Here is a 243,793-nt window from a genome sequence, read left to right as displayed (position 1 = left end):
CAGCCAGTGTACCAGATTCATTCTGAATCTGGTTAACACGAAGCGAAGGTACACATTAGTGATAAATGATCGGTGGGGCTGCAACTGAAGACTCAGGCTCAGTAGGACATACTTCCCCACCGTGGGTTTGGCCAATTCCTTGTCCTCCCTTACCCCCTGCTACTTAGCCAAGAACAGATGTTTAATTTTCTTGATGGCCCCTGGTCCTACAGCCTGGGGTTAGCATACAAGGCAGGGCAACCTAACCACCTTGTTTGCTCCATAATGTACTTTAGTCAGGAGATACGCAAGGCCCCCTCAAGTGCAATGCAATCCACTACAAGTTGGTTCAAAGTAATGGATGGACAGGACCACATTCTCAGACAACGCAACAGGACAGCAACAGCTATAAGATCAAAGCTATAACCCCCAAGCGCCTCATGCACAACAAATGCTGGGGTTCTAGGGTGGAACAACGAGAAGCCTGCGCATAAATGTATTTTCTACTCCCTGGAAATCCCTCACATCCTTATGGTCCCAAACATCACATCCATAAATGGCCATAGGGATACATTTTTCCCTGTACACCTTTGACAGGGCGGGTACGGGCTTTGACCCCAGTCATTTTGCGAAGCCCAAAGTTGCCCCAGCTGCTCTTGCCAGAACATTCCTTTTGAGTGTTCTTTGCGCTACCCAGGTCACTCGGTCGTCAAACAGCACCCCCAGATAGGGGAAGGTTGACACTTTTGTTAATTCTGCCCCCCCTACAGTATAACTTGCACCTAGCAGCCTTCTGTGTACCTATCGTCATTGTATAGGACTTCGTAAAATTTGTGGCTAGACCAAGTGAATCCATAAAAACAGTTAAAAGTTTTTGAAGGCCTACAGCAGTCCTGGCAAACAGCACCGCATCATCTGCACACAAAAGGGCAGGGATTCATTTAGAGCCAGTTCTCTGGATGTCTTTACTACTAGACGAGAGCAGGTCTCCTAGCTTGTTAATTTAAAGTGTAAACAATAGGGGAGCCAAAATGCATCCTGTCGGACCCCTCTCCTGAATTCCCAAGAACCTGACACACTGCCATCCTCGTTAAATCTAACCGCTGCAATAGTATTGGTGTGGGCAGAGTGAAAAAAGCTACCAGGTCTGCGTCCAGGCCCAGATCCCGAAGGATCAACCACAATTTCGACTTATTTACACGGTGGAACACAGAAGTTAGGTCCATAAAGGCCATATGCAGGGAGCCCTTCTTTGCTACTGTATATTTCCCTACCACTACATGCAGGTTTATGCATTGATCAACGTCCCTTTATGTTGCCTGAAGCCATACAGTTGGTCAGAAATAACATTAAGATTACCTAGCCTACTTCGAAGTCAAGCATGGCTAGGTGGATAGTTAAGTGCATGTAAATATGGCAAGGCTAAGGCAAAATGTATGCTGCCCTCTCTATTCCAAGGGAATATTCAGCACGCAATAAAGGGGCCACCATGGCCTTCCTAGAAAGCATCCTTTTAATGGATATATGTAAAGCAGCTACTTGGTATAGCATTCATACGTTCAGCAAACTGTGTGGCTATAGATACATGCCAAGAAGCTCAAGTGAGACAAACTGTATTAAAAACAATGTTTCACACATCTTAAGTTCCTGCTCTCAAACCACTACTTTAGAGGGATAGCACTGCCGGGTACCCTGCTCAGAGTATGTAAACTACAGTCGCACATACTGCAAATGGAAAACAGTACTTGCCAGTAACTGAAGGTTTGCAGCCTGTCTTGCTGTAGAGTCATATGCACCCTGCCCAGCTTCCCTGATGCAAGCTCTTCTAACACACTTGATTATTACCATACTGTTCATCCCAAAAACTACCAGTTCACAGGCATTCTACTTATCTGCATATCCGATCAACCACTGGGGGAAAACACAATCTAAGGTAGAGTCTGTGTCCAGGCGCGTTGGGGGCTTCAAGCTGAGGTATCACGAGCCACATGAAACACCGCTTCTTTGAAGAAAAAGCACTTGTAACGATCCACGCCCAGCACTGGCAGCAAGAAGAATCAACGCGTGTGAATCTACAGCACTGCAGACTGCAAACCAGTGGTTGGAAGTAAGGAAAGCTTTTCATAAAGCTGGGCCAAGTGTCTGAAGACCTTTCACTGCTTAGTGATGTCAAGAAAGAAGACGAGCCCTGAGAACACATGCAACTTAAAGTTGGGACTGTACGCCAAGGAGCTGTGGTAGATAGCGAGCGGACATAATAACAAAAATCACAGAGTGTACAACAATGAGCTCTAAAAAGAGCAGATGAATACAATTAGGCTTTGATGACTTCCCAGAGCTAAGCCACAAGCATACTTCAAAGCAGAAGACACCAAATGAGCCAACGGAGGCAGGTAGCATGGGTTCCAAATGCAAGACGGACCACGACAGATCAGAGTGGGTTCATATATTTCTTTAATCTGCATCGTGCAAACAGACCCAGTTTTTAATGGATCCAGCTTCACAGCACTCTGGAAAAATACTGATCACATTAAAACACATAGCAGCGTTATCAATGGGCGTGAAGGCTACACACACACACACATATATAACTGGAAGACAGCAGCAGGCAGCCTTGTGCTAGTTGGAAGAGGTAGGGAGGTAGCGGCGTGGAAAGTGCTTCCTAAAAATGGGGCGGAAGCAGGCGACCTCTCCTATTGGCCTGGTACTTCCATGAAGGATACGTGGCTCTGCATGTGGCCAGGGGTTGGACCGGTCTACGAACCGTGCCAGGCTGAATGCTTCAAAGACTCAGCTTCACTTTAGAACTCATTTGCCTGCTTTTCTTAAGTTACCGGGTGCAGACACTGGTGGGCCCATGTCCGATTTTCACTTTGCACACTATGTTGTGTGGGGTCAGTATTAACCCAAAAGTCTGTGTATGATAAGTAGGTGGGTGCCAGTCATATCCATTCATGAGTGGTCTTGCAATAATGCCAAAGCCAAATTCACTTTGGTCACATTCTTTTGTCGTTTTTCTCTAAACTCACACCTCCTGTTCCCTCCCCATTTTTATCCCTCTCTTCCTTGCTTCGCTGCTTCCCAATTCCTCTTTTACCAACCACGCCCACTTTTTTTTGGTCTCCGTCTGAAAACAGGTTGTATCAGTGCCCCCTGAATATGCTCTTTTCAAGGTTGCTTCTCTGTGGTGGAATGTCATTCAAGGCTCCAAGCCAGTCTTGTGTGACCTTGGAGGTGGCTTGGAAGTCCTCAGTCTGAGGCGTGCTACCTTTTATTCTGGAATCTAAAATCTTCATATGTCCTCTATTGAATATTGTGTTGAGGCAAATGTAAAAAGCAAAACTTTACTAATCTGAGACAAAGCTGTTGAGCTTCCACAGTTAAGTGGGTGTTGCCACACACCCTAAACCCACCACAAACCCCTTGGCATGAGCCCTCGGAGTGTAACTGGGTGAGCTGCACAGGGAGGGCAGGAGAATCACAAAAGTTCATGTACATTACTCCGGTTCTGCTCCGCATCTTTTCTTCCAGCCCTCTTTGTGGCACCTTAATGCGGGCGGCTGCTCGACTCCATGTGAGCGCGCTTTCCTGGTGCCAGGGTTGCCCCGGGGCCGGCGTCTCCCTGCTCAGCGCTGCTGCGCTTGGACATTCGACCGTGCCCATTGGCCACGCCTCGCTGCCACCGGCACAGGTCCCCGCTAAGGATGTCCTGAATGTGTTGCACAATGAGGTTGATGGCAACTGTTGAAGAAATAAGGGTACAATTAGCAAGGGTGGCATGCAAGATGGGCCCATAGGAAACAGAGCCTGGCCCCTAAAAACAAAAGACAGCGAGTACAATAAGAAAGGTAAGAAAAGCTCAGGATTGACTGATGGGTGAGACAGGCACCTACGAACAAGAGATACCCAGAGAGAGAGACCAATAAGAGACGCAGCACCTATGAACAGGAGGCACCCAGAGATGTCCAATTAGAGAGGCTGATGTGTGAGACAGGCACCTGTGAGAAAGAGAAAGGTACCTATGAACAAGAGAGACCAGGGCGAGACAGACAGGTGCGACCTATGGATAAGACATTCAAGTACAAACTAAAGATGAGAGGGAGAAATCGCTGCGTTAGTTATCTTTGAGCAAAATGTAGAGGGAATGTTGTGTTAGTTAAAGGAAACTTTTATTATGGGAAAATGTATAAAATACGTGCTCTCGGAAGTAGGAAACCTTTATCAGGTTGATGCATACCTTTAGCTGCAACCTTCATGAAAGCATTTTCTTCATTTATATGCCTAAGTTAGAGAACTAGGTAGTCTTGAAAGCTGGCACAAAAGTATGCTTTCAATTCATAAAGTTACCCTTTTTTAAATGTCATACAGTCAACTCATTTTTTTCATAAAAAAGGAAAAAGTTACTTACTATTGGTACCGTTGGTTCTGATGGACTTTGTTCTCCTGCAGAGTCTTTGTCTTTTGTAATAGTTCAGATATCTGGCTTGAACCTTGGAAACCTTCTCTCATACACTTACTGCGCCAAAGCATTGGCCGACGCGCCCAGCAAAGGTGGAAGTAACTTAGATTATAAATGTACCTCTTTAATGTCTGTTCCCAGATATTTCTCACCAGCGAAGGACCAGGAACACTCCGACTTAAGTGATAGAAGGTGGACAACTAAGAACCTGGTACCCACCAGAACCAACATTACCAAAAATGAGTAACTTTTTCTTCTAGTGGGTACCATTTCCAAACCCAGCAGGGCCTGAAATATTTGGACGGGAACGCGGTCTAATGCATGGGTATTCTAAAGGTTTGAAAAAGTAGAAGGTAAACTAAATTTAGGATGAGGAGGTGGTTACAGATCTCCTGTGAAGGTTCCCCCTCGCCAAAGAAAGTTTGTATTGGCATTACAGATGTCCTGTGGGGATCCTTCTCCCCAAAAAATAAAAAAAAAAACAGGTTGGTTCGCCGCTCTGCAGCTGGTAGAATGAACCAGAATTTAAGAAACTATCCCGAAAATAGGATACCGGCATTTCTTGAAATCTGAAGCTAGCAGACACTAACCTCATTACCTTTGGTGCTGGGCTCTGACCAAGTAAAACAAATGCTGAACTTGAAGGAATGACCTATAGGGACTCCAACTGGCCCACATCCTGAACAATCCCACACAGATCAGGAGGACGAGCGCTCTCTTACATCGCCCCTTAAGCGTGCAACATCCTCCCTCTCCACAGTAGAGCCACCTGCTCTCCTACAGAATTCCACAAGAAGCCGGAGACCTGGCTTTTCAATGGACCAACCTACCATAAACGGAGCCAGGCGCACACACCTACTCAGCGCCAGGATAACCTTGCAGGTGATAGAGCGCTTTATAGATAATGCCCCAAAACCTGACACTGAGCCATGATCTGATGTCTATGTATGTTCTGAAGTCTCATCTTGTCCTGATGTCCTGTGCTGACATGATGACCTTGGTTATGTGAGTGCCAAAGCCAACATGACTTCACTGCCTTTGAGATATTCTAGCGCCTAGATTTACTATTTTTCAGGCAGTGGTGTGCTGCTTGACAAAACTGAAGAGCTACATTGTGTAAAGGACAAGCAATAGCGCAGCATTCGATTTTGTGAGAAATGCCTACCGCACCGACATCATAGGCGGGACTCGAGCTAACAATGGCTGTATGACAAGACGGTCAGGGTTGCGCAATAGTGCAAAGGTGAGCACCGTGTAGCATAAGATTTGTACTCGATGTACACTCTCCAGTACCAACGTCTATGTGTGAACAATCACACAGGGGTAAGCCATGTTAGATGAATGAGTTGGTGTAAAGCACATATTTGACACAGGTATATCAGGCAATATAATGCTCGACTCCTTGCTTGTGCCTGTTTTCACTGGGCGTTAAAATTTGTCATAAAACCAGGTCACACTTTTGTTTTGGTAGAACTGGCTCTGTGCCAACTTTTTTTTGCGGTGTTGTGACTCAGACACTCCAAGCGCAAAGTAGTTTTGGTGCTGTACAAGGATCAGCTTTCAGCCCAAAATAGCTTTTACATGTAAAGTTCATAGTTGCTCGTACTGTCACCGCTTTGCTTGTAGTAAATCCACTCCTATGTGTCTTGGTTGAACTTCTCTGTTCTTGATTAGCGGGGTCATCACATGGGCCTCTTGCCGCATAGACCAGCTGCCCACGTCTTGTGGTCGCTTCTTTGGATCGCTCACATGGGATGGTGTTCTGAATGCATCTCACTCCTCTCTTGACATCGAAGACTCCCAGCGAGACCCCGTTGTACCATGATGGGCCTCTACCATCATGGACCTCCCTTAATGATAAAGCTCATTACGGGCTGTCTAGATACCTGGCCCCGCTTTTGACCTCAATGCATAGGTAATATGGGCAGGATACTTCTAACGGACCTCCCGGAGGTATTAGCAGAAGGCCCAAGATCTTCCACTACTCCCTCAACACTGGTGGCCAAACCGGACACATTTGAAAGGGTAAGTGATCACCATAACCTAGTGATGGCGGACGTTGCCTTTCCTTAAAGATGACCCCGTATCATAGAGGAAAAAAAACCTTCTTTGACACATACCCTGCCTAGATTGAAAAAAAAAAAAGATGGAAGCCCAAAGTCCTGCACTTACCTGACAAAGAATCTTAATGTAAAGTAGAAGACAGAAAACATGTGAGGTGACAAAAATGCTTCATAAAGATCATTGCAGAGAAAATAGAATTTCTTTGATATTTATTGAAGAAGTTGTAGCCCCTCTAATATAAGGATTGTACATGAAATCTTCTCTGCTGCGGTTGTTAAAATAGAGGCAGAAAACAGGTATATGATGATTTTAAAAGTGAAAGAGAGACGGTGACAATTTACGACAAATACTGTATATTTACTCGTCTATATATTTACTACTACACCTAGGTGTCTCTCCCATCATTATTTTGCTATTCATCATTTTTGAGTGAGGCTTTACACCTAGTTGTAAACATATCCCTCCAGCACCTCAAATGATGGGGCAGGGCCTCCTACAATTTCATTTACAACTGTAAAGTCACTAGAAGTAACTTTGCCACCATATTATGTGGTCCACAAAGTTCACAAAAGTGTTCGCCACCAAAGACCTCTGCCATGAAGATGGAGCTCTTCCTCTAGAAAAGTACTGGCAAATTTAATAAAGTGTGCTTATTTTCAAAAATATGAAATATTTAAATGTATAATATAAATGGCTGTAAAATGTTTAATATTTACCTAGGTAAAATAAAATAACATTTAACAATGCATTAACTCTTCAAATTAAATGTGATTAAATCATAAAATGATTTAAATACATTTATGAAACTTTATATGGTGCGAAAAAGACCTAAAAGGGTATCTGAGCGCTTTACATAGGACTGTTATTATAGCATACAAGTAGTTTACAAAAGAACAGTTGCATGTGCTAGGATACACAAGGAAGTTTAGTACAGTTGCATACATTTATAACAACAATTATTCACCTAAACAATTCCAGCAGAAGATAAGGGACTTTAACTAGAGGGTATGTGGCAAGTGCAAACCAAAGTCAAGAACTGAAGAAAAGAGCAAGAGGGTGCCATGATGGAGTAGGCAGGATAGCAGAACTGAAGCAAAGAGCAAGAGGGAGCCATGATGGAGTAGGCAGGATAGCAGAACTGAAGCAAAGAGCAAGAGGGTGCCATGATGGAGTAGGCAGTATAGCAGAACTGAAGCAAAGAGCAAGAGGGTGCCATGATGGAGTAGGCAGGATAGCAGAACTGAAAAAAAGAGCAAGAGGGTGCCATGATGGAGTAGGCAGGATAGCAGAACGGATATCAATATGGTTGAAATTCAGGATGGAACGAGTCCCAACATGGCGGTCTTATTGCATTTAGTTTATAAGTATTAATTAGAAAAATACTCAACCTCACTACCATTTTATTTATAATATTTAGTAAACTTAGTTAAATGTTAGGGATTTCATTTCAAAACTTTACTTTTTAAAGGTTTATTATTTTGAAGTGAAGTTTATTATTAAAAATAGAAAATGATAAGAATTATATATAATTTGTAATAATTTAAAAGCACACACGCATTATATATAAATACTGAACTGGAGTAATTGAATGACTGTAGCATGAGTTCCTAGGGGTGCTCTTTGAGTTCGCCTCCTCTACTGAGTTCAGTGAGAGTGTGGCAGTGCCAGTGCTTGGCTCTGTGCGGTGCTTGACTTTCTCCAAGGCTGGGGTGGAGTCCATTGACTCCTGTTTGGATGTCTTTGGGGTGTAGTATCTTCAAAAGTGGATTTGGTTCATTGTACTTGTCTTACTATGTTCTCAGTGTATTTTGTATTGGCATGTCCCTCCTTAATTCTTTACTTATCCCTAAACCTTTGTAGTGAGGGCTGCAATTTATATACATACATTGCTAAGTTAGCATAACCGCGTTAGATGTTAGAAAGCCATCTTGCCACTTCTGCTGCTTTTGCACACGACACTGCAGTTACATGTTATTATTTGAAAAATGCCTGCTCGCCTTTTCTTCACATGAGAACTGTCTGTTGTTCACATCCCTAGCCGTGAACAGCGACCTTGGTCTGAACATTGTGTAAAGAAACAGTCTGGGTCGCTAGACAATGCATGCTTTGAGTTCAGGTTGATCGGCCCACTATTTTAGCCATAACACGCACACAGCTGCAAACACCCGAGAGTCGAGCGCTTTTAATATTGCAGGCTGCATGCTTAACACACACATTCTGAAGAAGAGCTTTTCCAGGAGCAGCGCACACCTGATCCTGTGATGTGATTCAACTAAGCTGATCTTTACGGTATGGGGTTCCCCATTCAAGCCTATAGACCTTTTATTAATAATATAATAATATTAGTTTACTAGCGAAAGGAAGGTGGCTGTATTCCACTGTCATTTGTAATAGGATCTCTCCTTTCATTTTTTATGGTATTGTAACAATGCTGATGGTTTTGATTTTAATCATTTGTCTGCTTATGTTAGCCAAAGTACTGCATCTTAGGACACGAGGTTTATAAAATAAACTCTTTAAACTTTAACGTGTCTCTATTTACTCTTGTTGTGGACTGATATGAGAATAATAACGAACAGGTATTTCTGATACCCACCATTCCTGAGAATACACTAAGTCGCTTGTTCTGGGTTGTCTATACATTGGGACCTCCGAGATAAATACGGATAACGAATGGGACACTGATGCTGGTCGGATAGGGGTTCTGGGTTCTGAGGTGAGTTTTTGGTACACCGCAATTCACTGAGGTCCTGGTTTCCTGTGCATAGTTATGTGCTTGAGCAGAATCCCTGCAACATGGCGCACCTAACGTTTGGTCTATTGTTTTGAAACGCCTTAGTAGTGCTTATATTAGTCCACGACTCCCTCACTCTTGCTTCCGTATAACGGGAGTGACGGATTTTAACCTACCTATTACTCACCTGATAGGTTCTTTCAAGTTTGATCATTAAAAAGGTTTCTTCAATTTCTGAACCCTTGTGCTACTGATTAAACTCGTTGTTGATATTCTGTGTGTCCTTATGGCGGTCGAAATTGCTGCACATAGCCGCACACCTCTGCGACGTCATTTGACGACGTATGGGGTGCCGGACGATGGGATGGCCGTTATTTTTGTGGTGAGTGCTGATGGAACCCATCCTTATGAGTTGTTCTACTCTTGGGTGACACTGCCAGCAGTGAATGCGGATGATAAAACGTTTCACTCGTATACTCACACGCGGATCCCAGCCAATTATACGCCATATCGGACGCTAAAGATCTCCCTTTCAGCCTGGCAGCATAGCATTTGGTTTAATGGCGCCCTTCCCCATGCGGTTGCACCGGCTAGAATGGGATTTACGCCTCACCCTCGCTATTTGACTATTGCGGTGCATGAGCTGCGTGCGCTCCATACAACCCTTATTTCAGCATATAGGGCTTTGGTGCAATACGTTTCACGCAACGTGCAGGTAGGCCCTGCTGTTGCGGGACTACCAGCTGGTCACCCGGCGGTTGTTATTAGTCCCGTCATAGTTAATTCGGTGATGGGCAAGCGCCCCCAAAATAAGGATAATTTTCCTTATTGGCTTGCCGAGAAATTTGACCAGCTGGAAGCAGTGTTTCCACACTCTACAGAGGTGGAGAAACACAGAATACTCACCATTAGTTTGCCGAAAGACATCATCCCTGATGTGTCATATTGTGACAACTGGGGAAAAGATCTTTGCCGCAGTCTACTCGAAGTGCTTCGGCACTCCGTCTATGGCCGTGCTGCCCTCTGTCATTAAACGTGTTCAAGATCAGCACGGACCGGAGGCGGCGGTAGAGTTGGGAATGAGGCTTGTCGGAGTATTCGACGTTGTTGCCCCCCTCGTCCTTGGTAATCTCAAGGGAGATGCGGTACAATTCCAAGTGGCAAATGGCTTAGCCCGCGTCGCTGAACTTGATAAGCCCAAAGAATTACCTAAACTTATTGCGGAAGCCTATAAAACTATTGGCCGCAGTAGTTTGGGAGTAAAACCAACTGTAATCATTCCTGACTTGATACAACAAACTAAGGTGAGTTTGTCTGGTAAAGACGATCGTCCAGCTTTTCCAAAGCAGAATTGGAGAGCAAAGAAACCGGGAAAGCAGCAACAGAAACAGGGGTCTCGTCCTGCGTCTCCCGTACAGCAGACTAGCGAACGCACTTATGATCTGCGCGATCGTACTAGTATTAAGTCGCCTGATAGATTTCAGGTTACTGAACAACGCTCTCCTCGTTCTTCACAGGAAACATCGGCCGCACAGTCCGGTAGCGGAGACCATGGTAAAGGTCGGGGTGCACAACAAGGTCGTGAACAACCCCGTCAGGCTGACGGTAAAGGCAAGCAAGACGAGTTTGCACGTCAACGTCCCCCGTTTCAAAAGAAGAAAGTTGCTGCACTGACAGCGAGGTATGCCACAGATAGTGAGAACGCAACTTCGGAACCTGACATGAGCTCTGACGCTGCTCGACAGCGCAGCGGCGGTTACAGTAGTGCAGCAATCACTGCGTCCATATCTGGAGGCGACAGCAACTGACACGTTCATTACTGTAGAAACTGCTGACACTAGAGTGGCTCCTCCTGACAGACTATATGACATAGTCCTCCTAATTGAAGGTGACATACAACGTACAATTCAAGGGATTTTTTGGGATAATCTGACTTCTTCTTATGACATTCTCCTAGCGGAGGCAGTCTGGCCCCCGGCTTTCATTTTAGATGCTCCTAGAGGGGAGGAGGTAATCCTCCCGTCCTTTGCGCACACAGTGCCAAAGGACCACCCTAAAAGGTTTGCCGAGGAGTGGGGTCTGGTGCTAGCACCGGCTTTGTATCGTACTCAGGTGGGCTGGGATAAATTGTCCCCCAGCCATGAGATTCCCTTGCAGTCTATGCCCCAGCCACAACCCCAATATCCCATGCGTCGCGAAGCCAGACTTCACGTCGCGGCAATCCTTGAACAACTGGAATATCAAGGTGTTATTGAAACTTGCGTGTCACCAATGAATAATCCTTTATTCACTGTGACGAAGCCTGATGGGTCGTACCGCCTAGTTTTGGATTACCGGCATTTAAACTCTCATTGCCGAACATGCGCGGTACAAAATACTCACAGTTCGGCTCTCGTCGATAGTCTCGTGAGAAAAAGGTTTAAAACCACACTTGACATTTCCAATGGCTTTTACAGCCATAACCTGTCCTCTATTAGCAGTCAGTGGACAGCGTTTACTTCAGGCGGCAAACAAAAACAGTTTAAAAGACTAGTCATGGGCTATAAAAACAGTCCTGGCGTCTTTGCCGCACGTGTAGTCTCTCTTTTAGAGAGCATAGATCCAGATGCGTATGTCGATGATAACTATCTCACAGATGACGAGTTTTGGCCGCATCTGTGTCGCGTTGATCGCATTACTGTTATGTTCGCAGACTTCGGTTACAAATTCAATTTTGCGAAGTCTCACATTGCAGAGTATACAGTGTTGTTCTTGGGCTACGAGCTCAACAATGAAGGTCGAGGATTGGCTCCGCACTTTCTGGAGAAGTGCGCATGCCTGCGTGCTCCTACAACACTGAAGAAATTACAGTCTTTGCTGGGCTTTCTGAATTTCGGTCGTACGTACATTCCTGATTATGCCCAGCGTATCAAGCCGCTTTATGCCTTGGTACAACCTACTTTTTCCAAATCGTGCTGGCTGCCGGAGCATTCAGCTATTTTGCAATTACTGCAAGCTGATCTTCTTGCTTCAAAATACTTACTGACACGTGATAACCGCACTAACCTGGTAATAAGAATTGTGCCAGGCGCAGTGGGTTTCACGTACTTAACGTTCAATGAGGGCGACACCGTCCCCATTGCCTACAAATCACACCTGTACACTTCGGCTGAACTACGCTTTTCCTCTGTCGAGAAAGTCCTTACGGCAGTGCAGATGGCGATTCTCAAAGAACGAGCGCTGTCGCAAGGAAAACGCATGTTGGTTGTCACACCATATCCTGCCCTTGAGGCAGTGACCAAAGCGAGTGTACCAAATTCTAAAGCTTTGCATCCTCGGTGGATACAATGGGCCACTTCCTTGACATCGCCCGATGTCACCTATATCTTTGATGCCTCATTACAGACTCAGGAGTACTTGCAGTATGAATTCGTTCATCCGGCTCCTCTGTCTTTGCGCCCGCTCGAAGATTACCATTGTGTCATTTACACTGACGGTTCTGGGCAACCGGCAACTGGATCGAAGCATGCCTATTCAGCGGCCTGCGCAATTGTGGTGGGTACTTTCGTAAATGGTGAATTCCAATCTGATGTCGTGCATATGCAGTCACTGGGTGATTGTACCGCACAGTTGGCGGAGCTTCGTGCTCTGGTGCTTGCACTAGAGTTCGCTGATCCTCGGGTCACTACTCTTATAGTAAGCGACTCGTTTTATTGTGTTCAATCTTACAACGACAATCTATATTTTTGGTCTCAAAATGAATATCGGGATTCCAAAGGTAGCACAATTAAGCATAAAATGCTTTGGGTTCGAGTGGCAGAACTTAAAGAACATCTGCCCCTCGTGAATGTTATTCACACTCTCGGTCACCAACGAGTTGGTGTCCACACTATCGGCAACAGTTTAGCTGACGAGGCAGCAAAAACAGCAGTGGCAACATATCTAGTAGCAGCAGTTACAAGATCCAAAAGTAAGATTGATGATGACATTTTGGCAGCTATTGCTGCTACAGAAACGGGAAGTAATTACCCGAGAGGTTTCCCTTCTCATTACCATTATCACTTAAGTCCTGATAAAGTCCCATTAGTGAGAATTAACGACGTTGGTGACAGATTGATTCCCAACGCGGACTGCAGACCATCGTTGATAACAGCTGCTCACGAAGGTCTGGCCTCTGCCCACGCCGGCGTTGCAGCTACTGTTTCTCTGTTACACCAACGTTACTGGTGGTGCGGTTTATATAAACAAGCCCGCGCTTATGTTCTTGATTGTGACATTTGCCAGCAGATTAAACCTTCAACTGCTGCACGCCCACCACAAACTCAGTTGTACATATCTAATAAACCGCTAGGGTGTGTTTATCTAGATCACTGCGGTCCTTTCACCTCTGATACTGCGTACAAGTACATCTTGGTTGCAGTGGATTCGTGCACATGTTTTCTGTGGGTATGGCCACAAAGGAGTGCGGATGCCCGTACTGTCATCAGGGATTTGCGTGTCTTTGTGGGAAGTTTTGCGTGTGGTACCTTTCATTCTGATCAGGGCCCTGCGTTCGCCTCTAAGGCGTACAAAGAAGCCATGAGAAATTTGGGGGTCCAAGTCAAATTTTCGTCTCCCTACCGACCTGAGGGTAATAGTGTGGTGGAGCGAATGAACCGTGACTTAAAGCAATCTTTGACAGCTAGGGTTTTAGGCACTGGCCGGAACTGGCTAGCCCATCTGTATAACGTCCAACGTGCACTTAATAATCTCCCTAGAAGGTCTCTGGGTGGGCGGACCCCATACATGATGCTCTTTGGCATACGAATGTTTGTCCCGGACCTTGATGGTCTAGACATGGTGGCGTCAGCCGCACCCTTTGACGTAGATGATCACTGTGCTGTATTGCAGACTCTACAAGAAGCCAGAGACAGTCTCGCGAAGGAACACGTGCCCTCCACATCTGATGCTGCGCTTCAGATTCCGGTAGTTGGCTGGCTACCTCGAGTTGGTGATCTGGTCCGCGAGAAGGTGGAGAACAAGAAGGAGTTCGGCCCCTCTTATCGTGCACCGGTTCCAGTGCTTGGCGTGCAGGGTACACGAACAGTCATTTTACCTCCACTTCCTAGTCGCAAGGATAACCGGTACATCTCTATTGACAATGTCAAGCTACAGCGAGTGTTCGATTCTTCTTAGTATGACTCCAGCGGTTTCTTGCCCTGCGATGCTGAGAAACTCTGTTTTGGCTCCAGCTTCTACCACCTTGTCTGATGTTGCCATCGAGATGCATACAGTTACTGGTCCTTTGTTGCTACCACCGGCTGGTGGTCTACCTGAGGATACTGAGTATGCTTATCCTGCAGATGTACCATTGCCTGTTTACAATCCACGCTTCTCCTTTGATACTAACTCAATGACTTCCAATGCCCCATCAAAAGTTTCTATTTTTGCTGTCTGGTTTAAAAGACATTTTTTAATTCCCCCTTGGACTTACATTTGGCTGGTGCTCGTATGTATTTTTTTGTTCATGTCCATTGGATTTGTGGTGGTATTTTTTCGTCTTGTGAATGGACACTACCTAAAAGAAAGATCTACAATTAGACTAATTGATGGAACCTTGGCCCCCCACTCCTCATCACACATCATGAAAAGGGACCAGATTTTTGTGAATATTACTGCCTGGTCTGTGTTGAATGGGATTGCGTGGGATGCTGTTAAATTTCAAATTCATGGACCCACTGAAGTTATCAATGTGCCAAATGTATTTTGTGTTTCTATGGGTGATGTAGTTAAGCAAAGCATCCGCTCAGATGATTGGGATGTTCAAGCCATAGAAGCACTGTTTTCTGATTTGAAATATTATGCTGCGTTTGATGCTGAGGATTTGTATTTAGATACTGCTAATTATGATGAGCAGTTTTGCTATCAACATTATGGCAATCATTTCCTTCATAAAGCCAATAGGTTTAGAAATTTTGTAAATTACACGCAATGGGAACACTGTCCAGCGCCTAGGCTGGGCAGCTCCACCACATAAGTGAACAAATTCACATATTTTTCTGATTTCAGTGTTTCAAATCCTGCCTCCTTTTATTTTAAAGTGGCAGCTGAGTATGCCTCGAAAGTTAGGCTTACACACATGAAATTGTTATATTCCAAATCCTTCATGGATGATTTGGCAATAAAAGGTTATGATCTGTGGAGAGCTACTATTGATCTTAAATCGGTTTGGGGTTCTAAACCGTGGCAGGTACAAGGAACAGAAGCTTTGCATCGTGCCTGCCTCATCCCGAACCACATGTTGTTTTTGAATTCAACGATTTTTCAGACCACCTGCTTTGGATTGGCTACTTCTAAAAAATTAAATTCTCCCTCTACTCCGGATCTGGGTGCTTATCCTAATTGGGATAATCATACAGATCTGTCCCTTGATGCATTGCAGTCGTACGTTTCTAACACATCCTTCAATATTTCCAAATTAAATCCGGAAGGATGGTTAATATGGCAAACAAGCTCAGATTCCTGTCAACATCGTTTTCTGGATTTAAATCCGGGGTATACGAAGGTTCGTGTGGACCCCCGTTTTGAATCATCTCATACTGTAACTACCTACTCTGTAGGGAAGTTATGCCAATCTTGGCTGCAACATTCCACCTTGGCATCTGTTAAACTTTATTTATCCAAATTACATGACGAAATAGATTTGAATGATTTTGTTAAGGGTCCTGCAGGTGGCAGGTCCAAAAGATGGGTATATGCTGTTTATAACGAAGTTAGGAAGTTATCACAAATTGAAGCTGCTTCCAGATTACGGGCTATTGATCAAGCCAATATGGAAAAAGTATTGGCTGGTATAGATAATAGCATTAACTCCCTTTCTTCCAGAATTTACACGTTACATAATATCGTTTCATCTGTTGTTGACATTGTGCAGGATGATATGTCTGTTTTATATCATGGTCAAAATCAATTGCGTTCTATAATGCAATTTGCATAGACATTACAAACGTTAAAGGCTGGGAAAGTCCCTTGGGACTATATGAATATTTCATCTTTATTCCTTCCTTTTAATCTAACTGCAAAACAACAGTTCATGTCCATGAAAGATGCAACATACTCATTGCTGCACATTGAGAAGTTAGAACCTTTGCCTTTCTCTGTGGCCGAATTGAACTCCGCTGTGTGGCTTATCCATGGGTTAATTACATTACCATTTCCCCTGTTTAAGTTCAGTTCTTGCATGAAACATTATGTGCTGGGCAGATATGAACAACTAGGTACTGCCTTCCTGCATGAAGTTTGGTCACTCCCATTCACATACAGGTGCGTGAGAGACGGTAAAGAGGTCTACTTAAAAGGTGAAGAGTGCACTTCCACTCCGGATCACTCTGTAGTATGTCGGCACATTCAATTGCATGGTGCATGCAATGTGCACGCTCCTAATTTAGCTTGCAACCTGAAAGGGATTCCAGTGCCAGCTATTGCACCATCATTCACGCTGTTGGCTAACTAATTTATTTGCTCTTAAATAATGAAGCTTGCTGTGGGATGTTAGTGGGAATTCCCTACATAGTGACTGTACCACAGAGAGTAGTCTGCTGTAACAACGTCCTTTTCCCACCCCCGCATGGGCGGCTGGATGTATCCATCTGGCCTTCCATTCCAACCTTGAAAGCAGAGTTCAACAAGATGAGCAGAATAAGGTCTCAAAAAGAAGTCGCGTTGACTTCTTCCCAGGAAACATTTGTCCTTCATGTAGCAAACACGCGCACCGAGGTGCAAGCGCTTTTGAATACTGATCTCCCACTTCATTTTGGTGCCCTGATTCAGACTATCTTTAATGCCTCGTCAACAAGTGGCCTGGCCCATTTTTTCAAAATTGTGGGCTCCGGCCTCGTGACCTCCTTCCAAACTATTTTTGGTGTGACCCTGGCATTTTTTCATTCTATTTTTTCCAGCGTCTTTGGAGGTCACCCGTTGATTCTCGCCCTCGTGGCTGGGGTGCTGTTGTTGGTCTGCTTACTACGCAATGGCTGCACAGTTTGTGTCACACGAGAGCCTGTACCGGCTGCTCCATCTTCGTAACCGGATGCTTGAATACTATGGAACACTACCACTGGCAACCCTGAGCTTAGCATATGGATTGTCCTTCCGGTTTTCCTACTTTACATGCGTACAACCTGTCTTTCATTGCCTAGAATGCCCATTCCAATGGGCTCTGGATTTGTGCTTGTCAAACTCGGTGTCTCCCGCCCCGGATTATGATCGACTAATGAGTCCCTTAGTGGCTCATGAGTTGGACTGTTCTGGTGTCAGGATTATGGCCTGTGGAGCGGCACATGGAGTCCTGGGGAATTGGGACATCGGTACGGCTGCAGATGACTTCCTGGCAAGAAGTTATCTTGAAGAACACGCCAGTTGTCCTCTGATGGTACTAGAGGCTCCAGTTGTCGAAGAACATGTGTGTTCATTCCCCTTACTGAACTGGATGGCAGACAATTTTGCAGGACGTTCCAATGATTTCCTTTTGGAAGCTGTTGCTACTTACTGTGCTTATACGTTGATGGATTAACTTGGATGTCGTCCAACATTCCTTTGCACGAACTTTTAATTTTTTATTCGACATCCATCCATAATTTTTTTCCCCTTTTTATGTTTTTTTTTTCTCTTCGAACCTTCACTGCCTTTATATGGATTTCCAATTTGTGCTCTTAGTTCCGTTCTATCGAACTTGAACTCTGCGTTCCTTAATTGTACCCCTATTAGTTAGTGGTCCGATCAAGGGGGGGGGGTGTAGTGAGGGCTGCAATTTATATACATACATTGCTAAGTTAGCATAACCGCGTTAGATGTTAGAAAGCCATCTGGCCACTTCTGCTGCTTTTGCACACGACACTGCAGTTGCATGTTATTATTTGAAAAATGCCTGCTCGCCTTTTCTTCACATGAGAACTGTTGTTTGTTCACATCCCTAGCCGTGAACAGCAACCTTGGTCTGAACATTATGTAAAGAAACAGTCTGGGTTGCTAGACAATGCATGTTTTTGAGTTCAGGTTGATCGGCCCACTATTTTAGCCATAACACGCACACAGCTGCAAATACCTGAGAGTCGAGCGCTTTTAATATTGCAGGCTGCATGCTTAACACACACATTCTGAAGAAGAGCTTTTATGGTATTGTAACAATGCTGATGGTTTTGATTTTAATCATTTGTCTGCTTATGTTAGCCAAAGTACTGCATCTTAGGACACGAGGTTTATAAAATAAACTCTTTAAACTTTACCGTGTCTCTGTTTACTCTTGTTGTGGACTGATATGAGAATAATAACGAACAGGTATTTCTGATTCCCACCATTCCTGAGAATACACTAAGTCGCTTGTTCTGGGTTGTCTATACATTGGGACCTCCGAGATAAATACGGATAACGAATGGGACACTGATGCTGGTCGGATAGGGGTTCTGGGTTCTGAGGTGAGTTTTTGGTACACCGCAATTCACTGAGGTCCTGGTTTCCTGCGCATAGTTCTGTGCATGAGCAGAATCCCTGCAACACCTTTACCATTAGTAGTAAGTGTGTTCCGACCCCTCCCCATCGACCCGCCCTCGTTTGCCTCAAAGTCCCTCCGCACAGAAGAGACGGGCGAGACGGAGCTCTCCGGCCAAAGGCTCTTGAATTGCATATTTGTGGTTTAGGGTCAGCAGCACTTGATCTACAGCACAATAACGTTTGTGAATCAAGATGATTATGTTTGCAGCATTTGCTGCTGTAGCTCACGTTGTTTACACTGCTGCCATCTAGTGTTGGGTGCAGACATTGCAAGTTGTTTTTCTTTCAAGCACAGGCAATAAAATAATCCTGGTCAGAACAATATAGGGTCTGTTACTTCTATCTCCTGGAAAACCTCAGGGAATAGTCCTGTTCGGCTTGCCAAGCTCTCAAGTGCCCTAAGACCATCCGGGTGAAAAGAAAAGGAGGATGGGCACACCATATAATTCAGTGCCAGGGCTGGACCAAGCCATCCTTCGCAGAAGATGGAGAAGGAACACACTCAGGGGGTGGCAGGGGAAGGGGGATGTGCAGAGTCCAGAAAATGTCTCCTCCAATGACTCCGGCTTCTGAGAAAATCCTTCTGTCAGTGCCCAGTGAACCCACAGCAAGGCTCAAAGAGCACATCTCGGCTTCCCCAGTGAACCCCACACCAAGGCTCAAAGAGCACATCTCGGCTTCCCCAGAGAACCCACAGCAAGGCTCAAAGAGCACCTCTCGGCTCCCCAGAGAAGCCCTTTCCAGGATGCTGCCATGAGCCTCCATTACGAGACCTCACTGCACAGACGTATGTGGACGGCTCGAAGCGATGACTCCTGTGGACATTCAATACCTCTCACTTCGGATACATTGACGCTCTTGGACATGTTTTAGGGTCCGTTCGAGGGATCGTTTCCACTTCTCCCTATCTGGCTAGTATATGGAGTCGATCTTGCAGAATCGTGCAGCTGTGCTCTGCTAGGCTCTCTGCCTATCACCTATTGAAACAATCACCACCATTGTGCTAAGTCTTTACTATTTGTATTATCTCGCTAACATGTGATCAGACATATAATAATCTGTCGTCCTGATGATGATCCTTTATGTCTAATGGGTCGAACCCTTTGACCATTTTGTGCCTGTTCCATGGGTACACAGGGTTTTGTTTTATGAACCAGTGACCTTTACATTGTAGATTACTAATGTTCATCTGATGTTTTGTGCCTGTTCCATGGGTACATAGGGTTTTGTTTTATGAACCAGTGACCTTGACATTGTATATTACGAATGTTCACCTGATGTTTTGTGCCTGTTCCATGGGTACATAGGGTTTTGTTTTATGAACCAGTGACCTTGACATTGTAGATTACGAATGTTCACCTGATGTTTTGTGCCTGTTCCATGGGTACACAGGGTTTTGTTTTATGAACCAGTGACCTTGACATTGTAGATTACTAATGTTCACCTGAGGTTTTGTGGCTGTTCTATGGGTACACAGGGTTTTGTTTTATGAACCAGCGACCTTGACATTGTAGATTACGAATGTTCACCTGATGTTTTTTGCCTGTTCCATGGGTACACAGGGTTTTGTTTTATGAACCAGTGACCTTGACATTGTAGATTACTAATGTTCACCTGAGGTTTTGTGGCTGTTCTATGGGTACACAGGGTTTTGTTTTATGAACCAGCGACCTTGACATTGTAGATTACGAATGTTCACCTGATGTTTTTTGCCTGTTCCATGGGTACACAGGGTTTTGTTTTATGAACCAGTGACCTTGTAGATTACTAATGTTCACCTGATGTTTTGTGCCTGTTCCATGGGTACACAGGGTTTTGTTTTATGAACCAGAGACCTTGACATTGTAGATTACGAATGTTCACCTGATGTTTTGTGCCTGTTTCTTTGGTTTTGCTTATTTCACGTGGTTAAGTTGATAATAAAATGCCTTTGATATATTCTTTGTAATCATTCCTGGGTATTATATTGTTGGTCCCCAGAGTATGGTTTTGCTAAGTGCTTCCTTAGGGACCTTTGTTACAGAAGCGCCCCAGCTTCAGGGCAAAGAACAGCCTTGAGGGAGACATAACTCAAGCACAATCTTGGCCCCAAACAACAGGGACCTGACCTTTGACATCAAAAGACTCCATCTCAGCCCTGAGAATCCAAACTGCCCGCCTCCGAGCAGAGGTCGACTCCATAGTCAACCTCAGTATTTACCTGTCTTGATGCAGAGTGGCCCCCGGCAGTGCAAGACGAGCAGCTTGAAGGGGGGCAGAAGAAACTCTATAGACACTGCAATACAACACGTTTTAGCTTGTCCACCACATCCAAAACCAACAGACCACCCTCACCCCAAGAAACAGCAACTTATATTAAAGGAGGCAATTTCTGAAGGGCTCAGAATGTTTGCAGGCCATAAAAAAACGTTGGCCTAAGGAGCAAATCCCAACACCAACACAGTCACCTGCGCCGTCCCAATATCCTTCACACTCTGCGCAAACAAATACAGAGCAACGTATCTTCCAGACCCCTAGGAAGAGCCCTTTCGGATTAGACCACAGAGATTACGCTTGGATAATTACAATGTTAATTCCCCAAGATGACCCCTCTTTAGAACAGCACCCAGCCAGGCCATCTCATCGGATGATACCACCACCTCCCACATAGTAATCCAGCATACAGCGGACTATCACACAGTCAACCTCCATGAAGCCAAAGGAAGGAAGAGGAGCACATCAGGAAGCTTTCGAAAGCAGAGCAATCAGTACTGGACGTGCAAATGCTCCGAAGCATGAAAACCAGGGATGTCACACCACAGGTCATGAAAAGTATGAACCGGCGCCGTAGGGTCCCATATACGTCATGGTCCACATTTCACATGATTCATTGGTTGTTTTAAGCAGATAGCAAAAGGGTCTTCGTCTTGTGCTTGGGGATGCCCCTCTGCCTGACAATGGCAAAAGGCTAGCTGTAGGTGCTGCCACACAATGGAGCATAGCCAACTCGGTTAGGCTACTGTCTCACAACAGGTACCACTGGGAAAGATGGAACAGCTTGTAAAACATGTTCTGGGTGCATACAAGAAGCACAGAAAGGAGCTCATCGAGGAGGGGAAGATGACTTCCAACGCCAACATCAGGTGTGCCCTTGATGCAGCGGACACCCTCCTGAGAAACGAACACTAGATTTCACACCTAGCTAAGAGTCCCAGAATTCTAACCAGAAATCCAGCAATGCTTTAGAAGCATGCCTTGTGATGGGGTGGGCTCAGTGCTTGAGAAGATCAAAAGACCAACACAGCAGAAGTAATGGGGCTTTCAAAACCCAGCCTGCAAGGTCATGGTTTTGGATGTAAAAAGCGTAAAGCGGAGCCACGTCTGCAGCTGCCTCACAACATCCAACTGTAATAATCCTTTCAATAACATCAGTCATCCAAGTCTTAACCTAGAGGAGGCTTCCTGTGCAACAGCCATGGTAAGGCTAGAGGTACCTGAAGAAATGGCACCAAGCACTGATCTCCCCCACATTTCTCCGGATCACACAACGCGTCAGGGGACGAATAAGGCTGTATCTTCCATTCTTGTGAAGAATCTTTCCATCGTCACCCACGGCTACTGTCTGGAGTTTCATACCAGACCACCCAACATTTTATCCCTACGCTAAAGCATCGACCCAGAGTACTGGCGTTGCTTCAAAAGGAAGCACAGATCCAGCTTCACCACACCAGTGGGAACAAGGCATTTACTGTCTATACTTTCTAATTCCAAAGTAAGACGGGCGCTGAGGCCAATATTGTACCTCCGGTTGCTTAACATCTACTTTCTGAGCATTTCAAAATAACAACTACAAGAAGACATTCTGCTGCTCTGTGCCAGGGAACACATGTAGATCCTCTAACTACTACTCAACATCTACTTGCATCCACCAGGCCTACCACCAGTATCATAGGTTTTTGGTAAGTGGAAAGCATTATCAGTTCAAAGTACAATCCTCTGAGGTCACAACAGCTCCACAAGTGTTCACAAAATGATGGGTAGTGGTTACAACGCAATGTCACCACAATGCTATTCAGGTATTTTAATACCTCATTGTTAGACCTGTCAGCCCTTTGGGTGGTCCCTCCTCATCATTATTTATTTTGTCCCACTTTTGCCTCAAACCCTGTTAGTATTTTTCCTTTTTGGGAACCACCAGACTTTTTAGTATTGATGCAGATTCAGGGAGCCATTTTATCTACCCCTGGAACTTCTGTCTGAGGGCCTGGAGCACAAAATGGAGGCCACCTGTGACATCATCAGAACCCACTGGAACCTACTAGAACCTTCTGCAACATTCTGGAACCCTGTGACAGTTGGAGGCGGTTTAGAATGTTGGGAAGCTAAGTCAGAGTTGGCAGTTGGAGCTGGCAGTTGGCACCTGACTGGTGAAGAGAGAGCAGCAGAAACCTGAAGGAGGAAGGAGTGAGGCAGCAGGGGTGGAAACTTGTGCCTGGAGTGGGGTCCATAAACCCACCCTTGATACTAGTCCCTGCTGACTGAGCCCAGCCTGGAGCCCTGTCTGGGAAAAAGCAAGAAAAACCATCTTAAGGACCTGGACAGCAGGAACAGGCCTTAAAAGTAAAGAACAGCAAGTTCCTGACCTGACTGGTAACTTCTTGAAGTCCGACGTCGAGAAGCCTGGAGCCCGAGGTGGAGAAGCGGCGCTGACTGGAAAGCAGACGTCGTACCCGGAGCCGCCAGAGGTCGAGAGAGGGCGCCGACGGAGGTCGTGGAGAGTACCAGAGGTCGAGGAGGAAGTCACCTGAGGTCGAGTGTGCGGCGTCGACGGGGGAGTGAAGTCCGCCCTCCGGAGTCGCCGGAGACCGAGGTGAAGCGTGCCGGAGGTCGGGAGTGGAGGTCGCACTCCGGAGTCGCCGGAACCTGAAGAGAATCGTGCCGGAGGTCGGGAGTGGAGGTCGCACTCCGGAGTCGCCGGAACCCGAGGAAAGGAGCACCGGAGGTCGGGAGTGGAGATCGCACTCCGGAGCCGCCGGAAGTCGACATCGAGCCAAGACTGCCAGACGTCATCGAACCGGAGGTCGACATCGAGCTGAGGCCGCCGACATCGAACCGGAGCCGCCCGAAGTCGACATCGAGCCCAGACCGCCCGACGTCATCGAATCGGAGCCGACATCGAACCGAGGCCGCCGACATCGAACCGGAACTGCCTCCCGGCGTAGACAAGAACTGTCATTGAGCCGAGGCCGCCGACATCGAACCGGAACCGCCTCACGGCGTCGACACGACTCCAGCGGCGTCGGAACTTCATAAAAAGGGCAGTAAGTGGAATAGAGGGCGCCTAAGGCCCTGTGAAGCCCTAAGAGACCATCCTAGAGGCTAGAGAGGTGCTGGAACCAGCTTGATAGTGCCAGGGGTGAGCTGAGACTAATACAGAGGGGTTGTGTAGTGTGGGAGAGCCAGATCTCTAGATTCCCCCTTGATCTACCTCAGTTTAGGCCTCAGCCTTGTCCAAGCCAGGGAGTATACCCCTCAGGCCATCCAAATCTCTACCAGCTGGGATTGGGTCAAATCATCCCATAGTACCTCAGGAATGTGAACTGATTTTCAAGTGTCACTGTTGGCTTTTATTATTTATTAAGAGCACTGTATTTATTGTATTCATCCTATTTATGGCCGCACAGTATTTATTGCCTCACAGTATTTATTGTTTCACAGTATTTATTGTCGCACAGTATTTATTGTCGCACAGTATTTATTGTCGCACAGTATTTATTGCCTCATAATATTTAATTGCCTTTTATGTAATGCACTTATATTTATGCCTTGAATATTTATGATCTATCTTAGTTATTGAATCGTTGAAGTATTATTTATTTGACTTACCCTTCCACAGGAAAAGCCTTGTGTACTGTGATTGTATTATTATTTATTTAATCAGCAACTAAGAGAAAAGAAGATAAAGAGATATATTTTCAGTATAATTTTTAAGGTGTAGTGTCGTTTTTGGAACGGATGCACGCATGGTTATTGTGTGGGTATGACGTATGCTTAGCACGGTGCCTGATCCCTGACCACTCGAGCCAAGCTACCACAGTGTATGTCTGGGAGAACACCACCACCCTTCCCGGTGTGGGAGTGTTTTTCTAACATAAATGGTGTTCAGCGGTGGGATAGAGCTGTGCCTACGTATACTCGACAATAACTGTGGGTAGTCCATAGGCCTACACCGGGAGTTTTCTCAAAGCGGCCTTCCTAATTGTGAGTTTTTGTTTTTCCAAATTTACTCTGGTGGTGGGAGGAGGTATTATAAAAGGTACCCCCCTGCATAGCTTCTGCAAATAACTGTCCTCTGACCTGAGTGGGCAAGATGGAGTTTGTACTGGAGAATTTAGAAACGTACACTGTGGCCCAACTCAGGGAGTTTTGTCAGCGGGAGGGGGTGTATTGTCCCCCAGGAGCAAAGAAGGGTGCACTCCAAACCAGCTTAAGGGCTTGGGGGGAGGCACGACGAGAAAGCAAGGCTGAGGAGGAGGACAGGGATAGAGAGCCCGACAGTGAGGGAGCTGGTTTGTACCAACCTGAGGTGGGGAACCTGTTAGCGGGGCCCAGGACACTTTCCAGGAAGGGCAGCAGTGCCTCTAGCGGTGGCTTGTCTGAAGTGGAGTTAACAGACCAGAGGGAGAAAAGACAGCTCACATGGGACTTAGCAAGGCTGGAGAAAGAGAAGGAGGAACAGAGGATGGCTCATGAGTTAAGGCTGAAAGAGATAGATCTTCAGATCCTAAGAGTCAGGGCACACCCTGTTCCTAATGGTGGCAGCGAAGAAAGAGAGTTCACCAGGGAACCCAAACCCTACTTGCCGAAGGACATAGTAGCTAGCTATGGGGCGGGTGACGATATCGCCAAGTGGCTAGCGGCCTATGAGGTCTCGTTAAGGGCCCATGGGGTTCCAGAGAAGTACTGGGGAGGGGGATTGTACAGGTACATGCCTCCAGCTGGTAGGGATGCATTATTGGCCCTAGAGCAGGATGAGCAGACCCACTACCCCACCATGAAAGTGGCGCTCATACGAAAGTTTGGACTAACACCCGAGAAATACAGGCAGAAGTTCCGGGGTAGCCACAAACTGGGCACACAGAATTGGGTGGACTTCCTGGATTATGCAAAGAAGGCATTAGAGGGTTGGATTCAGGGCAGTGAAGTGAGGAACTACGAGGGGTTGTTTGATTTAGTATTGAAGGAACACCTGCTCGAAAAAGGTTTCCCTGAACTGCGTCAACACCTGGTGGATAGCAAGCTGACCAATCCCCGGAAGCTTGCTGAGGAGGCGGACATTTGGGCTAGTACCCGGGTGTCCACAAGGGGGACTGGAGGGGATACTCAAAGGCCGGACAGGGCGCCCCCCAGAAGAAAGAGGGAGGGGAAAAGAAAAAGGAGTTCTCCAAAGGCCCCCAAAATAATTTCCAAGGTAAGGGAACAGGATTCACCCCTAGGGCTAACCCACCCAGAAACCCTAATCCTGGCCAGAGTCAGCAGCCAAGGGTTGTCCATTGCTTCGAGTGCGGTGGCGTTGGACACCATAAGGGAGATGCGAAGTGCCCGAAACGACCACCCCCTCCCATTGGAGGAAAGGCCCCCGGAGTAGCTAGTGTAGTGCTCGGGGAGGAGATGCCTTTAATTAAGGGAAGGGAGTGGGCGGGTGTCACTTTAGTGTCCCTGGGAGAACGGGAGATGGATCCTAAGATTCAGGTGCCCGCAAATACTACAAAGTATGGGCAGTGGGTCACCATCAACGGCCAAAGAGGGGAGGCTCTGAGAGACACAGGAGCCAGTATGACTATGGTGCGTAGCCAACTGGTGTCTCCAGAGCAGGTGATTCCCGATGTACTCCACCCTGCCGCGATGGCTGACGGCAGAATGGGCCACTATCCGGTGGCCGAGGTTCCCTTTGAATGAAAAGGGGTTGCAGGTTCACTTCGAGTTGCCGTAAGCCCTGCCGTGCCAGTCGATTGTCTGCTGGGGAATGACATGGAGCACAACGCTTGGAAAGAGGTGGAATACCGGACTCACACTGAGATGCTGGGTACACCTGACTGGGCCTGTGTGAGCACAAGGTCCGCGACTACCCGGAGAGGGAGTTCGTTCAGGCTGGAGCCTGGAACAAAGGCCCAGCCAGCTGCCGATCAAGGGAAGAACCGAGGACAGGAGGAGCCTGCCTCGGCGTCCACACCCCGTAGGACGGATAGGCCACCGGAGGTGGTGGACCAGGAGTCTGCGGTGGGGGATGTCACCGAACTGGAGGACCTACCCATCCCGGCCGAGTGGCACGTGGAGGGAGGCCCGTCCAGGGAGGAATTCTGCCAGGGCCAGGAGGAGTGCCCTACCCTTGAGGGACTGAGGCGACAGGCCAAAGCCCAGGCAGCAGGGAACGTTGAAGGGAACTACAGTGTTTACTGGGAGGATGGCCTTCTCTACAGTGAACCCAAGGCACCCCTACATGGATCGTCACGAGCCTTGGTAGTCCCTCAACGTTATCGAGCCTTCCTACTGGAGTTGGCTCACGAGATCCCATTGGCAGGACACCTGGGGCAAGACAAGACCTTTGCCCGTCTTGTCCCACACTTTTATTGGCCTCAAATGAAAGTGTCGTCCGACACCTACTGCCGGACATGTGTGTCTTGCCAAGCCAGTGGGAAAACAGGGGTGAAGCTGAAAGCTCCCCTGGAACCACTTCCTGTCGTTAGCACCCCCTTTGAAAGGGTGGGCATCGACATTGTGGGTCCGTTAGATCCGCCTACTACAGCTGGTCACAGGTTTATCCTGGTTCTGGTGGATCATGCCACACGGTACCCAGAGGCAATACCTCTGAGGACCATAACAGCACCTGTTGTGGCTAGGGCCCTGATGGGAATCTTTACCCGAGTGGGTTTTCCCAAGGAAGTTGTGTCCGACAGGGGGACCAACTTCATGTCAGCGTACATGCGGGCCATGTGGAAGGAGTGTGGAGTGACCTACCGGTTCACAACTCCTTACCACCCCCAGACCAATGGTCTGGTGGAGAGGTTTAACAAAACCTTGAAAGGCATGATCAGAAGTCTGCCTGAAAGCCTGCGGAGGAAATGGGACGACCTCCTACCCTGTCTATTATTTTCCTACAGGGAAGTGCCACAGAAGGGAGTGGGCTTCAGCCCCTTCGAGCTTTTGTATGGGCACCCTGTGCGTGGACCTCTCAGCCTGGTGAGAGACGGATGGGAAAGAACTCCCAGAAAGCTTCCCCAGGACGTGGTGAGCTACATGCTGGCCTTCCGGAGCCAAATGGCTAAGTTGTGGAAGCAAGCTTCTGACAACTTGGAAGCCAGCCAAGCTGTGATGAAGGCGTGGTATGACCACAATGCTCATCCGGTGGAGTTGGAGCCTGGCCAGAAGGTGTGGGTGATCGAACCAGGAGAGCTTAGCGCCCTCCAGGATCGCTGGTCAGGACCCTTTGAGGTATTGGAGAAGAAGGGTAAGGCTACCTATTTGGTGGATCTTAAGACCCCTCGTCAGCCCCTACGGGTGCTGCATGCCAACCGCCTCAAACCCCACCACGAGAGGCCCAAAGTCATTTTGATGATGGTGACTGACAGAGCAGAGGACGTAGAAAGCGAGCCTCTCCCCGATTTGTTTGCGTCTCAAGAGAAGGATGGGTCGGTGGAGGGAGTGATTCTCTCCCCATCTCTAACTCCTGAACAGCGGGAGGACTGCCGCCAGGTCCTGGGACAGTACTCTTCGTTGTTCTCCCTTGTTCCGGGTAGGACTCACCTGTGCGTCCATGATGTGGACACAGGAGACAGCCCACCTGTGAAGTCCAAGATCTACCGGATGTCAGACAAGGTGAAGGCCAGCATTCACAGTGAAGTCACTAAGATGCTGGAGCTAGGAGTGATCGAACCTTCTAGCAGCCCCTGGTCCAGTCCGGTGGTACTAGTACCAAAAGCTGCACCACCGGGTGCCCAACCGGAACTGAGGTTCTGTGTGGACTACCGGGGACTGAACTCAGTGACCAAAACTGATGCTCATCCGATCCCTAGGGCGGATGAATTGATTGACCGGCTGGGAGCTGCCCAATATCTAAGTACCTTTGACCTTACTTCGGGGTACTGGCAGATCTCTCTGACTGATGGAGCAAGGGAAAGGTCAGCCTTCTCCACGCCCAATGGCCAATACCAGTTCTGTGTGATGCCCTTTGGGCTCAAGAACGCACCTGCCACGTTTCAGCGTCTGGTGAACCAGATCCTCACTGGAATGGAGAGTTTCTCTGCTGCTTATCTGGATGACATAGCCGTCTTGAATAACAGCTGGGAGGATCACTTGCGTCACCTGCAAGCTGTTCTCCAGGCCCTGAGACAAGCTGGTTTAACGATCAAGGCCAGCAAGTGCCAGATCGGGCAGGGGTCGGTTGTGTACCTTGGACACTTGGTGGGTAGGGGAGCGGTGCAACCCCTCCAGGCGAAGATCGAGGCCATCATGGCCTGGGAACCCCCCAAGACTCAGACTGAGGTCCGAGCTTTTCTGGGCCTCACCGGATATTACCGTCGCTTCGTGAAGGGGTACGGTACCATTGTAGCCCCCCTCACGGAGCTCACGTCCAAGAAACAACCTCGACGGGTAGTCTGGACGGAGGCTTGTCAGCAGGCCTTTGTGAGACTGAAGAAAGCCATGTGCGAGGCCCCGGTCTTAAGGGCCCCAGACTTTTCCAAGGAGTTCATTGTCCAGACGGATGCATCAGAACATGGCATTGGGGCAGTGTTATCGCAACTCAATGAAGAGGGTCTGGATCAACCCGTGGTCTTCCTATCCCGGAGACTACTTCCCAGGGAACAGAAGTGGAGTGCAATAGAGCGAGAAGCCTTTGCAGTGGTATGGGCTCTGAAGAAGTTGCGGCCATACCTGTTTGGCACGCACTTCCTAGTTCAGACCGACCACAGACCCCTTCGTTGGCTGATGCAGATGAAGGGGGAGAATCCCAAGTTGTTGAGGTGGTCTATTTCCCTACAGGGAATGGACTTTCAGGTGGAACATCGGCCTGGAGTGGACCACGCCAATGCAGACGGTCTCTCAAGGTATTTCCGCCTTAGTGATGAGAACTCCCAAGGGGTTGGGTAGCTCTCCCCACTTTCAGCTGGGGGGGACGCGTGTTAGACCTGTCAGCCCTTTGGGTGGTCCCTCCTCATCATTATTTATTTTGTCCCACTTTTGCCTCAAACCCTGTTAGTATTTTTCCTTTTTGGGAACCACCAGACTTTTTAGTATTGATGCAGATTCAGGGAGCCATTTTATCTACCCCTGGAACTTCTGTCTGAGGGCCTGGAGCACAAAATGGAGGCCACCTGTGACATCATCAGAACCCACTGGAACCTACTAGAACCTTCTGCAACATTCTGGAACCCTGTGACAGTTGGAGGCAGTTTAGAATGTTGGGAAGCTAAGTCAGAGTTGGCAGTTGGAGCTGGCAGTTGGCACCTGACTGGTGAAGAGAGAGCAGCAGAAACCTGAAGGAGGAAGGAGTGAGGCAGCAGGGGTGGAAACTTGTGCCTGGAGTGGGGTCCATAAACCCACCCTTGATACTAGTCCCTGCTGACTGAGCCCAGCCTGGAGCCCTGTGTGGGAAAAAGCAAGAAAAACCATCTTAAGGACCTGGACAGCAGGAACAGACCTTAAAAGTAAAGAACAGCACGTTCCTAACCTGACTGGTAACTTCTTGAAGTCCGACGTCGAGAAGCCTGGAGACCTGGAGCCCGAGGTGGAGAAGCGGCGCTGACTGGAAAGCAGACGTCGTACCCGGAGCCGCCAGAGGTCAAGAGAGGGCGCCGACGGAGGTCGTGGAGAGTACCAGAGGTCGAGGAGGAAGTCACCTGAGGTCGAGTGTGCGGCGTCGACGGGGGAGTGAAGTCCGCCCTCCGGAGTCGCCGGAGACCGAGGTGAAGCGTGCCGGAGGTCGAGAGTGGAGGTCGCACTCCGGAGTCGCCGGAACCTGAAGAGAATCGTGCCGGAGGTCGGGAGTGGAGGTCGCACTCCGGAGTCGCCAGAACCAGAGGAAAGGAGCACCGGAGGTCGGGAGTGGAGATCGCACTCCGGAGCCGCCGGAAGTCGACATCGAGCCAAGACTGCCAGACGTCATCGAACCGGAGGTCGACATCGAGCTGAGGCCGCCGACATCGAACCGGAGCCGCCCGAAGTCGACATCGAGCCCAGACCGCCCGACGTCATCGAATCGGAGCCGACATCGAACCGAGGCCGCCGACATCGAAGGAGGGTCCAAGGGATATGTTTAAAGACCAACAACAGTACAAAATCCCCAAATCAACATACAATATACAAAAGTACTGTGGGTCTAATGTTCGATGTGACTACAAACACGAATGTAACAGAAAAAGGTAAAGAAAAACCAAAGTAGTCGTGTAAAACCTCAAAGGAGGATCTTACAAGAGAGATTGAGTTCCTATCACCCACCAAAGGTGGCTTATCATCATCTGGGAACCATGGACAATGCCATGAGCACCAACCACTATGATGATTGTGGTGGTTCCACAGTTGTCCCAGGCGTGAGTGGAAGTATCCTTGCAATCGGTAGGGTGATTGTTGCAGTGCAAAAAGTGATAAATGAAAAGTGCTATTAAAAATGGCTAACAAGACACTATAAATTTTATTCTGGCGCTGCCTTGGTGCCACTTAAAAACAGTGCATAGACAGCTTACACAAATAACTGTCAGATTTTCGGTCTACATGTTTCGGCTTATGGACATAAGAGTCCTAGCTCTCATCAGGACCATGTTAACGCTACTGCAATTGGTGTGTAAAAACAAACAAATAATTAATTACTAGGTTGGTACCCAATACAACCTGATCAGTCCTATGTATCACGGTGGGACTGTTACAGCCAATGGCTTGTAAGAGCTCCCCTTCCAGCTCAGTTGTTAGAGCGGGGTACCGACGGTCATTTCCTGAGCAGATGCCAGGTGAAGCGAGGTGCGTACCCGCAGCTATCCGGGTTTCTCTTACAAGCCATTGGCTGTAACAGTTGCAGTAGCGTTAACATGGTCCTGATGAGAGCTAGGACTCTTATGTCCATAATCCGAAACATGTAGACCGAAAATCTGACAGTTATTTGTGTAAGCTGTCTATGCACTGTTTTTAAGTGGCACCAAGGCAGCGCCAGAATAAAATTTATAGTGTCTTGTTAGCCATTTTTAATAGCACTTTTCATTTATCACTTTTTGTACTGCAACAATCACCCTACCGATTGCAAGGATACTTCCACTCACGCCTGGGACAACTGTGGAACCACCACAATCATCATAGTCTGTAACTCCACCATTTGGATGGATGAGGATGGGCAAACCTTGAATGCAGGTACCAGTGCGTGTTTGAGCCTGCCCGCTAATGGCAGACCGTCAAACCTGCATAGTGCTGTGGAAGGAGTGACAATAGATATTCTGGGCAGGATCAAAATGGGCAAGTGGTAATGTTTATAACTTTGTCTTACGGTAAAAAATGCATAAAGTCGGAACGTCCTGAGTAAGTCCAACTTGCTGATCACCATTGTTTCGCTCTGGGATTTGAAGGAGAGGTGACGGCACGTCTTCATGGTTACCGGTTGGAATGTAGCCACAGTAGAGGAGTACGAGGTAAAGGATTCCAGAGGGTGCAGTTAGATTACTTCAAGCTTTCCGAGTATTTAACATGGTGTTGGGATGCCCTGGGCAAGGAGATAGGCTGTTGAGAGAGGTAGGGGTGGAGAGAAGCATAGCTTTTCTGTTTTGGAGTAAAAGACTGACTCGGCCCCACCAGGAGTCAAGCTTTGGTTATCAGGTTACACACAGATGTATGCCACAAAAACTCAACACAATTTGAACTCTGAGGTTGTTCTTTTCTGAGCATCTATGTCACCCATAACGTGGTGAATCTGTAACTGATATAAAGCACAGAATGCCTTGTTACTTGACGGTAAATAGAAGAATGAAGGGTGTGCGCCCAATTAACATAAATAAAACAGGCAACCACCTCCCCATCAGCCTGCTTGTTGTCATCTAAGTAAAGTAACTTTTTAAACATGCACTCCTCACCCATGTTGTCGACTCCCCGGGGAATGATCACGTCAGCGTACTTCTTGGTCTGCAGAGAAAGCAAATGTTAGAGTACAGTGAACGCAGAGTCTGCCAACCACAGAGTATTAGGTCAAAGATACAGAGCACCATATTCTTGTCTGCGCACCCATGCTTCTCGAAAGGAGGAGGGAGTGACTGTGCTTACACCAGCACTGGTTGACTCTCACAGCCCTGCCCCTGCCAGTACAGCCGGGCACACAATCCTGTCCCTGTCTGCACTGTGTGGCACTCAATCCTGCCACCCCACTCCCCCAGTGCAATCTGGCACTCACAGTCCTGCCCCTGCCAGTACAGCCGGGCACACAATCCTGTCCCCGTCTGCACTGTGTGGCACTCAATCCTGCCGCCCCACTTTCCCAGTGCAATCTGGCACTCACAGCCCTGCCCCTGCCAGTACAGCCGTGCACACAATCTTGTCCCTGTCTGCACTGTGTGGCACTCAATCCTGCCACCCCACTTCCCCAGTGCAATCTGGCACTCACAGCCCTGCCCCTGCCAGTACAGCCGGGCACACAATCCTGTCCCCGTCTGCAGTGTGTGGCACTCAATCCTGCCACCCCACTCCCCCAGTGCAATCTGGCACTCACAGCCCTGTCCCTGCCAGTACAGCCGGGCACACAATCCTGTCCCCAGCTGCACTGTGTGGCACTCAATCCTGCCGCCCCACTTTCCCAGTGCAATCTGGCACTCACAGCCCTGCCCCTGCCAGTACAGCCGGGCACACAATCTTGTCCCTGTCTGCACTGTGTGGCACTCAATCCTGCCACCCCACTCCCCCAGTGCAATCTGGCACTCACAGCCCTGCCCCTGCCAGTACAGCCGGGCACACAACCCTGTCCCCGTCTGCACTGTGTGGCACTCAATCCTGCCGCCCCACTCCCCCAGTGCAATCTGGCCCTCACAGCCCTGCCCCAAACAGAAAAAGAATATTAAAGTGTAAGGCTAAAAACCTTGTAGGAAGTCACAATAATACTTTGTGAAAACTTGAGCTGCAATCTATGACTTCTACAGAAAGCCTCTAATCTGAACCGCAGGATTGGAATCTAGTTACTCAGAACAGTGATGTAACAACACTGTTTAACCAAAGTGGTTCCCACTGTTAAGAAGCCTTCTCTTCCCCTTTGTTCTGTCGCCTGATCCGGGTCACCAGAGGCACGAGCGTGATGGTGGAAGGTGGTGGAGGTCTCACTCGTCATCTTCCACCTCTCTTGGGCCTCCCAGACCCAATGGAGGTGGAGGCATTGCGCATGCGCACGGTGACATCTGTCAGTGCTGGTCTCTGCAGATCCGCACAGCCAAAAGAAAACACCCAAGATAAACAAGTTGCTCGTTCACACAATCGCCATCAGCTTGGGGCCATCTCCACCTTCACTGCAGCTTTGGGCAGGAGCCCATGGAGGGCGGTGGGGGTGGGAGGTCAGACGGCAGCCAGGATTTTCTACATTCGGATTAGTGTTGATAAAGCTATACGTTGAAGTGGTGGGAAAGGGTGGCAACAGGACAGGCTTTTAACATTTGGAAAGCAGGGCTCCCCTCTGCCCCTGTATATATGATGGAAGCAGACCCGTGCACCCAGGACATAGCATCCTGCGACGACTCCGCACTCAAGGTGAGCGCAGAGAGTGTGGCTTTACGCAGGAAAGTGAGCACAGGGAGTGTGGCTTTACGCAGGAAAGTGAGCGCAGGGAGTGTGGCTTTACGCAGGAAAGTGAGCGCAGGGAGTGTGGCTTTACGCAGGAAAGTGAGCGCAGAGAGTGTGGCTTTACGCAGGAAAGTGAGCGCAGAGAGTGTGGCTTTACGCAGGAAAGTGAGCGCAGGGAGTGTGGCTTTACGCAGGAAAGTGAGCGCAGGGAGTGTGGCTTTACGCAGGAAAGTGAGCGCAGGGAGTGTGGCTTTACGCAGGAAAGTGAGCGCAGGGAGTGTGGCTTTACGCAGGAAAGTGAGCGCAGAGAGTGTGGCTTTACGCAGGAAAGTGAGCGCAGGGAGTGTGGCTTTACGCAGGAAAGTGAGCGCAGAGTGTGGCTTTACGCAGGAATGTGAGCGCAGAGAGTGTGGCTTTACGCAGGAAAGTGAGCGCAGGGAGTGTGGCTTTACGCAGGAAAGTGAGCGCAGGGAGTGTGGCTTTACGCAGGAAAGTGAGCGCAGGGAGTGTGGCTTTACGCAGGAAAGTGAGCGCAGGGAGTGTGGCTTTACGCAGGAAAGTGAGCGCAGAGAGTTTGGCTTTACGCAAGAAAGTGAGCGCAGGGAGTGAGGCTTTACGCAGGTAGGGGGGATAAGGGTGTGTGGCTTTACGCAGGAAAGTGAGCGCAGAGAGTGTGGCTTTATGCAGGAAAGTGAGAGCAGGGAGTGTGGCTTTACGCAGGAAAGTGAGCGCAGGGAGTGTGGCTTTATGCAGGAAAGTGAGCGCAGGGGGAGTGGCTTTATGCAGGAAAGTGAGCGCAGGGAGTGTGGCTTTACGCAGGAAAGTGAGCGCAGAGAGTGTGGCTTTACGCAGGAAAGTGAGCGCAGGGAGTGTGGCTTTACGCAGGTAGGGGGATAAGGGAGTGTGGCTTTACACAGGAAAGTGAGCGCAGGGAGTGTGGCTTTACGCAGGAAAGTGAGCGCAGGGAGTGTGGCTTTACGCAGGAAGGGGGGATAAGGGTGTGTGGTTTTACGCAGGAAAGTGAGCGCAGAGAGTGGCTTTACGGAGGAAAGAGAGCGCAGGGAGTGTGGCTTTACGCAGGAAAGTGAGCGCAGGGAGTGTGGCTTTACGCAGGAAAGTGAGCGAAGGGAGTGGAGCTTTACGCAGGAAAGTGAGCGCAGGGAGTGTAGCTTTACGCAGGAAAGTGAGCGCAGGGAGTGGAGCTTTACGCAGGAAAGTGAGCGCAGGGAGTGTGGCTTTACGCAGGAAAGTGAGCGCAGGGAGTGTGGCTTTACGCAGGAAAGTGAGCGCAGGGAGTGGAGCTTTACGCAGGAAAGTGAGCGCAGGGAGTGTGGCTTTACGCAGGAAAGTGAGCGCAGGGAGTGTGGCTTTACGCAGGAAAGTGAGCGAAGGGAGTGGAGCTTTACGCAGGAAAGTGAGCGCAGGGAGTGTGGCTTTACGCAGGAAAGAGAGCGCAGGGAGTGAGGCTTTACGCAGGTAGGGGGGATAAGGGTGTGTGGCTTTACGCAGGAAAGTGAGCGCAGAGAGTGTGGCTTTATGCAGGAAAGTGAGCGCAGGGGGAGTGGCTTTATGCAGGAAAGTGAGCGCAGGGAGTGTGGCTTTACGCAGGAAAGTGAGCGCAGAGAGTGTGGCTTTACGCAGGAAAGTGAGCGCAGGGAGTGTGGCTTTACGCAGGTAGGGGGATAAGGGAGTGTGGCTTTACACAGGAAAGTGAGCGCAGGGAGTGTGGCTTTACGCAGGAAAGTGAGCGCAGGGAGTGTGGCTTTACGCAGGAAGGGGGGGATAAGGGTGTGTGGTTTTACGCAGGAAAGTGAGCGCAGAGAGTGGCTTTACGGAGGAAAGAGAGCGCAGGGAGTGTGGCTTTACGCAGGAAAGTGAGCGCAGGGAGTGTGGCTTTACGCAGGAAAGTGAGCGCAGGGAGTGTGGCTTTACGCAGGAAAGTGAGCGAAGGGAGTGGAGCTTTACGCAGGAAAGTGAGCGCAGGGAGTGTAGCTTTACGCAGGAAAGTGAGCGCAGGGAGTGGAGCTTTACGCAGGAAAGTGAGCGCAGGGAGTGTGGCTTTACGCAGGAAAGTGAGCGCAGGGAGTGTGGCTTTACGCAGGAAAGTGAGCGCAGGGAGTGGAGCTTTACGCAGGAAAGTGAGCGCAGGGAGTGTGGCTTTACGCAGGAAAGTGAGCGCAGGGAGTGTGGCTTTACGCAGGAAAGTGAGCGAAGGGAGTGGAGCTTTACGCAGGAAAGTGAGCGCAGGGAGTGTGGCTTTACGCAGGAAAGAGAGCGCAGGGAGTGAGGCTTTACGCAGGTAGGGGGGATAAGGGTGTGTGGCTTTACGCAGGAAAGTGAGCGCAGAGAGTGTGGCTTTATGCAGGAAAGTGAGCGCAGGGGGAGTGGCTTTATGCAGGAAAGTGAGCGCAGGGAGTGTGGCTTTACGCAGGAAAGTGAGCGCAGAGAGTGTGGCTTTACGCAGGAAAGTGAGCGCAGGGAGTGTGGCTTTACGCAGGTAGGGGGATAAGGGAGTGTGGCTTTACACAGGAAAGTGAGCGCAGGGAGTGTGGCTTTACGCAGGAAAGTGAGCGCAGGGAGTGTGGCTTTACGCAGGAAGGGGGGGATAAGGGTGTGTGGTTTTACGCAGGAAAGTGAGCGCAGAGAGTGGCTTTACGGAGGAAAGAGAGCGCAGGGAGTGTGGCTTTACGCAGGAAAGTGAGCGCAGGGAGTGTGGCTTTACGCAGGAAAGTGAGCGCAGGGAGTGTGGCTTTACGCAGGAAAGTGAGCGAAGGGAGTGGAGCTTTACGCAGGAAAGTGAGCGCAGGGAGTGGAGCTTTACGCAGGAAAGTGAGCGCAGGGAGTGTGGCTTTACGCAGGAAAGTGAGCGCAGGGAGTGTGGCTTTACGCAGGAAAGTGAGCGAAGGGAGTGGAGCTTTACGCAGGAAAGTGAGCGCAGGGAGTGTGGCTTTACGCAGGAAAATGAGCGCAGGGAGTGTGGCTTTACGCAGGAAAGTGAGCGCAGGGAGTGTGGCTTTACGCAGGAAGGGGGGATAAGGGTGTGTGGCAGGAGCGCAGGTAGGTCGTTTTTTGTTTCCGGGAGGTGGAGGGCATTTGTCGAGGGTGGTAAGTTGGTGGCAGGAATCTGGGTATTTTTTATTTATTATGTGGATTTGTGTGGGAGTGGGCAGTTGGATTTGGTCAGGGTGGGCCATCTTCAGGTGTTTATTTTCTAGGAAGGATGTACGACGAGGGCATATATGGAGGGTGCTGTGGGTGGATGGCAGGGGTTATGGTGTTTTGCCAATGTTTGGAGGACAGGCCATGTTATATATGATTCTCCCATTACTCCTTTGCCCATGTCTTTATGTTGGAAGCAGGGGCCGGTGATTCAGGGGGCCATATACAACATGCCAGACGGCTAAAATGTGAATAACAGGAATGTTTTTTACGGAGGGCTTCCGAGTGCTCTTTGGTGTCACTCAGAACTCCTTGGCGACAAACATCCCGTTATTCAGTTACCCATCTATAACTGCACAGGTTGTGGGCTATGCAGGTCTTCCACTAAGAGCCGCTAGTGTGAATGCCAGATACTAAATGTGGTTTTTGGCTGCTGTTTCCCACTGGAATTCCAGGCTGCTTTTGACAGGCTCTCTGTGAACCTGCCAGAGCGGCGCTGGCTCTCTGTGAACCTGCCAGAGCGGCGCTGGCTCTCTGTGAACCTGCCAGAGCGGCGCTGGCTCTCTGTGAACCTGTCAGAGCGGCGCTGGCTCTCTGTGAACCTGCCAGAGCGGCGCTGGCTCTCTGTGAACCTGTCAGAGCGGCGCTGGCTCTCTGTGAACCTGTCAGAGCGCCGCTGGCTCTCTGTGAACCTGCCAGAGCGGCGCTGGCTCTCTGTGAACCTGTCAGAGCGGCGCTGGCTCTCTGTGAACCTGCCAGAGCGGCGCTGGCTCTCTGAGAACCTGTCAGAGCGGCGCTGGCTCTCTGCTCTGGTGAAAAACAGAGTGCAAAGCATAGAACATGGAGGGAGGGCACCGAGAGGGTGTAATTCCAGGCTGCTTTTGACAGGCTCTCTGAGAACCTGCCAGAGCGGCGCTGGCTCTCTGTGAACCTGCCAGAGCGGCGCTGGCTCTCTGTGAACCTGCCAGAGCGGCGCTGGCTCTCTGTGAACCTGCCAGAGCGGCGCAGGCTCTCTGAGAACCTGTCAGAGCGGCGCTGGCTCTCTGCTCTGGTGAAAAACAGAGTGCAAAGCATAGAACATGTAGGGAGGGCACCGAGGGGGGTGTAATTCCAGGCTGCTTTTGACAGGCTCTCTGAGAACCTGCCAGAGCGGCGCTGGCTCGCTGAGAACCTGTCAGAGCGGCGCTGGCTATCTGCTCTGGTGAACAAGCAATTACAATGCAATGGTCTCGGCATTGGTAAAGTTAGAGCTATTGGCATTGCTCATGACATTTTTTTTGTTTATGTTTTTGTTTTTAAAACATTTAACCCCTTTCCCGCTCATGACGGAACCACTCCGTCTTGAGCCACGGTCGCCGTGTGCTCATGACGGAGTGGTTCCGTCATGCTGCGGCCGTTGGCGGCCGCGCCGCCCACGCGGCGCTAATTCCCCGCCTGTGCGGGCGATTAGCGCAGTGGGCGGAGTCATGACGGAACCACTCCGTCATGAGCACAGCTCAACCGCGGCTCATGACGGAGTGGTTCCGCCATGAGCACCGCGCCACCGCGCTGCCCCCAAACCCCCCCTAGCGCTGCGGCGGAATTCCCGCCGCAGCGAAAGGGTTAAAGAAACGGCATTGTTATTTACAATGTCAATAGCTTAATCACTCTCAAATGCGAGACCTATTGCATTTCCACCCACACACAGGGCCACCTACACACACACACACTGATTAAGCTATTGACAAAAACAAACACAAATAATGTCATGAGCAATGCCAATAGCTTTAACTCTACCAATGCCAAGACCGTTGCATTGTAAATGCTTGTTTTTTTTAATTTGGGACCTCTGCAGGTGGGGGGGGGGGGGGGGGGAGAGCTTCCCCAACCTCCTGATGCCCTTTGGTGATTTTCAGTGCAAAGACGATCGCACGCAAGGCACGCTGTCCTCATTACATTGAAAACGAAACTGAAACTTAGTTTTAGTTTCAATGTTTCGGTGCTCATTGGGCTATCTCAGCCCTCTCCTCTCCCCCTCTCCCCCCCCCCCCGAGCACCGAAACACTTGGGAGAGCTACATTGGAAAGGGGAGAATCTCCCCTTTCCAATGGTACCCTTCCCTAGTGGATCCCTGCTTGGGGATCGCCCAATATGTATTTGTATGAAAGCGGGTCCAGTGCTGGGACAGAAGCAGTGGAAGGAAGCAACAAAGAAGCACAAGAGTAGGGTAGTAGATTCATGATGATGAGGTGCTGGGAATAAAAAGGTCAAGATGTTTGAACGAGAATGGTGTGGCGAAGACAGTTTGGATGAGATGCAGGTGGATAGTGCACAAGGGGAGCCTAGACAGAGGATACCACCAAGGCAAAAAAAGGTTAAGCCATTGACTGCTGTTCAGTATAATGATATGTATGATGCTGTATGTGTATTTTGTTTTTATAAAGGGAAGAAGATGTGTTGCACATGTGTCAGGTCTTCCTAGTGTCTAAATCTTTAATAATATAGTACATGTATCTTTAAACCTGGAGTGTTGGTTCATAAGTGTTCCGGTGTTCTTATGCACTAGGTCTTAGTTGGGTTCTCTCTGGAGTCAGTTGTCTGCTGGCTGGACAGGGAGCACCATCTGTAGTCACTGATGTCTTAAATAAATATACAGAGGGGGGAGGCTGTGAGCTATTGCAGAGAGCATTTTGAGGATGCACCGAAGTCCTAAAAGGGAGTATTGCGAGAGTGGAGTGATTCCTCCATGGAGGAAAGTGAGGGTTGCGGGGGGTGGGGGTTCTTCACAGAGGAAAGAGGGGTGCACCTCAAGACAGCAACAAAAACACAGCAAGAACACAACTCTGATCATCACGCACACCACCACTACCCACAGGCACTTCCCTCCATCTAAGGCACTACTACTAAGAAGGCTACCATCTGTCTGCAAATGCTCTTTGGAAGCTCGAAGCGGTATGAAGCACTAAATAAAAGCAACTACAATACAACAACAACTAAGGGGTGTCATGAAGTGCAGTTACTGTATTATTTCTCTGTTTTTGGCTCACACTCCACACGGCTTCCAGCTCTAAACTTGCTTATTCTGAGGCAGTGCTCCTCGAAATAGGTCAGCAGTAAAAGCTAGAAGTCACGTAGAGAGAGAGAAGGGGGAAAAGTCCAGAAAGGTGTTTCTGGGTTTTATGTTGCTGTAATGCTGCACCTTAGGTGATTCATATCTGACTATCACCACCCGATTCATGCCACCCAAAGAGGCGAGATGAAAGAGCATTTAAAGAACTTTGGAGGGTTTGCGAAATGTTGGTGAAGCCTCATGTTTCGAGCTAAATGCTCTCAGCTAAAAATTAGACGATGGTGGCTAGAGATATAGTATGGTGTTTTAGCACAAAGTGACTTGAGGACTTAAGTCCTTGTTGGTACAATTAGCAGATTATGAGTTTGAGTGTTGGCAGAATCCATTCAGGTTCTCACCCTTCTGATTCAATAAAGTCAATGGCAGTACTAAACAAATACTAGCAGATACCTCTAACATACCTATACCAAGGTGGAATACACTGATGGAACAGTCTGCATTATTTTAAGGCTGAAAAGGAACGATTGCAAGTAAAAAAGTGCTGCAAAAATGACACAAAAAGTGTAGTTGTGTACTGTAAGAAGTGCATCTGGGTGCGGCAAAATTTGCTAACTTATTCCGCAAATTCTTTTGCAGGGGTGGATGAAAGCGTTCTAACAGTGGTTCTTGGTGCTCTGGAAATATTTCCACTATCAAAATGGAAACCTGCCCGTTAACCATTCCCAACCACATCCCCAAAAATTAACTTTTTAATCCACAGAGAGAGACTGCAGTCCAAAACAATTCTTTCCTTTACCACCAATTTCTGATTATATCTTGAGCAGCATGTTACAGAGCTTGGCAACATTAAAAACCGCCAGAACTGAAGCCTTCACCAGTATCGGGGCGCCATTACCTGGTCCAGTAAACATGCAATGAGAGAGTGAGTCATTTCGAAAAACTCACATCGGGAAAGCAAGCAATGATGCCTTAAAGCCATGGGACAAAACGTCTGGCACACAACTCCTGATAGGAGCAGGAATTTTGAGGGAAGTGCTTAAACAGAACATGTACTTGGACCAACCTCCTTAAAGTGCCTCCCACCAATACCTGCAAATTTTACTCAAAAGAGAGGGCAGCTGCACTTCACTGCAAGCAGCAGTAGAAAACTAGAAAGAGATAACAGGAATATGTATTTAAGTAAAGGACTATTGAACTAACGTGATGTTTGGGAAAATGGAGTATTGCAAAATCGTGGAGTGCTTTATCCCATTAAACAAAAACTGAAGGCGCAATAAGGCAAGTGGGTGCAGAATATAGACACACAGCCAGCAGAGCTGAATCCCAAGCAGACCATACTCCAGATTACCCACCAATGACCCTAAAAAACAGCTCACCTTCTCCATTAAAAACACACCAAAATAACAGTGGGCGTTAGTATCTGCCCACTGAAATAACAGCCAATGACCCTTAAGAACGGTGCACCCCCGATTATAAAAGCAGAACGTCACGATGCTCATCATGAGGGCTAAAATAGGAACAAAGCACAGCATCTTTCCAAAAGACTGACTATATTACAGCATTGCACAGGGGAGGCCAGAGTAATTAAACGAAACTCAAGCATTGTAAATAATTGTGCCTGTAAATAAATACCAAAGGAATCCATCATGGCTTTAGTGGACATACATTACAGGGATGGGCTGGGTGTAGACTGTTTAGAAAGTATGTTAAACACAGCACAATGGAACGTCCTTCTGCAGGTATGCCATTGTCTTTTAATCAGCATTTAAAATATTTAGTATGCACTCAAAAAAAAATCTGTTCAGAGCCCTAAAACTTTCAGAAATCCATCTTAAATCCAGGGTTGATCAATGAAGAAATGAGCCCCATCTTGGACCTGAAGGGAACCCGTCTTCACAGATAAAGTTATAACATGTATTATTACATTGGAACAAATTATGAACCCCTTACTGTGCGCCAGTGTTTTGGAGACAGCGTCCAGCTCACTCTACTAAACCAAAGCCTCTTACTGAAGGCATTCTTCGACCAACTACTTATGCAACAATTCTCAGACTTGTAGTGGTAAGGAAGTGCTCTTCTAAGGTACTAGTACATCCAAGGAGAAGCATGGCGCCCCTTGGGGTGGAATGCAACTGTTATAATAACGTAAGCTCATATGTACTAATATTTACCACAGAGACAGAATAGGTAAAACCCTTTGATACACCAGGCCCTGTGTTTAAGAAGATGTTATAAGCAGTCTGTTCTTTCTTTTTACTGACTCTCTAGACATAGAATCAAGCAATGTGTTTGATGCATTATTCTTAATTGCATGCAGTTTTAGTCTTTGAGGGGAGAAGCAAAAATATGTGGGGATAGTTCTTTATTTCGCTTTCAGCTAATAACTACAATTTATTAGTTTCACTAATTTTCTCCATCTTAAGTTAGCAGTGAACTAGAAATCGAGTGTATTGCTTTGCCTATTTGCATTGCAGATTTCTCCGTTTGTCATCAGTTGACGTCTGCTTGGTCTTTTACTCTTCAGAGAGCACTGGGGAGTAAAGAGGGGGCAGTCCCCCATAATGCGTATCAACTCCATTCTCCTTAATTTTCACCTCTTAACTTCTGCCTCAAACCTCCACTGTCAGCTGCGCCTTACCTTCAACTGCAGAACAAAGATCTATTGTCTTAAAGGATGCTACAAGTTCTTGAGTGAGCAGTGAAAGACTGCAGGCGAAGCTGTGCTTCACAGACCCAAAAACTATTCTATCATAGACATTTCAGCATTCTTTTTAAAAATCGTAAATGTTGCTATTTCTTTATGCTGAGGCATTTCAGAGAGTCCTGAATTCAAGACTGGGTGGAGGAACTATGCTAAATAGCTAAATTGTCGGTCTCAGCTCGTGATGCTCTTAAATATTGTTGTGAATCGTTAGGAGCGCTGCCCTCCAGGAGGCAAAAGTTAAGTGTGTCTCTCAGATAGACACTTGTTCTTGAAAGGTATTGCAGGCGCCCTATCCACTCTGCCCCAGAAGTAAAACAGTATTAGCAGAAGTCTTCTAAAGATCTTGTTAGAAGCACTCTTCACACCCAACCCTAGAGTTCTTATCAGCTACACTCTCAAGTCCCAGTTCTTGTCAGCTATTTTCTTCTCCCCGATCCACCACCCTCGGTTCTTGTCAGCTGCTTTCTTCTCCGCCAGTGTCAGTTCTTGTCGGTAGCTGTCTTGAACCACCACCCTACAGTTCTAAGAAACTGCACTCTTAGGACACAGTTATTGCCAACTACTCTCTTACCAATAGCCATATTTCTTATCAGATGCACGTTTCTGCTCCAGCCCCAACATTCTGCCTGATGTGTACTTCCCTTTCTTTGCTGCTCTCTTCTGTCCCTGCACCAGTTCTTGTTTGCTGCACTCCCCTCCCACTCCCATCAGCCCCCAGGTTTTTTTTCAGATGCACTGTTATTTACAAGCCTCAAGTATTTTTCGTGGTACTATTCTCCACCAGACACTAGTTTTGGTCAGATGCAACTCTGCTACAAAAAAGTAGACCCCAGTTCTTTGCTGATGCAATCTTCTCCTAAAAACCACAGTTCCTGTCCTTCAGCAGCCCCCACTTCGTTTTGGACTCTAAACATCCCACTTTTTATTAGACATACTCGACTACTGAGGACCTCAGCTCTTGTTTGAGGTGCTCTTCTTCACTACAAACAAGTCATAGCACAGAGCTATAATCACTTATGTAGTTGGCTGGATCATGCGTGTCCGGCTGCCATCTGCCCAGTATGCAATTGCAACAAATGACTAAGAATTCTTGCCATGAATGCCTATACAACTGCTTCCACTGACCTAACAAACCTTCCTATTTTCAATGGTTCAGTGGATCCCAGATGTAGTGAGCTACACGCTGCCTACTTTTGGTTTCAAGTATTTTCCTTCAATTGTACAACAGTAAATGTGACGTGGCTCTGGTTTTCTATACCATTTCACCTTCCTTCCACCACGAGTCAGTGTGTTTACAGAGGCTATGTCAGTTGCGTTGTTGCGCTGTGCATTCTATAGGGAGGCACCAACTGGCTTCAAAATGTCTGGCACACCACTGAACAGACTGTCCTTTCTTCTACTTGCCGTGTTGGTCCTTGTGGTCCACTTAACAGTGCAATAGTCCCGTACAAACGCCCCCCCCCCAAAAAAAAAACAACAAAAAAACATTGTCATGATATTGGCTGTCCTTCCCCGGATCCCTAATCCGTTTATTTATGTTTTGGAGCTGAATACAGTCAGCCTCAACCAATATTAACATTGTGTTCTTGGCTGGCAGCTTCCACTATTTCTACATCCGGGGTCAGGTTCTATATCTATAGTGAGATCACGTTGCCCGATGTCAGGTTTGAATGATTCATCGTGTCATCGATTACAAATACTAAAAAGCGAAAATCGAGAGAACGAGCACTGATGAGCCACTCTTCCCTGAGGTTACCAGATGGCTGTCGCCAAGGACACACGTTTTCCAATAGCGTTTTCTTTCGGCATATACATTTGTTTCCATGAGAGCTGCTCCAACTAAACCATGACTACACTCCCCAGAATGCACTCGCTGGTTTGATAAACGCCAAGTAGAAGCACAGTCACATCTGTAAACACTACTCTATTCAAACATAAAATACGTTTGGGTTGTTTATTGCAGCACTTCAACTCTCCACCTGCTCAAAGCACCGCATACCCCTCCAGTTGCTCCCTTCCAGCCTCCACCCACCGCTCTCACCTGCCTCTTCCAAAACCCCATTATCTCCCTTCCCCATCAACTCCGGCACTCACCGCTAAGATGTTCACCAGGCTGGTCTTGCCGCTGTACTGCAGCCCGACCAGAGTCAGCTCCATCTCCTCCCGCCAGAAGAGCGAGCGCAGCCAGCCCAAGAGCCGGGAGAGCAGCCCCATCCTAAAGCAGTGAGGCACCGGTGAGGGGAGGAGGAGAACCGGGCGCTACAGACAGGCCCGGGCACTAAACGGCAGACAGCCAGAGATGAACTCCCTGCCACCGGCTCTGGCTGCAAGCGTCTGTGCGAGCTGCCCCAGCGGCGACACCGCGGTACAAAACCGACGACGGACTATCCTATTTCGACAGAGGCGCCGCCATATTGAAACAAGGCTGTCGGATACAAAGAAAGGGCAGAAACGGACAGCTGCAGTCACCTCAACTATTTCTGGTTTAGCCACCCACCCATAGTCAGACGCCAGCTGGTAACATAATGCTATAGAAAAGTTTCCGCATATTTAAGATAACAAACGTGGATAGGAAGGTTGAGCATTGGCTTAACCTAAACTACTCGCATATTACCCCTAGTCATTATGGCTTTTTAACATGACAAATAGTCTGTTGATTATAATCTCTAATTTACGGGCCCTGAGTTTTACGAGAATAACACAAGAGGTTCCGGAGTTTGTCCTACCTCTCTGCCTATAATTGTTGATTATAATCTCTAATTTACGGGCCCTGAGTTTTACGAGAATAACACAAGAGGTTCCGGAGTTTGTCCTACCTCTCTGCCTATAATTAGGGAGCCCAGCCCTTGAGAACAGATAGTTACAAGGAGCGTCCCTTTCGAAGAAAACAAGTAAAGAGGGCACCGGAAGACACCACCGCCTTTCTCCGAGGCAGAGCAGAAATGCCTCGGAGAAAGGCAGCATCGTTTTCGGATTGGGGGGCGTGTTTTGCTGTTGTCTCCTCCTTGAGACTTCTTGCAAAAAACACGCCCCCCGATCCGAAAAGGACGGGGCCTGTTTGGAATGACTGACCTCTTCTCCAATGGCTGGCCAGCATTCAAGAGGCCAGCCAATGGAGAACAGAGGAGAAGAGGGGCGGGTTCAAGCCCCTCTTCTCCAAGTCATTAAATCTCAGAGCGAGACTGCGCAAGCGCAGCCTTCGCAGCCGAGACCTAAAAACAAAGTGCAAAGCATAGAACCTGGAGGGCGGGCACCGAGAGGGTGTAATTCCAGGCTGCTTTTGACAGGCTCTCTGAGAACCTGTCAGAGCGGCGCTGGTGCTGGAGCAGAGTTTTCTTTTAGAAAATTCTGGGGCTTTTGAAGCTCTGGCATGTCTATGCGTTTTATTAATTTATTAATAATTAACAATTAATTATTTGTCTTGTGCAAGTATGTTTCACTAATCAACCTGTTTGTCCTAACACAAGAGAAAGTTACATGAGGGTTAGCTTATTTGTGCTGTTCATGTATTTACAATAACGTGCAAGTTTTCATGTTTAAACGTTGCTGTGTGCTATTTATTTTGAGCACAAAACGCTGTCAGAATTAATGCTTTTTATGTCGCAAAGCTAGATAAATGCATACACATAAGGGTATTAGTGGGGTTAACACTGTTTAATCATTATGATGTAGTAACGTTGTTTTTATTTCTTTTAAATTGAGATGGTCTATTGTGGCCTATGGAGGCCTAATCCATGATGGCTGATTTGAGAGCCTGGCCTCGAGTGAATATTTCTGTGATGTGGCAAGAGAGACCCCTGCTGGAAAAAGGTCGAAGACAACTGACCATAGTCCTTCTATGAAATTTTCCATGAGGACGGCAGCAGCTTTGGGTGTACTCCAAGTAAAGTGAAAGTGTCCTTGGCTTTCTCAAAGGACAAAGGAGCCTTAGAGGGGAACTCTGAACTGTGGCTCGATGGCCGAGGAGGAATCGGATTAAAAGTGTTACATGTTTATTTCCTTGGTTCCTGTTCCGTAGTTTATGCCTTGTGACTTTTCCTGAGCGGAGATTTCCAGATGTAGCAAAGCTACATTTCTTCCTTCTCGTTCTGCTCGGTGATACAGTTTATTCAGCCAACTTTAAGTGTGTTTCTATTGTATTTTCCATTATAAAAACTGTTAGTTTAGGGAGGGCTCTCCCCACTCCTTTGGCCACCTTCACGCGTTGCTGAGGTTCGATGCTGAGGACTCTGTCCTGAGAGAGACTTTACCGGGAGACTGGTCCTGACCCGTTCTGACACTTAGTTAGAATAGGTAACTATGGAAAATGATTTATTCTGATTGATTTTACTTTGACTAATTTTAGATAAAGCAATATAACTTTAAAACATGGTGTTAGATATTCTTTCTTGTCAATTATTGTGTTCATTTTTGATTATTGTTGTATAGATTATAGAGTATGTTTAGGGACAACCACTATAATCAGGTCCTATCGCTTAGATATAGATGCAGGGTGGTTTAGGAGTTTTCTTCCCACAGGTTTATTGCTGGTAGGGTATTTGAGCGTATGTTAGTGAAATGGGCCCTAGCGTATGATGAATGTATGTGCGTGTAACTGTGAGATTACTCTATCCGTGGTAGTGGGCATATTTTTGATACCCTGATCTCTATCAATTTCTCTGGTAGCAGAGGATGGTTGTAGATGGTTGTCTTGATCTGATAAGATAAGATTGCTTGTATATTGGCTTATTGATTATTGATTTATTTTGATGTTGTTGGTATATGTACTAATACTAAATGTTGGAGTCGTAATGTTGAGTTAGATGTAGTGCTTCTGGAATTTGGAAGCTGTGGAAACAGTTCCGTAGTAGGGCAGAGAAGGTGTATATGCTGCTCTCGGGAAAGACGGGATTGTAAGGAATTACGTGTGACAATTGAAGTTGCGCGTTCACATTGTCTGGGTTCGGAATCAGTGACATCGTCGTATGTTACTAATAGATATTTCTGGTATGTAAGGAGTGTGTATGATAGTGAAGGTTATTTGTGAAACTCTGGTTTTAAGTCCCAGGGATCCGTAAGGATTGCCGTTAAAGCTTATCGCGGGAGGAGTAATAGGTATTCTCTGAGCTTGTTTGAGGAACTGGGCAGAGGTAAGCTGCTTAGTTGTTGAGTTATAATTCTGTACAGAGACAGGTTGTGCTGTTCTCGGGAAGCAGGATTCTGTGTGCATGTACTATATTTTTCTCGTGTGAATGTGCGTGAATGCATATACATTTATTGACTGTAAGACTCTTTGGATAAGTCCTAGAGGAAACAGTTATGCGATGTATGAAAGTTGTTGATTCTTGAGAAATAGACTCTCTTTTACTATTCTGTGGTTAGCGAAGCAGACAATGGAGATGTTTTTATGTTGTAACTAATAGATTCTGTAGAAGTTTTGACACACAAAGTCTACTGAGAGTTTTGTAAAGGAGGGGTAGACGAGTGACAGAGACAGGAGACAGAGACTGCAGCGACTGTTGACGTCAGAAGGTCCGCGCACTGATTGGATAGTGAATCAGAATAGGGTTCGCGCTGGGATTGGTGCGTTAGTGTGAGTCGCGCAGGGATTGGAAGAGCTGTTTAGTGACGTAGACGCTCCAGGATTGGTGCGTTAGTGTGAGTCGCGCTGCTATTGGTTGAGAAACTCGTATTGTATATTTATAATACGGAAAGAGTAGAGAATTTGATAAGCGCTTGCTAAAATGTATTACCAAGAAGAGAAAAAGAAAAAGACGTTCTTTGGAAAAGTAAAAAAGTGGTTTAGTAAGGATAAAGAGGTTAAAACGAGAGAGGGTGAGTTGCTACCTCCAGCGAAAACACCTGCATCCTTCATGGTTGCGAAATATGGATTACATACCTGTATATGGTTGCAGAACTGGGTTAAGTATACTAAAGAAGATGGTGTTCTAGCATTTCCAGAACATGGTTCATTTAATTTGGCCGTGTTGAGAAACTTACGGGAAAAGATGTTATGCTTAGACCCGAAGCCGAGACCTACACAGTTCGAGGCTTTAGTGGAATGGGAAGAGGAAGTTCATGACCGAGAAAAGCAAAGGTCTGGAGGGTATTATAGGTACATGTTTGGGAGGAGACATGATCGTGAAACACATCATGATCGAATGAAAAGATGGCGAGAGATGCTTGTATGTCAGAGGGATTATACCCAATGAGAACAGTTGAAGCTTCTGCTCCTTCGACAGAAAGAGCTTCTGAGTCAGATATGAGAAGATATGGAGAGTATGAGGATGAGGTCTTAAATGACATGATTTACAAGAGACCACCTCCATATAGAACAGAACCAGATGAGAGTACACCAGTTGTTTCTCCAATAAGAGATACAGTTGAGAAAGAAAAAATGACACCTGAATCAAGAGATAGTAGTTCCTTCAGGGAGAGAGAGAATCGAGGTAGTGAGGAAAATGCTAGAAAATTAGCAAAGACGACAACAGAACTGGCTGAGAAAATTAGGGAGTTAACGAAGAATCTGGAAGCTGTTACGGTGCCTGTAACTATAGGTCCAGTTATGCCTGTGTTTGATAAACAGAGAACAGGTGAGAATGGACTGGTAATTCCATATATTGCAAATGAATCGACAAATTCAGTTGGTCCTTCAGGAGATTCAGAAAAAAGGACAGGGAGAAGTGACCTGAGACAAACCAGACATAAAACATGTAGTGAACTATTGGATGTCAGTGAACCTAGTTGTTCAGGGATGCCGATTTTAGAACCGCAGAAAAAAGTGGTTCCAGTAAGAAAAACTGCTGAAATAACAGTTGACGATTTAAATGATTGGATGAAGGTTCTACAGAAAAAGGACAAGGATTTACAAGTTATTGATGTGGTTAAGTTACGTATAGAATTAGAAGAGCTTGTGACAGGAACAGTTCCAACAGAAATCCTGAAGAGTCATCATGATGGTGAACTAATGTTCATGTGCAAGAGCATAACATGGAGAGCAAGGAATACACATGATAGACTAAGAGCAATAGCAAATGAGCAAGGAGTTGACATTGATAGAGTAAAAGCTTTGCAGAAAACGTACAGGATGGATTTCACTGAGAAAGACATAGAGAATTTGAATACTTCTGGTAGAACAGGACAGATTAAAGAAATGGTGGCATTATTGCGAAGATGGGGTGATGTTGAAAAATGGAAGGATAGGTGGTATAAGAAAAGAGAGGAATCCGAGGATAGAACAACTTATTCAGCATTTCCAGTGAGAGAAAAAGAGAAACCAGTGGAGAATTATCCTATGAGAGAAATACCTGGAGGAGGATATGTACATGTTCCATGGACCAGACAGGATATTTTATCATTCACGAATGATTTCCCTCGATTGAGAGAAAAGCCCGTCGAGTGGTATAGGCAGGTAGATAGGTTTGTGAAATTGTCAAAAGTGTTGTGGGTTGACCTGAATAGTCTGTTTGATATAATTGTTCCAGCAGACTTGTGGACTGAGTGTAAAATAGTTGTAAGTTGGCCTACTGAGGAATATCCAAGAGATTCAAGAACAGGGGCACCAGATCCAGAAGTGATGAGGAAGTATGATCAGGTGATGGTATACCTGAAGAGTAAAGTTCCTCCAAAAGAGACAGACTGGGTTAAGATAGATCGAACACAACAGGAAGCAAAAGAATCAGTTCATGCTTTTTACGAAAGGCTGATACTGGCGTTTAAACAATTCAGTGGAGATGAACACCTGGGTGACAAGGATTTGAGTCATTTTGTATACAGGTTTGTATATGGTCTTAGACCTGAAATTGGTGAGAGAATTCGTGAACACACAGTGGATTGGCAGAGTAAAAAAGTAGGTGAGATTCTGAGACATGCAAAATATTTCAGTGATGAAATTGAAGCAAAACAAAGAAAGCTGAAAGAGAAAGCAATGTGGGCACAAGTGAAAGTTGCAGAAAGACAGGAAGCACAGTTAGTGGAACAGGCAAATAATCCAGGAAATAATGGAGGAAATAGACCGAGATTTGCAGGAAAAGGAAGGGGAAGTCTTGAGGAAGCAAAGAAAAAGTTCTCTTGTCACAACTGTGGCCAACTGGGACATTGGAGATCTGAATGTCCTAATCCACCATTAAATGAGGGTAAATCCTTAAATCAACAGGTGCAGAATGATGGGAATAACCAGCAGCAACAACAACAGAAAGTTGTGAGACAGCAGAGTCAAGAGCCAAAACCGCCCTTACCGCAGAATAGAGGGGTACAAAAGTACAATCAGGACTCAGGATTCTTCAATGATGAGCAGGTAAACAAACCGAGACGTACTAACAAAGTGCAGCAGTACTTGTTAAAAAGTGAAGGGAGTGAGTCTGAAGGTGATTATTGACGGTGCCGAGGAGAGGAAGAAGAGTGCATACTTGGTGCAACTCTAGAAATAGACCAGGCAGGACCATTTGTGGATGGGAAAATAAATGAGGAGAGTGTTACTTTTTTGGTAGACACAGGTGCGACGAGATCAACTGTCAGGTCAACAGATGTTAGAAATCTTCCTCTCTCGGATGAAGCAATCCAAGTAGTTGGTGTAGCCAATACACAAATCAGAACACGTCTTACTGAACCAGTAAGAGTACAAATAGGGAAATTTTCAGACATGCATAGATTTATTGTCTGTGACACGAGTCCAGTGAACCTGTTAGGTAGGGACCTATTGTGTAAAATGAATTGTACAATTTTTTGTACACCAGATGAAATAGCTTTTGAGACACCAGATGATGATGCTTTCTACCGAATGACTCTAGAAAATAGAGAAAGTGAATTAATTGGTGCATTTGCTGTGTTTAATCCGGAGGATTTGCCTCAAGTGCTGAGAGACACAGTGAAAAGAGCAGTTTGGGATTTTACAGGAGAAGTAGTGGGATTGATGAATAATGTAGATCCAGTGAAAATTGCAGTGAAAGAGGGAATTACATATCCTAACATTCCTCAGTATAAAATGACACCAGAAATAATTGAAGGGATAACTCCTATAATTGAGAAAATGATTCAGCAGGGAGTTCTGAGAGAACTACTGAGTAGTCCGTGTAATTCACCGATAATGGGACTGAAAAAGCCTAATGGCAAGTTCAGGATCGTGCAAGATCTGAGAAAAGTTAATCAAATTGTGGTGGCATGTTGTCCCATTGTGCCAAATCCATCAGTGATTTTGTATCAAATTCCACATGATGCTGAGTGGTATACAGTGATTGATTTGTGTCATGCGTTCTTTTCAATTCCATTGCATCATGATAGCCAGCCGATTTTTGCATTTAGGTTTGGCCAGCGTATTTTAGCATGGTGTCGTATCCCACAGGGGTATACGGAGAGTCCTTCGATATTCAATCAGTTATTGAAGAAATCGTTGGAAAGTCTGATCATGCCTGAGAGCTCAGTGCTAGTACAGTATATTGATGACCTACTTGTGGCATCAAAGACACGTGAAGCTTGTGAAGTGGATACCATAGCTTTACTGAATCATCTGGCAGATGGAGGGTTAAAGGTATCTCCAGCCAAATTGCAATTTTGCAAGAAAGAGGTTCATTATCTTGGACATAATATTGAAAAAGGTCTGAGAAAAGTGACTACTGACAGGATCAGAATAATCAGAGAAATGAAAGCTCCAAAAACCCAGAGAGAAGTGAGAATGTTCCTGGGTATGGTGGGTTATTGTCGTCAGTGGATAATTAATTTTTCCCTGATAGCAAAGCCATTGATTAAATTGACAAAAAGTGAAATGACAGATCCGTTAAATCTGGATGCAGAACAATTGGCAGCATTTGAAGAGCTCAAAACTAAAATGTGTGAGGCTCCAGCTTTAGGTATGCCTGACAATGAAAAGGAATTTGAACTGTACTGCAGTGAGAGAAATGGATGTGCACTTTCAGTGTTAATCCAGAAACATGGGCAATTGAGAAGGCCTATTGCATACTTCTCATCGACACTTGACACTGTAGCCGTGGGGTTACCAGGTTGTCTGAAGGCTGTAGCTGCGACATGCAGAAGCCTGGAACAGAGTGAGGGGATCATAATGGGGTATCCTGTAAGGGTATTCGTAACTCACAATGTGGCAATTCTTTTGACAAGAAGCAGAACTCAGCATATGTCACATAGTCGGCTGACTAAGTATGAAAAAGTGATTCTGGGAGCATCAAATGTGACTCTTGAGAGATGTGTGAATGTAAATCCAGCGACACTCTTGCCGGATATTGAAAATGTGGGTATAAAGATGGAAGATGATCATGATTGTTTGGATGTGCTTGAGTACTGTACAAAACCGAGACCAGACATAAGGGATATTCCCTTACCTGAGAATGACCATGTGTTGTTTGTGGATGGTTCATGCCTGAGGAATGATAATGGTGTGCTATGTGCAGCATATGCAGTATGCAAAGTTTCAGAGGTCATGGAAGCATCACCATTGAAAGGAGTGAAATCTGCGCAAGTTGCTGAATTAGTGGCATTGACAAAAGCTTGTGAGATTGGGAAAGACATGAGAACAACCGTGTTGACTGATAGTCAGTATGGATTTGGAGTGGTGCATGACTTTGGTCAACTGTGGCTACAAAGAGGTTTCTTGACATCGGGTGGAACTCCGATAAAGAATGCTGAGTTGATTGGAAAATTGCTTGAGGCGATACAGCTGCCTAAGGAGTTAGCGGTTGTAAAATGTGCCGCACATGGTTCAGGGGATGATTTTATCACTGTTGGTAACAGGTATGCCAACGATGTGGTGCAGTATTGCGCTAAAACCAACCAATCTATTAACAGGAGTAGGATGGAGGAAATGTCTCTCCTTTCTGTGATGTTTACTAATGTCCTAGAAACGTGGGATCAAGTAAAGCAGTTACAAGATGAGGCAGGAGAGGAAGAAAAACAAGATTGGGTTAAAGCAGGTTGTGCTCCAAGAGAAACAGACCATGTTTGGGTCTACAGAGATGGCAGACCAGTGATGCCAAACTCAATTTTGTCGTCCATGGCAAGGATGTATCATGGCCAGGGGTATCTGGGGAGGGACGCGATGGTAAGGTCTTTTAAACAAACCTGGTATAATGCAAAGTTTAGGACAATTGCGGAGAGCATCTGTCAAAGGTGTTTGATTTGTCAGCAATTTAACACTGGGAAAAAGACAGTGGTGAGTCTGGGGACAATTGGCAGAGAAGGAGGTCCTTTTACAAGAATGCAGATTGATTTCATTGAAATGCCCCAAGTGAACAGACTGAGGTATGTTTTGGTGGTAGTCTGTTTATTTTCAAGGTGGGTGGAAGCTTACCCGACCAGAAGAAATGATGGATTAACAGTGGCAAAGTTACTGTTAAGGGAGTTGATTCCTAGGTACGGGTTTCCAGTTACAGTTGAGTCTGACAGAGGTGGACACTTTCAAAATGAACTCATTGGTTTGATTTGTGAAGCATTGAAAATACAGCAGAAGTTACATTGTGCATACCGACCAGAGGCTTCTGGTGTGGTTGAGCAGATCAATGGCACAATCAAGAATAGAATTGGAAAAATGTGTTTAGCCACTGGCATGAAATGGCCAGATGTGTTACCTCTAGTCCTGATGACAATGAGATCTACTCCAGATAGAACTACTGGTTTGAGCCCGCATGAAATAATTATGGGACGTGCAATGCGCCATGCATTCGTGCCTGTGAACAAGTTGGTGTCAATAACTGATGACATGATTTTGGATTACTGTAAAGGCCTGGCTGACGCAGTTCATTCTGTGTTTCACCAGATTGGAGAAGAAGCTACCACACTTGAGAAGAAGCAAGCCCATGATCTAAGTCCAGGTGACTGGGTGAGGATTAAGGTGCACAGAAGAAGAAATTGCTTGATTCCAAGGTGGAGAAGGCCGAGACAAGTCATTCTGACTACAACGACTGCAGTAAAGTGTGCTGGAGTGAAGCACTGGGTACATGCAAGTCATACTCTGAGAGTTCCAAGCCCGAGAGAGGGAACTGGTAAAGAGTATTATGAAGAGTCAGATTCCAGTGATGGTGAAGATCCCGAAGATACAGAATCAGTGAGAAAAGAAGCAGAGAGAGCTTCAAGAGATTCACTGCGAGTATCAGAGGGAAAATCGAATTCTGTTACAGAGCCTGAAGTTTCAAGTAGCAGTGGGAGTAAAAGAAAAGAAAAGAGAAAACACATTGAGCCCACTCCTGAATCAGAAGAGGAAGAGATTGAAGAACCACTTGAGATTATTCTTGAAGAAACAGGGTCAGAAGAAGATAGAGAGGGACAGATTGCGGAAGACCCCCGAGGAGGTGTAGGGAACATTGATGAGGAGCTAGGTGAAGGGACAGGTAGACAGCAAGAAGATTGCGTGTCGGAGACCCGAGGAGGGACAGAAGTAGGGAAGTCTCAAACAGTGGTGGAAAAATCTGTGGAGAAAAGAAAAGCTACTGGGAAACGGAAACAAGAGGCACTTGAAACAGATGATGAAGATGAACAAACAGAAGGTCGAGTTCTGAGAAAGAGAACTTCGATTGGAGAAAAGAGTGTTAAACAATTGAGGCCGAAAAAGGTTGTGAGAGGAGATCGTTGGCCTAACAACAGAGTGAAAAGGGTGAGATACAGAGTAATAAGAGCAAATTCATCAAAAGCTGAACAAGTGAATGAAGTATCAAGTCAAACTTCAAGAACTGAAGAAAAAGAATCAAAGAAATCAAAAGAACCAGTAGAAATAAGAAGAGTTAAAAGACCCAACCAAAAGTACAGATCACCGGAATGGTCTTATGTGACACTGTCTGAAGAAGGAAAAGAAGAAACAGTGACTCGAGATAATCCGGAAGTGGTCTTGAGAAAAGTGGTTGAGGAAGATACTGGTGAAATTCTGAAAGTACTTTTGACTGACATTGGAGAAGAGTCGAGTACTGAGGATTCCGACGTTGGAGATCTGATACAGTTTGATGTTGAAGAAATTGAAGTGAAAAATGACAAGTATCCAAACTGAGTGAAAGAAGGATTCACTTGGATCAAGTGAATAAGGAGATCATTTGGATAAACTGAAAGCTGAAGAGTTGCTGAAGAATTGAAGAAGTTCAAACAGTAGTGGAGTAGTAGAAGCTAAACTAAAATGGTTAACATAGAGGAGAATAGAAATAGATGTGCCTTTCTAAAGAGGTGGTGCAAAATGTGCTGCTGTTGTACTGGATTATTAATGCTTCTATGGGGTGTTTTAATTTTATTAGTTACTTTTAGAGTAGAATTTGGAATGGACACAGAAAACATGACTAATATAGAGAAGAATTCACAAAAAGTAGTTCCAATTAGAAGTAGTAGTTACATACACAAAGATAGGTCAATTAATAATTTTTCTAGTAATGTTTTTTCTAAACTGTTATATGAATATGTGAAGACAATGGAAGTAAGGGATTGCTATGTCTGCATGCAATTACCTGCATCCGTCTCTGAGGGTGTTACTTATCACAATTTGCCAGCTACATATGGTATTTCTTGTAGTATTTTCAGTAGTGTTTTTTATTTGTTAGGGAAGATAGATTATAAAATGTCTAACAGAGATAGTATTTTTGGGCACTTGCCAATGAACAAAGAGCTGAATCCAGCTAAGGAAGCTAACACTTTTGGTGAAATTTTTATTGAAGAAAAAGGACTAACATTAGATTACATTTTTAAGAATAATTTAACTTGCAATTTGAAAGGAGAGGAGAAAGCTTTCCTGGATATGGTTGAGGAAAGGAGAATGAACATGCATGAGAAAGGGGGAAAATATGAAGTGAGTGAGACAATTTGGGACATTGAGATGGGAAAAGAGTTGAGGAATGGGGCTAGTCCAACTTTGGCTCTAGATGCACCGCAGAAGGGTAAACTATGCATTACCAGAAGGGAATCCCAATATGATACATATTTTGTGGGAACTAGTGAGTGCCATGATACATACTTCATTGCGACAGGTTGGGGTTTCAGAGGTGGAGAAGATACGATTTTTCCAGGAGTGTACTATGTGTGTGGGAACAAGGCTTATTACAAGTTGCCTGACCATTGGTATGGCACATGTTATGTGGGCCTGGTTTTTCCTAAGATTTTTCATACGGATAAAGTAAAAGATGTAGAAGACATTAATCTATTAACACGTTTTAAGAGAGAAACCTGGTCTGAAATCGTGGGTGACATTTTTGGGGTTTTAATTCCAGCAGTGGGAATTTCTTTAAATGCTTATGGAATTCGGAAACTGTCCACAGTGGTTGATCGCTTATCGACAAATACCGCAGGAGGGTTTCTTTTGGTGAATACGGAATTAAGTGCCGTACGTGCCATGTCTATGCAAAATCGACTTGCCCTTGATATTCTTTTGGCTAAAGAGGGTGGAGTTTGTGGAATTTTGAAAGTTCAACATTGTTGCACTTACATTCCTGACGAAAGTAAAGACTTGAAGGTCTATATCAAAAATATTACTGATTTGCATGAAGAATTAGTACCACTTGAAACTGGGAGTTTATGGACTAAACTAGCTAATAAAATGATAGCTGTTAAGGATTTTATTGCAAAAATAGGTAGTACTATTATAGGTAGGATATTGTTTCCTTTGTCTTGTATAATTGTTGCTTTACTGATACTAAGATTGGTGTGTGTGTGTTGTAAAAACAGGAGAGGGAAAGAGAAATTGAAAAATGAAAAGAAAACCAAGAATTCGAAAATTTTGAAAAGAGAACCAGAAGAGATTGAACTAGAAGAATTGAGGGAGAGTGTTTATTTAGAGACAAAGAGAGATGATGAAAGAGTGACTGGTGTTTAATGTTGTCTAAAGGGAAGAGACATTTCTGATTTCCTAAAATGGGACTAAATTTTCACTAATTTTTTTTTTGGGTTTATTTGGTGATAAAATCACCAAAGGGGGGATTGCTGGAGCAGAGTTTTCTTTTAGAAAATTCTGGGGCTTTTGAAGCTCTGGCATGTCTATGCGTTTTATTAATTTATTAATAATTAACAATTAATTATTTGTCTTGTGCAAGTATGTTTCACTAATCAACCTGTTTGTCCTAACACAAGAGAAAGTTACATGAGGGTTAGCTTATTTGTGCTGTTCATGTATTTACAATAACGTGCAAGTTTTCATGTTTAAACGTTGCTGTGTGCTATTTATTTTGAGCACAAAACGCTGTCAGAATTAATGCTTTTTATGTCGCAAAGCTAGATAAATGCATACACATAAGGGTATTAGTGGGGTTAACACTGTTTAATCATTATGATGTAGTAACGTTGTTTTTATTTCTTTTAAATTGAGATGGTCTATTGTGGCCTATGGAGGCCTAATCCATGATGGCTGATTTGAGAGCCTGGCCTCGAGTGAATATTTCTGTGATGTGGCAAGAGAGACCCCTGCTGGAAAAAGGTCGAAGACAACTGACCATAGTCCTTCTATGAAATTTTCCATGAGGACGGCAGCAGCTTTGGGTGTACTCCAAGTAAAGTGAAAGTGTCCTTGGCTTTCTCAAAGGACAAAGGAGCCTTAGAGGGGAACTCTGAACTGTGGCTCGATGGCCGAGGAGGAATCGGATTAAAAGTGTTACATGTTTATTTCCTTGGTTCCTGTTCCGTAGTTTATGCCTTGTGACTTTTCCTGAGCGGAGATTTCCAGATGTAGCAAAGCTACATTTCTTCCTTCTCGTTCTGCTCGGTGATACAGTTTATTCAGCCAACTTTATGTGTGTTTCTATTGTATTTTCCATTATAAAAACTGTTAGTTTAGGGAGGGCTCTCCCCACTCCTTTGGCCACCTTCACGCGTTGCTGAGGTTCGATGCTGAGGACTCTGTCCTGAGAGAGACTTTACCGGGAGACTGGTCCTGACCCGTTCTGACACTTAGTTAGAATAGGTAACTATGGAAAATGATTTATTCTGATTGATTTTACTTTGACTAATTTTAGATAAAGCAATATAACTTTAAAACATGGTGTTGGATATTCTTTCTTGTCAATTATTGTGTTCATTTTTGATTATTGTTGTATAGATTATAGAGTATGTTTAGGGACAACCACTATAATCAGGTCCTATCGCTTAGATATAGATGCAGGGTGGTTTAGGAGTTTTCTTCCCACAGGTTTATTGCTGGTAGGGTATTTGAGCGTATGTTAGTGAAATGGGCCCTAGCGTATGATGAATGTATGTGCGTGTAACTGTGAGATTACTCTATCCGTGGTAGTGGGCATATTTTTGATACCCTGATCTCTATCACTGGCTCTCTGCTCTGGTGAAAAACAGAGTACAAAGCATAGAACATGGAGGGAGGGCACCGAGGGGGGTGTAGATGGGTGGCAGGACGTACTTTTTCTTCTACAAATTTGGATGGGGGAGGGTTTTAAATGCAGAGGGTGGACAAAAGTGGGTGGGGTGACAGCACCCCAGAATGTTTTTCAAAACAATACTTAGGCAGGAGGGAGTAAAGCTAATGTTGGTGTGGAAGGGTGGCAGTGTAGTAACACTAGAGGATGGTTGGCACGTTCTTTGGACATCAGAGGAAGGATGCCTGGTATTCTTTTTTGGTGGGGGTGGGAGAGGGGAGCGACATGCCGGCAAGAGGGTGGTTTGGTGTAGTGGCAGGACAGCAGGTGTAACAAGCATCGGGGGAGGCAGGTAGGGCCATTTTGTTTATTCCTCCACATGACTCCTCTACCCGGGAGTAGAACAAACACAATATAAAACTTTATATAGTTCACAGTGATTAAAAGGGGTACTTTCACCTACGCTCTCGTCTATTTGATGTCACTCAGAGCCCCTCAGTAGGACAATCCTGTTATGCGCTGTCACCTATCTACAATTCTATACGTAATTCTGGTTATTGAAGACTCTGTGCCCCTCTAACCGAAGTGCTCCACCTTGCAATACGCGGTACACAAGCTCCTTTTAGAGAGGCGGTTTACACTGAGGTAAATGAGTGGTGTGTGATGGTTTCAGGAGTGACAAATTTAAGGCAAAGACTGTTCCGTACATTTGGCACAGGTCTACCATAGCTACTTAACTATATGGCGTGGGGATCAGAACCAGCAGCAAGGTAAGTGGCACTCAATTTTACAACTACCAATACTGACTTCCACTTACAATTTTGCCATCAACACTTGATGGCACTCACAATTCAACACGCCAGCCAGCACTGAGTGGGACTTGTATTCATGCCTCCACCATATCCACTTGACATCACAAATGTATGGAGCAGTTCAGAGTGCAACAGATCATGAGAATGAATTATGTTTATTCGAGGCAGGGCCCATACACCAACCGCCTGGAAGCTCGTGGAGTAAACAACAATTGGAGGAACAGTTCGAACTTATTACTGTATAGAACATACATAAACAATCCCCATCTCAAAAACACAGCGATGCAACAAAGTTCTGTAGAGATGGACTGCACCTATCGATAACCTTCTCCTAATACCCTGCTACAAGCTCTTACTAACCCAGCTATCTCCAATTCTACCCCAACAGAGGCACCACTAGGCAGCTGACATGGTTTCAAGGCTTGTATGAAACACAACACTTCAAAGTCATGCCTCAACCTGGGCATCCAGTCTTCTTCGAAGGCTTGAGCATCCACACACTGCGAGGCCTGCCCCTTGAGCCAGGAGGTTGGTTTTCACTTACTGGGCATACCCATACTGGGTACTGATATCTGCCACTGGTACAATTAGACTTCAATTGGATAAACGAGTTACTCTCGGGGGTACCGAAGACAAGCAGTTTAGGCATACTGGAGGAGGTGACGGGGTCAGAAACTTACTCTGACCTAGTAAGTGATATACAATAACCTCAACGCCCAGCCAGAGCAATCATCTCCAACATGAACAGGTGGTTTTTGTATCTTGTGTTACATGTAGGTATGATACAAAAAATAAGTATTGCCTGTACTTTCTGTGGAACAAATACAATGTTGGCGTGTATGCGTGAGGTGCCAGGTTTTAATAGCAGGAGACCCTAAATACACCAACACAAATTAGATCATGGTCATACACCCAAGCCCAGAAAGGTGGTTCAGAGTGCCAAAGGCTAGTTTAATCGACTTAGTGTCAATGAAAGAGCTACCAAGGGGTCTGGTATTCACAGATTCCAGTGCACCAGTCATGTATGACATGTATTTATACATGTCACGGACACGAGTAACACGTCAATCGAAGCGCTTCTGCATAGTGTAATACAGGGTCTGTGCAAACATTGGAGAATGTGTTCTGCACAGGAATGCCCAGACACCACAGTACTCAAGGGATTCACAAAACAGTCCTCCAATCATGCCCTGTAGGTTTTTCCCAGGCCTATTTCTTTCCCAGGCACAGGGGTGGCAGACAATGACACGGCTGGGTCTGGTAGCACAATGGAAGGGTTTCACGTACAGTGGAGGGATATTGGTTTGACAGTGTTGTAGATTATGCCTGCAGCCTACCAGACAACTACAGTTTCAGACTGGAGACCCAGGGAACACTCGACACGAAGCCTGCCATGTCTGCAGGCGTGCCCACGTTGTGTGCTGTATGTGGACACCAGTGATCCTGCACTTTGTCTCTCGGTCGTCATCCCCTGCACACATAGGCACAAGAATGCAGGAACCACCAGTTAGGAGGGCAGGAGAGACACCAGTAGGTCCTTTTCCTACCAGTGGCGTAGGTATAAAGCCCTGTGCACCTGCAACTACAAGTCACAGCCACAATATGCAATATACAACTAAAACGGCATTAGGGTCACAGTAGCCACCCTCGGCGACAGGCAGCCCCAGACCTGCCTAATCCTGCTCCTGCTAAGACCCTGGTAGCTTCAGACCTTTTAGGAATTGGGCACTCAGTCCTGTTAGGACATCAGCAATCCAGGCCCGATTATTCCAACACGCTAATACCTGGGCAGCTTCAGATCGATGTATTCATGGGCTCTCACCACATTGCTAAAACCTGGGTAACCTCAGACTTACGGTTCTGCTAAGACCAGGGTAGGCTCAGACCTGTTCATTCCTGGAGACTCCCAGTACTGCTAAGACCTGGGCAGTCTCAGACCTGTTCATTCCTGCAGACTCCCAGTACTGCTAAGACCTGGGCAGTCTCAGACCTGTTCATTCCTGCAGACTCCCAGTACTGCTAAGACCTGGGCAGTCTCAGACCTGTTCATTCCTGCAGACTCCCAGTACTGCTAAGACCTGGGCAGTCTCAGACCTGTTCATTCCTGCAGACTCCCAGTACTGCTAAGACCTGGGCAGTCTCAGACCTGTTCATTCCTGGAGACTCCCAGTACTGCTAAGACCTGGGCAGTCTCAGACCTGTTCATTCCTGCAGACTCCCAGTACTGCTAAGACCTGGGCAGTCTCAGACCTGTTCATTCCTGCAGACTCCCAGTACTGCTAAGACCTGGGCAGTCTCAGACCTGTTCATTCCTGCAGACTCCCAGTACTGCTAAGACCTGGGCAGTCTCTGACCTGTTCATTCCAGGAGACTCACAGTACTGCTAAGACCTGGGAAGTCTCAGACCTGTTCATTCCTGGAGACTGACAGTACTGCTAAGACCTGGGAAGTCTCAGACCTGTTCATTCCCGGAGACTCACAGTACTGCTAAGACCGGGGAAGCCTCAGACCTGTTAATTCCTGGAGACTCACAGTACTGCTAAGACCTGGGCAGTCTCAGACCTGTTTATTCCTGGAGACTCACAGTACTGCTAAGACCGGGGAAGCCTCAGACCTGTTAATTCCTGGAGACTCACAGCACTGCTAAGACCTGGGAAGTCTCAGACCTGTTTATTCCTGGAGACTCACAGTACTGCTAAGACTTGGGGAAGCCTCAGACCTGTTCATTCCTGGAGACTCACAGTACTGCTAAGAGCTGGGCAGTCTCAGACCCGTTTATTCCTGCAGACTCACAGTACTGCTAAGACCTGGGCAGTCTCAGACCTGTTCATGCCTGTAGACTCACAGTACTGCTAAGAACTGGGCTGTCTCAGACCTGTTCATTCCTGGAGACTCACAGTAGTGCTAAGACCTGGGCAGTCTCAGACCTGTTCATTCCTGCAGACTCCCAGTACTGCTAAGACCTGGGCAGTCTCAGACTTGTTCATTCCTGCAGACTCCCAGTACTGCTAAGACCTGGGCAGTCTCAGACCTGTTCATTCCTGCAGACTCCCAGTACTGCTAAGACCGGGGAAGCCTCAGACCTGTTCATTCCTGCAGACTCCCAGTACTGCTAAGACCTGGGCAGTCACAGACCTGTTTATTCCTGTAGACTCTCAGTACTGCTAACACGGGGAAACCTCAGACCTGTTCATTCCTGGAGTCTCACAGTAGTGCTAAGACCTGGGCAGTCTCAGACCTCTTTATTCCTGGAGACTCATAGTACTGCTAAGACTGGGGAAGCCTCAGACCTGTTCATTCCTGGAGACTCACAGTAGTGCTAAGACCTAGGCAGTCTCAGACCTGTTCATTCCAGGAGATTCCCAGTATTGCCAAGACGGGGAATCCTCAGACCTCTTTATTCCTGGAGACTCACAGTACTGCTAAGACTGGGGAAGCCTCACACCTGTTCATTCCTGCAGACTCACAGTACTGCTAAGACCTGTTCATTCCTGCAGACCTGTTTATTCCTGAAGACTCACAGTACTGCTAAGACCGGGGAAGCCTCAGACCTGTTAATTCCTGGAGACTCACAGTACTGCTAAGACCTGGGCAGTTTCAGACCTGTTCATTTAGTATCACTAGTCTCGAGCCTGTTCGGTGCAACAGAGGTAGGTTTACGCTAGATGAAACTATAAGTTGAGCACTATTGTTTGTTGGTTCCCTATTGAGTACACTGTTTAAAGTCTTTTTTTCATTCAAATTGCCTCTCTGAAAAATATTTCTTCCCTAGAATTTTACCGGCAAACTGAACTCCTCGAATGCGGGCTTGACGAATGAGGTGTACTGGGTAAGGATGTGCTCCAGATCTCGCCCTCGTCTCATGTCACGAAGCACTGCAAGGGAAAGCAAGACAATATCACATTTAGTTTGAAAATGATTTCCATAAATGTATGAGCTATAGAAAAGCAATGAACAGCAATGTATACAAAACCTATTTGTACTGTTAATACTAGATTACAAATGATAACATATTGCTTTCAGGGGGGCCTAAAAGGCAGCAGCTTTGTTCATTGTGCTTGCCTGTCGGTCTTGGTTCACCTTTGGCCAGTAGCTTCTGCCCTGCAAAGATGATCTTTGTGTGTTTGTACACTTTACAAATAATAAATGTATGATGATTGAAGCACACAGGTCTGAATAAAGTTATCTTTAAGGCGCTTCTCTTACTCCTTTTTGTAGATCTGTGCCCCTTTCTAACCTATGTTTGCCATGTCACCTAGTGACGGGGCAGAGACCTGCTTCTCAAAGCTGTTATTACAGACCTGAGCATGCATAGTGCAGGGCACACCCTTCCAGTTCCCAGTTTGAAGGATGACAGATGGGATGTTGGAGGTTTCATGGTAAAAAGCCTACAACCAAGGCATAACATTGTAATTATATCAGCGCCCGCCCCTCTATATCCGCGCTCAGGTCTATGTCCAACATTGGGTGAGGTCGCACACAGGATCATAAAAGATTGGAGGACAAGAAAGACAACATTGGAGCGGCAACTCCTTAAGGAACTCGTCCCAAAGGATGTGTTGGTTAAACTATGCACCGCCGCGTGAGTTAGCCCTTTGGTGGTATTGCCTGCACTCAGTCTGAGGTTTCCCATGTGGCAGTGCTGCTTAGCTCTATGGCAATCACATACCTGAATATAGACATCACTCCAGCCTTAGCACTGGAGAAACATGCATGCATCTGAAGGAAGAGATGTCACCTTCACAGAATAGAAAGGAGATGCACAGGAGGGAATCCATCTGCCAGAAGGTGGTCTAAGGAAGCCTGACCCCCTGGCTCCAATCAGAGAGAAATCCGCCTCACAACCATGGTGCGCACCACCTCGTTAGCTGGACGGTGGAAAGGTGAATGCGGCGTAACACATTCTCCTAGTGGGAAATGGCGTACGGTTGAAACGCACCCACACAGCGTGTTCTGATCATGGGTAGGCTGCCAATCTGAATCCATGGCAAATGTTGGACAGCTGCCATGCGGTATAGAATGGATGAGCCAGAGAGAAGCAGATTCTACACAGAGTAGCAGAAAAAAAGCAAATTGACAAAAGTGCCGACTCGCACGGAGAAAACGGTAGGGACTTCATGTACCTGCATGTGTGGGTTAAACCACACTTACTGTATGAACCAGAAAAAAAACTTCACGGAGCGGCTTCCAGGTTCACAACCAAGTGGCCTAGCTACAGGTTGGGAAAAGACGATCCCCAGGACGCAGGAGTAGTAGAGTTTACTTCTTAATTCACTTCTACTGCTCTCAAGGCCATGGATGATAAGCATGTATTTAATCTTGTCAAAGTTAATAATCCTGGACCGATTGTGGTAAAAAGATCTGAATCTATTGAAGAGACTTTAGAGGACTTTCGCTGTCCTGGAGATTAAAACGGTCATCTGCAGGGGTTACCATCAATACCAGTGTGCCATGCAGCTTAGGACGCTCCTCTGAAGCGACCTCAATGATAAATACACAAAGATGTCTAGGTGCTGGGAGCCAGGCTTGACAGACACCACTGCTTACTTGGAAAGGGACACTACAATCCTCTGGAAATGCTATGGACCCACCCCCACTATCTTTTGCGTGTCCATCAACCCTACAATCTTTGCAGTCACCAACAGTTCGGGGGATCAACAAATGTCTATTTTATTTGCAGTAATGAGAATTTTGATGCAAACAATACACTGCCGTAGTCCCACAGTGCCCGGTCTTCGCTAGAGCCATCCTGATGGGGGAACAGAATGCTACTGAACCTTCACTACGCTCCGGCAGTATTTTACCATACATTTTCACCGGTACATTTGTCAGAGGTATGTGGCGTTGGATGATGGGTACATTCCTGTCCCTATTTGTGTATGTACCCCAAGCCGAGATAACACAGCTGGAGGCTAGTTGTTTTAAATAAGAGGTAGCCCCAAATCCTAGACTGGGTTGACAGAAATCTACTGACTCTTTATCGAGGCCTTGAACCTTCATTTAGGAAATCTGTAGCCAGACGAACCGTGCATAAAACACACGGGCGCTGAAAGTACATTTCACAATATGATGCAACAACTTCTCATTGTTTGCGCTGCGCTTCATCATGGAAGAGGTCAAGTATCCCAACATCCGACCTCGAGCATGCTCCTACACCAAAGGCAGTCGCAGTGCTGCACTGTGGGCTTATGGCTGACATCAGCACCTATCCTACAGACTCCACCTATGGCGACACCAAGAATACAAATCTGATTTGAACAGGTGTATCTGGAGCCAACCACTAGTTAGTGGAATTATGCATATCATGTGAAGCTGGAATCATCTCAAGATGCAAAGCGATGTTGCAGGTCCCCACTTGTCACAAGCAACACACGGGCTCAGATTACAGTCTTAAGGCAGTTGACTTCTTGAAGAACAGCCCACACCGATAGGATACAGGATACAGTGTCCTCTGAAAACCATGCCAGACTGGCTACTTTCACTCATTTTTAAATCATATTGTAATTGAAATTTCAAAGGCAACATAATACAATTTCATCAGTGCAATCAGTGACAGGGATTCATCAGTGATCAATAGCCCCATGTAAGGAAAGCCGCTCTCTTGCATTTATTTACACATTGAAATGTTAAGCTAGAGTCTGTAGACTCACATCGAATAAGAATGAATAAAGACTGTGACAGCCATGAACCTCTCGGTCTTCTTCAAATATGATCACGACCAGCGATTCATCGGTTCAGCACCCGTCTAGCAGTACGCCACAGAGTGGGAAGAGAAGTATTCAGTTTGGTTAAAGACTCAAGTGAAGCAAGAGTCTGTAGACTCACATTGCATAAGAATGAATAAAGACTATGACAGCCATGAAGCTCTCGGTCTTTTTCATACATGATCGTCACCAGCTATTCAGACCCCAGGCTGGGTCGGCTACAGAACTAACCCAGGCAAGGAGATAGTTAAGGAGCGTTCTAGGGGAGGGGATAGATTTTCTGCCTAGTTTTGGTATTTCTGTGTTCATGGTATTTAAGTGTGCATTTTGCCTGTTTGTAACGTTCGAATCATGCTCTGCATACTCCTGCCATCTAGTGTTGGGTCCGGAGGTGTGCAAATAGTTTTGTTTCAAAGAAGTGTTTTGAATCACGAGGTAGAGTGACTCCTCCTCTCGGTGATGGTGCGCGTGGGCATCGACTCCTTTGGTAGCTTTTTTTTTCTCTGCACTGTCTGGTTCGGACGTGTGTGCCTCTCCTCCATGTTCAACTCTATTTGGTACGAGTCTTTGCAGTGTCACACCAAATACACGCCGACCTACACCGGGTGTGTAACCTCTACCTGTCGCCAGACCACTGCGAAACCGACTGGATGCCTGCACATCTTTCTGAGCAATGACAACACTTTGTGATCGAAGGTCGCCTTGACTGGACCTGTCTCACAGTAGCGAGGACGATACTCCTGACATCTTCGGTGAGGAGCAGGCCCAGGAAGAGCCATTTATTGAGGAGGAGGAGGATGCAGCATTCTCTGTCGAGGAGATCTCCGGCTCGGATGTGGAGGAAGTGCTGGGGCAGCGCATGAGTACTGTTACCTAGAACCCGGTTCCACTGAAAGAGAGTTCCAAATACTCACCTCTTCCACTTTTAGATGTCGCCGGACCGGCACTGCCTTCAGGCAATAGTTGGACCTGAAAAGAGGTTTTGTATGCCCCGCCTTCGAGCCTGGCACCGAAAACTGCTGTTAAACCTAAGCCTTCTGCTTCGGCACAGACCTCATTGGATCAAGAGCATTCTTCGGTCTACGCCAAGCCTTTGGAACCAATGTGGCAGCCAGCTCCATAGCCTTCGGTACCAGAAAAGCCTCAATTCTGAAATCGACTGAACTCAAACTCTCAAAGCATTCTTCGGTTTCTTTGTCTTCGGTCGAGCCAATTCTTGAAAAGATGGACATTAAACAGAGGAAGATCCATATTAAAGAAGGCACAAGGAGAATCGTAGCCTCACCTTCCCCTAAAAGGCAGTTGACATTTGAGGAGGACTATACATACCTGTACCTCCCAAGAAGAAAACAGAAGACAAGGCGACAAACCCTGCATATCATCCTCCACCACCGCCACCATCTCCTCCTTCTCCACATCTGGGCCCTCTAGACCATGCACCTGCAGGTTCACCAACAGGGAGATTATGAGGACCATTAGGGGAACCAGATCCTTGGGATGATTATGATCCAGACCCCATGACTCCCAATGACCCAGATATGTACCCAGCTCGCCCTTCACCACCAGAGGATGCTAGTGCTTACCGACAAGTAATTGCCCGGCAGCTTCCTATCATGGAGTCCAACTTCACAGGGAATCTCTAGTCCCTATTTGACACGTTGTCATCCACCCATTCAGTTTCTGCCCATGCTTCCAGGCAGGTTAACGTAACCAAAGAAGGACGGGTCACTGAGACCAATCCTAGATCTCATACCTCTCAACTACTACATCCTATCAGAACACTTTCACATAGTATCTCTACAAGATGTCATTCCACTTCTAACGATGGGTGACTTTATGGTTACTTTAGACCTAAATGACACCAACTGCCATATACCCATTAATCCTGCTCATCACAAATACCTCAGGTTTGTGATAGCCGGAAAACACTAGCAAATTAAGGTTCTCCCCTTCGATGTCACTACAGCACCAAAGGTTTTCACAAAGTTCCTAGCAGTAGTAGCAGCACATCTACGTCGACAAAACATTCATGTATTCCCATACTCGGACGACTGGCTAATCAAACACCCATCTGCAGTGTCAACAACACGTACAGATCACAATAGACCTGCTACACAAATTTGGGTTCCCCATCAATATCCCCAAGTCTCACCTTCAATCTCTTCAACTTCAACCATACTTAGGAGCAATCCTCAACACAGTTAGGACTATCTTAACCCAATCCCACTCGGATTAACAACTTTTAGGCACTTCTACCTCAATTCGGACTCTCATGCGTCTACTAGATATGATGGCATCTTAGATTGCCATAGTTCCCAACGCAAGACTAAACATGCGCCCACTATAGGAATCTCTTCTGGACTCTGTTCCTCAAATCACTCTAACTACATATGCTTCAGAGATGGGTTGGGGTGCACATCTATTAAACCACAGAATACAAGGTCTGTGGGATGCCAAACATCAGTACCTACACATCAACTACTTGGAGTTTAGGCAGTATTCTTTGCACTGAAAGTGTTCCTTCCCCATCTATCTCACAAGATTGTCCTAGTCCAGATGGACAATATGACAGCCATATACTTTCTACAAAAACAGGGGGTGACACAGTCTTCCCAGTTGTCACGCCTCTCTCAAACCATATGGAACTAGGCTCTTCACCATCACATTAATTTGTTTGCAGAATATCCACTGGGGACGGACAATGATCTTGCGGAAGTGCTCAGCAGGACACACCAACAGACCCACGAGTGGGAACTCAACTCACAAGTCCTCATTCCCTACTTTCAAAAGTGGGAGTTACCTCACATAGATCTGTTCGCCACAAAAGAAAATGCTAAATGCCCAGACTTCGCATCCAGGGGCTAACATCCACTATCCAAGGGCAACGCACTATGGATGAGTTGGTCAGGGATATTTGCCTATGCTTTTCCACCCATCCCTCTCATTCCATTTCTGATTTGAAGGCTCAGAAAAACATCACTCACCATGATCTGTGTAGCTCCCACCTGTGCACGTCAGCCCTGGTGCACAACACTACTAGCTCTCTCAGTAGTCCCACACGAGAAGCTCCCTAATAGGCCGGACCCTCTCACACAGGATCAATGGCAGATCAGGCACCCAAACCCAAAGATGCTCAACCTAGCGATTTGGCTCCTGAGGTCTTAGAGTTTGGTTATTTAAACTTACCATCAGAATGCATGGAGATTCCTAAACAGGCACGCGGACCCACTACTACAGCCTGTTACACTGCTAATGGAAGTGTTTTGTTTGCTATTGTGAGAAGTTGGCCTGATGTATGATGTCACTAGTTATAGTGTACACCTTATATCAGTCCAAATACCCTTATGGTGATTGGTTGTAAAGTCAACCTTATAGACCAGCTATCCTAGTGGTAGCATGGACAAGAGCAGTCTTAGGCTAAACTCTGAATGGCATGTGAAGCCAGCTGTGATACCATATATAATCCCTTGAATACCAAATGAAAGGACACCACAACAGATATATATATAAAATACAGTGTATTTATTCTAAGCAAACCCTCAGCACTCTTTATGAGATTAGAGGTAAGTACAACACAGTCTTATTTATGCATACATTAAGTCACACAGGTAAGTAATACAGTTAGGCCCTAGGGGCCACGCAAACCATATACTAAGTAAGTGGTATAAGAACCACTGTCACGGAAATAGAATAGGCCTAGGCCTAGGGAATCGCTGGGGCTACACTACACTAGCGTTAGGAAGTGGGAGGCCCACGGGATTCGTGTGCAGAGTGGAAACACTCACGCGTAATGCGTAAAAGTCAATAGCAATAGTACAGTTTAGAAAACGGTAGATTTAGGACACTTCCGGAGTAGCTAGGAAGTTGAGACTTGAAAACTAGACACTAGGATAGTCACTATCCTGATGAGCACCGGAGTACCCAAGTTACCTAGCCCACAGGCTGCGGGTGCATAGGGGTGAAGATGCGTCGTTTTCGTCGTCGACTCCTATGGATGCCTGAAGAAAGATGCTGACAGGCAGTCAGGGGAGAGTGTCCGGTGGATCCCAAGGCTGGGATCAAGAAGAGAAGAAACCTGCAAGCAGAAGGGACAGAGTCAAGGTCACTAGCCAGTGACCACGTGGAACCAGGAAGGAACCAGGCGATGTCGTGAAGAGTTGCAGGTGAAGGTGAAGCTTGTCGCTGCAGCCAGGAGGACCAGGAAGCGTCGAGGACGACCAGGAGGCGAGCTGTCCCACGAAGGCTCTTGCTGTCGGCGGCGTCGAAGTTGGACTAGGACTCACCAAGCCTTGGCAAGCGGAACCCACGAAGAACAAAGGACTTGCTTCTGGTGCAGACCGGGAAGGTCTGGGGTGCTTCTTCTTTGCAGAGAAGCGGGAGCCAGTCTGGAGGAGCCAAACCAGCGCAGAAGATTTCAGGGTGCGTCGTCACAGAGGCCACTAGCCAGCGGGCAAGCAACCGGACAGACGCGGCAAGCAGGAAAATGCTGAAGGGCCCCACGCAGGACTCGTGGAGTGTGGGGGGCTGATCTTCGGTGCAGATGGTGCTTGGGGTTGGGGCTTCTCAATCCCCGGTGCACAACTTCGAGGGTACCTCAGAAGCTGCGCTGTAAGTTACTAGCCACTTTTCCCAGGTAGCCGGTCCCACGTCGCTCGTCGCCTCCACGGATCTCAGCTCTGCTGCAGATGTGGATGAGGGTCGGAGAAGTCTGGAAGTCAAGGCTCTGGTCGGGCTCTGCAGTCGGTTCCTCGTAGAACGGTCGCAAAGCAAAGGGTAGTCTCTTGATGGTGCCTGTTTGCACAGGGTAGCCACTCCTTGGCTACAAGGGAGATTCTTCAGTCTTCTTCTTTCGTCGAATGTCGAAGGTCCAGAGTTTCTGTTCAGTTTTGCAGGTTCAGGATAATCTAAAGTCTTGAGGCCCAACTCCCACTCTTATACTAATCTGGGGGGCTGGGATACCTGCTAGGTCACGCCTTATGGGTGGGACCTGGGAGGGGGTGGTTACACCCACTTCCCTTTGTCCAGTTTCGCGCCAGAGCTGGGGCTGGAGTGCCCCAGCGCCGGTTTGAACTGGACTATGCAAGGAACACCTTGTGTGCCCCAAGCATGTCTCATTCCTTTCAGCCCACCCTGCCCCAATACAGGGGCAGGGTGGTGCTAGCACCTCCAGGCTTGGGGAGGTGCTAGCACCTCCCCAAGCAGGAAACCTATTGTCCAGGCCTCCCTGGCTGGGATCACTCCCAGCTGCAGGAGGTCAGACTTGTGTCGTGGCAGCAGCATCCATTTTGTGATGCTGAGGCTTTGGTCAGAGGCTAACAGTTGAAGTATGATTTTAACATGTCTTTCCCTCTAGAAGGGGGGAATAATATTCTCATGTCCAGAAATGGCATGGGGGTATTATTCCCTAGTGTTAGACACCTTACACGACATGTTTTGATAAAGCCAAACCATAGTTACCATAACCGTCGAAGATTATAAGGCACTTTAAGAGTATATGGTAGGCTATATCATAGAACAGCTATAAGGACAAGGTTCCGAAAGCTGCAGACAGGCTCAGCTCATGCTAGAGCACCATCTCACATGTTACCAAGCACTCTGCCTCCAGGATTGTCAAGGCCTGCCATAGGAGTGACTGATAGGTACACATGTGTCTATATGTAAGTTAGGTATAGGAATACTACACCTAAGCAAGGGGTGATTACACGACCTTGCCCCAGCTGAGTGATCAGCCAGTTGTGTCAAAATGGAAGGCCAGGCCAGGGGTGGCATAATACATGCTGCAGCCCCTGGTAGGCCTAGGGTACACCTATGCCCTGGGTACCTAGGGTACACTGTACAGGGGCCAATAAGGTGATCCTATCCAAATGGGTTATGCACCTAAAGTACATAGTATTAGTTTAGAGAGAGAACAGCAGGGCTGTGGGTCTGATTAGCAGGCCCACAGCCACATCTAAGTCGAAAACCAGTAAAGCAAAAGCAAAAAGTGGGGGTGAACATAGAAAGCAGACCCTACTCTCCTACACAACCCCCCCCCCCCCAAACTTAGGGACATTAAACTAACCTTGACCAGTTGAGTCTTCATGTTCTAAGTGGAAATATCTGGAGAGTCCATCTGCATTGGCATGGTCAGTCCCAGGTCTATGTTCCACTGTGAAGTCCATCCCCTGTAGGGAAATGGACCACCTAAGAAGTTTGGGATTTTCACCCTTCATCTGATTTAGCCACAAGAGGGGCTTATGGTCTGTCTGAATCTTGAAGTGAGTGCCAAACAAGTATGGCCTCAGCTTCTTCAGGGCCCAAACCACAGCAAAGGCCTCCCTCTCAATAGCTGACCAACGTTTCTCTCTAGGGGTCAGCCTTCTACTTATAAAAGCAATGGGCTGGTCTTGACCATCTACATTCAGTTGTGAAAGAACAGCTCCCACACCTAACTCAGAAGCATCTGTCTGGACAATGAACTCTTTGGAGTAGTCTGGACTTTTCAGAATAGGTGCACTGCACATGGCCTGCTTCAGGTCATCAAATGCTTTTTGACAGCTTACTGTCCACTGAACTTTCTTTGGCATCTTCTTGGAGGTCAAGTCATTAAGTGGTGTCACTATGGACCCATAGTTCTTAACAAACTTTCTGTAGTACCCAGTCAGGCCCAAGAAAGCTCTGACCTGAGTCTGGGTAGTTGGAGGAGCCCAGTCCTTTATGGTCTGGATCTTGCTCTCCAGTGGTTGAACCTGACCCCCACCAACTAGGTGGCCCAGGTATACAACCTTGCTCTGCCCTATCTGGCACTTAGTGGCCTTGATAGTGAGGCCTGCCTTTTGCAGGGCCTCTAAAACATTCCTCAGGTGGACCAGGTGATCCTCCCAGGTGGAGCTAAAGACAGCAACATCATCAAGATAAGCTGCACAATAATCATCCAACCCAGTAAGGACTTGATTCACCAGCCTTTGGAAAGTGGCAGGTGCATTCTTCAAACCAAAGGGCATTACCACAAATTGATAATGTCCTCCTGGGGTCGAGAAAGCAGTTTTGGCCTTTGCACTCTCAGCTAGTCTGATTTGCCAGTAGCCTGCTGTTAGGTCAAATGTGCTCAAAAACTTAGCAGCTGCCAGTCTGTCAATGAGCTCATCTGCCCTAGGTATTGGGTGGGCATCTGTCCTAGTGACAGCATTGAGACCTCTGTAATCCACGCAAAACCTCATCTCTCTCTTGCCATCTTGGGTGTGAGGTTTTGGCACAAGGACTACAGGACTAGCCCAAGGGCTCTCTGAAGGTTCAATGACTCCCAGCTCCAACATCTTTTGTACCTCAACTTTTATGCAGTCCCTGACATGGTCAGGTTGCCTGTAGATTTTACTCTTCACAGGCAGACTGTTACCAGTGTCCACCTCATGGGTGCACCAGTTTGTCTGACTTGGGGTCAGAGAGAACATATGTCTGTAGGATTGCAGAACCTGTCTGCAGTCCTGTTGCTGATGGACAGTGAGGCTGTCAGAAAAGACCACACCATCAACTGAGCCATCATCAGGGTTCTGAGTCAACAGGTCTGGGAGAGGGTCACTCTCTTCCTCCTGTCCCTCATCTGTAGCCATGAGTAGCCCCATGTCTGCCCTGTCAACATATGCCTTCAATCTGTTGACATGAAGCACCCTGTGGGGGCTTCTGGGAGTCCCAAGGTCCACCAAGTAGGTGACTTCTCCCTTTTTCTCAACAATAGTGTGGGGTCCAGACCATTTGTCTTGGAGTGCTGCTGGGGCCACTGGCTCCAACACCCACACTTTCTGTCCTGGCTGGTAAACAGTCAGTACAGCCTTTTGGTCATGCCAAGCTTTTTGGAGTTCTTGGCTTGCCTCAAGGTTTTTAGAAGCCTTCTTCATATACTCTGCCATCCTGGAGCGGAGACCAAGTACATAATCCACTATGTCTAGTTTGGGTTGTCTGAGAGGTCTCTCCCATCCTTCCTTCACCAAACACAGGGGTCCTCTTACAGGATGCCCAAACAAAAGCTCAAAAGGGCTGTAGCCAACCCCCTTTTGTGGGACCTCTCTGTAAGCAAACAGAAGGCAGGGTAAAAGGATGTCCCATCTTCGCCTAAGCTTATCTGGTAATCCTTTTATCATTCCCTTTAGGGTCTTGTTGAATCTCTCAACAAGCCCATTGCACTGTGGGTGATAGGGTGTGGTGAACTTATAGTTAACACCACACTCCTTCCACATTGCAGTCAAGTATCCTGACATAAAGTTGGCACCTCTGTCAGAAATGACCTCCTTTGGAAAGCCCACTCTGGAGAATACTCCAAGCAGGGCCCTTGCCACAACAGGAGCTGTTGTGGTCCTCAGGGGAATTGCTTCTGGGTACCTGGTGGCATGGTCCACTATCACCAGTATGAATCTGTGCCCAGATGCTGTTTGTGGGTCCATTGGTCCTACAATATCTATGCCCACTCTTTCAAAGGGGACCCCCACCACAGGTAGTGGTATGAGGGGGGCCTTTGTGGTGCCACCTGATTTGCCACTGGCTTGGCAGGTGACACAGGAGCGACAAAACTCCTTGGTATCTTCTGACATATGGGGCCAGTGAAAGTGAGGGACAAGCCTGTCCCAAGTCTTGTTCTGGCCTAAATGTCCTGCAAGGGGAATATCATGGGCCAAGGTTAGAAGGAAGCCTCTGAACTTCAGTGGTATGACCAACCTCCTGGATGCACCAGGCTTGGGGTCTCTAGCCTCTGAGTACAGTAGCCCTTCATCCCAATACACTCTATGGGTACCTTGAGCATTCCCTGCAGCCTCAGCAGCAGCCAGCTGTCTGAGGGGTTCAAGAGAGGGGCAGTCTAATTGAGCCTGCCTCAGATCTGCCCTGGAAGGTCCCCCTGTCCCAAGAAACTCAACCTGATCAGGTTCAAGTTCTTCTAGGACAGTTCCTTCAGGGCTCTCAGAATCATCCTCCTGGGAGGGCTGATCCACCACCTGAGGCAGGGGGGAAGGCACAGCCTTAACCCTACTGCTCTTTCTCTTGGATTGTGACTGGTCCATAGTTTCAGGATCCAGCACTTGTTCAGTGTTGCACTTTTTGGCCTGTGACCTGGTCACAGCAAGGACATGTGCATCTATCCCCAGCATTTCTGCATGGGTCCTATACTCCACTTCAGACCAAACTGAAGTTTCAAGATCATTGCCCAGTAAACACTCTACAGGAAGGTCTGAACTAACAACAACTTTCTTGAGGCCAGTTACCCCTCCCCAGGAGAAGTTAACAATAGCCACACTATGGGAGGTAGTGGCATTGCTAGCGTTGGTCACTAGGTAATTCTCACCTAGTATGATCTGTCCAGGGTCCACAAAAGCAGGTGTCACCATTGTGACACTAGCTCCAGTGTCCCTGTAGGCCTGAGCCATTCTTTGGTTGATAAAAGGTGTCTGTCTGTACTTGCCCAGGTTACTGGGGCCTACAGTAGAGGACAAAGCTAAGTCCCCATCACAGATCAGGACAGCCTGAGTAGGTACTCTGACTAGGCCAGAATCCTCCTCAGTTCCCAGGGTTAACCCTACTACACCCTTTTGCTGGGAACCACCACTTACAGCTGAACTAGGGGGTACAGTTGCCTTAGGGGCAATGGTGGCTGGGGGCTTATCCTTTTTGGTGCACTCACTAAACCAATGTGAGTTGGACTTACAATAGTTGCACCATGGTTTCTTTTGGCCATCTTTCTTCTTATCCTTTTTGGAACCACCCTCCCCCTGAGCCTTTTGGGGGCCTGGTGAAGACTTCTGGTCTTTTTGTTTCTGCTCATTACCCTTCTGGTCTGCCTTTTTCTGATCACCGCCCTGGTTCTGGTTTTTCTGCTTAACTCTAGTCCTGACCCATCTATCTGCCTTCTTTCCCAATTCTTGGGGAGAAGTCAGATCAGAATCAATCAGGTGTTGATGCAATAGCTGGTTTTTGACAGTTGTTAAGTATTTGCTCTCTCATGATCAAATTATACAATCCTGTATAGTCCTTAACCTTACTTCCCATTAGCCAGCCTTCCAGAGCCTTAGTGGCACAATCTACAAAGTCAGTCCAGTCCTGAGTCTGTGTCTTCTGGGTATCCCTGAACAACAACCTGTATTGTTCAGTGGTTAGGCCAAACCCATCAATCAGAGCACTCTTCAGGACAGTGTAATTATCTGCATCCTCATCACTAACTGTGAGGAGCTTGTCTCTTCCTTTCTCAGAGAAGGAGAGCCACAAGATAGCTGCCCACTGACTTTGGGGTACCTGCTGTACTTTGCAAGCTCTCTCCAAAGCAGTTATCCATTTGTGGATGTCATCCCCACACTTGTAGGGAGGGACAATCTTGCTCAGGTTTCTATTGTCATAGTGCCTGTCTCTATCTCTAGGAATGTTGCTGCCACCAGTGGGTTCTAACCCACTTAACTTTTGCTCTCTAGCCAGAGCAAGCTTCTCTTTGGCAAGGGCAAGTTCTTCCCTCTGAATCCTCAGATTAGCCTCCCTCATTCTGGCTGCATGCTCCTTTCTCTCAGGTGAAGTCATTCCCCTGTGAGAGGAAGCATTAGAGATGCTAGAGACATGGGAGTGGATGGATTCCCTTGAAGGGGATCTGTCCCTCCTGCTTCTCTGTGAATGCCTACTTGTGGGTCTGTATGGGGGGACCCCATGCAAACTCCCATGTAAACTTAAGTTAGCCTGGCTAAGTCTCCTTACTTGGCTCTGGCTGTCTACCTCCCCATCTGAAGCCCCATCTGACTCCTCTGTGGTGGGTAGACCCTCCTCTGTGCCTAGGGCACCTGCCTGAGATGCCCTCTGAGCATCATACTCCTCTAGGAGTTGTCTTAACTGAAGGAGGGTAGGGTTTGCACCCTGTTTTATTCCTCTGGAGGTACACAAGTGTCTCATCTCCTGGAATGTTAAGGTATCATATCTAGAGGGGATCTTTTGCAGACCTGATCCTCCTGAGAGAGCATCTACTTGATCTACTCTCAGAGACATGATCTAGTGAGGGTGTGGTGTGTGCACCTACCTACACTAGTTGTATCTACTAAACCTTTCTAGTAGTTGTAGTCAGGGTGTGTTACTCCCTTCAACCTACAACTACAAAGTCCAGTAGGACTTAAGTATAATAATCTATGTTATATGTACCTAGACAATATCTGTGTGATCTTTCAATTTAGTATCTCAAGATTACAATGGTATTACAACAGCAAGCTCAGATCCCAACCGCTGCTCACCAATGTGAGAAGTTGGCCTGATGTATGATGTCACTAGTTCTAGTGTACACCTTATATCAGTCCAAATACCCTTATGGTGATTGGTTGTAAAGTCAACCTTATAGACCAGCTATCCTAGTGGTAGCATGGACAAGAGCAGTCTTAGGCTAAACTCTGAATGGCATGTGAAGCCAGCTGTGATACCATATATAATCCCTTGAATACCAAATGAAAGGACACCACAACAGATATATATATAAAATAAAGTGTATTTATTCTAAGCAAACCCTCAGCACTCTTTATGAGATTAGAGGTAAGTACAACACAGTCTTATTTATGCATACATTAAGTCACACAGGTAAGTAATACAGTTAGGCCCTAGGGGCCACGCAAACCATATACTAAGTAAGTGGTATAAGAACCACTGTCACGGAAATAGAATAGGCCTAGGCCTAGGGAATCGCTGGGGCTACACTACACTAGCGTTAGTTAGGAAGTGGGAGGCCCACGGGATTCGTGTGCAGAGTGGAAACACTCACGCGTAATGCGTAAAAGTCCATAGCAATAGTACAGTTTAGAAAACGGTAGATTTAGGACACTTCCGGAGTAGCTAGGAAGTTGAGACTTGAAAACTAGACACTAGGATAGTCACTATCCTGATGAGCACCGGAGTACCCAAGTTACCTAGCCCACAGGCTGCGGGTGCATAGGGGTGAAGATGCGTCGTTTTCGTCGTCGACTCCTATGGATGCCTGAAGAAAGATGCTGACAGGCAGTCAGGGGAGAGTGTCCGGTGGATCCCAAGGCTGGGATCAAGAAGAGAAGAAACCTGCAAGCAGAAGGGACAGAGTCAAGGTCACTAGCCAGTGACCACGTGGAACCAGGAAGGAACCAGGCGATGTCGTGAAGAGTTGCAGGTGAAGGTGAAGCTTGTCGCTGCAGCCAGGAGGACCAGGAAGCGTCGAGGACGACCAGGACCAGGAGGCGAGCTGTCCCACGAAGGCTCTTGCTGTCGGCGGCGTCGAAGTTGGACTAGGACTCACCAAGCCTTGGCAAGCGGAACCCACGAAGAACAAAGGACTTGCTTCTGGTGCAGACCGGGAAGGTCTGGGGTGCTTCTTCTTTGCAGAGAAGCGGGAGCCAGTCTGGAGGAGCCAAACCAGCGCAGAAGATTTCAGGGTGCGTCATCACAGAGGCCACTAGCCAGCGGGCAAGCAACCGGACAGACGCGGCAAGCAGGAAAATGCTGAAGGGCCCCACGCAGGACTCGTGGAGTGTGGGGGGCTGATCTTCGGTGCAGATGGTGCTTGGGGTTGGGGCTTCTCAATCCCCGGTGCACAACTTCGAGGGTACCTCAGAAGCTGCGCTGTAAGTTACTAGCCACTTTTCCCAGGTAGCCGGTCCCACGTCGCTCGTCGCCTCCACGGATCTCAGATCTGCTGCAGATGTGGATGAGGGTCGGAGAAGTCTGGAAGTCAAGGCTCTGGTCGGGCTCTGCAGTCGGTTCCTCGTAGAACGGTCGCAAAGCAAAGGGTAGTCTCTTGATGGTGCCTGTTTGCACAGGGTAGCCACTCCTTGGCTACAAGGGAGATTCTTCAGTCTTCTTCTTTCGTCGAATGTCGAAGGTCCAGAGTTTCTGTTCAGTTTTGCAGGTTCAGGATAATCTAAAGTCTTGAGGCCCAACTCCCACTCTTATACTAATCTGGGGGGCTGGGATACCTGCTAGGTCACGCCTTATGGGTGGGACCTGGGAGGGGGTGGTTACACCCACTTCCCTTTGTCCAGTTTCGCGCCAGAGCTGGGGCTGGAGTGCCCCAGCGCCGGTTTGAACTGGACTATGCAAGGAACACCTTGTGTGCCCCAGGCATGTCTCATTCCTTTCAGCCCACCCTGCCCCAATACACTAAAGGCTGTCTGGGGAGGTGCTAGCACCTCCCCAAGCAGGAAACCTATTGTCCAGGCCTCCCTGGCTGGGATCACTCCCAGCTGCAGGAGGTCAGACTTGTGTCGTGGCAGCAGCATCCATTTTGTGATGCTGAGGCTTTGGTCAGAGGCTAACAGTTGAAGTATGATTTTAACATGTCTTTCCCTCTAGAAGGGGGGAATAATATTCTCATGTCCAGAAATGGCATGGGGGTATTATTCCCTAGTGTTAGACACCTTACACGACATGTTTTGATAAAGCCAAACCATAGTTACCATAACCGTCGAAGATTATAAGGCACTTTAAGAGTATATGGTAGGCTATATCATAGAACAGCTATAAGGACAAGGTTCCGAAAGCTGCAGACAGGCTCAGCTCATGCTAGAGCACCATCTCACATGTTACCAAGCACTCTGCCTCCAGGATTGTCAAGGCCTGCCATAGGAGTGACTGATAGGTACACATGTGTCTATATGTAAGTTAGGTATAGGAATACTACACCTAAGCAAGGGGTGATTACACGACCTTGCCCCAGCTGAGTGATCAGCCAGTTGTGTCAAAATGGAAGGCCAGGCCAGGGGTGGCATAATACATGCTGCAGCCCCTGGTAGGCCTAGGGTACACCTATGCCCTGGGTACCTAGGGTACACTGTACAGGGGCCAATAAGGTGATCCTATCCAAATGGGTTATGCACCTAAAGTACATAGTATTAGTTTAGAGAGAGAACAGCAGGGCTGTGGGTCTGATTAGCAGGCCCACAGCCACATCTAAGTCGAAAACCAGTAAAGCAAAAGCAAAAAGTGGGGGTGAACATAGAAAGCAGACCCTACTTTCCTACAGCTATTGCCAACCTAAACACACCAATTCTATCAAGGCCACTATGCAGGACACTATTTGCTATTCACTTCCTTTGCATAAGTCCAATTTGACAAAAACTTACATTTGATTACATCTTGATGCAATAGCTGCCTATCTCCAAAATAGACAGCATTTATCCTTCAGAATTCCTGTCATTAATGCATTCATGGAGGGACTCAAATGACTCATTCCACCTTGTTCGTCTCCAGCACCCTCCTGGAACGTTAAACACTGGGCTTACTAGGCTTATGGGTCCTTCTTTTGAGCCTTTTCACTAATGCCCACTTCAATTTCTATCATGGAAAGTGGCGTTAGTAGTTGCCATTACCTCACTCGGGCGTTTTAGTGAGCTCCAGGCATTGACCTTAGAAGAACCAATCTTTGAAATACATAAACAAATATTTGTACTTTAGACTAATTCGAAATTCATACCAAAGGTAGTTTCTCAATTTCATCCCAATCAATCCATTGAAGTACCCGTTTCTTTCCCAAACCCCGTTTCTGTAGAAGAAAGAGCTCTTCACATCTTGGGTGTATATAGAGCACTCATGTTCTACACAGATACAACTAAAACTTTCAGGAAAACAAAATAACTGTTTGTAGCTTTTTCACCACCACATAAAGGTAGCGCTATATCCAAATCCAGCATAGCTAGATCGATACTAAAATGCATTCAAACTTGCTACATTAAAGCCAAAAGACCTTTACCTGTAACGCCCAGTGCGCACTCTACCCGAAAGAAGGGAGCAACAATGGCTTTTTTAGGAAATATCCCCATAGCTGAAATGTCTAAAGCAGCTACATTGTCTACACCAGGGTTCTCCAAAGTCACATACATTTACTAAACATTACTGTCTACACGTTTTAGCACGCCAACAAGCCAATGTAGGTCAGGCAGTGCTAAATATACTTTTTCAAACTACTGCAACTTCCACATGCTAGCCACCGCTCCTTGGTAGGGACTACTTTACAGTCTATGCTGAGCATGTGTATCTACAGCCAAACGGATTATCTTACTTACCCTGTAAGCATCTGTTTGTGGCATGTAGTGCTGTAGATTGACATGCACCCTCCCTCCTCCCCAGATGCTTGTGGCTGTTGCAGACACATTTTACACTCTTAGCATGGACATCGTTATACTGCCACTTTACTTACACTCCTTTCTCACCTGCCTGCGGGAAAACAATCACACAAAGGGGTGGATACCCAGGCGCACTATCACCGAGAGAAGAAGTCACTCTACCTTGTGACTCGAAAGACTTCTTCAAAGAAAAACAAGTTGCACAACTCCAAACCCAACACTAGATGGCAGGAGTATGCAGAGCATGTGAATCTACAGCACTAACATGCCACGAACAGATGCTTACAGGGTAAGCAACATAATCCGTATGTGATATTTCTATTGCATGAACCTTGCAGGGTCAAAGGTAAGCATAAAGCCAACAAGTGATAGGAGGTGTAGCTGATTTATGGCCTGTTAATGCATTGTATGTAGTCTTCTTTAAAGAGGTGCATAAATGTACAGAATCCCTCATCACTCTTGAGTTCAATCTGAAAGCACCTACATTTTATCCATCAGAAACAGTGATTTGTACAAGTGAATTTAGCACTTACCTAACATCGGTGATTCAGTAATTCCGCGACCACAGCATCGAAGGGTCAGGCAAAGCATCTCACAAATATTTAGGCTCTTAGAAAAATGTTTATTAAAATAAAGGTAGATTTAAAAATAAAAAAGGGCATCTGAGAGGTCAGATATTTTAGACTATCAAGACCGTGGTCAGACTGCAGGTGGCCAGTGCATTGACCCCGCAGCAGAACTACTCTCACCTTGTATTCAGTACTTGTCTGGTTGGGGGGAGTGAGGGTGGCGAGTGATTCATAGCCTGTGACTAATCATATCTGGGGGTCCCAACAATGTAGGACTCTTGTAGTGTGTCTTGGGTGTTAGGTTAATTTCCAGCCAAATGAGAGCGCGTGATATATGTTGTCATGTGGTGAGAAATGACACAAAAGATGATCAAATATTGGTATCATTTAATGGATTGTAATCAGTAGCAAGCGACAAACGGCAAGATAAAAGCTCCTCGGTAACGATGCAATTTGTTAATCATTATATTTCTACAGAGCCGTACACTTTCTTGCAATAGAAAAAGAGAACATTATTTTCAATATATGGTGGATTCCATTTCTCTGGGCAAAAGGTATAAGATCCAATTAAAAGATAATTTGGTCACGTTGGAACTGCTGCTTGCAAGCACTAGTAAAATAGTATATAGGAACGAGTACATACCCAGTTTGGAGAAAGGATTCCGATTAATATGCAAAGAAGAGAAACCATTGTAGAATCACAACCCCTCGAATCCTACGTCAAAATTCACCCAAGTGGTAGGAAGCGGACAAAAGCATCAGGTAGATCATCAACCACATCGTTAAAAAGCAAACTTTTCATGATAATCAGGACGCAAGATAACAAGATTCAGTACACGGAAGGAGCGGACATATCTAAACCTCAGTGGAAGATTCCATAATACATTAATGAGCAATAACAACTTACAATGTGGGATGTCTACGTAGCACAGCTGACTGCATGCCTAATTACTCTGAAGGGTAACGTCAAGTTCACATTCTTCGCAAACACCTGAAAATGTGCCCTGTACCACGTGGAATCAGACATGGAAATGAGATGATCAGTTATAGAAGGGAGAGATTCAACCATTCCACCCGCTTACTAAGTTCCTTCACCAAGGACCGGAATAAGCAAGACCCATTCTGTTTTTAGGTACAGAGCATTTTTAACCCTGTATTAACACAAACACAAAAAGACACAAGCAAATAAGTGCAAGCTCTGGATGGAACCACTGAATCTTTGCGAATCACTACTGGCTTTACGAGACCCTGTGTTCACCTACCACAGTCTCCAGGGAAGTTTCTCTATCCCCAATTTTTGGAGTTTTGGGCTGAAGAATTCGTCTACTAAGAGTATTGACTTCGCTAGTCACAATCCCTGCAAGCAGATAAACAATCGTCTTTACAATTTGTCATAATTAAACAGGAAAGTGTTTTTTTGTTTGTTTGAGAGTTGGTACTGGCCCCATAGACACCTACCTACCCTCCAATTTAAATTTCATGAAGGGGAGGTGATTTTTTGTTTGTTTGATAGTTGGTACTGGTCCTTAGGACACCTACCCACCAATTGTTTTTATTTTTTATTTAAAATTCACGAAGGGGAGGAGTCCCAAGTGGCCACCTTCACATTTGCAAAAGGGTTAAACCATCCTGGTCGGTAAAATGTCAATGTTTTGCAACAGGATTATGGTTGCAAAACACCAATTCATCTTTTAAACCACTATTTGGGTCGCCCTAAACACACCCCTTTCAAATAGTGATTAATTATATGTTTCTAACTCCATTTTGCGATTTGGTAACCTACTACCGAATCAAAAAATCGGTTTAATACGCAACAAAAAGCCATTTTGAGGCTGCAAACCATCTGATTTTGGGAATCGCAGGCTTTGCAATTGCAAAACTGCTTTGTATATCAGGCCCTATATTTCCCAATGTGTTAATGTACTGTATTGTGGTACATGAAGCCCGATTCATCTTGTTTCTAATCCTTGTTTATGTACCGTATCCTTACCAGTAATCTTCATTATACTGTGTCCTACTCTTACTCCCTCCAGTCCCTATATTTTGAGGGGTTCCAGCCTGCATGAAAGCTTCCTTAAAAGTCATATTAAATTGTAAAATTACTTTAAACACTTCCCTTCTTTAATTCTACATCAACATGAGCAAGGAACACGAAGTCCTGTAAAGAATAACAAGTAGTTACAATTCACTACCTCCACTTCGGGGGAGAGGAAGGGGGGTAAGTACGACCGGGACGAGGAAGAGTACGACCCAGCATAATGAAGATAACCAACAAGTAATCTAACTATTACCACATTGTCCCTCTTTCTCGTCTATGTACGTACATCTTGAGTGTAGGAAATCCACCTTTTCGGAGTGGTCACTGAATATTTTCTGCCTTTTGCTGGACCCTATATTTTTGCTGGCTTTAAACTCGATGCACTTTACCCCTGCAAACAAGCAGTAAAGTGTCTGTGCTCCCCTCTAAACATGGTTGAATTAGCATACTCCTAATTGGCTTATTTAACTTACCTACAAGTCCCTAGTATATGGTACAACATTTACCCAGGGCCTGGAAGTTAAATATCACTACTAGATGGCAGCACCTATTCTGCCATCCACTACAGTTGGCAGTGTAAAACATGGTGTCAGGCCTAACATTGTAGCCTGGTTGTGCCAGTTTAAACACTGCAATTCAACCTGTAAAACGGGCCAAAAGCTTCCTATTAAATATTAACAAGTCACTCCTATGTAGGCAGGGTGCATGGTATTTAAAACATGTAGAAATGTAAAGTTAACATATCCTTACAGTGACTGCAACCCAAAAGCAATATTCACTGTAGGATGATTGGCTGGCCATAGACAAACAGGATGCCAAAACAATTCTTGTGTATCCACTGTCTGGTTGCTGAAAAAACCTGCTTTTGTTTCACCAGAATTCTGTTTCTGGGTATATTGGGAGTACAGTGGCTACTTTAAATTGGATTTTGGTTTTAGATGTGGGAGGGAAGTAGGTTTACCATAGGACACTCCCCCACACATCTGCCAGCCTTCAGAGCCCACGTTTACTGTGGCCAAAGACTTTCTACATCTTAAAAGTGGGTAGGGTTGCCCCCCAGATTTATTTACCCCATTGGTTAGGGCATGGTCAGGAGTGATTCCTACCCACTAACTCATGCCTGGCATAACTGTGGCACATCCAGGCACCCACTTCAGAACACTACTGGACCCGGAGAATAACAGAAGAGATCTGGGCCTGCTGTCTTGTGACATGAGAGGAGCCCAGAAGGACAGGACCTGCTTCCTCTTGTACCCATGACAAAGAAGTGACCTCATAAGGTCATAAGGCGGACCTCCTGTTAAAGCTACAAGGATACACCAAGTTACAATTTATGAAGCAATGTACTGCCATTCATATGGCCTCACAGCACAATGGTGCAATTAATAGTATAAAAGACAAAAACTGGGGCTTATACCAAAGTACTACTCTGTATCAGCAAATTAAGTTGCATCTTAAAAAAATAAGAATGATTTTAGCTGTGGCAGTACTGAATGTCTAGAATGAACTGAATAATTTCATATACGTTGTGCAGTCCACTCCAATTTAGCTTTACAGTGTTTAATACTAATTGTTTGTTTCTTAGTCAGATTTAGAAGCAAATGTGTTAGAGTACAGAGTGCATTGGTGTAGATTTCAGGGAGAAAAAAGCCCAGGGGGAGAAAATGGGACAAAAGGCTTCTCCAGATGTTCTGTCCTGAGTACCCCCAAAAACCTATCTCCCGTCTGTCACTTGCTATTGGATAGCAGAGTTTGTGTGAAGTCCAGTCCATCAATTTCTCTACTTGGCTCACAAATGCTGCCAACAACCTGGGATCTCTTAAAACTCTCCTTATTTCCCAACACTCTCCGAATCCCAGCTGCTATATGCAAGAACTTGGCCAGCTCAGACTCCACTGCAACCTGCTTGAGAGTCGCTAAAGAAGCTCAAATGTTTATCAAGACAGATGTAACTGCAGATCTGCTCTCTGCAATTATCACTCACAGTTAATACAGACCAGGTGACTCTAATTCTTCCAAATAAATCTTATCCATGGTGAAGGAATTCACCTCCCCGTCAGGCTCTTCACAATCCATCACCCCCTCCTCAGTTCTGAACTTTACATCTTCTTCCATTTCCATGAAAGGTTTAAGCTTATTTATGATAATGATCACCACACGATGTCCTCAACTTTTTTGACTTGGCCTTCATAATGTCCTCCAGGGTCTTGATGTGTGATCGGATATCTTTCATGACTATGCTATTTGTCAAATCTGCATCTCCTACTGAATCCTACTACTACCTTATTTTTTCTGTCTTGAACCCATGGTTGAGGCCCTTACCACTCTCTTCAATCTTTTGCTATCTAATGCCTCCTACTCTACTGATTGGATACATGTCATGGTTCTAGCCCTTCCTAAGAATTCACCGACTGATCCCAAGGTTTTGGACAACTGCAGACCTGTTTCTTTTCTTCCCTATCCAACTAAAGGTCTCGAAAAACGAGTCAATCACGAACTCACCTTTTACCTCCAGTCCCATCAGCTCTTTAAAACATCTCATTCAGTTGTCAGGGCTAACTGAAAACACCCTCATAGCAGCTACAAATTACATAAGATTCACCACCAACAAAGGAACGACTGCAGCGCTCATACTTTTAGACTTATCAGCAGCTTTTGACATGTTATCAGAGGCCATTCTACAGTGGCGGCTGGTAAGTATTCGAGGGGGGGCGAACGGGACACACATGCACACATACATACACAACACTTACAGCCATGCATTCACACACGCACACACACAAACACATCCATTTACAACACTCTTTACCAAACATTCATACATACACGCACGCACCAAACATTAATTTAAAAGAAAAAATCACGTACCTGCAACCAGCCTCGAAGGTTCCAGGAGGCTTGGGACTGCTGCCTTCCCAACGTCAAGGTCAGCCAATGAGGGAAGGCAGCATTCCCAACGTCATCACAGAGTGGGATGGGGTCAGTGAGACTACTGACCCCACCCCACTCTGTGATGAAGTGTCACTGATTGGCACTCGACCCTGGGCGCTTCAGGGCTTAAAACTGTAGCACCCAGGTGAGAGGCAATCAGTGACGCTACCCATTGTCACTGAGGGAAGGGCCTCAGGGACCTTTGCTGAGCTGAGGGTGTCACGCCCACAGGAGCTGTGACTTCACCAAGCCCAGCAAAGTTCAGCTCAGGCAGCCAGGAGCCTGTGCATTGTGCGCCTGTCTGGCTCCTGGCTGCCTAAAATGAAATGAACAGTGTGTCAGGCTGACCTTTGTTGAACCTGACAGACACTGTTCGTGAGGAGCAAAAGGTGGAGGGGCATGGCCCCTCAGCCCCAATGGACCGGCCGTGGCTGCCATTCTGCTTAAACGCCCCCATCCCGCGGGCATCCGCGGCTCAGTGCTTCAATGATTCTGGTCCTTCCTATCACAACAGGCCCATTTGGGGTCTCTAAATCCCTCACACTTTGACACTGTCGATATATTGTTCCGGGTAGCAAAGGGATCATCCCTGAGCCCCGCACTCTTTAACATATACATTGCACTAGTAGCAGCCATCATCAGATCTTTTAGCTTTATGGTACTCTCCTAAACCGATGATAAGAAGCTGATCCTTTTTTTTTCAAATGACATTCAACACTCTGACCAACTTCGCTCAGTGCATGTCCTCGGGAGTCGACTGATCGAGTAATAATGATCTCCAGCTCAAAGGTAGAAAACTGAAATTCTTCTTTTTGGCAAAGACATCTCCATCTGGATCAATGCTGTGGCCGCCAGATCTGGGATCACTCCCCAACCCTCCAAAAAAAGCAAGGAACCCGGGCATCATTGTTGATAATCAACTCAAAAACTAAGTAACTACTGTCTCTGCCTAATTTAGCATTCTCAAGATTGTGGTAAATAATTTAATTACCGGGACTTAATTTGATACAGAAACATAATAAAATAGCTCAGTAAATAAGAGGCAGAATCCGTGGTATTAGAGGTTCGGAATGGGCTTTATTCCAGTGGTCGATTATAATCGGTTGCTCCAGGTTCCATCACCACGAAGGTTCAGGAAGTGAAGTACATACTTTATTAACAATCAATTACTTTTATACAATAGGCATTACAGTGAGGCAAATACAAGAGGCGTAACAATTGATAGTGGTGATAATATATTCGTACGTAGCAAAAAAAAGGCGTAACTGGGAGTGACTTAAAGAACGTCATCAGATGTGATGTCACAAGAGGGTGGTTACATGAAAGAATTTCGCAATGTCAGCAGAAATACTTGGCAGATATGCGCGCGCAGCAGCATGACGTGTAATTGACGTGCAACTAGGGGGTGAAGGGGACTTGACATTTAGCTCTACATGTGGCGACAGAAGTCTGGAGCGTCAAGTCAACCTAATCCCAAATCATATCTAACATCCTATGTTTAAAGAACTAAGTTATCCAAAAGAGAGGTCTCTTCGAGTAGAATCTTATTCTATACTGACTATACTGACTGTTAGTGCGTGTACAAGCGTCTAAGTGTCTATACTAGATGCGAGGGCGGAATCTTCCATAGTAATAGGGCTATGAATTACTTGCATGAAGACAGAGAAACCGGGCCTTTGCTCGGTAGCTGGCAGAATGTTTACTTAAACCACTAGACAGGAATGCATTGGGCAGGGATCGGAGCAGATAACTTCGAAGGTGAAATACAGTTTTTGGCAGGCAGCAGGCTGATGTCAGGCTTCGTGAGCCGCGCAGAGAATGAGACAAAGTTCATGGTCACAGATGCAGGCTCAGACTGGAGCTTTCAGAGGCAGAAGGCAAGAAGAGTTTGATGACAGAATCAGGGCCTATTTGCCTGGACTGTAAAATGGCATAAGTGAACCATATAAAGCCGGTGGCCTTTCATACTTAGGAATGGAATATCCGGCCTATTCATGGCGGATCTGACAGAGGACATGTTAACGGTGGACGCACATGTATTTGCGTCTTCATAACTGGAACTGGAGGGAACATACATGTACTTGTAACATGCACATAGAACCGTTGGGGTCCAAGATAGGGGACATAACTGACCAGAAAAATCCATATTTCCACATTCCCTCCTTGTCCCCTACTTGCCCGTCAAGAGATATCAATCTTCATTAATCCATTGATCTGTTCATATAGCATCATTTGTTCTTCTTTCTTCTTCCGGGATCTTGAATGAAAATCTTGATGTGGAATGCACGATGTGGCACACAGACCACAAATCGCTGGTCCACATTGTAGACATAGACAGCAACTGAATAGTATGAGAAGGCCAATACCTAGGAAAGATAGGACCTTCCATCCAAAGGTAGATAATACACTCCAAAACCAACCGGACCAAGTCCAGGTGCCTGGATTCTGGTGTATCTGGCTTACAATCTTATGAAGACGAGTTATGGCTTTATATACAGATGGCGAATTTTCTGGTATGAAAATGCAACAGCTTGATCCGATGACCCTACAAGCTCCGCCCCTATCGGCCAGGATGACGTCAAGGACAAGACGATTTTGAAGCACAACAATCCGCATAGCAGACTGCTCTTCTGTTAAATTGCCTAAGGCGGAAATAGTTTCGTTCACTACTGCTTCAAGGGTTCTAGTTAATCTACGTATCAGCTTACTATTAGTAACGGTACCTATATAGGGAAAGAGACCTTTATTGAAATCTGTGTATTTTTCCCATGCTGTTTCAGTGTAATCGACTATCGGGAGATCTCTCCTTACTCTATTATATACTAAATGAATATTTCTGTGATAATCAGCAGGAGCTAGAAAAACAGGTGGCAAAAGGAATCCAATATAGCAAGTACCATCCCAATCTAGAGGTAAACGTACATATGCCGTCTGATCACATATGAAATAGGAATGGCGGGAAGCTTTAAATGTAGACTTGCCTTGATCACTAAATTCTACTACAGTGGTGCATTTACTATGGCCCATGTGTATGGAACCATTCTTTCTTATACATAATTCACCTTTTACTGGAAATATTGACATAGCGGGCAAAATTGAAGTAGCTTCTGATTCGACATTTAGGATCATAAGATTGAGCGTAAAATTACCTAATCCATACACTTCATTTTCTAGATCAGTTCCTGTTCTCTGGGGAAAGTCCCTCCTTGTTAGGGTGGCAGACTTTAAGCAAAACTAAGTTCAATTTTCCCCATACCCAGTTATCTTGATAAACTGCAGAATTCGAATCTAGAGAATTAATTAAACTAAACCATGCTCCACAGGAGCCGTTGTGTGTGAACGGGTATGGAAAGAGAGGTAGAATTCCTTTATAATTCTGATAGGGAGGGAGTCGGCCACATATCCAACAATTTGTAGCATTGCTAACCTGATGGGAATGATGCAACATACTAATAAACGTGTTATTGCGCAGGGCAAATCTATAAGACAACTCAAGCGGAGGTAATTCACTAAAAGAATGTTCAGCAGTAACATTGTAAACATGTCTAGAAATAGGATAATATACGTGCAACAATATACTTGTAGTAATTATTAAAAGACTTGAGAAAAACAAAATTAATAACGTCACTATGCAATGACTACGCAGTGATTTACAGTACGCCTGTCGTTTCAACATTTTTCGGGTGCTTTCTCTATTCAGGTCCAAGGGATACATGTCAGAGACAATTCAACCGCTTCACCTTGGAGAGGACTTAAACAATCAAATTGCTCGACTGATTGGGCCTGAGCTTTAATTTATAATGTTCGGAATCACTTTTTTCCACAAAAGGAAGTTTTGAGTCAATGGGTGAAGACACACAAGGTGTGGTATTCACATCTGATTTTAGTCCATGAAATTTCTTGATATGACTTGAATGAATCCATCCTTTTCTGCCTTCGATCTTCACGGCTGTTCTTGTGGTGAGCAACACCAGCTGAGGTGACCTCCACCTAGGTTCCAGCTGAGTCTTTCGATCAAAGATCCTCACGAGGACCAAGTCTCCCGGAACCACGTCATGGGGTTTCACCTCAGTGTTGTCAGGAAAAGCTGCAGCTACCTGTGAACGACAAGATTGTAGTGCAGACATCAAGGAAGCCAAGTAATCTGTCAGCATGTTACAGTCAATATCAGTTATTTTGCGTGGTATAGGCGTCCCCCACATATTTGGTGGTCTGCCGAAGATCACTTCATACGGGGATAGCCCTGTTCGAGAGTGTGCTACCATTCTTGTGTAAAAGAGTGCAACTGGTAATGCTACTACCCAGTCGACACCTTTCTCTCTGCATATTTTGGATAATCTTATTTTCAGAGTCTGATTATGTCTTTCTACGAGACCTGCTGCTTCGGGGTGTCGGACACAGTGGAATTTCCACTGATAGCCTAACAAAAGTGAAACGTGTTTCATTAATTCGGATGAGAACGGCTGGCCGTTATCTGAGTGAACAACACGTGGTAAACCGTATCGTGGGAAGAATTCTCGAACCAACTGTTTGGCAGTAGTCGGGGCAGTGTAATCTGAAACCGGGTATGCCTCCGTCCAACGGGAAAGAGCACACACAACTACGAGAACATATTTGAATCCTCTACATCGTTCCATCTGGATATAATCCATCTGGAGGACTTCAAAAGGATGATCAGGAGGATGAAATCCACCCTGTTCTACGGGAACGCTTTTTCCTGGGTTGAACTGGCAACAGATCATACAGGTACGAACTTTTTGTTTGGCTGCAGCTCGTAAATGTTTATTAAACCAAATGTGTTGAATGCTATCTAGCATAGCTTTTTCTCCTAGATGTGCTGGACTATGTACAGTGTTAATTATAACTTGGACCATTGAATCAGGAAGGAACCACACAGACTTTTCCTTCATCATCCATCCTTGATCGGTTTGGATCCCTCCTAATTCAGTCCATTTTTTTATTTCGTCTGGTGTAGCATGTGTCTGTATGTCAATTACGTCAAGAGTAGGATCTTTAACCGTCATACAATGTGTTGGCGTCGGGACTATTGTCTTTGTCATGTCGGATGTTTGAGTTTGAGCAGTCTGTTTAGCTGTTCTATCAGCTAAATCATTGCCTTGAGAAATGATATCAGTAACTTTCGTATGAGCTTTACATTTCATAATTGATATTGCAGTGGGTAGATGTATTGCATCTAATAAAGCATGAATGAGGGGTCCGTGCTGAATGTGGGCACCGTGAGAAGTTAAATAACCTCTCTCTCGCCACAGCACGCCGAAGTCATGTACGACTCCGAATGCATAACGTGAATCAGTGTATATGTTGACTTTTTTATTTGTGGCTTGAATACAGGCTTGTGTCAGAGCGACGAGCTCTGCTGCTTGAGCGGACAAGGTATTTATGCAATTTGTTTCAATGATTTCAGTGTCTGTTGTGACTGCGTAAGCGGCCACTAGTTCTCCTGTACCTTTTCTCATACATGAACCATCTACATACAACGTCAGGTCTGGGTCTGATAATGGGACATCGGTTAAATCTTGTCTGGGTTTCGTCGTGATTGTAATAACTTCAATACAGTCATGGGCTAGTGGGTCTGTTCCATTTACAGGTAAAAGTGTGGCAGGATTCAATGTGTTACAACGTCTGATTTCTATATGTGGCTGAAACAGTGTTAGTTCATACCCTGTAAGTCTTGCTATAGTCAAATGTTGTGTTTGCGTTCGATTCACAAGAACCTCCACTGCATGTGGTACTTGTACTGTCAATGGATGTCCTAACACTATGGCATCGCTTTGTCTGATTGCTAAAGCTGTCGCTGCCACTGATTTCAGGCACGCAGGCAGAGCCTGAGCTACGGGATCTAATGTACTAGAAAAATAAGCACATGGTTTGTGTGCTCCTGCTTGTTCCTGTGTGAGTACTGACAAGGCAGTACCTTCGCGTTCTGTAATAAAGAGTGTAAACTGTTTACTGTAACATGGTGTTGCTAAAACAGGTGCTTGACATAAAGCTTTCTTTAAGCTTTCAAAAGCTTGTGTATGTTCCTGAGTCCAAGGGAGAACAGTCGATGTGGCTGCCTCCTGTGTTGTCAACTGAATGAGTGGTTTTGCTAGAAATGCATACTGAGGGATCCACTGTCTACAATATGAAGTGAGGCCTATGAAAGCCCGCACCTCCTTTTGTGTCTTGGGTATTGGCATGTTAGCTATTAACTGAATGCGGTCGGGTGTAAGCTGCCTTCCCTCCTTGGACAGCGAGTGTCCAAGATAAACAACTCGCTGGACACAGAATTGCAGCTTAGAAGGGGACACCTTGTGCCCCTTTTCGGCTAGAAATTGTAAAACTGTCAGTGATGCTTTCTCACATTCGGGTTCGCTTCTAGCGGTGATCAGCAGATCATCGACATATTGAAGCAGAGCAGTGTTAACTGGCATGCGGATACTGTCGAGTTCTCGTTTTAGTGCTTGGCTATAGATGCTGGGGCTTTCTGTAAATCCTTGAGGTGCGCGGGAGAATTTAAAGCTACGTCCATTTAAACTAAATCCGAACAAATATTGGCTTTCCGGATCTATTGGGACGCTGAAAAAAGCATTCTTGAGATCAATTACAGTAAAGAATGTTGCTTCGGAATCAATAGCTGTCAGTAATGATGAGATATCTGGGACCACAGGGAATTGTGGCACAATGCATTTGTTTAATTCGCGCAGATCAATAACCAATCGATATACTGGCGGGGCCTTCGGATCTGTTCGTTTGAGAATCGGAATTATCGGTGAATTACATACATTGGAGTCTGTTTCTACAACCACTCCTTGGGCAATGAGCTCGTCAATGATTTGTAGTAAAGCCACTACAGCATCTGGTGGTAACTTGTATTGTCGCATTCGTGGTAGTACCACTCCTGCCTTTAGTGTAACTCGATATGGTGTAATATTCATGCAACCAACATCAGTAGGGCCTTGTGCCCATAGACGTGTAGGTAAAGTCTGCAATCGGGGATCCATGTCTCTAGACACATAATGACCTTTAAAATCACGTAAAAACAATCTTACTCCTTCCGGAGAACAACATATTATAGCTCCTAGAGCTTTCAATGTCTTTATTCCTAACAGGTTTTCTGGACATGATTTAGTAAGCAATAAATCTGTAGTTCGGGTCAAAGGTCCTATCGTAAGTGGAAGAGGCAGTGATACTTCATTAACAATAGGTTTTCCTGAAAAACCAAGGGAAATATTCTGCGAGCCTGAGAGGGGTACCCCTGGAACTTCACTACGTTTTATAGTTGTTCGACTTGCCCCTGTATCGAGTAAAAATTTTCTGTCTTGGCCTAATAATTCACTATGTACATAAGGTCCTTCTTGATCTACAGGGATCTCGATAAGGGGTAAGTCTACTTCCCTCTCTAGGCTTGTTCATGCGTATCGTTGATAATCAGGATAGTCATACTGTGCGGTCTGGTACAGTTGTCGTGTCGTGGTTTGCGTGGCAGCAACCGGCAGCGCTGGTGCAGCTGGCACAAACTGTATAGTCTGTTGTGGAGCTGGCATGGACTGTGCATGCTGCAAGGCTCCTTGTTCATTCTGATCCTGTCTAAGTGGCCGTGGTCTTTCTTTTGTAATACCCGTGGCGATATTACGCTTCAGGACTGGACAATCGTGTACATGATGACCTAGTTGTTTACAATAGTTGCATGTCCCTTTTACAGGTCCTGCTGAATCACCGGAATGTGTCGTACCCTTTTTATGTCCTTCAGCTGGAACTGTCTGGGAGACTAGCATTTTCATTTTCGTGTCTTTCATGCGTCTTTGTTCATGATCTTGTTCCTCTCTAATTCTATTGTGATGATACTGTAACATTTGTAACATTTGTGATGGAGTGTTACCTTGCCAGGTACTCTCGAATTTTAATACTCTATTCTTCACTTGGGGCAAGGAATTTTCAACTAATTTTGTCACAAACAGATGTGGGTATGATTCGCTACTTGCTTTTATGCCACTATTTATACCGAAACATTTTTCAAATCGTGCATAGAAATCACTAGTGTCTTCATCTTGCTTTTGTTTACAGGCTGAAATTGCACCCCAGTCTTCCTTTTTCGTGGTTAATAAACGTGGCAGTACCTGTACTAGTAAACCTGGTAGTGCTTTAGTTTTGTCCCCAAGCCCCGAACCTGGACCTCGGGCCTTTTCTTCATTTTCTAATGCTGTCCAATCTATCTTTTGGTCTCCCACCTCCCATTCTTTTTCCTTGAGTTTTTCATAAATGCCAGCAGGCATCAATACCTTTAATATGGTCATAATGTCGGGATAGGTATACTCTCCCATGAGTAACATGTCTTTAATTTCTCGGTGGAAACCCGCTGGGTCTTTGTCATGACTGGGTACCACTTTCTTCATTTCTAGCAATTCTATTTTCGATATGGGTGTATATACAAATACACGTTTAAACTCATTGTCCTCGCCTTTTATTGGGTGTACCTCTCGTAAGGGATTCTGTCTGTCCATGTAATACGTGGTTCTTTCCTTGATGGGCAATGAGACATGTTCTGGGCATACAAAAAGAATGTACTGTTTTCTTGATTCTAGTATTTCTTTAATTAGCTTAGTACCTGAACCTCTCCATCTATTCGTGAGTAATTCAGTCAATATATCAGGTAAGGGACCAGGATCTGAATGTTGGCTTTTATATAGTATAAGAAGTTGTTGAATCATATAAATCCCAGCTAAACGCTGTTCATCTGGGGTGAGATTCAAAAATGTGTGTGCTACTGTATTATCACTATACTTCCCGGGACTGTCAACCCAATGGACAGCTGACCTGGCTAATTCTTGTTCATCCATAGAATCGAGAAAATGATAACCCCTTCGTTCTCGGAGTAATTTATCAGCTGCTTGGAATGAATGCTCGTTAGACCTTATATTTATTATAGGTGTTTGAAAATTCCTGTTATTTTCTAGACATATCGGACGTATCGGGTCAGTAAGACATCTAGTATTATTACAAGATCTTCCTCTACCTACATAGGCTATAGTTTCTGACTGTCCTGTGGGCAGTCCGGATCCTTCTTCCTCGCTTTGTTCGAACTGGTCTACCGCTAATCTTTCTTCGTGTAGGCGTTCTATTTCTTTACGGATCTTTCGGCACATGGCTACTATACAGTTTTGCTTATCATGTCTCCCTTCTGATATATTCTGGCTCCATCTGGTAAGAATTTGCATTGTTTCCGGGTCTACCCCCGGTCGGTCTACATTTCTGATCACACAGTTTATGAGGAAACGTAACAGTTCCCCCTGTATTTCCACTTTCTGGTATTCCATAGCTCTGTTAATACATTCAGAATCTCGCCCTGTTTGGACAAAATGGTATATATTATCTAGATGCGCAGTCATTCCTGGTAACTTCCCTAAATACACCGCGGCTCGTCTGATACGTAATGATGCCAGGGTCATTTCGTCCTCTTTTCCGGGCACAGGATCATATCTACAATCTATAAGAAGTTCCTTAAGCGTACGGGCATTTATGAGTTTGGGGGTACGTGAATGTGCAGATTCTTGAAAAGTAAGTTTATTTATTCTGGGTGGCGTAGAAAAAATATTGGTAGCACCTCCGGTAGCCCCGTCTGGGGTATCGGGTGTGAAAGGATTCGTTGACCGTGATACAGCAACTATAGGTGTGGATACAGCTATAGAAGTCGCTGTAGGAACAGATGCAGAAACAGATGTGCTTGCCGGAACTTGTGTCAGGACTTGTTGCTGTAGGGATACGGGTACTGGATCTTGGCGTTGAACCTCCCTGGCAGGCGGTCTATGTGGGGCGGGATTAGCATACTCGGGAGCTGCGTCATCTAAATAAGAGGAAAGAAAAACATCTTCTGCGGTTCTAGGATTCCCCTTAGGATGTACCTTTATTGGAAATAATGGGGTTGGCAAGTCTTTTGGTATCCCTGGAGTAGCCTTAGGTAATCCTTCGGCCAGAAGGGGATACATACCATTCATAAGGGCATTTCTTTGTCTGTCTACTTGTTCTGATTTCACTCGTGCACCTTCTTCAATTAATAGATTTTCTCGGACTTCATTTGAATTCCCTTTACTCTTCTCTTCCTGTCTACGTGCTTTTTCTGTACGTCTATACGATTCTTTACGCCATAATTCAATGGCGTCTTTCTGTGATTGTCTAGCTTTCTTTTTCCATAATTCTTCCTCTACTTTCACGATGCACTCTGCATCCCAGGTCCCAGCCGCGGGCCACCTCTGACTTTCTGGTAATTCCTTAGTGTAGTCTACCCATAAATCAAGAAATAATATAGCGTCTAAGCCATGTTTATGATACATGAAGTACCCTGGAGTGTCCCTAGGAGGAATAGGAACGGCTTCTTCGAGTACCCCTTTTCTTGTTGTGATCTGTCTTAATTTCGAAAAGAGCGGCATATTGAAAACTGATCTGATACTTGATTTTGAACAAACTTAATACATTAAACACAATAATGAACAGTCATTCACACCACAATATGCAGAACGTTATTAAAACATTTAACATTTAACATTTAACTGAGCAACGATGATGATGACGATCTAAGAAAAACTTAATCACTAAACATAATACTCGACTTGAACTGAATTATTCTGAATTTATATACTTGATATACTAGATATACTGCTAAACAGTACAGATACACTGCTGAAACAGTGCAGATCGGATTTGTGTACCCAAACCCGTCTGGACCGGCACAACTTATGTGCACGCCAGAACGCCTCCCCAGTAATGGTACTCACCGGGTAGCTCGGAACGGAAGGCCTCGGAAACTGAACTGAACTTGAACCGGACTGGACTCGACTCGAACACTTCGGACACTGGACTCAACTTGGGACTTCGGAAAACTGGTGGGCCTCTGTATACCTCGGATCTTGCTCTCTCAGCTAGGCTCTGGTCGGGATACTTCGCACTTCTCACCGCCTCGTCTGGGTGTTGATCGCAGCCTCAGTCGCCCCCGCTTGACCGGAGGGAGATACAGGAAATCCTGCTGGTACGCGTTATTGTCCGTCCAGCTGTGGCAGGAGACCGGGCCTGCAACGCACCGCCGGCGCGTGAGATGAGAAAGTGTCCCTATTCGGGCGCCATTCATGTGGTAAATAATTTAATTACCGGGACTTAATTTGATACAGAAACATAATAAAATAGCTCAGTAAATAAGAGGCAGAATCCGTGGTATTAGAGGTTCGGAATGGGCTTTATTCCAGTGGTCGATTATAATCGGTTGCTCCAGGTTCCATCACCACGAAGGTTCAGGAAGTGAAGTACATACATTATTAACAATCAATTACTTTTATACAATAGGCATTACAGTGAGGCAAATACAAGAGGCGTAACAATTGATAGTGGTGATAATATATTCGTACGTAGCAAAAAAAAGGCGTAACTGGGAGTGACTTAAAGAACGTCATCAGATGTGATGTCACAAGAGGGTGGTTACATGAAAGAATTTCGCAATGTCAGCAGAAATACTTGGCAGATATGCGCGCGCAGCAGCATGACGTGTAATTGACGTGCAACTAGGGGGTGAAGGGGACTTGACATTTAGCTCTACATGTGGCGACAGAAGTCTGGAGGGTCAAGTCAACCTAATCCCAAATCATATCTAACATCCTATGTTTAAAGAACTAAGTTATCCAAAAGAGAGGTCTCTTCGAGTAGAATCTTATTCTATACTGACTATACTGACTGTTAGTGCGTGTACAAGCGTCTAAGTGTCTATACTAGATGCGAGGGCGGAATCTTCCATAGTAATAGGGCTATGAAATACTTGCATGAAGACAGAGAAACCGGGCCTTTGCTCGGTAGCTGGCAGAATGTTTACTTAAACCACTAGACAGGAATGCATTGGGCAGGGATCGGAGCAGATAACTTCGAAGGTGAAATACAGTTTTTGGCAGGCAGCAGGCTGATGTCAGGCTTCGTGAGCCGCGCAGAGAATGAGACAAAGTTCATGGTCACAGATGCAGGCTCAGACTGGAGCTTTCAGAGGCAGAAGGCAAGAAGAGTTTGATGACAGAATCAGGGCCTATTTGCCTGGACTGTAAAATGGCATAAGTGAACCATATAAAGCCGGTGGCCTTTCATACTTAGGAATGGAATATCCGGCCTATTCATGGCGGATCTGACAGAGGACATGTTAACGGTGGACGCACATGTATTTGCGTCTTCATAACTGGAACTGGAGGGAACATACATGTACTTGTAACATGCACATAGAACCGTTGGGGTCCAAGATAGGGGACATAACTGACCAGAAAAATCCATATTTCCACAAGATGCTTAGGAAAATCTGTAAGTGGATGCCTCTTGATTTGCGGAAAACCATTACTTAAGTGCTTACCACTAGCGGATCACATTACGGAAACACTATGTTGGAATTGCTGGCCACCTCACTAAGAGGCTACAGGTTGTACAGAACACAGCTGACAGGCTCGGTCTGAATTTGCTCCATGGCACTTCCACTGCAGGCCACTTACACAAACATAACTGGCTTCCTGTGCACAAGGATGCACCTTTAAATTTCTCTGTCACAAGTACAGGATGCCTACCAATATCTCCCCCCTTACCTCAGCAACAAAACCTAATTCCATGTCCCTTCAGGACATCTTCATTAGGTGTCCCTTCTGCTTGCCCACACACCCTGAATCTACCGCTTCAGAGCAGGATGGCGCTCCTTCTCTTACCTTGTCCCACCAGCATGGAACATAGTACCACAAAGTGGCTCCAAGATCCCACCACTACAGCAGCTATAACAAAACAGACCTCTGATCATGTTCTGTCCCTGGAGGGAGACATAGTTTAACAGCTCACCAAACATACCACCTGGCTACCCACCAAATCAGGGAGATACCCATCTCAACAGTTGGACACACATCTTCGTAGCCTGACAAGTCCAGCACATCCCTGAGAACCAGACATGCTGCTTGCCACAGGGGTACATCAAATTAACGAGGAATGAATGCAGAAACCAGGCAAGCCAGGATGTCAGAACTTGTTATCAGCCTAACACCTGTTTGTCCTTCTCTAGAACCATCCTAGGGCCCACAACAGTAGCAGGCCAGGGGCACAAGAGCATGAGGCTCAACTGGGTTACAGAGCTGTCTTCCTCTAGGACATGGAGTGAGACGTCCACTTAGTTTGCCAAGGCAAACACCAGTATTAAGAGTCTGCAGAGTCTACACACAAACCTACTGTACGACTAGAGTTAGCAAAATCCTGCGCCCATGTGGCACAGACAGCCCCCACACAGGAACATTAAAGTAACACGGCACTCAAAGATTACCTGCACCTTAGAGGATGAAAGCAAAACAGCCAATGTGGTGTGGGAGTACAGTAGTGGGAGCTTCATCTAGCACTACCTACTCATCACTTGAGAAATAAAGCAATTGGACATCTTCCCAAAACTATCTTCTTGGAACTCAATTGTAAAAACTTCACGTGTATGTGCCTTCTCAGTAATTTTGTAATCCCAACTAGATTCAGCTTCCTCCAGCAGTCCCTTCCAGTGCACAGTGAGTGTTACTCCAGTTTCTTCACTGTTCAAAGGCATCCAGAGTGTGACCTTCCTCCAGGAATGCCTTTTCATGACCAGCTAGGACCCCAGGTAGTATCAGCAATCCGCAGCAGTGCCTTCTTGGTACCAGAAAACATCTATTTGTAGCATGTGTTGGCTGTAGATCTATATGCTTATGCCGTAGATGTGTATGCTTAGCATACTCCTGCAATCTAGTGTTGGCCTCGGATGTCTGCAATTTGTTTTTTCTTCGAAGAAGTCTTTCAAGTCACAAGGTATGGTCACTGCTCCTATAGTCTGTAGTGCGCATGGTCATCAGCTCTATTGTTGGATTGTTTTTCTCCGCCATCCGGTTCAGACGTCTATCACGGAGCTCCAGAATCAAAGCTTCGACTCGTTTCCTGAGCACTTCTACAGTGTCCGACTCATCAACCTTTGAAAGATAACACAGAAAAACAGCCAATGACTGGTCTTTACAACACCCATTGTTCTGACGGCCTGTGCTTGGGCTTCAGCTTCCTACTTCGCTGCCTTCTTCTTTCTCTCGAAGCACAAAGAGTAATGCAAAGACTCCCTTCAGCTTCTGTCCTAAGTGCCACGTCAAATACTCCAGGTAAGATCAACACCTGGTCTGAAACCTCTACGTCCAGAACACGACGAAACATCGTGTGAAGCCTGCCAGGACTTTCGGTTGAAGAAAACTTTTCATCAATGTAGGGAGTGGCGATGAGCACATACTACAATGCATCTGAGGATGCACCAGATATGTTCGGGTACCAACCACAAGGCCTCCATACTGAAGAGGATGTAGGGGAGCAGGCAGAAGCCAAAGGTTGCCGATATGCGCTCCCATCCTGCTCGCCAGCAGTGGAGAAGGTTCCGATTAGGAGTACAAGTCTGAAAATTCGATGAGGCACATGAGTACACTGGCGAAAGCCTCCCACGTACAAACAAAAGCACACACACTGGCTCATGGAACCCCATTGCCCTCAGGACATGGAGGTGTCCGGCACAAGGCGAAGGATCAGACACTTGTCCCTCCACCTAAATAGTCCCCAAAACTTCAAAGGCACCGACCAGTACTAAATCAAAGCCCCTTTCGAAGACCGCATCAAAAACACATACTTCGATGCCTGAAAGGACTTTGAGGCCTTCAGAGAAAAAATCAACATCAGAAAACCATGGGATGCCTTTAGAGCCGAAACGCCCTCTGTTCCAAAAACATCTCTCCAGGCCGAGTCCACCTCGACACCGAAAAAATCCTCGGCATCCAAAGTCTCGGCGCCTGAATCACTCTTGGTCCCAAAACCAACAAAGACTGCCACAGAGCCAGGTGAGCGGCCACTTCTGCCCATCCTAACCAAATTACAAGAACACCTCGACGCCAAACAAAAGAGGCTGCTTATTAACCTGCACACAGGAAGAGTGGTTACCAAACCACCTCTCCCAACTATAGAGACACTCCCAAAAAGGAAAAAGACTTTTGAAGAGGAAATCATGGATCCAAGGACAGGGGTACTAGCCCCATACAGTGTCCACCACAAGTACCAACTCCTCCCCAACCCACTCAATTACCTTTACCCTCTCCTCCACCTCCTGCTCTTCCACAGGTGCCGAGGTTCACATTGAACTCATTCTTAGGAAAACAAATGTAGTTCCACAGACCTTTTGGTGTAGAATTAATAATTAAAGCAAAAACATTTTTTATATAACAACGTAAACAATTTTATTCAATACACACAGTGAAATAACAATACAGACAGTATTTGTATGATGAGTAACTACGGTTCAGCAAAACCTAGTTTTATTTAGACAAGAATCACTTTAAATTGAACAATTTTGTGAGGGTCATTCATGAACAAAGGAGAGAGTATATGAATGAGTAGACCCCAGGTGTGAAACGAAACCAGAACCTTAATCAAAACAAGAGAAAGGTGAGGTAGGGAGTGAGCATATACGGTGTATTGGTTGATTCATATAAAAAGACAGCATTACTGTTCAGTACATTTTCAGATACAGGGTATAAATCATTGTATCATAATTGTCTGTCTTTGTACACATGTCTACGACGTTTCGACCCATGATGGGATAAAAGGGTCTCATCAGGACTGAAATGGTCTGGGGAAGAGTAGATGGCATTGGTTAGCGGTCTGATGCGACCAGATGGAATCAGAGAGGTTAGAGGATTTTCAGCTCTTCAGAAAGGGCGAGTAGTCCCTAAAAATAGCTGGTCCTGATTAAATCTTGCTCAACAATGCAAGTGGGCAAATTGTTTTTTTTTTTTAGCCCTGCAGTAGTTCCTTTCAATAGTAAAAGATGGATATGGTCTCAAACTTACATCTCACCCTCCCAATATCACACCCCAAACACAAACTATGTCAAATAAACACCTCTCACTCTTACAAGAGGAGATTTAAAGGGGCACATAGAGCCGGACCCAACACAACACCAAGGACAGGGATTGTACTCACTGTACTTCCTCATTCCAGAGAAAGAGGGTACCTTAACGCCTATACTAGAGCTCAGGCCACTCAACAAGTACATCCTGTCGACCCACTTCCACATGGTAATGCTCCAAGAAGTAATACCACTGTTGAAGCAAGGAGACTTCATGACAGCCATGTTCTCAAAAACACCTATTTTCACATACCAATACATCCAGTCCATCGACACTACCTCAGTTTTCAAGTAAGTGGCCAACATTATCAGTTCAAAGTGTTGACATTCAGAGTAACTACTGCACCAAGAGTATTCACAAAGTGCCTTGCAGTGGTAGCAGCTCATCTCAGAAGGGAGGGCCCACACGTGTTCAAATACCTAGACAATTGGTTGATCTAAACTGCAAGCAAACTACGTCTGCAGGACACCCAATGAGTTATCAACCTTTTTTTTTTACATGAGCTGGGCCTTACGCTTAATACTACAAAACCCCACCTAGAACCCTTACAGGTGCAGCTGTTTCTTGGATCAATCCTAGACTCTACCAATGCAAAAGCATGTCCCAGTCCTGCAAGAGTACAAATGTTCCAGCTTGCTTTGCCTCGATTTCACCCAAATTGTCACATAACAGTCAAACAGTCAAAACAGTGATGAGCTTTCTAGGCATATTGGCCTCATATATCACCATAGTACCACCCATACGACTGCTCATGCACCCCCTAAAGCAATGCCTCCAGTCGCAATGGTCCGAAGCAGAGGAGCATATACAAGATCAAATGTTAATAGGCCAGCGACCCATCACTCTCTGTAGTGGTGGAACAGCAACAATCTGTTGGAGGCTCGGCCCTTCAAAGTCCCTATTCCGCAGGTCACCATAACAACAGGCCCGCGTTACATGGATGGCGGCACATATGCAGCATCTCACAGTACATGGCCAATGGTTTCCTAGAGCTTCTAGCAATTCAGTTCGCTCTCAAAGCTTTTCGACAACATCTTCACCACAAACTAGTTCTAGTTCATACAGACAAAATGACAGTCATGTACTACATTCGAAAACAGGGAGGCATGGATTTCACACAGCTAATTTGCGTAACAGAGCGCGTATGGTACTAGGCAATACATCACAACATCCACCTCCTAGAGAGAATAGCTACCAGGGGTGAACAAAGACTTTGCCGATATGCTCAGCAGAATGCAGCAACAGGTACACGAGTGGGAATTCGATTTAACACTGCTTCACTCATATTTTCAATGGTGGGGAACTTCAGAAATAGATCTCTTTGAAACACAACAGAACGTGAAATGCCAAAATGTTGCCTTCAGGTTTCCTCACCCACAGTCCAAAAGAAATGTCCTATGGATCAGCTGGTCAGGGATATTTGCCTACTCTTTTTCTCCTCTCCCACTCATTCCTTATGTGGTTAAGAAGCTCACATAAACATCCCTCACACTAATACTAATTACCCCAACTAGGGCTTGACAAGCTTGGTTGACAACCCTACTACAACTATCGGTTGTGCAACATGAGAAACTTCCAATCCGGCCACGTCATCTAACTCAGGAGCGGAGTAGGGTCACACACCCCAGCCCCAAACAGTTAAATCTAGTGATCTGGAGCCTGAAGTCCTAGAATTTGGGTACCTTAATCTTCCGCAAAAATGTATAAACATTCTAAAACAAGCTCACAAGCCACTCACACAAGCTCGGTACGCAGCAAAGGGGAAAAGGTTTGTGCATTAGTGTCTAGCACAACAAATCCAACCACTTTCCCTTTTGGTACAAGACCTTATTTTCTACCTACTCCATTGACAACAGGCATCATACACCTCTAATGGGTTACACTTAGCAGCACTTGCTGCATACATGCAAAACAGGCAACACATGTCTTTGTTTAGGATTCCTGTTATTAAAGCCTTTATGGAGGGATTAAAAAGAGTAATTCCTCCCTACATCCCAACATCACTGGCCTGGAATCTTAATAGGATGTATGATGGAACCAAAGATGGTATTACTACGCATGCGTTTGCAACGAGTCCATTACTATGCAAATGCCTTTACCATGCAAATCTTTACCATGCATATGCCTTTCCCATCTTAATATAGTTCTCACCTGGCTTTTGGGTTCTACCTTTAAACCACTACATTCATGGGATCTACAGATCCTCACGTGGAAGGCAGCTTGCTTAGGGGCTATAATATCTCTCAGACTGATAAGTGAAATTGAAGCGCTCACCCTCCCTTGAAGAACCTTTTTTCCAAATGTGTCCAGATAAATTAGTACTGAGAACAATTCCTAATTTTTTCCTAAAGTAATTTCTTGTTTTCATGTAGACCATTGAGCTCCCAGTGTTGTTTCCCAAGCCAGACTCTGTGGCGGAAAGAGCTCTACACATCCTCGATAATAAAAGAGCAGTGATGTACTACATCAATAGGAGAAAACCTTTTCGAAAATCTCATCAACTTTTCCTAGCTTTCTCAAACACACAAGAAGGCTCACCCATATCTAAAGCAGGAATCGCAAAGTGGATAGTAAAATGCATTCAAACTTGCAACCACAAAGCTAAGCTCACTCCACATGTAAAAAAAGGAGCCTCTATGGTTTTCCGAGGAATCATTCCATTAGTGGATATTTTTTAGATAATCAAACGATTCCACAGCCGACCAATGTCGCGCACATCAGTGTCATAGTCCCATAAACATGTAATCCTGTGCCAATCAACTCCGAGACCTGCTGTGTTTAGATCTCACTGGAAAACCAGAGACGAAAAATGAAGAAGAATGGAGGTGGCACCAGGTATGAAGTCACATAGTGAAATGCACTATTTTTTATAAATTGGTGGCCCGCTGAGCGATTGGGCTTATACATCCATTTTTCCTGTGTATCTTTTCCGGAACCTCACTTCAGGTGCATCGGTTTTGGGACGTTATCGTTACATATATAGATCCTTTTCGGATATACATTAGTATACTGGGACTTAATCTGGGCTTCTTATATCTTTTTGTTCCAATTCCTATTGTTTTTTACTTCACTAACAATGGAATTGTGGAGGCCTATTGGATATGAATATATTAACTATTTCTCCCCCCTTTTTGTAGCCTTTTGGGAGTTCGAAAAAATATGTCTTCTTCCTTTTTTTACCAAAAAGTAAGAAAGTATGATAAACATTCCTGACTTATTGATCACCTTTTATTTTTATGTAGCCCGGGGGACATAATGATTAGGAGATATCCTTTGAGACATATTTTTATTTCATATATTGGTTTATATCACCAGACATCAATTATTTGCTGTTGTCTGTTTTAAGATATATGGTTTATTTACATGCGCCCACCAAGATTTATGAACATTCCAAAAAGGCGCCTATTTTATTGATTTCAGCTCTCTGTTATTGTGAGCAACGTTCGTTTCGGTATGGGAAGTACTCTGTGCCCTTGCACAAGATGGTCGGTGCGCTATTGAAACAACAAATTGATACATATGTTGTCTTGCATGTATATTCGCATTTTAACTTGTTTTTTGCTAATTTTTATCGAACTTTTGATATTGGTGTTATAACAGTTTATACTTTCGTGAACCAGTCAGCTCTTTGATGGTGCCATGATATTATCTCTATGTGCGTTTGGTAAAATAAGTATGGTTTGTTATATAAAGCAAACATTTGGTGCTTTATTTAGGAACTATGATCTAAATAAAGATGTGCATATTACGAGGTTTTGCACATTCAAAGATGGCGCTGAGCGTACTGTTGTGATTAACAAACCTTTTCTCTTTCTGACGCTAAGCGTCAATCCGTGCGTCCTAGCAAGATACACTCTTTAAAAGCTGCTCTTAAAATGGGTTCGGTTGCTTCCTTTCCGGACTGTGGGCTTGGAATCTCGTATCGAGAGGCGTCAATCGCAACGCTGCTACTACGTAAGTGAATACCTTGGTGGGTTAAGCATGTCTTTGCATGACAGGTCGTAGATGTCGGCATGTATTAGGTCGATGTCCAATTATTTATCCAAGTGCTGTTCTGTTATGTATTTAGAAAGTTTCGTCGTACACTAGGTTCTTATGTAGATTACCTACAACTTGCATTCCCCTTGAGATCCGTTTCGTTAACAATGAGCTAATCCTGTACCCTGTCTCTCTTTTTTACTAAGAGTCGATATTATTGTTGAAGCACTGGTTCTTAGATAAATAATGGCCTTTCACAGATAGTTTTGTAATTAATTCCCCCTAAAAAGAAGTTATTGTTATATTAGAAAATAGCCCTAGTATCAGAATGCTGAATCCCATTTGTGGTTATTATTATGAGTAATGGTACCTTTGACAGTTAATAGTGCTTGTAATGGTCCCACGGGCCCTCTAACTAAATTGGTCTCCTGGAACATAGCAGGGCTGAGAAACAAGACAGATGACCCGGCCTGGAGAGATCTTATCTGCTCAGGCGAAGTAATCTGCCTCCAAGAGACTTGGGACACGGACAACACTTTGAGTTTAGATGGTTATAAAAGCTTTTTTGCATCTGCTGTACCGTCTCATATGGGGAGGGCCAAGGGAGGTTTGGTTACCCTGATCTCAGCTAGCATTTCTGGCTCGCTGACTCAATTAGACACAGGCTCATGTAACTGTTTGGCAGTTCAGATCTCCCTCAACGGGGGTAGTAATTTTTTAATTGTTAATTTTTACAACTCTTTTCATAGAGACACCACGGTTGATCATCTTACCGCATTACATTGTTTTTTGGTTAATTTTAGAGAGAAAACTGAGACAATTTGTCCTATTATTATTATGGGCGACTTTAATATTCACAGATGCCCAGAGAAGTGTTATTTGGTGGATCCCTTAGGCCCAACTGAATCACGGGAGGCCCATTTTGAGCACTCCTCTCAGGGTGCTCTTTTGGAAACAATTCTTGCTGACCATGGCTTGTTACTCCCTGCCATGGTGGATGAGAACATCCCAACATTTAAAGGGAATGGGAAATACTCTGTGATCGACTATATCTTTATCAGTTCAGGATTGAGGAACAGGACTAAGGAATATTCGGCAGTCTGGACACATTTCAGTGACCATAATCCTGTGGTCCTTATCTTGTCTGATCTTTTTTTACAACCTGTTATAGTCGCCGACAGAACGGACAAATCGCACATTCGCCCAACTGATCAGGATCGCAGAATCAGATGGGACAAAGTTATCCCCGATGATTTCTTTGCAAATTTGAAAAAGAAGGTTGGCCCTGAGTTGACCACGTGCCTTGACTTGGAAGCAGGGAACATGGAAGTACTAGGGGCGTATTCCGCAATCTGCTCCCAGATCTCAGCTGATCTTCGGTGTCCAGCGAAAACAATGGACAAGGCAGAGTTAGGTTGGTTTGACAAAAACTGTTCTCTGGCCAACAGAAAATTGAGGGCGGCCCTGAGCAGTAAACCTTTGAATCGGTCTAACATAGCTCAACTCAGGAAAGATTATACTAAAACCTTGGCTATTAGGAAAAAGGAGATCCGGGAGGACGCTTGGGAGGAACTCTCTTCCGTTGACGTCCTTCGCAACAGTGCAAAGTTCTGGTCTGTCGTTAATAAACCTTTCTTTCGCGATCCCTGTAACACTCAATTAGATTGCGGTATTGGGGTTCACCAGTGGCACTCTCACTTCAAGTCAGTCTACGAAGTGGGTATGAATGGTGGATTAAATCCCCCTCTTCCCACTACAAAACAATATACTTTATTCGTAACCAAGGGCGAGGTGGTTGAGGCCATCGGCAAGATGACGAGCAATAAGGCTCCGGGTCCCGATGGCGTCCCCTCGGACCTTTTTAAATCTGACATCGAGACTTGGTCCACAGTTTTAATGAACATTTTTAACAGGGTCTGTGTCGCAGGCATTCCGGACACTTGGTCCGAGTCCGTGATCATACCCATTTTTAAAAAGGGTAACAGAGGGGACCCTAGTTGCTATCGCCCCATCTCACTCATTGATTCCGCAGTTAAAGTCCTAGGGCGAGTAGTTTTGGGTAAATTAACAGATTGGTTGGAGGATACCAACACCCTTTCGTGCCTACAATATGGGTTCCGTAAGGGCCGTGGCACCATAGACCAAAGCTTGAATCTTTACCTTTTAATAGGCAAATATACTATAGCTAAGAAAGGGACGTTACACCTGGCCTTTATGGACTTATCCTCGGCCTTTGACTGAGTGAATCGGTCGAAACTGTGGGAACTCCTCCTCAAGCAGGGAGTAGACGAAAATCTTGTCTATTTTTTAGCAGATCTTCATAGAGATCTCTCTGCCATTGTCAGATACGACCGATTGGGTAACTGCACTGGCAAGATTGGAATCTCCAATGGTGTCAGGCAGGGCTGTATTTTAGCTCCCCTCCTTTTTACACTCTATATTAATGACCTTGCCACTGCCTTAACAGAGTCTTGTAAGGATATCCCTAAGGCTGGGAAGTATCAAATTCCTGCATTATTATATGCAGACGATGCTGCATTGTTAGCGCGCACAGCAGTAGGGCTTCAAAGTCTTCTAGATACATTTGCTGACTTCATGAAAAGACTTGATTTAAGCGTGAACTTCTCTAAATCGCACGTCATGACTGTAGGTTGTAAACCCAAGAAAATTAAAACCATGCTATGTGAGGGCCACGTTTTATCTAGAATCACAAGCTTCCCATATTTGGGGGTTATTTTTGATGATAAATCATCCTGGGCCCCTCAATTAGCTGCAAAACGTAATGCCTTTGCTAGATCCATTATAGGTGTTCTGGACTTTGCCCGCAAACTGGGGGTGAAACCCATGCAAGCCATACTGAACATTTATGCAGCCAAATGTATCTCCATAGCTATGTATGGTGCGGACCTGTGGGGTTTTAAAAATGTGAAGGAACTTCAGGTGGTAGAGGATAAGTTCTTAAAAACCATTCTATCGCTTCCCCAGGCAACCGCTGGTTATATTGTACATCAAGAATGTGGGGTTGGTTACCTAACTGATCGGATAGCTTTAGCCCCCCTATTAAAATGGGTATCAATCTGGCTAAATCCGGAACTTGTACTAAATCGCGAAATTATAACAGACTGTTTATCGCTTGAGTTCGGAAAGGCTATTCCATGGCTGCGTTATGTTAAGAACCTAAGTGATGAAATAGGCCGCCCAGACATATTCGATAATCCCAATAATTTATCAAAGGGAGACCTCAAATGGGTAAAAGATATGTATAAGCTCAGAACCACTCTAGCCAGAGAAGAAAAGGAGTTAATAAAACCTACAGTAAAGGCCCATCAGCTATTAATAACTACATGCAGCATAGAACCTTACTTGACCATAGTGAATAACATGAATCATCGCTTTTTATTGACAAGGTTTAGACTGAACAAATACCATCTTTTGTTCACTGATTCCGCAGGATGGATGAAGGACAGGGACTTAGAGATCTGTTCATGTGACAGATTCTCTCTTAAGGATACTGTTCACCTTATCTTTTTTTGTAAACATTTGTCCCCTCTCCGCAGAAAATTCATCATCCCTCTTATCAAGAATAAGGGATTCAGACAAGTCAAACCTGCTCTTTTGTATCTCCAGCTGCTAAGTACTACCTGGGAGATTTTTAACATTGCAAATTTTTTGACCATTGCGATGAGATTAAGGAAAAAAATCATGTGGTCTTAGTCTTGTTTAAAATTAATTGTGAATCATGAGCAAACTCGACCTTGTCTTATTTTAATGTAGTGTTTTAAAATCATGTGCACATGCTCATTTTAATTGTAATATATATTGTATTTATTGTGATGACTTGCACTTTTAAGGTTCTTGATATGAGCCGAATAAAGTAATTTTGACTGACTGAGTCTATATCAACTGATGATGAGCAAGACATGAGATGTGTTCTTTGATTGGGTATGGAGCGATGGTGCTGTTCACATGTTTAACATATTCAAACATAATATCTGGGACATTGGTTGTGTACGGATACAGGAAAAGCTCTTATGTTGTTGGAATGGGCGGGTCCTTTTGGCTACATAATTCCCTATGTTTTTTTGGGGTGTCCACTGTCTGCTCATGTCACATTAGCAGGTGTGCATTCATTTTCAATGAGCTGCCCCCCTAGGTGCTTAGATTGGGGGAACTATTCTTTGTACTGAAACTATAATATATTGGGACCATAACTGGTGCTATTCGCTCATTTGTAGATAGACCATATCATACTTTGATGACCCTTATCTTGGACACTTACAGAGAAATTATTCGTAAACGAACTATTTTGGCTACTCTCTGGTGAGATCTTATTTACTTATTCATTTTCTCACATTGAAAATGTCTTGATTTTATTTGTATTACCTATTCACATTGGAAATACCATGATCTTATTATATCACCTGGAGTATGTCCAATTATATTCATTTCAATCATATAGGGTATCATATTATTTATTGATTTGTCCTATCTTTCCCCTCACCTATTTCCTTTCTCTCTCTCTTTTTTCCTTTTCCTCAAATGAGGCAATTGATTCATATGACTGTAAATAGCATTAATTTGTATAAATTGGTTGTTCTTAAGTTTGTATATATATATATGTATTACAAAGGAATATATCGCCTGTGATAGCGATTAGTAGTGTCTATATGTGTTGTTTGACATGGTATATTAATTGTTTTCTCATATATATGTTTATGATCTAAGTTTTAGTGCCATGAATGTGATTGGTTTATATTGTCTTTTTTTATCAAATGTTCTGGTCTGTATTTATGTCGTTATTTATACGTTGTTTTGTGTTGATTGCAGCCCTGATGAAGTTCCGTTAAAAAGGAACGAAACGCGTTGGCTGTTGCTTTTATATTGCATACAAAGAAGAAGGAGTAGTTTCTTTTCTGTAACTCCAGTTCTGTAGTAGGGGTATCTCTGTTATAGTCATAATCTAGTGAATAGTCCCGCCCATGTGCGCGGACCCCGGAGCAATAAAAAATAATCTCTAAAAGGTGACAAATCATGCAGACCTGCATACACCTTTAAGAGAGAGTTTAATTTAAAGACAGATAATGCAGCCTATACCCACAGGCTACACTGTCCAGTACTTCAACTAGAATTCCACCAAAATCCACAAACAGCACTGCCTGTCCAGTTTTTCTCCCCATAGGAAAAAACCCTGCCTCTACCAGCAAAAGCCTCTGGAATGATAGAGAGGAAGGAGTGGACAGACAAGCCCCATAGGCTGCCATTATGTGGCTTGGAACAGGATACTGTGCCTTTAAGAAAACTTTCCAGTTTTCCAGAACTTTCCCCAGTATCCCAGAATGCCCAGCAGGTCCCATTTACTTTCAGTTCTTTTTGAAGGCGTAGCACGCCAGACCTGTAGCATTCTCCATATGAATAAGTATCTCTCCACCGGGGAGGAGGGCGGGCGCTTATGACTATAACAGAGATACCCCTACTACAGAACTGGAGTTACAGAAAAGAAACTACTCCTTCTGTAGTAGGGGATCTCTGTGTATAGTCATAATCTAGTGAATAGAATGGCAAGCCCATCCCCACACAACAAAAGCGGTGGAGAACACATAAGACACAACCACTACTGTGCGAACAAATTTCGCAGCGAAGCCTGCCCAACCTGAGCATCTGCCCTGGCATCCGAGTCCAGACAGTAATGCGCAGCAAAGGTATGGACCGACTTCCAAGTGGCCGCCTTACAGATTTCCGCAATCGGAACATTACGCAGCAAAGCCGTCGTGGCAGCTTTGCCCCTGGTGGAATGAGCCTTAGGTTTACCCCCTAAGGTCTTATTAGCCTTTTGATAACACAACTGTATGCAGGACACAATCCACCGAGAGATGGACTGCTTAGAGGTCGCAAGACCAGTCCTGACTGAGCCATAATTAACAAACAATTGGTCAGACCTACGAATATCCTTGGTCTTATCCAGATAAAATTTCAACACCCTACGGACATCCAGGGAATGGAGAGCCCTTTCCGCTGGTGAAGAGGGATTCTGAAAGAACGTAGGTAAAGTTATGGTCTGATTGACATGAAAGTCAGAGATAACCTTAGGAAGGAACTTAGGGTGAGTACGCATCACAACCTTAGCAGCATGAAACACAGTATAAGGTTCTTGACAACATAATGCCTGAAGTTCACTCACCCTGCGGGCCGATGTAATGGCCACTAGGAACGCCGCCTTCCAGGATAGGTGCTGCAATGAAGCCTTGTGAATAGGTTCAAAAGGCTCTCTCATCAGTCTGGACAGCACCACATTCAAGTCCCAAGAAGGCGAGGGAAGTCTGACAGGAGGGAACACCTTCTTCAAGCCTTCCAAAAAATCCTTGACCACAGGAATCTGAAAGAAGGACGTCTGTGAAGGGCACTTCCTGTAAGCAGTCAAAGCAGCCAGATGAACCTTAATGGAATGGAAATTAAGGCCAGACTGCGCCAGATGCAAAAGGTATGGAAGGATGACATCTTCCTTACATGTTGTCGGATCAAAGTTCTTGGACTTACACCAGATACAGAACCTCTTCCACTTGTAAGCATAGGATGTCCTAGTGGAAGGTCGCTTAGACTCCTTCAGAATGTCCATACAATCGTCTGGTAGATTCAGATGACCGTATTGCACTATTTCAGGAGCCATGCCGCCAAACTCAAAGACGAGAGGTTGGGGTGCACCATCCGCCCCCCGAACTTCGTGAGAAGGTCCGGCCTGCACGGCAACCGCATGTGAGGAAGGAGAGACCGGTGAAGAAGGTCCGTGAACCACCACTGCCTGGGCCACTCCGGGGCGATCAGGATCATCCGCGCCCTGGACTGGGACAGCTTGATGAGCACCGCCGGAATCAGGGGAATGGGTGGAAAAGCGTACAGAAAGCTGTTCGACCAATCGATCCATAGCGCATTCCCCAGCGTCCCCCGCTGGTAGTACCTGGATGCGAAGTCTCGGCATTTGCTGTTTTCGGCGGTGGCGAACAGATCTACGTCTGGAGTCCCCCACCTTGCGAAGACTTCTCCTAGTACTTCGTCGTTTATGACCCATTCGTGGTTTTCCTGAATCAGCCTGCTCAAGGCGTCTGCCTGAGCATTCTGCACCCCTGGCAGATGTGTGGCCGTGATCGTCAATCCTCGGGCCAGCAGCCAGCGCCAGATCGCCTGCGCCTCCTGCGACAGAGTGCGCGATCTCGACCCCCCCTGCTTGTTGAGGTAATACATCGTGGTTGTATTGTCCGTCTGTATCAGCAGCGAGTTGGTCTGGAAGGACGGAAGGAAAGCCTTCAGTGCCAGGAAGACAGCTCTGAGTTCCAGGAAATTGATGTGGTACGTCGATTCCAAAGGAGACCACTTCCCCTGAATCTGCAGGTCCCCGGAATGCGCACCCCAGCCCTGGAGAGAAGCATCCGTCACCACACTCGTCGTGGGAATGTCCTTGTGGAAGGGAACCCCCTTGAGGAGGTTTTCCGCCGAACACCACCACTTCAGAGACTGACGAGCATGTAGAGACAGTCGGATCTTGTCGTCCCAAGAGCCTGTCTTCTGATCCCACTGATCCTCCAAGCACTCCTGCAGTGGTCGCATCTGTAGACGTGCGTGCGGAGTGAGGAAGATACAGGAGGCCATCGATCCCAGCAGAGACGACACCTTCCTCACAGTCGTCGATGGAGCAGTCCTGAGGTCCTGAGCCTTCCGAAGGAGTGATAACCGTCTCTCCTCCGAAGGAGACACGCTTGCTGACCGCGTATCTATGGAGGCCCCCAGGTACTGTATGCACTGTACCGGAGATGGGACCGATTTGGACATGTTGACGTGTAACCCCAGCTTGTTCAAGAGCTCGCACGTCCAACGGAAGTGTTCTTGCGCTTCCTCGAAGGATGACGCCTTGATCAGCCAATCGTCCAGATACGGGTAGACAAACACCTTGTTCCTCCGCAGGTGTGCCGCCACCACCGCCATGCACTTCGAAAAAGTCCTGGGAGCAGACTTTAGCCCGAATGGCAGTACTGTGTATTGATAGTGATTGGCGCAGACTTGGAATCGCAGGAACTTCCTGTGCTTCTGTGCTATGGGCACATGGAAGTACGCATCCTGTAGATCTATGGCACAGAGCCAGTCTCCCCGTTGCAGCTGAGGGTAAATCTGGTGCAACGATAGCATGCGAAACTTTTCTCTGCGAATCCACTTGTTTGCTTGTCGCAAATCCAGAATGGGCCTGAACTCGTTCTTGTCCTTCTTGCGAACGAGGAAGAACCGAGAGTACAGACCTCTTCCCCTTTGAGACAAAGGTACTTCTTCTACCGCCTTTTTTCTCAACAAGATGTCTGCCTCCGCCTGGAGCTCCCTCAGCTGGAAGCGAGAGCTGACCGGCGGAATCGCTGGAGGCGGGCTGATGAACCGAAGACTGTATCCATTGCAAACAATATTCAGCACCCACTTGTCCTGAGTAATTTTTCTCCACTCTGCCGGAAAAAATCGAATGCTTCCCCCCACTGGAGTGGGTAACGGTTGAGGGGGAAGTAACAGCTCAGGGCCGAGACCCGGCCGGGCCCTTGTTTGTGGTAGTAGCCTGCTGGCCACCTCTGCCCCTCTGGCGCTTCTGGAAGGGCTTGCGGAACTGCTGCTGTTGTGGCTGCTGCTGTCCCGAGCCCTGCCCACGCCCTCGGCCCGACGACCCGAACCTCCTCTGGAACGGTCGTTTCTTTTTCTCGGCCTTCTCTAACCCGACGGCCGTCAGGGTTTCCGCTTCAGCCTTCATGCGGGCCATTTCATCGTCCGCATGCTTCCCGAACAGGGTCTCCCCCGAGAAGGGCAAGTTGGCCACTCTCTGCTGCGCCTCCGGCTTGAGGGACGTCAGGCGCAACCAGGAATGCCGCCGCTGGTGGACGCCATGACAGTAGGCGTGGGCGGCCAATAGCGATATATCCGCTGCTGCGCTGATCGTTTGGTTAGAAACCAGCATGCCTTCGCGCACCGTCTCCAAGAAGTCCTCCTTCTTGTCTCGTGGCAGGAGGTCCGCATATTGCTGCAGGGATTCCCACAGGGCCCAGTCGTAACGGCCCAACAACGCCCCTGCACTCGCCGCCTTCATCGTGGTGGCAGCGGTACCACACACCTTCCTGCCCGCAGAGTCCAGCCAGCGGCTTTCCTTGTCCGGTGGCACCGTGGAGGCCGGGGCGGTCGCATGTTGTTTTCTCGCCGCCGTCACGATAACCGAATCCGGTTTCGGGTCCCCTCTCAAGAATGACGGATCCGACTCCGGGGCCCTATATTTCTTCATGAGCCTGGACGGAGCGGCCTTCGCTGTTGCGGGAGTGAGGAACAGTTCCAAAGCTGGTTCCACCAGTCCAGGCACGAGAGGCAGGAGGGGGCGAGACAAGTGTCTTTTATGAAGCGTCTCAAATATCACGGACGTCGTGGGTGTTGGAACCGTCACCGTGATATTCAGCTTCGCAGCCCCTCGCAACAGCACCTCCTGGAACGAGACCAAGTCGTCCACCGGCGACACCCTAGTCCCCGGGGAGTCCGACAGCGTCGGGGAAAGGTCCCTGTCCGAGGAGCGCGACCTGGACCTATACCTTCTGCGGCGTCGTCTAGAGTCTGACGAGGATCGCCCTCGGCTCCGCGATCGTCGCCTCCTGTGAGAGCGGGAGCGCGACCTTTTCGGCTTAGGCCTGTCCGCCGGTCTCGCTGGTCCAGGCGACCGTGGGCGTCGTGGCTTCGGGGTCCCTTGCGGCGGAGTCGGGTACCGTGGAAGGGAAACCGACCTCGGGGGGACCGGCGGCGGCACCGCAGGAGTGCTTGGCAGCAACAGAGGCCGGGGTGGCGGAGACAGAGTCCGCGGCCGCGGAGGAGGCGGTGGAGGAAGTGGAGACGGTGGTGGAGGAGGTGGCGGTGGTGGTGGCGGTGGAGGAGGCGGTGGCAGAGGTGGGAGAGGAGGAGGCGACGGAGACCTCCGAGGCGGGGTATACACCACTGAGTACACCGATCCTGGCGACTCTCTCTTCCTCGACGTCGACGTGTGCCTCGACGTCGACCTGCGCCTCGACGGCGATCTTCTCGGCGTCGATCTCCTCCTCGGCGTCGACTTATGTCTCGACGGCGACCTCCGCCTCGACGGCGACCTTCGCCTCGACGGCGACCTCCGCCTCGACGGCGACCTCCGCCTCGACGGCGACCTCCGCCTCGACGGCGATCTTCGCTTTCTCGACGTCGATCTCCTTCTCTTCATCGACGGCGAGCTGCGATCCCTCGACGCCGAACGCCGACGCCGGGTCTTCTCTCGACGTCGACCGCTGGACGCAGTCGAAGACGGCGTCGTCGCCGACGACGCCGATGTAGTCGACGGCGGCCTATTCAGGTCCCTCGACGCCGATCGTCGACGCCGTTTCTCCCCAGAGCCCTGGGGAGACGGCGAACAGACGGTGGTCATCCTCCTCGACGTCGCCGTCGACGCCCTCGACGTCGACGGGGAGCGGGAGCGCTTACTGGTCTTCCTGCCCCTGGGGAGCCCCCCAGAGGCCTCAGCATGGGCCAAATCAGCCCCTCCAGACCCACCTGGTGCCTTCAGTCTTCGCTCCTCCAGAGCTTGAAGCCTGCTCTTCATCCTGTCCCTCAGGGTTCTTGCTGAAAACGAGTGGCAGATGGTACAGCTTTCAGGCACGTGGGACTGGGGAAGGCAAGCTATGCACACCTCGTGTGGGTCAGTTTTAGCCTTCTTTCGACCACATTCCGGGCACTTGTCGAACAAGCCAGGCATGTTGACAGTACCAGCTACTAAACACAAGAAAAAGTGACAAAAATTGCCAAAATCTCAATGAAAACCTTGAAAAAGGTAGAGCTCAATGCTCCAGGGTCCTGCTAGCAGGAGCCGGAAAAAAGAACTGAAAGTAAATGGGACCTGCTGGGCATTCTGGGATACTGGGGAAAGTTCTGGAAAACTGGAAAGTTTTCTTAAAGGCACAGTATCCTGTTCCAAGCCACATAATGGCAGCCTATGGGGCTTGTCTGTCCACTCCTTCCTCTCTATCATTCCAGAGGCTTTTGCTGGTAGAGGCAGGGTTTTTTCCTATGGGGAGAAAAACTGGACAGGCAGTGCTGTTTGTGGATTTTGGTGGAATTCTAGTTGAAGTACTGGACAGTGTAGCCTGTGGGTATAGGCTGCATTATCTGTCTTTAAATTAAACTCTCTCTTAAAGGTGTATGCAGGTCTGCATGATTTGTCACCTTTTAGAGATTATTTTTTATTGCTCCGGGGTCCGCGCACATGGGCGGGACTATTCACTAGATTATGACTATACACAGAGATCCCCTACTACAGAATAAAATATTACTTTGAACCAACTCGTTCTCACGAAATTGTGACTTCATACCTGGTGCCACCTCCATTCTTCTTCATTAGTGGATATTTGTAAGGCAGCTACATGGAATAACCCACATACATTCACAAAATACTATTGTGTTGATGTCTTAGCTAACCAAAAAGCTAGAATGGGTCAGCTGGATCACGTACACTCTTTCACGCATCTATGTCAACCAACAGCTAGCCACCGCTTTTGGGGAGCACTGCTTTACATTTGTTACTAAGCATATGTATCTACAGCCAACACATGCTACGGGTGGAATATGTTGCTTACACGGTAAGCATCTATTCTTGGTGTGTAGTGCCGTAGATTCATATGGACCCACCCTCCTCCCCCGAAGCTAATGGATGACGTACACAATATTCATAAACATTCATTCTTATCAAACTATACCTTGCATGTTCGTCTTTACTGTCTTTCTTCTGCTCCTAAACCAAGTTCCCAGTTGAGCCAAAAACAATTTAACAATGGAGTTGATGACCATATGCAATACAGACTATAGGAGGAGTCGCCTATACCTCATGACTCGAAAGACTTTTTTTGATGATATACAAGCTGCAAACATCCAAGCCCAATACTAGATGGCAGCAGTATGCTAGGCATTTGACTCAACAGCACTACACGCTACAAATAGATGCTTACAGGTTAAGTACCATATTCCTTATGAACTAATATTATTTTACACATATTTCTTTCTTTTTTCATTACTTTATTTCAAAACCCTGGAATATTTCATTTGTATGCATGATCACAATTTTAGTAGTATGGCCACTGGCTTTGGAATGTGTTGGCACTAACGTCTCAAGTCTATCCCTGTTCCCTTCCCCCTAAAATGTAGTGCCTCTTCCACCCACACTGACATCTGTTGATATTATTGGAGATGGTGTAGACAGATCTAGCTCCTTGGTGAGGTCCACTGGAGATGGACACCATTATCACAGAGGGCATGACTTGTGAGCCAGAGGTATGAGAGTCTCTAGATTTTTGGAGGTCAAATACCAGTGAAGGACAAACTGTTAAATTAGATTAAAGTTTTCAAGTGAAACCTCACTCAAGGGACTACAAAAACTGTGACTTATATGTCCCCTTGTACTTCTAGCCATAATCATGCTGGTGCATACTGAGTCTGCAAAAGAGTCTAGAAGAGACTGTAAAGTTGGAATATCCAATGGTGAGGAAGGAAAACCTTTCCAAGTGATGAGAAGACCTTCTATGTACTCTAGAGACTGAGGTTGGAGAAGAGATTTTTCTTGATTTCTTCATTTAACAACCAACTAGGACGTCCAAGCAAAGTAGATGATCTTTGAGTGCGATATTCCATTCTTTTGATAGTTGGGACATGAATAAGCCAATTGTCTAGGTAGAGATGGGTTTATATGCCTTTTGGATGCGGAATCGCTACCAATGGAGCAAGGACCTTTATGAAGGCTCTTGGGGATGATTTTAGGCCAAACGGCAGCACAGTAAACTGGTAGTGATTTTCCACATCAGCAAACCTGAGGAATCTTTGATGACATTTATTGATTGGCATGTGAAAGTGTGCATCCGGCATGTCTGCTGAAGTCATGAAGTCTCCTAGTAGGACTGTTGGAATTACATTCTGGAAGGTCTCCTATCATAAAGGTACAGTTATTTCGCACATATTGATGTTTCTAATGAAGATAGGGTGATATTTCTCTGAATGTTTGGGAACAAGAAAAAAATAAGCCCCCTGCCCCTTCAAAAGCAGAGGACATATTGCTTTTTTCTGTAATAATATATGAACTCCCATCAGTAGAAAAAAGGAAGGCGCTGTACAAATACTGGAGAAGGAAACTCTAGAAAAAACTCAATTGAGTATCCTTTTTCCACCACCTCAGTACCCATTTGCCCGATATGTCTTTAACCAAGATTCTGTAGAAGTCAGGAAGGTGGGGTTTTAGGAGGTGCAGCTGTGGGATGCCCTCTGGAGCCAGATGCAGGATTTCTTCATCGTCCTCCAATAGGTCAGTCTCTACGCGAAAACGTGCGAAGTGTTCTTTTGGGATAGCTTGTGCGAAGTAGAAAATGAAAGACAACAACCTACAGCTTTTTTTACTAGTACTCCCAAACAAGGTCCAAGCAAAAGGTGTTGACTATCAAAGTAAGAGACTCCTTAGGCAGGTAGCAGCAAGTTGACGCCTTAAAGAAAACTCAACCCTCTTATCAATGTCATCTTAAGGAGTCGACTCTTCAGAAGCAATGAATGAATGATCTGCAAGGCATGCTAACAGAGAGTTGATTTTCGAGAATGTGAAAACCCCAGGTCACAGTCTTGAAAACGTTATCATTTATTTCAAGATCTGAGAACTATGGCCTTCCCAGGATCCTTGCCATCCTCTTTATATAAATCATATTCATATCTGAATGCAAAGGAAGATTTTGAGATTACAACTGCATATATCTAGTAGAAAAAATTAGCTTCTTGTGATGTAGATTTTCAAAACCCATATTTGCACAGAGGTAAGCAGCAACGTCATCAAGTCCCTTAGGTTCTGTATCAGTAGTATCCTCAGAATCCAGAATTACATCCAGAGGTTCATTTACTACTCCCTTTGGAGTTCCAAGAGAGGAATTCTCACAGGTCGCAGAAATGAAAGGAGCTTCTCTAAAGGTAAAGATTCACCCTCATCTGTAATAGATTCAAACAAGGCTACATCTATGTTTGCATCAGCTGATTTTGGTTAAGAATGGCACTTGTGTATTAAATGGCATATATGATGACCTGAGGTCTATCATCAGATCTGCAGTACTGTTTTTAGAAGTATGCTTGTGAGGAGTAAGCAAGCATTCAGTCTGACAAGGCTGTAATACCAGATTACAAAATACACAGACTTACAAGGGAGTAGGAGATACTCTGCATTTAAAGACACTCTCCCTTGACTGCAACCACATATCAAAAGTAGAGTAGAAGTGACGTCATTAGAAGAACTGCCATGTGGAGCAGAAATCACAATTTTACATCATAACGTTCATATTGCTTTATATTGGTTTGGTTTAGTTTGTGTCAACTTTCTGGTGCATGTGGTCTGTATTATATGTCGGATAAGAATTGGCATGGTGGTTTGCAAGGCCTCAGCTGTCCCAGCTAGGCCACTTGAAAGCTCTGACAATACCAAACCTCTCCTACAGTAGTCCTGTCCTTTTACTAAAGTTGTACTTCAAACACAAGTGGGTGGCTCATCACACCATGCCCTTACCCCCCCAACCCCCCCAGCCCCTCTGGAATGCATGAGTGTCCACTTCGTACCTCTGCGGGACAACCGGACATCCGAGTCGGTGTCTACAAAGAGCTTCAGCTGGAAGAGATCCCGAATCTCCTGGTTATAGAACACAAGTATACCCTCGAAGAGCAGCACATCTGCAGGGTAAACAACTGTGGTCTGTGGCAGCCTGTAAGAAGAGGGAACACAACATAGTATGAGAGTTACAGGAGACTTTGAGGAGTAAAGCAGGAAACTAGGAGTATGATTGGTACAGGAGAATGTGTGAGGGGAATGTAAAACAGTTATGGACATTGTATGAGAGGTATGAGAACGTTAAAGGGTACAGGAGCTGAGAGGGATACAGTAGACTGTGTCCAGGTAGATGCGAGATTGTGCGAAAGATACCAGAGGCTATAAGGTGTACAGGAGACACTGTAAAAGGGTTTAGTAGACTTTGGGCCATTGGGCACAGAGCAGGTCACAAGAGTGAGGACTATAGGACACTGAGCGTATATGATTGTATGTGCATGATACAGAATACTGTGTGGGGTGCAGAGGATCCAGAGGGTGCGGGCAGCACTGTGTGGGAAGAAAACAGAAAACAGAGGGAGGCCTACAGGAGAGTGTGGGTCCTGGAGATACTGAAGGCCACAGGAGACACTGTGAGGGCTACAAGTCAATGATGTTTTCTCTTGTAATATTGTAAGCAGAAGTACACCTCAAATACACATCTTGACACTAAAGGAGCACTGTGACAAGAAAGAAGCTGAAAATTGAGGAAGCCACAACAACATATCAGAAGACCTGGGTTTGGAGGGCTTTCCTAAGAAGTTAGGTATGAATGATTGGATTTGATATATAGAGATTGTTCCAATGTTGTGGCCATGGAAGGCTCACATATCTTCCATCTGAGTGATAGCATTTAACCCTGGGTACAAAGAATTTTGAAGATAACTTTGTTTGACAGAAAGCCAGTACAAGCGTACTCAGGTTGCAGGGTGTGACTGAACTTCCGGAGTTGGGCCTCTCTGGCACCGCAAAATTCTGAACCCATGTAATATAGCTAGGATACTTTCAGGCGGGCCCAGGCAGAGTACAGTACAAGACAGTAATCACATGACGAAGCCACACATGCAAGAAATCCCCTTGGTAGGAATGTAATAATCTTTCCCTGTAGCTTTAAGTAGTGAAAGCTGGATGCTTAAGATTGCATTAACTTAAGTATGTGTGGGTTTCCCATCCAAAAGGAAGCAAAATGACAAAACGTTTCAGAGGCAAGAGGGGCACTACTAGAGAGAACACTAGATGCTGTCATGCTACCTTTTGTGTTGCTTGCTACGACTACTACTTCTGTCTGATTACTTTGAGTAGGGGCAGGACATAGACAATGAAAAGCATGGGAGATACTGAAGAGCCCAGTGGAATTCCACATGTCATAGACATAGGGGTGGATCAGTACTTGGGGTCTAGAAAAGAGGAGAGATACTACCCCAGGAAAGCCTCTACCTTTCATGTCGAACACAAAGAATGATCAACCGTATCAAATGCCTCAAATAGGTTCAACAGAACCAAGGCGGCTGAGTGACCCTGATCCAGTACAGTTCTCAGTTTTTCACCTGCAAGTGCTAGTGCCAGGGCTGTTCTGAGCCACAACCCAGTCAAACCCTAATAGTCTTTAATCAAGACAATTGGATTCTTCTTAAAATAGAGAGAGTTGCTATGCTACAACTAAAAATTGATTGCCTGATTCTTGGTCAATGACCACTGTTTACCTCCCACTCTCCTCCATCTCTTCTTGCCCCTCTCACCAACCCCTGACAACCCCAGAAATATTCAGGTAGCTATGTACGGATGTTTCCCTCTCTAAGCGTAGGGTCTTGTTTAGTCAGAGAATAGATGATTTGCTACGGAGAAACGTTTTTCTGGATTTAACAGAGCTATAAAAATCCACTGATTGCATTGCAATTTTGGCCAAAAGCTGGTGCAGTGCTGTGCGCAACCGAGTGCCGTCCTTCCCAGTATACTGCTATGTTGAAATGTGAGCCCCAATGTTACAGATTAAGAACTCCCTGAAGGAGGTAGTTCCATTACAAGCAGGACAGGCCACAGCCTGCCTTTATGTACTCAGCTTAAAGCCCAGTAAGACAATGGATGTAGTCTGTCATTACAGGAGTGTGTAGATTACACCTCCCTCTACAAGTGAAAGAAGAGCTCTGGAGTGAGTGGAGGAAGTTATAAATACAGGTAGCAATCTTCTGCACAGTGGTCCCAGAAAATAAGAAGACAGTGTGCAAGGTAGAGAGCATATAAGATATCAGACCGGTGGCCTAACAGTGACAGAAACATGTTAGAACTGCACTGGAGGAAGCCACTGACACATGGTCCCGTTGAAAGTTTTTAAGGAACCCTCAACCTTTAAAGGCAAACACAGACAATCCAGCACCCTCACAGGAGCTCTGTGACCCCTCACCTCAGAGTATGAGGATAGAATTAGATTATAGCATGAAGAAGGATGCAGCTATGAAGGGACCCTATGTGAAGTGTTTTACAGTAAAGTACAAAACACTCTCTAATAAATAAAGGCTAGTACAGGCCTTGCTTGCCTCAGCAATCTACGGTGCCATTTGAAACTCACCAATTGTGGGTAACAAGGTAGGAGAGTGGTTGTGAGGCATGTTCAGTCTTATTGGGAGGGATAATGTATTCAGTTTAACCTTAAATCAATACAGAGAAGCAGGATATGCACCAATGGGAGAACTGTGCTCTGAGCGCAAGATCACACAGTCAAGTGCACTATGCTGGCCCTGTCAGCTGCACTGGACACTGTCACACACACTATACTAGTCGAGTAGAAGGACTATCCAGTTGACATTTGGGGAATGACAGAGGATTTGACTAAATCCTTCCTTTGGGACAGGGGCAGACAAATTAAATTAGAACAGGCTGTGTTTCATGTAGTTCTTCATTACTGTCCCTCTCATTTATTGCCTGAAAGCTTAGTTCTCAAAGGCAGCGGTCTAAGGGATCAGATGTACGCGGACTTGCTTCTCGAGTTCCATCCACAGTAGGGGCACAAAGTCTATGATTGGTAAGTGAGATCCGCTGGTGGATGAAATTGATTGCCTGACATTATTGCAGCAATGACACATTTTGGTATGTATTTCTGTTACCACTGACATTCCATTTGAGTATCTGACAGTCACACATCCTTCTTCCCACCGAGATTCTTCTAATAGATTTAAAAAATTGAGGCATCGTGTTTTTCAGTAAGAAGACTTTCCAGCTAAAAAGCAATTAGGTAATAATTTTAAAGTATCCCCTACTGCTCATCAGGATTTGTTAATTTAAACATTGAGTTATGAAGGCGTGGCCAGTGTATCACAGCAAACTGCCTTCCTGTGAAAACTATTTCACATTAAATATTGAAAATTAAAATAATCACTGCTTCATAAGGGAACAATCCTATGGCTATGTAGCCCATGGAAGGCTAGACAGGGCCCAGTGGATGGAAGGGTATCCTGAGAGTGTGAAAACTGATGTAAACAATGGCTACATACAATGACATGCTGCCAGTTCATAGTCATTTAGGTGTACAGCGCTAACATAGTCTATTCTAACCACAACTTATTTTGATGGGTTAGAATGCTACCTCGAGTGATCGTTAGTGGTTGGACTATCTGCAAGCTTTCCATACCTTTTGTATGCTTGAGGTCAGACCTTAAGCCCAACTAAGCTTTGCAGGAAGATTTGGTTGAGAATTTGGCTTTGTGATAATGTGGAACGGTGTTCTTGCCAACTGGTCCAACACCAAACAATGGATGTGTGACATCTGGCAAGAATTCAACACCTCTGTTGGGTCAGACTGGAACTAAAAAAGGAGCATCGGGGTGTGGTAACTATAGAGGCTTTTTGTCTTCCCCACAGCTGCCGAGCTTGCTTCACTCTGCTGTGCCCCTCCCCCCTTGGAACCTCCACCTAATGGATGGCTATCAACTCTACCAATGTCAGTTCATACAATTGAAATCTGTGACCCCCTGCTATCTATTATGCAACTTGTATAGTGTTGTGGTACTAACATCTGTACAATGTATGAGTGTATTCATGTCACACATACAGTGTGAAGCAAGCGAGCTACAAAGCAATGGAGCACCATACATGCTGAGGGTTTTACAGTGGCTAGCGTAGAGGGGGGGCTACCAGGAAAAGCAATACAGCATCAATAGTGGGTGTTTAGATTGTAGAGGGAAAGGGTGCTGGCTTTAGGTATTGAAAGATGGTCGGCGACACAAGTGAGGTGGCTCAGCTGCAGGTGGGAGAGGGTGTTGGATGGGAGTGGGAACTCTTAACGGTGCTAGGGCATTCTGGCCCTTACGCTGTAACCACGCTGGACCAGCTGGAAAGCTTGTGTGCATTACTTAATATTTAGGTGTCATATTACTTTATTTATACATGCTTAGACAGAGTGCATCTGCTGTGTAATGTGCTGTAACATCGGAGTGTACAATCAAATCTCTTTCTTGCATTTTACCTGGAGTGGGTGACAAAATCATAGGTGGGTACATCAACGGCCTGCCCGGCGAGGATAGCCCTCAGGGTGGTCAGCAGCAAATCATTGTCAAAAGCATCTGGTGAGATAAAGAGATAATCCGCAGTCTGTAGAGCATGCAGGTCAAGCAGAGGAAACGCAGTCCACGTTCAAGCACGAAGCAATGTCTGGTACAGAAGGTAGAAGTTGTCCTGGAGATACTTAGTCACTCTTCCCCCAGGCTCCCTCACACTCTGCTCGGACACCAACGCGTTGCACATCAGAGCACCCTCCAGTGCACTGGGTCCACTCTTATAACCCCAGGTGGTTAAAGAGAGCATGCGCAGGCCTGCCACTCCATCTCACACCAGAATGTAATGGGGTCCATTTCCAGTTATTCCTCTTTACAAACATTTAGGGTCATTCTCAGTTCCCTTTTACACAGATAACATCACGTTTCTGCCACAGCCTCATATAACAAACATTGCTGTATAGTGTATACCGAGTCTAACCTGTAAGGCCTCTGAAAGCTTTGCGGTACATTGTAAGCTGTAAAATTAATGCGTGTGTAAATCGATATACATGACCTGTATCACTCTAACCTGTGTGTTTTCTGAAAAGATACAATTCAATAAAAAAAAATTAAACAAAAAAAAAAGTTTCTGCCACAGCCTGCCGCTCTACTCCTTGGTTTATTTGCAGGTATTGTTGCTGTGCCACTTGCTTAGTCTGGAGCAAACATGCTTCATGCACAGCTCCAAAACTCTAGTAATGGATGACTCCTCTGCCAACACTTTTCAACGTCTGTGCAAAAAAAAAGTTACTCCTTATTTGACCAACCACAAAACATTTTCAGCCTCAACGCCATGTTGACAAGTACAGTAATGTTACACTACAATGCTATACAATACAAAGGCAGAAAATGGCTAGTAACCGTGTAAAAAGGAACTGGGAATGACACAAAAAAGAGAGGATGTAAAGGCACATTTACTACAATAAAAGGAATCACTGAAACTGAAACCAATGCATTGATGTCTATCTGCAGTCCATGAGAAGAGTTAATTGACCACTACTTAGATTAGGCATCACTGACAAAAAGCTTGAGCACACCAAACAAATGAACAAATAAAGACTGAGGCTGAAATATTAAAACATACAAATTCCCAAAGCGCTATTTTCTCCCACCCTCAGCTATGCAGCTCCATCCCTCCTTGCTTCCTCAAGCAGAGGAGACTTACGCAGGTGTGCTCAAATCTGTACTTCCAATGTAGGAACACTGCCTCAGGCTCCAGGAATAGTGCTTATGAAGCAGGCCAATCTGCAGGTAAACCCAGCTGTACCTGCATGGTAACTGGGCCTCCCATTCAAAGGCCACCTGATGAACTAGGGATCAGCACGTTGAAGAATCAGTCCTGACTCAAGGTTAAAGGCCTATGCTCAGAACAGCCAGCACATCCGTTGGCCCTCCATCGACCTCTCCTTGCTCTCCCAGGTGGCCACTGGTTGTGTGTAGGAGGATGAAGCTGTACTGCCCCTTTTGGGTTGCGGGCCTGCGCTTTGGTGAATACGTTGTAGAAAAAGTCTTACCTTCAGGACACCAGACCTATTCTCGCTACTCCACAGTCCAACCCATACCTCTCCCGGACAAATGCTTCTTCTACCTAAGTGGTCGGAGTTGAAGTCCCTTTCCACTTCTTGGGTGTTGTTCAGGGGCCAGCATCTCATCGGAGCAATCCTTGTTTAGTGTTCCAGATACATGCTTGGTACTTTGGAGGCCCATTTTCTCCCACCCGCATTCCATCTTTAACCACCAGATTCCTGGGAAGGGCTGTGCCTTGGTGGTGGCGTTCTACTGGCCATTTAAGATCTTAAAAACACAACATTTTGACTTCTGAATCTATAACCCAATTGTTTATGGTTCTATTAGATTTAAATAACAATTAAACTAAATGATACTTCGGTATCCAAGTTCTGTGTGGGAAAACAACTGTTAGTGCCCTTAATAGACTGCTGTCAATTCTTAGATACTATATATAGTCCAGAATGTCTATGTGCAATTAATTCTACAACTATTGAGAATGCAGCAGAACCTTAAACAACAGGGTTAGAGATCCAGAAAGGGAAATGCTGTAGTGTTTTAGTTTATGTATGAGTGTATTTCTAAAATGTCCCCTTGGGTCCCTTCCCCAATAGTAAATACTTTTAGTATCTTGGCCTTTATCTCAATCTTCAGCAATTTGTATAAGCACACCCTTCCTCAGTACACCAGCCTGCTCCCTCAAGTACCCCCAGGCCATCCCTCACCATTCAGTCAAAGGTGGATGAATGCTGTACCTGGGTGGTTGAAGCTTCCTATCCCTTAAAGGCTGGACATTCTTCCCCAGGATGAGCACACTACAGATAATGGAAGCAGTCTGGTTTCAACATGAGCATGCACAGTACCCCAGGCCCATCATCCTCACTTCCTCACTCACTTCATCCCTACAGAGGTCACTGACTACGACTGGTTGGTAAAAAGTTGTACTAGTCCAGGTTCAGTACACCAGGCCCACCCTCCTCTCTTCTTCACTCATTTAATCTCTCAGCTCTTTTATGCGGAGGTCAAGGACTGTACCTGGATGGTCAAAGTTGTACTGTCCCTTCAGGGCCTTGGCCTGTTGCTCGGGGGTCAGCACTTTGTAGAAACAGTCCTGGCTCAGGATAACTACCTTCCGCTGACGATGGTCCACCTCGTTTTGTCCCAGGAGTTCCATGATCTTCTCACAAACTGTGGACTGAAAAACAAGAAAATGAAATAAGGGCGAGTAGGAAGGGTCCCTGTGACAGCCAGATAAAAGGGTATGCCCCTCGTGGAGCAAAGTAAAATGAAGACAGAGATATCAAGAATCTATTCAAGAAATGGACTGGACGGACTTCTAGAGGAACAAGTGAAAGGTGGACATGATCCCTCATGGAACTAGTTCAAGTGGTACAGTAACTCTTAAAATCAATCAATCAAGACATTATTTTATAAGTTAATAAAAACTATCCTAATATTTCAATAAAACAGTTAAAATTTTATCTATAAAACATTATGGCTGTCATTATCCGAGAGTGAATAGTGCATTATGACAAGTTAATTTTGATTACAGTGGGTACACGCGCCATCTATTGCCCTGAGGTGCTACAATGCCATAATGTTCCAGTGTGAGAAGTTGGCCTGGCATATGCTGGTCACTAGTTATAGTGGCCACCTTGCACCAGTCCAATTCGACTCTTGGTAGATAGGTTTAAAGACAACCTTTTAAAGAAAGCTATCCTAGTGGTAGCTGTGGAGAGCAGCCTTCAGGCTAAGTCTCTGAGGAATGTAAAGCAGCTTGTTTTACCTTATAATCTCTTGAATTACCAAATGAAAAGACACCACAAAGGTATATATATCAAATATATATGTATTTATTTCTAAATATACTCTACTAATCTCTTTATGAGATTAGAGCCAGGTAAACATTCAAAAGATCAACAGTTCTCAATAAATTAAGCACAAATATGGCTGTAGCCCTAGGGGCGTACCAGACCATATACTAAAATAGTGGTTTAACAAACTCGACTTGCAATATGAAGAGGCCTAGGGCCTTGGGAATCGCTGGGGCTTTACTTCTGCAATGTTAGCAGGTAAGTAATCAGCCCACAGGAGGCGCGTGCAGTGTCTAAACACACACGCGGGTTTTCAATACGTTTCAATGGCAAATGTCGCGGTTTGCATTTTACAGTTCTAGGGCACTTCGGAGTGGACAACAAGCAAACAACTTACAAGGTAAAGTATTTCGAGAGCCAATGCACACTTGGGCACCGTAATGCAAGAGTTACCTCACCCAGGGAAGCCGGGTGCATACGTGTCCTTTGGTGTCGGGTCGCGATGCTGCTTTAAATGGAGATCACTGAAGACTTGCTGCTTGTGTCGTCGAGAGAAGTGTCCGCTGGAATCCGAAGATGGATTGGAGTTGCAGAAGACCTATAAATTGAGGAGACAGAGTTCAAAGTCACTTGCCAGTGACCGGTGGCCAGCAAGATGGATGACCACATCTGTTGCGTCCACGTCGTTTTGTCAGGACCAGGAGGGGTCGATGAAGACCAGCAGCTGGATTCGGAGGGTCCCACGACGTCTGCAGCTGTTGACGGTGGCGGCACTCGGTTTGGAGCCAACAAGCCTTGGCAACTGCAATTCTCGTGTGGATGGAAGATTGTCGATGGAGCAGACCAGCAAGGTCTGATGGACTTACCCAGCGAGGGTAAGTGAGGGCAGGCCCAGAGCAACCAGGCGAGCCCTTGAAGGTGATGTGGAAGTCTTCTGGAGAGTTACTAGCCAACGGGCAAGCAACCGCGAAGACGCCTTTGCAGGAAAAGTTTACCAACAGCCCACGGTCACTCGGGACGAGGTAGGCCGCTGATCTTCGGTACAAGACCTGCTTGGGACTTGGACAACAAGTGGTCCAAAGCACAACTTCGTTGGACGTAGTTTAGGGCTTGCATTCGAAATCAGTGCACGGTTCCCTGGTATTGCTGTTCCTCGTCACTCGTGGGGTCCAGATGCCACAGCTTCGCTGGGGACTCAAAATGGCCGTCGAGAGGTCAGGAAATCCGCTTCAGGGGACGCAGGGACTTCAGGCTCCGGCGGGAGCGGTAAAGTTTGCAACCATAGTTCAGTAGTTTTGGTGGAGTCACTCCTTGACTCCAAGGGAGATCCTTCGGTCTTCTAAAGATAGTAGAAAGTTGAAGGGCCAGGATTCTTCTTCGTAGAGCGTCGTCCAGGTGTAATCTAAATTGCATTGGCAATGTGTGGTATCTTATAGTGAAAAGATGGGAGGGACTAGCTCTATGACCACTCCTCTAGGAGGGTCAGGGTAGTGGGTGGTTACACCCACTTCCCTTTGTCCAGTTTCGTGCCAGAGCAGGGGCAGGTAGCCCCTGAACCGGTTTGAGCTGGCATATGCACAGAGGAGCCTACTGCTCCCCCAGTGCAGGACTTCAAAGCACTCTAAGAGTGCACCCACCCAGCTCTAATACACTAAATCCTGTCTGGGAGGTGGTGACACCTCCCTGTGACAGGAAACCCTTTGTTGGGCTCCCTCCACTGCGAGTTTTGGTCAGCATCAGGAGGGCAGCCCAGTGTCTGTGCTGGTGGCATCCATTTTGTGATGCCAGGGCTCTAGATGATTTCTACCGTGTAGTACAGTGTGTGCATGTCGTCCCCTCTAGAAGGGTGGGATCCTACTCCCACACCAGTTACTGGTGTGGGGGTAGGATTCCAAGTTGTTTGACACCAAACACGACATGTTTTGATGCAGTCATTCCAAAGTTAGCATTTACCGCGAGGTTATAATGCACTTAAGAGTATATGGTTTAACCGCATCCACAAACAGCAGCAGAGAATAGACTCTGCCAGCTGCAGAGGGGTCCTGCTCAGGCAGAAGCACCCCCTCACATAGTAAACCATGCACCCTGCCCTTGGGATTGATAGGGCCTACCATAGGGGTGACTGATAGGTTTATATGTGTGTGTATGGTGAGATATAGGAATCTATACCTCTGTGAGGAGTGCTAACACTACCTCACACAGGCTGCAGTAGCAGGCCTGTGGTGTCAGATTGTGAGTGCTTCCCAGGGGTGGCATAATACATGCTGCAGCCCCTGGTAGGCCTGTGAAGTACCAATGCCCTAGGTACCTAAGGTACCATATACTAGGGGCTCATAAGGTACCACAGTATCCAATCACTAGTGCATCTAATATGCACACCAAGTTGTTTAGAGAGATCAGTTAGACTGGGGCCCTGATTAGCAGGGACCCAGCCAGACTATAGCCAGAAACCAGTGTATACATCAGAAAAAAAGTGGGGGCAACACAAGTGCAGATCCTACTCTCCTACATACAGCCATTAAAATTTCATTTACAATAAAGGCCTCAGTGACCAAATAATACAGTAAGGTTAAAGCAGACAGTAACTCCTGGTATTTGGCTTTACAATAACAAGTAGAAATAATTCGAGCAGTAATCATCACAGAGTACTGTTTTTTTTCTCAGACTTTATCACTTTTCATAAAACATCAAAATGTCATCATTTTACAGTTAAGCTGAGAATCAGCTGGGTCAAGGCCTTTAATTATGACTGTTCTACAAGAGCGAATGCCCTTAATGTTAAAAGATTTTTCAAGATTAAAACTCGACTAGATTTTAAAAAGGGACATATACAAATCTAATGAATAAAGTCCTACACTGCTGCACCGCATAGTCTACAAGTCCTGGGACCACTATGTTTCCAAGATGGTTGTTCGGCCAAAGTTGGCAGCCACCCAAACTGAGTCATTAGCTTTCTTTTTAGGTGTAGAGAAAATGTGTTCAAATATGCAGCCAGTTTCAATATGGAATTAGATTGAAGGACCATCCAGGCATTTGTCCGATTGGCTAGCTTTTATTTATCCTCTACTACCGAGTGCATTTTGGCAGCTTTATTTATTCACTGACGAAAAAAACGGGAATAATTCTGACTCTAAAGATCCGTTATATTTGTTGCCTTCAAGGATGATCTCAGATGTTCGCTGTAGGTGGAGTGGGGGTCCTCTTCCTGGGTCCGCCACAGGCATTGTTTAATAAACTGGATCGATTTGCCTGTATTTTGTACTATGTTTTTATTGTACTGTATCTCTTCCCTACCGCTTGTTGTGTCAGACAAAATTCCAGACGTACTTGAGCCGAGGAGGCATTCTGTGGCAAACCAAATATTCTTCTATATGCTATTATTTGAAGATTATTCAAGAGAGACGCATCTTTACCGTGCAAGTCCGCACTTGCATAAGCCACTGTTCGCAGTAATGTAGCCGCTATGACTGGCAACAGTGGCTTGAAGAATTGACTGTTCAGTTTTTTTGCAAGGGTTCGGAATGCATGGATTAAGCCATTTCCTTTCTTAACAACATATTGTTTATGCAATTGAAAGTTCAATCGATTGACTATATACAATCCCAAATACTGCTTCTGGACTTATTTCACCAAGCTTAATTGGGAGTTGTGGTCCAGGTCAGTTCCTGATTGTCATTGTTATAGTTTTGTAGTGTTAATTTCTAGTGCGTTAGCCTTAACAAAAACTGCTAGCTCACTAAGTGCTTATTGAAGGCCAACTCTCGTTTGACTAAGTAGGACTATTCCATTTGCATAAGAGATATGTGTTACGCATAGGGCAGCAAGACATGTAGGATGGGAGTTTGCCTGATCTAATCTTGGGGAAAGATTGTCCATAAAAAGATTAAATAAATGTGGTGCTAAGACACAGCCTTGTTTGAGGCCTACCTCTGTGTGGATTTTTCTTGATGGCTCGAAGGATTCTCTCTGGAAGGCCCCACGCCACAGCAAGCCCTGACCTACACGGTCAAGCCATTTTAAAGTCTATAAAACATAGTTGTAGTTTTTTCCGAGAGTGCTTACACTTCTCTCCTATAAGAGCAAGGGCTAGAATGTTTGTAGTTGTGCCAAACCCTCAGCGAAATCCTGTCTGATTGAGTGGATTTAGCTTGCTGTTATTGGACCATTCAACCAATTCGTCCAGGATTAGTAATGCACGATATTTGGCTTCAGAGTCAATTAATGCTATTAGCCTGTAGTTAGCTGGGTCCGACCACTCACCTCCGTTTACCGGCTTTATTATTGATCCTCTCCAGCTCCTGGGGGTTGTGTCCAATCTTCCCACCACATCGTTCAATGCTGACACAGGGCTTGCCCAGAAGTCTGGGTCACATTTGAAGATGACCAGAGGAATGCCATTTGGCCCGGGGGCCCCATCCATTCGTCCTGACATTATTACTTTTGTAACCTTCTCCACTGAATAGCATTGTGTGGCCTGCCCTACTTGGTAATCAGGATTTATTTGCAAATTACTTGTGTCTGTTGTTCTAAGAGTTGAATCAGCTGTTGTCTTGTAATCTAGTTCTTTATTGCGGTTGGCCAACTCTATATTAACTGTGGGTGAACTTTTAGTAAATGTTTTGCTTAAGTGGATAGCCCATTAAGATCAATGGTGTCACCCTGGACTAGGACATCTATATAATAATCCAAACGGGTTGTAGGATAGCAACCAATAACGGTTTCTCTATACCACCTGGAGGCCGAAGAGCACGTCCAGTGGGGTATACAGCTGAAAGTTGGAATACAGCTGTTAACACTGATAGATTTACGAATGGAGACACATTGATGATTACCCTACAAAAAAGAGTTGTTTTGTTGATAAACTCCATCCTGGCTCGAAGGAGTAGATTAATTGTTTGGAAAATCTAACTAACAAGGGCTGTCGTTAGTCCGCTTTTGACCCGATTCTCTGTAAAAGTCATCCAGCTCTCTGCATGACTAAAATGTAAATGTAAATTGATACTTGTATAGCGCACTACTCACCCGCAAGGGTCTCAAGGCGCTTGTACGAATACCGCTGTGAAACCCATCCTGGCTTTCCCTGTGAGGCGTCCACTCCTGGGCACCCCCAAGGTGGAGGCCAGGCATCCTTAGCGTTGTGGGGGCCGTTGTGGAGATTAAGCAAGCTATTGCCCAGAGTTGCAGAGTGGGACTCCATGATTGGAATGGCACCGAGGCGAGAATTATCAGGTCCGTGGAATTTTTGAGCCCAAGACCCACCGAGGCGGGGAATTGAACCCTGGTCCCGGTCTAGACCTCTGCATCAGGGTCTGCCGCTCTAATCATTGAGCCACACTTCTCCACAACTAACAGTTGTAGTGATACTGGCCGCAATTATCGTTTTGGCCAGCATCGCTAACTCAAGTAGAATGTTAGCCGACCATCGTATACGTTTCAGATTAGTTGTTGTTAACTGCCCCATTTCAACAGGGGTGGATGTGTGCCTTGGGGGGCTTATACTTAACTCCAAGTGATGATAAAAGTGATCACTTCTGGAGTTATAATTATTAACGTATTTCTTCAGGTGTTCCAACAGAGGTAATGTAAGAATTGTGTAGTCTATTGTTGACTGCGAGTTTGTACCATGGTAAGTGTATCTCGGTGGTCTGTCTATCGTCCTGGTGTGAGAAAGTGCCCTCTTTCTGCATGGTTGCCCCCACTTTTTGCTGAACTGCTGATGTACTTTGACTGAGTGTGGTTGGGGCTCCTGAAAATCAGGTACCCTGGGCCTATGTTCTTTCCCTAAAACTGCACTGAAGACAAAATCCAATTGGCACTATCTGGCAACAGGTCAGCCCCTGGTAAATCTGTGATCTGTGATCAGGGAAGACCTCTAAGGGGTGCAGCACTAATTGTGCCACCCTTAGAGGCCCTGTACCTTTACACTCACACACTGCCTTTGCAGGCTGCGTGTTTTGGTGCAGAACAAAGTTAAGAGTAGACATGGCACACATCCCTGTGTGCCATGCCTACAACCCACTGCCCTGCCACAGATCACCCTCCCCTCTAGCTGGGTGCACTATACCAGTGGTGAGGGTACAGGTTATGTTATGTTATGTTAATTTGGATTTGTTGAGCGCTTAATATCGGAAGGTCTCTAAGCGCTGCAAGAAGAGTAGCGATGGATCCAGGCAGAACAGTGACAGTTACGCCCAGGCTTCTGTGAACAGACTGGTTTTTAGTTGTTTTCTAAAGGGAAGAAGGCGGCTTTCCGCGCGGAGTTGGCTTGGCAGCCCGTTCCAAAGAGTGGTAAGGAGGGAAGAGAAAGCTCTCCCTCCTTTGGTGACGTAGTTGAATCATGGGCAATGTAGGAGGCTCCCTGTGGAGGACCTAAGTGAGCGCCCTGGCACGTATTTCGCAAGTCTTTGTTTGATGTATGTAGGGGCTTGGCCGTAGATCGCTTTATGAACGATACATAGTCCTTTAAATTTGGCCCTTTTTTATGGGCAGCCAATGGAGGCGTTGCAGGAGGACCGAGGCTCGCGTGTGCCTAGGTAGTTTGAAGATGAGCCTGGCGGCGTCATTCATAGCTATCTGGAGTTTTCCCTCTTGGGAGTCTGGTAGTCCAATGTAGAGTGAATTGGCATAGTCAAGGCGGGCCAGGATCATGGCAGACACAACAGTTCTCATGGTGGAGAATGAGAGGATAGGGGAGAGTCTCCTTAGTAGCCTGAGTAGGCCCACACAGGTACCAAATACCGTGGAAACTTGATTGGCCAATGTAAGTTTGGCGTCCACTTTGATTCCTGGACTTTTAACCACTGGGACCGGGACTGGAGTGTCGCCCAGTTCCTGAGGCCAGTAGAGGGAGTTCCAGGGGCTGTGGTCATCCGTCATGGCTAGGACCTCAGTTTTGTCAGGATTGATCTTAAGTGAGTTGGCCGTCATCCAGTTGACCGTGAAGCGTAGGATCTCTTTTGCCCGGGAGTGTGCTTGAGGGGAGTTATCAATATGAAGGATGATCTGTGTGTCATCTGCATAATTGAAGATTTGGCACTCCATAGCCGTGAGGGCATTGATTAAAGGACTGAGGTAAATGTTAAATAGGAGGGGTGAGAGTGCAGACCCTTGTGGGACTCCGCAGGAAATAGATCCCTTCTCTGAGACCCAGTCGCCCATCTGGATTCTTTGGGCGCGGTTGGTCAGGAATGAGGTGATGCATTGTAAGACAGAACCCCCAATTCCAATTGTTCGTAATCTTTCCAGGAGTAAGGCGTGGTTGACCGTGTCGAACGGTGCCGACAGGTCGAGGAGGACCAGCACGCAGGGTTTTTTGTTATCAGCAGTCAGCCTGATATCGTCCAGCACTGATAGCATCACCAGTTCAGTGCTATGGTGAGCTTGGAAACCGGCTTGCCTGTCCCCCAGGAGGTGATGATCCTCTAGGCACCTGGTGAGATTTTGCAGGACGTGTTGCTCTAAGATTTTTGCGAGAGAGGGGAGTTGGGAGATTGGACGATAATTTTTCATATCGGAAATATCCGCGCCGGGCTTTTTGAGAAGGGGGATAATTCTGGCTTCCTTGAAGTAGATGGGACCTCCCCAGTCACTAGGGAAGAGTTCAGGAGTGCGAGGATGTCCTCCTCGATTTCTGGGAGAGCTAGGTTGAAAATTCTGGGAGGGCAGAGGTCGGCTGGTGAGCCTGATTTTAGCTTCTTGGCCAGGCGACGGAGGGTTTCCATGTCAAGGAGTTGGAAGGAGGAGAGGATTCCAGCTCTTGTTCCCTGGGAGGCCTCCTCTACATCTGGCGGTAGTTTAAAAGGGGAGTTGTCAATCTCAGTCAGTATGTCCTGGATTTTATTGGAGAAATATGAGAGGAAATTATTGCATTGTTGTAGGCTAGATGGTGTTGACAGTGATTGTTTTTGGCTTAGTTCCTTCAGGATTTTAAACGTTTCTTTTTGTTTGTTGGTTGCTAACAATATCCTGTTTTCATAAAAGTCCGCCTTCCTGCAGAGCAGCGCTTTTTTGTAGGAGACTAATTTTACTTTATAATCTGCAAGGGCCTGAGGTTCATAGTTTTTGCGCCACTGTCGTTCGTAATGGCGGAGCACACGTTTTACGGCCCTGAGTTCCGTATCCCATGGGGCACCTTTGCCTTTATTGCTAATTTTTATTTTCCTTTCTGGGGCGACTATGTTGATGGCTGAGCGAAGCCGGCAGGAAATGGCTTTGGCCCACTCTTCAGTGTCAGCTGACTCCGGCTTGAGTGGGCAGGCACGGAGGGAGCTTAAAAGTGGCGGGCCTTCTATTTTTGACCAAATACGCACGTGTTTCCAGTCCGCGGGGCGTGGAGCTATGTGTTTGGTGAAGGGAAGTATCAAATTGATACAGAAGTGGTCCGATCAGGCGCAAGGGGTGATGTCTTTTAGTGTTATAAGGGGGGTGGTGGACCAGACCAGGTCTAGGGTATGTCCTCGCACATGAGTGGGAGTTGTTACTAGTTGGGAGAGCCCCAGGTTGGTGAATGTCTCCTCCAGTTGACGGGCCTGAGCCTCCTTGGGTTGTTGGTCCCAGTGGAAGTTGAAGTCTCCCACCACCAGGAGATGTTGGTAACGTGAACGGAGATTGGATATGCATTCTGTCAGGAGATCTATAAAGTGTGGCGAACATTTGGGAGGGCGATATAGCATGGTGATCGTGATACTTGATGAGTGGTGACAGACCTTGATAGTCAGAGATTCTGCCCCTGCTAGAGATTCACCAGACACTTTTTCCATGTTCAAGTGCTTTTTGAATAGGAACGCTACCCCACCTCCTCTTTTACCAGCTGGTCTGTTGTGCCAGACAGCGTCTTAGCCATCGGGCACAGCAGCCAGTATAGTGTGGCCGGACTCTTCGTCCAGCCAAGTTTCGGACAGGGCTAGAATGTCTGGGGCCTCACCTTGTAGGAGCGTGAGGATCTCAATGGCGTGCTTCTGAAGGGAGCGCGTATTCAGGACCATTAGCTTCAATGAGTCAGTTGTGTAAGGGAGAGCACGGCCCGGGGTGAGGGCTGTGTTGGAATCAGCAGTCTTATCCTTCTGAGGCATAAGGAGACCTTCTCTCATGAGTGCAGTTGTAGTCTCGATTTTTAAGGGGCAGGGGCTCAGGTTGAGGGATCTAAGTTCGGAACTGGTGTAAGCCAGCAGTTGGCCAGGGGTTTTGGCCCCTGGGCCCGGACGAGCGCAGACGGGCTTGCCTTAGGCGCGCCTTTGGCGCGCCGGCGGCGCGCCCACTGCGCATCCGCTCCAGCGTGCGTTTTATGTGCCCCCGTGACCCCTGGCTCTACCTCGCCAATCAGCCCTGCTGTGCAGCAGCTGACACCCTCACGGTCGCTAGACCACGTGAGAGCGTGCGGGGGAGGAGATCAGGACCGGTCAGGTGAGGAGGATGTGACTCTGAGTAGCGTGGCAAGAAATAACACTCAAATAGTTTAAAAGTTGAATAAAAATGCTAAAACAGTGCTAAAAATGCTTTAGAGAAATCAAGTAATCAGGTGCATGAGCCCTGTACCCCTACAGTGTCTAATCCAATTCTTAGACATTGTAAGTGCAGTAATACCATTAAGAGTATAGGGTACTGGGAGTTTGTCATTACGAACTCCACAGTATCATAATGGCTTTACTGAAAACTGAGAAGTTTGGTATTAAACTTCTCAGCACATTAAACCCACACTGATGCCAGAGTGGGATTTTTTTTAAAATGCACACAGGGAGCATCTTAGAGATGCCCCCTGAAAAACGACGTAACACTAGTGTCCAGGCTGAGTAGCTGCTCCCCATCTGCCACCACCAGACATGTTTCTGGGCTCCGGGTCGAGAGCCTGCAGCTCTCGGGGGCCTGAAACAATGCACATCCTGAGACGAGGTGCCAAGCCTCCTCCCCCAGGATGGGCAGGGTCCACGAAGAGGAAGCTTCATAGGCTTGCCGCCTTTGGGAGCTTCACCAGGCCTTTTGTTGCTTCCAGCAACTGGTCCCCACCAGTCTGACCCCCACTTTGGGCGGGAGAACCAGCGGGAAAACCAAGTGAGGAAGGGAGCTGTGCCCACCTTTGCTGAACCTGTACAATGTCTACAAACCAAATGGTGCTACACTTCTGTTTGAACCTTTCAACATAATTCTACAACAACAAAAAAAATAAAAAAATAAATCAATTATTAAAGAAGGTTCTTTCCCAAACCAGCTCTAGACAGACATTATGTTACAAGTGAGGTTCCACTTCTCACACAGCTAGTTTTAAAAATTGCCCGGCAATTAGTCAAACATGCAAAAAATGTGGTCAAATTTTCAGTTTTAGTAAAGTGTGTAGAGACACGAAGAGAAATTTAAAAAATGTTTTGTGGGTGAAGCAATTCAGGAAAATATAGTCAACATTGAACTTGTTTTGGTGGTCGAGGTTGTAGGCAATTGTAATGTTGACTATGCTAAGAAGTGTGATGATCCTCTTATCAGTGTCAGTACTGATGGTAATCCAATTAAATTGTTAGTTGATTCTGGTATGAGGATCACCATCACGCCCGCAGAGTATTTTGAGAGACCCAAAATGTGTTGCCTCCAGATATCACTAATGTCATATTTGAGAGCAGCAGGAAAGATCTCACAAGGAATGCTCAATTCATGGAAGGGTTCATGTAGCAAAAGAGAGGTTCAATGTGCTTGGTTGGTAGCATAAATCTGATTTTGAAATGGTTCTTATTCCCAGTAGATTTCAGGTGTCTTAAGTGGAAAGTGACATTACATAACAGTGGGTTGATGTGATGTGTACATTCATTCAAAATCAATAAGGAGTATGTACCCGTTAAGCATAAACTTTGTAATTTCCTTCTTTCATTGAACAAGATGATTTAAATAAGGAAATAGATGATATGCTTAAAATGGGGGGGGGTCATTGAAGCCATGAAAGCAACCCTTTGGCTTTCCCTATTGGTTTTAGTACACAAAAAAGGTGATCTTTGAATCTGTGTCAATCTTAGGAGTTTGAACGATGCAATTTGGGTAGAGAATTTTCCTCTTCCTAGAACTGAGGATTTATTGGCCAGCGTAGGTCAGTCATCTTGGTTCAGGAAGTTAGACATCATGGCAGAATATCATCAAATTTTGTTGAATCCTGGCTCATATTGTTAGGCTCTTGTCATCCCAAACAGCACATTTCAATGTTGTTGATTGCTCTTTGGACTAGTTTCTGATGCATCAAAAGGGTAATTAAAAAAATTCTAAAAGGGAATTACCAATGTTGTAGATTTCCAGGACGATCTTCTAATTTTTGCAAAATCTGTCCTGGAACACTATTTGACGGTTCTGTGCTTCAGGAGAAAAGGTGTTACTTTGTCACAGGGATGTGGAATTCCTATAGCCCAACGCCCAGGACATATTGCTTGAGGTCAAGGGCAACAAGTTTTCATGTGTATTTTGTCCTTGGGACAAGTAGGCCCAACACCCTGCAGCACAAATGCTTTGGCTGCTAGTTTGCAGTACCACATTATGGATCAGGGAAGGGCACGGTCTGCAGGTAAGGTAAGGTAATATTTTTGCCCATATGCTAATGCTGTTTAAACGTGTAATCATGGTTCATTAATTGAAAGCCTTAATTATTAGGGTGAGCGTTCTAAGTAAATGTTGTAAGCTCCAACTGCACTACTGACATTGGCTCCAGTATAAAAGTGTGTACACACGTGTTCTAAGTTTAGCAATATGAGGCTATGTATAATGCTCCCAGAATGAACTCTGATTTGATGCAAATATTTGCAGAACCCGGAAAGCAAGATTGATGATTCTTTGCTTTCAAAATAAAATGTTCATGAAAAAATGAAAGCAGGAAAAAAACTACTGTCAAATGTCAGGTACCATTTCTTTGCAGCATCATTTAGTAACATGTGTTGATGCATGCTAGTATTTCCCAAAAATATTCATAATGGAAAATCAGTGTAACTAGTTTCAATAAGATTATGGTTAACAAAAGTAAACAAGCATTGGCAAAGGCAGTAGGTCTGAAATTGGTGGTCAGCTTTTTCGTTTTGTCAATGTGTGACTTGCTTTGGCATGGTTTACGTAAAACCTTATTGGTGTGGGAGGAAGGAAGGAAGAGAGAGAGAGAGAGAGAGAGAGAGAGATTGATTTTTGAGTCAGCATTCACAGAGATAAGAAAAAAGATTTCACAAGCATCTGCGCGTCAATCTGTTGTGGAAGGGTTTAAAAGCTGCATTAAAGTAGATGCTAATACATATGGTTTGGGGGCTGTTTTGTCGCATGTTGGGGTCAAAATGAGTTTACAGTTGGATTTGCATCTAGGACCGCTAACAATATTGAATGGCCTTAGTCTGAACTAGAAAAATAAATTTTAGGTTGTCATTGGAGTGTGGAGGAATTTAAAGATTATGTGTGGGGAAGGTCCTTTGTCATCGAATCCGCTGACATTTATCAGGTGCCAAGGTGAAGAGATCCACAGCCATGTTATTGCTTTGTGGTGAGAAACTGGTACCTCCGCTTGGGTTGCATAAGAAATTGTAGAAGCAGCTCACAATGCTCATTTGGAAGAGACAATAATGTAGGAAGGTGGCTCTGTATAACCGATACCAAAGTAAGGTATAGTGTGCACAGAGTCCGGTGGATCCCCAAAGGTAGGCAGAAGCAAAAGAAGATAATACCTTACTCTCCATTTGTGGTAGTGTGGGAGAGCAGTAAGGCTTTCTTCAGAGGGTAGTGTTAAGCGTTTATTGTACACACTCAGGCAAGAAATGATGTTACACACTTAAAGACTGAACTCAGACCAATTTGTTTGAAAAAAATAAATATTATTTAGTGGTATTTTATTTTCTAGAACCAAGCCAGGCCTGGAACAGGTAGGTATATAATACTTTGCAGGAATTATGCATGGAAATACAATTTGAATGCAGTTGAATTGGTTTACAGTTAAGTCCTTTGTTTACAAAACAGATTAATTACTTTTCAAATTACTTTTTAAGTTACTGTTTCTACTCGGTGTGATATACCTAGATATCACACTGGGACATTTCCTAGAGGAAAAGTAGGTTCATCAGTTTTTGTACATTCGCAGTTTCTTAGGGCTTCATACAAACCAACTCCACTCTAAAAAGATTTTCACAGAAAAGCAGTCAATGCAGTCCTATGGGAGAAAACAGTGTTGTTAGTTTATCGGTAAGTACTTAGGTTTTGGAGTTGGGACTCTAGGGTTAGAACTAGGGTTCCCCCAGGGTCAAGGATACACTCTCAAAAACCTTTCAGCTGCACTAGGGCGGCCGGGTGCCGAGGTTCAATGTTATCCAATAGGGGACCTCCGGTTGGTGGCTGCTCACGAGCAGGCCACAAGGTTGTGGGAGCAAAGCTCCTGGTGTTAGGCTCAGGGCAAGGGGGGAATCCGAGTTAGCATACAAGGTGCACCCACAACTGCACAGGGGCAGCCGGGTGCTGTTCAGGCTTCAGGTGCCCCGTTGTTTTCAATGTGGATTCTCCAGTTGCAACAAACACTGCAGGCTCGGGGACTAAGATCTTCTGGAGGCAACCACCGGTTGGAGAGGTAAGTTGGGATGCCTGGAGATGCCGGGACACCGTCAGTTGGGCCACCCAAGGCCGTGGGACGTCAGGTGCAGGGGTGTCTTTCGGCGTCAGGTTTCTCTTACTGGCTCCGGACGCGGGGTTCTTCCAGAAAGAGGCTACGGGTGTCAGTTTGAGACTTGAGGTAGTTCAGGGATCACCAGATCCCAGGTCAGGATCGCCAGAGAGACCGCCTTGTGGTGTTGGGCCACTCGAACTCAGGCCATGGGCGTCTGGTGCAAAGTGGTGTAAACTCACAGATTTGGCCGGAGCCAGAGTCTGTGGGTGAGCAAATCTGGTGCTCACTGGAGGCAAAGTCTGGTTTGGGAAGGCAGGGCAGGTCCTCCGGGCTCTTGGGGGCTGCTGGCTGCAGGACACACTGGGATTTCACTGGAGTAGGTCGAGGTCGGGACAGGCCGGTAGGACTGGGGGCCAAGGCAGTTGGTGTCCTCCTCTTCTTCTTCTTTCAGCACGGCTTTCTCTGTCCTTCTTCTTCTCTGAGGCAAGGTTTAGGGTTGCCCCCTAAATACTAAATTTAGGGGCGTTACAGGTAGGCACAGGTCAGGACCAATGGGTCCCTTCCTTGGGGTGGGTACACCCCCCTATTATGCCACCCTCCAGTGGGAGGAGAGCATAAGCCTCACTCTGGTTGACTGGGTCCCCCCATCTGCAAGATGGCGGGACTGAGAGTTGTGCTTCACCTCGCCTCTCTCACCTGAGGGGTGGGGTTGGCAAAGGTGGGCACACCTCTCCTCCTAACTTGGTTTTCCCTCCGAATCTCCCGCCCAAAGTGGGGGGTCAGAACCAGTGGGGGCCAGTGTCTGGAAGCAGCAAATGGCTGGGTAGCTCACAATGGTGGAAAGCCTTTTGAAGCTTCCCCTTTGTGGACCCTGCCCATCCTGAAGGAGGAGGCTTGGCAGCTCGTCCCAGGATGTGCTTGGTTACAGGACCCAGAGAGCGTCCAGCTCTCGACCCAGGGGTCCAGAAACATGTCTGGTGGTGGCAGCTGGCGAGCAACCACTCAGACAGGATACTACTGTTGGGTAGTTTTTCAGGGGGCATCTCTAAGATGCCCTCTGAGTGCATTTTTCATTAAATCCCATACTGGCATCAGTGTGGGTTTAATGTGCTGAGAAGTTTGATATCAATCTTCCGAGTTTTCAGTAAGGCTATTATGGTGCTGTGGAGTTCGCAATGACACACTCCCATACCATATACTCTTTATGGCATTATTGCACTTACAATATCTAAGAATTGAATGACACACTGTAGGGGTACATTGCTCATGCACCTGTATCCTCACCACTAGTATAGTGCACCCAGCTAGAGGGGTGGTTTACCTATGCCAGGACAGAGGGTTGTAGGCATGGCACACAGGGATGTGTGCCATGTCGACTATTCACTTTGACCTGCACCAAAACACGCAGCCTGCAATGGCAGTGTGTGTGTTAAGTTTCAGGGCCGAGGCCTTCCATGGTCACAGTGCCCTTGATACCTTTGGTACCCTTTACAAAGGACTTACATGTGGCAAGAGAGTTGCCAATTGGGTTTTGCAACAGTACAGTTTAGGGAAAGAACATGGGACCTGGATGGTAGGAACCCAGGGCACACTCAGTCAAAGTACATCAACATTAGGCAAAAGGGGGGAGTGGGGGCAACCATGCAAAAAGGGGCACTTTCCTACAAATAACAAAACAAAAAACGAGTTAGAGAGAAGTACCGGGGCCTAGGGTCTCCAGAAAGACGAAAACATTTGATAAAATAATGCCCTGAATATTTCATATGTAATAAGTAATTGGTAACTTGTTCCTCAGAAGAAATCCTGGTTTCTGCTTCAGCCAGAGATTGGTAGAAAGTTGATTTGGATTTTCAGGCCCATTTCATATATCACCAACTCATTTTTGTTACATTACAATACTGGTGGATCTTACTCGATGGGTTGCGGTCACGTTTTTGCATGATTCTTTGGCTTCTGTTCTGGTCATGTTTCTATGGAATCTTTCATTAAAGAGGTGTTCCAGATTGTGTATTCACAGATAATGGTGTACAATTTCTCTCTTTCATCATGTGTCACTTTTTGGGAACAAGTGCACTGTATGACATATTAGACCTCCGCACTGACCCAAGGATAATTCTATGGTTGTGCATTTTAATCGGGTTTCGGTGAAGTGTGTTAGAGTGCTGTAAAATTAAGAAATTTATTGCCGAGTCTGTGCGTGAATTGGTGTGAGTGGTTGTCGTATCGCCAAGTCCAGGTATATACAGGAGTCAGGTAAGAGGGTTTATGTATTCTTTATAGTTATGCGCTCTGCCGCTGCGCTGACCCCACGTCCAGTCGCTTGCCTCTCTCGTCGTACTCTGCCTTCCTCCCCACTCCCCTGACCGGAAGTGGTGTCCGGTTCTCACCCCCTCCCCACCAGTCGGGTACAGGGTCCTAGTGCCCAGGTCACGACATCTCCCCTTTTGTTGCAGGAAAATGACAGAAAAGGGTGGTGATTGATATTGAGCTGTAGAGAGAGAGATAGAGAGAGAAGAAGAAAGAGAGAGAAAGAAAAGAGAAAAAGAGATGTTTACAAAGACATGTCGTTGTCTTCATCGTTACATTTATTCAATCAGTCTTTTTGGTCTTTTGCATTCTCTTCTTTGATATGTCTCTCCCCTGTCCATCTGCCAGTCCTCATCCGGTCTCTCGTCTGTACCTTTGTCTCCTGCTGCTGTGTTTCCTCCATCTTCATCCATGTTCTTTAGCTCCTTGAAGTGCGAGCTGTTCCATGTTATCTGGTAAGGGCCTGCTGTTACTGTTATCATGGGCTCTTTCACCTGGGTCACCGTTAATGGTTCCTTTGAGAATGGGCTGTCCGATTTTCTCAGCTGCCGCTGGCGTACCACCACAACATCCCCTTGCTTGAGGTGCGAGGGAGTGGCAGGTCTCCTGACGTCGGCATACGCCTTCATTTTCTCCTTGGCCTCTTGGTCTCTGACAGCAATGCTGCTGTGCTCTGCTGTTGCTTCCAGCTGTGGTAGCCTTGTCCTGCTTGTTCTGCCCAGCACCAGCTCGGCGGGGCACCGTCCCGTGGAGCTGTGAGGGGTGTTTCGATAGTCCCTTAGTACTTGACACAGGGCCTGTCCTATTGATGTCTGCGCCAGCTTTGCTCTTTGGACGGCCTTTTTTATGTTTCACATTAATCTTTCCACCATGCCATTTGCTTGTGGCCACAGAGGTGTTATTTTCCTGTGATGAATACCTAGATAGCCCATAAACTTTCGAAATTCTTCCCCTAAGAATGGCGGGCCATTATCTGTCTTTAGTGTTTGTGGGAAACCCCAGGCTGCGAATAGGTCATCCAGTATTAGCAACGTTGCACTTGCTGATGTTGACGATACTTGTCGCACGATGGGAAATCTGGAGTATTCAGCAATGATCACGAGCAAGTAGTTGCTCATTTCTAGAGGCCCGTAAAAGTCTGCTGCCAGTTCCGTCCACACTGCCAGCGGGAGCTCTGCCATTTGTAGTGGTTCTGGTTTTGCTGGCTGCCCTGTTTGGCAGATGTGGCAATTTGTGACGGTGGTCTCCACCATATTGTCCAAACCAGGGAACACACTTTCTCCCGTAGCAGTTTCTTTGTCGCAACCATTCCTCGGTGTTATTCGTGTGCCAAGTTTACAGACTGTCAGCGCAAGACCCTTGGCATCACTATCCTTGTTCCTCTCATTATTATTCCATTCACGGTCTCTGATAGTTCTTCAAGAACCTTTTTGAACGCCAGCATTTCCTCCTTGCTCACATGATGCTGTTACTGTTGACATGTCTCCATCTTTGTTGTCTTGTTCCCATTTTTACCGCCTGCATCGTGGCATCCCACTCTGTTTCTTGCTCCAGTTCTGCTATCGTTATCGATGCCGGAGTGTTTTGTTTCAGTAAAGAGTTCAGATATTCCGCCGCTATTGATGTGGCCTGAGGTCTCTGTGGTAAAGGATGCCGCGACATGTAGTTCGCTGGGTTATGTTCTTGCCCTGGTTTATGCACGATCTTGAAGTTATCAGCCTTATGCCCCAGCGCTCGATTCGAGGTGGTATTTTCGCATTTGAATTTCCATAGATGGTCATTAGGGCCTGATGATCTGTTATGATGGTATGATGGTGAATGGTTTCCCGTAGATGAACATGTGATAGTGCTCACACGCCCATACTACTGAGAGGCTTTCTTTTTTTGGCTGCGAGTATGCCCTCTAATTGTCGGACAGGCTTTTGCTTGTATATGCCACGATCTTTCTTGGAGTCTTTGCCTGGCATGTGTTGTGCTAAGATCGCTCCAAGTCCTACCGGGCTGGCGTCCACCATCAGTTCCATGCACAGCAATGGATCGAAGTAAGCAAGATAGTCCACCGCTATCACCGCATGTCTGATGGCATCAAACGCCTTGTTGCATTCTTGTGTCCACATGAAGGTCTGGCCTTGCTTCGTTAATTCCCTAAGTGGTGTGCTTACTGTGGCAAAGTATTTTATCTATCTAGCGCAGTAGCTGGCTAGCCCAAGGAATGACCTCACTTCTGCAATGTCGCCCGGAGGACTTGCTTTTTCCACCGTCTCCACTTTGCTGCGATCTGGTCGCATCCCATTTTTCGAGAAGATGTGTCGAAAAAATACCAGTTTGTTTCTCCCCATTTCGCACTTGTCTTCATTCAGCGTTAGACCTGCTTGTTCCAGATGTGAACATACGTCCTGCAACGCTGTCATGCTCATCATCTGATCGACTAAACACCAGAATGTCATCACTGTAATTGAGGCTATTCTTTACCGGCCTTATGACCTGCCGTATTGTTTCTTGAAATATCTCTGCGGCCAATGACATGCCAAAACTCAGTCGCTTGTAGCGAAATAGACCCATGTGCGTGGAGAATGTGGTAATGTACCTTGATTGTGGGTCGAGCTCCAGCAGATGATACCCTGTGCACAGGTCCAGCTTTGGAAATCGGCAGGTGCCCGTGAGGCAGCTGATCATGTCATTTAGGTGCGGTCCAGGGTGTCTTTCCCGTTCAATTGCTGTGTTTGGTATCCTCATGTCGACACACATGCAAATCTTGGTTGTGTTCTTCTTTGCGACTGCCACTATTGGTGACGCCCATGGGTTCGGCCCGTCCGCAGGCTCAACAGGCTTTGTATTTCCTCCTCTACCTGTGGCTGCAGGTGTATCGGCACTCGTCGGTGATGTTGAGCTACTGGTTTTACTGCTTCAGTGATGTGCAGTGTTATTTGCCGTCCTTTTAGTTTCCCTAGTCCTTGTAGTATTCCTGGATAGTCTCGCAGGATGTTCTTTTTCTCTGACATGTGGTAAGTCATTGCGAGGAGACCCATCACCTGTGACGTGACGTTGCTCAGTAGACATGGTGCCGGAATGTCACCCTTCAGTACATGTATGTCTTCCTTGCTTGATCGGTCTTTGTATATCAGTGTCTCTGTAAACTTCCCCATGTTGAGCACTGGTTTATTCGACCCTCAAGTGAATATGTCAACAGTGGATGGCACTAGCGCTGGTTTTGTTTTCATCTTTTCATATTCTGATACACACATTATGTTGCATGTGGCGCCGCTATCTAGCACGAATCGTGTGTTGCGTTTTCCCACATCTATGTCTACGGTCGCCGTTTTTTTCCCCTTGATGTTTCTCTATTAGATGAATGCTCTCTCGCCCTTCTGCTTCTTCTGCAGGAGCGACGTCGGACATCAGGTATAGTCGTTCCACGTTCTCTTGTAATGCGTCTCCGTCCGACTCAGCTGAAGAGCTGCGATTTGCCGTTTCCATGTGCCTGGCATATCTGTTTGTCGCCATCCGCGGTCTTCCAAGTCGTCCTCTCTAACTTTTGAATTGTGTGCCCATGCAGGCGCTTGCGAAATGGTTGCTCCTGTTGCATTTCCTGCATGTCTGACCCATTGCCGGGCAAGCACCAATGTGCGGAAACTCGAGCCCGCATCTGTAGCATGTCCTTTCATGTGGTTTTCTTGGCAGTTGCTCATTGTTTTCTTTCTTCCGGGTGTTCATGCGACTGCTTCTGACCATGCGGTTTGCTTGTTCTATTCGCCTCTCTTTTCCCAGCTCCATCTGTTTTGCGTGCGTGGTTGCTCTCGCTTCTGCCCGGCGCATGGTAAGTATTTTCTCTAGCGAGGTCGGTTCTTTCAGAATTCGTGTGTGGAACTCCACAGACCGACATCCTTCAATGATGTGCAGGCGAATTGCTTGTTCGTTGTCGAACTTATCAAACTCGCAGTGTGTGACCAATTTGCGCAGTCATGTTGAAAGTCGTCAAGGGACTCGTCTGATTGCTGGCATGCGATGGTGAAGGTGTCTCTCTCAAAGTCAATGTTTCTATGCGGGTCAAACCTGTCTGAAAGGCACTTGATTAGTCCCTTGTATGTTGCCGTTTGGTCTTCAGGGAATGTCACTAGCAGGTCGTCTACTTCGTCCCCTACGAGGTTTAAGTATAAATCCATCTGTTTGGCGTCCACTACATCTGTGGCGTGCATGTACCTTTCGAATTTGCGAATCCATCGTTCCCAACTGGTACCTATCTGTGGTTCAGATAAGTTGAATGGAAGGGGGTCTGCGGAACATTGCTTGCGTGCTGTTTTTGTCATTTGCTTGATCAGCCATTGTTGGCGTGCAGCACTGGCGCTATGGCGTACTTATTTTCCTTGGTACCACCGTGCTAGTTTCTATTCCTTGTCTATTTGTCCCTTTTGTTTTGTTTTCTTCTTTTCTTGTATCCTATTTCTTTTGTTTCTTTTACTGGGCTCCTTGTCAGTTTGTCCCTTTGATTCTTCGTTCTTTAAGTTCTACTTTTTGATTGCTTTTATTGTCTTTATTATCTTTCTGTGCCTTCTTTTTGTCTTTCTTGTTATTCCTTTTAATTCCCTCTTTTGCGCAGCTTTCTGTTCTTTTTTCTTTCCTGACTTTAAAATGGCCGCCGGGCCTCTCGCGCTTATTGGCTACTTTTGCCTGATTCTAAAATGGCCGCCCAAATCTCACGAGATCGCGGGTCCTTTCGTGCCTCCGCCTGACTTCTAAATGGCCGCCGGGCCTTCCGTGACGCTGATTGGCCGCTTTTGCCTGTCCTTAAGATGGTGGCTGTGCTCACGCGCAGACGTTTCTTGTTGCGGGCAGCTTGGTTATTAGTATCGGGCAGGTCAGGGGCTTCTTACCGGCTTTCTGGTGCGGCCGGGGTGGGCTTCCGCGCTGTTTCTTCTTCGGCCGGGGTGGGCTCCCGCGCCGTTTCTTCTTCACCCTCACTCGGACCAGGGTGGGCTCCTGGTTCTGTTTTTGACTCCAGAGGGACCTGGATACACGCGTCGTCTACGTCGCACCCTTCGTCGCCAGTTGTCGTATCGCCAAGCCCAGGTACATACAGGAGTCAGGTAAGAGGGTTTACGTATTCTTTATTGTTATGCTCTCTGCCGCTGCGCAGACCCCACGTCCTGTCGCTTGCCCCTCTCGTCGTACTCTGCCTTCCTCCCCACTCCCCTGACCAGAAGTGGTGTCCGGTTCTCACCCCCACCCCACCAGTCGGGTACAGGGTCCTAGTGCCCAGGTCACGACAGTTTACAGGACACCTCCACTTTTCAACGGGTCAGTCGCCTTTCGAACTGATGCATGGTAGAAAAGCTAGTAGCTATTTGCTTCCACCATAGTTGTTTGCATATAAACCATGTGCTATAACCTTGCACGATGATTGGGCGAAGGCAAAAGGAGTGAGAGATAAGAGAAAGATGTGTTATAAACACATAATGGGAATGTATCACATTTTGCTGTTGGAGACCTCATAAAAATCAAAGAAGCTATTGGTCAAATACTGTGACCCTGTGAGTGTCGGCCGTGCATGGTCATGCGGTTTGGTTGTTGAGAGACAGGTAGCACTTAGATCAGTTGGGCAAGATACTGATGGAGCAGGTAGAGCAAAATTGTGTATACCTACTCTATTTGCATGTACAGATTAACTATAGAACCTACTGATTATAATTTTACTAATGGTTTGCTGTGTGAAACTAACTTAACCTTTGCATACACAAATTACACGTGGGAAATTGCTATTTGCATGGCAAAATAACTCAAATAACTAAAATACGTACGCATATTAATAGTAGTATATTTGGTAATTAGATATCGCATGATTTATATTGCTTACGTGATGTTTGCATTCTAGGTTGGATCCAAAAGGTAAATATTATTGCTTAAAATGTCGCTATAAACTAGGGAAATACTAATACATAAAGGGATTAGTGAGGGTATAACATCAGACGCATCATTTCTTTGTATTAATTATTCTCTTGTGTTTGTTTCGCTTAAGTTAGCATTTGGGCCTACTACAAAATGGCGGCGGAAATAGAGTTCAGAAGTGGCCACCGTCTCGTGAGCGCGATACCTACTGCGCAGACTCGGATGGCTCCGTGAACTTCCTAACGAACCCTGTACACCATAATCCTCTGTCAAGGATAGGATCTTGGTGGACTGTCAAAACCTCGGACAGTAAAAACCGGTTTAAAATGAACAATTGGATCATACAAGCCAACCAAGAAATATTGTTACATAAGGACTATGTCATCTCCGGCAGTGAAACAGCAAAATCCATGGGAAATTATTATGAACAAATATCGGACGTTTGCGATTAGCCAATCATAGACTTTCTCCGCCTATAAATGTTTCATGTTAACTCCGAAATTTATTATAAAAATAGTAGAATAGGGAGGGGTTGGCATTCGGCGGTTACTATGACTGCATACCCTCTTTGACCCCACAGGCGATGACTGGTGCTTGCACGACTTCTGGTCCTTTGGCGATCTTTGGGACTGTGACGTGCTGAGCAAAGAACTTTTGGACCTTAAGCTTTGGCCTGCTTATTTGGACAATTTAACGGCTAATTCGGTTATGCAGTGCCAAAGAATTAGAGAAATCCAGATAGCCAGAATAGGTAGAACGTCCTGTGATTTAAATAAATTGATCTAGAAAATTCTAAAACTTTTGATGAAACAAATGCTAATATTATTTGCAATAAATTTTAGATAAACAAATATTGATTAACAGAAATTATGAGTTTGTGGTCTTTCGTTAAAGAGAATAAAGGATTCTGAGTCTTAAAATGTGTTTTAGCTGGTTCTAAATCACCAGCAACCAATCTAACTAATTGATCAGTCGACCAAGTTGGTGGAGTGCCTTGAGGTTTGGGAATCTATAGGTGGCAAATGTTAATGTATATTCTGTAAAATAACTTTTTTTCCCCTATAGGTTATAAGTAAGGTTTCCTGTTTTCCGTTTTTACGGATTTTTACAGATAAATACAGACAGAAAACAGTGTGTTTTCTGTCTGCATTTATTTTTTTAATGGATAAATACAGAAAATCTGCTTCTTTTCAATGACTCTTCGTGCTTTCTTTCCAGAATTTAGCCCAACAGCTGAGCAGACGGACAGCGTGGGAAATTGAAAAACAGGATGACATTTCTTTAAATAAGTGCATTTGTCAACTAAGATTTATGGTATAATGCTAATATGTGCCGTGGATGGACTGTTATGTAATATTTGGCAACTTAAATAGCTAAAACACGACAGACATCAAAGTATGACTGCGCGTCTATAATTTAAATAAATATGGAAATGTACAGTTTTACAACTACATTTATACGCAAAACACAAAATAAATATGGATAAATACAGATAACATGGCCCAAAAATAAATATGGATAAATACAGACGGAAATGTTAAAAAAATAAATACCATAAAACCGGGAGCCCTATTTATAAGGTACCCCCCCCCCCACATGTCCAGCGCGATATAGTCATCCCTCCTGTGTGCAGGCTCGTGAGTCAGTGACGTGTGAGTGTTGGTGTTATGGGCCCCACCAATGACTGCATGAGTGAATGAGCTAGTGTGAAGTTGGGTCTGCGACGCAGGGAGGATAGTTATATGATTTCCTTCTTTTTCTCTCTCCGGTCTCTCGCTGGATCAGTTCTTCTGGTAGCAGGATGATGGTTTTATTGCATTGGTTTGGTGATTAATGCTTATAGATTTGATTATTGCTTATTGATTTTCCTATTGATTATTGATTGTGGATGTTGGATAAGTATTGGTTTATGTATTAACACTCTATGTTGAGTCGCGTTGCGTTCCATGTTTGACGACTTCTGGGATGTAGGAAGTTGGAAGTTTGTAACGATTCCGTAGTAGGACAGACTGTTTGCTGTTCTCGGGAAAGACGGAATTATTGTTATGCCCTGTAGGTACACAGGGAAAACGTGTGACGATTGGAGTTGCACGACCCATTGTCTGGGTTCGATTTGGTAACATCGTGTGTTGCCATTAGGGATATTTTCTGTATGAAAGAAGTGTATGGGTAGCGAAGGCCATCAGTGAGATTTTGGTCTTAAGTACCAGGAGTCCAAAAGGCACTCTGGTTACGCTTATCACTGGAAAGGTAATAGTTGTTCCCTAAGCTTTTTAGAAGGATAAAGTAGAGGGAAGTGCTACTTTATTAACGAGTGTAACAATCCTGTAGTAAGGCAGATTGTTCGCTGCTCTCGGGAAAGACAGGATTCTGTGTGAATGAACTACATTTTCCGTATGAATGTGTGTAAATGAAATAGCATTCAGGTTAATTGTGAAACTCTGGTTTTAATTCTCAGGAGTATTGGGTCTCCAACAGGTGTTTTATTTCTAGAGAAACAGTTAACTAATGCTTGCTAGAAGGGTAAGGTAGAGGGAAGTGCTACTTTATCGGCAAATGTAATAATTCCGTAGTAGGGCAGAGGTAAGCGCTGCTCTCGGGAAAGACGGAATTCTTGTGAGAAAGGTCAAGACTATTTATTTGTTAGCGAAGCAGACAATGGTGTCGTTTTTATGTCGTTACTAACAGAATTTTAGTAAAAAAGTGAATGTAAAATGTTTGCCGATAAATTTTGTAAAGGAGGGGTCAGCAGGAGTAGTGAGAAAAGCTGACGTCAGAAAGACCGCGCTGGGAATGGACAGTCAGTAAGAGACATAGGACGCTCCGGATTGGTGCGTTAGTGTGCGCTGCGCTAGGAGTGGAGAATTACAGGGTGACGTACACGCTCCGGATTAGTGCGTTAGTGAGAGTCGTGCTGGGATTGGATAAAACAAACAAAACAGTTGTAGAAGAAATCGGGTGATACAGAAAAGAGAAAATGATGTATTACGATCCACCAGAAAAAGAGAAAAAGTCCTGGTACGGTAAAATCAAGAAATTATTTAAAAAGGACAAACCGATTGTGACTAGAGAGGGACAGTTGCTTCCTCCAGCGAAATCACCCGCATCCTTCAAGGTTATCACACATGTATATGGTTAGACAATTGGGCAAAGTATACTAAGGTGATGGAGTTTTGGCATTTCCGGAACAAGGTTCATTTAATTTAGCAGTTTTGAGAAGTTTGAGAGAAAGAATGATGAAATTAGAACCGAGACCTAGACCTACACAGTTTGAAGCATTGACAGAATGGGAAGATGAGGTGTATGACAGAGAACGGCAACGGAGTGGCGAAAGGCACAGATATATGTTTGGTAGATCATATGGACAAGAGAATCATGATGATAGAATGAAGAGATGGCGAAGTGCAAATATGACTGATGGGTTGTTTCCTATGAGAAATGTTGAAGAAACGATTAGTAGAAAATGTACAGAAAAGAGAAATAATACAGGAGCAGAAGGTTATAAGTATGATGTGCATGAGTCATAGGATGATGTTCTTGAGGACATGTTTTATAAGAATCCACCCCCGTATCAACCAAATTCTACATTATTGACACCAAGTGCCCCAGTAAAAGAATCACCACAGAATATAAAATTTGAAACAGTACCACATGAGGGAGGAAGAAATAATCCCTTCAGAGAAACAGAAAATACTCAACCTAGTAAAATGGCAAATGAAAATTCAGCTGAATTAGCTAGAACTACTTTAGAATTAACTGAGAAGATTAGAGAATTAACTAAAAATATGGAAGCTGTGACTGTTCCAGTAACAATAGGACCTGTAATGCCGATTTTTGACAAACAAAAGGATAGTGAGCATTGTCTGACGATTCCTTATAACGGTAACAGAGAAAATGAAATACAAAGAAGAGATACAAGAGAAAATTCATGGGGACAAATGGTAGGGATTTCCGAACAGAGTACTCCTAAAGATTTGACAGTAATCAGAGTCTAGCAAATAGAGCAATAATGACGACAGAGTCAGGACTAGGATCACCAAAAGGTTTTGAACAGACCCAAAATGAAATGATTCCCGTAGGTCCTACTTTTGATGAATTAAGTGAATGGCTAAGAAGTTCACAGCAAAAAGATGCTGAGCCTAGACCTTTAGATGGGTCCAAATTAAAAAATAGTGTTAGAGGAATTAATAGTAGGGACTATTCCTACGGAAAAGTTAAAAAACTATCAAGATGAAGAATTAATGTTCTTATGCAAAAGTATAACATGGAGAGCGAAAAATTTACATGAAAGATTAGAAGAAGTAGCAAATGAAATGGGTATTGACTTCGAAAAGGTAAAGTCATTGCAAAAACCATACCGGGAAGATTTTTCTGAAAAGGACATTGAAAACCTGAACACTACAGGACGAACAACTCAGATTAAAGATTGAATTATTTTATTGAGAAAATGGGGTGATGTAGACAAATGGAAAAGTAGATGGTTTCGAAAACGAGAGGATGCGACAGATAAAACATTTACAGCTTACCCGGTAAGAGAAAAAGAAAAAGGTAGTAACTGAGTGTCCCATGAGGGAGATTCCAGGTGGTGGCTATGTATATGTCCCCTGGACCAGACAAGATATTTTGTCATTTACCAATGATTTTCCACGACTGCGCGAGAAGCCAGTCGAGTGGTTTAGGCAGGTAGACAGGTTTGTAAAATTATCAAAAGTTCTATGGATTGATTTGAATAGCCTATTCGACATAATTGTACCAGCAGATTTATGGGCAGAATGTAAAATAATGATAAGCTGGCCTATACAAGAATACCCCAGAGATCCAAAAACAGGTGCCCCTGATCCAGAAGTAATGAGAAAATATGAACAAGTGATTACCTTTTTGAAAAATAAAGTACCTCCTAAAGAAACCGATTGGGTAAAGATTGATAGAACTCATCAAGAAGCAAAGGAATCCGTACATGCTTATTACGAAAGGTTGATTCTTGCCTTTAAAGAGTTTAGTGGTGATGAAAATTTGAGTGAGATAGATCTGAGTCATTTTCTATATCGATTTGTATATGGGTTACGACCTGAAGTAAGTGAAATGATCAAACAACATACAGTAGATTGGCAAAAAAAAAAAAAAGAAGATAGATGAAGTATAAGACATGCTAAATATTTTAGTGATGAAATTGAAGTAAAGCAGCGTAAATTAAAAGAAAAAGCCATGTGGGCTCAAGTAAAAGTGGCAGAAAGACAGGAAGCTCAATTGATTGAACAGGGAAATGGTACAGGTATGAAACCAAAACTTAATATTGGAAAAGGGAAAGGACAATTTAATATAGATGAAGCCAAAAAGAAATGGCCATGTCATAATTGCGGAAGGATAGGGCATTGGAAATCCGAGTGTAAATTTCCCCAAAGTGCTAATGGTGATAATGTATCATTGAATTCACAGGTGCAGAATGAGGTGAGTTGTCAACCGCAGCGACAGCAGCAGGTTGTTGCCCAACAGAATCAGGTGCCAAAACCGCCTTTTCCACAGAGCGTAAATCCTCAGAAATACAGTAATGAGACAGGATTCTACAACGAAGAACAGGTAACTAAACTGCCGCGCGATAGTGCTGTTTCGCAGTATTGGCTGCAACGCGATGAGAGGGAGTCAGAAGAAAGTTATTGACGGTGCAGAGGGGAGGAATAGGAGTGCGTACTTGGTGCAACTCTAGAAGTAGACCAGACAGGCCCATTTGTGGATGGAAAGGTAAATGACGAAAACATTACTTTCCTAGTAGATATTGGTGCAACTCGTTCAACTGTTAGGTCAGCTGATGTTAAAAATCTTCCTCTCTCGGACATAACAACCCAAGTAGTTTGAGTATCCAACAGACAGATAAAAACATATCTCACTGAACCCGTTAGAGTTAACATAGGGAAATTTTCTGAAATGCACTGTTTTGTCGTGTGCGATTCAAGCCCTGTAAATTTGTTAGGGATAGATTTACTGTGCAAGATGAATTGCACAATATTTTGTACCCCAGATGGTATAGCATTTGAGACTCCAGATGAGGATGGACTGTATAAAATGACTATGGCTCATATGGAACCTGAGATTACTGAGGCATTTGCTGTATTTAATCCCGAGGAGCTGCCTCAAGAATTGAAAAAGACAGTAAAGACAGAGGTATGGGATTTCACAGGAGAAGATGTGGGATTAATGAAAAATGTAGATCCCGTAAAAATTGCTGTAAAAGAAGGAGTAAGTTACCCAAATATTCCACAGTACAAATTGACACCCAAGATAATTACAGGAGTTACTCCCATAATAGACAGGATGATTAAGCAAGGTATTCTGAGAGAGCAGTCCATGTAATTCACCAATTATGGGCCTGAAAAAGCCTTACGGAACATTTAGAATAGTACAAGACCTGAGAAAAATAAATAAAATTGTTGTATCATGTTGTCCCATTGTACCAAATCCATCGGTGATTTTGTATCAGATTCCTCACGATGCGGAATGGTATACAGTGACTGATTTGTGTCATGCTTTCTTTTCCATTCCATTGCACCCTGACAGTCAACAGATTTTTGCATTCCAGTTTGGCAAACGTATTTTGGCATGGTGCCGAATCCCACAGGGGTATACAGAGAGTCCCTCAATATTCAATCAGATATTGAAAAAGTCTTTAGAAGATTTAAAAATGCCCGAAAGTTCAGTTCTGGTCTAGTATATAGACGACCAGCTTGTGGCATCAAGAACTCGAGAAGCTTGTGTAGTGGATACCATTGCATTGCTGAATCATTTGGCAGATGGAGGACTTAAAGTATCCCCATCGAAATTGCAATTCTATCATAAAGAAGTACAATATTTAGGCCACAAAATTGAAAAAGGACTGAGAAAAGTAACTGCAGATAGAATCAAGATAATAAAAAGAATGAGAGCCCCAATGATGCAAAGAGAAGTGAGAATGTTTTTTGGAATGGTTGGATATTGTCGTCAGTGGATAAGTAACTTTTCCCTGATTGCAAAGCCTTTGGTACGCTTGACGAGAAGTGATGTAAAAGACCCCATTGAATTAAATAAAGAAGAGTTAACAGCCTTTAAACAATTGAGAGACTTGGCATGCCTGACTACGAGAAAGAGTTTGAACTCTATTGCAGCGAAAGAAATGGATGTGCACTTTCTGTATTAATACAGAAACATGGAAAACTGAGGAGACCAATTGCATATTTTTCAGCTATACTAGACCCTGTAGCTGTAGCATTGCCTGGTTGTTTGAAAGCTGTAGCAGCCACTTGTAAGAGTCTGGAACAGAGTGAAGGAATTGTGATGGGATATCCTGTGAGAGTGTTTGTACCTCATGATGTGGCAATCCTTTTAACGAGGAGCCGCACTCAGTTCATGACGCATAGTCGTCTGACTAAATATGAGAAAGTCATCCTAGGTGCCACGAATGTGAGCCTTGTAAGATGTCTGAATGTGAATCCTTCATCATTACTGCCTGACGCTGAGAATGTGGAAGTCAGAAACGATGTGGATCATGACTGTTTGGAAGTGCTTGATTTCTGTACCAAAAAACGTCCTGATATAAAATATGTACCCTTGACAGAAAGTGACTATGTGATGTTCGTGGATGGATCATACTTGAGAACGGATGAGGGAATTCTGAGTGCAGCATATGTAGTATGTATAGTAGCAGCTGTATTGGAAGCATCTTGCCTAAAAGGAGTAAAATCAGCCCAGGTTGCTGAACTTTTTGCGTTAACAAGAGCATGCAAGTTGGGAAAGAATGTGAAAGTGACTGTGATAACCGATAGTCAATATGGCTTCGGTGTAGTGCATGACTTTGGGCAAATTTGGTCTCAAAGAGGGTTTTTGACATCGAGCAGAACTCCTATAAGAAATGCTGAAGTGGTTGGAAAATTGCTTGAGGCGATACAGCTGCCTAAGCAGTTAGCGGTTGTGACATGTGCAGCTCACACAAAGTCAAATGATTACGTTTCAGCTGGCAATCAGTTTGCCAACGATATGGCCCAATATTGTGCACGAAATCAGAATTCTGTGAATCGGGGAGGAGAAAGAGAAATTAATTCATGTCCCTTGTTGTTTACTAACACTGTGAATACATGGGAAGAAGTGAGGCAGTTGCAGGAAGAAGCAGGAGATGAGGAAATGAGACAGTGGGTAAAAGCAGGATGTGCACCACGGGAAACAGATCATGTGTGGGTTTATCGGGATGGAAGACCAGTTATGCCTGATAGCATGGTTTTTGCCATGGCACGGATGTATCATGGACAAGCACATGTAGGAAGAGATGCTATGATCAGACTTTTCAAACAGACATGGTTTAATGCAAAATTTAGACTTGTATCTGAAAGCCTTTGTCAAAGATGTGTTTTATGTCAGCAATTCAATCCTGGAAGAAAAATAGTGGTAAGTCTGGGAACGATAGGTCGAGAAGAAGGGCCTTTCACCAGAATGCAGATTGACCTCATTGAAATGCCCCCCTGTAACAGGTTGAGGTATGTTCTAGTGATGGTTTGTCTGTTTTCCCGATGGGTGGATGCATATCCCACAAGAAGAAGTGATGGAATTACAGTAGCTAAGCTATTATTGAGAGAGTTCATTCCTAGATTTGGTTTTCCAATTACGATGGAGTCAGATAGAGGAAAACATTTTCATAATGAAATCATGAAATTAATTTGTGAAGCATTGAATGTACAACAAAAACTACATTGTGCTTATAGCCCAGAGGCTTCTGGTGTGGTGGAGCAAGTAAACGGCACCATTAAAAACAGACTGGGAAAAATGTGTTTAGCCACAGGTTTGAAATGGCCTGATGTCTTGCCTCTGGTACTCATGACTATTAGATCTATTCCAGATAGGAATACAGGTTTGAGTCCCCATGAAATCGTCATAGGAAGAGCAATGCGACATGTTTTCATACCAGTCAACAAGCTATTGCCTATATCTGATGACTTGGTGTTGGATTATTGCAAGGGGTTGGCTGATTCCGTTCATTCTGTGTTCCATCAGGTTGGATCGGATGCCACCACTCTTGAAAAGAAGCCAGCTCATGACCTGAGCCCAGGCGACTGGGTGAGAATAAAAGTGCACAGAAGACGAAACAGTCTGGTCCCACGTTGGGGAAAACCACGCAGGCGATTCTAACCATGACTACAGCTGTAAAATGTGCAGGAGTAAAGAACTGGATTCATGCTAGTCACACCTTGCGAATTCCAAATCCAGTGGATAACAAGGAAGGAGAATACTTTGAAGAATCAGATACAAGTTCTGAATCAGATACTGAAGATATAAGAACAAGACAAACTCCTGAAATGGGGGAGGGGAGGGGGTGAGTTAGAACCAAGTCCAGTTATTGCACCATAGAATCTTCCTCTAAGGAGAAAATTACAGATTTCTGACACCAGCTCAGAATCAGACACTGAACCCGTTCAAGCACACAAGAGTGAGAATAAAAACAGTGAAGAGACTGTAAAAGAAATTCTTGATAAAACAGTCCCAAATGAAACAAGAGAAATTCCACCTGAAATAACAAAATTAGATGGTAAGGTACCAGATACAGAGAGTGAGGGAAAGATTTTTGCGGAAGACCCCCGAGGAGTTGTAGGGAAATCACACATCCAGGTAGAAGAAGGGACAGTTAGTCAGCAGGAAGATTGTGTGGAAGAACCACGAGGAGGGACAGAAGTAGGTAAAAAGAAGGAAGTGGTGGAAAGAAACACTACTGAAAGTAAAGGACACGTTGGGACTGAATCAGAGGACAGTGATGAAGAAATACCAGAAGGTCGGGTCCTGAGAAAAAGAGCAAGGAGAGCTGAGAGAAATGAAAAAGGAAGTAAATTGAAAAGGTCAGCAAGGGATGAAATTTGGCCAAACAAGATAAACAGATTAAGATACAGACTGACACGAGTAAATTCATCTAGAGCAGAACAGGTGAATGAAGTGTCTAGCCAAGAGAAATCAAAAGACGTGAAACAAACACCAGCAGAAGAAAGTAAAAAAACGAGAAAACCTAACCAGAAGTACAAGTCGCCGGAATGGTCATATGTGGCGTTGCCTGAGGTAGAACCTGTTTCCTCCTGAGGCGAATTAGCCGGGAGTTTGTTTGCTCTGATTTTAAAAATTGTGTCACCATTTACCTGTAAATTTTAGAAGCACGCCGCTCTTGGCACTTAGGAAACTGCTGGGAAGTCACTCGCTGCACAGCCGATTTGAGCGCTGTCGGTGCAAATCACTTTCCCTCACTACTCTTGCCGCCATCGACCGCGAGACGCGAGGCCACGCCCACTCGAGGCCACGCCCCCCACCCCGCACTTAAAGCGCTGAATGCGAGCGCTCTGAGGCAGAACCTGTTTCCTCCTGAGGCGAATTAGCCGGGAGTTTGTTTGCTCCGATTTTAAAAATTGTGTCACCATTTACCTGTAAATTTTAGAAGCACGCCGCTCTTGGCACTTAGGAAACTGCTGGGAAGTCACTCGCTGCACAGCCGATATGAGCGCTGTCGGTGCAATTCACTTTCCCTCACTACTCTCGCCGCCATCGACCGCGAGACGCGAGGCCATGCCCACTCGAGGCCACGCCCCCTGCCCTCGCTCCCCTTGATAGTATGTGCTTACACCGTACGCGCAGCGGGCGCGCCGTCAGCGCGCCGAAGGCGCGCCAAAGGCAAGCCCGTCTGGGCCCGTCCGGGCCCAGCCGGCCCTAGGCCCCACCACTATGCCCATCCTACCCAGGAACAACCTGAAATACCCCCGGGATAAGCTGTTAGCTTTAAAAACCCAGAAACACCCCTCCTGCTCGCGCACTTTGACGGACGGTAACCCCTTCATTAGATGTAACCTTTGTAACCCTGTCGGCCCGGACTCGGCTCCTAGCGGACTGCAACTTGGCTTACTTAACTGCAGGTCGCTCGTGAAGCACGCGCACGAAATCAACCTTTTAATCACCAACCATACAACAGATATCTTGTTTCTAACTGAAACATGGATTACGTCCAGCAATGGCCCCGACATAGTCCTTGCACTCCCTCCCGGGTACCTTATGTGTTCACTGAACAGATCAGAGGGGAGAGGTGGTGGACTAGCCATAATTTACAAGGAAGTTTTTACTTGCAGAACTTCGGATGGCAACATCAAGGGATGTGAAAGCTGTAACTTTGCCATACAAATCTCCCCAGTTACCTCACTGTCTGGAACCCTTGTATACCGCCCTCCAGGTCATTTGGCCGAATTTCCAAGTAAAATCATCGATAAGATCTCCATTGAGTGCACATCCTCCTCCAACTACCTACTTTTGGGGGACCTTAATGTCCACTTTCTGGACCCGGCCGACAAGCAAGCGATAGAACTGCTACAGGACATCACCTCCACCGGCCTTGACCTAAAAAAAAAAATCGACAGGCCACTCATGATAGAGGGCAATTGCTCGACCCCATATTTACAAACATCCCAGACTTGAAAACCCTTGATCACGTCCCCCTCCCCTGGACAGATCATTTCCTGGTCCCCTTCGTATGGGCGATCAACTCTCCGCCCCCTCTATCCCCCAAAATAAGAACCCGGACAAGACGATGGCACAAACTGGACCCGGACGAATGGGCAGCCAAACTAAGGGAAAACGTCCCTCTTCCCTCTCAAGACACCATAGTTGCGGACAAAGAATTCAACACGTGGGTCACCCAATCCCTTGACACCATCCTGCCAAAAACCAGCTCCCTAAAACGCACCAAGAGAGTCAATCCGTCCCCATGGTACACCCCTGAACTTAACCTTCTGCGGAAGGCCTGCAAGAGGAACGAACGCTCTTGGAGGAAGGACAAAACGGCAGAGAAAAAAAGATATATTTCGTACCTCTATAAATATCTACAAAAAGCAGTTACGTAACACCAAATCTGTTTTCTACGAGAGTAGAATTAAAAATGCCGCATGTTCGGCCCACGAAACCTTCGCCGTCCTAAAAGAACTCCTGCATGCCCCGGTCCCTCCTCTCAAGCCACTCGATCCCAAAGAAGCGGAAAGCAAATGTACAAATCTTGCCACCTTCTTTGACGAGAAAATAAAAAAAATCCTCCATGCCATTCCCCCCCCCCGAACCGGGGACACGGACAGGGCTCGCATAAACTCCACTACCCATCCTCCCCACCAACTTGACGACAACCCCCCCCCCCCCTGGACGCCTTTGGTCCAGTCACCACGGAAGAGGTTGAGACAACACTGGCCTCAATCAAAAGTGGGTCCCCACTCGACCCTGCACCCCTCCGCTTCCTGAAAAAAGTGACTAGCACCATCACACCCCCCCTCACGGCACTGATCAACTCCTCCTTCCTGCAGGGCACAGTACCCCCTAGCTGGAAGACGGCAGCGGTCAAAGGCCTTCTAAAGAAACCCTTGTTAGACCCACAGGACCTCTCCAATTACAGACCCATCTCCCTCCTCCCAGGCAACAGTAAGATTGCGGAAAAGATAGTGAACAAACAACTGTCACTATTCCTGCAGAGCAACAATCTACTAGGGGTCTCCCAGACAGGGTTCCGCCCAGGACAGGGCACTGACATCGCCCTCCTGGCAGCAGTGGAGAAGGCCAGAAGCATTCTGGACACAGGAGGATCAGTGGCAGTGATCCTCCTGGACCTCAGTGTGGCCTTCGACACTGTGGACCATCCTACCCTTATCCAACGACTGGGAGAAATCGGAGTAAGGGGCACGGCCTTGAAATGGCTAAAATCCTTTCTTACAGGCCGTTCTTTCCAAGTCTGGGAGAACGACAGCCACTCACCCGTTATCCCCCTCCGCTGTGGAGTACCGCAGGGCTCATCTTTGAGCCCTACGTTATTTAACGTTTACATGGCCCCACTGGATAAACTGGTTAACCCGTTCGGCGTATCAATAATCAACTACGCGGACGATACCCAGCTGGTGGTTACCCTCTCACACCCCCACCACGCCCCCTCGGACCTTCATAGCTGTCTCACTGAAGTCCACCGCTGGATGAACCTCTCATCACTAAAATTAAACGGCTCAAAGACCGAGATACTGATGCTCGGCCACAAAGGACCCTCCCTGCCACCTGACCTCTGGCCCGACTGCCTGGGCAATCCCCCCACCGCTAAGGAAGAGGTAAAAAGCCTAGGCGTTTGGATCGATAACGACCTAAGCTTTAGAACGCAGGCAACAAAAACTGCAGGTACATGCTTCGGACTCCTTAGAGCCTGCAGAAAGGTCTTCCCGTTGCTCCCAGCGAACGCCAAGAAACTTCTCATTCAGGGCCTCATTCTGGCGAGACTAGACTACTGCAATGCTATTTACTTGGGAGCTCCCGAAGCCACGCTCAACACCTTGCAGAAAGTCCAAAATGCCGCCGCGCGCCTTCTGACTGGTACACCAGCAAGATCATCTGCTAAACCAGCCCTCGAGTCTCTCCATTGGCTCCCAGTCAGAGAAAGAGTGGCCTTTAAGGCTCTCTGTCTGGCCCACAAAACCCTGAACAACAATGGCCCTCCCCTCCTCAAGGAATTCATTATCCTTTACAAAGCAGAAAGGGCCCTCCGGTCCAGTGGAGAAAATCTCATCACAGTCCCCAGAGTCAAAAAAGCCAGGACCGGTGGCCGCCGCTTCTCGGTCCACACGGCCAAACGCTGGAACAACCTCCCAAAACGATTGAGATTAGAACCCAATCTTCTTCAGTTTAGAAAATCACTGAAGACCCTCCTCTTTCCTCATCCATAAAACTCCCCCACTGGTGATACCCTCGGAATTTCAGGTTTAGCGCTGGGATGCTCTAGGGTTACTACGCGCTCTACAAAACCTTTAAATAAATAAATAAAAGAAGAGGCAGATAGCCAAGGGGATCCAGAGGTGACTGTACCAGAAGTGGTTGAGGAAGACGAAGAATCGGAAATCCTGAGAGTTATCTTGTCCGACATCGGAGAAGAGACGGATGTTCAGGAAGTTCTGTATCAAGATTGTGAAAGAAAAGTGAAAGACTATCAAATGCCAAACTGAAAAGACCAAGAGTGATCTAAATGGAGAAACAAAAAATTACCGGAAAAGACATAATCTGAAAGAACCAAGTAGGTGCTTAGAACCTTGGGTTAGACAAAACTAGTTGTGAAGTAGAAGAGGCTAAGTCAAAAGACACTGATCATTTTTCGAAATGGCAAACACAGAAAGTAGAAAATCTAAATGTGTGTTCCTTAGAAGATGGTTTAAAATGTGTTGTTGTTGTACAGGATTATTAATGCTTCTGTGGAGTGCATTGGCTTTAATGGTTTCATTTAAGGTTACATTAGAAACAATAGAAGGACATAGTGTGAATAAGACTAATGTAGAATAGATTCAGAAGATTTACCCAACTAAAATAGATAGAAATTATTTACATAAAGACAGGTCTATAACTGATTTTTCTAATTATGTTTTTTCAAAATTACTGTACGAATATGTAAAGACGATGGACGTGAGGGATTGCTACGTTTGCATGCAGTTGCCTGCGTCTGTATCTGAGGGAGTGACATACCATCACCTCCCAGTAACATATGGAATAACATGTAGTGTATTAGCAAGTTTGTTTTACAAAATAGGGAAATTAGAATATTATTTCTCAGATGTAAATAACATATTTTGACAAGTACCTGTAGTTAACAAGCTGAATAAAGTAAAACCTGCTAAAGTGTTAGGTGAATTTTTCTTAGAAACTAAAGAATGAACATTAAAATCAATATTTAGAAACAATTTAACTTGCAGTTTAAAGAAGGAGGAGAAAACTCTCTTAGATATGGTAGAAGAAAGGAGATTGAAAATGCAAAAGAAAGTACCTGAGGGAAAAGAAGAAAAGACAGTCTGGGATGTTGAAAAAGAAAAACATTTGAAAGGAGAAGCTAGTCCAACAATGGCTTTAGATTGGCCTCAGAAAAGGAAGGTGTATTAGAAGGAATCAAACTGCATATAATTACTTTGTAGGCACAAGTGATTGCTATGATACTTATAGAATCATGGGTGGATGGGGATTTAAAAGGAGGAAATGATCCAGTTTTTCCTGGATTATATTTTATCTGCGGAAACAAAGCATACTATCGATTGCCAGATCACTGGTATGGCACATGTTATCTAGGCCTGGTTTTCCCAAAGATATTTCATGTGGGAAGAGGAAAAGATGGTGCATAGGTAGACAACTAACACGTAGAAGAAGAGAATCTTGGTCAGAAATAGTAGGAGACATTTTTGGAGCGTTGATACCAGCAGTAGGGACATCTCTGAATGCACATAAAATTAGAAAATTATCAACAGTAGTGGATCGCTTGTCAACAAGCACCGCTGGAGGATTTTTATTGGTAAATACTGAAATGGTCGCCATGCGTGCCATGGTAATGCAAAATCGACTTGCCCTTGATATAATTTTGGCAAAAGAGGGTGGAGTCTGTGGAATGCTTAAGGTTCAATATTGTTGTACTAACATTCCTGACGAAAGTCAAGATTTGAAGACGTATATTAAAAATATAACTGATTTGCATGAGGAGATCGTTCCACTGGAGGCTGAAGGTATTTTGGAAAAGATTGGGAAAAAGTTTTCTACTATTAAGAACTTTTTATTTAAATTAGGTAGTACCTTTACTGGTAAAATTCTATTTCCAGTAACGTCTGATTATTTTAGTATTAATTTTAAGATTAGGATGTCTATGTAGCAAAAGAAGAAAATTACGAAATAACATAAAAAGAGAAACTGTAAAGAAAAGAGAGAGAAAGAAAGAAAAGAAAGAGTTTGAAGAAGTAGAATTAGAGGAGTGGAAAGACAATATGTATAGAAAAACAAGAGAAGAAAAGACAGGTGAAACAGTAATGTGATCTAACAAAAAGTTAAGAGAACTGAATTCATTTCCATTTACTAAATTTTTCCAAAATGTAAAGGTAGTGTGGTGATGTTAAAAATCACCAAAGGGGGGGATTGATGGAGCAGGTAGAGCAAAATGTAGTATACCTCCTCTATTTGCATGTAAAGATTAACTATATAACCTACTGATTATAATTTTACTAACGGTTTGCTGTGTGAAACTAACTTAACCTTTGCATACACAATTTACACATGGGAAATTGCTATTTGCGTGGCAAAATAACTCAAATAACTAAAATACGTACGCATATTAATAGTAGTATATTTGGTAATTAGATATCGCATGATTTATATTGCTTACGTGATGTTTGCATTCTAGTTTGGATCCAAAAGGTAAATATTATTGCTTTAAATGTCGCTATAAGCTAGGGAAATACTAATACATAGAGAAATTAGTGAGGGTATAACATTAGACGCATCATTTCTTTGTATTAATTATTCTTTTGTGTTTGTTTCGCTTAAGTTTGCAATTGGGCCTACCACTAAATGGCGGCGGAAATCGAGTTCAGAAGTGGCCACCGTCTCGTGAGCGCGATACCTACTGCGCAGACTCGGATGGCTCTGTGAACTTCCTAACGAACCCTGTACACCATAATCCTCTGTCAAGGATAGGATCTTGGTGGACTGCCAAAACCTCAGACAGTAAAAACCGGTTTAAAATGAACAATTGGATCATACAAGCAAACCAAGAAATATTGTTACATAAGGACTATGTCATCTCCGGCAGTGAAACAGCAAAATCCATGGGAAATTATTATGAACAAATATCGGCCGTTTGCGATTAGCCAATCATAGACTTTCTCCGCCTAAAAATGTTTCATGTTATCCCGAAATGTATTATAAAAAGAGTATTAGAATAGGGAGGGGTTGACATTCTGCGGTTACTATGGCTGCATACCCTCTTTGACCCCACAGGCGATGACTGATGCTTGCACGACTTCTGGTCCTTTGGCGATCTTTGGGACTGTGACGTGCTGAGCAAAGAACTTTTGGACCTTAAGCTTTGGCCTGCTTATTTGGACAATTTAACGGCTAATTCGGTTATGCAGTGCCAAAGAATTAGGGAAATCCAGATAGCCAGAATAGGTAAATATAATGTCCTGTGATTTAAATAAATTGATCTATAAAACTTTTGATGAAACAAATGCTAATATTATTTGCAATGATATTTTAGATAAACAAATATTGATTAACAGAAATTATGAGTTTGTGGTCTTTCGTTAAAGAGAATAAAGGATTCTGAGTCTTAAAATGTGCTTTAGCTGGTTCTAAATCACCATCAACCAATCCAACTAATTGGTCCGTCGACCAAGTGGGTGGAGTGCCTTGATGTTTGGGATTAGGAATCTATAGGTGGCGAATGTTAATGTATATTCTGTAAAATAACTTTTCTTTCCCTATAGGTTATAAGGTACCCCCCCCACCCACCCACATGTCCAGCGCGATATCGTCATCCCTCCTGTGTGCAGACTCGTGAGTCAGAGACGTGCGAGTGTTGGTGTTTGGGCCCCACCAATGACTGCATGAGTGAATGAGCTAGTGTGAAGTTGGGTCTGCGACGCAGGGAGGATAGTTAAATGTTTTCCTTCTTTTTCTCTCTCTGGTCTCTCGCTGGATCAATACAAAAAGCTAAGTATTGTAAACAAGATGTTTTAGTAAGAGTGTCACACAGAGCAAATCTGCTAAACGTGTCCCCCTCTTGAATGGTGTTTCTGTGTTAACAAACGTGCCGTTTTCGCATACTCACAGCAATACAAAGCTATCTGCGATTTGCTTTGCTTTATTTCTACTTTTTGGTAGATACATGAATTAGGTTTGCTGAAATGCATTTTACATGATTATTTCTGCTGAAAAGTAGCTTTCTTTGTAGTATTTCTCCTTTTCTACATGTAGGTGTTGTCAGACTTCCTGTGACGTTCAACGTTTGTGCTATAGTTTGAAGAAGCTTATTTTATATAAAGGGGTGAAGTGTGGTGGCTATAGTGTTTTCCTCTTTTAAGACCTTATTGCTGGACCCTTCGGTGTCCCTGCTGAAGTCACCCTTGTGAGGCTCTAATGAATGAAGTGAGAGCTGGAAGCGGACCTACTTGAATGTCAACACTGGCTGTGCTTCATTCAATCCTCTGCTACAACGCTCTGCATGGTAGTGTGATTACTTCGAATTGCATATCGCAAGAGTGAGGGTTTTAAGACACCTGTTATGCTGTAAGCACGATGCCCTGATTTGCGATGGGTGAGTGAGGGTTGAAAGACAGCTCTTGCTTATTCACGAGATGCCCTGGGCTGAGCTGAGTGAGGGTTGAAACATTCACACGTCTGTGGTACACTTGACTGCTTGAATGAGTGCCTGGTTAGGTGACTGCTGACAAATCAAAGCACGGGACTGGAAACAGGGCGTCCTAAGGGCACAGTCCTAGGTGGCAATCCTACTGGCCATCTGCCCTGTCAGTCCTGTGCCCTCCTGCTGCCTGTCACTACTGACAGTCCCCCCTGTCACCTGCCCAGCCTCTGTCTCCTGCTCTCAGTCACTCCTGACCTCTACCCTGCGATCCCTGCACTTCGTCGCCCCAGAAACCCGTCCTGGAGAACTCACTGGCAGTGTGCACTCTCCTCAGGGCTGCGCTGTCACCGGCCCTCACTCGCCGTGCCGGGCTGTGGTCTCATCCGCTCCTTACCTTGCCGCTCGCGGTACCCCCGCTCACCCCTATGAGGAAGGGTCTCTGGTGCGGCCGCTCCTCGCTCCCCGCAGAGGCCATGTTCAGTGCCCGGCCTCCGGACAGTGGACACTAAGAGGCCTGCCGCGCAGTGTGCGGCACTACACGGCGGACTACAGGTCCCGATAGGCTCTGCGGCGGGCAAAACGGGGCTGTCGGTAGCCTTGAGCCGCGAAGAATGCCTGGGAATGTAGTTCTAAAATCCAGCCATCAAAAACATGAAACCACGCATGCGCATGATTCGGACCAAACTTTCCTGTCATATTTTGACAGACCACGTGAGGCCAAACAAATATAGTCAACGTCATAGAAAGCGGACAATTGTACAGTGTTCAAGGAAAACCAAGTGAAGCGGAAACGAGGCACCGGTAACTAAACTACAGAGAAAGGAATCGTGGCAAAATAAAAAAGTTTAGAATTTGGGAAAAGAATAAAAATTTTATGGCAGGACTGGAGGCGAGGATTATGCATGACTTTCTTCACTTTTTATTACACCAGCAGTTTCAAAGTTAAACACAAAACACAATAAAAACTTCAAGATATATATATATATATATATATATATATATATATATATATATATATATATATATATATATATATTCACTTAAAAAACCATAGGTTTCACACATGTTACCGTAATCCGCTGCTGATGACGTCAGATATTACATCACTGTATTTACACATTTATATACCCATGTCTTCTTCCTTTTTTTTTTAGCTATACATATATATATATTTTTTTTTTCAGAAAGACACATATGTCATCATTGATGTAATATCTGACGTCATCAGCAGCGGATTACGGTCGCGTGAGTTATAGTTGCCTGCACTAACTATAACGGGGGAATTTCATTGGTTTTTCACGAGGAAAATGCCCAGCTAACTATAACATGTGTGAAACCTATGGTTTTTTAAGTGAATTTGCAAAGTTTTTTAAATGCTAATTCCTAACTATAACGTGTGTGAAACCTATGGTTTTTTCAGTGAATTTGTACGGTTTTTTAAATGCTAAGTTACTTTACGCCGTTTGTGCCGTGCGCGCACGGTGCGCGCACGGTGGGCACGCGGTGCGCTTTGCGCACCGCGCGCCCACTTCACGCAGTTTGTTCCGTGCGCGCACGGTGAGCACGCGGTGCGCTTCGCGCACCGCGCGCCCACTTTACGCAGTTAGTGCCGTGCACGCACGGTGCACTTTGCGCACCGTGCACGCACGGTGGGCACGCAGTGCGCTACGCGCACCGCGCGCCCACGTTACGCTTAATGGGCCATGTACGCACGGTGCGCTTCACGCACCGTCCGCACAAGGAGGACACATGATACGCTTTGTTGTTAAGGGTTTTGGCATAAACTGTTATTTGTTGATAAGCCATGCATGCGCACTGCGCATCGCGCGGTGTGCGCACACGGGGGGATTGACAATGCAATTTTATTTTTAAGCATTTACACCGTGCGCGCACGCAGCGCGAACCTCGCAGATTTTTTTTCATTTCTATAGTGCGCGCACGCTACGCGCACTCGGCGATTTACCGAAAAAAATTCAATTTTTTTAATTGCTCTTGGGGGTCCTCCTGGGACCCCTTGACCCCTGCTAGGGGGTCAGGAACTGTCCAGCCTGCCCCCTTTACATGTTTTTCTCCTTTGTGTTTCACCCCCCTCTCAGTGCGAGAGACAAAATGGCGGTCGAAACTTCCTGGTTTCGACCAATTCGAATGTTTACTAAGATGTAACAACCAATCAGAAGTGCGCTTGCGGACGGCCGAGTGCGCGCACCCTGCGCGCACGCTGCGCGCGTATAGATATATATATTGATTTAAATGCTATTTTCTCAGAAAATACTAAACAGATTTACACCAAACCTGCAAAAGGCACCAAACGGACCTTATGGCTACCTCTCTGCCAAATTTCACGTAATTCTGTTCAGCCGTTCGGGTTGTAGCTGCGACTAAAGTCCCTATGGAAAAATCCATGGGGAAAACGTGTTTTGGGACCCCCCCTTTTTCTCGGCCCCCGCTTGACGAATCACCCCGAGACTTTCAGGGTAGGAGCGGAGTGGAGTGCCCCATTAGTTTTGAAAATTTCGCGAAGATTCGTCAATCGGCGCCAAAGTTATTCAAAATAGAATTTTGAGATTTCCTATGGAAACTCGGTCCTAACTATAACTATCTACTGGCGACCGCCAGTAGATAATATATATATATATATATATATATATATATATATATATGAGTTGACTGTAGTCCTCCTTTCTTCACTGCTATCTGTTAAGTCCCTCTTTCCAATCACAACTCTCTTGGGGGTTACAGTGTTTGGGAGGATTATAGTTGTTAGCAGTAGCATATTGATATTTTCTTGTATAAGGTCGTTTACCCTTCTCGATTGGTCACTGCTGTGCAGACTCTGTGCGCGCTCTCGCTGAATTCTAAAGTCGTGCGGTAGGCTCCGGCCAGAGCGCACTCCTTTTTGATTTGCAGCGGGTCCGCTAGTGGCACTGTTTCGTGCTTCAGCAACCCGTTGGTCGCTCAGGATCTGAGAGACAGCGCATTGAGTGAAGAAGCGCTCCTCAGATTTCATGGCAAGACCGGAGGCTAGCATTATGCATAAATACTTTTATTGCACTACTCCTTGCAGCACTTCAAAGTATTACATCACAAAACTCAAAACTCTAGAATTTAGAACGTCCAACATAATATAATCCAATACACAGCAGCCATTTTCCTCTTTTATTCGCTGCTCCTTGCAGATAAGTATGCTGTGGTGTGAGCAGGATGGCAGTTGGAGTTTTATTAATGATTTAAAGATCGATTTTTAAGATTAAAACGCTGTATGAGAGTGTTGTGTATGATTGTGTTGTGAATAAATCCAGGATCCAATGAAGTAAATCATCATGAAGATTTATTGTAGTATGCAGCACCACCAGAACACATCCACCTACAGCTCAGGCGGGTTAGCAACTGCCTTCTCAGAACTCCCACAGCACGGACCCAGACTCTAGAACACCCATAGAGTCTAAACAAGGTCCGTGCTCACAACATGTTTACATTTGTACTTGTTTGCTTTTGCGCTGCCCACCACATTATACATAACAGATTGTTTGTCATTTGGTTGATGTTATTTCGAGTTTTTGTTAACCCAATTTATGGGTTAAAATAGATGTCGATGTAGAGGTAGGTATCGATACAGTAATTAGGTTGTATTATTTATAGGCGATGTCTTAAAAAAAAAAAAGAAGAAGGTAAGTTTCAATAATTTACCGTTATTTTGAAAGTAGATTTCACGAGCGCGGTCTTGCAGCTCGTGGCGTGTAAAGTTCCGATCGGAAAAGGTATCGGGAGGGCGCTTTGCGTCATCACGCTTCATACGTGGGGACGCAAGGCGGCCATATTGGGGGAAAGCTAGGAAGGTATGTGGTATGGAGATCAGGTGACTATTTCAGAGGAAGCTCGGGAGGAGTTGGTTTGGTGGTTAGAAAACCTGGAGGCATGGAATGGCCGTGCGATTTTTGGGATTTGTCCGGATTTTGTGTTAGAGACAGATAGCCTTTATGGTTGGGGAGCATATATGGAGGGTCAGGAGACAGGTGGAAGATGGTCTTTGGAGGAAAGTACCGTGCACATAAATGGTTTGGAGATGATGGCAGGACTTTATGGGTTAAAGAGTTTTGGAAAAAAGTTGAGGAGTTTCAATGTCTTGTTAAAGATGGACAGTGTGTCTGTGGTGTGGTACATAAATCGTTTGGGTGGAAGCAGGTCGAGGAACCTGTCCCAGTTGGCGAAGGAGATCTGGAGTTTTTGTTTAGAAGAGAGAATTGGTTTGCAGGCGGAATATTTTCCAGGTCAGGGAAATGTGGTCGCGGATTGGAATTCGAGGTATTTGAGGAATTACAGTGACTGGAAATTGAATGTTCAGATTTTCAAGAGGATATATCGAATTTGGGGTCCATTGGAAGTGGACCTGTCTGCATCGAGGCTGGCTTTTCAGCTGGATCGATATTACAGTTGGAGGCCGGATCCTTTAGCGGAGGAGGTGGATGCATTTCAGCAGGATTGGAGGATAATTCGGGGTTATGCATTTCCCCCATTTGCATTGATACAGAGGGTGTTGTTGATGGTGAGACGCCAGAAGTGTCAGGTGGTGTTAGTAACGCCTTTTTGGGCATCTCAGGCTTTGTTCCCAGGTCTGTTGGAGTTGGCTATGGAGTAGCCTTTGTTGATTCCAGAATCAGAAGACGTACTTCTAGAAGAGGGAGGAGTGTTTCATCCTTTGGTTCTAGAGGGGGCTTTGAGCCTTCTTGTATGGAGGGTTTCAGGGGAGGAGAGCAGTTCAAGGAACTTTCGGAGCAGGCTCAAGGGTTGCTCAGAGAGTTTTGGGCCCCCGGTACCAGAAAGAGGTACTTTGGAGCTTGGAAGAAGTGGTCTTGTTGGTGCTTGGAAAGGGGTTTGGATCCCGTGGAAGCATCTGCCATAGAATTGGCACATTTTTTATCTGCTTTGTTTGAAAAAGGATTGAGCTATAGGACTATTAATTGTTATAGGTCTGCGGTTGCAGCAGGACATAGTTTGGTTGGAGGTTGTTCTGTAGGTAGGAAACCTTTGATATGTAGAGTTTTGAAAGTGATTAAGTTGAGGAGACCTCCAAGGTATAATGGTTTGTGGGATGTTAGTAAAATCCTAACGTTATTTGAAGGGTGGCCAGCTAATAAGTAGCTGAGTCTGAAGCAGTTATCGGGCAAATTAATGAGTCTTTTGTGTCTAATCTCGTTTAGGAGAGTGCCGGACGTAAGGGCTTTAGACATCAGTGAACGGTGTTTTTCACCGGATGGGGTCATTTTTAGCATAACTAAAAGGACTAAATGTATGTCAAAGTCAGTTTTTTATCAAAAATTTGATGAACATCCAAAATTATGTGTGGTAAGGTGCTTGAGAGAGAATGAGGGACGAATGTGTGAATTCAGAAGGCATGGTGATGATCAACTTTTGATCTCTTTTGTTCGTCCATTTAGACCGGTTACTTTAGCCACCATTGCAAGGTGGGTGAGGTTTTGAATGTCTGAAGCTGGTGTAGTCTTGAAAGAGTTTGGTGCGCATTCTGTGAGGGGCACAATGGCAAGTAATGTTTTTCTGTCTGGTGGACGTTTGGAGGAGATTTTGCGTGCTGCAGGTTGGTCAAGTGCGGATGTTTTTGCAAAGTTTTATTTGAAACCTTTGGGTCATGTTTCGTCTGTGGTTTTATCACAGCTTTGAACATGCATAATGCTAGCCTCCAGTCTTGCCATGAAATGTAGGTTCTCCAAGTCTGTGAAGAGAGAATCTGGATTTCATTAAAGACATGGAGGCTAGCATTATCCCTCCCTCCCTCCCAGTTTGAGGGGGTTTTGGAGTTATAAGAATTTTGGGGTGTATTTCTTGAATGGAAATGTTTATTTGAAGTTGTTTTTTTCATGGGTTTTTACTGGATTTATTTCAGAGATTCAGTAGATCGAGGAAAATTGGAGTTCTGCTCCAGGAGACTGTTTTGGATTTTTCTTCAGGAGCAGCTTAAAAAGAGGAAGATGGCTGCTGTGTATTGGATTATATTATGCTGGACGTTCTATGTTCTAGAGTTTTGAGTTTTGTGATGTAATACTTTGAAGTGCTGCAAGGAGTAGCGCAATAAAAGTATTTATGCATAATGCTAGCCTCCGTGTCTTTAATGAAATCCAGATTCTCTCTTCACAGACTTGGAGAATCTACATTCGCAACGCACATTAGTGATAGCGGTGGGATCGGCCGCTTATCGAACGACTTCTGTAAGAATGCACACATGTTAAGAAATGCACCCTACCGGGAGGAAGACTGGCCTAGGAATACTGGTGACACTGTCAAACCAAATTCTGACGCTGATGATGGGTCCCCCCACATGGGGGAGGGTGGTACAGACGAGGACGGTTCCTTGGATGAGGAGGACTCGGAAAGGCCATTGCGCGCCGGCTCGGTAGCCTCCGGCTCCTTTTAAGAGGGGTCCGCCTCAACCAACATGTTTGAGCCTGAGGGGATATGCCATCCAAGATCCTCGGAGCGGCTCCTGGATCAAAAGGTGGCAGAGTATGTTGCCCATAAGATTTGCCAACCCATAGACAAAGAGGTGTGCGCGCACCGTCGGGGAGAATGTCCCAGACCGTCATTAGAGGGGAAGGTAGCGGCCACCCCAGAGATTGACCCAAAATTGTGCACCTTCTTTTCTAAGTATATGAAGGACTCGAAAAAGGGTATTGACCACTTCTGGAGGGCGTGTCAGGATAAGTTGCTAGATGTAGTAGGCCCCCAGACGAAAATAATTGGAATGGCCAAGCGTTCCAAGCAATCAGTGAAAACCTTGTCCACAGACGTGGTGGCTGGGTGGGCCCAATGGGCGATGTGCCTTCTTGGCAATGCCAATTGTGCCCTCTCATCAGAGAGAAGATGCTCACTTCTTCTGAAAATTGACCCGAAGTTAGGCGAGCTTTCCTCGTTGGAGGCAGGGGCCATAGCAAAGGGCAATCTATTTGGCTATCCTTTTGTGAAGGAATTAGGCAAATTTGTGGCCACCTTTTCGGTGCTCGATAAGGCGTGAACCTCTATCAAAAAAATCTTTCCAGGGAAGGTTTTTGCCGGGGCCGGAAGAGGCTGAGGTTGCTCCTCCGGCCGCTCCTCCGAGCCAGGCCCCAACAGAAACAACGCCAAGTGCGACAACAGCTGGAATGATGGTAGACAAGGCACCTTCTATCCGAACCGCAAAGCCAACTGGGCCTGAGGTGGGGCTAACGCCCCCAGAGGACCTAACGGTAAGGAGTATCCATTCTTTCCCTCACGACCTAGGGGGAGACTGCAATGGTTTTTACGCAGGTGGGAGAAGATCACGTCAGACCCATGAGTCCTGGAGACGGTACAGGGCTTCCACATAGAGGTCTACGGAACTCTGACACAGGCATCCAGACCACGTCCTTTGGTCTTTTCAGAGACAGAGATGGAACTGATCGACCTAGAGGTGCAGGACCTACTTTCCAAAAGAGCCATGTGGAGGTCAGCTCTGCACCCCTGGGATTTCCACAGCAAGCTGTTTCTGATATGTAAGAAAGTGGCTCTGTATATACTGTTCCCAAATAGGTACAGTGTGCACAGAGTCCACAGTCCCCAGAGGTTTTACAGAGGCTAAAGTTATATATAACCTTACTCTCTAAGGTGGTAGCTTGGTCGAGCAGTAAGGCAGTATCAGAGGACAGTGTAAAGCATTTGTTGTACACACTCAGTCAGCAAATGGTCTCCCACACTCAAGAACTGAACTCTAGGCCATAGTTTGTGTATAAAAATATATAGTTGCTTTATTTTAGAACCAAGAATAGGTATCAAAATATGCTTACTCAGAATGAGATGCTTTAGTTAAATACTTTTCATTATGCAATAGTTTCAACCACAATATAACATTGAGCTCAATGGGAATTTCTAGTTAAATGCAATTGATTACTTTTTGGATTACTTTTCTTACCACAGGACTGGATCCTAGATTCAGTCCTGGGACATCTCCTGTAAACAGTTGAGTAAAAACGTTTTGGTTACAGTTGTGATTTGTAAGGAATAATATTGTATTTTAAAAGTTGACAGAAACTTTTTCAAATAGAATCACAAATGTTATCCTATGGGAGGAAATTCACTTAGCAGGTAAGTAGGGTTACTGTTACTTTTTCTTACTCAGTGTTGGATCCTGGATCCAGCTATGGTGCATCTCCTGTAAACAGTTGAAAGAATGTATTTTGTTATAAAGGCGATTTTTAGGAAATATTTGTAAGTTTCAAAAATCGACACATCAAACAATTTCTGGCAAAAACCAGGCAATGTTATCCTATGGAGGAAAATCAAGTTATCGGTATGTACAGTTATAATTACATTGCACGGTCAGTGCTGGGCACGAAGGTCCAGAACTGGGATCTCTCCTGATAGCAGGTGAGTAAATTTGTTTTCGTTGCTCGGCTGATTTTTAGTGAATATTTTAAAGTTTCAAAACTCGACAGAAGAATTTCCAAGTGAAACCAGTCAATGTTACCCTATGGAGAAAATGTAGGTTATCGGCTTTCAGGTAAGTACTCTACTGGCAGAGTTAAGGTTTTGGGCATAGACTCAGGGGTCTCCAAGGGTCAGGTAGGTATAGTTGTTACACCCTCAGCGGCACAGGGGCAGCCGGGTGCAGAGAGAGTTAGGCCCAATGTTAGCTTAAGGCGGGCAGGGGGCCTTTGGTTGGTGGCTGCTGGCTAGCAGGCCACACGGCTGTGTGAGCTGGGCTCCTGGTTACTTGCTCAGGGCAAGTGGGAAAGTAGGTTAAGACAGAGGTTGCACTCCCAGGGGCACTCGGGCGGCTGGGTGCAGGGTGCTTTTGAGCCGTCGGGCGCTCAATGGATTTCAATGGAGAAGCTCAGTGATGAACAAAGGCTGCAAGCTCGGGGACGTAAATTCTTCAGGTGCGACCACCACTTCGAGAGGTAAGTTGGGACGCTGTAGGTTAGGTAGGCACCCAGGAGCTGGGCACAGGGGGCCGCCGGGTGCAGGGGTGTCTTTTCACGTCAGGAAATCTTACCCTCAGCTGGTCGCGGTTGGAGGGGTCCCTGGTTCTGAGGCTGCAGGCGTCGTCAGGAGCGTCGAGGTGGGTCCTTAGGTGCTGGATTCTGGGTCACAGTCACCGGGGGGACGTCCTCTTGGTCTTTGTCCACTCAGGCACAGGCCAGGCTTAGCGGGTGTAGAGTGTGCAGGGTTCGTGGTTCCTGGCTGGTGCCAGGGGTTGTTGCTTGTTGTTGAGCAGGACCACTGCTCGTGGGAGTCCCAGTTTCTTTAGAGTCACAAGGCAGGCAGGTCCTCCGGGGTTTTTGAGGTTGCTGACCAATGGAGACGCCGGGGTTTAGCAGGAGCAGATTCGAGAGTCAACAGGCCTGTAGGGCTGGGGCAAAATCAGTTGGTGTCTTCCTCTTGCTAGCAGCTGCACATAGGTCTTCTTGTTTCAGGTAGCGTTCCAGGGGTGTTACAGGTAGGTAAAGGGCAGGGACCAATGGGTCCCTTTCCTGGGGTGGGTACACCCCCTATCCTGCCACTCTCCTGTGGGAGGGGGGCAGTAGCCTAGTCCTGATTGGGCAGGGCTTCCCATCTTCAAGATGGCGAAAGCCCGGAGATGTGCTTCACCTCGCAGAGGCTGGCACACCCCCTTTCCTCACTTAGCTTTTCCAGCCGATCTTCCCACCAGAGAGGGGGTCAGAACCGGTGGGGGGCAGTTGCTGAGTACAGCAAGTGGCCTGGAGAAGCTCACAAAGGCGGCATGCCTTTGAAGCTTCCCCTGCCCATCTTGGGGGTTGGAGACCTAGCACGTCGCCCAGGATGTGCATTGTTGCAGGGCCAGGAGAGCGGATGGCTCTCTACCCAGGGGTCCAGCAACATGTCTGCTGTGTGGCAGCCTAGGCAGCCCCTCAGACAAGACGTGTATTGTAAGTTAGGTTTAGGGGGCAACTCTAAGTTGCCCTCTGTCGTGCATCTTACAGTAAATCTCACACTGGCATCAGTGTGGGTTTACTGTTCTGAGAAGTTTGATACCAAACTTCTCAGTCTTCAGTGTAGCCATCATGTGCTGTGGAGTTCGTGTTGACGACCTCCCAGCACCATATACTCTTAATGGCAGCACTGCACTTACAGTGCCCAGGAATGGACCTGGGTACTGTAGGGGCACAGGGCTCCTGCACCTGTGCCCACACCACTGGCATAGGGCACCCAGCTAGAGGGGTGACTGAGGTATGCCAGGGCAGTGTGTGTTGTGGGCATGGCACACAGGGATGTGTGCCATGTCGACTCTGTGTTTTGTTCTGCACCAAGACACTCAGCCTGCAAAGTGTGTGTCAGGGTACAGGGCCTCTAAGGGTGGCACAATAAGTGCTGCTGCCCTTAGGGGCCTTCTCTGGTCACAAGGCCCTGGGTACCCAGGGTACCATTTACCAGGGGCTGACATGTGGCCAGAGATGCAAATTGGGTTTAGGCTTCATGCAGTTTTAGGGAAGGAACACAGGCTTTGGGTACCTGATTGGCAGGAGCCCAGGGCACACTCAGTCAAAGAACATCAGCTATTCAGCAAAATGTGGGGGCATACCATGCAAGAAATATGGCACTTTCTCACACAACCCCCTCCCCCCAAACGAAAGGTGATGAGAATAACCTTGCCCTATGGAGTCTTCCTTGTCTAAGTGGAAGAACCTGGAAAGTCCAGCTGCATTGGCATGGGCAGTCCTAGGTCTGTGTTCCACTTCAAAGTCCATTCCCTGTAGGGAGATGGACCACCTTAGTAGTTTTGGATTTTCCCCTTTCATTTGCATTAGCCATCTGAGAGGTCTGTGGTCAGTTTGAACCAGGAAGTGAGTTCCAAACAAGTATGGCCTCAACTTCTTTAGGGACCAGACCACAGCAAATGCCTCCCTCTCAATGGCACTCCAATGGTGCTCTCTGGGGAGAAGCCTCCTGCTTATAAAAGCAACAGGTTGGTCTTGGCCTTCATCATCGGTCTGGGATAGGACCGCTCCTATCCCTAGCTCAGAGGCATCAGTCTGCACTATGAGCTGCTTGGCATAATCTGGAGCTTTTAGAATTGGTGCTGAGCACATTGCTTCTTTCAGGGTGTCAAAAGCCTTTTGGTAACTAACTGTCCAGTTAACCTTCTTGGGCATCTTCTTGTAGGTAAGTTCTGTGAGGGGGGTCACAATGGACCCATACCCCTTCACAAACCTCCTGTAGTACCCAGTCAAGCCAAGGAATGCCCTGACTTGGGTCTGGGTTGTTGGAGCTACCCAGTCCAGGATGGCCTGGATCTTAGGTTGTAAGGGTTGTACCTGGCCTCCACTAACAAGGTGGCCTAAGTACACCACAGAACCCTGCCCTATCTGGCATTTGGACGCCTTGATAGTGAGGCCTGCATTTTGCAGAGCCTCTAAAGCCTTCCCAAGGTGGATCAGGTGATCCTGCCAGGTGGAGCTAAAGACAGCAATATCATCAAGATAAGCTACACTAAAGGACTCCAACCCAGCCAGGACATGGTTCACCAACCTCTGGAAGGTGGCAGGGGCATTCTTTAACCCAAAAAGCATCACAGTGAACTGATAATGCCCATCAGGTGTAGATAATGCTGTTTTCTCTTTTGCTCCTGGGGCCATGCCAATCTGCCAGTACCCTGCAGTTAAGTCAAAGGTACTGAGAAATTTGGCTGCTCCCAATTTATCTATCAATTCATCTGCTCTTGGAATATGGTGAGCATCTGTCTTGGTGACAGAGTTGAGCCCTCTATAGTCCACACAGAACGTCATCTCTCTCTTTTCACCCTGTGGGTGAGGTTTGGGGACCAGAACCACTGGGCTAGCCCAGGGGTTCTCAGAGGGTTCAATAACCCCTAACTCAAGCATCTTGCTGAATTCAGCTTTGATGCTTTCCTTGACTTGGTCTGACTGACGATAGATCTTGTTTTTTTGTAAACAACTTTTTTTATTAGGTTTAGTGGATCACTCCAGCATCAATACACAGCTTGCTCGCCTACAACCTCAAGGGCCGGCAGCCGCCACCTTCAAACAACCAAGGGCGAAGGCCCGAAAGATCAAGGATACATGCCATGTCCCCAGTACAAGTACCACTGCAGTTCCACCATGTAAAAGGTCCCCCGCTCCCGCCAGCCAAGTCCCGACAGTGGTAGCAACCCGTACAGCATGGGTAGTTCCCTGTAGAATGTTGAAATCTGCAACTCTCTCACGGCCTCTAAGCCTCACATGTAAGTACCTTAAATGCGCCTAGGCCCCCGTCTCGTAAGCAAAGCCCTGTTCAGGCTGTCCAACCCCGGGCGGGTGCCCCACCATTCCCGCCTCACATCCAGCATCCCATGCTCACACAGCCGGCTTGCAAGTACAGGAGCGTTGGTCCATGAATGCACAGCATAAGACACCAGGGGCCTATAAGGCATGGAGCGGCTTAACTGCTGACGGGCGAGTCGCGTCTATGTGGAACCGGCAACCAGGCATTTCAGAGGCGGCAGTACTAGGGTGGGGAACTGGGCCCTAGGGGCAGTTCCTGATGCCAAGAATGTCCACCAGGCGGTCAACTAACTGAGGGGGAAAGTGAGACAACAGTGGGAGAATAGGATGGGCACTGACTAGGCGGGGGGAGGGGGGGGCAAGGGGAGGAAGGACGGATGGTGAGAGAGTCGGTCTCGCTACTACTAGGCTAAACGGCAAGGGCCTCAACATCCCGGTTTTGCAGACTCGGGGTCTCCTCTCCATTGGGGTGGGGGGCGGCAGTCGGCACTGCTATTCCGTCCCCTGACAACCCCCAAAGGCCTCCTGGATCTGCAGGGCAGACAGCGTCTTCAAAGAACCTCAAGGCCCGCAGTCGCGGTGGCTGCATTCGAGCATGCTCTAACCGCCCTAGATGATCTACCAGGGGCTTCCAGAGTTTCCTATATTGAGTCTCCCGAAATTGAAGACGGGCTGTGAGCAGCTCCATCGCCACCACCTGCCACAAGCGAGTAAACCACACGTTTATGGAGGGCGTCTCAGCCTTTTTCCAGTATAGTGCCACTGTCTGCTTGGCGGCGCCCAACATGTGGAGGCTAAGATGTCGATCACGCCCCGTCATGGCTCTCGCAGCCACTGGCCTGAAGCCCAGAACTACCACCAGCGGATCTGCAGGTAGGGGGTACCCCAACACCCGTTTGATATGACTGAGGATCTCTTTCCAAAAGATCGCTAGGAGGGGACAGGTCCACCAAATGTGTATAAAATCACCCGGCGCCTTCGTACAGCGCCAGCACAGAGGAGACGTCTTAGGGAACATCTTCTGGAGCCGAACCGGGGTGTAATACCATTGAGTCATCACCTTATAGGCTGACTCCTGCTGAGGGATGCTGCGTAGAATTTTAGGGATGTCCCTCCACAGCCTCGCCCATTGAGAGGGGGTGGCACCTGAGCCAGGAACAGACTGCCACTTCAACTGGTATAGATGAGGAACTGGCCGCTGTGCATGTTGCAATACCCGGTAGATACGCGAGATCAGCCCCTTATATGTGCCGAACGTACGCGCTAGCTGCTCAAACGGCGTGTAGGATCGCGTGGCCGCCTGCGTCAGGGAAGAGCCCTGAATCCAGTGCCGAAGCTGAATGTATTGGAATTTGTCGTTCTCCGAGAGCCCAAATTCGTGCTGGCATTGCGCAAAAGACTTAAAACTACTCCCCGTGAAGAGGTTCCCGATCGTCCTACAGCCAGTCTCCGTCCAATTGGCAAAAAAGGGTGGACGACACGCAGGGGGGAACTGCGGGTTGTGCGCAATTGGGGTGTGAGGGGACGGAAAGGAAGTGAGGCCCCTGCGGACCGCCACCTTGTCCCATATCTCCAGGACTATTCTAGTGGGGACAGCCAGATAAGCGCTACGATGGCGCGCCTCCCTAGGTAGCCAGGCATGATCCCACAAAGGGCGGCAGGTGACTGCCCGATCCATGTGGAACCACACCTTTTCACTCTCCCACGCCCCCCATTCCAAGACGTAACGGAGATGCGACGCCCAATAGTATTCAAGAAGGTTCGGGCACGCGAGGCCACCCCTGTCTCGGGGGAGCATCAAGATCGTGTTAGAGAAGCGCGGTTTCTTCCCCCCCCATATAAACGCCACCAGTTCGCGTTGGAGCCCCTGAATCTGGTGTTCTGGGATCGGCGTCGGCAGCGTTTGGAAGAGATACAAGATCTTTGGGAGGATGGACATCTTCACCGTGTTGAGTCTACCAAGCCAAGATAGCGGCAGGGCTCTCCACGTACGCAGGTCCGTCTGAACCGAACATTTATACTCCTGCCAATTGGCCTGTGTCCAAGTAGCCAGGTCCGGGGTCAGGTTCAGGCCTAGGTAGCGCACCGACTGGGTCGCCCATTGATATGGAACGCAGGTCCGGAGCGCCAAGAGGTCCCCGTCTGGGATCGTGATGTTAAGAGCCCAAGATTTCGCGTGATTGATTTTGAGCCCGGACGCCCGTTCAAACTCCTGAAGCAACGAGTGGACCGCCGGCAGGGAATGCAGCGGGTCCGATAGGGTGAGAAGCAGGTCATCCGCGAAGAGGGCGATCTTATGCTCCATCCCTCGAAGGGAGATACCACGGATATCGGGGGACCGGCGTATCATGATGGCCAGGGGCTCCACCACCAGGGCGAACAGTAGGGGGGACAGGGGGCAGCCCTGTCGGGTACCCCTACAGATGGGAAAGGCCTGCGTGAGATGACCATTTACTCGTACCCTAGCCACCGGCGAGAGATAGGGGGCCATGATGCGCGCCACCATCTTCTGGCCCAGACCCACCCTCCGCAGAACCTCCCGAAGGAACCGCCAGTCCACCCGGTCAAACGCTTTCTCCGCGTCAAGCGAGAGCAGGCACGCCGGTATCCCCCATTGTGTGGCTTTCCCGACGATGTGCGCTATGCGGCGTACATTGTCGGCCCCCTGACGGTGTTGGATGAACCCCACCTGGTCCGGCTCGATGAGATTGGGCATGTGGACACTGAGCCGTTTAGCCAACAATTTAGTGTACAGCTTGAGGTCGGTGTTTAACAATGCAATAGGCCGATAGGAGGAACAGAGAGTATGATCTTTCCCGGGTTTCGGGATAAGCGCGATTTTGGCCATTGCCATATCCGTCGACGGGCCCGTCTTCTCATCGAACGAGTTAAAGAGGCGAAGAAGATACGGTTGCAGTTGTGGCCAGAAGGCGCGATAGAAGGATACCGGCAACCCATCCGGACCTGGCGCTTTACCCAGCGGAAGATCACGCAAGGCGCCAGCCAGTTCTTCCGAGGTGATGGAAGCCTCGAGAAGGCCTGACTGATGCTCACCTAACGATTCCCAGACACAGGCCCCCATGGTAGAGGCTATTAAATCCGGCGCTGGGGTGTCAGCGGTATATAGAGTCGCATAAAAGTCGTGGAACATTTGGAGCTTGGCCGACTCCGTGGTGGCCCAGGATCCGTCCTCCCACTGCAACTTCGCGATGTGGGCCTTGGTCGCCCGCGTACGCAGGCGTCGTGCCAGCACAGCTCCCACCTTGTCCCCGCCCGCATAATAACGCTGCTTGAGCGCCAATAAGGCGCGTTCCGCCTTATTCGTTCTGTGCGCTCGGAGCTGGCCTCTAAGGATAGCCAGGCGGTGTTTGTGTGCCATCAACGGACGTTCATGATCCATTCTTTCTAGCAGCTTGACCTCCCTTTCGAGCTTGTGCTCGTATAGACGAGCCTCCCGTGCTCTCGCGGCTGCTATAGCGGTGAGAGTGCCCCGTATGGTGGCCTTGAAGGCATCCCACAGGAGGGGAAGGGGAGTCTCTGGCAGGTCATTATCTGCAAAGTGACTTCCTCCCTGTCTACTGGGTCCCGGAGTACGTGGTCTGGAAACCTCCACCGACTCGAACGCGGGGGGCCGGTGCAGCGCTCGTGGAGACTCAGTTCCACGTGGGCGTGGTCAGAAATAGAGATGCTGGAGTGCGCCGCCGTTATGGTGTCTTTAAGCAGGGAGTGCGAGACCAGCAGCAGGTCTATACGAGAGTAAGAGTGATGCGCATGCGAGTAGTATGTGTAGTCTCGCAGGCCTGGGGAGTGATAGCGCCAAACATCCACTAAATTGAGGGCACTGAGGGAACTCTTCACTGCCGCAGACATGGCCCCCACCCCATGAAAGGCTCCCCCACAGCGATCCAGCTCTGCATCCCACACCAGATTGGAGTCCCCCCCAACTATGAGATCTGTGTCAACTTGCTCTAAATGGTCCTTGATCAGCCTGCGTAGGAAAGGATCTTGGCCCTGGTTGGGAGCATAAAGGTTACATAGGGTGAGTGTGCGATGACCCCTCTTGACCTCAACCTTTAAGAATCTACCCTCAGTGTCCCGGAGCACCTTAGAACCCCCCGGGTTAATTCCCACCCTGCAGAGAATGGCCACCCCTGCCGTCTTGGTGGCAGCCGAGGCCCAGAACTGTCGGGGATAGCGAGGGTGGGCCATACGGGCCACGTCCGCCTTAAGGAGGTGGGTCTCCTGTAGGAAAATTACGTCAGGTTTCTGGAGCAAGAGGTACCGCCACACTTGGCGACGCTTGTTGGGCGAGTTGAGCCCCTTCACATTAAGGGAAAGGACCTTCCAGCACGGTTCAGCAGACATTTGCCATATCCCCCAGACTTGCTATGACCCCCCCAAACCCCCACCAGCCCGCACACCCCCCCGCCAAAAGGTCACCCAGGGTAAGCAAAGATAGGGGGAAGGGAAGAACCCAAAAACACAACACATACTCTGAACCGGCCAACATGGCCAACATGACCTATTCCAGTCTAGGGAGTAGCCAGGCCGCGAGGCACAGGCTGTCCCAGAGATGTCACTCTCCCATGGATAGGCGTGGGGGTATGTCATCGCCCGACCATGAGACCACAGCACCAAAAGCCCGCTCCGGGCCACCGCCTCTCTGCGGAGATGTCTCGTCGATTAGCAGGCCCAGGCACGCCACCGCGGCACAGCGCCGACTACAGGAATGACGGAGACACCAAAGCGGCCGCCGGCCCAGCAAACCAGGGGCATACACAATGTAAGCGCTGACATCCCGGAGAGGTGGCCTCCCCAAGAGGTCTCATTTGTGGGGTGACGCCTGCGAGCCCATCAGCGACGATCCCCCCTCCAGGGATTTGATGTGCTGGATAATGTCCTGCTTATCTCGTGATGATCTGCTGCCCTCCGGGGAGGAAGGGTGTCGGGGACGGCGCACCGTAGACCATTGCGGCTTCTGGGGAGCTCTCCGAGCAGCAGGGCGCCGTACCGGACTACCCGACGAGGAGTCCGGGATCTGGAGCAGCTGGGCCGCCTCACGATAGGAGCGTAGCACTCGGCGCTTCGATTCCCACTGGAAGATGAGGGCGAAAGGATGGCCCCACTGATAGCGGATATTGAGGTCTCGCAACTTGTCCGTGACGGGCCTGAAGTCTCTACGGCGACGAAGAGTCGTGGAAGCCAGGTCCTGGAACAGCTGAATAGGCGCGCCTTTATAAAGAATTTCAGGTTTGTCTCTGGCTGATTTAAGTATCGCTTCCTTCTCTACGAAGAAGTGGACCCTCGTCAGGATGTCAGGGATGAGCCCAGGTCTCCCAGGCGGCCCCGAGACCCTGTGCGCTCTATCCTGGGCCGGCGGCGAAACATCATCGTCCCCGCGGATCTCCTGGAGCAGGTCCGCCACAAATGTCATGATATCCTCCCCTTCGGCCCCAATCGGAACACCTCTAATGCGAATGTTGTTCCGGCGCCCACTATTTTCCAAATCCTCCTGCTTGATCTGGAGCTCGACATGCTGTTCCTCCAGGGTCGCTAGTCGCTGCTATAAGTGTTCCTGATCATCCGTGCGGGCGTCCAGGGTCTTTTCCATGTCGTCGACGCGGTCCCCCAGGTCACCCACCTCTTTCCGAAGGTCTTTGACGCAGGCCTGGACTTCCGTGCAAAGGGACCCAATCTCTGTCTTGAGCTCCTGCATAAACAGCTCCATGAAGGACTGGGTGACCGGCTCAGCGGAGGCCCCCCCTCCCGATGGGGCAGCGCTCGTCTTTCCCCATAAGTCCACGACAGATGTGTCCTTGGTGGGCGCCGGGGGCTCCTTCCCGGCCTTTGTGCAAGTCATGCTGTGGAAATATGGATTTTTCTGGTCAGTTATGTCCCCTATCTTGGACCCCAACGGTTCTATGTGCATGTTACAAGTACATGTATGTTCCCTCCAGTTCCAGTTATGAAGACGCAAATACATGTGCGTCCACCGTTAACATGTCCTCTGTCAGATCCGCCATGAATAGGCCGGATATTCCATTCCTAAGTATGAAAGGCCACCGGCTTTATATGGTTCACTTATGCCATTTTACAGTCCAGGCAAGTAGGCCCTGATTCTGTCATCGAACTCTTCTTGCCTTCTGCCTCTGAAAGCTCCAGTCTGAGCCTGCATCTGTGACCATGAACTTTGTCTCATTCCCTGCGCGGCTCACGAAGCCTGACATCAGCCTGCTGTCTGCCAAAAACTGTATTTTACCTTCGAAATTATCTGCTCCGTTCCCTGCCCGATGCATTCCTGTCTAGTAGTTTAAGTAAACATTCTTCCAGCTACCGAGCAAAGGCCCGGCTTCTCTGTCTTTATGCAAGTAATTCATAGCCCTATTACTATGGAAGATTCCGCCCTCGCATCTAGTATAGACACTTAGACGCTTGTACACGCACTAACAGTCAGTATAGTCAGTATAGAATAAGATTCTACTCGAAGAGACCTCTCTTTTGGATAACTTAGTTCTTTAAACATAGGATGTTAGATATGATTTGGGATTAGGTTGACTTGACCCTCCAGACATCTGTCGCCACATGTAGAGCTAAATGTCAAGTCCCCTTCACCCCCTAGTTGCACGTCAATCACACGTCATGCTGCTGCGTGCGCATATCTGCCAAGTATTTCTGCTGACATTGCGAAATTCTTTCATGTAACCACCCTCTTATGACATCACATCTGATGACGTTCTTTAAACCACTCCCAGTTACGCCTATTTTTGCTACGTACGAATATATTATCACCACTATCAATTGTTACGCCTCTTGTATTTGCCTCACTGTAATGCCTATTGTATAAAAGTAGTTGATTGTTAATAATGTATGTACTTCACTTCCTGAACCTTCGTGGTGATGGAACCTGGAGCAACCGATTATAATCGACCACTGGAATAAAGCCCATTCCGAACCTCTAATACCACGGATTCTGCCTCTTATTTACTGAGTTATTTTATTATGTTTCTGTATCAAATTAAGTCCCGGTAATTAAATTATTTACCACATGAATGGCGCCCGAATAGGGACACTTTCTCATCTCACGCGCCGGCGGTGCGTTGCAGGCCCGGTCTCCTGCCACAGCTGGACGGACAATAACGCGTACCAGCAGGATTTCCTGTATCTCCCTCCGGTCAAGCGGGGGCGACTGAGGCTGCGATCAACACCCAGACGAGGCGGTGAGAAGTGCGAAGTATCCCGACCAGAGCCTAGCTGAGAGAGCAAGATCCGAGGTATACAGAGGCCCACCAGTTTTCCGAAGTCCCAAGTCGAGTCCAGTGTCCGAAGTGTTCGAGTCGAGTCCAGTCCGGTTCAAGTTCAGTTCAGTTTCCGAGGCCTTCCGTTCCCAGCTACCCGGTGAGTACCATTACTGGGGAGGCGTTCTGGCGTGCACATAAGTTGTGCCGGTCCAGACGGGTTTGGGTACACAAATCCGGTCTACACTGTTTCAGCAGTGTATCTGTACTGTTTAGCAGTATATCTAGCATATCAAGTATATAAATTCAGAATAATTCAGTTCAAGTCGAGTATTATGTTTAGTGATTAAGTTTTTCTTAGATCGTCATCATCATCGTTGCTCAGTTAAATGTTAAATGTTAAATGTTTTAATAATGTTCTGCATATTGTGGTGTGAATGACTGTTCATTATTGTGTTTAATGTATTAAGTTTGTTCAAAATCAAGTATCAGATCAGTTTTCAATATGCCGCTCTTTTCGAAATTAAGACAGATCACAACAAGAAAAGGGGTACTCGAAGAAGCCGTTCCTATTCCTCCTAGGGACACTCCAGGGCACTTCATGTATCATAAACATGGCTTAGACGCTATATTATTTCTTGATTTATGGGTAGACTACACTAAGGAATTACCAGAAAGTCAGAGGTGGCCCGCGGCTGGGACCTGGGATGCAGAGTGCATCGTGAAAGTAGAGGAAGAATTATGGAAAAAGAAAGCTAGACAATCACAGAAAGACGCCATTGAATTATGGCGTAAAGAATCGTATAGACGTACAGAAAAAGCACGTAGACAGGAAGAGAAGAGTAAAGAGAATTCAAATGAAGTCCGAGAAAATCTGTTAATTGAAGAAGGTGCACGAGTGAAATCAGAACAAGTAGACAGACAAAGAAATGCCCTTATGAATGGTATGTATCCCCTTCTGGCTGAAGGATTACCTAAGGCTACTCCAGGGATACCAAAAGACTTGCCAACCCCATTATTTCCAATAAAGGTACATCCTAAGGGGCATCCTAGAACCGCAGAAGATGTTTTTCTTTCCTCATATTTAGATGACGCAGCTCCCGAGTATGCTAATCCCGCCCCACATAGACCGCCTGCCAGGGAGGTTCAACGCCAATATCCAGTACCCGTATCCCTACAGCAACAAGTTCTGACACAAGCTCCGGCAAGCACATCTGTTTCTACATCTGTTCCTACAGCTACTTTTTTTTTTTTAATTTTCCAAAACCTTTATTCAGCATGAACAAGAAATACACAGCCCCATGCCTACAACCAACATGTGGCCGGCAGCGTGGTACAAGAAGGAGAGAGAAGGGTAAACACAGCGGTCTGCCTACAACCCTCCAGGGGCCGGCCGCGGCATAAGAAGCAAGATAAATAACGTGCCAGTGCGAGGAATCATCTCCCCCAAAAACTGTGACATGGAAATCGTCGACCCATATTAACGTGTTGTGGTGGTATAGAGGCGCCTGCCCACTGCGGCCCGTGATCGTCTCAACTCTGATCCTCGGTTGCCGCGTGGCTAAGGGGCAGGAGCCGAGCCACCCTCGCCGGAGCGGTGTCTAGGAAGGTTAAGGGGAGAGCTGGAAGAAGGTCCACTATGTCTGTGGGTGTGATAACAGATATGCCTGCAGGGGACCCCAGATGTCAGCCGGCCGCGAAGCGGAAGGCAGGAGTTCAGCATAACGGAGTAAAGTATCCTGGCAGTGTACCATATCAGCGATCCAGTCCTTAAACCTGGGAGTTCTGCCCCGCCCCCACCTACAGGCTATCAGGCGTTTCGCCATAAGAAAGGCGATAGTGGCGAATCTACGGACAGGTTTTCGTATAGTACTGGTGTAGCCCAGGAGTGCCTGTATTGGAGAGGGTGTTAGTGAGACATCGATCATTTCGGAAAGGCCAGAAAAAACTTGTTGCCAATATTCGACAATCTCCCGGCAGCCCCACGCCAGGTGCAGGAAGTCTGCCCCCGGAGCGCGACAGCGCCAGCAGAGATCATCTTCTCGAAGGCCTATCCTATGCATGTGTGATGGAGTACAGTAGAGCCTATGTAAGAACCGGTAATGAATCACTCTAAACCTGCTACTGGAGGAGATCTGTTCGGTTTGTAAACAACAGTAGCTCCAGATGTCGTCATCTATGGGCAGTCCCAGGTCTTCCTCCCATTTTGTACGTGCCGTGCAGGGCGAGAAGTTTAGAGTGGTGCGTAGCGAATGGTATAGAGTAGAGACTGCATGAGCCGGAGTGGTAGCCTTGAGTAAGCGTTGTAGGGGTTCTAGCATGGGTGGCTCACTAGGAAAGTCCCCCGTCAGTGCACGAATACCACTACGAAGCCTGGTGTATAGGAAAGTGTCCATGAAAGTGGGTGTAGAGTGAGTGAACATATGAGATTGGGAGCGGAATTGTCCATCATGATAGAGGTCCCCCCATGTTGTAATGTGGAATTTGGCCATAAATTTTTTAAACAGTTGTTCCTGTAAAAGGGGCAATCGGGGATGGTATGCCAGAGGAAGCAGTGGAGAATAGATGAGCGGTGCGCCTGCCACCTTCGCAAGGTATCGCCACGCTAGAATGGAGCTCGAGATCGTGGTGCGGTACGCTGTACGTGTCTCTGGTGTACTGAGTATCGCCCCCTCAAGTGGAATAGGCGCAGCCAGCCAGTGTTCTACAGCCGTCTGCGGCAGGAAGGGCGTGGGGCGAATCCAGTGATGAATGTAGTGGGCCTGCGCGCTGTGATAATACAGCTCGAAGTCCGGTAGGTCTAGCCCTCCGTGCACAAATGGGCGAGTCAACACCTCCCAGCGAAGACGCGGCTTCCTCCCCCCCCAGACCAAGCGAATGAGTTCAGACCTCAAAAGACGGAAGAAGGACTTGCCAGGGTAATATGGGATGTTCATGAACAGATACAGGAGTTTTGGAAGAATAACCATTTTGATTAAGGAGGCGCGGCCCGCAAAGGAGAGGGGCAGTGTGATCCATCTAGACACATATGCCTGGATACACTCAAACGTGCGGCCATAGTTCATCCGCATTAGCTCTTCTCGGTCATGGGAGAGGAGTATGCCCAGGTAACGGACTTCCTCCATTTCCCACCGTAGAGGGTAGTCCAGAGGGAAGGGCTGGGCGGACGCAGTCAGTGGAAATATAGTGGACTTCCCCCAATTGATATGGACACCAGATAGCCCCGCAAAGCGAATAAACTCTCGGAGGACAGGGTTGAGGTTGGCAGCGGGGTCACGTATGTAGAGTGTGATGTCATCCGCGTAGAGGGAGATGAGGACCTCTCGCTGAAGACAGCGCAGAGCCTTGTCCCGGTGATGTTGGCGGAGCCGAGCCGCCAGAGGTTCCATCGCTATCGCGAACAGCAGCGGAGACAGTGGGCAACCCTGTCGGGTACCGCGCGACACCGCAAAGGCGTCCGAAATGCGCCCATTCAGCCCCACCCTAGCGACCGGTCGGTCATACAGAAGCTCGATCCAGCGCGTGAACCCCAACGGCATGCCCATATTGCGCAGGATACAGTGGAGATAGTCCCACTCCAGGGAATCGAAGGCTTTGGTGGCGTCTAGGAAGACAGCCACCAAGGGCAAATCCGGAGCTACGTTATGCATGATGGAGAAGAGCGTCCGGAGATTATTGGAGGTGGCCCTGCCCGGGACGAAGCCCGCCTGGTCAGATAACACCAGGCCTCCCAGTAACAACTGCAGACGGTTAGCCAGTATTTTTGTCAGGATTTTTGCGTCACAGTTAATGAGCGAGAGCGGGCGATACGAGTCGCAGTACTGAGGCGGCTTCCCAGGTTTCAACAAGGAGGTAATCAGTGCCTCCTGCATTGACGGAGGAAGTGCGCCAGACTCATGAGCCTCCATGAACACCTCGCGAAGCACTGGAGCAAGGATGTCCATATACGCCTTATAGAAGTCCATAGGTAGCCCGTCCAGGCCGGGGGCCTTTCCCGGAGCCATCTGTTTGATCGCATCTGTAACCTCCTCCAGGCCCACTGGCTCCGCTAGGAACTCCCGGTGACGGTCAGAGAGCCATCCCAGTGTGAGCTCCCGAAGGTAGTCGTCAATGTCCAGCGCACCGACTCTGGTTGTGGAGTATAATGTTGAGTAATGAGTGGTAAAGGCCGCCAGAATCGAGCGCGTGTCCCGCAAAGGAGTCCCCTCCTCTCCCTCCAGCTCCAGCACAAAGTTAGAGCCCCGTGGTGGTCGGATCGCTCCCGCTAAAGATTTACCGGGTCGTTCCCCTTCCCCGTATGTGCGAGCTTTGAAGTATTGGCCTCGGAATTTCACCTCCCGTTCGGCAGTGGACATGTACTCCGATAGTGTTTCGCGGTACTTTGCCTGCGCATCCGCATTGGTGGTATAGTCCGGGCTATGTTCTAGAGTGTGGAGTGTAGTTTCTAATTTGCGTAGTGTACCTCTCAAGGTCCGGAGTACCCCGGAGCTCTTTGAAATGCAGAAGCCCCGTATCGTTACCTTTAGCGCCTCCCAGAGAGTGGCCATCCGATCCACCGTCCCCTTGTTACGGGATAGGAAGTCTTCTAATTCTTGACCAAGTTCTATTCTAAACAGTTCATCTAGTAAGATGGTGGGTTGTAGTCTCCAAGTCTGAGGTCCGCCCATGATGTCGGGTAGCCGGAACTCAGCCAAAACTGGAGAGTGATCGGAGTATGTGCGACTCAAATGTCGCACCCCCACCAAGGAGGGGGCTAGGGTCTTATCAACCATAATGTAATCTAGCCTGGCCCAAGTTGCATGTGCATGATTCCAGTGTGTGCCTTCCATAGAAGTCGGGTGTAAGTGTCTCCAGGTATCCACGATCCCATGGGTGTCGCATATGTCCCTCAGGTATCTGTATGTGGTAGTGTAGTGGTGCATGGAGGGGTTGGACCTATCCATCGCGGGGTTTAAGACAGCATTAAAATCTCCCCCCCATATAAGGTGGGTAGATCCCACCTCCCGGACCTTGTTCCAGAGGGCAATGAAACTGCTCGGATTATCGCAGTTGGGGCCGTAAGAGCATGCAAGGGTGATTGTCTCGACCCCTATCCTACCCCATGTTATGCAGTAACGACCCTCGCGATCAGTGGCGGTGCCCATGGGAACGTAGGGAACTCCCCTCTTAACTAGGATAGTAACGCCTCGTGCGTAAGACGAGTAAGGGGCATGAAGGGAATGTGCAGCCCATCTGGCAGCAAAGGTGGCATTGCGAAGAGGGTCCATGTGAGTCTCCTGAAGGAATACCACCTGAGCATGCAATCTGTCTAAGGCACCCAGGATCTGCCTGCGTTTCCTGGGATCCCCCAGGCCCCGAACATTCCAGGTGACAGCAGTGAGCAGGGCCTCCCCTCCTAACTCAGTGCCCGTGTTGCGGGTCATACGTGTCGAGAGAGGACTCATAGGTGAAAAAGTGCAACTGGCAGCAGGGCCACAAGTGTAATGGCCGAAGAAGGGTGGCACAGTGTGCTAATTCCACAAATGTATGCAGAGCGTTCATGCTGAAAACGAACAACAATCTTAAAACAGTCCCCAGAACCCCCCCCCCTTACCAACTTCAACATCCCAATTATGTCGATCATCCCCAAGCCCCATCCCACCCCCTCCCACCACTGCAGCCCAATCCTGCCGGAATGCAGACCCCCTCCCAATTTCTACAACAAGCATAACTGCAGGAAATGGGGTATGCCCTATAGGGGACTCGCCAGTGCGCCGGACCTGACCGTCCCAACCCTTTATTTCACCCACCATACCATCACCCCATAGGGGGAGGAGTTCGGGTGGGACAGGGAGGGAGTGCCAGGGCGAAATCCAGTAGCCAACGTCCAGACCAGTACCCTGTAAACAATAGGCGATAGCATATACAGGGCCCCAAACCGGAATGATTGTTCATCCCGTACATTTTATCGAGAGGGCGAAGGGCTAATGTAGTCCCCCAATGGGCGATGGACACGATCCCTCCCAAGAAGCATAATCCTCCCAAGGTCCAGAGTCAGAGTACAGGTTACTTAAAGAGTGGAGTCAAGAGCGATGTGGGAGCAGCCAACTCCAAGGAAGAAGGAGAGAGACATGAAGGGGTAAAGAGAGTAAACATGAACCATAACAGCGGTACTCATCAGTCAGGAGCAGTCGTCGGAGAGCTGGAGCCCGATCCCGTTCCAGGACCGCGTCGCCGAGGGGCCGCCGAAGACTGTTCCTTCAAAAAGTCCTCCACCTGTTGCGGATTACCAAAGAAGAAGGGCTTGCCACGATGTGTGACCTTGAGCTTGGCTGGATATTGCATGGAATAAGGAATGTCTCTTTGCTGTAGTTTCTTCTTTACCCCTGTAAATTTCCGACGGGCATCTTGCACTGCTTGCGTAAAATCCGGGTAGAATGAGATGGTGACGTTTTCATGTAGGATCGGTTGTTTCTCCCTGGCTAGGCGCATGTTCCTACAGCTACTTCTATAGCTGTATCCACACCTATAGTTGCTGTATCACGTTCAACGAATCCTTTCACACCCGATACCCCAGACGGGGCTACCGGAGGTGCTACCAATATCTTTTCTACGCCACCTAGAATAAATAAACTTACTTTTCAAGAGTCAGCACATTCACGTACCCCCAAACTCATAAATGCCCGTATGCTTAAGGAACTTCTTATAGATTGTAGATATGACCCTGTGCCCGGAAAAGAGGACGAAATGACCCTAGCATCATTACGTATCAGACGAGCCGCGGTGTATTTAGGGAAGTTACCAGGAATGACTGCGCATCTAGATAATATATACCATTTTGTCCAAACAGGGCGAGATTCTGAATGTATTAACAGAGCTATGGAATACCAGAAAGTGGAAATACAGGGGGAACTGTTACGTTTCCTCATAAATTGTGTGATCAGAAATCAAGACCGACCGGGGGTAGACCCGGAAGCAATGCAAATTCTTACCAGATGGAGCCAGAATATATCAGAAGGGAGACATGATAAGCAAAACTGTATAATAGCCATGTGCCGAAAGATCCGTAAAGAAATAGAACGCCTACACGAAGAAAGATTAGCGGTAGACCAGTTCGAACAAAGCGAGGAAGAAGCATCAGGACTGCCCACAGGACAGTCAGAAACTATAGCCTATGTAGGTAGAGGAAGATCTTGTAATAGTACTAGATGTCTTACTGATCCGATACGTCCGATATGTCTAGAAAATAACAGGAATTCTCAAACACCAATAATAAATATAAGGTCTAACGAGCATTCATTCCAAGCCGCTGACAAATTACTGCGAGAACGAAGGGGTTATCATTTTCGCGATTCTATGGATGAACAAGAATTAGCCAGGTCAGCTGTCCATTGGGTTGACAGTCCCGGAATGTATGGTGATAATACAGTAGCACACACATTTTTGAATCTCACCCCAGATGAACAGCGTTTAGCTGGGATTTATATGATTCAACAACTTCTTATACTATATAAAAGCCAACATTCAGATCCTGGTCCCTTACCTGATATATTGACTGAATTACTCACGTATAAATGGAGAGGTTCAGGTACTAAGCTAATTAAAGAAATACTGGAATCAAGAAAGCAGTACATTCTTTTTGTATGTCCAGGACATGTCTCACTGCCCATTAAGGGAAGAACCACGTATTACATGGACAGACAGAATCCCTTACGAGAAGTACACCCAATAAAAGGCGAGGACAATGAGTTTAAACGTGTATTTGTATATACACCCATATCGAAAATAGAATTGTTAGAAATGAAGAAAGTGGTACCCAGTCATGACAAAGACCCAGCGGGTTTCCACCGAGAAATTAAAGACATGTTACTCATGGGAGAGTATACCTATCCCGACATTATGACAATATTAAAGGTATTAATGCCTGCTGGCATTTATGAAAAACTCAAGGAAAAAGAGTGGGAGGTGGGAGACCAAAAGATAGATTGGACAGCATTAGAAAATGAAGAAAAGGCCCGAGGTCCAGGTTCGGGGCTTGGGGACAAAACTAAAGCACTACCAGGTTTACTAGTACAGGTACTGCCACGTTTATTAACCACGAAAAAGGAAGACTGGGGTGCAATTTCAGCCTGTAAACAAAAGCAAGATGAAGACACTAGTGATTTCTATGCACGATTTGAAAAATGTTTCGGTATAAATAGTGGCATAAAAGCAAGTAGCGAATCATACCCACATCTGTTTGTGACAAAATTAGTTGAAAATTCCTTGCCCCAAGTGAAGAATAGAGTATTAAAATTCGAGAGTACCTGGCAAGGTAACACTCCATCACAAATGTTACAAATGTTACAGTATCATCACAATAGAATTAGAGAGGAACAAGATCATGAACAAAGACGCATGAAAGACACGAAAATGAAAATGCTAGTCTCCCAGACAGTTCCAGCTGAAGGACATAAAAAGGGTACGACACATTCTGGCGATTTAGCAGGACCTGTAAAAGGGACATGCAACTATTGTAAACAACTAGGTCATCATGTACACGATTGTCCAGTCCTGAAGCGTAATATCGCCACGGGTATTACAAAAGAAAGACCACGGCCACTTAGACAGGATCAGAATGAACAAGGAGCCTTGCAGCATGCACAGTCCATGCCAGCTCCACAACAGACTATACAGTTTGTGCCAGCTGCACCAGCGCTGCCTGTTGCTGCCACGCAAACCACGACACGACAACTGTACCAGACCGCACAGTATGACTATCCTGATTATCAACGATATGCATGAACCAGCCTAGAGAGGGAAGTTGACTTACCCCTTATCGAGATCCCTGTAGATCAAGAAGGACCTTATGTACATAGTGAATTATTAGGCCAAGACAGAAAATTTTTACTCGATACAGGGGCAAGTCGAACAACTATAAAACGTAGTGAAGTTCCAGGGGCACCCCTCTCAGGCTCACAGAATATTTCCCTTGGTTTTTCAGGAAAACCTATTGTTAATGAAGTGTCACAACCTCTTCCACTTACGATAGGACCTTTGACCCGAACTACAGATTTATTGCTTACTAAATCATGTCCAGAAAACCTGTTAGGAATAAAGACATTGAAAGCTCTAGGAGCTATAATATGTTGTTCTCCGGAAAGAGTAAGATTGTTTTTACGTGATTTTAAAGGTCATTATGTGTCTAGAGACATGGATCCCCGATTGCAGACTTTACCTACACATCTATGGGCACAAGGCCCTACTGATGTTGGTTGCATGAATATTACACCATATCGAGTTACACTAAAGGCAGGAGTGGTACTACCACGAATGCGACAATACAAGTTACCACCAGATGCTGTAGTGGCTTTACTACAAATCATTGACGAGCTCATTGCCCAAGGAGTGGTTGTAGAAACAGACTCCAATGTATGTTATTCACCGATAATTCCGATTCTCAAACGAACAGATCCGAAGGCTCCGCCAGTATATCGATTGGTTATTGATCTGCGCGAATTAAACAAGTGTATTGTGCCACAATTCCCTGTGGTCCCCGATATCTCATCATTACTGACAGCTATTGATTCCGAAGCAACATTCTTTACTATAATTGATCTCAAAAATGCCTTTTTCAGCGTCCCAATAGATCCGGAAAGCCAATATTTGTTCGGATTTAGCTTAAATGGACGTAGCTTCAAATTCTCACGCGCACCTCAAGGATTTACAGAAAGCCCCAGCATCTATAGCCAAGCACTGAAACGAGAACTCGACAGTATCCACATGCCAGTTAACACTGCCTTGCTTCAATATGTCGATGATCTGCTGATCACCGCTAGAAGCGAACCCGAATGTGAGAAAGCATCACTGACAGTTTTACAATTTCTAGCCGAAAAGGGGCACAAGGTGTCCCCTTCTAAGCTGCAATTCTGTGTCCAGCGAGTTGTTTATCTTGGACACTCGCTGTCCAAGGAGGGAAGGCAGCTTACACCCGACCGCATTCAGTTAATAGCTAACATGCCAATACCCAAGACACAAAAGGAGGTACGGGCTTTCATAGGCCTCACTTCATATTGTAGGCAGTGTATCCCTCAGTATGCATTTCTAGCAAAACCACTCATTCAGTTGACAACACAGGAGGCAGCCACATCGACTTTTCTCCCTTGGACTCAGGAACATACACAAGCTTTTGAAAGCTTAAAGAAAGCTTTATGTCAAGCACCTGTTTTAGCAACACCATGTTACAGTAAACAGTTTACACTCTTTATTACAGAACGCGAAGGTACTGCCTTGTCAGTACTCACACAGGAACAAGCAGGAGCACACAAACCATGTGCTTATTTTTCTAGTACATTAGATCCCGTAGCTCAGGCTCTGCCTGCGTGCCTGAAATCAGTGGCAGCGACAGCTTTAGCAATCAGACAAAGCGATGCCATAGTGTTAGGACATCCATTGACAGTACAAGTACCACATGCAGTGGAGGTTCTTGTGAATCGAACGCAAACACAACATTTGACTATAGCAAGACTTACAGGGTATGAACTAACACTGTTTCAGCCACATATAGAAATCAGACGTTGTAACACATTGAATCCTGCCACACTTTTACCTGTGAATGGAACAGACCCACGAGCCCATGACTGTATTGAAGTTATTACAATCACGACGAAACCCAGACAAGATTTAACCGATGTCCCATTATCAGACCCAGACCTGACGTTGTATGTAGATGGTTCATGTATGAGAAAAGGTACAGGAGAACTAGTGGCCGCTTACGCAGTCACAACAGACACTGAAATCATTGAAACAAATTGCATAAATACCTTGTCCGCTCAAGCAGCAGAGCTCGTCGCTCTGACACAAGCCTGTATTCAAGCCACAAATAAAAAAGTCAACATATACACTGATTCACGTTATGCATTCGGAGTCGTACATGACTTCGGCGTGCTGTGGCGAGAGAGAGGTTATTTAACTTCTCACGGTGCCCACATTCAGCACGGACCCCTCATTCATGCTTTATTAGATGCAATACATCTACCCACTGCAATATCAATTATGAAATGTAAAGCTCATACGAAAGTTACTGATATCATTTCTCAAGGCAATGATTTAGCTGATAGAACAGCTAAACAGACTGCTCAAACTCAAACATCCGACATGACAAAGACAATAGTCCCGACGCCAACACATTGTATGACGGTTAAAGATCCTACTCTTGACGTAATTGACATACAGACACATGCTACACCAGACGAAATAAAGAAATGGACTGAATTAGGAGGGATCCAAACCGATCAAGGATGGATGATGAAGGAAAAGTCTGTGTGGTTCCTTCCTGATTCAATGGTCCAAGTTATAATTAACACTGTACATAGTCCGGCACATCTAGGAGAAAAAGCTATGCTAGATAGCATTCAACACATTTGGTTTAATAAACATTTACGAGCTGCAGCCAAACAAAAAGTTCGTACCTGTATGATCTGTTGCCAGTTCAACCCAGGAAAAAGCGTTCCCGTAGAACAGGGTGGATTTCATCCTCCTGATCATCCTTTTGAAGTCCTCCAGATGGATTATATCCAGATGGAACGATGTAGAGGATTCAAATATGTTCTCGTAGTTGTGTGTGCTCTTTCCCGTTGGACGGAGGCATACCCGGTTTCAGATTACACTGCCCCGACTACTGCCAAACAGTTGGTTCGAGAATTCTTCCCACGATACGGTTTACCACGTGTTGTTCACTCAGATAACGGCCAGCCGTTCTCATCCGAATTAATGAAACACGTTTCACTTTTGTTAGGCTATCAGTGGAAATTCCACTGTGTCCGACACCCCGAAGCAGCAGGTCTCGTAAAAAGACATAATCAGACTCTGAAAATAAGATTATCCAAAATATGCAGAGAGAAAGGTGTCGACTGGGTAGTAGCATTACCAGTTGCACTCTTTTACACAAGAATGGTAGCACACTCTCGAACAGGGCTATCCCCGTATGAAGTGATCTTCGGCAGACCACCAAATATGTGGGGGACGCCTATACCACGCAAAATAACTGATATTGACTGTAACATGCTGACAGATTATTTGGCTTCCTTGATGTCTGCACTACAATCTTGTCGTTCACAGGTAGCTGCAGCTTTTCCTGACAACACTGAGGTGAAACCCCATGACGTGGTTCCGGGAGACTTGGTCCTCGTGAGGAACTTTGATCGAAAGACTCAGCTGGAACCTAGGTGGAGGTCACCTCAGCTGGTGTTGCTCACCACAAGAACAGCCGTGAAGATCGAAGGCAGAAAAGGATGGATTCATTCAAGTCATATCAAGAAATTTCATGGACTAAAATCAGATGTGAATACCACACCTTGTGTGTCTTCACCCATTGACTCAAAACTTCCTTTTGTGGAAAAAAGTGATTCCGAACATTATAAATTAAAGCTCAGGCCCAATCAGTCGAGCAATTTGATTGTTTAAGTCCTCTCCAAGGTGAAGCGGTTGAATTGTCTCTGACATGTATCCCTTGGACCTGAATAGAGAAAGCACCCGAAAAATGTTGAAACGACAGGCGTACTGTAAATCACTGCGTAGTCATTGCATAGTGACGTTATTAATTTTGTTTTTCTCAAGTCTTTTAATAATTACTGCAAGTATATTGTTGCACATATATTATCCTATTTCTAGACATGTTTACAATGTTACTGCTGAACATTCTTTTAGTGAATTACCTCCGCTTGAGTTGTCTTATAGATTTGCACTGCGCAATAACACGTTTATTAGTATGTTGCATCATTCCCATCAGGTTAGCAATGCTACAAATTGTTGGATATGTGGCCGACTCCCTCCCTATCAGAATTATAAAGGAATTCTACCTCTCTTTCCATACCCGTTCACACACAACGGCTCCTGTGGAGCATGGTTTAGTTTAATTAATTCTCTAGATTCGAATTCTGCAGTTTATCAAGATAACTGGGTATGGGGAAATTTGAACTTAGTTTTGCTTAAAGTCTGCCACCCTAACAAGGAGGGACTTCCCCAGAGAACAGGAACTGATCTAGAAAATGAAGTGTATGGATTAGGTAATTTTACGCTCAATCTTATGATCCTAAATGTCGAATCAGAAGCTACTTCAATTTTGCCCACTATGTCAATATTTCCAGTAAAAGGTGAATTATGTATAAGAAAGAATGGTTCCATACACATGGGCCATAGTAAATGCACCACTGTAGTAGAATTTAGTGATCAAGGCAAGTCTACATTTAGAGCTTCCCGCCATTCCTATTTCATATGTGGTCAGACGGCATATGTACGTTTACCTCTAGATTGGGATGGTACTTGCTATATTGGATTCCTTTTGCCACCTGTTTTTCTAGCTCCTGCTGATTATCACAGAAATATCCATTTAGTATATAATAGAGTAAGGAGAGATCTCCCGATAGTCGATTACACTGAAACAGCATGGGAAAAATACACAGATTTCAATAAAGGTCTCTTTCCCTATATAGGTACCGTTACTAATAGTAAGCTGATACGTAGATTAACTAGAACCCTTGAAGCAGTAGTGAACGAAACTATTTCCGCCTTAGGCAATTTAACAGAAGAGCAGTCTGCTATGCGGATTGTTGTGCTTCAAAATCGTCTTGTCCTTGACGTCATCCTGGCCGATAGGGGCGGAGCTTGTAGGGTCATCGGATCAAGCTGTTGCATTTTCATACCAGAAAATTCGCCATCTGTATATAAAGCCATAACTCGTCTTCATAAGATTGTAAGCCAGATACACCAGAATCCAGGCACCTGGACTTGGTCCGGTTGGTTTTGGAGTGTATTATCTACCTTTGGATGGAAGGTCCTATCTTTCCTAGGTATTGGCCTTCTCATACTATTCAGTTGCTGTCTATGTCTACAATGTGGACCAGCGATTTGTGGTCTGTGTGCCACATCGTGCATTCCACATCAAGATTTTCATTCAAGATCCCGGAAGAAGAAAGAAGAACAAATGATGCTATATGAACAGATCAATGGATTAATGAAGATTGATATCTCTTGACGGGCAAGTAGGGGACAAGGAGGGAATGTGGATATATGGATTTTTCTGGTCAGTTATGTCCCCTATCTTGGACCCCAACGGTTCTATGTGCATGTTACAAGTACATGTATGTTCCCTCCAGTTCCAGTTATGAAGACGCAAATACATGTGCGTCCACCGTTAACATGTCCTCTGTCAGATCCGCCATGAATAGGCCGGATATTCCATTCCTAAGTATGAAAGGCCACCGGCTTTATATGGTTCACTTATGCCATTTTACAGTCCAGGCAAGTAGGCCCTGATTCTGTCATCGAACTCTTCTTGCCTTCTGCCTCTGAAAGCTCCAGTCTGAGCCTGCATCTGTGACCATGAACTTTGTCTCATTCCCTGCGCGGCTCACGAAGCCTGACATCAGCCTGCTGTCTGCCAAAAACTGTATTTTACCTTCGAAATTATCTGCTCCGTTCCCTGCCCGATGCATTCCTGTCTAGTAGTTTAAGTAAACATTCTTCCAGCTACCGAGCAAAGGCCCGGCTTCTCTGTCTTTATGCAAGTAATTCATAGCCCTATTACTATGGAAGATTCCGCCCTCGCATCTAGTATAGACACTTAGACGCTTGTACACGCACTAACAGTCAGTATAGTCAGTATAGAATAAGATTCTACTCGAAGAGACCTCTCTTTTGGATAACTTAGTTCTTTAAACATAGGATGTTAGATATGATTTGGGATTAGGTTGACTTGACCCTCCAGACATCTGTCGCCACATGTAGAGCTAAATGTCAAGTCCCCTTCACCCCCTAGTTGCACGTCAATCACACGTCATGCTGCTGCGTGCGCATATCTGCCAAGTATTTCTGCTGACATTGCGAAATTCTTTCATGTAACCACCCTCTTATGACATCACATCTGATGACGTTCTTTAAACCACTCCCAGTTACGCCTATTTTTGCTACGTACGAATATATTATCACCACTATCAATTGTTACGCCTCTTGTATTTGCCTCACTGTAATGCCTATTGTATAAAAGTAATTGATTGTTAATAATGTATGTACTTCACTTCCTGAACCTTCGTGGTGATGGAACCTGGAGCAACCGATTATAATCGACCACTGGAATAAAGCCCATTCCGAACCTCTAATACCACGGATTCTGCCTCTTATTTACTGAGTTATTTTATTATGTTTCTGTATCAAATTAAGTCCCGGTAATTAAATTATTTACCACAATGCTGCAAGCCTGTATGTGCTAGACACCCTCGAAAAGAAAGCCAGGCTCTCCCGGCCGGCAAACGCAGAGTCGCGCAGGGGATCAGGGGCTCCAACCCAGCAGCTGCGCGTCCACCGGGGCTCCTCCGAGGATCCCGCTCCCCGCTCTCTCTGTAGGAGGGCTCCGCAGCGTATCAGGGCGAATCCGCCTCGAGGCTCCCAAAGTCTGCGCTGGTGCCCCCGCTCCCCGCCAAATGTCCCATAGCGCCTCGTGCCCTCCGGCCCTCACACTCCTGGACCCGCAGTCCCCGTGCGGGGATCCCCAGCTAGGGCAGGACAATCAACAGTCAAAGGGCCCGGCGACGGCCCCCGAAATCGACTCACCGCACACGAGCTGGCGTCTTCCTGTGGTTCCGTCGCCGGCACCTCACGGGCTCCTGCCCCGGCCAAGCCAGTCGGGAGGCGTCGTGCAGGCAGCAAAGGCAGCAGCCGGTCACCCCCCGGGTCCGCCGAGCCAGCGAAGGTCTCCAGCCAGCGCACAGAAGGCCCCCGGTGGCCCCGTGCCCCGCCGCAGTACACCCAGGCCGGAGCCCCAGGACAGGGCCCTCCACCGGCCCACAGTCCGAGGCAGCAGGTCTGAAGGCCTCCAGGCGCCAGCCGCTCCAGGGGCCCCCACACCACCAGGCTCCAGCCGCTTCTCAAGGCCGAGTCAAAGGGCGGATCGGCTGGCACAGTGCTCCCCCCAGCTCCGTTCCCGGCTCTCCACAGTGTCTCGCCCCGGTGCACCGCCCCCCAGGGATGTCGCAGGCAGGACCTCCGGACAGCCCCCACGGCCCCACAAGACTCAAGGGGAACCAGCGGACCGCCAGTGGGCTCCCACTCACCGGGGTCTCCTCGAGGGCCGACCACGACCGCCCCCGCCTCAGGAAATGGCGGCCAAGTCCTCCTCTGCGGCTCTCCTCCGCTCCGGCTAAGCAGCATCAGCCGGGGTGTATAGATCAGAGCGCCTCTCGAGTAGCAGGCCCCGCTCCGGCTCCGCTGTCGCCGCTAACGCTGCAGGCCCGGCCTCCACACCCCTGGCCGTCGGCTCCGATGACTAGCGCCGCCAGCTGCCCGCCCGGGAGGAGCGCCAGCCCGGGGACAAGATGGCGACCTCAGCTCCGCCAACGGGGGTCTCGCGGGTCGGCACCCCAGGCGGTCCAGTCTGGCGTCCGCAGCACCTCAGGGCAGCTCCGCGGCATCACAGGGCAGCTCCGATGCAGTCTTCCCTGGCCTCTGGGCCTCCGTTCACTCCCCCGCCGCAACTGCTGGGCGCCAGGAGCTCCGGGTGAATGGCGGGCAAGATGGCGGACAGTGCAGCAATCTCTGCGCCCTCGCTCCCTCAGGATCCGGCGGTCTCCGGTCACCCCTGAGCCCCGCCCCGGGTGCCCCCCGCATTCAGCTCCACTCAAGTGATGATCTGGGCCCGGGTCGTGCCGCAAAACCGCTGAAAGATGGCAAATGGTCACAGCGGCGGCCCGGAGCAGAAGCGGCACACGTCTCACTCCATGCCTGGCGAGACCACGCCCCCTAGATCTTGTTTTTAACAGGTGCACTGTCACCAGTGTTCACATCATGGGTACACCAGTTTGTCAGACCAGGGGTCAGGGAAAAGAGGCTAGCATACTGTTGCAAGACTTGCTTGCAGTCAGTCTGCTGTTGGGCAGAGAGGGTGTCTGAAAAGACAACTCCATCTACTGACCTATCTTGTGGGCTGGATGAGAGGAGATCAGGGATAGGTTCACTCTCTGCTTCCTGTTCCTTATCAGTCACCATCAAAATGGTGATGTCAGCCCTGTCATTGTAGAGCTTAAGGCGGTTCACATGGATAACCCCTTTGGGTGTCCTGCTAGTGCCCAGGTCAGCTAAGTAGGTGACCTCACTCTTTTTTTTCTAGGATAGGGGAAGGACCACTCCATCTATCTTGGAGTGCCCTTGGTGCCACTGGCTCCAAAACCCACACCTGTTGCCCAGGTTGAAATTCAACCAGTGTAGCTTTTTGGTCATACCAGTGCTTCTGAAGCTCCTGAATGGCCTCAAGATTCTTGGATGCCTTTTCCATGTACTCAGCCATTATGGACCTTAGACCAAGCACATAGTCTACTATGTCTTGTTTGGGCTCTTGGAGAGGCCTCTCCCAGCCCTCCTTTACAAGTCAAAGTGGTCCCCTCACAGGATGGCCAAACAGAAGTTCAAAGGGTGAGAAACCTACTCCCTTCTGTGGCACTTCTCTGTACGCGAAAAGCAGGCTTGGCAACATGACATCCCATCTCCTCTTGAGTTTTTCAGAGAGTCCCATGATCATGCCTTTCAATGTCTTGTTAAATCTCTCAACAAGGCCATTGGTTTGTGGATGGTAGGGTGTAGTAAACTTGTACTGCACTCCACACTCCTTCCACATGTGTTTCAGGTAAGCAGACAGGAAGTTGGAACCTCTGTCTCAAACCACCTCCTTAGGAAACCCTATCCTGGTGAAGACACCCAGGAGGGCCTTGGCTACTGTAGGAGCTGTAGTAGTCCTAAGTGGAATTGCTTCAGGGTACCTAGTAGCATGATCCACTACTACTAGAATGAATTTGTTCCCTGAGGCTGTGGGAGGTTCAAGTGGACCCACAATGTCCACACCTACCCTTTCAAAGGGCACCCCCACCACTGGCAGTGGAATTAAGGGGGTCTTTGGGTGGCCACCTGTCTTGCCACTGGCTTGACAGGTAACACAGGAGCTGACAAACTCCTTCACCTTTTTGTGCATCTGGGGCCAGAAAAAGTGACTAACTAGCCTTTCCCAAGTTTTGGTTTGCCCCAGATGTCCAGCTAGGGGGATGTCATGAGCCAAAGTTGGGAGGAACTCCCTGCAGTTCTGTGGCACTACCACCGTCCTGGTGGTTCCAGGAGTGGGGTTTCTTGCCTCAGCATACAGTAATCCCTCTTCCCAATAAGCTTTGTGGGTACCACTGACATCTCCCTTTGCTTCTGAAACAGCTTGCTGCCTCTGGCTTTCAAGAGTGGGACAGTCCTGCTGACCCTGGCACAGCTCTTCCCTAGTGGGTCCCCCTGGGCCCAGGCGTTCAACCTGGTAAGGGTCAAGCTCCATAGGCTCAGTTCCCTCTGGGTTTTCCAATTCCTCTCCCTGTGGAGAGGGGTCCTGAGTGGTTTGCTGTACAGAAGCCTGTCCCCCAGTCTTCTTGCCTTTTCTCTTGGTTGGCTGGGCCATACTTTCAGGCTCGAAACCTACTTTTTCACCCTTCCTCTTGCTCTGTGCTCTGGTTTGCACACACACCAATTCAGGGATACCCAGCATGGCTGCATGGGTTTTCAACTCAACTTCAGCCCAGGCTGAGTTTTCCAGATCATTTCCTAGCAGACATGCAGCTGGTAACATTTGAGAGACCACTACCTGTTTCAGGCCAGTAACCCCCCCCCCCCAGCCTAATGTCACCATGGCCATTGGATGACTAGTGGTAACACTGTCAGCATTGGTGACTGGGTAGGTTTTCCCAATCAAGTATTGCTCAGGGGAAACCAGTGTGTCTTTCACCATAGTGACACTGGCACCTTTATCCCTCAGAGCTGCTATCCTAGTTCCATTCACCCAGGGGTATTGCAAATACTTCTTTAAGTTGGGTGGCCTCACAGCTACAGTGGCAAACTCAACTTCCCCTTCTGAAACTAGAACTGCTTCAGTGCGCAACCTGATTTGCTCTGGGCACACTACTGACCCCATCTGTAGACTTGCCACTCCAGGTGTAGCTATACTGGTTGCCTTAGGGGCCTTGTTGTGAGGGCAAGATTTATCTACAGTTAAGTGTCCCAACTTCTTACAGTTGTTACACCAGGCCTTTGAGGGATCAAAGTTCTTCCCCCTATAAGGTTGAGGCACATAGGGAGTAGTTTGGGACCCACCCCTGTACAGGTTTTTGGGACCCTGTAGAAGACTCAGACTTTTTATCTTGGGGATTCTCACCACCTTTCCCCTGGGGTGGTTTTGTAACCACCTTCTTCTGGTCACCCCCCAGTGGTTGTCCTTGTCACCCTAGACTTGACCCAGTGGCCTGCCTTCTTTCCCAATTCTTGGGGAGAAATTAGACCAAGGTCTACCAAATGCTGATGCAACTTTTCATTTGTGCAATTACTTAGCATATGTCCCTTCATAAACAAATTGTAAAGTCCAGTAAAATTATGCACATCATGTCCAGCTAACCAACCATCCAGTGTCTTTACTGAGTAGTCTATGAAGTCAATCCAGGACTGGGTCTGGGTTTTGTGAGCCACCCTGTATCTAATTCTATACTCCTCAGTGGTGAGCCCAAATCCCTCAATCAGAGTCTTCTTCATGAGGTCATAGGACCCTGAATCTGGCCCAGAGAGGGTCAGAAGCCTGTCTCTGCAGTTACCAGAGAACAATTCCCACAGGTGTTCCCCCCAGAGAAGTTTCTTTACTCTTCTCATTTCACAAGCCCTCTCAAAGGCTGTGAACCACTTGGTGATGTCATCACCTTCCTCAAATTTAGGGACAATCCCTTTGGGGATTTTAGGATCAGAAGTTTCCTCCCTATCCTTAGTTTTAGTATTGCTGCCACCATTGATGGGTGCTAAACCCTTCTTCTTTCTTTCTTTCTTTCTCCAGAGCCAGGAGTCTGGCCTCTAGATCCAATCTTTTGGCCAGCTTTGCTAGAAAGCTGTCCTCTTCACTGGGGGGTGCCCCAGTGTTTTCTCTGAGACCTGGCCCACCTATGTGGTCTCTAGGTCCCCAGAGGTTGATTCTTGGAGTCTAGGGTATGGTAGCCCTTTCCTCCCTAGGGATGACTGGAGGGGGATCATTATCCTCCTCATCCTACTCCCTGTCCTCATCTGACTGGTTGTCACCATGTTCAGATGGGTGGTCCTTAGCATACTCAACCAGGAGCTCCTGGAGCCCTTGTTTGGTTGGATGCAGGCCCATTGTTTTTTTTAAAGTTTGCATAGGGACCTCAATTCCTTGAAAGACAAGTGTAAGTAAGGTGTGAGGTCGAGCTCCTCCACCAGGTCCTGCATGGTATTATCTTCACTAATAGCTGGGTTTCTTTGAGATATTCTAACCTGACAGTTCTAACCCTTTACCCTTGACTACAGTGACTTTTATTTCTCTAAAATTCTAATGGGACTTAAGCAAGGTCCTGACAAGACTTTTAGTATTTTGGAAAGCCCAATCAGAATTCTAAAGGCAATTTTAAGAGTTCTGTTGTGTGATCAGATGGTAACCAAGTAGTCCAACAAATGCAAGTTTGTATCCCACCGCTGCCACCAATGTAAGAAAGTGGCTCTGGATATACTGTTCCCAAATAGGTACAGTGTGCACAGAGTCCACAGTCCCCAGAGGTTTTGCAGAGGCTAAAGTTAGATATAACCTTACTCTCTAAGGTGGTAGCTTGGTCGAGCAGTAAGGCAGTATCAGAGGACAGTATAAAGTATTTGTTGTACACACTCAGTCAGCAAATGGTCTCCCACACTCAAGAACTGAACTCTAGGCCAATAGTTTGTATATAAAAATATATAGTTGCTTTATTTTAGAACCAAGAATAGGTATCAAAATATACTTTCTCAGAATGAGATGCTTTAGTTAAATACTTTTCAATAGGCAATAGACTTTTGAATGCAATAGTTACAGTTGTTGCAATAGGCGACACAATTTCAACCACAATATAACATTGAGCCCAATGGGAATTTCTAGTTAAATGCAATTGATTACTTTTTGGATTACTTTTCTTACCACAGGACTGGATCCTAGATTCAGTCCTGGGACATCTCCTGTAAACAGTTGAGTAAAAACGTTTTGGTTACAGTTGTGATTTGTAAGGAATATTATTGTATTTTAAAAGTTGACAGAAACTTTTTCACATAGAATCACAAATGTTATCCTATGGGAGGAAATTCACTTAGCAGGTAAGTAGGGTTACCGTTACTTTTTCTTACTCAGTGTTGGATCCTGGATCCAGCTCTGGTGCATCTCCTGTTAACAGTTGAAAGAATACGTTTTTGTTATACAGGCGTTTTTTTGCAAATATTTGTAAGTTTCAAAAATCGACATATCGAACAATTTCCGTCAAAAACCAGGCAATTCCTATGGAGGAAAATCAAGTTATCGGTAAGTACAGTTATAATTGCTTTGCATGGTCAGTGCTGGGCACCAAGGTCAAGCATTGGGATCTCTCCTGATAGCAGGTGAGTAAATTCATTTTCGTTGTTCGGCTGATTTTTAGTGAATATTTTAACGTTTCAAAACTCGACAGAAGAATTTCCAAGTGAAACCAGTCAATGTTACCCTATGGAGAAAATGTAGGTTATCGGCTTTCAGGTAAGTACTCGACTGGCAGAGTTAAGGTTTTGGGCATAGACTCAGGGGTCTCCCAGGGTCAGGTAGGTATAGTTGTTACACCCTCAGCGGCACAGGGGCAGCCGGGTGCAGAGAGAGTTAGGCCCAATGCTAGCCTATGGCGGGCAGGGGGCCTTTGGTTGGTGGCACCTGGCTAGCAGGCCACGCGGCTGTGGGAGCTGGGCTCCTGGTCACTTGCTCAGGGCAAGTGGGAAAGTAGGTTAGGACAGAGGTTGCACTCCCAGGGGCACTCATGCGCTGGGTGCAGGGTGCTTTTGAGCCGTTGGGTGCTCAATGGATTTCAATGGAGAAGCTCAGTGACAAACAAAGGCTGCAAGCTCGGGACGAAGTTTCTTCAGGTGCGACCACCACTTCAAGAGGGACGCTGTAGGTTAGGTAGGCAGCCAGGAGCTGGGCACAGGGGGCCACAGGGCGCCAGGTGCAGAGGTGTCTTTTCGTGTCAGGAAATCTAATCCTCAGCTGGTCGGGGTTGGAGGGGTCCCTGGTTTTGAGGCTGTAGGCGTCATCAGGAGCGTCGAGGTAGGTCCTTGGGTGCTGGATTCTGGGTCACTGTCGCCGGGGGGACGTTCTCTTGGTGTTTGTCCACTCAGGCACAGGCCAGGCTTGGCGGGTGTAGAGTGTGCAGGGTTTACGGTTCCTGGCTGGTGCCAGGGGTGGTTGCTTGTTGTTGAGCAGGACCACTGCTCGTGGGAGTTCCAGTTTCTTTAGAGTCACAAGGCAGGCAGGTCCTCTGGGGATTTTGAGGTTGCTGACCACTGGAGACGCCAGGGTTTAGCAGGAGCAGGTTCGAGGGTCGATAGGCCTGTAGGGCTGGGGCCAAATCAGTTGGTGTCTTCCTCTTGTTAGCAGCTGCACGGCAGGTCTTCTTGTTTCTTGATCTTCTTTCTTGTTTCGGATTTGGGATCTGAGGAAGGAAGGTTCAGGGTGCCCCTAAATACTACATTTAGGGGTGTTACAGGTAGGTAAAGGGCAGGGACCAATGGGTCCCTTCCCTGGAGTGGGTACACCCCCTATCCTGCCACTCTCCTGTGGGAGGGGGCAGTAGCCTAGTCCTGATTGGGCAGGGCTTCCCATCTTCAAGATGGCGAAAGCCCAGAGATGTGCTTCACCTTGCCTGGGTGGGGTTGGCAGAGGCTGGAACACCCCCTTTCCTCACTTAGGTTTTCCCACCGATCTTCCCGCCAGAGAGGTGGTAAGAACCGGTGGGGGCCAGTTGCTGAGTACAGCAAGTGGCCTGGAGAAGCTCACAAAGGCGGCTTGCCTTTGAAGCTTCCCCTGCCCATCCTGGGGAAGGGGACCTAGCACCTCGCCCAGGATGTGCATTGTTGCTGGCCCAGGAGAGCGGATGGTTCTCTACCCTGGGGTCCAGCAACATGTCTGCTGTGTAGCAGCCTAGGCAGCCCCTCAGACAAGACGTGGATTGTCGGTTAGGTTCAGGGGGTAACTCTAAGTTGCCCTCTGTCGTGCATCTTACAGTAAATCCCACACTGGCATCAGTGTGGGTTTACTGTGCTGAGAAGTTTGATACCAAACTTCTCAGTCTTCCATGTAGCCATCATGGTGCTGTGGAGTTCGTGTTGACGACCTCCCAGCACCATATACTCTTAATGGCAGCACTGCACTTACAGTGCCCAGGAATAGACCTGGGCACTTTAGGGGCACAGGGCTCCTGCACCTGTGACCACACCGCTGGCATAGGGCACCCAGCTAGAGGGGTGGCTGAGGTATGCCAGGGCAATGTGTGTTGTGGGCATGGCACACAGGGATGTGTGCCATTTCGACTCTTTGTTTTGGTCTGCACCAAGACACTCAGCCTGCAAAGGCAGTGTGTGTGTGCAGGGCCTCTAAGGGCGGCACAATAAGTGCTGCTGCCCTTAGGGGTCTTCTCTGGTCACAAGGCCTGGGTACCCAGGGTACCATTTACCAGGGGCTGACATGTGGCCAGAGATGCCAATAGGGTTTTGGCTTCATGCAGTTTTAGGGAAGGAACACAGGCCCTGGGTGTTGTGTCTTAGTATGTAGCCAGGCAACATGTCAACATTCCTTCCATAGCAACCAGGATGCTTTGTTCTGAGCTGGCTGGGAGAGAAGAGCTGGCAGTTGCAGAGAGAGGACCTGTCTGTCTAGGGGTTGTACATGTGAACTTGCAATAAAGTTCTTACAGATATCTGTCTGCGCTTCTTAAAACTGGGTACCTGATTGGCAGGAGCCCAGGGCACACTCAGTCAAAGTACATCAGCAATTCAGCAAAAGGTGGGGGCATACCATGCAAGAAAGATGGCGCTTTCTCACATGGTAGAGAAGAAGGACAAAGGTTTCCGGTCAGTAATAAACCTAAACAGTTTCAACGAGTGGCTGGTGTATTGCCACTTCAAAATGGAGGGAATCCATCTCCTGCGAGACCTTCTCCTACGGGACGACTGTATGGTGCGTCTAGATCTCAAGGACGGATATCTGACGGTTCCCATTTTTCCTCCCCATCGCCGGTTTCTGCAGTTTGCATGGAGGGACCAAGTGTTCGAATTTCAGTCCCTCCAATTCGGCCTGTCCTCAGCACCTTGGTGCTTCACCAGGGGCTTAACACAGGCCCCTGCATCCCCACGGTGCGGGGGGGGGGGCTCGAGCTGCAGGGGCCCCCCCTGCAGCGAGAGTGGGTCAGAGAGAGCCGAGCCTGGGTGGCTGAGTGAAGGACAGAGTGACTGCGAGAGGGACAGCGTTAGTGAGAGAAAATGGGAGAGTGTGACAGAGAAAAAGTGAAAGAGAGAGTTGGTTTGAGTGGCAGAGAGCGCGAAGCAGTGAATGAGAGTCAGCGAGGTAAAGAGACAGGGAGAGTGAGTGAATAACAGGAAATGAGTGCGAAAGTAATCGATAACGTCATGGCGAAGGAGGGTGAGAGGGAGTAGGAGGGAGTAACAGACTGAGAGAGAGTGAATACGAATTAGAGAGATGGGAGAGATACAGCGAGTAAGTGAGAGACTGTGTGAGGGGACGCGTGAGAGAGAACGTGTTTGAGCCAGTGCTTTAAACGGACTGGTCTTGCACCTTTTACATTTGAAAGTTTCAAAGAGATAGAGAGAAAGAGAGAGGAAAGAGGCAGAGTGAATGAGAAAACACGAGAGGCAATGAGTGTGTGTTTGTGAGAGGGTTACAGGGGAGAGAGGGTGGTGACAAGTCTGGCCTTTTAATAGATGCCCGAAGCTTTAATGGTCGCCTAGTAGTTTCAAGGGCATCGACGGCACGTGCTCATCAGAGGCCAGGACACTGGGTGAAGGGTTTGTGACTAAAAGTCAGAGCTCCAAAGCCTCTTACAACGCTGCAGTTATCTGTGTCGAGTAGTCAAGACCAAGCTCCATATGAGGCACGGGTGGGGAGTAGAGGGGTGTGGGGGGCATGGGATTGAGGGGGCACGTCTGTTAAGTCATGGTTCAGGGCCACTGGTATTATGTGGCACTGGAGGACCAAATAATGCAGCAAGTTTGACAAACTCATGTGACAAAAAAGGCAAATTATATGGTGTATTGCAGCAAATTTTGTGATAGTACTATTTTATCATTTTGTTATTTTTACTCATTAGCAGTGTCTCTGGAAAGGTATATCTTCATTAATATTAGTGTAATAAAGCCAAAAACAGCACTAAGGAACTGGAAGTTGACCAGTCAACATTTGTGACAGGCCTTCCCCTGCGTGGTAACAGGTGTCACTGAGTTTTTAGTAAAGTTTTACCTGTTTCAGCAAGAAAGGTTTTTTTGGGGGGAGGGGGGGGGGGGGGGGAGTAAAAGCTGCAGATTGTGCTGCAGATGATGGATTATGTGGCAAATGCAGTGGATTCATATTTATGCAGATAATGTCATGGTCTCAGATTCACATAATTCCAGTGGCCCTGCTCATATTAAATGACAGATGTGATGCAATCAGAACAAAGACGATTACCCAGTCAGAGTTATTTCTTGAAATGAAGTAACTCTTTAATACACACCTTGACATTAAATAGCAGTAAGAATGATAAAAAATGGTGTTGGTCTGGTGCTTCTAGGAATACAAAATATAACGTCTGTAATGCTTGAATTCATCTCAGCCACTGGTAGTTACTCTGGTCCCGCTACAGCCCACCGACTTGTTTCCCCACCGTACCACCACAAAAAGGATCCATCCATGTGTTAAACCGGTCTTCGACCTTCTCCAGTAGGAGCAGTCCAGCTTGAACTGACGCGTCGGGCCCCTCTGAACAGGGACACAAGCAACCCAGATCAGTTTCACCCTATTTGGGGCTGGTCAGTAGGGTGCAACTTGGATCCAGTGGTACAGTGAGCACAGAATCCATATCTGGGTGTACCTGTTGCACATAGTGTCGAATTTAGGAAAACAAAACACTGATGTTTGGAATGCTAGACTTAATCTCAGCCACTGGTAAGAACATTGAGCACTCGTGTATTTACCACCATGCCACCTCAAACAGGAACTAGCCATAGGAAATCAGTTGGTCATTCTCGAATAGGAACAGTCCAATCCAAAATGCTAATCCCACTCCCTTTTGGACAGGAATACAAGCAACCATAGACTGGTATCATCTTGGTTGGGGCTCGTTATTGCACTAAGGAATATAAAAGAGTGATTGGTAAAACGGTTGACTTAATCTCCGATACTGGTAATTATTCTGGAGTGCATTCCAGTCCATCGTACATTTTCACAACATGCCATCTCAGACAGGAACCAGCCATATGCAAATCAATCTTTAGCCTGCCTCACGGTAGCGGCTGCAACAAAAGAAAAGTGGGGGAGACGGGGAATAATAATAATTTAAAAAATGTACCTGTCGCCAGCGGATGCCTCTGACATTCTCTTTTCCCTGCAGTCACTGCAAAACCACAGGCAAAAAACGCTGCTCTAATACTATCCCTAGCAGCACCAGGATTGGTCTGAGGCGCCTGGGCTGCCGCTGAGACAGTGCATGGGAGTCTGTGCTGTTTCTCCAACCCGGCTGTGCACCATAGCTGGGTTGGAGAAATAGAAGTGAGTATGTCGGTTTGGCCGGCCTGAGACGGCCGGCCGGCCAAACTGGCAAGCGCACTTTACAGTGCCCATCACTCCTCCCCACGATTGCCCGGACCCACCCTACACTGGCATCGGCTCAGTCAGTCATGAAAAATAAAATGAAATGATTGTTTTATTATCATTTTATTTTTCTGTGACTGACTTTGACCAGTTGACATCCCCCGCCTCGTCCTCGACATCCCCCGCCGCAGCCACACCACTGCCCACCTGAGAGACCTGCACTGGCTCCCCGTCAAAAAGAGGATCACCTTCAAGCTCCTCACCCATGCTCACAAAGCACTCCACGACGCCGGACCCACATACCTCAACAAACGACTCACCTTCTACACTCCCAACTGCCAGCTTCGCTCTGCTGACCTCGCCCTCGCCCTCGCCCTCGCCACCGTTCCACGCATACACCGAACGACCACCGGTGGCAGATCCTTCTCCCACCTCGCCGCCAAGGCATGGAACACCCTCCCCACCCACCTGCGACAGACCCAGGACCTGCTGACCTTCAGGAGACTTCTAAAGACCTGCCTGTTCGAGCAGTAGCAGCACCCCCCCCCCCCTTTAGTGCCTTGATACCCTCACGGGTGTGTAGTGCGCTGTGCAAATGCTTGATTGATTGATTGATTGATTGAGTGGGGCCCCGCTCCTCCGCCGAACTGCCAATGTAGGTCCCCTCTGACAGGGAACTATGAGCAATGACATACTGGTTTTGCCCTATTTGGGACTCCTCAGTATGGAGCAGCTTGGCTCCAGAGAGCAGAGGTCCCACATCTAGGCATACCTGTCACACTTGGGGTGTCGCACTGAGAAATACTAATAAGTGATGAGTCGAAAACATGAAATAATCTCAGTCACTGGTATTTTCTTCGGCCATATACTGATCCATCATTTTTTTGCCCACTATGCCATCTCAGACAGGAACCAGCCACATGCAAATCCGTCTTGACCCTGCTGCAATAGGAACATACCAGCCCCAACTGCCAGGCCAGGTCCCCTGTGAACAGTTCACAAGCTACCCCAGGACGATTTCACACTGTTTGAGGTTTGTCAGTAGGGTGTAGCTTGGCTCTAGTCGTACTTAGGGTGTCACACTGGAATATAAAAAAGTAATGGGTGCCATGCTTTGATTTTTATTAGTTACCAGTAATTACTCTTGGCTGCATTTCAGTCCATCATTTGTATGCCTACTGTGCCATCTCAGGCATGATACAGCCATCTGCAAATCAGGCTTGACCAGTCCGAAATAATAGGCGGGGCACACAAGCAACCCAGACCAATTTTGCCCTATTTGGGGCTTGTCAGTAGAGTTCAGCTTGTCTCCAGTGGCACTGTGAGCACCGGACTCACATCTGGGCATACCCATCACACTTAGGGCATCACACGGAGGAATACAAAAACTTCATGGGAGAAATGCTTTCATTAATCTCAGCGACTAGTAATTACGCCCATCATGTTTTGTTTACTTCACTGCTCTGTGATTTTCGAGCACACCTTGGCTCTTGGGGGTGAGGAGGAGTCCTGGGTCAATGAAAAGTTGCATCTCGATCCCTAAGGCTTTAAGTGGGCCGAGTCTTGCCGGTGCTCAGCATCATCATTTCTGAAAAGCAGGTGCTGTGACGGGTCACTATCGGGGTCTACATTTTTGCCCTTAATTCATCTTAACACTGCATTTGATGTAACCTCAAAGAGACTCGTTATAGTTCTTTCAGTGTCTCATCATTTCAAAACTGAAACATGTTCAACATTCTATACAACAAAGTCATAGTTGTTGCTTATTTATCGTATGCAACTAACAACCATTGACAAAGCCAATATTCCTGGCTTTTTGTAGGTGTAATGTTACTTGCTGTATTATATATCTGGATGTGATTACAGAGGTAGCAAAATACCAAAGACACGCTGCATAAGTGTTTTGCAAGGTATGAAAGATTGCATGGACTTTTGCTTGCTGAAGCCAATGTTTGTGTATCAAGAAAATCAACACCTAAAATCGACCCAGCAGACCATACAACAGGGCTGCAGACTACAACCAGCCAGAAAACCGGCCCTTAGGCTAGTCCGATCCAGTGCAGCTCTGGTTCGAGCCACACCCTAAGGGAGGAGGCATGTGTGTGGATGTTTAGGCCTGTGTGTTGATGCACATGGTAGTTTGTGTGGTTGTGTGGGGTTAGGGGAGGTGGAAGGCCATGAAGAGGTGCATGTGAAGAAGTATGTGTGCATCTACTTTTAAAAATAATCCACTGCCATTATTCAGGCGCCTACTTTCAAGAGGAACATGGTGGAAATGTTAATGTAGGAAACAAATCAGTTTGATTAGAACATTTCCAGATTAGGTATTCCCCCAACTATATTTAAAATTTATGGGCCCGATTCACAGAACTAACTTAAGACAAAATCCTAAATTTACTACCATTTTCGTATTCACAGAAGGCACTTACTCATTTTGGTATTCACAGAAGGCACTTACTCATTTTGGTATTCACAGAAGACACTTACTCACTTCGGTATTCACAGAAGTTAGGACTCCTAACTTTAGGACTCCTAAATGCCTTCTGTGAATACCGAAAGTCTTAAAATTAGGATTTTTCTCAGTTTAGGAGTCCTAAAGTTAGGAGCCCTAACTTTACTACTACTAAATTGAGGAAAATCCTAATTTTAAGACTTTCGGTATTCACAGAAGGCATTTAGGAGTCCTAAAGTTAGGAGTCCTAACTATACTACTACTAAACTGAGAAAAATCCAAATTTTAAGACTTTCGGTATCCACAGAAGGCATTTAGGAGTCCTAAAGTTAGGAGTCCTAACTTTACTACTACTAAATTGAGAAAAATCCTAATTTTAAGACTTTCGGTATGCACGGAAGGCATTTAGGAGTCCTAAAGTTAGGACTCCTAACTTTACTACTACTAAACTGAGAAAAATCCTAATTTTAAGACTTTCGGTATTCACCGAAGGCATTTAGGAGTCCTAAAGTTAGGACTCCTAACTTCTGTGAATACTGAAATGAGTAAGTGCCTTCTGTGAATACCGAAATGAGTAAGTGCCTTCTGTGAAAACCAAAATGGTAGTAAGTTTAGGATTTTGTCTTAAGTTAGTTCTGTGAATCGGGCCCTGCATCTCTGCAGGGAAGTGCAAGTACTCAGTTCCTGCCCATATAAGGCACTGCTTCACTGTAATCTTAAACGTAGATACCTCTGATTACGTCAGAAATGTTATTTTGTAGATACTTTTTCTTCCTTGTAATTTTGTTTACACTTTAACCTGAAGTACACACATGTAAAACGCTAACTAAATGATGTTTACTGGAGGGCAGCGTGGCCAAGACAACTGCTACAGATAATACAAATCCTTTACTTGAAGTCTACCCTACATTACTACAACGAATTAAACCTAAAAAATCAGAGAAGTGATTAGAAACCGGCTGAGAGAGATTGTTCAAAATTATTGTCAAGGGGCATTTCCACTTGGAAACAATACCTTTCTGTTGCTTTTTACTGGGGGAGTACAGTTCACATAGTTATGTGTGTTAAACTGGGTTAGAGCTGCAACAGATTTTTCACGTTGCAGTCTGAGCACCGCTGCATGCCAGCACGCCAGCACGCCAAGGGCGTCCATTGAGATGGCCAAGGACCTGTTCAACGACCCCTGGCTTCCCGCCCAAAAAAGAATGATTTCCTCCTTTGTTCAGAGTCTTTAAGTGGATATGGTGATCCCAGTGATCAAACTAAAAAAATAAATTTGTAAGTAGTAACAAACAGGGTAAACACTGGATTAGTCATGGTTCATGTCATGTTCATGTCTAAGCATGTGCACATGTGCTGTGCAGCAAAGGGCACAACAGTTATAGCACAATGTGTCTGAAAGCACTACAACCAGAAAGGTCGTGAAACAAAGGGGCATATTTACAAGCCCCATTTGCAAGTGGAGATTCACTTTTGTGACGCTCCAGTGGCGTATCGCCATTTCCTTTATTTGCAAGGTGGCGCTAAACCACTTAACGTGTAAACCTTGTAAAGATGCCCCTTTCCGCTGCAGTCCTCTGCTGCAGAGGGGCGTGCAATGGGTCCATTGCTTTTTGATTCTGCCCCAGATTAACAAGGCTGAGGCAGCATCAAAAACAGCACCATTCTACTGCCATGGTTTATCAGGCATTAGAATGGCGATACAAGTAGAAATCCCCTTGTTTTTTTCTCTTTGAGTGGAATGACAAAGGCCCCTGCAGCGCGGGAGGGCTGAGCTGCAGAGGGCCCCATCAGCACTCTACTAAGGCCTGAGAGCTCCAGATTAAGTTCAGAGTGGGGGCCCCTCCATGTACCTTGCAGGGGGGCCCCCTCAACTTTCGTTACGCCACTGTGCTTCACGAAGCGCCTCAAGCCAGCGGTGGAGATCCTGAGGACGAAGGGCATACGAAGGATCATCCATCTTGACAACATCTTACTGATGGACCAGTCACGCAAGCAGCTAGTGACTCACCTGACCATTACCATTACACTCCTGCAGGAGCTGGGGTTTGGAATCAATGTCCAGAAGTCGGAGCTAACCCTGTCGCGGAGCATGGTCTTTCTGGGAATTCTCATAGATTCCAGGTCAGCTACTCTCAGCTTACGGAGGGGAAGATAAAGAAATAATGAGCAAGGTCTTGTAGAGAGACTGAATCTCCCTCAGGCAGCTAGCCAGGATAGTTGGATTATTGTCTTCTTCGATCCAAGCTATCTTCCCTGGGCCGCTCCACTATCGAGCATTACAGAGATTGAAGGCGACGCATCTTCAGAAGGAGCTCACCTATTCGGAACTGATCTCATTGACAGACGAAGCCAGGTTGGAGCTGCAATGGCGGACGGACCATATGGAAGCTTGGAATGGGAGAGATATCTTCTGTTCCCTCCCAGACTTGGTGATAGAGTCCGATGCCAGTCGCCAGGGCTGGGGAGCCCAAAGCAGATGTGTCGCCATGGGGGGACGCTGGATGGAGGAGGAGCTGAACATACACATCAATTGCCTAGAGCTCATGGCGGGATCTTTTGCAATCCGCTCTCTAATGAAGGACAGGGTCTCCTGATGTGTGCTATTGAGGATGAACAGCAGGTCGGCGGTCCAGTACATCAATCATCTGGGGGGCACCAGATCAAGAGCTCTGGCGGAGATGGCCAAGGACTTTTGGTATTACTGCCTCCAGCATCAGATATCCGTAACGGCGGAGTACCTCCTGGGGTCCCTGAACACTGTGGCGGACTGGAATTCCAGGACCTTCACAGACTCCAGCGACTGGCAACTGGATCCTGGGACCTTCCAAGCTTTGATGGCACGATGGGGCCCCTGCTCCATGGACCTGTTCGCCTCCAGACTCAATGCCCAACTACCAAAGTATGTCAGCTGAAGACCGGACCCGGGTGCCTCAGCGGTGGACGCTTTTCTGCAGGCTTGGACAGCGGGCCAGGCTTGTGCATTCCCACCTTTTCTTTTGATCCCCAGAGTGGCAGCTGAAGTCAGATGTCAGAGGGCGTCAATAGTCTTGGTGACACCAATCTGGAAATCGCAGGCCTGGTTTACCTGCCTGCTGGAGCTTTCGTGGGAGAGCCCGCTAGCACTTCCATCATTTCCCAGGATCCTTTAGGACCCCAGCGGCCATCTACATCCTATGGTATTACAAGGCCACTTGCGCCTCATGGTGTAGAGGATTTCTGGTGATGCTGGCAGGACGGCAGGCTTTCGAGTGAGACCGAAGAACTCATCCAACAGGCATGGGTCCCAGGGACCACCAAGCGGTACAGATCAGCTTGGAGACGATGGGTTTGTTTGTGTGTGGGGAGACACCTGGATCCCATGGGGTCGCAGATTACAGACATCTTAAACTTTCTTGCGGAATTAGCGACATCGGGCTTAGCCTATTGCACTGTAAATTCTTTCCACTCGACTATTTCAGCGGGGCACATGCCCATTAACAATTCCCTGGTGGAGGAAGACCCTTGGATGTGTAAATTATTAAAAGGTATTGGGCTGTCTCGACCTCCAGAGCCTAGGTACTCGGGCTTGTGGGACGTGAACCTGGTAGTACGCCTCTTGCTACGTTGGCAAGACAACCAGTATTTGTGAAGGAAAGAGCTTTCCGCAAAGCTAGCTATGCTTTCTTATGTCAGGGCCCTAGATATCATGGCACGCCACATCGATACCCCGGAAGGGGCGACGTTCTCTATTTCTAGGAGGACCAAGACTCATACAAGGTCGCTAACATACCCTTCTTTTGAGACTAATCCTAATCTCTGTGTGGTGAGATGCCTCAAAGCCTATGAGGAGATGATGGTGGAGGTGAGACCTCCGGGGGAAAGACAGCTTCTGATTGCTCTCAGAAACCATTCAAGGCCGTTTCCTCACCCTCCATTGCCAGGTGGGTGAGATGGATCAGGGCCGAGGCCGGTACAGATGTCCATCATTTTGGAGCTCATTCGGCTAGGGGGGTCATGGCCTCCAAAGCCATACAGGTAGGTGGCAGACTTGAAGACATTATCAATGCAGTAGATTGGTCCTCAGAATCCACCTTTAAACAGTTTTATTTTAAACCTATTTATGAGGCCGCATCCTTGGTGGTAAGTAAGCTTTGAACTTGCATAATCCTCGCCTCCGGTCCTGACATAGAATGGGAAATTTCCTAGCTATAGTGAAGGAAACTTTTGATTCTATTAAGGACGTGGAGGCGAGGATTATCCCACCCGGAGCAAATTTGGAATATGCTGCCCTCCCACTGGACTAGACTTCAGGAGGTACAGGTATGTTCCTTTTTTCTTCTGACTTGTGGTAAAATGTAGCCATCTTCAGATAACATGAAGTAAGTGGTTTTGGAGAGGTTTTCCTATGTGGAATTCATGTTATAGTGTTTTTATCATGTTTTGTAATGTGCTTACGTGGTTCGAATTGTAATTGTTCACTTGCTAAGTTATCAAGTTGTTTATCATTTGCCTCTTTAGTGGTGCATAAGTGATCTTGTTATGAATGAATGAAATTAGATTTGCATAGCGCATAGCTACCATGAGGCCTTATGGTATTGGTTCACGCTGAACCATTGGTTACAGGCGCTTAATAATTTTGTTTGTTTGTAGCATATGATTTCAAGACAGATTGCGGTGGCATGACTTAACTTCCTGCAGCAAAGAAGAGGAAGGATTTCAGCCAACGTGGATATATATACAATGGATAGAATGTGCTGTTATTGATTGATGGTAACTATGGACACCCCCTTAAGGACTCATGGGACTTGAAGTTTTTATTGTGTTTTGTGTTTAACTTTGAAACTGCTGGTGTAATAAAAAGTGAAAAAAGTTATGCACAATCCTCGTCTCCATGTTCTTAATAGAATCAAAAGTTTCCTTCACTATAGCTTGGAAATTTCTCATTTGCTAGCATTCGCGCCAAGAATTTTCAATCCTATTAAGGACACGGAGGCGAGGATTATTGCTTCTCTTTCTTTTTTGGTAATTTTCAGCAGCCAATAAAAAACGTTCAAACACATAAAGAACTACATTTTGCATGATGCCATGTTTTATATCCACCAATCACAGTCCTTCTATCCATATAAGTAATACCAGTCACATATCGCAAGCATCTTTCTTTGCATCAAAACAATTAATAACACCGACATCTGTTAAAGTCCAGCGTCGACAGCCCCCTCGGCTGCCATCCTCAACGTTAACCATAGTTCAAACGTGAACTAGGACACGAAGTGCCAACCCCGACTAGGAACTGAAAAGGGATAACTCCCCTTTTTGTTCTGCCTGAAAGAAAAAATTTGAGACCTATTGCATTTCAAAGAAGCAGCCGCCATTTTCCCGGCTACTTCAAAAGAGAAACCGGGCTTGGGGCACTGAACGTAAGTAAAGCACGTCATTGGGGAGAGGAGTTAGCCGAATGGCTAGGGCGGTCGACCTCGAATCTGGGGAACTGGGTTCGAGTCTCGGCAATGACGCTGAACATCCTGTGATTCTGGGCAAATCACTTAATCTCCCCGTGCCTAACAAAAAAAATGAATGTGTCCTCATGTAATGCAACTGGTGCTATGTAAAGCGCTCTGATACCCGATTCAGGTCAAGTTCGCACTATATAAAACTCTGTAAAATAAAAATAAATAATATGCCTGCTGCAAGAGATACTCAATAAAGAAAATAGTGCTTGCACACTTAAGAACACGTACCGTGTAACAACCAAAGTAAAGGGGCCAGTTGCCATGGGAGGTTACAGATAAAGACAAGGCAGTAGTAAGGAGGGACTAACAAGCCTCGTTAGGAATCAGACGCCACCATTTAGGAAGGACACTGACACAAGCCACTGACAAACATAGGCAGAGAGTGGGCGGAGCTTCTCTCCATACTCTACTACAGCAGTCTCGCTGAGCAGCGCATGCGTACTGACTCGGGCTCGACCTAAAAAAGGAACCAGTAATAACCATGGATAACACCCAGAATTTAAGGGCAGGTAACATATAACAGTTATGATAATGACAAATGGGTGGGATAATCCTCGCCTCCGTGTCCTTAATAGAATTGAAAATTCTTGGTGCGAATGCTAGCAAATATTTGATTCTATTACAGGACAGGAAGCTGCAGATTATTGCTAGTTTAAGGCTTATCAATAACCACAGAAGTAATATTGCCCATAGGTTTATAATAGAACTGTTTAAAAGTAGATTCAGAAAACCAATCAGCAGATTTAATTATATATTGAATTGTAGCACCCAGCATATATGACTTAGAGGTCATTGCACCTCTCACAGCAAAGCAATCAACAGTCTCGTTCAATCGTCAGGTTGTAGAAGACAGGTACATTCTTTGTATACCTTCAGGCATTGAACACATCATTTTGCTTTAGCAGGAAAAGCATTATAGTCAATACAATGTGAAAAAGGTTTTGTTCTGCCATAAATAGTAAACAAAACTCCTTCCGGAGTAGATACTCGACCTGTCAAGTCGAGAACTCTCACATCCAAAGTACTTCAAAAGGCAGACAGGCACAAGAGCATGGCCAATTTGGCCGAAAATTGCTTTCTGGACAGCTGATGGTTGTCCGGCCATCGGTCGAACAAAGCTAATACCAGGGATACATCCCACAAATAGGAATACTTAGCCTTAGGAGGATTCGCCACACAAATAACTTTAAGCAGCTTACAGACCCATGGATGCATACCTACTGGTTTACCATCAATTTGAATGTGTCCTGCAGATATGGCAGATCAAAAGTTATTTACCGACCTGTACGATAGGCCCTCTGAGGCCTTATGAGAAAGAAAGTTTAATACTTGGAATAACTCAGTCTCCACAGGATCCACTTGCCGTTCCAGGCACCAACCCACCCAGCAACGCCAGGCTGAAGAATATTGCTTCCGGTTAGAAGGTGCCCAGGCTGTTCAATGAATTCGGGAGCTGTCTCCGAAATCCCTGGCAACGTCCACTGTTGCCTGAAAGTCTCCAGGCCATCAGGGACAGCTGCCCGACATTATCATCGGGTGCAATTCCCCCTGAGTGCCCTGGAGCATCATCTGAGACCAAGGAAGGAGAAACGGGCAATCGCACGCTAGTTTCAACAGCATCGGTGTAGGACCGGGGGTCACTAGGCCCTAAGGTGGTAGCGTGACTCGAGCAGGTAGGCGTCCAAGGGCTTACGTGTAAAGTGACCATACAGCACACCCATCCACTGAGACAGGAAACGCACGCAATAATTGACACCACACAGTAGTTTGACTAAAACCAATCAGTTTTATCTAGATCAACCTTAAGATCAAAAGCATTTCATTAGGAATAGATTAGCAGTTCATTCCACTATCAAAACCTGGTATTGAATCAAAGTGCGACACCTGGTGATCCTGGGGAGCGTCAAACACAGCGCTTACGCAAAGCGCTGCACATAGCAATTCAATAGCGCTTTTAAAACATGGCATCTAACATAGCGCTGCACATAGCAAGGCAATAGCGCTTTAAAACATGGCATTTGACATAGCGCTGCACATGGCAAGGCAATAGCGCTTTAAAACATGGCATCTGACATAGCGCTGCACATAGCAAATCGATAGCGCTTTAAAACATGGCATTTGACATAGCGCTGCACCTAGCAAATCAATAGCGCTTTAAACCATGGCATTTGACATAGCGTTTCAGTTCTGGCCTTTACTTGTGGGTGTTAACCCTGGTCCCTTCTTCCAGTGAGGCACCTAGTGAATGGGGCCGTGGCCCAGCTCAGTCACGCTCCGTTGCAGTGGGGGCCTCACAATAGATCTCCCCGGGGGAGGGGCGTGCTCCGGGCCTCGTGGGCCTCCCGCCCTCCTCCCCGGGTATTACCTGTGTCTTCGGCCTTCTCTCGGCCCTTGCGCCGGGTTCTCCGTTGGGAGGGGATCCCTCCTCCTCGCGAGCCTCTTGCTAGTCCACACTCTGCCCGGCGGGGACCTCTCGGCGGATTCTCCGGCCTCCCGGCGATGTCCGGGCCGAGGGCCTCCCCAGCAGCGGTGGGCCGGCGAGGTGGTTGGGGTTGAGGTACGGGGCTCCCGGTCAGGCCAGACGTGGCCGGGGAGCTCTGCGATGATTGGAGACAGCTCCGGGGGCTCCCTGCAGGCTTCAGAGGTCCGCGCCCGCAGCCGCCAATGACAGCGCGGTCTGCGAGGGCACGGCCTGCTCAACGAATGGCGCAACGGCAGGGGCGGCGTTTGGCAGTCCGCCCCCGTCAGGTGACTGGAGTCTTTGGCTTCGGGCCTATGCGGCCTCGGCAAGACGTCTCGGCCTAACGAGGCCTTCGCTACTTTCCGGCGGCCTTCCCCACCCTGGGTGCCACGTTAGCTCGGCGGCAACGGCTGCGACGGGGGCCCCGGGCTTCTCCGCGGGTCCCGGTGACAGAGCGGCAATCTTTCCGGCCCCGGGCCGCAGCGGTGAGCGATTTCTTGCGGGCACCCCCACAGCCGGGGGGGGGGGGAAATTACGGTCTAGCCTGCAGTGTGGGGGCGATTTCGGTGGGCGCTCAGCGGAGGGCCAGCGCGCCAGCCCTGGGCAGGCTAGTTCCGAGGGCCAGGTCCCACGACGGTGAGGCTGTGGTAAAGGGAGGGGGGATCCCAGGTGGAGCCAGGGAGCGCGGGGGTGTCACAGCGCTGTTTCCTGGCTGATCCCCCAGCAGTTCTGTGATGATTAAAAGTTCTTCTTCGGCGCTTGTTGATTCCTGCACCCTTGGGGATTCGTTTCTTGAGGGGGGGGGGGGGTAGTTTTGAGTTGGTGCTTGACAAGAGTCCTTAGTCAGGCTTGGTAGGTTGTCCCTGGGTTCCCCTCCCGCTGGGCCAGATCAGTGGGCTAGTTCAGGATCCCTCACTCAACTTAAAAGGCAGCACCTAAGCCCTGGCACTTTCAGTGGCATAGGTCCCTGACTAGGCCCTACCGCCTAAAACTCCTGCGTAGGTTCCCCCAGGTCTGCGTCGCCCCAACTGACTAAAAATGTTCCCTCCTTTCCTTAAGTAGCCCTAGGTCAGGTGACCACCCTCTAAGGCGGCAAAAGTAAACCCCACCCTTCTTCTAGAAGGTTCCAGCAAGTTCCAGGAGCTTCCCCACTCTAGCTATAGGACAAAAACGCGGGCTGGTGTCGCAACATTGTTGTAGGGTCCCAGCCAGCTCCTGGCAACTAGAGTGCTACTAAAAAGGCCACTCCGCAGTAGCAGGGGCCTGTGGCAGCCATCTTGGGGGAAGAGAGCACCTGCACCTTAACACTGATTAGCAGTGGAAAGGCACTCGGAGACCGAAGGCCAACGAAAAAGAGGGTGGAAAAAAATGAGACAAGGGCAAAAATACAGGGAAAGACCACCCTAGGGCTGACAGGTCTAACACGCGTCCCCCCCAGCCGAAAGAGGGGAGAACTACCCAACCTCTAGGGAGTTCTCATCGCTAAGGCGGAAAAACCGGGAGAGACCGTCAGCATTGGCGTGGTCAACTCCGGGCCGATGTTCCACCCGAAAGTCCATCCCCTGTAGGGAAATGGACCACCTTAGCAACTTGGGGTTTTCGCCTCTCATCTGCATGAGCCAGCGAAGGGGGCGGTGGTCCGTCTGAATCAGGAAGTGAGAGCCAAAGAGGTATGGCCTCAACTTCTTCAGAGCCCAGACCATCGCGAAGGCTTCTCGCTTGATGGTGCTCCATCGTTGTTCCCGAGGGAGGAGTCTTCTGGAGATAAAGGCCACAGGTTGGTCTTGGCCTTCGGTGTTGAGTTGCGAGAGCACCGCACCTATGCCGTGCTCTGAGGCGTCCGTCTGTACAATGAACTCTTTTGCGAAGTCAGGTGTCGCAAGCACCGGAGCAGTACACATAGCATGTTTCAGAGTTTCGAATGCCTCCTGGCAAGCAGCCGTCCAGATCACTTTACGTGGCTGCTTCTTGGACGTCAATTCTGTCAAGGGGGCTACGATGGTACCATATCCCTTGACAAACCGGCGGTAATACCCAGTGAGGCCGAGGAAAGCCCGGACTGCAGTTTGGGTCTTGGGGGGCTCCCAGGCCAAAATGGTTTCAATCTTGGCCTGGAGGGGTTGCACCCTACCCCCGCCCACCAGGTGTCCCAGGTAAACGACAGATCCCTGTCCAATCTGTCACTTGCTGGCTTTGATAGTCAGACCAGCATGTTGCAGAGCCTGCAATACCTCCTGGAGGTGCTGCAGATGGTCCTCCCAGGTGCTACTGAAGACAGCTATGTCATCCAGATATGCCGCTGAGAAGGACTCCAGGCCAGATAGCACCTGGTTCACCAACCGCTGGAAGGTGGCCGGAGTATTCTTGAGCCCGAAGGGCATCACTCTGAATTGGAAGTGACCCTAGGGGGTGGAGAACGCTGTTTTCTCCCTCGCTCCATCGGCCATGGCAATTTGCCAGTACCCAGACGTCAAATCGATGGTGCTGAGGTACCGGGCTCCTCCCAGCCGGTCCACCAGCTCGTCTGCCCGTGGGATCGGGTGAGCGTCTGTCTTCGTGACAGAGTTCAATCCCCTGTAGTCCACACAGAACCGCAGTTCTGGTGTGGTGCCCGGTGGGGCCGCTTTCGGCACCAACACCACCGGACTAGCCCACGGGATGCTGGAAGGTTCGATCACCCCCAGCATTTTCGCGACCTCACTCTGGATGCTGTTCCTCACTCGGTCAGATAACCGGTAAGACTTGTTCTTTACCGGTGGGCTGTTTCCTGTGTCCACATCATGGGTACACAAATGAGTGATTCCAGGCGTGAGGGAGAACAACGAGGCGTACTGCCCCAGCACCTGGCGGCAGTCCCTCTGTTGCTCTGGGGTCAAGGATGGGGAGAGGATCACGCCCTCTACCGATCCATCCTTCTCCTGGGCCGCCAGAAGGTCAGGAAGAGCCTCACTCTCTTCCTCCTCGCTCCCATCCGTCACCATGAGGAGAGCAAGCTCAGATCGCTCATGGTGCGGCTTCAGGCGGTTGACGTGGAGCACCCGATGGGGCTGACGGGGGGTCTTTAAGTCAACGACATAGGTACTCTAGCCTCGTCGCTCCACAATTCTGTACGGACCAGTCCACCGGTCCTGGAGGGCACTAAGCTCCCCAGGCTCCATGACCCACACCTTCTGTCCAGCGTCCAACTCTACCGTCCGAGCGTTGCGGTCATACCACTCCTTTATGTCGGCTTGGCTAGCTTCCAGATTCTCTGAGGCTGCCTTCCACAGCTTGGCCAAGCATATAGCTGACAATATCACGGGGAAGCTTCTGCGAAGTCTTCTCCCACCCCTCATTCACTAGGCTTAGGGGCCCCCTAACGGGATGGCCATAGAGCAGCTCAAAAGGGCTGAACCCGACTCCCTTCTGCGGCACCTCACGGTATGAGAACAGCAGGCAAGGGAGGAGGACGTCCCACTTACGCCTCAAGTCCTCTGGTAGGCTCCGGATCATCCCTTTTAAAGTTTTGTTGAAGCGCTCTATGAGCCCGTTAGTCTTTCCACATGGCCTGCATATAGGCCGACATGAAATTCGTGCCCCTGTCTGACACCACGACCTTGGGGAATCCCACTCGGGTAAAAATCCCCAACAGGGCCCGCGCCACCACCGGTGCAGTGATGGTCCTCAGAGGAATAGCCTCCGGGTACCGCGTGGCGTGGTCCACTAATACCAAAATGAACCGGTGTCCCGCTGAGGTTGGAGGGTCCAATGGCCCAACAATGTCAATTCCAACCCGCTCAAAAGGGGTCCCGACCACCGGGAGCGGTTACAAAGGGACCTTCAGTTTAGTCCCAGTCTTGCCACTCGCCTAGCAAGACTTACAGGTCTTACAATAGGTGTCAGAGGCAACTCTCATCCTGGGCCAATAAAAATGTGGGACCAACCGCGCAAAGGTTTTGTCCTGGCCCAGGTGTCCGGCTAAGGGTATTTTGTGTGCCAACTCCAACAGGAAGGCCCGGTAGCATTGGGGGACCACTAACGCCCTCGAAGATCCATGCACCGGAACCTTAGGCTCACTGTACAGGAGGCCATCCTCCCAATGCACGTGATAACCGCCAGTCTCCTGATTGGCCGCTTGGGCTTCGGCCTGCCGCCGCATGCCATCAAGCGTGGGGCACTCCCTTTGCGCCTGACAAAATTCCTCCCGGGTAGGCCCTCCTTCCACATGCCAGTCGGCAAGGGTCGGCAAGTCCCCCACGGGAACGACATCCACCTACGCGGACTCCGGGGGTACCTCCGCGGGCTCTCCATCCATCACACGAGGCGTGTCCTCCACCACTTCCTCCTCTCCAAAATCGGCGTTGGGTTGGGCCATTATCCCAGGCTCCAACCCGGTAAGTCCATCCTGGTAACCCCAGCATCTCAGTATGGGCTCGAAATTCCACATCTTTCCAGTCGGTGTGCTAGTCTATACTATCTGCTGTGCCCACTTGTGATCCTTTGAGGAAGGGGGGGGCACAGGCTTATCTATCTATTGCTGGCACTTTGACCTTTTTTGGCATTAGCGGCCCCTTGGGGATTTATGATGGTGAAGAGGAAAACTATGGAAGGCGCTGGGGGAAACGGGACTAGCCGAGCAACAAAGGGAAAAAGGACCAGGAAGATTTTAAAACACCCGGGTAGCACTTGCGTCCTTGACAGGAAAGATACTTTAATTAATGAGTGCAAGGACATCCTAGAGGGCAATCAATCGGTACCCCTCACCCCGGGTGACCTGGCTGACAGATCCCTTCCAAGCTCGAAAGCAAACTGTCCCCCTGTTATCCTAATAATGTTCCAAAAACCACCCCCCATGAAGGCACCCTTAAAATAAAAAAGCTAGCACTAACCACCCATGACGCATACCAATCCTCTGCCACCTCCTTTGCTAGCACTGGTACCAGCACTTCCCAGCAGGAACAAGGGCACGAAACTGCAATCCCTTGTACAAACAGATTTCTACCTCTCCAGGGTGTTAGCGACGAACACAGTGACAATGTGCCCTCACCATCATCTCCCAGGTCGGTGCGAGATATTGCAACGATTTGTATAGAAAACAAATCAGCACCCATGGACACCCTTTTTATCATAAACACACTAAGAACAGAGATCGGCGCTTTGAAAATTATGATAGAAGGCCTTACCACCTTAGTTAAAACACTAGTGAAAACGGATTTGCCTCGTAAAGAGCATGATATTCCCACACAAAGCCAATATTAACATTCCATTTATAATGACCCGATGCCACAAGATCTAGTACTCTCTAGCAATGAACGCACTTCCCATGACCTCAACCCTCACCAACCAGCTACCTCCGCTCTTTTGATCTGCAAGCATGCCCCAAACGATCCTTCAGCTTGGAGAACAAATAGACCTAATATCACCATCCAAGGTTAAGGGATGGGACGGGAAGATGGATCAGGAGGTAATGCATGGTTACTCACTGGTAATCTTCATTACTCCGATTCCTGGTCTTCCCGTTCCATTCCTGAGCCTGTTCTCCCTCCCTGATTTCTGCTTATGGTGAGTTTTATTCTTTTTTTTTCTTCCGAGTTTCCTTGGGACTCTCAGGATGTCCTAGTGACGTGCTTCCCCCTTCATGCATGCTGGGTAGGCAGCGCCATAATGGGGGAAGTATTTTGACCTCAGATAGGTATTAGTTTCAATAGAGCAGGCGAACTGCTCATGCGTAAGGAAGAGAACAGGAAGACCAGGACTCGGAGTAATGAAGATTACCGGTGAGCAACCGGGCATCCATCACCGTTGTGATGGAGTAACCCATTCGCCATTGTGACGGAGTAACCCATTCACCAAGATATCCGTCGCCGTTGTGACGGAGTAACCCATCCGCCAAGATATCCGTCGCCGTTGTGACGGAGTAACCCATCCGCCAAGATATCCGTCGCCGTTGTGACGGAGTAAACCATCCGCCAAGATATCCGTCGCCGTTGTGATGGAGTAACCCATCCGCCAAGATATCCGTCGCCGTTGTGACGGAGTAACCCATCCGCCAAGATATCCGTCGCCGTTGTGATGGAGTAACCCATCCGCCAAGATATCCGTCGCCGTTGTGATGGAGTAACCCATCCGCCAAGATATCCGTCGCCGTTGTGATGGAGTAACCCATCCGCCAAGATATCCGTCGCCGTTGTGATGGAGTAACCCATCCGCCAAGATATCCGTCGCCGTTGTGATGGAGTAACCCATCCGCCAAGATATCCGTCGCCGTTGTGATGGAGTAACCCATCCGCCAAGATATCCGTCGCCGTTGTGACGGAGTAACCCATCCGCCAAGATGTAAATCAGGCCCTTAGACCTAAGACACGACCTCGGTTTCGGCTTTTATCATTTTATGTTTCAGAGTTTACCTGAAGATGAACCTTGTGGGGCCGGTGCCCCCTCTCCCAGCAAATGAGGAAACGATGACCCTCACCTGAGCCTGTGGGAGACACTGGTGCTTCTGGCCAGGAGGAGGGCTCAGGAACGCTGTACCCTGTGGGCTCTGACAGCCTTGCACGTTGAACAAGGGTCAGCCATGGGGGACATCTTGCGGCACTTCCATTCATCGTCTGAAGCAAAGAAAGAAACAATACGAGCAGGAGGTAGGTGAAGGTGACCTAAGACACATCCATTCTGCTGGACATGGTGTCTGTTTTGAGGGGGGCTCTTCAGGTGGACGCAGTGGGCAGTACCTTCTGAACTGGGTATGGAATGAGTCACAAATATGGACTGAATCTACTAACGATTACTGCCTGGTGGCGTAACAAAACTTGTTGGGGCTCCCACACTCCGGACCCAGTCAGGAGCTCTAGGCTGCCGCCAGTGCATAGTGCCGGAGGGGGTCCACTAGGAGCTCAGGGACCCCCACCCTCCCCCGCACCCCAAGGACTGCAGGGGCTATTGTTACGCCATTGTTGCTGCCATGTGTTCATCTATTTCCCTTGTTATATTTTGAAGGTGATGGGTGTTTGCATAACATATGATTCATATTCTATGTATAGTTTGTGTATAGGGCATACGATTTGCATAAACCATAAAGATTCGATTCTTTACAGTATTAAACATACATATGTAAAAGGGGTTTCTCTGGAATGTGTTTATTTGTCACACTACTTTCAAATTAAAGGGATCTCAACAAGCACTGGGCTTCTTTTTCACTGTTGGAATTATCTGTATCGCCTCTTTAGTGCCTCTAGAAAGGTTGTGCAAGCTACATTTCTTAAGAACAACAGGTTTATATCATCAAATTGCATGCAAAATTCTCCACCCGCTTTATTCCAAAATCCTGCATGAAAAATTGACATTTTATCAAACTTCTAAATATTCCATCTCCTATTTTTTTTAAGTGCACCACTGTTTCCCTTCCTTCCTTCTGCCTCTTCTGCTGTTTACAAGTTACTCTTAATCTCACGGCTATCCATTTTAGGGGCATATTATCAAGAAACAGCGTTAAAATTATCGCCGCTTTAGCGGCAGAAAACTGCCGCTAAAGCGGCGATAATAGGCTTGATAATATGCCCTAGAGAATTCCCATAGAAGCCCATGTTCTGGTGTGAACCTGGGCTTCTATTGGAATTCTCAAGGGCATATTATCAAGCCCATTATCGCCGCTTTAGCGGCAGTTTTCTGCCGCTAAAGCGGTGATAATTTTAACGCCGTGCTTGATAATATGCCCCTTAAGCTCTTTTTTGGCAACCATAACTATCTTATTAAATCCAGCAAGCAATTGCTTTTCATATAGCCCCCTCTAATGATCACATATGTATGCCACTAATGTACCATGAACAAACTGGTGTGCATGCATGGAATGAAAATACAAAATTACCCTTAATAATTAATGGACTGACCACTAACTTTGGGCTCTCGGGTAGCGTGCTGCTGGCTGTAAAGTGCTTAGATGCCACTTCAGGGTAGCCAATAGCAAGCGCTACATAAATGCAATTTAAATTACTGGTAGGAATTTAAGTGGGCCGCGTCCCTCTGGGTCTCAGACCCAGTAGTGATTAAAGACAGACATTGAAATGGGTCCATATATAGCACTATATTCATGTCCCTAACTTTACTGACAAAAACACTGATCGATTTGTGAATAATGATTGTAAAAAACGTTAAGGCATGCCATGATACTGATTTAGTTCCTGTTTATATGTCATAGGTTTTACTAACGGCCTGATTTAGATTTCGTCGAACGGGTTAATCCATCACAACGGTGACTGACATCCTGTCCGCTGAAATATAAATCCCATAGGATAATATTGGATTCATTTTTAGGTGGGCGGAATAAATCAGGCCTCGATTTATGCACAAAAGTACCGGTCGGTGGCACGCTATAGAAAACATGAAATGTAGTTAGTATGTTTGAGCTACTCTCTTCATTATACAGGCGACTCCTGTTTTAGAGACCCCCAGGCCTACTTTTTGCATCCCAGTTAAAGCTTTGCTTACTGGCCTTTCTTCAGTTGGGATGCAGATCAACAAGTTGTGTCGCCCCTTGTAGTGGCAGCAAGTAGTGGAAGGTTTGGGCATCATGTCCAAGCAAGGCTCTCAGCGATTACATAAGGACTCAGCCATCTGCAGGACTGGGTGGGAGTTTCTCTGGCTCAGTTTTCTAGGTCTGTACTCGATACCTCATCCCAGAGCTGATTAAAGTCTTTGCAGGTGGCCAGCATTACTGCAGTTGGTAATACATGCTAGCCCAGTCACACATCCCTCCTGCCTGGCCTCATGCCAGCACAGTCTTCTTCACCAGACGCCACCTTGTAATTGATGGGTGGGCGGAGTCTGCCGCAGGGCAGTTTATTAAACATGGATTGGCTGCTGGAACCACTTCCTGTGCGTCATCAGGGGCCTCAGAGGCCTGTCTGAAACCAATGGACATAAGCACATTTATTGTGCAGTTTTACAAAGGTTTGTGTGGCGAGTGGTCCCACTGACGTCATTTCACGTGTTTGAATGGCAAGGAGGTGAGAGCAACACTACATGCAGCAGCGCACTTCGCTTTAAGTCTCAAGAAATTTGATCACATTTCCCCTGCCCGGTTAACCCTCCAAAGGCTTCCCATGGAAGCGCAGGCCCAATTCAAAACCGCCTGCAGCACCCACAGAGCGACGCGCTCCTCTTTACCTCCTATCTAAACAAGAAACTGAAAATATTATTTTCACGTGGGTCGCACTCCGCTGGTCTTTAGCAAGTAGCCCCATAGGATTCTGGATGATAGAGTAGCAGCGGCGAGTACACCTATGCTACAAAGTGTAATAATAAATGCCATCCCTGGACACGTGTTTCGAGGTAGTTGCCTCTCGTCAGCAGGGAGCAGGACTGTGTGGGGGGTGCCGTAGACTGCCAGAAAATATGAGGTTTAAGTACCTTTCGTGGCGGCGCGCGGGTGCAGACTCCAGGCTCGTCAGCCAATCGCTCAGGGAGCTTCAAACATTATTTTCACGTGGGTCGCACTCCGCTGGTCTTTAGCAAGTAGCCCCATAGGATTCTGGATGATAGAGTAGCAGCGGCGAGTACACCTATGCTACAAAGTGTAATAATAAATGCCATCCCTGGACACGTGTTTCGAGGTAGTTGCCTCTCGTCAGCAGGGAGCAGGACTGTGTGGGGGGTGCCGTAGACTGCCAGAAAATATGAGGTTTAAGTACCTTTCGTGGCGGCGCGCGGGTGCAGACTCCAGGCTCGTCAGCCAATCGCTCAGGGAGCTTCAAACATTATTTTCACGTGGGTCGCACTCCGCTGGTCTTTAGCAAGTAGCCCCATAGGATTCTGGATGATAGAGTAGCAGCGGCGAGTACACCTATGCTACAAAGTGTAATAATAAATGCCATCCCTGGACACGTGTTTCGAGGTAGTTGCCTCTCGTCAGCAGGGAGCAGGACAACTTGCTGGTGTGACGAGCAGTGTGCGACCAACCTTTGCTTAAGAAACTGAAAATATCTGAAGCAAATAGGGGTTCCAGAAATGGCCATTCCCTGATCTTGGAACATCCCAAGTTCAGTTGAGAATGGTACATGAGCAGGTATTTCTGTGGTAGGGCCACATGAATCTGGAACTCTCTGCCTCCCCCATTCGTCTAACCACCTGCCTGGTCACCTTCAAAAAGGACCTCAAGCTCCTTCTATCTGACAGATATCTGGGTTAATCACCCTTGACCAGACACAAGTGCTCTCTCCACCAGATCCGAACTACCCTCATAATGTGACCCCACCATCTTAATCGATGCTTGAACTGTGTACAATCTTTGACCAACTGTAGTGGCTGTCTCATGTGGCAACTCCTGCATGCATCCACCGATGTAAACTTCTGACTTTAATTACTGTAACTGTAACTCGCTGTACCCTTGTATCATGCCTTCGGCCATGTCCGCGCTATTTAGAATTGTAAAAATAATTAAATAAAATACATTCCAAGAACAATTAGGGCCTCCGCCCCGCTCCCAGCCATCGTCAGAAATCACGGACTCATATTGTCTCCTACGCCGATGACACCCAGATGATTCTCTCCCTCACAGATGAACCCACAGCTGCCAAGTGCAACTTCCACGACGGGGTGAAGGCAGTCGCCACCTTGCTGAAGGACAGTTGCCTCAAGCTTAACTCATATGAGACTGAAGTCCTCATCCTGGGCTCCTCCCCCTCTGCCTGGGATGACTCTTGGTGGCCAGCAGTGCTTGGAATCCCGGACTACGCACAAAACCTCAGGATCATCCAGGGCTCCTCGCTCTCAATGAACCACCAAATCAACATCGTCTCATCCTCCTGCTTCCACATGCTCTGCCTCCTTCATAAGATCTTCAAGTGGATCCCCACCGGGTCCAGAAAAACTGTCACACATGCGCTCTTCAGCAGCAGACTCGACTACGGAAACACACTCTATGACGGCACCACCCAGAACCTTTGAAAAAAATGCAGACTGTCCAGAATGCCTCCGCCAGACGCATCCTGTACATTCCACGCCACAACCACATCACCCACCACCTGAGAGACCTCCACTGGCTACCTGTCAACAAGAGAATCACCATCAAGTTTCTCATGCACACCTACAAAGACCTCCACAACACCAGACCTACATACTTCAACCACCACCTCTCCTTCTACAGTCCCACCAGATATCACCTCTCCTCCCAATGAAGTACCGGGTTTTTAGAACCCAGCGGTGCAGGGGAACACACCCTAAGACTTCGGATTCTTCCTGTTTCAGACCCACAGAAACACAGTCTTCTAGGTGAATTCAAAGAACGTCTTTATTGGCTGCAGACCAATCACAGATATCCGAGAAGTACAACACGATGTATGTTCTCAGGAGACTGCCCTCCTACAAAACCAGTCTTCTCCGTATATACAAAATATCATGCTTCAGGCACACATTCCTCGTTTTACGATATGGTCATTCATATGTATTCATTACAAACGAAAAGGCAGAGTCATGATGACCATCCCACATTTTAGTTCAGCCAGCCCATAATTATTTACCCAGCACGGCTCAGATCCCTCATCAGATATCAGCAGACCCCAATAAACACGGGCACCTCCTGCTCGTAAAACCAGCCATAAAGTAGGAAACAGAGTCAGGTGTGAAAACAGCTTAGTCAGGGATCGTGTGCGAACAGGGGCTTTATGATGGGTCGAGCCCTGATGCTAATCACATTAGGCCGCGAGAAAGGAACCGGCCGGACAGGATTGACCTCGGGCAGCGGAGTCGGCTTGCACAGGTCAGAGAGAAGTCACCGAAGGTGTACGTGTCCTTTAAGCCTAGGCATGGCCTTAGTGCGCAGCCTATGTGAGGGCAACCACAAAAATGGCTACTACTGTAAAATGGAAACCATGGATAGTATCGTATACACGGTGAATGCATCAGTGGAACATGATGAAAACACTCATACATACCGCGTTGCTCATTTGCGGTTCGCTGATACCAAACTTGGCATGGTGGGACCATGCCACCTACATGGTTCCGATTTTTACAGTACCACAGACCCTCCTTTTGCCCTTACATAGGCAAGAACTATACTAATCTGAGTCCAAGTCTACATTCATGAAGTCATGGAGATGTTGCTGTAGCATCATCCTATTGCTTAGCTCGTCCTTCGATATAGGTTTCCTTACACATGATGTAACACAGAGGCTACACATTACAGGGGCACACTGTATACATAAACAGAATAGGAAAAGAATGGCTAAGGTCATTCCAATGACTATTAGAATCTTCCATCCCCAAGCTGATATCAGTCCCCAGAACCACCCCATCAGTGACCAATCTCCTTTGTCTACGTGAATGGATTTGGAAATCTTATGCAGTTTGGAAATGGCCTGGTAGACTGTCGGAGCGTTATCCGGTATGAAAATACAACAGCTTGATTGGATGACCTTGCATACCCCACCACGGTCTGCAAGTATGACGTCTAGAACCATACGGTTCTGTAACGTCATGAGGCGATCCGCTTGAAGCTCAGCTGTCAAGTTACCAAGGGCACCAGCCGTCACATTAACAGTGGATTCAACTACACGGGTCAGTTGTCTCAGGTTCCGGCTATTGACCATTGGTCCCCAAAACGGCAGGAAACCCAGGAAAAAGTCTCCCGCTTCCTGACCGGCAGTATCTTCCTTACTAACAACGCCTCTCACAACTCTTGTCTTGTGATAATCAGAGGCGGCAGTAAATGTTGGCGGTAGCAAATTCGCAACATAGCATGTGCCCGAGAAATCAGTGGGCAGCCATGTATATGCTCGATCATTGCAGACAAAGTATGTACCCTTGGCAGCCAAAAATGCAGGGGAAAACTGTGATGGAAAAGTGTATGTTTCAGTACAGTTACTCTTCCCTAGTTTAGCTCTTGGATTCTGACCATTACCTTGTAGACAGAACCGACCTATGTGGGGTACGACCCAAATCGGAGATGAACTTTTGCACTGTTTTTCACCCAAACTGATGCTATACCCAGTCGCGTTCCAACCTACATAAGCTCGCAACTCATCCTTGGGAATAGATGTATATGCATCGATATCTCTACTCATATCTGCAACTCCTTTCATCAAGGCTTTATTATTCGAGTTAGGTCTAATGGAACACGGTGGTCGCTGGGAGTAGGTTTCAAGCACAAAAAGAAACATGGTCTGGAATGCCCATGATGAACCATTATAGCTGAATGGCAGTACCAGATATGGGATGCCCTTATTAATGGTGTGTGGCATCAAACCACACACCCAGCAGTTCGTTGCATTCATAACTAGTTGGTGCTGGTGCAGGAGTTGAATGAACGAATTGTTTACAAATTCAGCACGTCTAGCTTGTTCGTGTTCTGGCAGAGGGTGGAAAGAGTGTTGGGAAACAGTAGGAAGAGGTGTGGGCTGTACAGTGGGTGCAAGTGACACTTGGAAAGATTATAATACGCAACCTACAGAAAACATCACTATGCTAGAGAGTACAAACAGACATAATACCACAAAACATTTGTTATTCATTATTTTACATGTTCTGCTCTTGAAATTAATTTCCTCGGTGGGCTTCTTCATCCTGAAAAACTCCATCCTCTAATCGTGCTGCTCGCGGCAGATGAGTATCTTCTGCTAAGGAGCACACCTGTCAGTTCAGGGAACGCCCTAGACCAGGGGTCTTCAAACTGTGGGGCGCGACCCCCAGGGGGGCCGTGGAGTGATGCAAAGGGGGTCGCGCCTTCCCAGTCACACTTCTGCCCGGCCCAAGGGCTTCAGCCCCCCCCCCCACACTTCCCCCCGTCCTGTGTCTCAGCCCGGCTGCTGCAGTGAAACTTGAACTGCTGGGGGCTCAGCTGGGCAGTGTCTGGATTCCTATCTCCGGCACCCCCGTGTTTTTTCACAGGTCTTTAAAGACCATTTGCATTTTAACATGCCTTTGTAAACTGGTTACAGAGGCTTAGGTTTTTTTGCTGGTTCCAGTACCCCCTGGGTCCCCACTGTGCCTATTCCTTACATTTGGATTCTACATTCACTGCCGTAGTGTGAGAATGCATTTCATGGAAAGGAATACAAAGTTGGCTTCCTGGGGGCGCCGTGTGTGAAAGTTTATTGTGCTTATGAAGCACCTGCTGCAGCGTTTCTTTCCCCGGCAATTACCAGGCCTCACATAAATGTCAAGATAACTCGTGTGATTAATTATCTTCCTGGAGAGAGCTCAGTGTTTTGTATAGTTGAGGTTTTGACTTAGGTGAAGTTAGTGCAGAGGGTTAATATGCCTGCTGCAAAGAACGTGTACCAAGTAGATTACAGAGTGCGTATGATGTGAAGAGATCAGCAGGTTACTGCTTTCAAAAGAGACATCCTTTTGTTACTTGCAATTTATAACTTAAAGTCCTGATATAGAATAGTGAGCTATTAACTTTCATCCTAGAACAGCATGCACACTACAAAGAATACCTTATTAGACCATTGATTAATGTTGCAAAAAGGGTTAATTTGGCTAGAAATCAATTCTTATTATTAAAGGAAACTCCCAACTATGCTGTTTCTTTTTCGACTCTGAGTTTGTGCTTCTCCACACCAAGCACTCTTGAACGATACTGCCTACCAGTATGGATGACATGTGACTCCTACACTTTCAGCCCTTTGGCTTATGTAACATTTCCTATACACTGATTTACACTCGTATGATTGATTGTCTCTGTGTAATGTGTGTGTGATGCAAAGTGCTCGGACACCCTACACTGGTATGAGTGGCACTATATAACTAATTCAATGCATCTGAGAGTGTGGGGTTATGGAGACTTGGTTACTGTTAAAGGGTGCTAGTGAGAGAATCCGTGGTGGGGGTGGTCATTGGGGGGGCACCAACAAACATTGTCGCACAGGGCACCACCAGCACTAAAGCCGGCCCTGGGAAGTATGCACAGATAAGCGCTGAAAATACCGCTTTAGGTGACTGCTTTTTTTTGTACCGACAGGGCCATCAAAATAATCTGCTGGTAACCCTAACCATAGGACTGGAAGTTTGTTGCAGGATCAGCACATTATTTATTTCCTTCACCCTCGATCCCCGATTAATGGCGCAATAGTTTAACTTAGATCTTAAAGTCTACGCCCCGTCAATAACATGCTGAGTTACTTCATGGGTCTGGGAATGCACCCTGCATTCAGACAACTCATTCCTCATTCTCGCCCTTTATTGTCACGCTCACCTTGCACTCACAGTGATCACAATGCACTCACACTGATCACCATGCACTTGCACCATTCACCCGCTCACCTTGCACTCACAGTGATCACTCTGCACTCAAAATGCACTTGTCCTGCTCACACTATACCTCAACCTGCAGTCACACGAGTACACTACTCATCCTGCACTCATGTGACACTTCACTCACCTGTTCCCGTCACTACTCAATATGCAACTCACTCAAACAAGCCCATCAGTAATCATACATTCATTCATACCATTCTGAACTTGCATCCGCACCCAAAATGAGAGAGGACAGCAAGGGAGTGAGAGAATTTGATTGAAGAGGTCAGGGATGAGGAGAAATGTGAATTGCCGAAGAGAAGTGTGGACACGCAAGAAGTGAGTGTGATCCAAAGGTGAGTGCTTCTGTTAGAACAAAGGGGAGATGTGAAAGAGGAATGGGGGGACTGGAGAGGTGTAAGATACAAATAGACACAAATTTGAATGAAGAGACGAGGTGAATGAGAAGTGCTGAGGGGCACAGGAGGTGACAGGGCCAGAGAGGCCATGAGATAAATGTGAGAGACTGTTAGAGATGAGGGCAGTGAAAGGACAGAATGGCAAGAGGTGATTAAAGGTGAAGTGAGAGGTTGAATGGGGAGAGTTCAGAAGTTGTAAAAAGGGGTGAAAGAAAACGACCTGCAAAGTGAGAGAGGGATCCGGGGTTAGGAGAGGAGAGAGGGATGGAAGGGAGGGGGTGAGAGGAAAGCTGCATGGGTAAACGGCTTAACTCTATACAAAACTGCCAGGGTTTTAAGGGACCCCTGCTTCTTCCGGTCAGGGCCAGGTGAGCTTCTAATGTGGCAGCACGTATTGCTGCAGAGTGGAAGGCCCTTCACAAAGGTTGACTTGAAATCTTTCTGATGATAATTGCTGTATTTTGGTTATAAATGGGTACTGATTGGGTGAAATCTTTCCTCAGCGTTACTTTGTGTAACAAATATCAAAATAATGAAGCAATGCTATCCCAAAATACGCGGCATCACATAACCTCATTTACATTTTCATCCCACGCAATTTAGTCAACCGGTTTAGACATTTTTGTCAGGAGGGGGTCCTTACGCCTCAAAATGTTGACAGGGGGGTCTCGGTATCCAAAAGTTTGAAGACCTCTGCCCTAGACCAACCAGAACCGTTGACCTAACGTCTTCGGCTCGTACCCCAAAGTCTTGGCTCCGCGACCCTGCAGCTGAACCCGGATGGTGGTTCGAAAAACAAAAAGTCAAAAAGTTTCTCAGATGAGAGCTGCACTTTTGAAAATATCAAAGGAAAAAGGAATTTTTATTTGTCCATAGTTCTTGGCCTCAAATTATACCTATTTCTGCCAGACACTGTCTGGTCTTGAAACAAGAGTTCAGGCTCTGTGGTATCCAATCGAATTGATGGCGAAATAGCTTTCTGCAGAATGTCGTCACTTTCTCGCTCTGTATTTGTCCCCTTTACACGTGCATCGCTAAATGGCACAAAACGAGGCACAGTCTCAGCCTCGGAGTCAGCGATCCCCTCCTGGACCCACCGATCATACGGTAGGGGCAAAGGGATCCTTTTACAGTGTATGCCGTGTATCCAATTCTTTTTCCCTTTCACTCGAACTGCCGACCTTGTTGGTAGCAGTACTAGGTAGGGGCCGATCCAACGGGGCTCATCATTCTTTACACGTTGAAAATTTTTAACCAGGACCCACGTTCCAGGATTAATAGGGTGTCCTGGAGCTTCAGAGGCCTGGGGCAGAGTATCGTGAACCTGTTGGTGTAAGACACGCAATTTAGCCGTCAATTAATACAGGTAATCAAGCAGTACTGGATATTCAATTTCACTGAACTTTGTCGGCCTTGGCACTCCCCAT

The 243,793-nt window shown here is 46.7% G+C and overlaps 1 protein-coding gene across 2 annotated transcripts; it reads right to left on the bottom strand.

Moving 5' to 3' along the window:
* Nucleotides 1-2,416: 2,416 nt before the first annotated feature.
* UCK1 (uridine-cytidine kinase 1) lies at nucleotides 2,417-170,853 on the bottom strand. Of its 2 annotated transcripts, none has more exons than XM_085613933.1 (7): nucleotides 170,579-170,853; nucleotides 129,462-129,621; nucleotides 126,851-126,947; nucleotides 122,367-122,509; nucleotides 64,269-64,363; nucleotides 32,831-32,879; nucleotides 2,417-3,720 (listed from the first exon to the last, which is right to left on the bottom strand). In XM_085613933.1, the coding sequence occupies exons 1-7, from the start codon at nucleotides 170,657-170,659 to the stop codon at nucleotides 3,527-3,529; spliced, it is 819 nt and encodes a 272-aa protein (XP_085470059.1). In that variant the 5' UTR covers nucleotides 170,660-170,853; the 3' UTR covers nucleotides 2,417-3,526. The 2 variants fall into 2 exon arrangements, with proteins under 2 accessions (XP_085470059.1, XP_085470060.1); XM_085613934.1 differs by having other exon boundaries at nucleotides 170,497-170,734.
* Nucleotides 170,854-243,793: the final 72,940 nt, after the last annotated feature.

Source organism: Triturus cristatus, chromosome 1_2 (genome assembly GCF_964204655.1).
Source record: "Triturus cristatus chromosome 1_2, aTriCri1.1, whole genome shotgun sequence".
NCBI classification, from domain to species: domain Eukaryota; kingdom Metazoa; phylum Chordata; class Amphibia; order Caudata; family Salamandridae; genus Triturus; species Triturus cristatus.
Note: the sequence above shows the minus strand (reverse complement) of the source record. Positions and strands in the feature narration are given on the sequence as shown.

Coding starts and splice junctions, on each gene's coding strand:
- UCK1 (XM_085613933.1), bottom strand. CDS start 170,659: ATGGCCTCTGCGGGGAGCGAGGAGCGGCCGCACCAGAGACCCTTCCTC. Junction 126,948..129,461: donor GTACAACTTTGACCATCCAG/GTACAGTCCTTG, acceptor TTATCTCACCAG/ATGCTTTTGACAATGATTTG. Junction 122,510..126,850: donor GATTTTGTCACCCACTCCAG/GTAAAATGCAAG, acceptor CTCTTCTTACAG/GCTGCCACAGACCACAGTTG.